This window comes from Phragmites australis, chromosome 4, assembly GCF_958298935.1.
Source record: "Phragmites australis chromosome 4, lpPhrAust1.1, whole genome shotgun sequence".
NCBI classification, from domain to species: domain Eukaryota; kingdom Viridiplantae; phylum Streptophyta; class Magnoliopsida; order Poales; family Poaceae; genus Phragmites; species Phragmites australis.
Window position 1 is genome coordinate 22,198,650 of NC_084924.1, and position 288,358 is coordinate 22,487,007.

Below are 288,358 nucleotides of genomic sequence, written 5' to 3' on the forward strand. Positions count from 1 at the left end.
CCTCCACTTCCAGGACGTGGAAATGGTGGTAGAGGTGCTGGTCGTGACCATGAGAGAGGTCTTGGACTAGAGGAAAGTGGGAGTGAAGAGGAAGAAGACAATGAGGTTGATCAGCCCCATCATGATGACCGTCGACGTCACCGCGGGAATCGTGGGCGTAATCAGCCCAACGAGGAGAGGTTTGGCAAGTTAAAATTCACCATGCCCAAGTTTGATGGAGGGTCTGATCCTGAAGCATATCTTACATGGGAGTTGAAGGTGGATAAAATTTTTCGCTTGCACAACTATTCTGAGCAGAAGAAGATGGCCATGGCTGCTCTTGAGTTCGATGGCTATGCTCTAATCTGGTGGGAGCAAATGCTAAATGATAGAGAAGAAGCTGGCCAAGGTGATGTCCGTTCATGGGCTGAAATGAAGAGAGAAATGAGGGCAAGATTTGTCCCCAAACATTATCGTCGTGATCTTTTTGACAAGCTACAGAATCTGAAGCAAGGAAGCCTTAGTGTTGATGAGTATTATAAAGAAATGGAGAAGGCAATGATTAGAGCCAATGTATATGAAGATGAAGAGCAATCAATTGCACGTTTTATGTCAGGGCTGCATCGTAATATTCCGCGTATTGTTGAATTTCAGCAGTACCGCAATCTTATTGAGTTGGTCCATCAAGCAAGCAAAGCTGAACGACAGTTCCAGCAGGACATGAAGTCCAATAGAGGAGTATCTTTCAGCTCGAGAAGTGCCCCAAGTGGAAGCAAATTCACACCACGAGGTAGTGCAAGTAGAGGTTCAATTTCCAACTCAAGTGGTGGTGCACGCTCAAGCAATTTTGGTGCTTCTAGTGGTAAAGAGTTGGCTGCTCCAAATGAGAGGAACAAATCAGCAAACTCATCATCTATTTCAGTGGGTTCTTCCACCAAGAGTAGTGGGATTCAATGCTTCAAGTGTGGTGGTCGTGGTCATGTTATAAAGGAGTGTCCAAATAATCGGACCATTATTGTAAATGACCAAGGAGAGTATGAATCTGCTAGTGATGAAGAACATGAAGAGATTGAAGAGGAAGGTAATCTGGAGCAGGACATCTGTGAATTTGAAACTGGAGCTGCTCTTGTTGTAACTCAAATTTTGAGTGTGCAAATGAGTGAAGCTGAAAATGGACAGCGGCATAATCTTTTCCAAACCAGAGCCAAGGTTGAAGACAAGGTGTGTAAAGTAATCATTGATGGTGGAAGCTGCCACAATCTTGCTAGCAAGGAAATGGTTGAAAAGCTTGGTTTAAAGCTGCTGAAACATCATCATCCTTATCATGTGCAATGGCTAGATAATTCAGGTTCAATTAAGATTGCACATAGAGTGAAAATTCCTTTCAAGATTGGTGAATATATTGACACCGTGGAGTGTGATGTGGCACCCATGACAGTGTGTCATATGCTGCTAGGAAGACCATGGCAATATGATCGGTCCTCTCTACATTGTGGTCGGACCAATCAATACACCATCAAGTGGAAGGGCAAGGAGTTGATTCTTAAACCCATGACACCGCAGCAAATCCTCGCTGAGCACTTACAAAAGAGCTCCAATGTGAGGAATGAGAGTGGAAAAGAAGGAGAGAAAAAGAATTCAAGTGCCCTCCACAAATCGGTGAGTGAGAGCCACAAGCTAAACATGAGAGAAAACAAGAAACGAGAGGGAGAGAATTTAGTGATGATGGCCACCAAATCTGAAATGAGAGATGTGAGGAAAAACCCAGACCAAGTATTGATCATACTTGTGTGCAAGAACACATTGCTTTCAGCTAACGACTTAACATCTGTCCCTAGTGTTGTTGCACGTGTGTTATAGGATTATGAAGATGTTTTTCCAGAGGAGACACCTGCTGGACTTCCTCCCTTGCGTGGCATTGAACATCAAATTGATCTCATCCCTAGAGCTGCACTTCCGAACCGTCCAGCATACCGCACCAACCCTGAAGAAACAAAGGAAATTCAAAGGCAAGTACAAGCACTTTTAGATAAAGGTTATGTGCGTGAAAGTTTAAGTCCTTGTGCTGTACCTGTGATTTTGGTGCCAAAGAAAGATGGTTCCTGGAGGATGTGTGTGGACTGTAGAGCCATAAATAACATCACTGTTCGATATCGTCATCCTATTCCTAGGCTAGATGATATGTTAGATGAATTGAGTGGATCTATGATATTTTCTAAAATTGATTTAAGAAGTGGTTACCATCAAATTAGAATGAAACTTGGAGATGAATGGAAAACTGCTTTCAAAACAAAGTTTGGGTTGTATGAGTGGTTAGTTATGCCTTTCGGATTGACTAATGCACCTAGTACATTTATGAGATTAATGAACCATGTCTTGCGAGCATTCATTGGAAAATTTATTGTTGTTTACTTTGATGATATCCTAATTTACAGCAAGACATTGGAGGAACATGTTGCTCATATTCAGCAAGTTTTGGATGTGCTAAGAAAGGAAAAATTATTTGCTAACCTTGAGAAGTGCACATTTTGTACAGATCAGGTTGTGTTTCTTGGTTTTGTAGTTTCAGGTTCAGGAATTCAAGTTGATGAATCAAAGGTGAAAGCAATCAAGGATTGGCCGACTCCTGAAAATGTAAGTCAGGTGAGAAGTTTCCATAGACTTGCTGGTTTTTACAGGAGATTTGTGAGAGATTTCAGCACCATAGCTGCTCCATTAAATGAGTTGACAAAGAAAGGTGTTGCCTTCCAATGGGGTGAACCACAAGAGAAAGCTTTCCAAGAATTGAAGAAAAGATTATCCGAAGCCCCCTTGCTTGTGTTGCCGGATTTCACTAAAACCTTTGAGGTTGAATGTGATGCAAGTGGGATTGGGATTGGAGGCGTTCTCATGCAAAACGGACAGCCCGTTGCATACTTCAGTGAGAAGTTGGGAGGAGCACAACTGAACTGTTCAGTATATGACAAGGAGTTGTATGCTTTGGTAAGAGCACTTGAGACTTGGCAACATTACTTATGGTCAAAAGAATTTGTTATTCATTCAGATCATGAGGCTTTGAAGTATTTAAAGGGCCAAGCAAAACTGAACCGTAGACATGCCAAATGGATTGAATTCATAGAAACTTTTCCATATGTTGTGAAATACAAGAAAGGTAAAGAAAACATTGTTGCTGATGCTTTGTCCCGTAAAAATGTTTTGTTAAATCAACTTGAAGTAAAGGTGCCGGGACTTGAAAACATAAAAGAATTATACCCCACTGACCATGAATTTTCAGAACCTTATGCCAAATGTACAACTGGAAAAGGATGGGAAAAATATCATATTCATGATGGATTTTTGTTTAGAGCTAACAAATTGTGTGTTCCAAGTTGCTCTGTTAGACTCTTGTTGTTACAGGAAACACATTCAGGTGGTCTGATGGGTCACTTTGGATGAAAAAAGACATATGAGATGCTTGCTGACCATTTCTATTGGCCGAAGATAAGAAGAGATGTTCAACGGCTTGTGCAAAGATGCGTCACCTGTCACAAAGCTAAGTCAAAACTAAACCCCCATGGATTATATACTCCCTTGCCTGTTCCTAATGCTCCTTGGGAAGATATTAGCATGGATTTTGTTTTAGATTTACCTAGGACAAAGAGGGGGAGGGATTCAATATTTGTTGTTGTTGATCGATTCTCTAAAATGGCACATTTTATACCTTGTCATAAAAGCGATGATGCTTCCCACATAGCCTCTCTATTTTTCAGGGATATTGTGAGATTACATGGCATGCCCAAAACGATTGTTTCCGACCGCGACACTAAGTTTTTGAGCTACTTCTAGAAGACATTGTGGGCCAAGCTAGGGACAATGCTGCTGTTTTCCACCACATGCCACCCTCAAACAGATGGGCAAACTGAAGTAGTGAATAGAACACTTTCTATGCTGCTGCGAGCCTTGATCAAGAAGAACTTGAAAGAATGGGAAGAGTGCTTGCCACATGTGGAATTCGCGTACAACAGGGCAGTACACTCTACAACTAATATGTGTCCCTTTGAAGTTGTATATGGTTTCAAACCACTCGCTCCTGTCGATTTGTTGCCTGTACCATTGCAGGAAAGGAGTAACATGGAAGCATCCAAGCGCGCGTCTTATGTCAAGAAGATTCATGAGAAGACCAAAGAAGCAATAGCAAAAAGGTCCAAGTACTATGCTGCATGGGCAAACAAGCATCGCAAGAAGGTGACATTTGAGCCTGGAGATTTAGTGTGGGTACACCTTCGCAAAGACCGCTTTCCAGAGAAGAGCAAATCCAAATTGATGCCACGAGGAGATGGTCCATTCAGAGTGCTGTCCAAGATCAATGCTAATGCTTATAAGATTGAGCTCCCTGAAGATTATGGTGTTAGCAGATCCTTCAATGTTACTGACTTAACACCATTCTTCGGACTAGAAGGATCAGAGTCGAGGACGACTCCTATTCAAGAGGGGGAGGATGATGAGGACATCCCAACCATGCAGACCTCGGCGACCTCCTCGCAGACCTCACCGACCTCTACTCCGACATCGCCGACCTCCACACCGACCATGCCGAGCACAACTACACCAGCCCAAGTCTTTAAAGGACCAATTACACGTAGTCAGGCAAAGGAACTACAACAAGAGGTGAACGCGCTACTTTGTGAAGCTCATTTAAATATTAATGAGAATTATATACTGCCTAAGTCGAGTACATTGCTATTACTCTGGTTTACCAAGGAGGATGACAAGAACACACAAGGCGATGAATACAAAGAAGAACCACATTCGAATTCGTCCAGTCCTGCAGAACAGTCTGAAAGAAATAATCATAACTTTTGATTCCCAAAAGCTATGAAGGCCAATGGTACTTGTTAGAAAGCTCTTGAAGTCTAGTTTCCAATGACACCAACCCCGACCAGTTTGGAGAAACCGTTATGGCGCCCGACCAGTTTTAGTGCATACTGGTCAGAAGCTCAACAGTCTGCATGAAGCTAAAGTTACCGTGTAAAACTGTATCATTCTACAAAGTTCCGAGATGCATACTATACATGGTGTGAAAGCTTATCAAGTTAGCTTTCCAACGCATCCAGCCGCACGTCATTTGAAGCTTCCAAGGTGGAGTTATTGCCTAAACACTGAAGACTGCGCCGAAGACCAACAGCTACGCGGAAACTCTCCAGAAGCTGATTTCGTAGAGACCCTTTCACATAGTCTATCTTTTCATTTCCATTTCGTGTTTTCACTTATCAAGGAGGGTTGTTCCTTGTATAAATACTCCATTGCTTCATAGCAATGATGGACTTTTGATAATCGAAATACAAACCCCTTTGTTCAGCTGTGTGCTAACAAATCCAGAGAGAGATCTCTACCCCTTAGCTCTTGTGTTTTCCTTCGCGGAGATTACAGAAGCGGCCGCGTCATCGGCACCCAATCCGTGCTCCTGGTCCATCGATTCTAGGTTGCGTAGGTTGGTTTCTTTGAGAGTGTGGTTGGGCGAATCCTTGGTTCAGGCTGCCGTATAGAGACGGTGGTTGGCTCCTTGTGCACGTCGTTAGGTTGCACTAGTTATCGCTGCTTGCAACAAGTTATCGGCCGTTCTTCGGCTAGTTATCAAGACCGGGATCCTACGTCGTGAAGATCGGGACCAAGACTCCATCAGAGTTCTACTCTGACGGACAGCTTTTCGGCTACTTCACCTGTATGTTGTGGTACCTGCTTCAAGGTCTGGGCTACCACGATGCTCCACTCTACAAAGGAGTCAGAGTTCCGCTTGGAGGCCGTGGTTACTTCTAGTCAGTGGAGGTGACCTTGTTCGAGAAGCCCACCAATGATGGTCTTCGCCAAGTTCGTCGTGTCCACACCTTCATCGCCCTCAGAGCTACCTTCGAGGCTGGGATCAAGGACACCACCCACCAGGCTTTGGCTATTCTCTGCAGGGAGAACAGACAAGCCCTTCATCTCACTCAGTTTGGGAAGTTCCCGCAGCGCCTGTCCAGCAGTCTGGAGGTCATCTTCGCGCCCGTCAACAACGAGACAGATCTTCGTCTAAGAGAGTAGATCCGCGTCACTGCTGCTCTATACGCCGAGCTTGATAGAGCCCTTGGCGAGCTAGAGGATATGCATCAACATCATGCAGGGTAGCAGCCGAGCTTTCGTGAGCTGCAGATTCTACTGGAGGACCTCATCCAGTTTCCCGAGGTGGCACCCGTGGCTGCACCACCCCATTCCCCATCGCGCAAGAAGCTTCGTTTGGCAGATGCAATAGGTCCTTCAGGCACAACAGGCGAGGAGTAGAGTTCAAGTTAGGAGGATGTCCCTAGCTGAATAAATCATTTAGTGTCATGTGTTCTAGTTGTCTTGTGTCGGTTGTGCTAGTGTGTGCTTGTGCTTGTGTCTGTATTGTGAACCTTGTTATGAGTTGTATCTTTGCATGAATGTTGGTGTAATGTGGGGGTTTCCCCTCTACATTGCATTAATTAATAATATAATAATAGTTGGGAGTCCCTTTCTTTCTTTCTTTCGTGCTTACCTGTTCTTTTATGTTCTTGTCTTGTTTATCCGTCCTTGCTTTTCCCTTATGTTCAACGCTTGAACCATGGCTACCAATAGATGGTGAACACCAAGCATAGCAACAATGTGAATGACAATGTCAACAATAACATCAACGACAACGTCAACAACAACATCAATGACAATATCAGTGACAACTCCAATGACATCGTCGCCAACTAGTGCGATCTTCCACCCCCGCCCCCTCTGATGGATGCCAATCAAGTGATGACCATTCTCCAAGGCTTAGTCCAGGCTATCAACAGCAACCCCAAGGCCAGCAAGCACCGCCACAGTAGCCGCAGTCTAGGCTCAAAACTTTCTTGAGCACTCAGCCACCCACCTTCTCTTAGGCAATTGAGCCCATGGAGGCTCATGACTGGCTGAAGACAATAGAGAGCAAGCTGCAAATAGCTCAGTACACTGGAAGAGAGAAAGTTTTTTTGCATCTCATCAACTAATTGGTCCGGCGCAAGAATGGTGGACAGCTTACACAGCAGCCCACGAGGATCCCCAAGAGATCAGTTGGGCAGAGTTCTAGAATAGCTTCCGTGCACACCATGTCCTTACAGGAGAAGTAAAGCTGAAAAGGAATGAGTTTCTTAGTCTGAAGCAAGGAAACATGTCAGTAAGGGAATACCTCACTAAGTTCACCCAACTCTCCCACTATGCCCCCAATGATGTGGATACTAATGAAAAGAAACAGGATTATTTCATGGAGGGCCTCAACACTGGCTTACAGTATGCCCTCTCAGCCAATGAGTACCCCTGTTTCTAGAAGCTGGTGGCTAGAGCTTTCATCATGGAGAAGAAGCGCCGTAATCTGGGAGAAGAACGCTAGCGTAGTCTGCAAGGTCAATCTTCTGGCAGCAACACCCGTCCCCGCTTCAATCATCCTGCCATAGGTCCAATGTTCCACCATGGTGGGCAGAATCAATAACAAATGCCAGCACTGAAGATGCCTAATCAGGTTGCAGGGTCATACAAGTAGCTAGTGCTTCCAGCACAGCAGCAGCAGCACTCGCAACCCAACTTTCAGTAGCAACGACCCAACAACAACCAACCCCAGCAGCAGAATCGCATGGGTCAAGGATCGGGCAACATTGGCCCATGTTTCAGTTGTGACAGCTTAGGGCACCTTGCCAACAAGTGTCCCAAGAGGCAGCAGGGCCAAGCACAGGCCCAGGACAACAACAATCAGCAGCAGCAGCCTTGGCAAAATATGATGCATGGTCAAATCAATCACGTTGCAGTGGAAGAAGCCCAGGATGCTCCTGATGTAGTGTTGGGTATGTTTTTTGCAAACTCTCAACCTGCTACAATTTTGTTCAATTCTAGTGCTACGCATTCTTTCATATCATCTCAGTTTGTGAATACATATAAATTGCCAAGAGCATTAATGAAAAATCGGGTGCTAGTTTGTTCTCCTGGAGGAGAAATGGAATCAAGGCATATGCAGAAGGGGGTAGACTTTCTTGCCAACCTCATCATTTTGAATTCCAAGGGAATTGATATCGTACTAGGAATGGATTGGTTGACCAAGTACAATGAAATCATTGGATGTGCCACTAAGTCAATACAGCTGACACACACAGATGGTACTAAGGTGGAATTTCAAGCCATGACAGAGTCAGCTATCAACGCTAGTCTCAACAAGGCCAATACAGTGGAAGATAGCAGAGTGGTCAGTGAATTTTCGGACTTCTTCCTGATTTTCTAGGTATGCCACCTAATCGCAAAATTGAGTTCGTCATTGAATTAGTACCTGGAACGACTCCTATATACAAGAGGCCATATAGAATGGATGTCAATCAGTTGGCTAAGCTCAAGAAGCAAATCCAAGAGCTACTAGAGATAGGGTTTATCCGCCCTAGTTCTTTTCCCTGGGGAGCCCCAGTTATCTTTGTACCGAAGAAGGATGGAACCCAAAGGATGTGTATAGATTATTGAACCCTGAATGAAGTAACAATCAAGAACAAGTATCATGTACCCTGCATTGAAGATTTGTTTGACTAGTTGAAATGAATACTGTTCTCTAGGATCGATCTTCGGACCGGGTATCATCATCTAAAGATTCATGCTTCGGATATTCCAAAGATGGCATCTGTTACTCGGTATGGTCTATACAAGTACACGGTAATGTCTTTCGAGTTGACCAATGCCCCTGCTTACTTCACGTATCTGATGAACAAGGTCTTCATGAAGTATTTGGACAAGTTTGTCATGGTATTTATTGACGACATTCTGGTTTACTCCAAGAACGAAGAAGAGCACGAGGAGCATCTAAAAATGGTATTGTAGAAGCTCAGAGAAAACTAGTTGTATGCTAAACTGAGCAAATGTGAGTTTTGGTTGAATGAAGTTCCCTTCCTTGGGTCATATTATTTTAGCAGGAGGTGTGTCTGTGGACCCATCCAAAGTAAAGGATGTTCTGAACTGGAAACGACCACAGAATGTTTCAGAGATCCATAGTTTCTTGGGTCCAGCAGGATACTATAGTTGGTTTATAGAAGGTTTCTCCAAGATAGCAAAGCCAATGACAGAACTGCTAGAAAAAGGAGCAGAGTTCAAGTGGATCGCCACTCGAGAAGCCCATTTCAATGAGTTGAAGAAAAGATTGACCTCAGCACCAATATTGATCATGCCTGACACTCAGAAGCTGTTTTCTATGTATTGCGATGCATCTCGTCAAGGTTTAGGTTGTGTGCTCATGCAAGAAGGTCATGTTGTAGCATATGCATCCAGGTAGTTAAGGAAGCATGAAGAGAACTACTCAACACATGACTTGGAGCTAGCCACGATGGTTCATGCACTCAAGATCTGGAGGCACTGTTTGATAGGTCAACGGTGTGAGATCTATTAAGATCATAAGAGCTTGAAGTATATCTTCACTCAACCGGATCTTAACCTCAGACAACGCAGATGGTTAGAGCTTATCAAAGATTACAACATGGGAATCAACTACCACCCAGGAAAGGCAAATGTAGTGGCTGATGCCTTGAGCAAAAAATCTCAAGTCAACGCTATAACTCTTCAAGGGATGAGTCTTGAGCTATACAAGGAGTTCGAAAAGTTTAATCTGGGAATGGTGTGTAGCACTGAGATAGTTGCAATGGAAATAGGCTCAACGCTTGAACAAGATATAGGGAAGAGTCAGCTTGAGGATGAAATATTTTTGGAAATCAAGCAGCTAATCAAAATTGGCAAAGCCCCAGATTTCACTGAAGATGAGCAAGGTATAGTGTGGTACAAGCACAATATTTGTGTTCTAGATATAAAGGCTATTCGGGATACAATTTTAAAAGAAGCTCATGATTCGTCATATTCCATTCACCCAGGGAATACCAAGATGCACCAAGATCTTAAAATCAGTATTGGTGGTACTGAATGAAACATACAGTAGCAAAATACGTGCCTTTGTGTGATATCTGTTAGTGAGTCAAAGCTCAGAGACCAGCAGGTCAACTACAACCATTGAAAGTACCTGAATGGAAGTGGAAATAAATCAGCATGGACTTCATAGTGGGTCTACTCCGAACTCAATTAGGATATGATTCAATATGGGTTGTAGTTGACTGGTTAACAAAAGTAGCTCACTTCATTCTAGTCAAAGAATCCTATCGAGGTCTGTTGGGGGGAAAATAAACCAGCCGGAGGATAATGGTTGAAGATTACCATCTAGGTCCCTCCGGAGCCTTGATCTCTGGACCCTCAGTTAAAGGCTCGACCTCCGAAGTCATCAGATCCCTTCACGGTACCTCTTCGTACATGTGAAGCCTTCCCTTGGCTTAGCCATCTCAGTCTCCCGAAGGCTCAGCCTCCCAAAAACTCGACTTTCCGAAGCCTCGGTCCCCCGAAGCTTTGACCTCCTGAAGCCCCGGCCTTCCGGAGTCCTGCTCCCAAAACTTTCACCTCCCGGTTCCATACCTCCCGAGGCCCACGCCTCGGGCTGCTCCTGCCGCCTTCCAGAAGGCTACAAGGTGAGTTAGCAGGCCTTGAGAAAGATGTGTCAGAAGGGGAGCACCGGTCATGCTTTTCCGGCAAGGAAGTGACCGGCATTAAAAGCCTAGGTTGATGGACGCTGTTCTGACACTCCGGCGTAATGGAGGCTGCAGAACCAGCCGTGGCATTCGGGTTTCAAGATGCCTAGAGTAGTAATGTTCGACGGAGAGTCACATCCAAGAGAATTCGTAATGAGTTTCGAAGCGATAGTCGAATCCACCGGAGGAGATGATGCAACACTGGCGAAGGCCTTTGTATTGGCTATAAAAGGGATAGCAAAGTCGTGGTACTCCACGTTGCCTCTGGGATACAACTATTCATGGGAGCAACTGCGTAACGCCCTGTACAACAACTTTCAGGGAAATCGGGTAGACAAGATTTCCGCGAGCGACATCTTCGCACTGAAACAGTAGCCAACAGAAACATTACAGAGCTACATGCGATGCTTCATACACATCCACTATCAGGAGAAGGGGCTTAGTGAAGACACAATCATCGACGCCGCCATACAGGGCATCAGCGGGGGACTCCTGTCATGAAAGCTTACAAGAAAGAGGAGTGTACAAGAGCTGCTCAACAAGATGGAAGAATATGTAAGATCCCAGGTCGACCATTTTCGGAAGAAAAATGAAATGGTAGTCTCAAAAGCAATAAAAACAAATACGTCGGCCAGGGAGGCAGGCGTTGGGCACTCCAGAGACCGATTGAGGCATGTGAGAAAACCCAAAGCATCTGAGTACACAATAAGGCAAAAAGAGGTCAATCAGATAGACTCCGGCCTCGTCGAAGTTGCTCAAGCGATTAGCAAAGGTCAAAGTGGGGCTACTCGAGGAGGCCGAACTGGCAGAGGCCGGGGCCGAGGAGGTCGAGGTGGATGGGTTTCGCAAGACCCGGCCACGTTCTACTACGAGTTACATGGCGAAGGAGCTGGCCACAGGACCAAGCAGTGCCCACAGGTCATAGCCATGAAAAAAAGCTTAGCGAAGCAATCCTTTGATCAAGCAAGAACCATACACCACACCGCATAGTTCAGGCCAGGCAAAGCATGGGAATATCCCAATCCAAGCATGATGTTTGCCAACCAGTGGCAACCGATGCTCGCGCCACCACAACAATATGCCCCCGTAGCCTCAGCTCAGCTGGATCAAACAACTGGACAATTGACCTTCCTAGGGGCGATACCTCCACCTCCACCAAGACCAGCGATCGAAGCACCATCGAAGATCAGCAGGTCTATGAACACGGTAAATCGTGGATACAATGTGGTGTTGGCGATCTCAGGAGGATCTAATCAGGAGACATAGTCCAAGAGGCAGCGAAAGGAATATGTGTGAAGGGTCAATCGCGTTGGTGTAGGGCCAAATTACGTTCACTCAAGATGGTCAACTGTGCCCATCACATTCTCGAAGATGATATGAGGGTTCTAGATTACCCGCACACGGACGCCTTCATGATTACAGCAAACATTTTGGGAAACGAAGTGCATAGATTCCTGATAGATGGTGGAAGCTCGGCGGATATCATATTTGCGGATCCCTTCGACAAAATGGGTTTATGGCGAAAAGCGACCTAGACCAGGCTGGGTCTCCATTGATAGGCTTCGGCGGAAACGCAATCAATGCTTTGGGAAAGATAACAATCCCAGTGTCATTTGGCGAAGGGACAAATTTCCAGACGGAGGATATTACCTTCGATGTGGTCGATATCAACTATCCATATAATGCAATATTCGGGCAGGGAGTCCTGAACACATTCGGAGCAATACCGCACAACGCATATCTGTGTATGAAAATGCCGAGTCCTGGAGGCATCATAACAATGCTCAGAGATCAGCAAGTGGCCCGCAGAATCAAAGTAGGAATCATTCTTGGTTGGTGAAATGTCCATATGGTGACGGAGCCTTCGGCAAATCTTGAGGAAACTGAGATCCAGCCAAAGGTAAAGAAGGTGGCAAAGGCTACACCGGAAGGGGAGACCAGAATAGTGCCACTACATTCAGATAAACTAGACAAAAAATGACCATAGGGGTGGAGGTCCCAAAGGAAGACCAGCAAGAATTGATATGTTCCTTCGGAGCAACGAGGATGTCTTCGCCTGGTCTCCAAATGACCTGCAAGGAGTCAGTAGGGAAATCATTTAGCACACTCTAAATGTAGACCCTAGCGCAAAGCCAAAGAAGCAAAAGCTTCGGAAAGCTTCGAATGAAAGGGAAGAAGTAGCGAAGGCTGAGGTAAAGAAGCTATTCGACGCTGGCATGATACGTGAAGTGTTGCACTCAGCGTGTCTAGCCAACTTAGTGCTAGTTAAGAAAAGTAATGCCAAGTGGAGAATGTGCGTAGACTTCACGGACCAAAACAGGGCTTGTCCGAAGGATGATTTCCCATTACCTAGAATTGATCAGTTGGTGGACTCCGCAATTGGTTGTGAAATGTTGAGTTTCCTAGATGCATACTCAGGGTACCACCAAGTTTGGATGGCAAAGGAGGATGAGGAGAAGACAAATTTCAGAACCTCCTTCGGCATATACTGCTTTGTGAGGATACCCTTCGAGCTCCGAAATGCTGGCGCAACCTTCACCAGATTGGTGCAAACAGTGTTAAGCTCACAAATAGGGAGAAATGTCCTAGCATACATTGATGACATAGTGGTCAAGAGTGCCAAAAAGAGTCAACATCTCGAAGACCTACGGAAAACCTTTAGAAATTTGCAAAGGGCAGGGCTAAAGCTAAACCCAGAAAAATACGCCTTTGGAGTACAGTCCGAGAAGCTATTAGGGTTCTTGGAGTCGATGAGAGGCATCGAAGTGGAACCCCAAATAGACATGAAACCTCCGCAGAGCAGAATGCAAGCACAGCGCTTGGCAGGTAGGTTGGCGGCGCTGAATCAGTTCATTGCAAAATCCGCAGAGTGAAGCCTACCTTTCTTCAAGATGTTAAAAAGCTTCGACCCATTCAAATGGGGTGCGGAGCAGCAAGAAGCCTTTGACGAACTGAAGAACTATCTAACGAAGCTCACAGCCCCATCCAGTCCTGATCTCAGGGCTGATTTGTTGTTGTACATAGCGGCATCCCCTTTGGCAGGAAGCGTTGTACTTATGCAGCAGAGGCACGAAAATAACAAGCTACAACAATTCCCAATATACTATGTGTCAAAGCTCTTGCAGGCCCAAAGAGATTCTACACCGAAATGTTAAAGGTGGCATACACACTAGTAATGGCATTGCACAAGCTTCGCCATTACTTCATGGCTCAGAAGATCACAGTGCCAACGTCCCTACCCCTTCGTGACATGTTCGAAAATCACGAAGCTACAGGAAGGATGGCAAAATGGGCTGCAGAGGTCGCCCCACTCATGATAGTTTTTGTGGCAAGAACAGCGATGAAGTCCTAGGCATTAGCGGACTTTGTAGTAGAATGGACGCCGCTGGCCGAAGCCCCGGTAGAAGAACTGTCAGACCCGGTGTGGATCACATATTGCGATGGGGCATGGGGGGCTACAGGAGCAGGTGCGGCAGCGGTACTATCTTCACCTTTGGGCATAAAACTAAGATATGCTAGTAGACTAGAATTTCGATCTACAAACAATATCGCGGATTACGAAGCTGTCCTCCTTGGCCTTCGCAAGGTGAAAGCTATGGGTGCCCAAAGGGTGATGGTTAAAACGGACTCTAAAGTAATAGCAAACCAGATTGATAAGACATTTCAGACAAAAGAACCAGAGCTTGTTAAGTACAAGGCAACAATCCGAAGTATGAAAAAGTACTTCATGGGGTTCACAGTCAAGAGTATATCGAGGAATGACAACTTCGAAGCAGATGACCTCGCCAAGGCCGCATCACAAAATCTACCTATATCGCCAAATGTATTCTACCAAAAGTTGAGCATGCCAGTTGTAGACGACTCTTCACGGGTAGCACGTTCGGTTGCTATGATTGAAAGGAAAGATTGGCGCTCTCCAATAATGGCTTACCTTTGTGGCTATTATGAGCCCGAAGATAATGTTGAAGCGAAGCGCATGGCCCAAAGAGCCAGAAATTACAAAATTGTGGGAAACAATTTGTACAAGGTCGGAGTCTGTGCACCTTGGCTGCGGTGTATATCTCAGGAAGAAGGATAGAGTTTGCTGAGAGAAAAACACGGGGGACTATGTGGCTCGCATGTGGGCACACGAGCCTTAGTCGAAAAGGTATACATATAGGGATTCTTTTGGCCGAAGGTGCTCAGTGATGCGGATTACATAGTCTGAAGTTGTATGCAATGCCAATACTGGGCGAAGGGGTCAAACATGCCTTCAACAAAGACACAGCTCATTCCACCAATTTGGCTGTTAACACGGTGGGGGAATTGACATTGTCGGCCAGCTACCGGCCGCTCCAGGGAACTTGCGCTATACCGTCATTGCAGTCAAATACTTCTCCAAATGGGTGGAGGCAATGCTGCTCGTAAACATAAGATTGAAAAATATCCTAAAATTCTTGTGGCAGAACATCATCTGCCGTTTTGGAGTCCCGCGCGAAGTGATCGTGGACAATGGCACCCAATTTGATAGTGTAGGATTCAGGCATTTCTGTGAAGGCTTGGGAATCAAAGTCAATTTCGCATCTGTATATCACCCACAGTCAAATGGAGCCATGGAAAGGGCGAACGGTATTTTCTTCGCTGGTGTTGCGAGGCGTCTGCAAGGTTTGGCGAAAGGAAAATGTGTTGAAGAGCTGCCGAAGGTCTTATGGTCTGTAAGAACAACGGTAACAAGACCAACTAGTTTCACACTGTTTCGCCTGCTCCTCGGTGAGGAGGCGATGACTCTAGAAGAATGTAAGAACAAATCATTTAGGGTCATAAATGAATCGGAGCAAAGCGAAGAATTAACATCAAAAGATGCGCTCGAGGAAGTGAGATTGCAGGCTACCAAAAATTTGAACAAGTACCAGGAGGAGACAAGAAAGTGGAGAGACAAGAAAATATCTTTACAGGAATTTTCCCCAAGGGATTTGGTGCTGCGAAGACTCAGCAGTGCTTCATCAGTGGAAAAACTACAGAGCAAGTGGAACAGTCCTTTCTTGGTCAAGAGGTTGTTAAGGCCCGGATCATATCACTTGGCTACTCTGGAAGGTGAGGAACTCTCGCATACTTGGAATGCGGATAACCTTCGCAAATTCTATGTGTAATAGCAGTGAAAGTCTTTTCACCTCTAGGCGAAGCACTCGTGCCATGGAAACGTTTATGTAATTTTCTTTTCATGTAATAAAAAGTGTATAGGAACTACACTCTTTTCCTCACAGGAGGAACCCTTCGTTAGGGCGTGAGGTTTTTAATGAGGTAGGGACCCTTGTAAACATCAATATATATGGAAATACCCCCCAAAAAGAATGCACTTTGGTTTGAGTACGAATAACTCGTCGTCAAAGTATGCCAGCCCTTCAGAACAAGGTGGCACACCAATCGACGGGGAGCGCGCCGAAAATTCACGGCAAAACTTGAGGTACGAAGTGTCAAGACAAGACACCATACCCTTTCGACCTAAAAAAATTCTCTTATAAAAAGCCGAAGTGCTGCTCAACCTAAAAGAAGGCAGCGCACTTCTCGCTAAAAAGTCAAGGGCTAAGAGTGCCTGCCCCCGCACCGAAGGAAAATCAAACCTTCGGAAGAAAAAGCCAAAGTGCCGCTCGACCTAAAAGAAAGCGGCACACTTCTCGCTAAAAAGTCAGAGGCTAAGAGTGCTTGCCCCCGCACCGGAGGAAAAACAAACCTTCGAAAGGAAAAGATGAAGTGCCGCTCGACCTAAAAGAAGGCGGTGCACTTCTCACTAAAAAGTCGGGGGCTAAGAGTGCCTGCCCCTGCACGGAAGGAAATTAACCTTCGGAGGAAAAGGTGAAGTGCTGCATGACCTAAAAAAAAGAGACAGCACACCTCTTGGCCAAAAGTCGGGGGCTAAGAGTGCCTTCCCCCGCACCAAAGAATAAGGTTCCATTTGCTGAAGGTACCTATAGGAAAAAGTCGAGGGGGGGGGGGGGGAGGGCGGAGTTCTTGAAACAATACTTGCATCGCTGTCGAAGGTACCTACGGCAAAAAGTCAGGGGGGACAACGTTCTTAGCAAATCTTAAACATCCATCGCCGCCGAAGCGTCACCCCAACTAAAATATCGGGAATGACACTTGAAAAAACACTTCACGGATGGTGCTCTCAAAGTTCCTGTGGCCCTAGAGAGTCGGGTGAACAGCGTTGCAATGTTCCTAAGCTTCGATAGCATTGCAAAACAGCTTTACTAAAATTACACTTCAAGCGCGGAGCCGCCGAAGAAGCAACTCAACCGCCCAAAAATGAAGTAACATTAATTGTAAAAAACACTTTTTATTTCGCAAAGTGATCAATATTAGGATCAACAAAATCCTTATACCATTGACTAAAACCAAATTAAAAGAATATGCCTTGACTAGCATGAAAAGGCATAGTTGGGTCTAATGGGGACCCAACATAAGAAGATGAAGCGGAGGGAGATGCCTGAGGGGCGTTCCCCCCTTCGGTGTGTTGCACTAACTGTGAAGAGGGCCCTCGGCGGTAACAAGGCTGAGGTTGGCAAGGCAGGAGTCTGTCGTTGTGGTCCTCTGGCTCAGGCTTCGAATCGATGAGAGTAGGTGGACGTTCGATGTCTCCGTGTGCAATCCGACGTGAGTTGCGCTCAGCTCTGCGGGCAACCAAAGCTGAAGGGCTAAAAGATCTCCAAAGTGCTTTGGTTCTATTATTCATCGCATCGTATGCCCTACACTTAGCCTCCCAGTACCGCTCGAATTCAATATCTGGATGGCGGTGGCGAAAGGAGTCCCAGCAAGACCAAGACACAAAAAAATTGTCCCACATCATAGTAATGGGAACAACATCTTCGGCTACCTGCGTAGTATCGAAGAGGAGGACCTGTGCATGGAGCGCAAATAGTCAAGAACATTTCACAACAAGTAAAAATAGTATATATTACATTGCTAATATATATTACATCACCCCAGTTTATAACAAAATTTCAATAGACAATGTGACGCTTCGCGCTATTTCATCACACCTTCCCTGTCTCTTCAGCCGTCGCAGTCGTAGCTTTAGCCGAAGGGTCATCCCTCGCCTTCACCTGCAAGAGAAAGATTTCTTCAATTGGCACATGACTGAACCAATTAAATAAAAATGGTAATAAGAAACAACATACTCGCTGGCGGTTCATCTCTGCCTCCCGGAGGGTAAGATCGCGGCCATGTCTACACAAATAATTGGTGATGAATGATCGGGCAGTGGCCTTCGACGCCCTCAACACGGCCGAAGCAGACATGTCTATTGGATACCGGAAGGTGTGCTTCTGGAGTGCAATGTGATGGTCGCAGCCAGTCATTTCAATTGATTCTACAAGCCTTTGGGCTGAGACCATTGCACAGAAGTCACCATACAATTGAGCTCCAGGGAGAAGGCTTCCGCTGGTTTCATTAATCCACCCTATAAGACCATCCAGCTCGATAATATCAAGTGTTGGGGGCGTGGCCGAAGCACCATACCTTCAAAGGTGCTGCTGATGCCTTCGCATGCGGACGGCCTTCAGCTCTAGCTCCCCAAGTGCATTCAAGGCATCTTCGGACAAAGCCTTCACCTCGTTTAGCTCTTCGTGCAACCACTGCGCTTTAGCGGTTTCAGCGGTGCAGAGCGCTTGTAGGTCACAGACTTGCACTTCGGATGATTGTAGATTTTGTTGCAAGCATTTGACCTCCTCTTCGGCGCTCTGTTTCATCGAGTGGAGGGTGCTTAGTTCCTTCTCAAGTTGTTCCAGGCGCGCCACTGCTTCCCTCGCTTGGTGCGCAAATTCGTGTTTGTAGCCTTCGGCTTTTTCTTCCCGCTTCTGCAACATTTCTATTTGTGCCTTCGCATTCTAGGCGCGGGCTTTGTAATTTTCAGCTTGTTTGTGATGAGCCCGCGAGATAAGCATAGCCTAGGACATCGCACAGGTATGCGAGCGAGTAACAAAATGACAAGGAAACACAAACATAATAGAACATAGGGTATACCTTTGCAATCACCATGTCGGAAGCATCGAGGAGTTCGCCAGCGGGCTTCCGGGCGAGGGAAATCTCAAGCTTGGGCAAGACAAAGGTGCTGAAAATCTTCTTGGCATCGCTGACCTCCCCAGAGCTTGGTTCAAATGAGGAAATCTGAAACACCTCGGGCTCAATAGCCTTCACGTTAATCTACCCACTGTGGTTCATCAGTCCTTTCCCACCACGGTGGGGCATGATGGGCGTAGACTCCTCCGTGTTGTTGGACAAGCTCAAGGACGAAGAGGGCAAAGAGTTGGCTACAACCTCTATATTTTCAGCCCCTTCGACCTCGGTGTCCCTGGCAACAGTTTCGACGATGGTTCGTGTCTACCGGATCCTCCTCATCATCGCTCAAGATCAGCGTGTTAAGGTCCACGTGAGAGCAGAACACCGACTTCGGTGAGGGGAGGGGATCCTGTGTGCCCTCGGGTACCTCTTGCCGTAGGGGCACAGCGCGCAAAGCCAACGTAACCTCGGGAGTTACCTCCTCATGAGCATCGTCAATGGCAACCTCACGCGGCCTCTTCCGGAGGGCCAAACCCTTTTTCTTCCAGCCTCCTTGTGGTGAGCGATCCGGGTGTCTTCGTTTTCTCAAGCCACCAGTGGGGAGTTCTTCGCTGATATCCTCGGCCGGGGAGCCCTCTCCAGGACCTTGCAGGAGCGTGCTGATCTTTGGCCTATCTCTGTAGGAAAGGCCCCTGTATTCCAAGACTCGATTAAGCCTCCGGCCAAGACCTTGCTCAGCACACAACTGGGCTTCGCCCAGCGTGAATTTCCCGAGTAGCATCGTAGCCTTCGTTTCGACTTCGGCCACGGACAAGTCTGGCAAAGATAAAAAAACAGAAGCAAACGATAGCGCAGGTGCATCCAAAAACATTATTAATAATAAATGTATGTGTACCCGTGAAGCCTTGCACGGAAGGGTGGGGACGGTAGAGCCCCTCCGGCCCCCTTCTCTCCGAATTCCGGGATGTTCCAATCCTGGCTGAGGGGCCATACTCCGGCGGCTATAAACTCTTCTATGAGGTCCCAGGTCGATAAATACTTTGCGCATCTGGCGAAGGCTTCAAGAGTAGTCCGCTGGGACGCCATCAATTGCACGTCAGGGGCGCGGTTCCCCTTCACCTCTTCACATTTTGAACAAGAAATTCCTGTTGATCCACCCTGTGGTAGAACCACCATTGCGTCTAGTCCTTCGGCCATTTATTTTTGTACACAATGGGGGGAGTGGACAATCCAGCGTGATAAGCAAAGTTTAAGCACCCGTAATGTTCTTCGCTCTGCACGCTCCGGGCAAATATGGGCTTCGGGTGGTGATGAAGTTGGTGGGCAGCGGCGAAGGCCCTGGCTGATGCTTTTGCTCCCTCGGATCGAGCAGCCCAGGCAAACAGCCCTAGCCTCACAATGGCGTTGGGCGTGAGTTGGTGTAGGTACACTTTGAATAATTACAATACCTTGGTCACCATATCATCGCATGGCAAGCGAAGGCCTGCGTGGAAATAGTCAACGAATACGACAGCTTCATCTTCAGCAGGCTCTGGTGTCTCGTGGCTCTCGGGGAGCCTAACCTTTGAGACGTCACTGATCAGTCCTTCCTTCACGAGGCCGACCAGCACTTCGTCATCTACTTTCTATTACCCAATTCAATATTTCTTCGGGCGGTTAGACCTAGCATTCGACGCCATCATGCTGAGTTGAAAAATCTGAGATGGTGAGAAACTTGGAGGTGAGAATGCAACGCTTTGTACGAGAGCTGCAGCTTAAGCAATGGCACGCGGTAAAAAGAAATCACCGCGCACCTGTATTTATAGCAGTGAGAAGGAGAGCGGTTAAAACGAGACGCGTCGGAATTCGAAATGAAGTGGGAAATGATGTTTCGATGTCCAGTGAAGACATTTAATGCCCATGAACGTAACGATTGTTGAGGGGCAAGATGGTCATACCAAATAAAAAATAATTAAATACATATATATTGTTACCGCAACCAACACTTCACCCGGGAGTTTACCCAAATGCAGCCACCCTCGCAAGCCTTTGACGGGCCGAAGGGGACGGCGTTGAGACACATCTTCCAGTTTATAGGCTCAGCCCATCGAAGATAAACCTTACCCGTAGGGGGCTACTGTTGCGGATGATCTCCCACCCTCCCCCTTCATAGGGCAAGTTGAAGTCTATCGGTAGCTAAGCACTCATGGGTGTTGCAGGGATATTTCAGGGAATGCAGGCGAAGATCACGGAGTTCAATTGAGGCATTCTTGGACTTATAGGAAATCTTATGACGAGACATTTCCAATTGAGCTAGTCTGACCCTTAGATTCCTTATAGATAGTTAGAGTCAATAAAATAAGGTGTTGTGCCACTGTTTTGGGCCTTGTCGGGTCTTGTAAGCGTGTTGGGGGTAATAGTACAGGTTGCGTACGCCTCTTTCCACTGCTGCACAACTCTCGATCGACCTCCTCATGTCTCTCCTATAAATATATAGTAGCTGTTATAGTTTAGGCATGGGTTTTGCTTAGATATTTTAGATAGTTTCACTGTATATCGGTTTGTGGAACCCCAACACGAGTACTTCATTGGTTATTAGCAATATTCAGATTGTATCTACCTATTCTTTCTTGCGTTTTCAATTCGCTTGCAGGAAAAACCTTTTGGCGAGGTGAACCACATCTTGGCATGGTTGATAACTACGGAGTAGTGGTGTAATAGTTGTGAGGGTTCTCGATCTACCCAGGACAAGCCTTTGGATCATCAATCGAAGCTCCACCAAATCGACTTATCACATTACCTTTAGGAAGATTGGGCATACTTGCTTCAGTTTGAGTTGAGGACAACTCCAATACAAGAGGGGGAGGATGATGAGGACATCACTCATTTGGTTACGTGCAGCACTACTCCTCAAGAGATACAAGGACCAATTACAGGAACACGTGCATGACAATTAAACCGCCAGTTGTTTTGTTACTTAGGAATTTGAGAGAAGCATCACAACCTCACCTGGATGCTATCCCTAGAAGGTCAAGTCTATTCAGACTCAAAGTTGAGCTCTAGTTGGACTCCAAATCCTATTCGAAGTCTCGAGATATCACATCAATAAAATGAGCATAACTATCTTATATGGAGTCCAATTTATGTGTTCTTGGACTTGATGGAAAGCTTATTATGATACCTTTCTAATTGATCTAGTCTCACCCTTAGATCTGTTAGAAATTAATTAGAGTTATTAAAAGAAATTCCTATATTACTGTTGCGGGCCTTATCGGGTCTTGTAAGTGTGTTGTGGTCGGAGTCTAGGTTATGTATGCTGCTCCCCAGGGCAACACAACCCTAGGTCGCTCCTCACCTCTCACCAATATATCTAGTAGCCATCGTAGTTTAGGCTTGAGTTTTGCTTAGATTATTTAGTTTTAGATAGTTTCACTATATATCAGTTTGTGGAACCCCAACTTCGAGTTATTCATTGGTAATTAGCAATATTCAGGTTATGCAACATGTCCTTTCAATAAACAAGAATATAGTTAGTGGTTTTCTTCTCTCTACAGATAAATTTAAGGTGGTGTTTGAGTCTAATAAAGTACATGCGTCAAAGCATGAACTTTTTATTCGTAAAGACTATGAGTGCGGAAGCTTGTTCCACTTTTTCCTTTCTAATTTCTACAATAAAGTTGTGAACATATTTGTGGCAGTATTAATAGAGATGAGATTAGTGTTTGGAGCTCACGATTATGTCATATAAATTTTGGCTGCATGTCTCGGCTTCTAGTATGAGCTTAATACAATTGTTTTCCATTGTCATACTTTCTAAGTGTCAAAATTGTGTGCCGTCCTAGCAAACTCGTAAGCCTCACAATGCAGCTGAGGAGAGAAATTTGGCATCACTATAACTCATACATTCAGATCTTTACGAAATGAATGGTGTGTTGATAATAGGTGAAAAAGAATATTTCATGCTATCGAACAAGTAATTAGAGAGTCAGATTACCTATAGAATGTTGACTTTTTAGATGGTCAGTGGCGCGATGAACTTGATACCATCCTACACGATAAGGAGGGGTGGCTCGAGCAACTTAGGCCAAATGGGAAGCATGCAACGAAGAATGAACCGACAGTAAGAAATCTTGGTTTGGAAACAACAGTTCATCCTCTCAAATGAATATATAGAGCTGAGATGGATGAAACTGCTCATCATGTGAGCATGTTATAGATCGATTCCTTAAACATGGTACAAATTGAAATGTTAGTATCAAATATATGGTTCGAAGTGGAAGTTATTGTTAAAGGGGTGGTAAATTGCACCAAGTACACTGGGGCCGTTTGGTAGCGCTCTGGGAGTTGATTCCACGCTAGAATCGCTGGGAGCGCTACCAAACACCCTGCAGGTGAACCGATTCCGTGCCAAAATCAGAGGTAATCCCTCCCACGTTTTATATTGTGAGGTGGGAGCTAACAAATCTAGCTTCCACCGATTCTCGGCTGATTCTGCTCAATTTCAATACCATCTTCTCTCAGGAATCACTTCCACTACTAGGATACTAAACGATTTCACAAACAGAATTACTTTCACAATAAAAATCTACTTCCACTACAGAATCACTTCTGCCACAGAATCAAGAGGTTGGAGAGCTCTACCAAACAGACCATATATTTTCTATAGTGAAATTTACTGTTTTAACTTTGTAGGGAGGGCGAGTCTGGGACGTAGGGAGCGCAAGGGAGCGGAGTAGTTTCATCTGTGGTAGAGAGAGGTCGATGGAGGCTGTTCGATCGGGGTTGCAATGATTCTGGATGGGATGATATGTTTGTTCAGAGTGTCAGCGCAGAGAGGAAGTTATCATGCACATACCGTAAGAAACTTCCCCTCCGCATGCGTGAACTTATTCTAGCTTATCCTAAGCAATATTCTCACATGCGTCTAAGCCTCAACAACTCCTATAGTCCCGCGGCACAACACAACGTTCAGAAAGCACCAAAACCAATCCTTAGTTGTGTTTGAACGATCCAATCTTTGTCCAAATTGACCTGAAGATAAGATAATAACCCAGCACCATTCGCTCATTTGTCCAATCAATTTAACATGTCCCCACAAGATAATTGAGGAGCTTGATTGCATGGAACGAATGGTTTATGTTTCACCCACAGGTCAATTTCTACTCAGATCGATTCCTTCGTCTTGTACTCTACGCTAGGATACTAATTTGATGTTGATTGGACGTCTTTTCATATCCACCTTTCATCTACGAAATTGGAATGTTTCGGTGTATTATCATTGTTAGATAGGAGTAAGGTGCCAGATGTTTCTTGGAAAATAAAATTTGCAGAAAGTAATTTACCAATTCACTATTGTATTATTGTTGACATATACAGAACTAATTCATTTAGTCATTGATGACACTGGTACAGACCACAACACCACTTGGATTAGAAATTCCTATCAAGGTAGGATGAAATTTCCTAATTTTTGAACCGAAGTAAGCTCTATTGGGCCTCAAGAAGACTTCCTGGACAGGCCAACCCGAAGCAGCTTAAGCCCACCACAGCCACCATGCTGGCCTGCGCCACCAGTGCTCCAATATTTATGTAAAGTTATCTTTTATTTGTGATTCACACTACCATAGAAGAAGCAGTTACTGTTGGTTTTGGAACTGACAGTGAACACTCGGCAATGATAGTCGAGCACTATCACCACCTGGTTCTCAACCGGCCATGATCCTTTTTCAAGAGAACAAAAAAGAAGAAAAAAGCCACTCCATGAAGTAGTGCAGGAGCTAACCGCAATGGATCCGGCTGTGGAGGAGTTTGCCACTGTGGACCAAGCTGTGGAGGAGCTCGCCACTGAGCAGCTGGGTTGCTACGCCTTCTTGATGGTGTTAGCACTACGTAAGAAACCATCAAAGAAGATATGTTATTAGTGATGGCTTCTCAATACAAGTCACTAATACACTATTAGTGATGGGTCCGGTGCCAATCCATCACTAATGTGAGGGTTCATTAGTGACGGTGAACGAACAACCAATCACTAAAGATATTAGTGACGGGTCACATTAATGTCCATCACTAATAATTTAGTCATTAGTTACGGGTATATCGGGCACACGTCACTAAATGTAGCCTACTCGTTAGTGACGGGTCGTTATAAGACCCGTCACTAATATTAAAGTAATTAGTGACGGGTCGTAGTTGTTACCGTCACTAATGACTGACTCATTAGTGATGGGTGTCCTTATCACCCGTCACTAATTTCTGCCACTCCTATCTACTCGACCACTCTTATCCGTCCATTTCTCTCTCTCTCGACCACTCTCATCTTTGTTCATGTTCCTCACCTCCTCCTGCAGCCGCTGTTCGCACCTCACCACCAACGTTGCCGCCATCCTCCCCCCTCCACCACAGCCCAACATACGTCGCCGCCCCCTCAACCCGCTAGGGTTTAGGGTGATGGATCAAGGTAGTGGCGGGGGCTGTTGCCGTCGCTGTGGCAGACTTGGATGGATCCCGACAACTCCTCCAGGCATTCACTACCCTCCAGGCGTTCCTTCACTGGCATTCCCACACTGGCCACGATCAAGATCGATCATTCTAACCTCTTTTCTTTTTCTCCCTCATTGTTAGGCTCATAGTAAAACTCATTAGGACGCAACAATTTAATTGAGTTTATAGTACATTAGGCTCAATTCATATCATCCTATCATTTAAGTGCTGAAACCAATCCTATGGCTTAAAGAGGTAATCCCTACGATAGGTGGCATTGTACCTTTGGTGTAATCCCACTTTAGATGGAATGAATTTTCTGAAGCTATCTATCTCTTTTGACATACGTTCCAGGGGAGAAAGTAGTGGGGATATCACATAGGGTATGTGGCAAGGCATCACTGATTTCATTGCATTCCAAAAAAATCGCCGTTGAAGGGTGCATAAAAGTGCTTGAGTAGCATGGGTTCTTTTTGCCCGACTACAACTATTTTAGAATAAAAGTGCTTGAGGAGGGTGAATAGGATTTGGCTTCGATCCATGAGAGGCTTGCTCAGTTCGATGAATATGATATGGTACAGTAATATGTAATCTGGTTGTTTTGATATACATGACTGTTAAAGTGTATTATTTTTATAATTTTATTTTCTTTGCTTGTAGGATATTTTTGGTGACACCTTTGCTGTAATTAGCTTTCATGCTATCTTAGATCAAGCCATGGAGCATCTTAGGTTAAGCTTTTATGGCCCCGTAATGGACTTCATCGCTGAAGCCAACTTTCAGGCTCATATAAAGTTTCATTTAAGTGGAAATGAATCAGCTAATAATACATTGTTTACTGTCTATGGTAAAGCATCGGGTCATCCATTCAAGCGAAAGAGTGTGCACTACTTCATGCGCTAATGTATGTCGATGAAGTACTAGGATACAATATTGTAGATTTCAACTATGTTAAATATCAGAGGTTATGTGCTCTAGCAAATGCTCAAGTGTAATGATGTATGGATATTTGCATAAGTACATAATGTATGCATAACTATATTCTATGACTGACTCAAGTTAAATTCAAGTTTCTGGATGTATATCTGTGTTCTTGAATGTGAAGATGGCTACCAAATCCTGACATTGCTTTAGGATGTCATCCATCAAAGTTCAGTTCTGTTCTGTTGAATGCGATGTTGAAGTACTCTTTGTTTGCATGCATGCCTCTATACTGAAAGTCAATCTCTTCTTGTAGAAGTCATTAGTTACGGGTCTTAGTTTTCACCCGTCACTAATATGTCATTAGTGATGGGTATCCTTATCATCCATCATTAATGTTAATAATTAGTGACTGGTGTCCTTATAACCCGTTACTAAATGTAGCCTTGGCGGCTCCCTGCCGGGGCCACTCATTAGTGACGGGTTGTTATGAGAACAGTCACTAATGGCTCACTCATTAGTGATGGGTGTCCTTTTAACCCATCACCAATGTGATGTTTATTGTTATTTTATTCACCGAACAGCACGATAAGACAGTGTCTATCCACCGCAGCTGCTCTGCAAAGGGGCGATTTTTTTGGTGACTCTGTTGGGGCCAAATCAAATATCGGCGATTTGAAGTTGGTGTCTGTCCCTGGCCTTTGAAGGTTTTCCTCCTCCTCTTGCTCATATATGCATGGTGGATTCAACAAGTTTGCATGGTGGGTTTGAGTTGGAATCAACAAGTTTGCTCCTTCCACATCTTGATATATGTGGATTCTCCCCCTTAATTAGTGTACATGTGTAACCTACATCTCCAATTCGGAAGTGTTTGATTATAAATATAACTTGGCAACTTGTCATATTTAAAAAGATGCTCCTAAATTGTCTATGTACTTTGGATAGTTTGAGGATATGTGGCCCAAGTAGTAGGTTTCTATGCTCTTCTCTGTTTCTATAAAGAATTTCGGTGGTGTCTCCCTATTGTTCTCCGGATACACACGCTCTTAGCTCGTTGTCAAGATGTGTATTTGGAGAACAGCGAGGAGGTGCTGTCGAAATTTTCTCCAGAACCGTACAAGAGCACTGAAACATACTTGGGCCACATATCATCAAATGAGATTAGGACCTATCTTTGCCTATTAGAAATTAGCTAGAATCCTTCACCATAGATAAAATGTATCATATTTGGATGTCAATTGTTCTCTTGAATATCACTAGAACAGACGTACACACTTAATTTAGTTAAATTGAGTTAGTATTTTATAGTTATTCTATCTTCTTTGTCGTTTCTATTTAGAATTAATATTTTTTCAATTTGTAGATGGTGGACCAAAGTTGAATGTACCTTGATTGTCATACTTGTAATGACTACATAAGCGGGGTAAAGTCTTTCATGATTGTCGCGGTGGCGGATATGGAAGGTCGAGGTAAAACAACAATTTGGTGTCCATGCTGTGATTGCAAGAATGAGAAGAAGTTCCCAAAACTTGACAATGTATACGATCACTTGTTAAGGCATGGATTCAAAGGGAGATATCATATTTAAAACAAACATGGCGAGGAAGGCCTTAACGAAGGGTAAATGGATCAGGTCCTCCTGGACGGTACTACAGATCAAGGACTCCTAACAGCTAGTGATATTAGGATTCAATGATGACTACGCGGATTTTGTGGGGAATGTGGACCAAATGGTTTTGATGCCGAGGGGTACGACGAGTATAGTGATGGTGAGTTTGCCAAATTCTAGGAACTAGTGCAGGACTCAAAGACACCATTTTATCCTGGATGTAAGGAGAAATACATGTTGTTGTTTGCGGTGCTTACGCTTCTGCACTTGAAGCCAACCCATCATTGGTTTGATAGGAGTTTCAAAGCATTATTGCATCTGCTGAAGGCCATGCTACCAGAGGGGAACAAGGTGCTCAAGACCGCCTACGACATGAAGAAGATAGTTTGTCCTTTCAGATTGGAGGTTGAAAAAATACATGCATGTAAGGAAGATTGTGTCCTATTTCATGGAGAGTATGCAGACCTGGATCAATGTCCTATTTGTGAAACCCATTGATACAAGCGTAGAAATAATGGTGGTGATGTGGAGGAAGGCAACAAGAGAAAAGGGCCTCCTAGAAAGGTGATGTGGTATTTTCCCTATAATACCTCGTTTGAAGTGTTTGTTCCAGAACAAAAAGGAATCCCAATTGTTGCAGTGGCACAAGGCGGGTCATAAGAATGATGCAATGATATGGCACCCCACAGATTCAGCTTAGCGGTGAACCATTGATTCTATATGAGCACAAATAGCATAAATCCATTTGCTAACATGGGTACCTCACATAGCACCTGGCCTATTGTACTGTCTATCTACAACCTTCCACCTTGGCATTGTAAAAAGCAAAAATACATTATGTTGTCGACCTTAATCCCTAGTCTGAGGCAACCTAGCAATGACTGTGTACCTCAAGCCTTTGGTGGATAATCCTAAAGAACTCTGGTTTGAAGGCGTTGAGGTTTTGGATTAGTACAAGCAAGAATACTTCACCTTACATGTCATGTTCGTCACCATCAATAATCTTCCAGCACTTTGTAACTTGTTATGGCACAGTAAAAGAAAAGGTGAAGCTTGCCCCAATGCTTAGATGACATTGAGAGTATGTGGTTGAACGAGTCGAAGAAAACAGTGTACAGGTAGCATCAATGTTTCTTTCCAAGGAACACCGGTACTGGAAAATGAAGTCTCAGTTTGATGACACAAGTGAGAAAGTGTCACCTCCAAGGCATTTTAGTGGGAAAAATGTCTATGATAAGGTTAAGCATATCAATGTTGTCCTTGGCAAGCGAAAACGATCCTCCACGAGTGATGAAAATGGAATGTAGAACAAGAAATCTTGCGAGCTTGATTATTGGAAATACTTAGACGTTCGTAACTGTATTGACCTCATGCACGTATGTCACACCCGGTTTTAACGGCCAAAACCAGATGCGACTTATGTGTGCCTAAGATGTTCAACACACATAAAAACGTTACAAGTGAAGTAACAAAAGCAATACTTTTATTAAATAAACGTTAAACTTTTATAGCAATTGACATATATTGTCTTCTATGAAGATATCTGCAGCGGAACAGAAGCATTGGTGCCCAACAACACCGCAGGCAACCGACCGGGAGACACACGACAAGAACGTCACAACCTCGTCCTGATAGTCTTCAACATCTTCACTCACTGAGCAGCAGAACACATGTCGCATGGTATAGGGAAATAGCAAGTGTGAGCACATGATACGCTTAGCAACTGTGGGAAAATAATGATTGCAGGCTTATATCAAGAATAGGCTAATACATGGTATATTTGCGTAAATACGAGTAATGAAAACATATTTGGACTCAAAAAGCATTAAACAATTATTAAGTGAATGTAACCTGTTGGGACAGAGATCCCAGACAAGGTGGACCTTCGGTTACAAGAATATCGAAGGGTCCTCAGAGTGACATGTGTTAGAGGTGGAACAGTATTTCCGATGTCTCTTCCGGGTACAGTGTGGCCCTATTTATAGCCCGTAATCGACCACCACAGGCGTGGTTTACAAATGCTACCTCTTTACCTGCTATATTCTTGGAATATTCGGGGGCATTATGGTACAAGTGAGCATAATTACATAATTACAACCCTACCCCGAATGACAAAAAGGGCCCACTGTCCTGCAGTGATCTTTTTCTCCGGAGATGTACCGAAGCCTTCTCCACTCGGACGTCCGTCAGATGGCCTTCGGCCCCCGAGTGAAGGTCAGCTTGTATCTTCGCCCGCCGCGATCACTCAGGACCGCAGGCACGGACTTTGCCCTCCGGTCGAAGGTCGCACTCGTCTTCACCGGCACGAGAGATCGAGGATGCGGGGGCACCTACACCCTTCGACCGATGGAGCTTCGTGATCTTCGAGACCTGCGGATCAAGTCCCTGAAACGAAGTTGCAATGGCAAGCATGCGATCTTTCCAGTAGACTTCGAGGTACCCTCCGAAGAGGGGGATGGGAGATCATCCCCAACAGTAGCCCCCTACTGGTAAGGTTTATCTTCGATAGGCCGAACCTGTAGTCTGCAAGATGTATCTCAACGCCATCCCCTTCGGCTTGTTGAAGTCTAATGTGGTAGATGCACTTCGTTGAAAATTATTATTATTATTATTATTATTATTATTATTATTATTATTATTATTATTGGGGTTGTCAAATGGTCCCTTGGTAACTGCATCGTTGATATGCATTTAATGTTCTTGATGTACACCAAAGCGTAGTTTTTCCCGCCAGTTCAAGTTCCGATGTGTGCAGTTTTAACCACCATCCCCCTACGCTATAGATATCACACCGCGGTCAATTGTTTTTACCGCACCTTTGCTGAAGCTATTGCTCTTGTACAAAGCCTCTTACGGTTTTCTGAGCCTTTCTCGGACGAAGCCCTGCTTTTGAGCTCTTCGTGTAATTTACTATTTAAGTCATCCCCTTTGAGCCGAATGGCACAAAAGGTCCGGTCTTCTCGCCCGAAGATGTACTGGATTGGGCAATCCAAGTTGGATGACGAAGTGTTAGCTAGCCTTGTGAAGGAAGGGTAGATTAATGATGTTTTGAAGGTTCAGCTCCCCGGCCGGCAGGAGATACCGAAGCCTGCTGATGATGAAGTGGTTGTATTTGTTCATTACTTCCGATCGGGTCTTCGCCTACCATGCGATGACATGTTTATTCAAGTACTAAAGTTATTCGAAGTATATCTCCACCAGCTGACGCCCAATGTGATAGTAAGGATGGGGCTCTTCACCTGGGCCGCTCGGTCAGAAGGAGCGAAGGCATCCGTGAGGGCCTTTTCTGCTGCACATCGGCTTCATCATCAACCCAAACCGGTCTTCGCCCGTGGAGTCCAGAGCGAGGCTCATTACGGCTATTTGAACTTCACGTACCGCGCTGGGCTAACTACGCCCGTCATCGTGTACAAGAACAAATGGCCGAGCGATTGGACTCAATGGTGGTTCTACCACAAGGTGGAGCCGAAGAGTTTCTCGAGTCGAAATGCGAAGAGGTTAGGGGAAATCGCGCGCCAGACGTGCGATTGAAAGCGTCCCAACAGACAGCTCTCGAGGCCTTTGCCAGGTGCGTGAAATATCTATCTACCTGCGACCTGGTAGAGGAGTTTATAGCTGCTGGCGTTTGGCCCCTCAGCTGGGATTGGATTATCAGGGAATTTTGGGAAAAAGGGCCCGAGGGGCTTTGCCGACCCCACCCTCCCGTGCACGGCTTCACGGGTATGCAATTGCATGTAAAACATTCATATATAATTTATAACTTCGGCCTTATTTGCTTACTCATATTTATATTTTCTGGATTTGTCAGTGTCCAAACGGGGCGAAGCACACTTGTGTGCCGAGCAAGGCCTCGTTCGAAGACTCAATTGAGTCTTGGAATACTGGGGCATTTCTTACCTCGAAAGATCGAAGGCCTGCACCGTGCTGCAAGGTGCTAGAGATGGATCTCCGGCAGCAGATGTAGGCGAAGAGGTTGCCGCTGGTCCTTCAATGAAAAAGGAAACAGTCTGAGCGATCACCGTAGGGTGGTCGGACAAAGAAGGCCCTTGCTCTTCGGAAAAGGTCACGCGAAGCTGCCCCTGATGTTGCCCATGCAAAATGTCTTCGGAGAGTTCTACCGCGTCGCGTGACGTGCCCAGGTGGGAAACTCCTGCATGCACCCAGGAGGCCCAGCCTCCGAAGTCATTGTTCTGCTCGCGCGTGGACCTTCCAACGCTAATCCTGAGTGACGACAAGGAATTGACAGAGACGGGAACAATCCCTGAGGCTACCACTCGGGAAACCGAAGTTGAAGGAGCCGATAATGTTAAAGTGGTAGCCTATTCTTCGCCATCTTCATCTTTGAGTTCCTCTTGTGGGACTGAGGCGTCGACCCCGAGCGCACCCTACCATGGCGGAAAAGGGTTGATGGGCCTTGGTGGGCTACTTGAGCGAAGGCCATAGTGCCTGAGGCGTTCAAGGCTTCTTCCTTCGAACCAAGTGCCGGGGAGTCGATGACACGAAGAAGATTTTTAGTACCTTCGTCCTCCCCGAGCTTGAAATTCCGCTCGGCTAGAAGCCCGTCAACGAGCTCCTCGACGCTTCTGATGTGGCGATTGTGAAGGTATACCAGTATGTTCTCTTATTATTGCTGTACTTACTATTTGCTCACATATGTGCGACATCCGAAGCTCTGCTTTTATCGTGGGCTCAGCGCAAGCAAATAGAGAAATCCGAAGCTCGTGCCTGGAGCGCACACGTGCAAATTGATATGTTGCAGAAGCGCGCTGAGAAAGTCGAAGGCCAGAATTGTGAGTTATTGCGTCGAGCAAGGGAAGCTAAGTCACACTTGGAACAGCTTGAAATGGAACTCAGCACCCTTCGCTCAGAGAAGCAAGTGGCTCAAGACGAGGTGAAATGCTTGCGCCAAAACCTGCAATCTTCCGAGGCGCAAGTATGTGACCTACAGGCGCTTTGTGCCTCGGAGAGTGCTAAGGCACAGCAGCTGCAAGGTGAACTGAGCGAGGTGAACGCTTTCTCTGAAGATGCTCTGAACGTGCTTGGGGAGATCGAGCCGAAGGCAATCGCTGCGTGCGAAGCTATCAGCAATACCTTCGAAGGTATTGGTGCCTCGGCGACACCCCCAACAATCGATCTTGTCAGGCTGGGAGGACTTATAGGTTGGATTAGTGGAACCAGTGGAAGCCTTCTCCCTGCTGCTCAGCTTTACGATGACTTTTGCGCGATGGTCGCTGCCCGGAGTCTTGTGCAATCGATTGAAATGACGGGCTACGACCATCATACCACTCTTCAAAAACCTAGCTTCTAGTATTCGACGAACTTGTCAACTTCGGCCGTCACGAGGGCGTCGAATAGCACTGCCCGATCGTTTACCACCAATTACTGGTGCAAATAGGGTCACGAGCTCGCCCTTCGAGAAGCGGAGATGTACCGGCAACGAGTGCGTTGCTTCATATTACTTGTTTTGTTGTCTTTTTTTGTCGTACCACATATATTTATTATTATTACTTTTTTTAATGAAATATTTCTTTTGCAAGCTAAGGCGAGGGATGATCCCTCATCTAAAGCAACTACTGCGGTAGCCGAAGATACTGGAAAGGTGGGATGATTCAGCGTGAAGTTGTCCTTCTGTTTTTAGTTTTCCTCTTGTGATGGGGCAATGTATTGCACATTGGTGACGTAATATATTTTACATATGTTACGAAGTGTTTTTGACTTGTTGCGCTCCCTGCGCAGGTCCTCCCTTCGGACACTACGCTGGTAGCCGAAGAGGTTGTCCCCATTACCATGATGAGGGACAATTTTTTGTGTTCTGGTCTTGCTGAGAGTCTTTTCACCGCCGTCATGCTAATGTCGAGCTTGAGCGGTATTGGCATACGAAGTGTAAAGAGTATGATGCTATGAGTACTAGGACCAAGGCATTTTGGAAATCTCTTAGCCCTTCGACGCTAGTTAATCGCCGAGCTGAGCGCAACTTGTGCCGTAGCGCGAGGGGAGACGTCGAGGGTCCGGCTATGCTCCTTGAGCCGAAGATTGAGCCTCAAGATGATGACAAGTTCCCTCTTCACCAGCTGCAGCTTTCCTATCACCTCGGCCCTTCTTCGCAACTAGTAGAACACGATGGTGGCAAAGACGATCTTCGAGCGCCTCCGTCGTCTTTGACTCATATTGGGGCCCCACTGGCCCCAACCACGCGTTTTCATGCAAGCGAAGGCATTGCTTATCAGTTTGCTTTTAGTCGGTGGTATAAGGATTTTGTTGATCTTGATGTTGACCGCTTTGCGGAATAAATTTTGCATTTACATTATCACTTGTTTCCTTTTTGGGCACTTCGGCGGCACCGCGCTCGAAGTGACACTGGCGATTTACGATGTTTCCAGATGTTAGGAACACCTTATCGCTTACTCGCGCGGTGTTATCTTTAGCGAATGGCATTCTCGATTATTCATTTGGGGCGTCGCCTTGGCCACGATGTACCGAATAACGTCGTCCCCCTGATTTTTCGCCGTAGGTACCTGCGATTGCATAAAAATAGTTTCTCTAAAACGCCGTCCCCCCCCCCCCCCATTTTTGGTCGCAGGTAACTTCGGCTGATAGAAATTTATGTTGTTGATTGGACGCTTTTAAGTTAATCGTTTTAGTTTTCTTTTTTCCTTTGGTGCGGGGGCAGGCACTCTTAGCCCCCGATGTTCGTTCGAAGTGCGTCACCTTTTCTTAGGTCAAACGACACTTTGGCTTCTCTTCCAAAGGTTTGTTTTTCCTTCAGTGCAGGGGTAGGCACCCTTAGCCCCCAACGTTTGCTCAAAGTGCATCGCCCTTTTCTTAGGTCGAATGACACTTTGGCTTCTCTTCCGAAGGTTTGTTTTTCCTTCAGTGTGGGGGCAGGCACTCTTAGCCCCCGACTTTTGCTCGAAGTGCATCGCCCTTTTCTTAGGTTGAACGACACTTTGGCTTCTCTTCTGAAGGTTTGTTTTTCCTTCGGTGCGGGGGCAGGCACTCTTAGCCCTGACTTTTGCTCGAAGTGCGTCGCCCTTTTCTTAGGTCGAACGACACTTCGGCTTCTCTTCCGAAGGTTTGTTTTTCCTTCGGTGCGGGAGCAGGCACTCTTAGCCCCTGACTTTTGCTCGAAGTGCATCACCTTTTCTTAGGTTGAACTACACTTCGGCTTCTCTTCCGAAGGTTTGTTTTTACTAAGGTCGAAAGTGTACGTCTTCTTTCGTTGACACTTTGCACCTCATTTCGCGCCGTAAACTTGCGGCCCTTCAGTCGTCGATTGGTGCGCCATCCCGCTCTTAGGTAGGCGCACTTCGACGATGAGTTACTAATACTCGAAACAAGCAGTATTTTCTGGGGATACTTCTACTATATCAATATGTTTACAAGGGTTCCTGCCTTGTTAAAATCTAACCCCCTAACGGAGGGGTCCCCCTGTGAGGAAAAGAGTGCAGTTCCCATACAATTTGATTACATGAAAAGAAAATTGCATAAAGAAAAATTACACAAGAGCCTTCATGATGGTCTCCATCGTTGTCAGGCATAGAACTTGCGAAGATTGTCTGCATGCCAAGTGTGTGGAAGCTGCTCACCTTCCATATTAGCCAAATGATATGAGCCGGGTCTTAACGACCTTTTGACTAAGAAAGGACCATCCCATTTGCTCTGTAGTTTTCCCACTGATGTTGTATTGCCGAATCTTCGCAGCACCAAATCTCTGGGGATGAAGTTTTTTTCAGATATATTCCCGTCTCTCCATTTTTTTGTCTCCTATTGATACCTGCCCAGATTTTCGGTGGCTTGCAATCTCATTTCCTCGAGAGCATCCTTTGAGGATGACTCTTCTCCTTGCTCTGGTTCGTTTCCGACCCTAAATGATTTGGTTTTACATTCCTCTGGGGTCATTGCCTCTTCGCCGAAGAGGAGGCGAAAGGGAGTGAAACCGGTTGGTCTTGCAACCGTTGTTCTTAATGACCATAATACTTTAGGCAATTCTTCGACCCATTTCCCTTTTGGTAGTCCCTGCATACGCTTCGTGACACCGGCGAAGACGATGTCGTTCACTCTCTCGATGGCCCCATTAAACTGTGGGTGGTATACCAATGCGAAAATCACTTTGATCCACAGACCATTGCAAAAATCCCTGAAGCCGGCACTCTCAAATTGAGTGCCATTGTCTACTGTTACTTCGCTCGGGACTCCGAAGCGGCATACGAAACTCTACCACAGTAATTCCTGTATATTTCTTGATGTTATGCTTACGAGTGGCATGGCCTCCACCCATTTGGAGAAGTATTCGACCGCAACGACGGTATATCGCAAATTTCCTGGAGCGGGCGGCAGCTGGCCAACAATGTCAATTCCTCACCGTCTTAGTGGCCAAACTGAGGAATTAGCTGTGTCTTCGTCGAAGGTCTGTTTGACCCCTTCACCCAGAACTCACACTGTTGACAACTTCGGACCATGTGATCCGCATCATTTACTGCCGTTGGCCAATAGAAGCCCTGTCTATATACTTTTTCGACTAAAGCCCGTGTACCCATATGGGAACCACAAGCTCGCTGTGAATTTCTTTTAGTAGGTTCTATCCTTCTTTCTAGGATATGCATCGCAAAAATGGTGCACAGACTCTAGTCTTGTACAAATTTTTTCGCACAATTTTGTAGCTTCTAGCTCTCTGGGCCATACGCTTTGCTTCGACATGGTCCTCGTGGTTGCCTTGACCACGAAGATAGGCCAATATTGGAAAGTGCCAATCTTCGCTTTCGATCATTGCGATGGGTGATGAGGACATCCCAACCATGCAGACCTCGGTGACCTCCTCGCAGACCTCACCGACCTCTACTCCGACATTGCCGACCTCCACACCGACCATGCCGAGCACAACTACACCAGCCCAAGTCTTTAAAGGACCAATTACACGTAGTCAGGCAAAGGAACTACAACAAGAGGTGAACGTGCTACTTTGTGAAGCTCATTTAAATATTAATGAGAATTATATACTACCTAAGTCGAGTACATTGCTATTACTCAGGTTTACCAAGGAGGATGACAAGAACACACAAGGCGATGAATACAAAGAAGAACCACGTTCGAATTCGTCCAGTCCTGCAGAACAGTTTGAAACAAATAATCATAACTTTTGATTCCCAAACGCTATGAAGGCCAATGGGTACTTGTTGGAAAGCTCTTGAAGTCTAGTTTCCAATGAAACCAACCCCGACCAGTTTGGAGAAACCGTTATGGCGCCCGACCAGTTTTAGTGCATACTGGTCAGAAGCTCAACAGTCTGCATGAAGCTAAAGTTGCCGTGTAAAACTGTATCATTCTACAAAGTTCCGAGATGCATACTATACATGGTGTGAAAGCTTATCAAGTTAGCTTTCCAACGCATCCAGCCGCACGTCATTTGAAGCTTCCAAGGTGGAGTTATTGCCTAAACACTGAAGACTGCACCGAAGACCAACAGCTACGCGGAAACTCTCCAGAAGCTGATTTCGTAGAGACCCTTTCACATAGTCTATCTTTTCATTTTCATTTCGTGTTTTCACTTATCAAGGAGGGTTGTTCCTTGTATAAATACTCCATTGCTTCATAGCAATGATGGACTTTTGATAATCGAAATACAAACCCCTTTGTTCAGCTGTGTGCTAACAAATCCAGAGAGAGATCTCTACCCCTTAGCTCTTGTGTTTTCCTTCGCGGAGATTACAGAAGCGGCCGCGTCATCGGCACCCAATCCGTGCTCCTGGTCCATCGATTTCAGGTTGCGTAGGTTGGTTTCTTTGAGAGTGTTGTTGGGCGAATCCTTGGTTCAGGCTGTCATATAGAGACGGTGGTTGGCTCCTTGTGCACGTCGTCAGGTTGCACTAGTTATCGCTACTTGCAGCAAGTTATCGGCCGTTCTTCGGCTAGTTATCAAGACCGGGATCCTACGTCGTGAAGATCGGGACCAAGACTCCATCATCTGGTATCAGAGCCTCAGTTGCCACGGTAGGATTTTTTACCCTTAGCTACATATATTTCGTGTTCATACTATCCACCAAAAAGCCACAAAAATATTTTGTTATAGCCCGTTGTTTCAATCTGTTATCCTAGTGAGTTTTGTTAAGTTTCAGTCCATTAGAGTCCTTGTTTTAGTTGCTAATCATATTATCCTTTGCGTGTCCTTTGTGCCTCTTTTGTCTATCTGAAATTCCTACACAAAAATCTGAAACCGGTATCATCCTTCGCGTTAACTTTGATCCTATCAAGTTATTGCTGACGGTTGTGTCTTGTTTAAAAAAAAAAGTGTGTGCAAGTGTTATATCTAATCTTGTTCTTAGTTCTATATATCAAAAAAAAAGTGTCCAAAAAAAAAAGAAGAAAGAAAAGAGTTGAGAAAAGTTGTGAAAGAAAAAGTAGAAAGATCAGTTTGTTTATGTGCACAAGTTCTGAATTTTTTTTAAGTTGCACAACCAGATTGCTATCCATCTTTTGGTGCAAAATTTTGCTTGGGTTTGATTGCAACACTTGCATCCTAAGCATACTCCTTGTTTGTATCAAATCTGAAATTATCTTTGCGCGTGTGTTTGATCCATTTACATCATTCATATCTTGTGGTCAGCACTAGACTTTGATCTTCTAGTTTGGACTGTGATTTAGCTTTACAATATCTAGAATTCAGATTGCATTCCTTGTGAATCATTCCCCACCAAGCTCCACTTAAAAGCCACCGTCATAGGAACGCTGATCTTGTATTCGCTTAACCATCACTTTCGTGTTACCACCGCGCTTTGGCCCTTCTGTAATCCGCAGGAATTCATAAGAGCTTCGGTTGGTAAGAGAGGTGAGGTTGTGAGTTTCCACATATAATTTCCTATTCCACATATATTTGTTGCTTTGCTGTCACTAATTTCACAGGAAGATGAGTGACGAAGTTCAGATTGATGATTGTGTCACCATGGCACAATTCAACGAGTTGAAGCAAAGCATGGAAGAGCTAACGAACAATTTTCAAGCACTTATGGCCCGTTTGCAGGATCCACCTCGTGATAACGCAAATGGAAGTCATCATGAAGATGAAGTTGATGAAACGGAAGAAGAAGCTGCTGCTCGATGTGCAAGAGAACAGCGAAGACGTAGAGAGCGAGCTGCTGCAAATGCAAGAAGACCTCCACTTCCAGGACGTGGAAATGGTGGTAGAGGTGCTGGTCGTGACCATGAGAAAGGTCTTGGACTAGAGGAAAGTGGGAGTGAAGAGGAAGAAGACAATGAGGTTGATCAGCCCCATCATGATGACCGTCGATGTCACCGCGGGAATCGTGGGCGTAATCAGCCCAACGAGGAGAGGTTTGGCAAGTTAAAATTCACCATGCCCAAGTTTGATGGAGGGTCTGATCCTGAAGCATATCTTACATGGGTGTTGAAGGTGGATAAAATTTTTCGCCTGCACAACTATTCTGAGCAGAAGAAGATGGCCATGGCTGCTCTTGAGTTCGATGGCTATGCTCTAATCTGGTGGGAGCAAATGCTAAATGATAGAGAAGAAGCTGGCCAAGGTGATGTCCGTTCATGGGCTGAAATGAAGAGAGAAATGAGGGCAAGATGTGTCCCCAAACATTATCGTCATGATCTTTTTGACAAGCTACAGAATCTGAAGCAAGGAAGCCTTAGTGTTGATGAGTATTATAAAAAAATGGAGAAGGCAATGATTAGAGCCAATGTATATGAAGATGAAGAGCAATCAATTGCACGTTTTATGTCAGGGCTGCATCGTAATATTCAGCGTATTGTTGAATTTCAGCAGTACCGCAATCTTATTAAGTTGGTCCATCAAGCAAGCAAAGTTGAACTACAGTTGCAGCAGGACATGAAGTCCAATAGAGGAGTATCTTTTAGCTCGAGAAGTGCCCCAAGTGGAAGCAAATTCACATGTCCAAATAATCGGACCATTATTGTAAATGACCAAGGAGAGTATGAATCTGCTAGTGATGAAGAACATGAAGAGATTGAAGAGGAAGGTAATCTGGAGCAGGACATCTGTGAATTTGAAACTGGAGCTGCTCTTGTTGTAACTCAAATTTTGAGTGTGCAAATGAGTGAAGCTGAAAATGGACAGCGGCACAATCTTTTCCAAACCAGAGCCAAGGTTGAAGACAAGGTGTGTAAAGTAATCATTGATGGTGGAAGCTGCCACAATCTTGCTAGCAAGGAAATGGTTGAAAAGCTTGGTTTAAAGCTGCTGAAACATCCTCATCCTTATCATGTGCAATGGCTAAATAATTCAGGTTCAATTAAGATTGCACATAGAGTGAAAATTCCTTTCAAGATTGGTGAATATATTGACACCGTGGAGTGTGATGTGGCACCCATGACAGTGTGTCATATGCTGCTAGGAAGACCATGGCAATATGATCGGTCCTCTCTACATTGTGGTCGGACCAATCAATACACCATCAAGTGGAAGGGCAAGGAGTTGATTCTTAAACCCATGACACCGCAGCAAATCCTCGCTGAGCACTTACAAAAGAGCTCCAATGTGAGGAATGAGAGTGGAAAAGAAGGAGAGAAAAAGAATTCGAGTGCCCTCCACAAATCGGTGAGTGAGAGCCACAAGCTAAACATGAGAGAAAACAAGAAACGAGAGGGAGAGAATTTAGTGATGATGGCCACCAAATCTGAAATGAGAGATGTGAGGAAAAACCCAGACCAAGTATTGATCATACTTGTGTGCAAGGACACATTGCTTTCAGCTAACGACTTAACATCTGTCCCTAGTGTTGTTGCACGTGTGTTACAGGAATATGAAGATATTTTTCCAGAGGAGACACCTGCTGGACTTCCTCCCTTGTGTGGCATTGAACATCAAATTGATCTCATCCCTAGAGCTGCACTTCCGAACCGTCCAGCATACCGCACCAACCCTGAAGAAACAAAGGAAATTCAAAGGCAAGTACAAGCACTTTTAGATAAAGGTTATGTGCGTGAAAGTTTAAGTCCTTGTGCTGTACCTGTGATTTTGGTGCCAAAGAAAGATGGTTCCTGGAGGATGTGTGTGGACTGTAGAGCCATAAATAACATCACTGTTCGATATCGTCATCCTATTCCTAGGCTAGATGATATGTTAGATGAATTGAGTGGATCTATGATATTTTCTAAAATTGATTTAAGAAGTGGTTACCATCAAATTAGAATGAAACTTGGAGATGAATGGAAAACTGCTTTCAAAACAAAGTTTGGGTTATATGAGTGGTTAGTTATGCCTTTCGGATTGACTAATGCACCTAGTACATTCATGAGATTAATGAACCATGTCTTGCGAGCATTCATTGGAAAATTTGTTGTTGTTTACTTTGATGATATCCTAATTTACAGCAAGACATTGGAGGAACATGTTGCTCATATTCAGCAAGTTTTGGATGTGCTAAGAAAGGAAAAATTATTTGCTAACCTTGAGAAGTGCACATTTTGTACAGATCAGGTTGTGTTTCTTGGTTTTGTAGTTTCAGGTTCAGGAATTCAAGTTGATGAATCAAAGGTGAAAGCAATCAAGGATTGGCCGACTCCTGAAAATGTAAGTCAGGTGAGAAGTTTCCATGGACTTGCTGGTTTTTACAGGAGATTTGTGAGAGATTTCAGCACCATAGCTGCTCCATTAAATGAGTTGACAAAGAAAGGTGTTGCCTTCCAATGGGGTGAACCACAAGAGAAAGCTTTCCAAGAATTGAAGAAAAGATTATCCGAAGCCCCCTTGCTTGTGTTGCCGGATTTCACTAAAACCTTTGAGGTTGAATGTGGTGCAAGTGGGATTGGGATTGGAGGCGTTCTCATGCAAAACGGACAGCCCGTTGCATACTTCAGTGAGAAGTTGGGAGGAGCACAACTGAACTATTCGGTATATGACAAGGAGTTGTATGCTTTGGTAAGAGCACTTGAGACTTGGCAACATTACTTATGGCCAAAAGAATTTGTTATTCATTCAGATCATGAGGCTTTGAAGTATTTAAAGGGCCAAGCAAAACTGAACCGTAGACATGCCAAATGGATTGAATTCATAGAAACTTTTCCATATGTTGTGAAATACAAGAAAGGTAAAGAAAACATTGTTGCTGATGCTTTGTCCCGTAAAAATGTTTTGTTAAATCAACTTGAAGTAAAGGTGCCGGGACTTGAAAACATAAAAGAATTATACCCCACTGACCATGAATTTTCAGAACCTTACGCCAAATGTACAACTGGAAAAGGATGGGAAAAATATCATATTCATGATGGATTTTTGTTTAGAGCTAACAAATTGTATGTTCCAAGTTGCTCTGTTAGACTCTTGTTGTTACAGGAAACACATTCAGGTGGTCTGATGAGTCACTTTGGATGGAAAAAGACATATGAGATGCTTGCTGACCATTTCTATTGGCCGAAGATGAGAAGAGATGTTCAACGGCTTGTGCAAAGATGCGTCACCTGTCACAAAGCTAAGTCAAAACTAAACCCCCATGGATTATATACTCCCTTGCCTGTTCCTAATGCTCCTTGGGAAGATATTAGCATGGATTTTGTTTTAGGTTTACCTAAGACAAAGAGGGGGGGGGGATTCAATATTTGTTGTTGTTGATCGATTCTCTAAAATGGCACATTTTATACCTTGTCATAAAAGCGATGATGCTTCCCACATAGCCTCTCTATTTTTCAGGGATATTGTGAGATTACATGGCATGCCCAAAACGATTGTTTCCGACCGCGACACCAAGTTTTTGAGCTACTTCTGGAAGACATTGTGGGCCAAGCTAGGGACAAGGCTGCTGTTTTCCACCACATGCCACCCTCAAACAGATGGGCAAACTGAAGTAGTGAATAGAACACTTTCTATGCTGCTGCGAGCCTTGATCAAGAAGAACTTGAAAGAATGGGAAGAGTGCTTGCCACATGTGGAATTCGCGTACAACAGGGCAGTACACTCTACAACTAATATGTGTCCCTTTGAAGTTGTATATGGTTTCAAACCACTCGCTCCTGTCGATTTGTTGTCTCTACCATTGCAGGAAAGGAGTAACATGGAAGCATCCAAGCGCGCGTCTTATGTCAAGAAGATTCATGAGAAGACCAAAGAAGCAATAGCGAAAAGGTCCAAGTACTATGCTGCATGGGCAAACAAGCATCACAAGAAGGTGACATTTGAGCCTGGAGATTTAGTGTGGGTACACCTTCGCAAAGACCGCTTTCCAGAGAAGCGCAAATCCAAATTGATGCCACGAGGAGATGGTCCATTCAGAGTGCTGTCCAAGATCAATGATAATGCTTATAAGATTGAGCTCCCTGAAGATTATGGTGTTAGCAGATCCTTCAATGTTGCTGACTTAACACCATTCTTCGGACTAGAAGGATCAGAGTCGAGGACGACTCCTATTCAAGAGGGGGAGGAAGATGAGGACATCCCAACCATGCAGACCTCGGCGACCTCCTCGCAGACCTCACCGACCTCTACTCCGACATCGCCGACCTCCACACCGACCATGCCGAGCACAACTACACCAGCCCAAGTCTTTAAAGGACCAATTACACGTAGTCAGGCAAAGGAACTACAACAAGAGGTGAACGCGCTACTTTGTGAAGCTTATTTAAATATTAATGAGAATTATATACTGCCTAAGTCGAGTACATTGCTATTACTCAGGTTTACCAAGGAGGATGACAAGAACACACAAGGCGATGAATACAAAGAAGAACCACGTTCGAATTCGTCCAGTCCTGCAGAACAGTCTGAAAGAAATAATCATAACTTTTGATTCCAAAAAGCTATGAAGGCCAATGGGTACTTGTTGGAAAGCTCTTGAAGTCTAGTTTCCAATGACACCAACCCCGACCAGTTTGGAGAAACCGTTATGGCGCCCGACCAGTTTTAGTGCATACTGGTCAGAAGCTCAACAGTCTGCATGAAGCTAAAGTTGCCGTGTAAAACTGTATCATTCTACAAAGTTCCGAGATGCATACTATACATGGTGTGAAAGCTTATCAAGTTAGCTTTCCAACGCATCCAGCCGCACATCATTTGAAGCTTCCAAGGTGGAGTTATTGCCTAAACACTGAAGACTGCGCCGAAGACCAACAGCTACGCGGAAACTCTCCAGAAGCTGATTTCGTAGAGACCCTTTCACATAGTCTATCTTTTCATTTCCATTTCGTGTTTTCACTTATCAAGGAGGGTTGTTCTTTGTATAAATACTCCATTGCTTCATAGCAATGATGGACTTTTGATAATCGAAATACAAACCCCTTTGTTCAGCTGTGTGCTAACAAATCCAGAGAGAGATCTCTACCCCTTAGCTCTTGTGTTTTCCTTCGCGGAGATTACAGAAGCGGCCGCGTCATCGGCACCCAATCCGTGCTCCTGGTCCATCGATTCCAGGTTGCGTAGGTTGGTTTCTTTGAGAGTGTGGTTGGGCGAATCCTTGGTTCAGGCTGCCGTATAGAGACGGTGGTTGGCTCCTTGTGCACGTCGTCAGGTTGCACTAGTTATCGCTGCTTGCAGCAAGTTATCGGCCATTCTTCGGCTAGTTATCAAGACCGGTATCCTACGTCGTGAAGATCGGGACCAAGACTCCATCAATGGGACATGATGGCTTCGAAGTGTCCACATTGGCTAGTTCACTTAGCTTTTGGTAGAAAACATCTGATGGCATAGGCAGGTTTTGCGAAGCACCTTTTGCTAGCTCATCTGCTTTGAAGTTATCATTTCTCGATATACTCTTGACTGTGAATCTCAGGAATTATTTTTCCATTCTTTGCACTGTTGCTCTGTACTTAACCAGCTCTGGGTCTTTTGCCTAGAATGTCTTGTCAATTTGGCTTGCTATAACCTTTGAGTCTGTTTTACCCAGCACCCTTCGGGCACCCAAAGCCTTTGCCTTGCAAAGTCTGAGGAGGACCGCTTTGTACTCTACCGTATTGTTTGTAGAGAGGAACTCTAATCTAGCGGCATATCTCAGCTTTGCGCCCGAAGGTGAGGATAATATCGCCGCAACGCCTACTCCTGTAGCTCCCCAAGCTCCATCGCAATATACGATCCGGACCGGTTCTGACGGTTCTTCTTCCAGGGCTTTGGTTAGCGGAGTCCATTCCCCACGAAGTATGCCAACGCTTGTGATTTTAACGATGTTCTTGCCACAGAAACAACCATGAATGGAGCGACCTTCGTGACCCACTTTGCTATTCTTCCAATGGCTTCTTTGTTCTCAAACATGTTGTGAAGGGGTAAGAAGTTGGTATTGTAATCTTGTGAGATGTGAAGTAATGGCGAAGCTTGCGGGATGCCATCACTAGTGCATATGCTACTTTTTCTAGTTCTGTGTACATCTTCTTTGGGCCCGCTAGAGCTTCTGATATATAATATATTGGGAACTGGCGTAATTTGTTGTCTTCGAGTCTTTCCTGCACAAGTACAGCGCTGGCTGCCAAAGGGGATGCCGCTATGTATAAAAACAAATCCGCACCTAGATCAGGGCTGGACAGTGCTGTGAGCTTCGTCAGGTAGCTTTTCAATTCATCGAAGGCTTCTTGCTGCTCCACATCCCATCTGAATGGGTCGGAGCTTTTTAATACTTTGAAGAAAGATAGATTTCGCTCTGCAGATTTTGCAATGAACCTGTTTAATGCCGCCAACCTCCCTACCAAGCGTTGAGGTTGCTTTCTGTTTTGTGGGGGTTTCATATCTATTATCGCCTATATCTTTTGGGGTTCCACTTCGATGCCTCTCTTCGACACCAAGAACCCTAATAGCCTTCTGGATTGTACTCTGAAGACGCATTTTTCTAGGTTCAATCTTAGCCCTACTCTTCGCAAACTTCCGAAGGTTTCACGCAGGTCTTCGAGATGTTGGCTCCTTCTAGCACTCTTGAACACTATGTCATCAACATAAGCTAGGACATTTCGCCCTAGCTGTGAACTTAGTACTGTTTGTACCAACCTGGTGAAGGTTGCACCAGCATTTTGGTGGCCGAAGGGCATCCTCACAAAGTAGTATATGCTGAAGGAGGTTCTGAAACTTGTCTTGTCCTCATCTTCCTTTGCCATCCAGACCTGGTGGTACCCTAAGTATGCATCTAGGAAGCTTAACATCTCGCAATCAGCCACAGAGTTTACTAGCTCATCAATTCTAGGCAATGGGAAGTCATCCTTCGGACAAGCCTTGTTCAAGTCTGTGAAGTCGATGCACATTCTCCATTTTCCGTTGCTTTTCTTGACTAACACTGGGTTAGCTAGGCACTCTGAGTGCAATACTTCACGTATGACTCTGGCATCGAGGAGCTTTTTCACTTAAGCCTTTGTTGCTTCTTCTCTTTCGTTTGAAGCTTTCCTAAGCTTTTGCTTCCTTGGCTTCGTGTTGGGATCCACATTTAAGCTGTGCTGAATGATTTCCCGACTTACTCCTTGCAGGTCCTTCAGGGACCAAGCGAAGACATCGTCATTACTACGGAGGAACATTATAAGTTGTTGTTGGTCCTCTGCCAGGGCCTCTGCTCCTGTGGTGACTTTTTTATCTGGTTTTTCTTGATGTAACTGCACTATTCTGGTTGCCCCTTCTGGTGCAGCCTTCACTGCTTTGTTTATCTTCAACTGGATGTAACTTTCCTCCTGATTTGTCGAAGGTTCTATCACCATGTGGACATTTCATCTTCCTGGAGTTATTCCCACTTTGATTCGTCTGGCCACTTGCTGGTTTCCCAATACCGTTATGATGCCTTCAGGACCAAGCATCTTCATGCGCAAGTATGCGTGGTGCAGTATTGCTCCAAATGTATTCAGGACTCCCCTACCAAATATTGCATTGTATGGGTAGTCAATGTCGACCACATCGAAGGTAATATCTTCCGTGCAGAAATTCGTCCCTTCGCCAAATGACACTAGGATTGTTATCTTTCCCAGAGCGTTGATTGTATTTCCGCCGAAGCCTAGCAATGGTGATCCAGCTTGCTTCAAGTCGCTTCAACATAGGCCCATTTTATCGAAAGCATCAGCAAAGATGATATCCGCTGAGATTCCTCCATCTATTAAGATCTTGTGCACTTCATTTCCCGAGATGTTTGCTGTAATAACGAAGGCATCTGTGTGTGGGTAGTCTAAGACCCTCATGTCCTCTTGCGAGAATGTAATGGGAACGTTTGACCACCTTGAATGAATGTATGGTCCTTGCGTGGTCAAGAGATTGCTTCGCCAAGCTCTCTTTTATAGCCACAACTTGCGGACACTGCTTGGTCCTATGGCCGGCTCCTTCGCCATGCAGCTCGCAGTAAAACGTTGTTGGGTCCTGTGGAACCCATCCTCCTCGGCCTCCATGGCCTCTTCCTCTACCGACTCAGCCTACTCGATTAGCCGCACTGTGAGCTTCGCTTGCCACTTGAGCGACTTCGAACAGGCTGGAGTTAATCTGATTGATTTCTTTTTGCCTTAAATAGTTAGAAACTTCGGGTCTCCTTGGATCATGCAATCTGTCTCTATGATTGCTATTGCTTGCCTCTCTGGCTGATGCATGTGGTTTTACTTTGGAGGCTGCTATTTTATTTTTCCTTCGAAGATGATCGAGCTTAGATCTTGAGTATTCTTCCATCATGTTAAGCAGCTCTTGTACGCTTCCAGGTCTATTTCTCATGAGCTTTCCTGCTATTAGCCCTCCTCTGATGCCCTGTATCGTTGCATCAATGATTGTATCTTCGCTCAGCCCCTTCGCTTGACAACGTATGTGCACGAAGTGGTGCATGTAGCTCTGCAAGGTTTCTGTTGGTTGCTGCTTCAGTGCGAAGAGGTCGGTAGAGGTAAATTTATCTGCTCGATTTCCTTGGAAATTGCAGTACAATGCATTACGCAATTGCTCCCATGATTATATGGCTCCCGAGGGCAACACGGAGTATCAAGATCTTGCTATCCCTTTTATGGCCAATACGAAGGCTTTCGCCAGTGTTGTACCATACCCTCCGGCAAACTCCACAGCTGCTTCGAAGCGCATTACAAATTCCATTGGGTCTGACTCTCCGTCAAACAAAACCACTCTGAGCATCTTGAACCCTGGTGGCCACGGCTGGTTTTGCAGATCCATGGCCAGCAGGGACTCCGGGTCTCCCATGGATGACCTCCGCCAAAGGTCATGCGAAGTTCATGCCATGTCTCCCAGCAGCGTCACCTGGCGAGACATGCCTTCTGCCTGGTGTAGCATATCGATTTCCTCTTGGATTTTTTCCAATGTTTTCCTAGCTTCATCTGCCTGGCTGTTCTTTCTTCATTTGTTTCATCTTCGTTTTCATACTCTACGAAGTCATCAAGGTCTTCCCATTCTTCGTCTCGCACTCTTTCGCCTTCTTTCGCCGGAGGCTCGGAGTGTGCGTGATCAATTGGTTCCATGACCTGCATTGGCTCCGCATTAACCCAGACTGCTTCGCCGTGGCAGCCATCCATCACTGGGTCCTTGTGGCGCTACTTCGACTCCACAGCATTGCTCTCGTCCGCCCGAAGCACCACTGACCGAAGCATTACTTGATCCTGGCATGGCCGAAGGGGGTCTTTCGGCCGAAGGCCCAGTTGCGGCTGAAGGTTCCGGCAATGCTAACACTGTTCCGGCTGGCTTTGATTTCTTCTTGGCTGGCATAGCTCAAAGTGTTCGATCCCCACAGACAGCACAAATTGTTGGGACCGAGATTCCAGACAAGGTGGACCTTCGGTTACAGAAATATCGAAGGGTCCTCGGAGTGACACGTGTTAGAGGTGGAATAGTATTTCCGATGTCTCTTCTGGGTACAGTGTGACCCTATTTATAGCCTGTACTCGACCACCACAGGCGCGGTTTACAAATCCTACCCCTTTACCTGCTACATTCTCGGAATATCCAGAGGCATTATGGTACAAGTGAGCATAATTACATAATTACAACCCTGCCCCGAATGACAAAAAACAGGCCCGCTGTCCCACAGTGGTCTTTGTCTCCGGAGATGTATCGAAGCCTTCTCCACTCGGACGTCCGTCAGATGGCCTTCGGCCCCCGAGTGAAGGTCGGCTTGTATCTTCGCCCGTCACGATCACTCAGGACCACAGGCACGAACTTCGCCCTCCGGTCGAAGGTCACCCTCATCTTCTCCGGCACGAGAGATCGAGGATGCAGGCGCGCCTACACCCTTCGACCGATGGAGCTTCATGATCTTCGTGACTTGCGGATGAAGTCCCTGAAACGAAGTTGCAATGGCAAGCATGCGATCTTTCCAGTAGACTTTGAGGTACCCTCCGAAGAGGGGGCGGGCGGGAGATCATCCCCCACATAACCCATACAGTGCAACACCCAGCATACAAGGCTCCCCACCTTGCATACCATAACCATCTAGTACTCCGTATACTATAACCAAAACCATAACCAAACCTATAACCACAACCATCTAATCATGTGTGGATCCAAATCTCTTATAACCAAGAGCACGGCTGTTATAACAGTTTTACACTCTGCAGAGGTTGTCCAGCTTTCTCGACGAGTCAGTGACTTCCATGTTGCCATGTTTGCAAGATACTTAACACACGCTAGTGGTGTGCAGCTAAGAAATCACCGAATGACATTTTCCACTAACTAGAGACTAATGCAGTATGCGTCTGCCCACTAGGTTTCACCGCCAGGATTTACGCGAGTTAAACTCCTACCCAGAAGCCTCCTTTTGTGCTGACACAACACACATGGGATAGACTCTAACTAGTATGTAACGTCTTACCCATATCAGCTTCGTGGTTGGTACGTTATTTTTTGGGTTGTCGCTTTATGAACAGGTCCTTACTTAGGTTACTTGAGCAAACACTAAACCAACATCATAACCATGACAACCATCAAAACCACTTTGCTCAAGGCCTAAGGTTCCATGTTGCTAGACCATTAACAAATAACCATCATTGTTGCATATGTTCATTAGTCAAGATTATGACACTTCCCAGTATGCCAAAAGCATGGCTAAGCAATCTACTCCACAAAGACACCTAACCATAAACCATCTAGGTTCCAATGAATGATAAGGGAAAATCTAGTGAAAACCCTAACATAGGTAACTACCCATCATATTGACAGACACTACATGCAATTTTGTAAAACAAAACATTGAAAAACATAGGTTCAAGATGATCAAGGACACTTGCCTTTTACCCAATCCTACTCAGTGTTGTCGAAATCTTGATCTTGAAGTCCCTCGAACTGCTCCGGAACATTATCGACTAATTGCGAGAACTACCGACAAACAACACAAAGAAAAACACTAAGAATAACATACCAAACATCACCAAAACACTTTAAAAACACTATGGTTGGATAGGGATGATTTTAGAAACATTTATACACAAGAATCGCCTAAATTGGAGTTAGGATAAAAAGAGAATGAGCTTTCGGGAGATGGATCAGACTGAAAAGAAAGACTAGTTTACTGAAGTTATCTTTCTATGGAAAAAGAGTTTATTGTGCAATCACTATGTCAAGGCTTGACAATGTCATTGCGCAAAATTCAAGAAGTGTAGGGTAGACCAGACTTCGCTGACTAGGCTAAGGAGAATGATGTGGCGTTAACTTAGCATGCTATGTAAGTACCATCTTGGATTAAAGAAGGGATACACTGAGATCTAGTATCGACCACCTATGATGGATCAAAAAGGTCAAAGGTTGCACTTCTAAGTTAAGGATACTATTGGTGACTCTATGTACTGGTGTTGGTTCGGGTTTCATCGGAGATGGCGATCGGGCGTGTGACCACAGACATCGATGTCGGGCTTCAGTGGTGTTTCAGTGTAACGAGGGAAGCATGGTGTAGAATGCGGAAAGACTAACTCAGCGGTATAGTTGGTTTTGGAAGGGGACATCCAAGGTAGTGGCAAAACAGCGATGACTGCCGCTAGGTTTGGTGGTGACCACAAACAGATGCAGGAACAAAGACGCTCGTTTTCTCAGAGATTGGCTATGAAATTTGAGAAACCGTTTAAATAGAGATGTTCATATATCTCAGGAACACAATGCTATGGCATAGTTTTGGGTAGATCATTCACTAAGAGGAATAATGATCAGCAGAAATGAGACGGGTGATGACTGCGATGTGCTGTGGTTGGCAATGGCGTCCTGGTCGTGTCGCTACACAAACAGGGATGGACTCTTGGGGTCACATAGAAGACTCGATGGGACACACCATGATATGGTTGGTGCATCCATACGGCTTTCGGATTGACAGAGAACACGAATTCAAATCCAGTGCGCACGCATAACGCGTCCAGAAACCGGACAGCGGGTATGTCGACCTTGATTACAATGGTTTGGCTGCTCTACTGGCTGACCTGGTTAGTGAGGGTGTGGGTAACATCATGGGACATGCACCGATGAATGGGCTTGGTCATTTGACCTATGGTCGGTCAGGAACGTTGATGCCAATAGGCTACAGTGCAGCTGTCCGCGATGGCGACAACCGTGGTAGTGTAGATTGGGCTTTTGCCGGGGCTAGAGCTTGGCTAGGAACTTAGTATGATACTAAAACATCAGTAATGGAGGAGAAGAAGGGGACCTCACCTCGTGGAGAAGACGACGAGGTAGCGCATCATGGACGACGGCGACGGCGACTCCGGCGAACGGTGGCACACGGACCGGGCAGTAGCGACTACTATGGTTTGGTGGAGTGGAATAGGGGTAGGAGTGAGCGTGCAACTCAAATTTATAGGGCTACGAGCGGCTGGTTGAGGTGGAGTCGAAGCAGAACACAAATCGGATTTGAGTTCGAGTTGGTTACGGTTTCCTTTTTCGCAGCTCTATATTCCGAGGATGATATCTCCATTGTCCGGACTCCAAATTGGACATTTCTTGACTCTAAATTGTAGTACTCGAAACGTTCTACAGCTTTGGTAGTCATTAGAACCTCTGAAAACTCCATCTTCATTTCCAAAAATGCACCACAAGTTAAATTATTTGAACTCGGACTTATCTGCACAGCACGGATTTCGGGGGCCATAACTCCTAGTTCCATTATCCAAAAGAGGACTTCCATAGGTTCAAATCGAAGCTCTTGATGATACCTACAACTTTGGAATTTTCAAGATTTGCATTTGATGCCGTTTTGAGCTCCGAAACTTCATGCGAAGATGATGCTGTCCAGGACTCTGCGAAAATTTACAGATTTCGTGGATCCTTTGTTGGGCCATCTAGAAGACTTGGCTAAGGGTTTGGACTTGAACAAGATTGAGCCCAAAGACACTTTAGGTATATCTAGAGTTTAGAAAAGAAACTTTTGAGAGAAATTTATATAGGGTTTGAATTTGAATTGAGCTTGGAGTGAATTTAAGATAAACGAAAAATGAGGTTGAACAAGAATAGGAGTAGATAAGGAATTTGAATTTGGATTTGGGTAGAATTTGAGAAAGAGGAGAGATTGACTTTAAACAAGGATTTGGATAAGATTTGAATTGAACTGGAGAAGAATCAGGTATGATCAAGGATAGAATAGATGGCGAATTCAAAGATTTTAAATTCCAATCATTAAGATCGTTAACTTATTCACTTCTGAGTTTTGTAAAAACCTTTTCAAAATATTTTTTCACTCAAAATGCCAAAGAGAAAAAAAACTCTAATACATTTATATAGCTCCTAGCAAAACTTATCATGTAATGCACACAAAATAATAACCTATATTGATTGATTGATTAAGAAAATCGGTTTAAACCTATACTACTGGTGAAGCTATTCAATAATCTTGGAAAAATTTAAAAATTTGAGAAATCTGAAAATTAGGGTGTTACAACGTAGAGAAGAATATCTCCGATAGTCTCCATGGTACAATGCTCAACATGAAGGGGAAAAAAAGATCATGAAAATGCAAGAGCTAACCTTGAAAAAAATGGGCTTAAGGCCGGAGCTTCATGTCAAGGATATAGATAAAGGGAAATTTCTACCGCCATCTTACATCACCCTATCCAAGAAGGAGAAAAATGAATTTTACAAGTTCTTGCATGGTTTGAAAGTTCCCTTCGGTTACTCGTCCAACATTAGAAGACTTTTTTTCAATGAAAGAGCTGAAAATGGTTGCCAGTATGAAAACTCATGATTGCCATGTGATGTTGACGCAAATGATTACGGTTGGAATTAGAAACATGTTGTCAATTGGTGTTGAAGAGGCTATCATTAGTCTGTGTTTTTTTTCAATTCAATTGGTTAGAAGGTACTCGATTCGGAAGCGCTAGGTGAGCTAGAAAAAAGATACATCAAGACTCTATGTCTTCTCGAGATGTATTTTGTACCATCCTTTTTTGATATCATGGTCCATCTCACAACTCACCTTGTGAAGAAGATTTATTTTCTTAGCCCTATGTTCCTGCATCAGATGTATCCATATGAGCAATTCATAGGCGTTCTCAAGTCATACGTAAGGAATCGAGCTTTTCCTAAGGGGTGCATCGCGTAGGGTTACACTACAAAGGAGGTATTGGAGTGGTGCATTAATTGCACAGATCCAGATAACCCAATTGATGTGCCTCATTCTCGCCACGAGGGTACGCTCACAGGGCAAGTAATTATGGGGAAACATGCAATTACTCCTAAGCCAAAGGCATACGACCAAGCTCATTTTCTCGTGTTACAACAAATTAGCCAAGTGTCCCCATATATCGACGAGAACAAGCAGTTGCTTCTTTAGGAGAATCCAGGGGAGATCAAAGCTTGGCTTGCGAAGCAACATATACAAAGGTTCAACACTTGGTTTCGAGATCAAATAAATCAATCAAGTACTCCTATGAGTGATTTGATCAGGAAACTAGCAGTAGGCCCTATATACATAATTACAACATATCAAGGGTATGATATAAATGGTTACACATTTTACACGGTTGCCCAAGATCAGAAAAGTACATACCAGAATAGCGGTGTCCATATAGATGCTTATAATAACAAAAAGCACAGGAGCACATACTACGATCAGATAGAGGACATATGAGAACTTGATTACTTGGGATTCAAGGTACCCCTGCTTTGGTGCCGTTGGGTACACAAGACAAAGGGCATTACGAAAGGCAAGTACGTATTCACTAGCGTTAATCTCAAACTTGTCAGAAATAAGGACGAACCTTTCATACTCGCTAAACAAGTTGCCCAGATATTTTATGTGACTGACATGGTAGATAAGAAACTTCATGTGGTTCTCGCCAGGAAAAGATGGATCGTCGGAGTTGAAAATGTGGTTGATGAGGACGAGTACAATCAATTTGATAAAATCATCCCTTTTGCTACTGCAACCATGCCACAAATTTCAGAGAACAAGAAGACTCCATACCTACGTTCCGACCATAATGAAGGGATCCATGTCAAGAAAGCACGAAAATAGCTGCCACATGCCAAATGATACATGAATCAATGTAACCTCAAATTTGTAATATTTAGTTAAGTCTGAATTTCAATGTAACCTCAAATTTGTAATATTAAGTTAAGTCTGAATTTCAATGTAACCTCAAATTTGTAATATTTGTAATATTCAGTTAAGTCTGAATTTCAATGTAACCTCAAATTTGTGATATGTTTGCAGGAGAAAACGCCTGCCAAATCCTAACTTTGCTTCAGGATGCAGCAAGTATACAGGTAAATCCCTTAGAGGGATGAGAACATTAGTGATGGGTTAGAACTTCACGCATCAGTAAAGATATAGATAGTGACAGGTAAATTTATGACCTGTCACTAATGATCAAATTGTCATTACTAACGGGTGAGAACATCATGCATCAGTAAATATATATATAGTGATAGTTTAATTTACCACCTATCACTAATGATCGAATCATAGAATGGAGAGACTCGGTCATTACTGATGAGTTGTACCAGCCTATCACTAATTATTTGTTTATAAATAACAGGCCTAGGAACCCTAGCCTCCGATTTACAAATCCTAAGCTTCCTCGTCGCCGCCGCACCCACCGCCCTTCTCCTCTAATCCACTGCCATCTATGGCCGCCAACGATAAGGACCCGGCATCATCGTACTCAGTGATAGCCCCAGACGACAAATACATCGATTTGGACCTCTTGATGGTAGAGGCGGAGGAGGAGTATGAGCAGGAGAAAGTGATTGCCAATGATGAGGCGATCACTCGCGCCATCCATGAGGCAGAACTCATCAACAAAGCCAAGGGAATGATGGTGGCCATCGTCAGTCATGAGGCCATCTCACACCTCTTGGCGAAGGAGGTGGAGATGGGTGGCAGCTATGGCACCGATGATGGTGAGGAGGAGGATGATGAGGAGATGGGTGGCAACTTTGATACCAACGACAACGAGGACGAGGAGGAGGAGAAGGAGATGGGCGGCGACTCTGACATGACCGACGAGGAGGAGGAGGATATGGGCGAATCATAGTCCATTACTTATCTAGGTTTATGGTGGTAATCCAAATTTAGCAATTTGGATTTAGCACCCTTCTTTTGTAATCTGGATGGGTATTTTTTTTAATCCGGACCTTCTCTTTATAGTGATGAACTTACTTATCCTAAATTAATGAAAAGGTCACTTAATAAGAAAAGTGTGTTAAATTGAGAATGCAAGTGAGATAGCTAATTGAGTACATTTTTCTCATCATCGGATTATCCTACTACCAAATCTTGACTTTGCTTCATGATGCAGCCAGTATACATATAAATAGAGGGATCATCACATTAGTGACAAGTGATAACATCATACGTCACTAAAGAGGTCATTAGTGATGGGTGAATTTAGCACCCGTCACTAATTACCAAGTCCCAGTGACAGGGTGGTAAATCCACCCGTCAATGTGACCCAATCATTAGTGACGGGTGCTAAATTCACCCATCACTAATGATATGTTTAAAAATAATAGGTGTGGGAACCCTAGCCTTCGATTTTGCCTAAGTCCCACCACGCCCACCGCCCATTCCTCCTCGCCTCCTTCTCCCGGTCGTCCCCAAGGCCTCCGCCATCTCCCTGCCATCCACATCCCCCTCCCCAACGCTATCTTCCCCTGCGCCTTCGTCCATGACTACCATGACGACGAGGAACCCACACCTCTATCACCTCCTCCCCGATGAGAACGCCGACGCCGAGGATCCCACACCACCGTGCTCTGCATTGCCATCATCCTCATCCATTGAGGTAGGCCTCCTACCTCCCCTCCTCGCCGATCGCTACCGCCATCGTCCTCATCCGCCATTGTGAGTTACTTCTGTGCATCCTATTATACTTTGTGTGCTAGGGGTGAATGCAAATGGTATGTCATATTATATTACTCAATGATGACAGCGGCTAAGTGAGGTTGTGTGTGACAGCGTAGTCTACTTAGGTGTGATAGTATGAACTTAGCAGTTTAGCACACATGAATTAGGCGCATTATTATCTTACCCATTTAACGATTACTATTGAATACTTAAACTCTACGTGTTCCTAATGTTGACCCTTGAGTTGCTTTTTCTATGTAGTATTTACGGTAATATAGGAGATAGAGGGTATGTGAATCAATGGTTAGCAATTTAGCACAACCATGTAGAATTTTTGCTTTTCAATATGCATAAATATGGAGGCTGCACTGGATATTGTTCTTGGGAATGATCTAAGAATTAAGAGCGCACTGTCACACATACCAATGATATGAGATAGCCAATTTTGCATTTGGATGGCGACATCAGTCGTAACCCGTTTTCTGAGAGTAAAACTTGATAACATAAACATGTTATTAATGTTTATATGCTTGGCATATGCAATTTCCATGTTTACCTATTTTTATTCCTGCTTATGTTCAGTCCTGAAAACACACATTAATTCTTATTCTTGTTTATCTACTATTGTATATTCTTGTCACTAATGTATGCATATTTGTCGGTGTATCAGGAACCGGGGGTCCCTGAGTCCTGAGGCCAGGCCAGCCGTCAGCCACGTGTTACCATTCCGCAAGGTCCCTCCTACGGGACGAGGAAAGTCCAAGTTCCGGGAGAAAGGTGTTCGGGGCCACAGTCTCTGGTCCCCGAGCACCCCAGTTCCCCGATGACCCGTAGAATCTAAGTACCGGGAAGAAAGTACTCGGGGAGGTGCCCGGTCACCCCCGAGCACCCTAGTTCCCCGATGATCAGAAGGGCTAAGTTCCGAGAGAGAGCGCTCGGGGACTGCGCGCAGCAGTCCCCGAGCGCATGGTTCCCCGAAGGCCAGTGCGAAAAGTGCTCGGGAGAGAGTGCTCGGGGTTGCTTGTGGCAGCTCCCCAGGCTCTCGGTTCCCCGGGCCACCGGCCGTTGTATTTACATCCACTTCCATTTATTTCTCCGATGAACTTATTCAGGATCATCCCCCCGGCCGAATCTCTAAAAAGGGGTCTCTCGGGATCCCTGCGATAGGAGTTAATCCTCCGACAGCTGGCACACCAGGTAGGGGGGAACATCCATGAATCTGTTCGTTTGTTTTCTTCCGCAGGAAAAAAAAATAGCCGGTGGACACCGTTTCCAGGGTTCCGACAACACTTCCAGTGAGGAAATGCCGCCCGACGTCCAGGAGGCCCCAGTGGCTGCTGCGTTCCAGCAGCAGCCACTATCTGCACGCGCGGTTTTCCCCTCCCAAGGGGACCAGGGCGCTGGGCCCAGCAGGGCCGCCGCCGCTGCCGCCGGTGCGCCATCCGACCCCCAGCAGCTGGTCGAAACCCCGGCCGTCAGGTCCACTTCTGGACAGCGCCGGGTGGCTCTGCGGTGTAGGCTCGCCTTTGGTGAGGCCGATCCCGGAAGTGCGCTACTTGCGGCACACGCTCTCCTCAGGCATCCTCCTGTCCAGGCGATGCCGAACACTCCGGAAGGCCGCTGGATCCAAGACGTCGCCGCGCTGGTCGGCACTGCTCGCCGCCAGGTGCTGGCTGGGAGTTCCCGCGCCACCACCCAGCATGGCGCTGCCAGAACCGGCTCATCAACGGGCAACGTTCGCATGGCCCGGGGGGCCTCCAGGTGGAGCGCCACCCCCTGGCCGCGTCCAAAGCCCAGGACCTCCGCTTGCGTCTCAACGAGCGGAGGGGCCACGAAGATGCGCGTGTCACCCTCAAGCGCCAACGGGAAACCCGGCAGGAGGACGAGGTAGAAGATCAGGCTTCCTCTTTCCCGGCCCATGATCGCTAGGAATCTCTGGCTCACCGGCATTCGCCGCCAAGGAATGCCACCCACGCCACGGGGTACGGCCCCGGTTGCCGTGCCTTCACCACTGAGCTCCGTCAGGTCAAATGGCCCTCCAAGTTCCGCCCTGAGCTACCGGAGAAGTACGACGGGTCCATCGACCCCGTCGAGTTCCTCCAGATCTACACTACGGCCGTCCAAGCGGCCGGGGGCAGCGAAAAGGTGATGGCAAATTATTTCCATGTTGCCTTTAGGGGCTCTGCTCGTTCTTGGCTCATGAACTTACCCCCAGGATCTATTAGCTCCTGGGATGACCTATGCCACCAGTTTGTGGCTAATTTCCAGGGCACATTCACCCGCCCCGGTTTCGAGTGCGACCTCCATGCCGTCAAGCAACAAGAGGGGGAGACACTGCAACGCTTCATCCAGCGTTTTAGCCAGGTCCACAACACCATCCCGCTGGTAGCCCCCCACGCTGTCATCGTCGCCTTCCGGCAGGGCGTCCATGACGAGCGGATGCTCGAAAAGCTAGGTACGCACGAAATCGAAACCACTGCGGAGCTCTTCGCGCTGGCCAACAAGTGCCCCAAGGCGGCGGAGGCCCGGGCGTGGCATGCTCCACGCCCCACCGCCGACCAGTGAAGTTCTTCCCGTTCTGACAGGCGTGAAAAGAAGAAGAGAAGAAGGCGCGAGGCCGCTCTTGTCGAACCAGCCCAGGGCCCCGCCCGTAGGCCGGCCCAAGAGCCCGACCGCCGGCAAGAACGCTGGGCGGCCGCCGACAGACAGCCCGCGCTCGCAAGGGCCCCGGCCAGGGCCCCTCCTCGGGCCCCGGCCCCCGCGAGGGCCCCAGCACCAGCTAGGGCACCGGCTCCAGCAAGAGCCCCGGCACCCGGCCAGGCTCCTGCTCCAGCGAGAACCCCCGCTACCGCGGGGCCCGAGCCAGGTAAATGGTGCCCCATACACCAGACCAGATGGCACGATCTCACGGAGTGTCGTACGGTCAAAGGCCTCGTCAAGCAGCGCCAGAGGGAGCGTGACGAGTCCCGCGGGGGAGGCGATGCTGAGGCCGCCCCGGTGACGCCGAGCTCGGCTTCCAGGAGCCCGAGCATACCGTCGCCTTCATCGACGGAGGCGCCTACACGCTTTCCTCGCGCCGTGGCATCAAGGTCATGCGGCGTGAGGTGTGCTTGGAACCCCAAGTGAGGAGGCCGCCAGGCCCCTGAGGTGGTCGGACGCCCCGATCACGTTCAGCATGGCCGATTACCCTGCAAGTACTGCAGCCGTGGGGCGACTACCCCTGGTAGTGTCCCCCACCGTCTGCAATGTCAAGGTCGGCAGAGTGCTGATCGATGGGGGTGCGGGCCTCAACCTCCTATCGAAGGAGGCCTTCGAGAAGTTGCAGGTGCCCTCCCGGCGCCTAAAGCTGTCGCTTCCATTCTGCGGAGTGATGCCCGGGCACTCCCTGCCTCTCGGGCAGGTCGAGCTACCCGTGACCTTTGGGAGTCGGGATAACTTCCGCACGGAGAACGTCCTCTTCGACGTCGCGGAGCTCCCTCTCCCCTACAACGCCATCCTCGGGCACCCAACGCTCGCCAAATTCATGATGGCCGCCCATTATGCATATCTCACGGCTAAGATGCCGGGCCCAGCAGGCCCCATCTCCGTGACTGCCGATTCCGGCGGCGCTGTTTCGTGCGCCGAGCAATCGTACATGGCTTTGGTCTCAGCTCAGGCCGAGGTCGAAGGCTACCTAGGGGGCTCGGGACCCTCTTCATCCAAACCCCGACTCGCCGCCGACGCCTCTGTTCCCACGAAGGAGGTCGTGGTGGGCGAAGACGCTACCCAGGTCGTCCGGATCCGCGGTGACCTAGGCAGCAAATAGGAAAGCGCGCTCATCACCTTCCTCCGGGCTAACGTCGACGTGTTTGCATGGCAACCGTCCGACATGCCCGGGATCCCTAGGGAGGTGATCGAGCATCACTTGGCGGTGCACCCGGATGCCCACCCGGTGAAGCAGAAGGTCCGGCGGCAGGCGCCTGAGCGCCAGGAGTTCATCCGGGAGCAGATCAGCAAGCTCCTCGACGCCGGGTTTATCCGAGAGGTCCTCCACCCCGACTGGCTGGTAAATCCAGTCATCGTCCCCAAGGTCAATGGCAAGCTCCGCATGTGTGTGGACTACACCGATCTAAATAAGGCTTGCCCTAAAGATCCTTTTCCCTTGCCCTGCATTGATCAAATTGTAGATGCAACCACCGGATGTGATCTTTTATGTTTTTTAGATGCAAACTCTGGGTATCACCAGATCCGCATGGCCGTAAAGGATGAAGAAAAAACTACCTTTACCACCTCGGTGGGGACTTATTGTTATATTTGAATGCCTTTTGGTTTGCGCAATGCTGGGTCTTCTTTCCAGCGTGCCATTCGCATTACCCTTGATTCGCAGGTTGGCCGCAACGTCGAAGTCTACATCGACGATCTCGTGGTCTAGTCTCGAGACCGTGCCACCCTGCTCGAGGACCTTGCCGAGGCTTTCAACAGCCTCCGCACCACCCGCCTCAAGCTCAACCCCGAGAAGTGTGTCTTCGGCGTGCCAGCGGGCAAGCTCCTCGGTTTCTTGGTTTCCGGCCGAGGAATCGAGGCCAATCCAGAGAAGATCCGGGCCATCGAGTAGATGCGACCCCCGGTTCGACTCAAAGAGGTCCAGCGTCTCGCCAGCTGCATGGCGGCCCTCGGGCGCTTCATCTCCAAGCTCGGGGAGCGAGGGCTCCCCCTCTTCAGGCTTCTGAAGAAGACCGGTCGTTTCGACTGGACGCCGGAGGCCGAGCAGGCCTTTCGCGATCTGAAGAAGTACCTCACCTCACCACCCGTGCTGGTGGCTCCCTCCAAAGGTGAGCCCTTACTGCTCTATGTATCGGCCACTCCTTAGGTCGTAAGCATGGTTTTGGTGGTGGAGCGCGACGAGTGCACGGGGCCAGGTGCTGGGTCCCAGCTCCCGGCCGCCCCCGGGCACTCCCCAATCCTCGCGGCTCCCCCCGAGCAGGGGGTCGAGCCCGAGCACCTGGCTCCCCCCGAGCAGGGGGTCGAGCCCGAGCACTTGGCTCCCCCTGAGCAAGGGGTCGAGTCCGAGCACTCTGCTCCTCCCGACCAGGGAGTTGAGCCCGGGCACCCGACCAGCCCCGACCACGCCGCCGAGCCTGGGGGCTGTAACAGCCCACCGGGTGAAGCCGCCGCCCGGGCCCGCCGGGTACAGCGACCGGTGTACTTCATCAGTGAAGTCCTCCGAGAGGCCAAAGCAAGGTATCCCCAGGCTCAGAAGCTGCTCTACGCTGTGCTCATCGCTTCCCAGAAGCTGCGCCATTACTTTCAAGCGCACAAGGTCCGGTGGTTACCACGTATCCGCTGGGACCCATCCTCCGGAACCGAGAAGGCACCGGGTGAGTTGTCAAGTGGGCGGTGGAGCTGGCGGAGTTCGACCTGCACATTGTCAGTCGACAGGCGATCAAAAGCCAGGCGCTCTCCGACTTCGTGGCAGACTGGACACCCGTCCCCGAGGTCGTCCCAGAAGAGATTTCTGCGTATCCCGGGCACAACGCGCCCAAATACTGGGTCATGCACTTCGACGGTTCCCTCACGCTGAAAGGCGCGGGGGCCGGAGTGGTTCTCACCTCCCCAACGGGTGAAGAACTCCGGTACGTTGTGCAGCTGCAGTTCCGTGGATCCAACAACATGGCGGAATATGAAGGTCTCATCGCCGGCCTCCGAGCTGCGGTGGGGCTCGGGATTCGTCGCCTCCTAGTCAAGGGAGATTCCCAACTGGTGATCAACCAGTTGTCCAAAGAGTACCAGTGCACGGACCCTCAAATGGCAGCGTACGTGGCTGCAGTCAGGAAGCTGGAGAGGCACTTCGATGGCCTTGAGTTGCGGTACATCCCTCACCGCGACAACGCTCTGGCCGACGAGCTCTCCCGCCTGGCCTCCTCCCGTGCGCGCGTCCCTGCCGGAGCCTTTGAAGAAAGACTCACACGGCCTTCCGTCCTGTCTGCCGAACAGGATGAAGGGGAAACCTCGAACTCAATTCAGGGGACCCCGGCGGTGCCCTCAGTGGAAAGCCCCGTCAGGGTGCCGCCGTCCGGCGAGTGTGCCGCACTTGCTGAATGTTCTCAAGATGCCTCGTGGATGTCCGACATCCGAGGGTACTTGAAGGAAAAGTTCCTTCCCGGGGATGAGGCGTCTGCCGAAAGAGTTGCTCGGCAGTCCAAACGCTATGCTATAGTAGATGGGGATCTCTACCGGCGTAGCGCAGGAGGCGTCCTCCTGAAATGCATCTCCCGGGCAGAAGGCGGCGAGCTTCTCGCTGAGATCCATGAGGGCGAGTGCGGTGGCCATTCATCGTTCCGCACGATGGTCGGGAAGGCATTCCGGCAAGGTTTCTACTGGCCTACAGCTCTCCAAGATGCTTCCGAGCTGGTTCGGCGCTGCAGGGCGTGCCATTTCCACGCAAAGCAGATTCACCAGCCAGCTCAGGCTCTTCACACCATCCCCCTGTCATAGCCTTTTGCGGTCTGGGGGTTGGACATTCTGGGTCCATTCCCCCGAGCAATCGGGGGCTATGAGTACCTCTACGTCGCCATCGACAAGTTCACCAAGTGGCTGGAGGCGGTCCCAGTCATCAAGGTGACCAAGAACACGGCGCTCCAGTTTATCCGCGGCATCACCAGTCGCTTCGGCGTCCCGAACCGGATCATCACCGACAACGGCACCCAGTTCACGAGTGCCCTGTTCGGGGACTACTGCGAAGACCTCGGCATCAAGCTCTGCTTCGCCTCTATCTCTCATCCTCGGAGTAACGGGCAAGTCGAGCGCGCCAACGCGGAGATACTAAAGGGCCTTAAAACCCGGACCTATGATGTGCTCGCAAAGCATGGGAAGGGATGGGTGAACGAGCTGCCCACTGTGCTATGGGCTAATCGGACCACGCCAAGTCGCGCCACCAGGGAGACCCCATTCTTCCTCGTCTACGGCGCTGATGCAGTCCTCCCCTTCGAGCTCACTCTAGGCTCCCCTCGGGTGCATGCATACTCTGAGGGTGAGCAAGAGCAACTGAGGCGCGACGACGTCGACTACCTGGAGGAGCACCGGCGGCGTGCCGCCGTCCGGGTGGCTTGGTACCAGCAAAGTTTGCGGTGCTACCACCAGCGCCGTGTCCGGGCACGGTCCTTTGAGGTGGGGGACCTAGTTCTCCGATGCATCCAGTCGCGCAAAGGAAAGAATAAGATGTCCCCTATGTGGGAGGGTCCCTTCACCATGATCGCGGTCCCACGAAAAGGTTCTTTCAGGTTGGCAGCAGAAGATGGGCAGCCGCTTCCCAACCGGTGGAACATCGAGCACCTGCGCAGGTTCTACCCGTAGAGGACCATGCTCGCGGCTCAGGTCAACCAGGCCGGGGGCTTCACCCCCGCCCAAGTTGACCGGGGGCTATCACTAGCTGGGTAAGTCACCCAACCTTGTAAAAATTGTGAATTCAGTGAAAATGTTAATATGCAATCGTATGTCAATTTCTTTTTTCTGGATTCCATATGTTTAATCCGTCTGGTGAGGTGCTCGATTGTGCGAGAAAAGTTCGCTCTCTCTTTTTCCCCGCTGATAAAAGAATCCTGATCGGTATGTGCGCGAGCAGCTGCCGCTGACTTACGTCCGATGTGGTAGGCTGTGGTGTTCGGTGTCGTGGCTAATCTCTGGGCACTACCGAGTCCCTGGGTGCTTTGGGTAATCCTATCGCTTGAGCCGCTCGAGTAGTCCGGAGCTCGAGCCCCAGGGGCGGGCTGTCGGTGCTCAGTCTGGTCTGTCATACCCGGGCACCACCGAACCATAGGATCTCTAGGTTATGCTTCTGCTTGCTCTTATCCGCCGGTCCGGGTATTCGAGAGGTCTCGGGTCGAAAACGAGAGCAGTCTATAACAAGTACAGCACTAACAGAGCGCACCAAGCGAAGAAATTCCCTATTCTCTCTTAAGTCACAGGCCGACAATCAAAGCAAAAGCAGCTCGACCGCGAGGGCCTCGATGCCCAGGTCGCTGATCGGCCCCAGGGGTCCTCGGGTGGTCCTACCGCTTAGGCATGAGTGGTCGAGATCACCCAACCCTGGGCTCCTCGAGTGCCCCTTGACGCTCGGGCGCCCCGGCTGAAGGAACCAAGCCCTCGGGCACCCCGAGCTCGGAGCGCACGCTCCTCCTGGATCGACCGGTCGAAGGGCCGACAGCTATCAGGTGAGTGATTAAATTCAGATGAATTTGCGTTCAATAGTATTTTGTTCCCGAGTCAGCCTCGGGGGCCCTCGTATTCTAATCTGCCAGGTGAGATGATCTCCTCGCGCACAAAACCCTACCGTGTGTCTACCTTTTTCCTAGAATGACAGAACGGTCCGTAGAAAGGTGTACCGTACGTACGGTAATGTCCGACCGAAGTCCTTCGTGGTGGTCGTGGTATTCGGTCCGCTTTTAAGGGCCCCGAGCACTACCGAGTCCCTGGGTGTCCTGGGTAATCCTATCGCTCGAGCCACTCGAGTAGTCCGGAGCCTAGGCCTCAGGGGCGGGCTGTCGGTGCTCGGTTCGGTCCGTCTTAAGCCCGGGCACCACTGAACCATGGGGACTCTTGGTCGCATTCCCGCCTGTGCGTGTCTCCGGTCTGCTGACTGAGTGGTCGCAACGTGAAAAAGTGCTCTCCGGTCATGGCGTGTTCCGTGCTGGATCGATCCACCTCCCGAGCAAGGAAGTTCATGTCTTTGTCTCTTGACTTAGCCAATACGGATTCGTGAGGGCTCGGGGGCTGAACATGCCGAGGAAGATGATCGGGACGACTTCGTTCCCGGGGACGGAAAGGTCGAGAACGGTCCGACTGAGTACTTCCCGGGGCTTCAAGGCAAAACCTCAGAAGAAACGCTAAATACTCAAGAGCACTGGAGTTGCGAGCCCAAAGAAAAGCTTCCATTATATTCGCAAGGGGAATACAAGCATTTCTAAGGGATCACTCCCATATTTACATCCAGCCAAGACAAAAATAAAAAAAGCTATTACAAAAGCCTAATCGGAGGCAGAGTCGGCGTCGGAGTCGTCTTGGCCATCCCCGGGAGCTAGCGGCGGCGGCACTTCCCGCCTGAAGCCGGCCGCCACCTCGACTGCAGTGCTCCGAACTGCTTCCCGGGCGGCGTCTCCCTCAACTTCGACCACTCCTTCCTGCGCTGGCTCCAGCGGGAAGTTCGTGTCTCTGCTCCGGTAGCAGGCCAGGACGTGCTCGGCCACCGCTTGGGCCAAGCCGCGTCCTTCCCGGGCGGCAAGCTCCTAGACGGCCCAGGGCAGCGCCTCGAGGCGCTCGCAGACTTGTTGAAGCCCCATGACTTGTCGTCCGGGGCCATCGCTCTTCTCGTCCGCGACGAGTCAGCTGAGATCGGCCCTCTCCACGGCCCGCCGCATCCGCCGGAGTACGTCCTCCAACATCTGCTGCAAGTTGACCCGCGAAACAAAGACAGCCTCAAGCTTCTCCTTTGCGACTCGAAGCTGCTCCTCGAGACCCTGACCCCCGGCCGCACCTGAAGCACCGGCGCCGGATACGGGGCCAGCGGCCTGCTTCGTCTGCACCACCAGTTCGGACAAAGCCTGCTCGCGGGCTGTCAGCTCTGCCTCGTGTTTGGCATTCTCCTCCTCCCTGGTGGCAACGGCCGCCGCCGCTGCGGCAGCCTCCCCCTCCCGGTGGGTCAGCGAGTCTTCCCTGGCGCCCAGCTCCGCCGCCGTGATCTCGTTGTCGACCTCCCAGATGGAGACATCCTCCTCCCACCGTCGGACATCTCCTTCAATTTCCTGGAGCTCATCTTTCCAACGTTGGAGGCTAACGCGCGTCCGATCGGCCTCGCCCTCTCGATGGGTTACCTCAGCCCGGAGGTCCTCCACCGCCTTCTCGCGGCCCGTGACCACCTCCTCCCATTCCTGCGCCTGCGCCTCCCTGGCAAGGGCCTCGGAAGCCTGCTGCCGCGATGCCTCGACTAGGCGGGCGGCGCCTTCTCTCTCCCGCGCGGCTTCGGTGCGGACGGTCTTCAAAAGCTCCCGCTCCCGCGCGACCTTGGCGTGGGTATCCTCCAAAAGCTTCTGCTCTCGCGCAGCCGCCGCGCGGGCCTCTTCCCGGGTGTTCACAAGCTGCGCCCTCTCCAAGTCCAGCCGGGCGCGCTCCACTCCGAGCTGCCCCTCCTTCGCGTCCACCGCCGAGCCCAGCCGCTCGACCGCCACCTGGACGCCCTCGATCGCGGCCAGGAAGGGGTCGGCAGGCGGGTCGGGCGCCGGTGGAGCACTGGTTTCCCCGCAATCCGCCTCCGGAGGGTTCGGGGTCCCCGAGGGTCGCCACACGATCATCCGTCCCAGGCTCGGCACGCCCGGGGTAGGTTCGACCGGCGCCGGGCGCTCGGGCGACGGCCGCGTTCCTGCCTCGGCCGCCGCATCCGCCGGCCCCGACAAGGCCACTGCTTCCGCCATCATCCGCCCCGGGCTCTGCACGCCCGGGGTAGGTTCCACTGGCGCCGAGGGTTCGGGCGACTGCTGCATCCCCGCCTCAGCCGCCGCTTCCACCGTCCTCCCCTCGGCTACCGCGTCCGCTGGTCCCCCCGCCATCGCCACGTCCGCCTGCCTCGGCTCCACCGGCTGGCTTGGCTCGTGTGCTGGCGCCAGGGCCGGCGTTCCTTCACCCTCGGCGGCACCCGTGGGTGGCCTGCAGGAGGCAGACGAAGGTCAAAACCGAAGTTTAGTTCGGGTGGAGAGCGCCCAAGAAAGAGCGAAAAATGAAACTTACGCGGTCGTAGTTCCCCCGTATTGCCATTTGGCCACCGGGAGCCTGAACTCCGGGCCAAGCGGTGCCGGCCTGGAATCCTCCCGTCTCCTCTTCCGCCGGGGGCTCGGCGGGGCCGCCGCGCGGTCTCCAGGCGCCGAGTCAGGCTCCATCCTCACGAGGCGCGGCTCCAAGGACGGGAACACCGCCACCGCCGATGGCGACGGTGGGGACTCCGGCACGGGGATGTAGATTCGGGGGCGCTTCCCCTGGTCTCCCGGTGCCGCCGACGCTGCGCTGTCGGTGGTGCCCTCTTCTCCGGTGCGGCGGCTGCTTCCCGCAGCAGCTCTACCGCTGGCCTGCGGCTCGCTACACGCGGCGCCGGGGCCACCGGCCCGCACCGGGCTGCTCGCAGCATCCTCGCTGGCCACCTCGTCCAACCCAGGGAGTTCGGGCGCCTCGGGGCTCCGGCTCCTCGGCCGGTCCACGAGCCCCTGGGCGTCGAACTCCGGCAGCTTCACCAAGATCGCCGCGCGCTCGGGGTTAGTGCAGAGCGCCATCTCCGTCCACGGGAGCACCGCCCGGCTCGTGTCCTCCACGTCAGTCACCACTCGGGTCATGCCCCTCAGCTCCGCTGGGCCCAGATCCCATCTTGCACTGAGGTCAGCCCAGAGTCGCGCAGGAATCTGATGCGCTCGAACACCGGCTTCAACCTCGCGTCCTCCGGTGGCGGCACCTCCCACGTCGACTTCTGGGGCTCCGCTGCCACTTCCGGTAGAGCGAGACAATCATGGGGGTCGACGTCGACGAAGAACTAGTACCGCCGCCACTCCTCCCATTTGCTGCGCAGCACCTGGGGGATGTACTGCGACGTCCGCCGTGGAGTACCCCCTCTTCTTCCCGGCCACAGAAGTGTCAGAGAAGCGTCACAGAAGGCGCCACTCCCACGAACATCTCGCACAGGTGCGCGAACACCGCCAGCACTACGACGGAGTTGAGGCTCAAGTGCACCAACTGGATGCCGTAGGTGTCGAGGACTTGGAGGAAGAACGTTGAGAACAGCGGCACCAGTCCCGCCGCCACGAAAGATGTGAACAAGACGATGCGCCCGGGAATGGTCGTCGCCGGCGGAAAGTTCGCCGGTGTCACCACCGAGGCTCCCTGCTAGCCCTCAGGGACCAGCAGCTTCCTGATCTTGTCCGCCGCCTCTTCATTCTTCAGGTGAGGCTCCAGCAGCACGCTGTCCGGAGTCCTGTCACGGAGGTTTCCTCCGGCTCTCGGCATCTTGACGGGAGGGGAGGTTGTCGGGCGGTGGAGAGGAAGGAGGAGAAGCGCTCTGATCGCCTAAAGGAGTTCTAAGGGCTCCAGAGCACGAAGGAAATGAGAACAAGATCGCAAGATAGCGTAAAGAGGGGGGCGGATCGATCCCCTCCCCCTTTTATATCTCAGAGGATTCAAACATTTCCTGCCAACGGTGCACTCGGCCGGACGGTTTCCTCGGTCAACGCAACTGCCAGGCAAATCTCCCGCTGGTCGTGCGGCGTCAGCGGCTGCCAGGCGTATTTTCCTCGATCTGTGCGGCAGCCACGTGTGCCGCCCGTACCGTTGTCATGCCCTTCAGGAGTTGTGTGGACACGCGTCCGCTTGTCTCCCCGCTGGGCCGTACCAGAGGCCCAGGTCTAAAGGGCCAACTCTTGAAAGCTTGCCATGTGGCGTCCACACCAGCCTCGGCCTCGTCCGCGACGAAGGGCCCATCCGCAGTCTCAGTGCCATCACCTGCCAATGGGCCCGGGGGCTACTGTCGGTGTATCAGGAACTGGGGGTCCCTGAATCCCGAGGCCAGGCCAGCCGTCTGCCACGTGTTACCATCCCGCAAGGTCCCTCCTGCGGGATGACGAAAGTCCAAGTTCCGAGAGAAAGGTGTTCGGGGCCACATTCTCTGGTCCTTGAGTACCCCAGTTCCCCGATGACCCGTAGAATCTAAATACCGGGAAGAAAGTACTCGGGGAGGTGCCCGATCACCCCCAAGCACCCTAGTTCCCCGATGATTAGAAGGAATAAGTTCTGAGAGAGAGCGCTCAGGGACTGCGCGCAGCAGTCCCCGAGCGCACGGTTCCCCGAAGGCCAGTGCGAAAAGTGCTCGGGAGAGAGTGCTCGGGGTTGCTCGTGGCAGCCCCCCGGGCTCTCGGTTCCCCGAAGGTTCATACAAGGATAAGCATTCCTGGGAGAGAGTGCTCGGGGAGGTAAACAGTACCCCCGATTACCCGGTACCGCAAAGACGAGGATAGGCATTCCCGGGAGAGAGTGCTCGGGGAGGTGAATGGTACCCCCGAGCACTCGGTTCCCCGACGACCCAGAGAGGCCCCCAAGGGGCCCATCGATGAGGTGTCCGCCCGTCAGAGGTCCAAGGCCGCATTAAATGAGCGCGCGTGGCCTGACATATCCAACTGCTCTGCCGCAGCGTCAGTTCCTGCCATGCTTTGGCAGAGGGGCGTGGGGCTATTAATTGCACGGGTCCCGTCCCGTATCATCCGGTGTGTCTTGGGATAACATTGCGAGGATCAAGGCGTTCCGCCTGCCACGCTGCTGTGGCAGAGGAACAAGATAGGGCGGGCACGCCGGGTGGCTCTGTGGCTGCCCGGTGGGCCCTCTCAATGGCGCCCGTTGCCAGGCCATCCACAATGACGAGTGACCGGACGCGCACCGCATTTTTCCACCGCCCCAGTCAGTTCGCCCAGAGGAAATGATGACGCATTTCTCAGCTGCGCCGTCTTGGAACTTGTGCCCCCTCCTTCCCGTTCGAAGCATATCGCCGCCGGCGAGTGCATAAAAGGGTCGGCACACAAAAAAGAGAAGGGGAGGAAAAAAGGATCACTCAAGCAAGAGACCGCAGACATTGAGCAATCAACAGAAGCACCAAGAACCAAACCGCAGTCCCTGCCCAAGAGCAGGGAGTCTCAAGCTGTTAGTTAGACACGATATTCTTGTAACTAGATACATCCTCGAGGGATCTCCCTCAGGACCGTTATTGCATCCATACAGGAGTAGGGTATTACGCCCCCGTGCGGCCCGAACCTGTCTAAACTCCGGTGCATTTATTTCTCTTTGCACTAGGTCGATCATCCCCCGCCACCGGCCGTTGCATTTACATCCACTTCCATTTATTTCTCTGATGAACTTATTCAGGATCATCCCCCCGGCCGAATCTCTAAAAAGGGGTCTCTCGGGATCCCTGCGACAGGAGTTAATCCTCCGACAATATTGCACAACAAATTCATGATGGTTAAAATTAAATTTGTAAGAAAATCCCAAAAATGAATTTAGGTTGCGTAACTTATTACGTCGTCTCCCATTTGAGAGTGTTTGATTAAAAATGACTTGGCAACTCATCATATTTATAAGAAGATGCTCCCGAATTATCCACGCACTTTGGACAGTTCAAGGATATGTGGCCCGAGTAGTAGGTTTATGTGCTCTTGTATGGTTCTAGAGAGAATTTCAGTGGCGTCCCCCTGTTATTCTCCGGATACACACCATCTCAGCTCGTTGTTGAGACGTATATTTAGAGAACAGTGGGGAGGTGCTACCAAAATATTCTTCAGAACCGTACAAGAGCATGGAAACCTACTCAGACCACAAATCCTCAAATGGTATTAGGATCTATCTTTGCCTATTAGAAATTAGGTAGGATCTTTCACTTTAGATAAGGAATACATCATATTTTCATAAATTCATATAAAAGTTAATATAGTAGAACAACCTGTCTTCTCTCCATCTGTGGAGCCCCATACCATAGACATGCAAAACTTTGCGACACAAGAAGTTGTAATTCCTAGTGCACCAGCAGGTGGTAGCCCCATTGTTGGGCACAAGAGTAGTCAAGCCTCTAGGGAGGTTGAACAACCTGTCTTCTCTCTATTTGTGGAGCTCGATACCATAGACCTTCTCGATGCGCCCATGCCATGTTTGCTCGTCATAAGACCTGGAGACTACTATATTGAGGTTGCAAAGGGCCAAGTGCATCCAAATGTCAAGGTGTTACATACGGTCCTGATATGTCCTGGCTATGCTGTGGTCTTCGTGGATTTTGTACATGCCAATGCCGTGGACACAGATTTGCCCATCCCCCCAATGATGAGATTAGAAAACTGAGTCAAGCTCGTCTTCAAAGGATCCAATAGAAGAGGGGGGACTCGTGGTGCACACGGTATCTAGGAGCAATTTGCTTGGACATTCACCTTAGCCTCGAGTTGCGCTAGTTGTGTCACCTTTGCCCAATCCGCCATCCATAGTTAAGCAACCTGAGGGCAGCCCAGAGAAGAAGAAGAAGCCTTTGCCCACTCCCCCATCTACAAGGAAGCAACGTGAGGGCAGCCCAGAGAAGAAGATGAAGTTCAGGCTGGGGTCTAAGAAGTAGCTACTGAAGAAATCTAAATCCTCTGGTAAGGACACAATCGCCGAGAAGCATTGGATATGGGAAGCTTGAACTAAGGAAAACCCAAAATTCAAGCTTGGGAAGCCCTTGCTGCTGGCAGATCCACTTTGGCGGGTGGGACAACCTTGTGTTGAGTTGCATAATTACTACATGCAAGGTTGTAGAGAGAAGAAGGTTTCTAGTGTCTTATATTACCAAAATTGTCACTTCTTGACTGGGGACGGCTACTTCCTCATAGGCTTCAATGACTTATATGACCTCTTTAACCACGATGGCTTGGACGTGGGGTTTTTGCAATGTTTAACATTGTAAGCCCTTTCAAACTAGATGTTCATTAATTATTACCACTAAATTCTCAATTCTAACTAATTTCTTATCTGTAGACATTTGATACAAAAAACGAGGAAGAAGGAGCCCTTCAGATTCCTTACCCCCAAAATGTGATGATTTCTTTGATGGAAAAAAAGGGAATTCGTTATGAAATATGTGGCTAGGGCAACGAGCCACTTTTCGATCAGAGACTACCTAATGCCCGCAACACAGGTGGCCATTGGATCTAATGAGCCCATGGCTCCTTCGGAAACAATCAATACCGCCAATAATCCTCAAATCATACAAGATCCAATTACAAGAGCATGTGCATGACAATTACACCACCTGGTGAACTCGTTTCTCGCTATTCATGCTTCCTTGGATGGATTCCTACTAAATTTTTGTGATGTTTTATTGCTTAGGAACGTAGGAGAAGCACCACAAACTTACCCGGACGTCACCCCTCAAAGGCCCAGTCTACTCGGACTCGAGGCTGAGTTCTAGTCGTGATCGTGGTTAAAGTCATAGTTGTGGTTGAGTCGCAGGACAACACGTCAGTAAAACCGGCATAGCTCTCTCATACGAAGTTCATTTTATGCAATCTTGGACATTATGGAAAGCTTACGATGAGCTCTTTCCAATGGATATGTGCTCTACCAAATATTCCTTATATTTTAGTTAGAGTCAAAGAAATAAGATGTTGGATCACCATTTTGGACTTAGTTGGGTCTTGTAATCGTGTTGGGGTCAGAGTCTAGGTTGTGCACACCTCTTTCCATGGCTACACAAACCTAGGACGACCTCCTCACTTACCCCCTATATATACATAGTAGCCGTCATAGTTTAGGCTCGAGTTTTGCTTAGATTATTCTGTTTTATATAGTTTGTCCGCTTGTTCGGTTTGTAGAACCCAAACTCAAGTAGTTCATTGGTAATTAGCACTATTTAGATTAGATCTATCTGTTCTTGCTTGTGTTCTGGATTCGCTTGCAGGAAAAGCCTTCTTGGCAAGGTCAACCATGTCTTGGCACAGTTGATAGCCACGAAGTAGTGGTGTAGTGGTTGCGAGGGTTCTCGATCTATTTTGGTCGAAGCCTTTGGATCATCAATGTCGAAACTTCACCAATCGACTTATCATATTACCTTTGAAAGATCAGGCAAACATGCATCAAGTGGTATTAGAGCTTCGGTTGCCCGTTAGGTAATCTCAGTTATCCCCTTTATTTGTCATTTTCCATTAGCTATAGTCTAGAAAATTGCCCCACAAAAATATTTAGATCTTAGTTTTTTCGCTGTCCAAACCACTTTGTGCCTTCACAATTTTGTTTTCAGTATTCGAATTGTTTAGTTTGAGTCTATTGTTAGTGTCTTTGTTTCTAGTTGAGTCATCGTTATCTAGTTTCTAGTGTCGAGTTTTGCTGTTTAGTCATCGTGTATCTCAGCATGCCCTTGTTTGCTATAGCTGAGATTGTGTCTCTAGTCACTTCAACCATCTACTTGAGTTTGACCACTAGTCGCCTCAACCATCTACTCGAGTTTGACCACTAGTCTCCTCAACCATCTACTCGAGTTTGACCACTAGTCGCTTAACCATCTACTCGAGTTTGACCACTAGTTGAGTCGACCATCAAGTCGTGTTCGACCACTAGTCGCTTTAACCATCTACTCGAGTTCGACCACGAGTCGAGTCGACTATCAAGTCGTGTTCGACTACTAGTCGCTTCAACCATCTACTCAAGTTCGCCACTAGTCGCTTAATCATCTACTTGAGGTCGACCACTAGTCAAGTTGACCATGAAGTCGTGTTCGACCACTAGTCACTTTAACCATCTACTCGAGTTTGACCACTAGTCGAGTCGATCATCAAGTCGTGTTCGACCACTAGTCGCTTCAACCATCTACTATGGTTTAATCACTAGTCACTCTGACCACCCACTCGGGGTCTGACCAGGCACTCCGACCACCCACTCGGGGTCCCGACCAGTCACTCCAACCACCTGCTCGGGGTCTGGCCAGTTGCTTTGACCGCCCACTTGGGGTCCTAACCAGTCATTTCGACCACCCATTCAGGGTCCAACCAGGCACTCCGACCACTCACTCGGGGTCCCGACCAGTCACTCTGACTACTTAGTCAGAATCTCCCATCTTCTAGGATCCGACCACAACTTGATGGTCGACTTGAGTTTTTGACCCACGTACCTCACTGGTCTTACAAAAGGTAGTAGAAGAGTTTTTGAGTTTGTGTCACATTCACAAAAAAAAAGCAAGCAAGAATCAAAGAGTGCAAAAAAGAAGAAGCAAAGAGTGCAAAAAAGAAGCAGCAAAGAGTGCAAAAAAGAAGAAGCAAAGACTGTAAAAAGAGAGAGAATTAAAAAAGAGAGAATTAGTTTGCATTGTGAGTTTTGTTCCATTGTGCATGTGTTTGTTATATTTTTCAGCTTGCTTGAGCTAGTTCTAGGAACGTGTTCAGGCTAGTAACTGTGACGAGTATTGTGGACTTTTATTCAGCTTTGGTAATCTGACTTCAATTATTGCTATTCCTTGCTAAAAAATATTGCCTGTCCAAGATACACCTTCTCTCCATCTGAGGTACCCCTGGGATTACCACCTATTCGAGGGATTGAACATCAAATTAATTTGATTCCGGGAGAAACTTTGCCAAATCGTGCTGCATATAGGACCAACCCAGAAGAGACTAAGGAAATTCAGCGACAAGTCCAAGACCTTTCGGACCGCTGGTATGTACGAGAAAGTCTTAGCTCTTGTGTTGTTCCCATTCATATGGTTCCTAAGAAGGACGGTAGTTGGCGTATGTGTGTTGATTGTAGAGCCATCAATAATATTACTATAAGATATCATCACCTATCCCTAGGTTAGATAATATGATTGATGAGTTGAGTGATTCTATAATTTTCACTAAAATTGACTTGCGTAGTGGATACCACCATAATAGAATGAAACTTGGAGATGAATGGAAGACTGCATTTAAAACTAAGTTTGGTTTGTATGAGTGGTTAGTTATGCCTTTTGGGTTAACTAATGCACCTAGTATTATCATGCGATTGATGAACGAAGTTTTATGTGCTTTCATGGGAGATTTATGGTGGTTTACTTTGATAACATCTTGATTTACAGCAAGTCATATGAATACACTTTGATCACTTATGTGTTGTTTTTAATGCTTTGAGAGATGCACATTTGTTTGGTAACTTCAAAAAGTACACCTTTCGCACGGATCGAGTCTCTTTTCTTGACTATGTTGTTACTCCACATGGAGCAGAGGTGGATGAAACAAAAATCAAAGCCATAAAGAGATGGCCAACACCTGAGATTGTTACACAAGTGAGAAGATTTTTTTGTTTACAGACTATTAAGGACTTATATGCTATTGATTTAGACTTTAAAGAAGTGTTTGAACATTATAAAGAAGGAAAAATATGGAATAAATATGTGCTGAATAACGGATTGCTCTATCGTGCTAATAAGCTATGTATTCCAGCTAGCTCCGTTAATCTTTTGTTATTGTAGGAGTCGCATGGAGGAGGATTGATGGCACATTTTGGAGCAAATAAGACTGAAGATATGCTAGCCACTCATTTCTTTTCGCCAAACATGAGACATGATGTTGAGCGCTACATGTCACATTGCACCACTTGCAATAAAACTAAGTCTCGTTTAAATCCACATGGTCTTTTGTTCCTAGTGCACCTTGGGAGGATATTTCCATGAATTTTGTTTTAGGATTGCTTAAGACAAAGAGGGAGAGGGATATCATATTTGTAATTGTGGATCATTTTTCTAAAATAGCATATTTTATACCTTGCTATAAGAGCGATGATGCTACAAATATAGCTGATTTATTTTTCAGGAAAATCGTTCGACTACATAGTGTGCCTAATACTATCATCTCAGATCGTGATATAAAGTTTTTGAGTCACTTTTGGAAATCACTTTGGAATAAATTAGGGACAAAGCTGCTATTTTCTACTATATTTCATCCCTAAACCAATGAACAGAGGTTGTCAACCGTACATTATCGACTATATTACGGGTAGTCCTGAAGAAGAATTTGAGAATGTGGGAAGAGTATTTACCACATATTGAATTTGCTTACAATAGGTCGGTACACTCCACCACCAAGGTAAGTCCGTTCCAGGTAGTGTATGAATTTAATCCCCGTGCTCCTATTGATTTACTACCTTTACCTACTTTTGAAAAATTTAATTTAGATACTAAGAAACTTGCTAATTTTATTCTTAATTTGCGTGAAACCAATAAAAAGAATATAGAGAGCGTGACTAAAAAGTATAGGATTGCTAGAAGTAAAGATAGGAAGGAAATAAAATTTGAACCGGATGATTTAGTTTGGTTGAACTTGAGGAATGATAGGCTTTTGGAACTAAGAAAGTCAAAATTGATGTCTAGAGCTGATGGACCATTTCAGATAATTGAGAAAATCAATGACAATGCATACAAATTTGATCTACCTATAGACTTTGGGGTTACTCCCACATTTAACATTTCAGATTTGAAGCCCAACTTGGGAGAAGAAGAAGAGATTGAGTCGAGGATGACTCCAACTCAAGGGAGAGAGAGGATAATGAGCCCATGGCTCATTCGGATATGATCAATACAACCAATAATCCTCAAATCATAGAAGGTCCAATATAAAAGCACGTGCACGACAATTAGATCACCAGGTGAACTTGTTTCTCGCTATTCATGCTTCCTTGGATGGATTCCTACTAAATTATTGTGATGTTTTATTATTTAGAAATTTCGGAGAAGCACCACAATCTTACTCAGATGTCACCCCTCGAAGGCCAAGTCTACTCGGACTCGAGGCTGAGCTCTAGTCGTAGTCGTGGTCGAGGCGCAGGATAGCATGTTAGTAAAACAGGTATAACTCTCTCATAAGAAGTCCGTTTTAGGCAATCTTAGACATTCTGGAAAGCTTGCGACGAGCCCTTTCTAATGGATATAACCTCAACCAAATATTCCTTACAATTTAGTTAAAGTCAAAGAAATAAGGTATTGTGTCACCGTTTTGGACCTAGTTGGGTCTTGTAATCATGTCAGGGTCGGAGTCTAGGTTGTGTACGCCTCTTTCCATGGTTGCACAACTCTAGGACAAACTCCTCACATCCCCCTATATATACAGTAGATGTTATAGTTTAGGCTTGGGTTTTGCTTTCAATATTCTGTTTTATACAGTTTCGCCTCTTGTTTGGTTTGTAGAACCCCAACTCGGGCACTTCATTGGTAATTAGTAATATTCAGATTGCATCTACCTATTCTTGCTTCTGTTCTTGATTCACTTGCAGGAAAAGCCTTTTTGGTATGGTCAACCGCGTCTTGTCACGGTTGATAACCATGGAGTAGTGGTATAGTGGTTGCGAGGGTTCTCGATTTGTTCTAGTCGGAGCCTTTGGATCATCAACGTCGAAACTCCACCAATCGACTTATCTTATTACCTACAGAAGATTGGGTAAATGTGCATCTGGATCGTACTAGTTATTGCCCCCAAGTGAAACTTGGTCTAGTACCTCAATTCATCAAGATCAGTGGTTAGACCTAACGGCAAACGGGGACAACGTGACTATACTTTCATTAAACAAGTCCTCGATGAGTAAGCTCTTCATGACTTAGGTTACATATTGAACTTTTCAAACTTACACCAAATATTGATTATTGGATCCCTCTTCGCATGTAGGGCTTTACATGTATATGCGCTGTGATCCATAGTACGATCCGAAGGAGCCCTGCACACTGATATATAAGACTGTCTTCACAATAAGTGCCAGCAGACATATTTGCAAATACTCTACTACTACATTTTTCTTTTTGAACTGATGTTTTTTCCCTCTCCAGTATCACCAACAACCACTGGGCAACTAATACGGATTCCATGTTGCATGTCACATGCTACTATTCGTGGCAGCAAAGGATATGAAATCCCCAGATGTAAGATAATTGCATAGTCTTTTCATAGCTGCTTTTATTCATTACAAATATCCAATGATAAAATTATTTTGCTCACGCTAATTCATACTTTTTCCATAACTACTTTCATTTAGCAGGAATTCAGCTTACCAGATAGCAATATCGAGGAGTCTGCACTCTCCAACATTCGAGTATAGATCGCCTCTTTCTTAATGACCAAAGTCGTCTCTTCGAAAGATGAGTTCTATTGTAGGGAGGCAGGGCTCTAACTAATATAATTTGTGGTTGCACTTTTGACTTATGTTATTTGTAATTATCTTGTAGGATCGAATATGCGAAAAATACTTAATCAGAGGGGGGTGAATGATTGCAGAAACTAAATTCAAAAATTAACTCACCCCTCGATTTAAACTCAGTATTCCACTCGAAATAGATTGCAGAAGCTCTAGTAAAAACAATGCAGAGAAATATCTACTAGTCGGATTACTCTCAATCTTAGTCAGCAGAAACTAGAATCAAATATGAAACTAACCCAACAAGAATCGAGTAAATCGGATATGTGGATCAAAAGTTATTCCTGGTCGAAGTAGACTGTGTCAATCAGTATCTAGTAGATCAAAACTTAGTCAAGTTGACAAAAAGCTACTTGTGAACGAACCAAATCCACTCGAAATTTGCTTAGATCAAACACTAGATATTCTAGCAAGATTTTGAATAGATTAAACCAAGATGAAACTTCATAGAAATATGAAATTAATTGAAAACCAAAACCGATCATGTAGAATATAGAACAAAAAGAAAATTCTGAATCAGCAACTCATCAACTTACGAAACTTGATTTTCATTGCATAGATGAGTTTACAAGATACCTCTCCAAAGCATCCAATAAGGATTTCCATGAAATCCTAAACCAACTCTCTCTCAAGTTTCTCTATCTCTCTGTAGCGTTGTTCTGCCATGTTCTGTACTCCCCTACCCAATATAACATACCTCTCTATTTATAGGGTAGCCACACGCACAAACGTGACCGAATCGATCTACAACTCCCTGTCGTATTCAATCATATCTCTATCCTCCTCTAATCACAAGAGGATAAACAACATCTTCTAATTAAGCTAATTAACCAACAACTCTTACGTAATCATGCATGCACATCTCCCATGCACACATGCATATACGTAACCAAATTAGAGTCCATCTCTGACACTAACTCTTATCTCAAGTTCAGCCACCACATGACTCCCTCGTGCCTGCTCCGACTTGAACATTAGTCTTCACGTCCTCTCACGATCAGATCGCCTCCTGCGCCATCGCGAAGCCTTGTCTCCATATGCATTGTTTTCTCAGCTCGAACGTCCCGCATGACATCCTCGATCACTACAACCTCAGTTCCTCTTGAACCTAGTCACTGAATCTTAGTTCATCCCTGAACTTAGTTTATCGATCCGTCATCGACCATGTTCGCCTTCAAGCAACACTTGCACATGAATCAACCAACAATCGAGTAAGAGCACAAGTCCTTCCTGACTTGACTCAAGATCAGTTCATGCAACACCACGCAACATCCAAGCAAAACCAACATACTAATATAAGCATAGCCAACTAATGATGGCACATCAAACCAACTATGCTATCCAAGCATATCTTAGTAACTCATGAACATCAACCATATGTCATTATGCTAAATCACTTTGCTCTGCCAATTTCACCAATCAACTAATTTTTTATCACATGATCTCACAATCTCCCCCTTGATGAAAACATTGGCAACCCTCATGTGAGCATTGGTAACCTTTTAATAGACATGATTTGATTTTAAAATTAAATGAAAAGTAAAATCAAAAGATCAAGAAAAAATCATTTGAAGCAAAAAATTACTAACTTTCTCTCAAAAAAATGAGCAACTTTCTCTCCCCCTTTGGCAATTATTTCATTAAAAATTCAAAAGAGAGAATCAAGTCTTGTTATTTCAATCATTTCAATGAGCATCAAAAATCATCCATAGATATAACAAATACTCGACCAAGCTACACTATCAAGAATACTTGCACCAACCCTTCTACACATGTAAAAATATAGCATGAGCGCAACTTATCAAGTATAATTAATGATTTATTTGCAAGGCATGGTCTCCCAATCTCAATCACTCGAATCCTCAATTTATATGCTCTCAAAAATATGAATATTAAAAGTATGTCATTGTTTCGATTAAAAAAACATATAACAAGATGCCAATTTTGATGTCAAGAACTTCTCATATTCTTTTGCAAGAAATTATATGTATCATCAGCCTTATTCTACCCAACCATACCAAGCCTATGTCAAAAAGATAATTAGAAGCTTAAGACAATGATTATGGTTATACACAACTTCTTCCAATTTCATATCAAAGTGCAATAATAAGCAGTCTTGAAAAGAAGAAGTGCGACAGTGCATACTTCCTTGATCTTTTGTCTATCAACTAATTCAACACCTTTTCATTTGTTTGATTCTTTCACATATAGCATTTTTATCAAAGATGAAAGTAATCAAGAGAGTTTAACCATGACAAAATTTAATTCAAGTTGCCATTCGATTTAAGAAGTCATGACAACAACTACATAGTTACACATGTATATATGAAAGTGCAAAAACTCCTATGTAGCATAAGCACTAGCTTCAAAAGTCACATATATATCAGATATGATGCCTATCATATTTCAATGTTTTCTCATTTTTATAAACTTTGACAAGTTCCAAGATATAAGACCCCCCTCAAAAAGTAAACTGTTGGAGCAAGATTTCATCTTGCCCCAGCAAGTACGGCGAGAGTTTCTTCTAAGGAGGAGACTCAATCTTGGAGATGAAGTTTGAGAGGAAGGAACAACATGAATATATTGATGATAGAAAAATATATCACTCTAGAAGGAGTATCACAGCGTGACTTGTATCTTTTTTGCTGTGTTTTCCCCAGAGGACCATGGCCTCCTATTTATAGAGCCGTGCGTAGCTTGGCATACAAGTTACCATAATGTACAAACATTCGGGATTTGACCAAATTACTGGGCCTTATCTGGGGTAACTACCTTCTACCCTATCGGGGAGATAAATATCCACCATGGTAATTATCGTGGTGCCTGCCCCTTGAAGAGGGTGAGCCGGATGCCAATTGCGGCCCGGTGCCGCATTATCAGGGGTGTCAGGGAAGGCACCATCATGCCGGGGTGTTAGAGCGGCATCCACTAGCCTAGGTATTTAATATCGATCACCTCCTTGCAGACAAAGTACGACCGGTGCTTCCCTTTTGGCAGATCTTTCCTGAGGCCTGATGACTTGCCCAGTAACCTCCAAGAAGCCAGCCCGGGCAACGGGAGGCCGAGGCCTCGGGAGGCTGAGCCTTTGGGAGGCTGAGCCTCCAAGAGGCGGGACTTCAGAAGGCCGGGGCTTCGGGAGGCCGAGGCCTTGGAGATCGAGCCTTCAGGAGGTTGAGCTCTGGAAGGCCAGGGCTTTGGAAGGAGGGGGCTTTGAGAGCACGAGCCTTTGGGAGGCAGGGCTCCGAAAGGCCGGGGCTTCGGAAGGCAGAAGCTTCGAGAGGCTGAGCCTTTGGGTGGTCGGGCTGATTAAGCCAAGGGACCGTCGGGGGTCCTTGATAACGACCCCCAACATAAACCGAGAAGAACTCAAAGGTCTTGTGAAAATGTCTGCCAATTGGTGTTCAGTATTCACACGGAGAAGTTCAATGTTTCATTTTTCAACATTGTCTCTAAGAAAATGAAATCTAATGTCAATTTATTTAGTCCGAGAATATTGCACATGATTTTTAGCAATACTTATAGCACTAGTGTTATCACAAAAAATTGGAATACTCTCTAAATTAACCCTATAATATTTAAGTGTAGCAACTATCAAAGAGTTTGTGAACAACAACTAGAAACAGCTACATATTCAGAGTCAGCAATAGGTTATGCAACAGGGGATTGTTTCCTAGATGAGCATGCAATAAGAAAATTACCAAGAAATGACATGTACCAGATGTACTTTTTCTATCAATTCTACAACCTCCAAGATCAGCATTAGAAAAAGCTCTTATGCTAATAGATGAAGAAACAGAAAGCCAAATGCCAAAATCTTGAGTTCCATGAAGATATCTTAGAATCTGTTTGACAGCTTGTCGATGTGAAGCATGTGGAGAAGCTTGAAATTGCGCACACAAGCATACAACAAATTGTATGTCTGGCCTTGAAGCGGTGAGACACAAAAATTATCCAATCATACTTCTATATTCTTTTTTGATCAACTGGCTCACCATCTTTATCAGGATCAAGTGTCATTGTTGCTCCAATAGGTATAATGGTCGGCTTGCTATTTTCCATCTCAAAACATCGTAGCAGGTCTCATGTATACTTACTTTGATGAACAAAAGTACCTTCTTTAGTTTGTTTGACCTGAAGTCCAAAAGGGTACGTTAGTTCACCCATCATACTTATCTTAAATTCTCTGTTCATTATTTCTAAAAACTAGGACACCAAAGCATGAGAATAACAACCAAAGATGATATCATCTACATAAATCTGAACAAATAGTTGATCATTACCATGCTTGAGCACAAACAACGTCTTGTCCACTTTTCCCATTCCAAAACCCTTTTCAAGCAAAAAGGTTTTAAGCCTATCATACCACACTCTAGGGGCTTGTTTTAAACCATACAAATCTTCAGACAACTTGTATATATAATCTAGATATTTAGGATTTTCAAAATCAGATGGTTGCTTAACATAAATCACTTCATTTATGCAGCCATTCAGAAAAGCACTTGTGACATCCATTTGATATAATCTAAAGCCTTTAGATGCAGCAAAAGCTAAAAGAATTCTAATGGCTTCTAATCTAGCTACCGGAGCAAAAGTTCCCTCAGAATCTATCTCTTCTACCTGTGTAAAACCTTGAGCTACAAGTCTAGCTTCATTTCTAACAACAACACCATCCTCACTTTGTTTATTTTTGAAAACTCATTTAGTACCAATAAGTGTATGACCCAGAGGAGGTGCGATAAGCTTCCATACTTTATTGCATTCAAAATTTTCAAGTTCCTCATGCATGGCATTGATCCAAGATTTGTCAGTTAATGCATGTGAAACATCTTTGGGTTCAAAAAAAGCAACAAAAGCTGAATGAGAATGAGAATTAGAATCAATAAACCTAGACCGTGTGACTCGCTCATGCAAATCTCTAATCATCTGATCAGGTGGATGACTCTGCTGAATGTGCAAAGGAGCTGTCACTCAAGAAGCAATCTCTTCTTCTCCTTCAATACGCATAGATGATTTAGTAGCTTGAGGATGTCCAACTGTAGCTGAATTGATCGAAGGTGTCAAGGGATCTACAACTGATTATATCATCGGAATTAAAATCTCATTCTCATTGACCTCATCACCATCCACAAAAATGCTCTCAAACTCATCCTGAATATGTGTACATGTACCTGCATCACTAGATCTAGTTTTAAGACTAGACTCATCAAAAGTAACCTCACAAGTTCCAACAATTTTGTTAGTCTCCAAAACAAGCACTCGACAGCCACAAGTATGAGCAAGATATCCAAGAAAAATACCATATGTTAATCTGGACTCAAATTTATCCAAATTTCCAGATTTCAACACAAAACACTTGCAGCCAAAAACTCGAGAGTGAGAAACACTAGTCCTGTGTCCAAACCGCAGTTCATATGAAGTTTTACCCAATTTAGATATCAAGAAAACATGGTTTGAAACATAACAAGCAGTAGATATAGCTTCAGCCCAAAATTTTCTAAGAATAGAAAATTCATCTAAGATGGTCCTAGCCATCTCGACCAGAGTTCTATTCTTCCTTTCAATTACACCATTTTGTTGAGAACTCTAGGGTATAAAAATTGATGTTCAATGCCTTTCTCAGCACAAAAGTGATCAAAGGAAGAATTTTTAAATTCTGTTCCATTATCACTTCTAATCGCTCTTAAAGATCCTGGGAGATCAACAAACAATCGAAGAAATAAACTTCTAAAATAACCAAAAGCTTCATTCTTAGATGCCATAAAGTAAACCCAAGAATATCTAGAGTAGTCATCAACAATAACAAGCACATATCATTTACCTCCAAAAGATTGTACTCTAGAAGGACCAACAGTATCAAGGTGTAAAAGTTGACCGGGTGCATTTGTCATAACCATGGTAATAGATGGATATGAGCCTGAATCCATTTTACCATGTCTAAAAGAAGAGCAAACTAACTTGCTATCACCCTTAAGCTTAGGCAAGCCACGAATAACATCTAAACCACTAACTTGAGTGAGATGATCTATATCAGCATGACCAAGTCTACGATGCCAAAAGAATAAATCTTTAGAAATATTAGCAACGAGACATCTAAGCTTAGAAGAAGGTGACACATCAAAATCAGCCTTAAAACTCTTCCAAAATGTGAGATTCTAAAACTAGATCACCTGAAGCATCTAATACTTTACATTCATTTTTCTTAAAGCACACCTTAAGGTCTTCATCAGTCATTTGTGAGACAGAAAGCAAGTTAAATTTTAAGTTGTCGACTAAAGCAACATGCTTGAACATAAACTTGTCATTTACCTACACTATACCTTTTGCAACAACTTAGGTAGAAGAGGCATCTCCAAAAATAACACTTTCAGCACGAGATGCATGTACAAGGGAGGAGAACTAATTTTTATCACCGGCTATGTGGCATGAGCATCCGGAATTGACTAGCCAAATGTTTTGCTTCCTTGCTTAAGAAGGCTACAAGTAAACAGAAGATGTCGAGGCCTCAGTACTATGGTTAGTAATAAAGCTTTTAGGAATCCAGTATTGAGTCACTCGACCAACAACACTAGTAGGCAAAACACGAGTAGTCCGAGTAGACTTAACTCGAGAAGTTCGAGTGAGTTCAACTTGAGAAGCTCGAGTAGGTTCAACTTGAGTTACACGAGCAGTAAAAAGTGATGACTGTTTCACCTGAGGTACAAAATGAGGCCCCACAATCTCATAAGGGATAACACGTGCCTATCGCAAATAAGACCTAGCCTTAGACTTTGCTTTCTTTTGTTGTTTAGCAAGTCTAAAACAAAAATCTACTAAATGACCATCTCTACCACAATGAGTGCAAGTGTACTTAACCCGATGTATGGATTGTGAAGAAGAAGCAACATTTGCATTCATTCTAGACTATAAATATTCAGCAGACATAAAAACAATCTTCTTAGGTTCAGATTCAGCAAGAGTTCCAAATTTGCCACAACCAAGAGCTTTAACAATAGTGGGTGAATTTGTCTTAGAACGAGTATAGGGATCAAAATCTAAACCTTGTTTACATGTACTTGACTTAGATGAATCTAAAATCAGGTTCATATTTTTTTCCTCTTAGAAAAATATTCTAAAGTTCCTTTCAAGTAATCAACCTATTTAAAAAGAGCTGAGCACTTATCACAAGCAACACTCATAGGTTTCTTTTGTTTACAACAATTAGAGCATGAAAGAATCTTATGAGTAATCATGTCATTATCTATTTGAGAAACTCTAGTATTGGGATCATGCAACTTTAATTCAAGAATTGAGCAATTGGAATAGGAAATTGAATCATGCAAATCAGACATTGAATAACTTGCATTTTTAACATGTTTGCAATTTAACACAACAAGTTTCTCATTTTTCTCAGTTTCTTCTCTAAGTTTCTCAAGAATAGAAGCATGAATATCTCTGAGAGAAGTGAGCTCAGAATAAATTAAGTCACATGACTTGCAAACATCATAATAAGAAATTAAAGTCTTAAGTCTTGTGATTTCATAATTAAGCGATTCAATTACAACATCATGTTTCTTAATTTTCTTGTTACATTTCTTTAACAGAGTACCAAGACAAAGAACAACATTAGAAGATCATCATAAGTGAGTAATACCTCGTTACCGTCACTATTAAGTTCATCTTCGATTGAGCTTTCTTTCTTGCTTTCCATGAAACACAATCCAGTCAATTCACGCATTGTCTTGCTCTTATATGTTGTGTCATCCTCGCTGCTCTCTGAATCAACATCACTTAAGTTAACTTGTTCGAGTGCAAAAAGAACTCAATGCACAACCTTGCGGTTGAGAAAACTCTTTTTCTTCTTGTTGTTGAACGACCGTTTCTTTTTCTCCTTCTCCTTTTTTGGTGTTTTATCTGCAAGTTAGGATAATTGGATCGAATGTGTTTGAGATCACCACATTCATAGCATCTTTGAGGACCTCCACTTCCTCTCTTACTCATACGCACATTCTGCAATGCTTTAGAGAACTAAGTAGAAAGTAGTGCTAAATCGTCTTCAAGAATCAACTCAAGCTGATCATTAGTTAGTGAAGTCACAGAAGATAATGAAAAACTTGATGAAGATGATTCAATATGAGACATGCTGGGTTGAGAGACCAAAGTAATTGATTTATTAACATTCTTCCTAGCAAAAACATCTAGCCCATGAGTTTTCAATTTAGAATAAAGTAAATCTAATATAAGTGTACTCATGACAGTAGATTCTCTAATATCTAAAGCTCCAAGTAATTGACGTGTATTCTCAGCATCAGTACATGTAATATTTACAGTATGCAAATTACTAAGAATTTATTAAACCGAGCAAAGAAATTATCTAATGACTCACCAGGCTTCATCTCAAAACGCATGTAATCTTTCTTAAATAAATCTTGACGTACCTCTTTAATAGTAGTTGAACCTTTATGATAATCACGGAGGGGATATTTTAGCAAAAACAATATATATAAATTGGTAAGAACATGACTGCCTTACAATTAGTATAATAATTTGTTCTCACTATGCATCCAAGCAAAGAGGTATGACCTTATTAATTTTTGAAATCATGTATTCTCTTAATTGGTCTAAATTAGTATCATTTTCCTCTTTCTTTGGTTGTGTTGTGATGCACGTTAGCCCAATCTTCTGAAGGTAATATGATGAGTTGATTGGTGGAGTTTCGACATTGATGATCTAAAGGCTCTGACCAGAATAGATCAAGAACCCTCGCAACCGCTATACCACTACTCCGTGGTTATCAACTGTGCCAAGATGCGGTTGACCTAGACAAGAAGGCTTTTCCTGGAAGCGAATCAAGAATACAAGCAAGAACAGGTAGATGCAATCTGAATATTGCTAATAACCAATGAAGTACTCGAGTTTGGGGTTCAACAAACAGATAAATGGTGAAATTATCTAAAACAGAATAATATAAGCTAAACCCAAGCCTAAACTATGACGGCTACTGCATATTTATAAGGGGACATGAGGGGGTCAACCTATTATGCAGCCGTGGAAAGAGGTTCCACAGCTGCATAATAGTTCCACGGCTGCATAATAGGTTCACATGAGGGGGTCAACCTATTACGCACAACCTAGACTCCGATCTCGACACGATTACAAAACCCGAGAGGTTCCAAAATGGTGATGTAGCACCTTATTCCTTCGACTTTGACTAAACTATAAGGAATATTTGGCCGGGCATTGATCCATTGTAAAGGGCTCGATATAAGCTTTCTAGCAAGTCCAAGAACGCCTAAAACGGACTTCGTATGCAAGAGTTATGCCCATTTTACTGTCGTGTTATCTTGAGACTCGACCACGACCACGACTCCAACTAGAGCTCAGTCTCGAGTCCGAGTAGACATAGCCTTTGAGGGGTGACATCCAAGTAAGGTTGTAGTGCTTCTCCCACATTCCTAAGTAACAAAATATCACAAGAATTTAGTAGTAATCCATCCAAGGAAACATGAACAGCGAAAAACAAGTTCACCTGGTGGTCTTATTGTCGTGCACATGCTCTTGTAATTGGACTTTGTATGATTTGAGGATTATTGACGGTATTGATCGTATCCGAAGGAGCCATGGACTCATCATCCTCCCCCTCTTGAATTGGAGTTGCCCTCGACTCAAACTCATCTTCTTCTCCCAAATATTGCTTCAAATCTGAAATGTTAAACGTGAGACTAACCCCAAAATCTGCAGGTATGTCGAATTTGTATGCATTGTCATTGATTTTCTTAATTTTCTCAATTATCAGCTCTAGACATCAACTTTGATTTTTTTAGTTCTGGAAACATATCCTTCCTCAAATGCAACCAAACTAAATCACCCGGTTAAAATTTTATTTCCTTCCACCTTTACTTCCAGCAATCCTATACGTTTCAGTCATGCTCTCTATATTTTTTTTAGTTGTTTTATGCAACTTAAGAATAAATTCGGCACGTTTCTTAGCATCTAAATTAAGTCTTTTAAAAATAGGCAAAGGTAGTAAATCAATAGGAGCACGGGGATTAAATCCATACACTACCTAGAATAAACTTACCTTGGTGGTGGAGTGTACGAACCTATTGTAAGCAAATTCAATATGCAGTAAACACTCTTCCCACATCCTCAACCGTGGCGGTCAAAGAACCCAAGAAGGTGTGAAGAAAAAGCGCAAAGCGTCGTGTTGGGTTTTGAACATTTTGTTATCGACTGAAGTATTCTGTAATATATACAATTTTATTTGTTGTTAAATGTTTTAACTATCTTCACTCCCTACGCGGGTCCTCCCCTCGGACACTGCGCAGGTAGCCGAAGATGCTGTTCCCATCACTATGACGCGGGACAATTTTTTCATGTCTTTGTCTTGTTGGGATTCCTTCCACCGTCGCCACCCAGCTATTGATTTCGAGAGATACTGGAGGGCGAAGTGTAGGTCCTATGACGTGATGAATGCCAAATCCAAAGCGTTCTGGAAGTCTTTTAGCCCTTCGGTTTTAGAGACCCGTAGGGCTGAGTGTGAGTCCCGCCGGATTGCGCGCGGAGACGTTGAGCCTCCGCATATTCTCATCGACCTAAAGCTTGTGCTGGAAGACAATAATTGTGGGTTCCTACCCCTCCAGTTTCAATTTTGTTACCACTGAGGGCCTTCTACGTAAATAGTGCAACATATCGAAGGTAGGAGCACTTCGCCTATATCTTCGTCTACCATTTCTTCATCTTCCTACATTGGATCCCCATTGGATCTGGCGCTGCCTTTTCATACCAGTCAAGGCATAGCCTTTCAATTTGGCTTTAGCCGATGGTATAAGAATTTTGTTGATCCTGATGCTGATGATTTTGCGGAATAAAGAATGTTGTGACGATTATTATGTTTTGTTATTATATATTGTGCTTATCAAGTTGGTCCTTATCAATTTGGACCTTCAGCAGCACCACGCGCGAAGTTTGATCTTGAGAATGCCGTCCCCCCCCCGACTTTGAAGCCGTAGGGACCTTGGGCTGCAACGCACGCGAAGCATCACTCGAAGAATGCCGCCCCCGCCCCTGACTTTGAATCCATATGGACCTTCGGTAGCAACGCAAGCGAAGCATCATTTTTAGACTTGGCCTCGATCGTTTAATCGCTTACTTTGTTCTCAATGGCTTGGTAGTGCATCTCTTAGTTTTGCGTTGAAATTGCTATTAGTCATAAATGCTATCACGAATTTTGTAGTGATGGTTATCCAGGCTTTGACTTTTATTTCGTCAAATTTTCATTTTTTTCCTATAGACTTCCCATGTTTCAGAATTAATGTCATGCTTCTTCGTTCGATTTCCCTTTTTGTTGTTTTTGTTTTTCTTTTTGTTTCTGAAGGTATCTTGTGCCTTCAGCATGGGGTAGGCACTTGTAGCCCTTTTTTCGGTGCAGGGGCAGGCACTCTTAGTCCCCGACTTTTAGCCGAGAGGTGTGCCGCCTTCTAAGGTCAAGCAGCACTTCAGCTTTTTTCTTCTAAAGGTATGTTTCTCCTTCGGTGTGGGAGCAGGCACTCTTAGCCCCCGACTTAGCCGAGAGGTGTGCCACCTTCTTTGAGATCGAGCAGCACTTTGTCTTTTATCTTTTGAAGGTTTTTTCTCCTTCGGTGCAGGGGCAGGCACTCTTAGCCCCCGACTTAGCCAAGAGGTCGGGCAGCAATTTGACTTTTTCTTCCGAAAGTTTGTTTCTCCTTCGGTGCGGGGGTAGGTACTCTTAGCCCCTGACTTTCAGCCAAGAGGTGCGCCGCCTTCTTAGATTGAGCAGCACTTCGGCTTTTTTCTTTTGTTTCCTTTTTTTCAAGCATTATAGACATTCATGTGTAACTCGATCATAATTACTTTTCCATAGAGGCAAAGATGCTGCGGAAAGAAATTCTTTAAAATGTGGACAACTTCGAAGCAACCCATGATCGAAGTTTCACCATGGGGTTTGCGCCCGTCCAAAGTCAAAGGGTAAGATGTCTTTTTTAACATTTCATACCTCGACTTTTGCGGCGAGTTCTTGGCATGCTTCTTGTCGATTGGTGTGCTTTCTTTTTTGGAGGCCTAAAACACTTCAACGATGAATTATGCATATTCAACAAAATTACATGCTTTCTTGGGGGTATTTCCATATATATTAGAGGGTTTACAAAGGTCGTTGCCGCATTAAAAAACTAATGCCCTAACAAAGGGTTCCCCCTGTGAGGAAAAGAGTACAGCACCCGTACACTATTTTGATTAAATTGAAGGAGAAAAAAAATTAGTAAATGCTACCTTGGTTTGTGTGCTTCGCCCATTGATGCGAAGACACGTTCCTCGGTTACTACACATAGAACTTGCGAAGGTTGTCGGCATTCCAAGTGTGTGGGAGCTCATCACCTTCGACAGTAGCCAGGTGATAAGATCCGGGCCTTAACGACCTCTTCACCAAGAAAGGTCCGTCCCACCTACTTTGCAATTTTCCCATGGCAGAAGTATTGTTGAGTCTTTGCAGTACCAAATCCCCAGGGGCGAAGTCTGTCATGGCCCAGAATTTCCAAAACATATAATTAAGTGCTAATGGACGTCATTAGCATCATTTGCTTGGTTTTGAGCAATTTTAGGCATGCAATTTTTAATTAAATAAATTGTAAAAATCAATATTAGTTGATGCATTGTTAAGCAACTCACCATATTTCTATACAACATAGGGTTGGAAGCAATTTTAGAAATTAGTAGGTGCCTAGAGGAGAATATCAATGAATTTTCCCAAATTTTTGGGAATTATTTTAAAGGCATAAAAATTAACACAAGTTAGAAAAGCTTGCCTCTTTGGAGAATTTTCATTTGAATTTGGTGCAAGCTTTTTGGGTCAAACAAGGTAAAATGGATTGTTCATGGTTTATAGAAGCCAACAAAATTTGTTCCACAATTTTTAGACTACAGTAAGGCCTCCACCTTGATAACCAAAGTAGTGAAGATATTTTTTTTGCCTGGCGGTTACTGTTCATCGGCCCCACCTGTCATCCCCTTCGCACGCACACCGCCTCTGCTCCCCCTTCTCCCGCTCTCACAAAGCAATGCGGCGCCGCCATCCTTGACTTCGGTGGCCACCTCCACGTTGCCGGCCGAAAGATCAGCCCCAGTCCTTATCCTCCCCTCCCCGCTCTCTACTTTATCTCTCTCTCTGCTCCTTCTCTCGCGCGGCCGAAAAGCAGAGCGCAGAGCACTCGCACAAGCATCGGCCGCTGGCAAGAGTCACCGCGCCGTTGACGGTTTCCGTCGAGCCCGAGCCCCGTGGAGCCGCAGGGAGGAGCGCCCCGAGCTCCTCCGCCGTTTCCCCTCCTTCCCCGGCCGTTTCCCGCGCGGATTGGAGCCGCCCGCGCCTTCTTCCCCGACGACGGCAACCGAGCTCCGCCGTCTTCCGTCGCCCCGCTGTTCTACAGCCTCACCGACCTAACCCGCTGCACGGTGAGCTTCCCCGTGCTCCTGTACACCTTATGCGCGCGCCGTTTTCTCTCTGTCCCGTCGCCGGCGCGGTGTTCCGCGGTGGTTGAATCGCCGCCGCCTCCCCACGCACGCCGCCGGTCGGGCCGCCATCGAGCTCGTCGGTCGGGAAGCGAGCCGTTAGCTCTACGCGCTCACATAGAACGTATTGGTGTGCTCGGCCGGGCTTATTGCGTCGCCGTTCGCCGTCGGCGTGTCAAAGCCGTGCCGCCGCCGTGCTAGTTTTGCCCTCGCCGCCGCTCACCGTGCTCCGGCCGTCGCCGGCGTCGACGTGTGCCCCCACTGTGATCGCGTGCTCGCGCTAATGCCGTTTTTGCCCTCGGCCAAGCCGTGCAGGCTGCCGCTCGCCGCCGGCAGCCACCGCGAGAGCCGCCGGCCGTCCTCCAGTGGCGCGCGCGCAGCTGCAGTGGCCGATTTTGACTTCGGTCAAGGGAGCCGGCCCCACCGGTCAGTAGCTGGGGCTGGGCCGGTGTCGGTAGAAAAAGGCGTGGGCCCATTTGAATATTAGAGAAAAATCGGAAAATGCGAAATTGGATATTTGTTTAATTGGTAAATCGGCTGATAGCTTGTATAATGCGTAGAAAAATGTATATAACTCCAAAATTCATGAAACCAGTTTTGTTAGGCTTATATGATCATTATCTACATGTTAAAAATACCAGCAGCCATGAAATGTGTTCAGGGAATTATTGAATAAATGAAGCATGTTTAAGCTTTGATAATTCATAATTAAATCTTGGTAGCTCCAAAATTGATGAATCCAATTTTGTGAATCTTGCTAAATTGTTTCCTGATCAGTAAAATATACACCCTCATGTTAAGCATAATTAAATTTCCAGTTTGGTTTAAGCTTTGGTTTATGCTTTAAAGTATTTCAGGAAATGTTTAAATGGTTAACGCTAATTGCAATTAGGAAATATTTGATGTTTTAAGCGCAAGGCATAATGCATGTCACCTCCGTTGTTGCATGGCTTTCATACTCATCATTGCACGCGATTATTCTTTTAGGGAACTTCGACCCGGCGAACGAGGCTGTACCCGGAGGTTCCCGCAGTGGTGATCGTGACTCGGGTAGCTGTGAGCAGCAGCTAGGGCAGCAAGGCAAGCATCTATCATATTGCACCGTGTCTACTTGAAAATCTAATATGTTATCTACGCTTATGTATACATTGCATGTGTCGGGTTCCGAGTTGGGTAGAACCTATGCCTATGCATTCTTCCATTTCGGTCACGTGTCATGAGTTATTCCATTGGAGCCTAGTGGTGTCGTCGCGGTCTAATTTTAGTTCGCTATGCTTAGTGGTACTTAGGCTTTCCGGTAGAAGTCGACGACGGCGTCCACCGTTGTCGCGAGCCTAGGACTTATTACTTGTTCACATTTATGGTTGTGTTGATGATGAGTCGGTTTGGTGAGTGGTGAGTTGAGACGAGGTGTGGGCGGTGTTAGGGGTGTCATCTGCTCACGAGGAGTCCTCAGGCAGTTCGGGGAGGGAACCCGGACACCGTAGACCGCTTGCACCGGTTAAGCACCGATCATCGGTGTAGTCGGCTTTAGCACATACCTTACTCACCACATGCTGATATAATGGTAGGCGAGCCGATTACCTTCGCAGACGTGGTCATGTGGGCCTCGTCATAGACGGTGTGAGTCCGGTTTGAGTCCGGGCTTTTAGCGGTATTAGTTTGCTCGAGGAGTAGTTCTAATACCGTCTCGCCGAGCTATGGTTGATCCACATGGTTGGGCCTGGTTGGGAAAGGTTGTCACGGGTACCCCCTTGTGCGCATCTTAGCGGGTGGCACAAGCCGTATGGTCCCTGTGTCGTGTGGGTCCAGGAGTATCCCCCTGCAGGGTGTATAATCAGTTCGAACTGCCGCGCTCTCGGTCATGAGCATCGCTATCGCTTATCTCCACCGAGCGACCATATTTTGGTCGTAGAGTTTCGATATGGGTTGTGGCATGGTTGGATTGGGGTGGTTTGGTCGGTATGTGGTCGGTGGTTTGGTGGTAATGGTTTACTTTTATACACTTGTTTACATATCTGTTGTGGTCAGTTGGTTGGCAGAGTTTGAGTCGGTGGTTGGTTAAGTCAGTTGCTTACACCTAGAGTCTAGGTTGCTTACCGCTTAATGAACTTAAACATGTCTTAATCCTTGCTACAGCTTTAAATGCATGATCCTTGGAGTCGAGAATATATATACTCATACTGTGTAAGACTTGCTAGTACCTTCGTACTAAGGGGTGCTGCCCTTAAGTTGTTTTCAGATTCACAGGTCGGCGAGGAAGAGGCAGTTTTCGGCTACTTTTTGCCTGCCGATCCGGGTGGCGGGCAGGAGTAGCACATTCTACTCCGAACTCCGACGCTTTTGGTATGGAGCCTAAGGGCATACGGCTCCATACTCTTTTGTTGTATAGGTTTTTCTTCCGCTGCTTAGTTGTTGCTGTTCTTCTTTTGTTGTAAATTATGGAAGCAGCTGCATGTTTAATAATTGTAATCCAGTTTAATTACTTGCTCTCTATTAAACTGTGTTGTGATATTTGAGTTGGAAGGCATGTGTTCCGATCCTGGGCACAAAACACGTGCCGGGACTACCGGAATGGTATTCTGATTAATCGTCGAGGTTGTGATTGTGAATAATGATCCTCCTGATGATTAATTAGAATTCTATTTGGACGGTTCCTCACAGCTTGGTATCAGAGCCTGGTTTAGTTCAGTAGCCTAAACATAATTAGTACGTTGTTTAGTAAGTCGACAACTCCACCTAAACAACCCACAATTTATGTTTACGCCTCTTCATGTTCAATATGTATTAAACTGCTATCGTTTATGCCCCTAAGTTAAAATGCGTATTATGAGTGACGTTTATATGTCTTATACCACCTTGTTTTGCTTTCGACCCTGCATTGATTCATGTTGAGCATTGCATCTTCGGCATTGCATCGTCGGAAGGTAAGGTACGACGCTCGGTGGCGGTTAATCACCGAGGGCTCAGCCGGATGCGAGGCAGGGGCCCGGCATGTTCCGTACGGTGATCCGTACGGGAAGTGAATACGCTAGCAATAGCGTATGAACATCCACCATGCGATGGGAGACATGGTCGTCTACTCGTGTGGCGTTTACACGAGATGTTCCGTAGGGTCTACGGGAAGTGAATACGTCGTTGTCGACGTATGGATTGTCGCTTGTACGGCATGTGGTACAAGGGCCGTTCGCGCTCTTACCCTTTCTAGCGCGAAGGGTACGTTCTGGATGTTATAAACTGCCTGTGGTTTGATGTTTGCAGGTGCGGCTCTTATTTTGAGAAAGAAGCGGTAGTTAGGTTCGAGCATGCATCATTTCATGGCATTCATGCATGTATTTATGTTTATACATGTGTTACGGGGTTCTAACAATATATCCGGCGAATGCATGATGCTAAGTCGGAGTTTGATGTTTCCCCTTTTGTTTGCAGTTCAGAATGGTTGTCACTCGGCGTGGTGGTGAAGTTCCGGAGGGTTCCGGTCAGAACAACCCTCCTCCACCACCGACTATGGCGGACGTGCTCATGCAAATCGAGCAGAACCGCCAAGCGAATCACGCTCTCCTCCAGACGAACCAAGCGCTTCTGGAGGCTCTCGTGCGCAACGCGGCTCCTCATGGAGGAGGTGGAGCCGTGCGCCGAGACGACTTCTCGGACTTCTTGCGGACTCAGCCACCGGTCTTCTCGCGAGCTGAGGATCCTCTGGATGCCGATCACTGGCTCCGGACGATCGAGCAGAAGCTCGTCCTTCTTCACTGCGAGGATCACGAGAAGGCGCTTTTCGCCGCCCATCAGCTTCAGGGCCCGGCGGGTGCGTGGTGGTCTGGCTTTCTGGCCATGCACCCCGCCGATCACCGCGTGTCATGGGCGGAGTTCCGTGAGGCCTTCCGCTCGTTTCACATACCTAGTGGTCTCATGGAGGCTAAGAGGCGGGAGTTTGAGGACCTCAAGCAAGGAGGTCGGGCGGTGATGGAGTACGTGCAGGTGTTCAACCACCTTGCACAATACGCTACTGAGGAGGTCAGCACGGATGCGCGCAAGCAGCGCCGCTTCGTGAATGGCCTGAACTCGAAGATGCAGGACCGGTTGTCTGCGCATAAGTTCGCCGACTTCAACGAGTTGGTGAGCACGTCGATCACGGTGGAGCTCAAGTATAAGAGCCACCAAGAGGAGAAGAGGCGGAAGAGGGGTTCCTCGTCTTCTGTGGGCGGTAGCTCGCAGCGCGCCCGCACTGAGAGCCAGCCTCCACAGTCTCAGGTGCCGTCGGCTGGCTACCCACGGCCGATGTGGTTTGTACCACGTCCTGCGTTCTCCGCTCCACAGGGGCAGGCTGCACGACCAGCCGGCTCCCAAGTGAGCGTGACCGGTGGCTCAGGTGGTCCGTGCTTCAACTGTGGCCGCGTCGGCCATTTCTCGAGGGAGTGCCCGTATCCGAGGCCGGGAGCCGTGATGGGTGCCCCACGACCACCGCCGGCTCAGTCAGCACCGCAGTCTTCGCAGGCGACCCACGTTCCCAAGCGTGGTCGAGCTCGCCATACTACCGCCGACGAGGTTCAGGAGGGTGACACCGTCCTGATGGGTACGTTGGATATGAGTTTCAACTCTGACATCTTTTCTGCAGTGGTTTTGTTTGATTCAGGAGCCTCTCACTCCTTTATATCGTCGGATTATGTTTGGAAGTGTGGGTTGAGAGTCAGTGCTACCCACACACCGTATCTTATAGACGCCCCGGGGGCCAAAGTTCTAATCAACCAGAGTGTGAATAAAGCGGCGGTAATTGTCAACAAAGTGCCTTTCTTTGTCAATCTGTTAGTGATGGACTCGAAGGGAATTGATGTTATTTTGGGAATGAATTGGCTCTCCAAGAATAAGGCTGTGTTGGACTGTGCTCGGCGAACCGTCACCCTCGATGGTCTGTCAGGCACTCGTATTCAGTTGAAGCTGAAGGGTGTCAAGTCCTGCCTGTTCACCATAAAGGCTGCCCCCACTAGGATTATGGAGACCATTCCTGTGGTGTGGGAATTTCCAGATGTTTTTCCAGATGAGTTGCCTGGAATGCCTCCTGGCAGGGCAGTGGAGTTCTCTATTGATCTCGTACCCGGTGCGGCCCCGGTTTCGAAGAAGATGTACAAGATGTCGCAAATTGAGCTAGTTGAGCTGAAGAAACAGATTCATGAGCTGCTAGCAAAGGGTTTCATTCGTCCGAGTTTCTCACCTTGGGGATGCTCAGCCTTATTTGTGAAGAAGAAAGATGACACTCTCAGGATGTGTGTTGATTACCGTCCGCTGAATGCAGTAACGGTGAAGAATGTGTATCCGCTTCCTAGGATTGACATCTTGTTTGATCAGTTGACGGGAGCCCGAGTCTTCTCAAAGATTGACTTGAGGCTGCGCTATCATCAAATTAAGGTTCGGCCAGAGGATATTCCAAAGACAGCGTTCTCTACTCGATACGGCCTGTATGAGTTCACCGTTATGTCGTTTGGCTTGACTAATGCGCCGGCCTTCTTTATGTACCTTATGAACTCGGTGTTCATGGAGGAGTTGGACAAGTTTGTAATTGTTTTCATCGATGACATTCTGATATACTCCAAGACCGAGCAAGAACACATTGGGCATCTCCGTGTTGTTCTGGGCAGACTCCGAGAACATCAGCTGTACGCCAAGTTCAGCAAGTGTGAGTTCTGGGTCAGGGAGGTGGCCTTTCTGGGACATGTTCTATCAGAGAACGGGGTGGCAGTTGACCCGAGCAAGGTGCAGGATGTGCTCGACTGGGTTCAACCCCAGAATGTTAGTGAGATCCGGAGTTTTCTTGGACTTGCGGGCTATTACCGCCGGTTCATCGAGAACTTCTCCAAGGTTGCGAAGCCAATGACCGAGTTGTTAAAGCAAGGCAGCGTGTTTGATTGGTCAGATGCCTGTGAGTCTGCCTTCCAGACATTGAAGAAGCTGCTCACGACCGCCCCAGTGCTGGCTCAACCTGATGTGACCAGAGGGTTTGATGTGTATTGCGACGCGTCTGGCATCGGTCTTGGCTGTGTTTTGATGCAGGAGGACCGAGTCGTTGCATATGCATCCCGACAGTTGAAGCGTCATGAGGAGAACTACCCGACACATGATCTTGAACTTGCTGCTGTCGTGCACGCTCTGAAGATGTGGCGCCACTACTTGATGGGCAACTTGTGCCGTATCTACACGGATCATAAGAGTTTGAAGTATATTTTCACGCAGGCGGATTTGAACATGAGGCAGCGAAGATGGCTCGAGTTGATCAAAGACTACGAGCTGGAGGTTCACTACCATCCAGGCAAGGCGAATGTGGTCGCCGATGCTTTGAGTCGAAAGGCTCATTGTCACTGTCTTGTAGCCTCGCCGATGGATTCTACGTTGTGTGATGAGTTCCGGCGTCTTGGGCTTGATATGGTGTCAGACGGTTTTATTGCAAATCTTGAAATCAAGTCCACGCTCATTGATGAAATTAAGGCGGCTCAGAGAGATGATAAGGGTATGGCCCGAATTCGAGAGAAGAGGAAGATCGGGCAGGCCTTGTGTTTTACTGAGGATAATCAGGGCGTTATCTGGTTTGGGAACCGTCTAGTGGTTCCGAGGGTCGAGGCGCTGAGGAAGAAGATCTTTGATGAGGCTCACGATTCATTGCTGTCCATTCACCCGGGCAGTACGAAGATGTATCAGGATTTGAAACCCCGTTTCTGGTGGACTCGCATGAAGCGGGAGGTTGCTAGATATGTGTCTGAGTGCGACGTCTGCCGAAGGGTGAAGGCTGAACACATCAAGCCTGCCGGCACACTCCAACCTTTGCCCATTCCATCTTGGAAGTGGGAGGAAGTTGGGATGGATTTCATTACCGGCTTGCCGAAGACTTCGAGTGGGTATGACTCTATTTGGGTCATCGTGGACCGGTTGACAAAGTCCGCACACTTCCTTCCTGTCAGAACCACTTATTCTGCTAAGCAGTATGCGGAGTTGTACCTCACTAGAATTGTTTGCCTCCATGGGGTGCCGAAGAAGATCATCTCGGATCGAGGTACCCAGTTTACTTCTCATTTCTGGAGAAATTTCCAAGAGGCTATGGAGACTGAGTTGTTCCACAGCACGGCATATCACCCACAGACGGATGGTCAGACGGAGAGGGTAAATCAGATTCTCGAAGATATGCTCCGTGCTTGTGTGCTCACTTATGGGAAGAAGTGGGACATATGCCTGCCGTTTGCGGAATTTTCGTATAACAACAGTTTCCAGGCTAGTATAGAGATGGCGCCATTTGAGGCCCTTTATGGTCGGAGGTGCCGTACGCCGCTGAATTGGTCCGAATCCGGTGAACGGGCTTTTCTAGGTCCGGATTTGGTCAAGGAGGCAGAAGACCATGTTCAGAATATCCGCAAGAGTATTCTCACGGCCCAGTCTAGGCAGAAGAGCTATGCAGATCGACGTCGCCGGGAGCTCACATTTGAGGTGGGGGATCATGTGTACTTGAAGGTCTCACCTCTCAAAGGCGTTCGTCGATTCCAAGTCCGAGGCAAACTGGCGCCTCGGTATGTTGGACCGTTTCAGATTTTAGCTCGGCGTGGAGAGGTTGCATATCAATTAGAGTTGCCGCCGTCCCTCTCCGCGGTGCACAATGTGTTTCATGTCTCACAACTCAAGAAGTGTCTCCGAGTCCCGACTGATGTCGTTGATGTTGTGCCCGAAGAATTGCATCCGGACTTGACATATTGTGAGAAACCGATGCGAATCTTGGGTGAAACCGAGCGCAAGACGCGGCGGAGTTCAATCAAATTCTTGAAGATTCAGTGGAGTAACCACTCTGAGTCCGAAGCGACTTGGGAGCGGGAAGATCAGCTTCGTTCCGAGTATCCTGAGTTCTTTGAGAATTTGTAATGCCAATGTAATATAGCGTATTTGGAATCTCTCGCATGTATGTGTTCATCTCTATGATTGAATAAAAATCTGCGTTGGATTCCATCTCATGCGTCATGGTGTCGTCTCCCAACCTGCTAAGTCATCACAGCGTTCTCGTTGTCCCCTCTCTGGCTCATACCAAATCTCGGGACGAGATTCTTTTTAGGGGGGGAGGTTTGTCATGGCCCAGAATTTCCAAAACATATAATTAAGTGCTAATGGACGTCATTAGCATCATTTGCTTGGTTTTGAGCAATTTTAGGCATGCAATTTTTAATTAAATAAATTGTAAAAATCAATATTAGTTGATGCATTGTTAAGCAACTCACCATATTTCTATACAACATAGGGTTGGAAGCAATTTTAGAAATTAGTAGGTGCCTAGAGGAGAATATCAATGAATTTTCCCAAATTTTTGGGAATTATTTTAAAGGCATAAAAATTAACACAAGTTAGAAAAGCTTGCCTCTTTGGAGAATTTTCATTTGAATTTGGTGCAAGCTTTTTGGGTCAAACAAGGTAAAATGGATTGTTCATAGTTTATAGAAGCCAACAAAATTTGTTCCACAATTTTTAGACTACAGTAAGGCCTCCACCTTGATAACCAAAGTAGTGAAGATATTTTTTTTGCCTGGCGGTTACTGTTCATCGGCCCCACCTGTCATCCCCTTCGCACGCACACCGCCTCTGCTCCCCCTTCTCCCGCTCTCACAAAGCAATGCGGCGCCGCCATCCTTGACTTCGGTGGCCACCTCCACGTTGCCGGCCGAAAGATCAGCCCCAGTCCTTATCCTCCCCTCCCCGCTCTCTACTTTATCTCTCTCTCTGCTCCTTCTCTCGCGCGGCCGAAAAGCAGAGCGCAGAGCACTCGCACAAGCATCGGCCGCTGGCAAGAGTCACCGCGCCGTTGACGGTTTCCGTCGAGCCCGAGCCCCGTGGAGCCGCAGGGAGGAGCGCCCCGAGCTCCTCCGCCGTTTCCCCTCCTTCCCCGGCCGTTTCCCGCGCGGATTGGAGCCGCCCGCGCCTTCTTCCCCGACGACGGCAACCGAGCTCCGCCGTCTTCCGTCGCCCCGCTGTTCTACAGCCTCACCGACCTAACCCGCTGCACGGTGAGCTTCCCCGTGCTCCTGTACACCTTATGCGCGCGCCGTTTTCTCTCTGTCCCGTCGCCGGCGCGGTGTTCCGCGGTGGTTGAATCGCCGCCGCCTCCCCACGCACGCCGCCGGTCGGGCCGCCATCGAGCTCGTCGGTCGGGAAGCGAGCCGTTAGCTCTACGCGCTCACATAGAACGTATTGGTGTGCTCGGCCGGGCTTATTGCGTCGCCGTTCGCCGTCGGCGTGTCAAAGCCGTGCCGCCGCCGTGCTAGTTTTGCCCTCGCCGCCGCTCGCCGTGCTCCGGCCGTCGCCGGCGTCGACGTGTGCCCCCACTGTGATCGCGTGCTCGCGCTAATGCCGTTTTTGCCCTCGGCCAAGCCGTGCAGGCTGCCGCTCGCCGCCGGCAGCCACCGCGAGAGCCGCCGGCCGTCCTCCAGTGGCGCGCGCGCAGCTGCAGTGGCCGATTTTGACTTCGGTCAAGGGAGCCGGCCCCACCGGTCAGTAGCTGGGGCTGGGCCGGTGTCGGTAGAAAAAGGCGTGGGCCCATTTGAATATTAGAGAAAAATCGGAAAATGCGAAATTGGATATTTGTTTAATTGGTAAATCGGCTGATAGCTTGTATAATGCGTAGAAAAATGTATATAACTCCAAAATTCATGAAACCAGTTTTGTTAGGCTTATATGATCATTATCTACATGTTAAAAATACCAGCAGCCATGAAATGTGTTCAGGGAATTATTGAATAAATGAAGCATGTTTAAGCTTTGATAATTCATAATTAAATCTTGGTAGCTCCAAAATTGATGAATCCAATTTTGTGAATCTTGCTAAATTGTTTCCTGATCAGTAAAATATACACCCTCATGTTAAGCATAATTAAATTTCCAGTTTGGTTTAAGCTTTGGTTTATGCTTTAAAGTATTTCAGGAAATGTTTAAATGGTTAACGCTAATTGCAATTAGGAAATATTTGATGTTTTAAGCGCAAGGCATAATGCATGTCACCTCCGTTGTTGCATGGCTTTCATACTCATCATTGCACGCGATTATTCTTTTAGGGAACTTCGACCCGGCGAACGAGGCTGTACCCGGAGGTTCCCGCAGTGGTGATCGTGACTCGGGTAGCTGTGAGCAGCAGCTAGGGCAGCAAGGCAAGCATCTATCATATTGCACCGTGTCTACTTGAAAATCTAATATGTTATCTACGCTTATGTATACATTGCATGTGTCGGGTTCCGAGTTGGGTAGAACCTATGCCTATGCATTCTTCCATTTCGGTCACGTGTCATGAGTTATTCCATTGGAGCCTAGTGGTGTCGTCGCGGTCTAATTTTAGTTCGCTATGCTTAGTGGTACTTAGGCTTTCCGGTAGAAGTCGACGACGGCGTCCACCGTTGTCGCGAGCCTAGGACTTATTACTTGTTCACATTTATGGTTGTGTTGATGATGAGTCGGTTTGGTGAGTGGTGAGTTGAGACGAGGTGTGGGCGGTGTTAGGGGTGTCATCTGCTCACGAGGAGTCCTCAGGCAGTTCGGGGAGGGAACCCGGACACCGTAGACCGCTTGCACCGGTTAAGCACCGATCATCGGTGTAGTCGGCTTTAGCACATACCTTACTCACCACATGCTGATATAATGGTAGGCGAGCCGATTACCTTCGCAGACGTGGTCATGTGGGCCTCGTCATAGACGGTGTGAGTCCGGTTTGAGTCCGGGCTTTTAGCGGTATTAGTTTGCTCGAGGAGTAGTTCTAATACCGTCTCGCCGAGCTATGGTTGATCCACATGGTTGGGCCTGGTTGGGAAAGGTTGTCACGGGTACCCCCTTGTGCGCATCTTAGCGGGTGGCACAAGCCGTATGGTCCCTGTGTCGTGTGGGTCCAGGAGTATCCCCCTGCAGGGTGTATAATCAGTTCGAACTGCCGCGCTCTCGGTCATGAGCATCGCTATCGCTTATCTCCACCGAGCGACCATATTTTGGTCGTAGAGTTTCGATATGGGTTGTGGCATGGTTGGATTGGGGTGGTTTGGTCGGTATGTGGTCGGTGGTTTGGTGGTAATGGTTTACTTTTATACACTTGTTTACATATCTGTTGTGGTCAGTTGGTTGGCAGAGTTTGAGTCGGTGGTTGGTTAAGTCAGTTGCTTACACCTAGAGTCTAGGTTGCTTACCGCTTAATGAACTTAAACATGTCTTAATCCTTGCTACAGCTTTAAATGCATGATCCTTGGAGTCGAGAATATATATACTCATACTGTGTAAGACTTGCTAGTACCTTCGTACTAAGGGGTGCTGCCCTTAAGTTGTTTTCAGGTTCACAGGTCGGCGAGGAAGAGGCAGTTTTCGGCTACTTTTTGCCTGCCGATCCGGGTGGCGGGCAGGAGTAGCACATTCTACTCCGAACTCCGACGCTTTTGGTATGGAGCCTAAGGGCATACGGCTCCATACTCTTTTGTTGTATAGGTTTTTCTTCCGCTGCTTAGTTGTTGCTGTTCTTCTTTTGTTGTAAATTATGGAAGCAGCTGCATGTTTAATAATTGTAATCCAGTTTAATTACTTGCTCTCTATTAAACTGTGTTGTGATATTTGAGTTGGAAGGCATGTGTTCCGATCCTGGGCACAAAACACGTGCCGGGACTACCGGAATGGTATTCTGATTAATCGTCGAGGTTGTGATTGTGAATAATGATCCTCCTGATGATTAATTAGAATTCTATTTGGACGGTTCCTCACAAAGTCTTTTGGGGACACTTTCTTGTCTCTCCATCTTCTAGTCTCCTCCTGATATCTGGTCAAATTTTTGACAGCCTATATTCTCATTTCCTCCAGCGCATCTTTTGATGTCAATTCTTCGGTTTGGGATGATTCATTCGTGACTTCAAATGATCTATTTTTACATTCCTCCGAAGTCATTGCCTCTTCGCCGAAGAGCAGACAAAATGGTGTGAACCCAGTCGGTCTTGTTACCGTTGTCCTTATGGACCATAAGACCTTCGGCGACTCTTCCACCCACTTTCCTTTTGGCAGGCCTTATAGACGTCTTGCGACACCAGCAAAAACAATGCCGTTTGCCCTTTCCACTGCTCCATTTGACTGTGGGTGATACAATGATGCAAAGTGGACTTTTATTCCCAAGTCTTCGTAGAATCTCCTGGACCCTTCGCTATCAAATTGCATGCCGTTATCAACGGTCACTTCGCGTGGAACTCCAAAGAGGCGCACAATGTTCTGCCACAGGAATTTTTGGATATTTCTTGACATTATATTCACCAGCGGCATTGCCTTCACCCACTTAGAGAAGTACTCTACTGCAACGATAGCGTAACGTAAGTTTCCCGCAGTAGCTGGCAACTGTCCGACAATGTCAATTCCCCACCGCGTTAAGGGCCAGATCAGTGGTATGAGCTGTGTCTTTGTTGAAGGCCTGTTTGCACCCTTCGCCAAGTACTAGCACTACGTACAACTTCGGACTACACACTCCGCATCATGGACCACCTTCGGCCAAAAGAATCCTTGCCTGAATGCTTTTTCGACGAGGGCTCGAGTGCCTATGTGCGAGCCACACAGTCCTCCATGTATTTCTCTCAGCAAGTTTTGCCCCTCTGCCTGGGATATACATCGCAGCATCGGTGCACAAATTCCCATCTTGTACAAGTCATCCCCCACAATTTTGTAGTTTTTGGCTCTCTGTGCTATGCGCTTTGCCTTGACATTATCTTCGGGCTCATCGTAGCCACAAACATAAGCCATTATGGGAGAGCGCCAGTCTTCACTTTCAATTGTAGAGACTGAGCGTGCCTTCTGCAAAGAGGCCTCTACAGCTGGCACCTTCAATTTCTTAATAAACACATCTGGTGGTATTGGCAGATTTTGCGCTGCGGCCTTTGCGAGGTCATCGGCCTCAATGTTGTCATTTCTTGATATGCTCTTGACTGTGAATCCCAGGAAATGCTTTTCTATGCTACGAACCGCTGCCATGTATTTGACTAGTTCTAGCTCCTTCTGAAATGTCATGTCAACTTGGTTTACTATCACTTTAGAGTCTATCTTGACCAAGACCCTTCGGGTGCCCGACGCTCGTGTCTTATGAAGGCCAAGCAAAACTGCTTCGTACTCCACAATGTTGCTTCTTGATCAAAACTCGACCCTGGCAGTGTATCTCAACTTCACTCCCGAAGGCGAAGACACCACTTGCCGCCACACCAGTGCCCGAAGGCCCCAGGCTCCGTCACAATATGCGATCTAGATCAAGTCTAACGGTACTTCTTCTAGAGCTTCGCCTACGGCGTCCTATCTGCTACGAACTCCGCTAACGCCTAAGACTTTATCATTGTTCTTTCAACAAAAACTATCATGAATGGTGCTATCTCTGCAGCCCATTTTGCAATCCTCCCTATAGCTTCACGATTTTGAAACATGTCACAAAGGGGTAAGGAGGTGGGCACTATAATCTTGTGAGCACTAAAGTAATGGGGAAGCTTTCGTGATGCCATTACTACCCCATAGGTCACCTTTTCCATTTCGGAGTAGAACCTCTTCAAGCCCGCCAAATTGTTGCAACTTGTTATTTTCTTGCCTTTCTTGCACGAGTACGACACTTACTGCTAAAGGGGATGTTGCTATGTATAGCAATAACTCAGTCTCGGGATCTGGGCTAGGCAAGGCTGTGAGCTTCATTAGATATTTTTTCAACTCGTCAAAAGCTTCCTGCTGTTCTATGCCCCATTTGAAGGGGTCAGAGCCTTTTAGCATTTTGAAGAAAGGTAGGCTTCGGTCGGCTGATTTTGCGATGAACCGATTTAGCGCTGCCAACCTGCCTGCCAGGTGTTGTGCTTGTTTCTTACTCTGTAGGGGTCTCATGTCAATTATTGCTTGATTTTTTTGAGGTTCTACCTTGATGCCCCTTTTTTAGACCAAGAAGCCAGCAACCTTCTAGACTGCACCCCAAACGCGCATTTTTTTAGGGTTCAGCTTTAGGCCTGCACTTTGTAGGTTTTCAAAAGTTTCACGAAGGTCTTTGAGGTATTGGTCCTTTCTGATGCTTTTGACCACTATGTCATCAACGTATGCCAAGACATTTCACCCTAGCTGTGAATTCAGCACTGTTTGTACCAACCTGGCGAAGGTGGCACCAACATTCCGAAGGCCAAAGGCTATCCTTACAAAGCAATATATACCGAAGGAGGTTCTGAAAACTTGTTTTTTCCTTGTCCTCCTTCGCCATCCAAAGCTGGTGGTACCCAGAGTATGCATCCAAAAAACTCAACATCTCGTAGCCAGCAGTGTAGTCTACCAACCGATCAATTCGTGGTAGTGGAAAGTCATCCTTCGAACAAGCTCTATTTAGGTCTGTGAAATCTATACACATCCTCCACTTGACATTACTTTTCTTGACTAGCACTGGGTTTGCTAGCCACTCCAAATGCAATACTTCGCGCACCACGCTGGCATATTGCCTCTTCCCTCTCTTTTGAAGCCTTCTGAAGCTTTTGCTTCATAGTCTTCGCATTTGGGTCTACATTTAAACTGTGTTGAATGACTTCTCTGCTGACTCCTTGCAAATTCTTTGGAGACCAAGCGAAGATATCTTCGTTGTTGCGAAGGAACAATATCAACCTTCGCGGAGCTTCTTCTATGATTTCTGCCCCGATGATGACTTTTTTGTCTGGCCTGTCTGGACACAGCGGCACTTTCTTGGTCTGTCCATCTGGTCCAGCCTTTGCCATTTTATGTACTTTCAAGTGCTCTTCGGGTTCTTCATGATCCATCGAAGGTCCAGCCACTACATGGACATTTTGCCGGCCTGGAGTATTTTCCACTTCAATCGTACAAGCCATCTGTTGATCTCTGAGTACTGTTATGACACCTTTGGGAGCAGGCATCTTCATGCACAAATATGCATGGTGCGGTATTGCTCCGAATGTGTTCAAGACTCCTTGTCCGAATATTGCGTTGTAGGGATAGTTGATATCAACTACATCGAAGGTGATATCCTCCGTTCGAAAGCTTGATCCCTCACCAAATGACACCGGGATTGCTATCTTTCCCAAAGTATTGATTGCCTTTCCCCCGAAGCCTAGTAGCGGGGACCCAGCTTGTTGAAGGTCACTTCGCTAAAAACCCATCCTGTCGAAAGCATCGGCGAAGATGATATCTGCCGAGCTTCTGCCATCTATTAGGATTCAGTGCACTTCATTTCCTGAAATGTTTGCCGTAAAGATGAAGGCAACCATATGTGGGTAATCTAGAACCCTCATGTCCTCCTATGAGAAGGTAATGGGCACATCGGACCACCTTGAATGGACATAAGTTGGCCCTACACCAACGTGGTTAACCCTTCGCACATATTCTTTTTGCTGCCTCTTCGATTCTATTTCCTGATTGGATCCTCCAGAGATTGCCAACATAACATTGTATCCACGGTTTACTGTGCTCACTAATCTGCTAGTCTCCGGGGGGGGGGGGCTTCGATCTTTGGTCTTGGTGGAGGCGGAGATAGCTCTCCATGGAAAGCAAACTGACCAGCCGTCTGGTCTGGCTGGGCCAAAGGTACATGAACATATTGGTGTGTCAGCGCAACCATTGGCTGCCACTGGTTAGTGAATGTTGTGCTTGGGTTGCGTGTCTGATTGTTTTCCCATGCTTCGCCCTGTCTGAAATGTGTGGCATGATGCACAATTATTGCATGATCGAAGGATTGTTTCGCTAAGCTTTCTTTCATGGCCATGACCTGTGGGCACTATTTAGGCCTATGAGCAGCACCTTCACCATGTAAGTCACAGTAAAATATGGCCGGGTCCTACGGAGCCCGTCCTCCTCAGCCTCCTCGGCCTCTAACACTCCGGCCTCCTTGAGTAGCCCCACCATGTGCTTTGCTTAACGCCTGGGCAAATTCGACTTGTTAAGAGTCTATCTGATTGACTCCTTTTTGCTTTGATGTGTACTCAAATGCTTTAGCTTTTTTTACATGCCTCGATCTATCTCTGGACTGTCCAGTGTTTGCCTGTCTGGCTGATACATTTGTCTTTAGCATTTTTGAAGCTGCCATCTCACTCTTCTTTTGAAGGTGATCCATCTTATTGAAGAGCTCCCGTACACTCTCTGGCCTCTTGCGTGTAAGCTTTCCTGCCAAAATCCCTCCTCTGATGCCCTGTATAGCGGCATCAATGATGGTGTCTTCGCTCAAGCCCTTCTCTTGGTAGCAAATGTGTATGAAGCGGCGCATATAGCTCTGCAGTGTCTCTGTAGGTTGTTGCTTGAGTGCGAAGAGGTCACTAGTGGTAACCTTGTCCTTTCCATTTCCTTGGAAATTACTATATAGGGCATTGTGCAATTGCTCCCATGAATAAATGGATCCTGGAGGCAACGCGGAGTACCACGACCTCGCCATCCCCTTAACCGCCAATACAAAGGCCTTCGCAGTGTCGCGTCGCATCCTCCAACGGATTCAATGGTCGCCTCAAAACACATGACAAACTCTCTCGGATCTGACCCTCCGTCAAACATTACCGCCCTAGGCATCTTGAAGTCCGAAGGCCACAGTTGGTTCTGCAAGCCAACGAAGGTCTTGCGTCGGTCGTGTTATGACTTCTGATGGAGTCATGTGGCGAGCTGTTTCATCTACGCGATGTAGCATGTCAATCTCTTCTTGCATTTTCTCCAGTGTTCTTCTGGCTTCCTCTGCTCGCCGACGATACTCTGCAGCCTTTTGACTTGCTGCCAAGCTATCCAGCGTGCACTTTTTCTGGGCATTCTGCCTCTCCAATTCTTCGGCTTCTAGCCTAGCTATTCTTTCCACTTCTGTCTCATCTTCATCTTCATATTCTCTGAAGTTACCTAAGGTCATCCCACTCTTCAGCAACATGTGCCTTTCTTCTCTATTCTGCTAAAGCCTCGAAGCGGGTGTGAACATTAGCTTCTTTGCTTCGCACTGCTCCTGCTGCTTCTTTCTGGATAGCCGCTTCATGGCAGTCTCCATTATCGCCTGGGGGCACCACATCTACATCATCATGTTCTTGCTGGCTGCCGTCGGTTCCACTAGTCAAAGTGTTGCCCGGATCCGGCATCGTTGAAGGGAGTGTCTTGGTTGAAGCCCCGGCTGGAACCGGGCACTCCAGCAAAGCCTCTGATGTACTGAGTGGCTTCATCTTCTTTTTAGGTGGCATGGCTTCAAACTGTCTGATCCCCACGGTCGGCGTCGACTGTTGGGATCTGAGTCACCAGACAGCAAGGAAGGCCTTCGGTCAAGAGGGAAAGCTGAAGGCTTTGAAGTGTGACACGTATCTGAGGGTGAAATGGTCTTAATTCCTCCGTCACCTCAGTTACAGTGCTAGCCTATTTATAGCCCGTACTCAACCACTCCACGCTTGGATTTACAGTTCCACCCCCAATTGCCACATTCTCGGCATATTCGGGGGCATTATGGTACCATCAAGTACATCTGCACATTTACAACTATACCCTATGATGAGGACATCCCTTCCATTGATGCAACCATACCTATTGCACAGCAGGGACCAATGACTCGAGCTCAAGCACGCCAAATCAATTATCAGGTAAAGTCGTTCCTTGCTGTCCAAACAAGTTCCTCTCCGAATAGGGTACTACTAAAGCCTTGTGATGATTTTCTTATACTTAGAAACTTGGGAGACGAACCAAGTGGACACAAGAGTAACCAAGGTAACCATCAGGTGGATGCTGGTGTAAACAAGAAGATGATTGGACCAAACGTCTAGACTGCACGTTCGGACCTCCAGGCATCACCATTTTGATTTGTCCATAATTCTCTGCTCCGGAAGGTGATTGGGGCCCATGAGCACTTGTTGGAAAGATCTCATCATCTACTTTCATATGGATCCAACACCAGCATCAGATTCCATCAGAGCTGCTCAGAATCGGTGAAAGAACATTCAGACCTCCAGCCATGGGCCTTGGTCCTTGTATTCCATAGAGCCCACTAGGGGCCCATTCTAAGTTAGGGTTTCTTCCGCCGCACGCCTCCTGGCTGCCTCCTATGTATAAATAGCACCAGCAGCCACCAGGAAGAAGGTTGGGTTTTGTTTAGATGCAAGATAGCTTCAGCTTCTTCCTTGTAAACGCGTGTGTCGGCTAGACCACCTGTTTTACTCAATTCAGAACCCCAACTTCGTGTGTACCGATTCATCCTTGGCAAGGTCTGTGCACTGTTTGCTTGTCAACTTGTTCTAACTTGTGGATAGGTCCAAACATACCAAGACACCGAACCAAACACTCCCTCTTTGTTCAGAACTGAGTATTCTTACTTTCGAGAGAGAGAGAGAGAAAGTGTATATATGTAATGACTTTCTGATATCCTTGTGAAAAGTTTTCAGATTTTAGCTAGTTGCGCAAAAACAAAAAAAAGAAAGAAAAAAATCAGAAAAAAAGAGCGAAAAGGAAAAGAAAACGAGGAGAAAAGAAAGAAGGGGTTCTTGCTGCTATTTTCCTTGTACTCCTTAGTTACTTTTATGTGTGACAACGCTTGTGTTCAGGCTCGTGTCTCTAGCACGGGTTAGCCTAGGACCAGCACGGTACCATCGTTGAATGTTTATTCAATTTGCATCGACTAACGTGGTTCCAACAGTACCTTGAATTTTCTTGCAGCCACCTATAGCTCCACAAATTTATCTACAACATCACAGGTTTGTGCTTGCTGCCACCTTTTTGTTGTTGTTCTTGCCGGCTGCCAACACCATCTGCAAAAGCGTGGTACGAAAGAACATGTAAGAACTTGGTTGTACAAGTCTGAGGGAGAGATGGAGTGATGTCACCTAGTTCCACTAGTTGATAGGCTTAATTTCTTGTGAATTCTTTGCTGCATACTAACCATGTCAGGAGATGCGGATTATACATATCAACATTCACCGCGTACAAGAGGCATCATACAACACTTTGAACGCCAAGTGAGGGTGCATGCTGAACACCTTGATGAGGATGTTCGGTTCACCAATGAACGCCTTGGCCAATTGGAGATGGCTCAGATTGACACCAACACCAAGCTGGCCTCGTTGGAGAGCTCTCTTGGGGCTGTTAACATTTCTCTTGCAGGTATCATGGATCGATTGGAGAGGATGGACCAGAATGGTCGTGATGGTTCAGGACCACGCAACAGCAACAACCACAACACCGTGGGCAGCGTCACGGGTGAGGATGACGTAGAATATTCTGCGGACACCGAGCTTGATGAAGAGGTAAATGGTAATCAACGCAGGCAACAACGCCGCAACCGACATGGTACAGGCGCTCACCGACCACGACGAGAGGTACGTGCTGATGACTCTTTCGGCAAGATCAAGTTTACCATACCCTCTTTTGATGGAAAGTATAATCCTGACACGTACCTCACTTGGGAATTAGCTATTGATCAAAAATTTACTTGCCATGAATTTCCTGAGGAAAAACGTGTTAGGGCTGCCACTAGTGAGTTTATTGATTTCGCTTCTGTTTGGTGGAGTGAGTACCATCGTAAGAACCCAAATAATATTCCACAAACTTGGGAAGCCTTGAAACAAGTCATGCGGGCTAGATTTGTTCCTTCATATCATGCACGTGATTTATTACATAAATTGCAGCAACTAAGACAAGGCACTAAATCTGTAGAAGAGTATTAGCAAGAGCTACAAATGGGCATGCTTCGTTGTGGTTTAGAGGAGAATGAGGATGCAACTATGGCCAGATTTATGGGTGGGCTGAACCGGGAGATTCAGGATATTTTAGCTTATAAAGAATATAATTCAGTCACTCGTTTGTTTCATCTTGCTTGCAACGCTGAAAGAGAAGTGCAGGGACGACGAGCTAGCATGGGAACTAACATTCCTGCAGGTCGTGCTAGCCCTTGGACGCCTTCCATCACTGCTGCAACATCGACCCGAGCAGCTGCACCATCCTCCTCGAGCAAACCGCGTCCCTCCACAACAAATTCTGCACCATGTCCAACTGAACCAACAAGAGGGGCAGCAGCCACGCCTGCTAAGAGTTCATCCTCAGTGGCATCATCGGGACGCACAAGGGACATTTAGTGCCTACGTTGCAAGGGCTATGGTCATGTGCGTAAGGACTGCCCAAGCACACGTGTTTTGATCATGCGAGCGGATGGTGGGTATTCCTCTGCTAGTGATTTAGATGAAGAAATATATGCTTTGCTTGCAGCTAACAATGCAGGGGAAGATGATGTACACCACCAAGATGCAGAGCACATTAGGGCCGAAGATGCAGAGCACTATGAAAGCCTTGTAGTGCAGCGTGTGCTAAGCGCACAAATGGAGAGGGCTAAACAAAATCAGCAACACACCTTGTTTCAGACAAAGTGTGTGATCCAAGAGCGTTCTTGCCACGTGATCATTGATGGAGGGAGCTGCAACAACTTGGCAAGTGTTGAAATGGTGGAGAAGCTTGCATTGGACACACGGCCACACCCGCAGCCTTACTACATTTAGTGGCTCAACAGCAGCGGCAAGTGAAGGTCACACGGTTGGTAAGAGTTAACTTTGTTATTGGTTCTTATCATGATTATTGACTGTGATGTTGTGCCTATGCAAGCATGCTCTATGTTGTTAGGTAGACCATGGCAATATGATAAAGATTCCTTGCATTTTGGCAAATCAAATCAGTACTCATTTGTGCATAATGGCAAGAAACTTGTGTTGCATCCTATGTCGCCTGAGGCCATTTTGAAAGATTGCTAGAGCTAGCAAACTGAAAAATCTTGAGAATGCTAAGAGTGAAAATCAGATTGTGGCAACTGAACTTGAGAAACATAAAAAGAAAAACACCAAATCTGTTCATGGTAATAAGAATGAGATTAAGCTGAAAGGATCTTGTTTCATTGCTACCAAATCTGATTTGGAGGAAATTGATGCTAGCACTGTTGTTTGCTATGCTTTGGTGTGCAAAGAAATATTGTTTCCACTCAAAGATATCTCTACTTCTTTGCCTCCTACTGTCACTAACCTTTTGCAAGAGTACGCTGGTGTTTTTCCAAAGGAGGTGCCACCGGGGCTCCCACCAATTCGAGGGATTGAACACCAGATTGACCTCATTCCCGGGGCCTCCTTGCCCAATCGTGCGCCATATAGGACTAACCCGGAAGAAACTAAAGAGATTCAGCGCCAAGTACAAGAATTGCTTGACAAAGGTTATGTGCGCAAATCTCTTAGCCCCTGTGCTATTCCCGTGCTTTTAGTTCCTAAGAAAGATGGATCATGGTGCATGTGTGTAGATTGCCGAGCAATTAATAACATTACAATCAGATATCGTCACCCTATCCCTAGGCTAGATGATATGCTGGATGAACTAAGTGGCTCAATTGTGTTCTCTAAAATTTATTTGCATAGTGGTTAACACCAAATTCGCATGAAGTTAGGAGATGAATGGAAAACAGCGTTTAAAACTAAATTCGGTCTATATGAGTGGTTAGTCATGCCTTTTGGTCTCACTAATGCACCCAGCACTTTCATGAGATTAATGAATGAAGTTTTACGTGTCTTCATTGGCAGATTTGTGGTGGTATATTTTGATGATATTCTCATATATAGCATATCACTAGAGGAACATCTTGATCATTTGCGTGCTGTTTTCGATGCTCTACGTGATGCACGTTTGTTTGGTAACCTTGAGAAGTGCATCTTTTGCACCGATCGAGTCTCTTTTCTTGGCTATGTTGTGACCCCGCAGGGAATTGAAGTTGATCAAGCCAAAGTTGAAGCCATACACAGCTGGCCGGTTCCCACAATGGTCACACAAGTGAGAAGCTTTCTCGGACTTGCTAGATTCTACCACTGTTTTGTGAAGGATTTCAGCACCATTGCAGCCCCACTGCACGAACTCACCAAGAAGGGTGTGCCATTCACTTGGGCTACAACACACAAAAATGCCTTCAACACGTTGAAAGATAAGTTAACACATGCACCTTTGCTCCAACTTCCTGATTTCAATAAAACTTTTGAGCTTGAATGTGATGCTAGTGGAATTGGTTTGGGAGGTGTGTTGTTACAAGAGAGGAAACCTATAGCATATTTCAGCAAGAAGTTGAGTGGGCCTAGTTTTAACTATTCTACTTATGATAAGGAATTGTTTGCTCTAGTTCGAACTTTGGGAACATGGCAGCATTATTTATGGCCTGTTTGTTATACATTCTGATCATGAGTCTTTGAAACACGTCCGAAGTCAAGCAAAACTGAATCGTAGACATGCCAAGTGGGTTGAATTTATTGAGTCTTTTCGTTATGTCATCAAACACAAAAAAGGGAAGGAAAATGTCATTGCTGATGCTTTGTTTAGGCGTTACACCATGCTTTCACAACTTGACTTCAAAATATTTGGTTTGGAAACAATTAAAGAACAATATGCACATGATGATGATTTCAAAGATGTGTTGCTGAATTGCAAGGAGGGTAAAACATGAAACAAATTCATCCTCACTAACGGGTTTGTGTTTAGGGCTAACAAGCTATGCATTCCGGCTAGCTCCGTGCGTATGTTATTGTTACAGGAAGCGCATGGAGGAGGGTTGATGGGACACTTTTTTGGCCCAAGATGAGGAGAGACGTGGAGAGGTTTGTTGCTTGCTGCACACCATGTCAAAAAGCTAAGTCACGCCTTAATCCTCACGGTTTGTATATGCCTCTACCTGTTCCTAGTGCACTATGGGAGGATATTTCTATGGACTTTGTTCTAGGACTGCCTAGAACAAAGAAGGGGAGGGATAGTCTTTGTTGCTGTGGACAGATTTTCTAAGATGGCACACTTTCACACCATGTTATAAGAGTGATGATGCTACATATGTTGCTGATTTGTTCTTACGGGAGATTGTTCGTTTGCATGGTGTGCCAAATACCATTGTTTTGGATCTTGATGCAAAATTTCTTAGTCATTTTTGGAGAACTTTGTGGGCTTAGCTGGGGACTAAGCTTTTGTTTTCCACTACTTGTCATCCCTAAACTGATGGGCAAACCGAGGTTGTAAATAGAACTTTATCTACCATGCTTAGGGCTGTTTTGAAAACGAATATAAAAATATAGGAAGAGTGCTTGCCTCATGTTGAGTTTGCTTATAATCGTTCACAGCATTCTACTACTAAGAAATGCCCTTTTGAGATTGTTTATGGGTTTGTGCCTCGTGCTCCTATTGATCTTTTGCCTCTTCCAACCTCGAAAAGGGTGAATTTTGATGCTAAACGACATGCTGAATTAATGATAAAACTGCATGAGACCACTAGAAAGAACATAGAGTGCATGAATGCTAAGTATAAACTTGCTAGTAGCAAAGGAAAGAAACATGTCACTTTTGAACCGGGTGATTTGGTTTGGTTACATTTGAGAAAGGATAGGTTCCCTAATTTGAGAAAGTCTAAGTTGCTTCCAAGAGCTGATGGACCATTCAAAGTGCTAGAAAGGATTAATGAAAATGCATACAAGCTTGAGCTACCTGCAAATTTTGGGGTTAGCCCCACCTTTAACGTTACAGATTTAAAGCCATACATGGGAGAAAAGGATGAACTTGAGTCGAGGACGACTCCAATGCAAGAAGGGAAGGATGATGAGGACATCCCTTCCATTGATGCAACCATGCCTATTGCACAGTAGGGACCAATGACTCGAGCTCAAGCACGCCAAATCAATTATCAGGTAAACTCGTTCCTTGCTATCCAGATAAGTTCCTCTCCGAATAGGGTACTACTAAAGCCTTGTGATGGAAACTTGGGAGACGAACCAGCTGGACACAAGAGTAACCAAGGTAACCATCAGGTGGATGCTGGTCTAAACAAAAAGATGATTGGACCAAACGTCCGGACTACACGTTCGGACCTCCAGGCATCACCATTTTGATTTGTCCATAATTCTCTGCTCTGGAAGGTGATTGGGGCCCATGAGCACTTGTTGGAAAGATCTCATCATCTACTTTCATATGAATCCAACACCAGCATTAGATTCCATCAGAGCTGCTCAGAATCGGCGAAAGAACATTCGGACCTCCAGCCATGGGCCTTGGTCCTTGTATTCCATAGAGCCCACTAGGGCCCATTCTAAGTTAGGGTTTCTTCCCCCCCTCCCACGCCTCCTGGCTGCCTCCTATGTATAAATAGCACCAGCAGCCACCAGGAAGAAGGTTGGGTTTTGTTTAGATGCAAGATAGCTTCAGCTTCTTCCTTGTAAAAGCGTGTGTCGGCTAGACCACTTGTTTTACTCAATTTAGAACCCCGACTTCATGTATATCGATTTCATCCTTGGCAAGGTCTATGCATTGTTTGCTTGTCAACTTGTTGTTCGATTTGTTAGCAGGTTCAAGGTTGTTCGTGGCACGGTAAGAACAGCAACAAATCAGAGTCGGTGTAACTATCGCTAAGGCACAGCACCCCTATTGGTCGTTGTAGTCGGGCAGCACAACATCGAATCCACCCCAAATCGAGTTATCCCCTCTCACCGAAAGATCAGGACCAACCCCTGCCTTATCACCCTAAGCGGCTACACGGGCTTCGACGCCCTCTGGTCACTTTCGACTAGCCTCGGCGCTGCATCCCGAGTTACCCTTCGGTCTCCATCCGAAGGTTCGCCAGAGTCTTTGCCTATGCTAATCCCCGGTGCCGTAGGTCAACCTTCGGGCTCCGACCGAAGGCCCGCTAGAGTCTTCTCCTATGCCGACTGTTGGCACCGTGGATCGACCTTCAGCCTCTGACCGAAGGCCTGCCAGAGCCTTCGCCTGCACTTCCTGAAACACAACTGCAATATTCATTAATGCTCAACCACCGGCGGACTTTGACTCGCCATCCGAAGGGGTACAGGAGATCATCCCTCAACAATAAGGATCCTCCGGCACCTTAGTCTCCGTGCCAAAATCATCAAACCCCTCTGGTATCTTGAAGGCCTAGCCTCCATACTATAAGGCATCACATATCGAAACATTATTAAATGATATGTTCTTCCCTACTCACTCCTAACGCAACACAATACCCCTCGGATCTCACACCCCATGGCCGCTAACAGCCGTATAATGCTAAGGGATTGGGATAGAGGGGACAGTCGAAGCGTTGATATGATAACGAAGCGTCGATACGATAAATTATAAACGCCAAAAAACTAGCTAACACAAATGCAAGTTTATTCATACATAACATATAAAGAGTTTGTATTCAGCTAACCGCTGTACATTGAATCTATGGTTAGCAAAGTTGCAAGCCTATTGCACCTCCCTGAAGTACAACAGGAGGACGAGGGTGCTTGGCCGCCATGCCTCCTAAAAATACCGCGTGACCTGGAGTATTGACCCTGGTAACTACGCACAGGGGATCGACGTGTATCCCCTCCACGGAGGGAGCTGCTGGCTAAAACAAAGCCCCCTCAGCCTCGGGAAGACGAAGGATCCACTGGGAAGGGATACGAGTCGAAGGTCAAGAAATCCAGCTCTTCCCTCTACTCCTCTAGCGGGGACTGCGCAGCCTATACCTTCTCCACCTTCACCACAGCTAGAATATGATCAAGGATTTCCAAAAGCACCCTTCCGTCAGAATCCCGAGGCAGGACAAGGTGTCGAAAGAAGGGTGAGCCAGCAACCTCCCGGGCTGTTCGAGCTGCACACTAGTCGTCCTTTGCAACAAAATAGACATCCGGAGCAGACTCAAGGCGGCCCTCTGGCTCGATCTTGGCCAAGGCATTGGCGGCCACCTTCGGATCCACACGCCCTTCGGAATTGTGAGGCATAATGAAACAACTCGCTGTCAGATGGACGGAGTAGCCCCAGACGCTCCGGACGCACTCGATCCCTCCCTGGAGACACCATCCTAGATACGAGCAAGTTCCCCTCCAACTTCAAGCCGCCACACCTATATACATAGATTAGACTCCAAGTAGCCTCAAAGGAACTGACATTCCATAACAACACAGGCAAACAACAAGAAGACAAACATGGTTCTATTAGATAAGGAAAAGCCCAATTACATGAAGCAGAAGGGGGTAGTCAACATACTAAGACTTTGACCCTCTTCGAAAAAAAAGAAAGCACAAAATAGACAGCATATGATAGAGTTACACCTCCGGGGCATCCACCCACGAAGACCGCTCCCACGGAGCAACAACATGAAGCGAAAGGCCTTTAGAGGGCCATGGTGCGCCTGCAGGCTACGGATGAAGGACCAGACCTCCTGATGAAGAACCCGGGTGAAGACCCCCCGGGTGCCCGGAGTCACCTGACCTGCCATATAGCGTAGTGTCATGCTCCGACCATGCATCGCCCATAAGTTATGGCAAAAGTTCACCATAGCCGCACGAATCACCACCAGAGGTGCTTCTCGCTGAAAACCCTCAATCACCGAGTCCGGCACCTGCTACTCCAGTACCTCGAAGGGACTAACCCCGCTTGGTACAGCAGGGTCAGGTAGAGTGCCACAACCACGCGTGCGCTGGACCTCTCGTAGGTCTCCGCGGCTCTAACCATGACCTTTGCAGCAGACCAAGGCCATAAGAGCGGCATATCCGATGCCTCTGAGTTGGAGGGTAGTGGTGGACACTTGGCCCCAAGGCTGCTCATAGGATCGGAGGTGATCTGGGCAACGTCCGACACAAGAGCAGCTAACTGCTGGCCCTCCGAGCGCAGTGCCATCTCTGATGCCCAAGCCTCCTTCAGCTCTCGCCGCACCTCACCCACCGTAGCTCGAAGGGTCTCAACATCACCATTGGCCGACACACGGGCCGCGTTGACCACATCGGTGAACTCCCTCACCTTTTGGAGATCTTCAGCAGCCTTCTGTGCCTCAGCCTCCGCGCGCTTCGGCTTCAAAACCACCTCCTGCCGGAGACCCTCCTCACGCTCGCGGAACGCCATCTCCCCTTGAAGGTGACCCTCTGAAGACTCCACCTGCTTTCGGGCTCCGCCAAGGCCTGACGAAGGCCTTCATCCTTGTCACGAGCCACAGCCAAGGCCTGGCGCCCCCCATCTTCCAGAGCCCTCATCAAAATTTCTAGCTACGAGGCACAACAAAAGAAGAAAAAGGACCATATGAGCTACTCCGAACCTGACAACGGACTCAGCAAATCATGACTGAAACTACTAACTTGCAGGGCCGACACTACCAGACGCATCTCCACTTCCTCCAAAGGACGCTGGGCCAACGATCGCTCGACCTCTCCACTCCGGAGAAGGGAGGAGGTCGCAACAAAGTCCTTAATGCCTCCAGGTGCAGTGCGAAGCCGTCCAAAGTCAAGTCCCCCCGACGGAGGGCACAGTGCTACTCCCACTTCGTGATCACCTTCGTGATCTCCGCCGCACGCTCCAGCGGAAGGAAGCTCTCTGAAAGAAAAAGGAGGCTCACATCCGCAGGTTAAAAGACAGACAAACAAAGAGGACTCACCAGAGCTGATCGGGGGGGGGGGGGGCGGAGTGCACATTTAGCCACTCTTCTGCACCTTGCTCGAATGCGCAATCGCAGCCCATCTAAAGGGGTCGTATGTGCAACGTGGTGAATTCTTCCACGAGGTCACGCATGCTCATCTTCTCAGCCACCCTCCGAAGAAGGGCTAGTCGCAAAGAGAACTAGTCGTCTGTGACTCAGTGTCCGGCTCTGGGACATACTCGATATCCCGGTTTGTGGAGCGAAGGGGGGATGAGAAGCCTATGTCGTAGTAAAATCATCGCTGCAACCAGCCGGTATACCACCTACCATTAATAGCCTTCACTGGGAAGGCATTATGGTACTGCGGCCGTATCTGGAAGTTAACATTGCCAAAGCTTAGGGGCCTCTTCGTCCCATCGCCCTTGATCATCTTCGGCTAGCAGCTAGCAAAGTGGAGGGCCGCAAAGAAATCTACCCTCCCTTCATACCCCTCCACCCACATGGCCCACTCAAAGGTGGCCAGGCGAGCGATGATGTTGGCATGGAGCTATGGAAGCTCCACGTAGTAGTGGGGTCAAGCTCCTCATCATTGATGGCAGACACCCCCAACACGGTGGTCTGTTGGGGATGACTTCTGCTGGTGCGGTAGAGCTCCACCCTAGGCGGTAGCCCCATCTGCAACAGAGGAACCAACTCTACTTGAAGGCCCCCTGCCACGGCCGCAACGGTGGCTTCGTTCGCCGCTTGAGTTCCAACTCCGCCTACAGTGCTCAAGCTAGCCATACGGATCGCAGGAGGATGGCGAAAGGCGTAGGACGGCAAGGAAGAAAGAAGAACAGCAACCGATGGATTCACGCGCCAAGCAAGAACAACTGGAAGCAAAAGGCAGACGAGAACGAGGCGTAGGCAAAAAGGTTGCTCTGGGTAATCCATCTCCTTATAAAGATAAGGGAGAGATTACCTCCCATAGAAAAGTGGGCTCATGCCCTATCTTTTCGCCTACCAGGCCATGATCATGGGGGAGTGGAACCGCCTCCCACAACCCCCCAACCACAAGACGCCATGTGTCCCACCTCCGCCTGATAGGACGTAGTCAGGCCTTTCTTCACAAGGCACATTCAATTACCCTTATCACCAACGTCATCAAACGGACAGTCCAGATCAAGTGGATCTAATCCTCCAAGACAAGCCAAGCGATACTAGGGACCATGAGCCATCAACAGCAAAGCCAGGGACCGCTGGAGGCCCTGCTTTGAAAGAACCACGGTCCCAACCGCTCCGCTAGCCACCCTCACAAGGGGCTACTGTTGGGGGTTGTTGTTAAGGACCCCCGATGGCCCCATGGCTCAGCTGGCCTATGCCCATAGAGCCATGCCTCCCGAAGCCTCCATCTCCAGGAGCCATCCCTCCTGAAGCCTCCATCTCTTGGGGCCATACCTCCAACGGGGCCCCTATCTCTGGGGCTTTGGGAGGCTTCCCAAAGTCTACCGGGTGAGTCATAAAGCCTCAAGAAAGATCGACCAGAAGGAGAACATCGATCATCCTTTGCCTTCAAGGAAGTGACTGGCATTAAATACCTAGGTTAGTGGACGCCTTCCTGACACCCAAGTACAATAGAGGATATCCTGACACCCCTGATAGTACAACGCTAACCGTAATTGGCGACTGGCTCACCCCTCGGGGTGGAGGCACCACAATAGTTACTATAGTAGATATTTATCCTCTATATAAGGGAAAAAGTAGTTACCCATGATAAGGCTTAGTAATTTGGTCATGTCCTAGATATTTGTAAATCGTGATTACTTGTACATTAAGCTATGTACCACCCTATATATAGAGGGTCATGGTCATCTGCGGGAGAGGAGGTCACAAGGAGAACACTCAAGGGAAAACACAGGACACAAAGGCGCCCAAGCACTAAACCACACTGTGATACTCCCCCCAGACCGATCCATTTTTCTATTATCAATACCTTTATGGTGTTCCTTCCTCTCAAACTTTGTCTCCAAGCTTGAGTCTCCTCCTTATAAGAAACTCTCGCCGTACTTACTAGGGCAAGAGGATCTCTTACTCTAACAGCCACCAAGTTGCATCCACTACCTACACATCATGAGATAAGAAAACATGTACTTTCAACACCATTTAACTCCATCACAAGTTAGTCAAAATCAAATCCCTGAAGAAATAACACTTCTATAAAAAATCATGAATGCCGGATGATTCTATGTTCACTCCTCTTGAGCGCTGGACCATCCAACAACTCAATAGACCAGGCAACCTGAAATTCTTTCTGAAAGAAATAGTCTGGTGTGTATTCATGCCCATCGCCAAGCCATCTGGTGTATCCATTCTTGTCGAAACCCATTTTGCACTCTCTCTGGAAAAATTACTCCAGTGAAGCATCCCGCATACACATTTCCCAGCGTCAGACCATCCGGCGTATACAAGTCTACTAGAGCTAATTTGCAACCTCTCTGCAAGAAAAGCTCTGACGTTCACTGATGCCTAACGCCAGAACATCCGGCGTGTACTTCAAATTTTGCTTCTTTGTTGAAATGCTCTGGCGTGTACTACATATGAATGCTAGATCATCCGGCAAGTTTATTTCTTCAGCATCGGATCATCTAGCGTGTACAATTTTCCTGGACCTAGAGATAAACATGCTAATTTCATTTTCTCTACAACTTTGGTTAGTTATGATCATAATTGCAGTACATAACCATTAACAATTAAACCAAATCAACACCATTGTCAATCACTCATCACATATGAACCAAGACACCTTTCAACTTGGTTTCTCAATCTCCTCATTGATGAGTGCATTTACAACTTCACAAAGCACAAAGAATGGGTTTGAAGAAAACCAAAGAAGCTCATCCAAGTAACCAAGAACTCAAGAAAGAGCAAAAGAAGATGTCACTTGGTATAAGATCACAAAAGCCCAAAAATCGCAATGAAAAATCAAATGCTCCCCCTTTATGAATGCATAGGTTCATGTTAGCATATTTTCTCCCTTTTTCATTTATGCAGGATACTTTGTGTATAGCAAATTTTCTCCCTCTTTGGCAATGCAAACATCAAGGACAGAAGCACCATGTAAATGCATGAACATGCAATCCTAATAAGCTTTCACAAGTATACTACGAAGTATTTGCAAAAGGTAGAAACTTCATAGGGTTATGAAGAGTGGAATGAGGAGCTCCTAATTGCCCAAATGCTCGAAAAGATACAGTTACACAAGAAGATGAAGCTACACAAGCTAAACTGAAGAATTGTTGGCTCATTTAGGTTCACATAGCCAAATCATGTTAACTGAGATCACCACATAAGCATCCACTCGTGTCGAGGCAATAGAAGCATTAAGAACTAGCCAACTTCAATCTCAAACTAGTCAAACAAGCATTCAAGACAGAAGGATTTGCAAGCGCTCACATATGAAACCAAGGCTTAGTTAGATCAAGTGATTAAAATAGAGTTGATCATTTTGGCACATTTGTCATTATTATTCTTTTTATCCTCAAGTTGCTTGTTATACAAGCGAAGTTTCGTGCGACTAGGTGGCAAGCACCTCAAGGATTCAAGATAACCGTATTGGATCTCATTTGAGTACAAGAAACTTGATTGCTTAAGATTATTCAAATTGCACAAATTATCAAGTTTCACTTAGAACAAGTCAAGTTGTGGCTTTGTGACACAACGGACATATGTTCCCCCCAAAGTTCTATCATGAGCTAAACATTTGACAAAGACTAAAAACCTGCAATATGCCCAATCCACTATCTTGAAACAAGAAGTCTAGAGCAAGATATTCAACAAACTATACTTAACACAAGCATTGACTAAGCCAAAGCAATTACGAATATGGTGATAAAGAATGTAGCATTTCATAGTCTACATGATTTATAAAATTGCCAAATTTCATCTTAGGAAAGCTAGTTTCCTTGAAATATTTGATGCCAAAGTGTAACACCCTGGTTTTTATAATTCCCTAAAATTTTCTTAGAATTTCTTAGGGTTTAACTAAATAGAATTTAATTAGGATTTATAACCTATTTTCTAAAATAAATTTAATTTTAATATAGGTTATATCTTGGTGAAAGGCATTCATGCTGAGAATAGATGCATTAGGTTTTTTATTATGTGAAAATGATTTTTTAAAACTTCTAGGCACTTCGTTCGAATTTCAAAAAAGTTTGAAAAATACTTTTATAATAGAAAATATCTTTTCTCCTCCCTTGGGCCTAATTCCCCTTCCCTCTTCTCTTTTTCTCCTTTTCTTTCCAGCGGCCCACCTTCCTTTTCTCCCTAAGTCGAGCCCACGCTCCCTCTCCTGCTTGAGCCAGCCGAAGGCCATGCCCCTTTCGGCCTCCTTCTTGCCTCCCTCTGTTGGCGCCCTACCAAACCCTGCCTCCCTTCTCCCTCTGGTGTGCGGGTCCCATGTCGTCTTCTATTCGTGTCCGATCTGGACTTTGTGTCGCCTCACTCGGATATAAACACCGCCAGTTTTTTGAGCCTAAATACCAACAACTAGGGCCTTATTCGAACTCCCGCATGATTCCTTGTCTATATATGTTCAGACCCTCCCTCCTTTTGATCCGTTTTTGCCAAACCCTATCCCACTACTGCCCATCTCCATAGCCGCTCAATTGAGCTTGCAGCCGGCCGAATTCGCTACTTTTTTCCATCGCCGACCTAGTGCAAGCTTCATCGCCGGCAACTAAGCGTGCCAGTGCTCTCACCTTTGTGTCTTGGTCACTGGAGATCCTTCCCCAACGCGTCCCATGCGCCACCGCCTCCTCCATCATCGTTGACTGACTTCCTGAGCTACACCGCCCAAGGTATGCCTTCAAATTGGTTTGTCGTGCCCCCTACTTCCTTTTCTGCTACTTTCTGTCAGCTGTAGCCCGCCGTAGTGCCATCGCAGTGAAGATCCGATGAGTCCGCCATCTCTTTTCCTCTCTCGCTGCCGTGCTCAATCTCCCTCGCCGTCTTGATCTTCACAGCTACCGGCTAATGTCTCCCCCATCTCCTAGCCATCTGATCCAAATAGAACGACCGAGATTTGTTCAATTTTGTATTCCTTCGTCAGCCAATCATATGAAGCCACATGGCTACATAATCTCAGTAGCAAAGTTGCCTAGTTAGCCTTCCACGTCAATGCCCAATCAGCCACCACGTCAGCAGAGCCTTTATCAAGTCAGCTTTCTAACTTATTTTAATTTGGGAAAAAGTGGCAATTATGCCAATAAGCCCCTGGATGTTCTGTATTTAACTAAAAGCTCCAGTCTTTTTATAGTTTAGTCCCTAAACTTTATCATATTTACAAATAGGTCCCTCTATTTTTACAAAAGGGCCCTAGTCCTCTCTGTTTTATTCAAAACAAGTCCTTTTCTTTTACAAATTTAACCCTAAACTTTTTTTAATGTAATTTCTCGTTTGAGCTCCGATTTAGACGATTTTTGTGCTCTCATGTTCGTAGCAGCGTGTACTATCTTTTAGTACCTTTTTCGTAGATGTTACCAAATGTTTAGTGTTCTGTTCTTAGTTACTTTTTTTGTGCCTTTCTAGTGGGTTTTGAGAGCAGACGAGGAGTAGTTCGAGAATCTCCAGGACGAAGTCTTTGAAGAGTTCGTGCAGCAAGTTGGAAGAGGCAAGTGTCCTTGAACATTCTAATCCTAGCTTTTCAAAACATTTAAAGATTTGAAGAAAAGACTAACATCTGTGCCAGTATTAGTCATGCCAGATACACAAAAGCCGTTCTCCATCTATTGTGACGCCTCTCGTCAAGGATTAGGATATATTCTTATGCAAGATTCCATGTTGTAGCATATGCATCAAGGCAATTGAGGAACATTACCCTACCCATGATTTCGAGTTAGCTGTTGTGGTATATACACTCAAGATACAGAGACACTTTATGATTGAAAAAAGGTGTGAGATATATTTGAATCATAAGAGTTTGAAGTATATCTTTACTCAGTGCGATCTCAGTCTTAGGCAGAGAAGAAGTTAGAGCTTATCAAGGATTATGACTTAGGAATTAATTATCATCCCGGAAAGACTAATGTAGTTGCTAATGCTTTAGGAAGAAAGACTCATGTCAAAGTGATGACCGTGCAAAACAGATGATGCGAGTTATGCAAAGAGTTTGAGAGACTCAATCTCGGATTGTTAAACGACACAGAAGCCATGGTAATTGAAGTTGATTTGACATTGGACATGAAATTCATAAAGGACAACTCGAGGATGAGAAGATTATGGAAATCAAGCAATGTTTTAAGGAGGGTAAAGCCCCAGGTTTTACTGAGGGTGAGAATGAAATGATATAGTTTTAGAAGTATAATTGCGTCCTTGACATCAAACCTATCAAGGAAACTATACTTCGAGAAGTGCATGAGTCTACGTATTATATTCATCCAGGAAGCACCAAGATGTATCAAAATCTTAAAGATCAGTATTGGTGGTATGGTATGAAGAGAGAGATTAAAGAGTATGTAGCATTATGTGATATATGTCACAGAGACCAAGCTGAACATCAGAAACCCGCTAGACTGCTTCAACCTTTGAAGATACCAGAATGGAAATGGGAAGAAATTAGTATGGATTTTATCATTGGATTACCCCGAACTCAATCTGGATATGATTCTATTTAGGTTATAGTGAATTTTCTATTTAGGTTATAGTGAATTGTTTAACGAAAGTGGCTCATTTTATTCTAGTGAAGACCACATACATAGGACCTAAACTTGATGAGTTCTACATTGCCCGAATTGTATGTTTGCATAGAGTACCCAAGAGGATAGTGTCTGATAGAGGAAGCTACATGAGTCATTGGATATCAAGTTAAACTTTAGTTGGGCATATCATCTGCAGACCGATGGTAAAACCAATATGGTAAATCAAATTCTCAAAGATGTGTTGAGAGAATGTGCCTTGAAAAACAAGACTAGTCAGGATAAAAATCTTCCCTATGTAGAGTTCTCCTACAATAATAGTTATCAGGCTAATTTGAAGATGTCTCTGTTTGAAGCTTTGTATGGAAGAAAATGTAGGATACTATTGTACAGGAATGAGGCTGGCTAAAGTCAAGTGTTTGGCCTAGAAATTATGAGAAAAGCAGAAAGGCAAGTACAACAAATCAAGGAAAATTTAAGAACAACTCAAACATGACAGAAGAGTTAGACTGATCATCAACGTCATGAGTTGACTTTTGAAGTAGGTGATTTCATATATCTACGAGTCTCACTGATCAGAGGTTTCTATAGATTTAAAGTCCAAGGAAAACTTGAACCTAGGTTTATAGGACCTTTTAAGGTGTTAGAAAAATATGGAGAAGTAGCATATCAATTGGAACTACCGCCTCGGCTAGCAGATGTTCATGATGTTTTCCATGTATCATAGTTGAAGAAATGTCTATGAGTTCCCGAGGAGAAGATACCCCTAGAGGACATAGAAGTTGAGGAGTATCTCACCTAAATGGAGTATCCTATCAAGATTCTAGAGATGTCAGAGCAAATTACCAGGAACTAAAGAATCTGTATGTGCAAGGTGCAGTAGAGACATCATTCCGAAGAAGAAGCGACATGGGAAAGAGAATCTGATTTGAAAGTCGAGTTTTCGTAGCTCTTTACCGATCCTTCCGAATCTCGAGGGCAAGATTCATTCTAAGGGGGATAGGTTTGTAACACCCTGGTTTTTATAATTCCCTAAAATTTTCTTGGAATTTAATTAGGGTTTAACTGGATAGAAAAGGTTAAAACCTATTTTCTAATATAAATATAACTTTAATATAGGTTCTATCTTGGTTGAATGCATTCATGTTGTGAATAGATGCATTAGGGTTTTTATTGTGTGAAAAATGAATTTTTAAAACTTTGAGGTGCGTCGTTCGAATTTTGAAAAGTTTGAAAAATGCTTTTATAAAAGAAAACTTCTTTTCTCCGCCCTTGGGCCTAATTCCCCTTCCCTCGTCTCTTTTTCTCCTTTTCTTTTTCTGTGTCCCACCTTCCTTTTCTCTCTAGGCCGAGCCCGTGCTCCCTCTCTCTCCTTCCTTGCCACCCTGCTTGGTCCGGCCGAAGGCAAGGTCACTTTCGGCCTCCACCCCGCCTCCTTCTATTGGTGCCTACCAAACCCCACCTCCCTTCTCCCTCTGACACGCGAGTCTCGTGTCATCTTCCGCCTCGCGCCCAAGCTAGACTCCACGTCTCCTGATTCAGATATGAACGCCGCTGCTTTTCTGAGCCAGAATCCCAACAACCCCCAGCCTTATTCGAACTCCCACACGTGATTCCCCATCTTATCAGTCTGGACCCTCCCTACTTTTGATCCATTTTGGCCACACCCTAGCCTGTTGCCGCCCATCTCCATAGCTACTCGGTTGAGCTCACCACCATTCGAATCAACTGCATTTTTCTATCGCTGACTCACATGTGAGCTTTTCCACCTCCAGCTGAGTGCGCTGGTGCTCTCACCTTTGTTTCTCATGCACCAAAGCTCCTTCCCTGACGTGTCTAGTATGCTGCCAACTCCTCCATCACTGTCGACCGAGGTATGCCTCCAAATGGGTTCACTGTGCCCCGTCCTTCCTTTTTCGCGACTCACCGTCGACCGTAGCTCGCCGTAGCACCATCCCGGCGAAGATCCGACAAGTCCGTTCTTGGTTTTCCTCTCCCCCCACCATCTCGATCTCCACTACAAGCCGGCTAATGCGTCCCCCATCTCCTAGCCATCCGATCCAAATAGAATGGTTGAGATTAGATCGGTTTTGTACCCTTTCATCGGTGAATCATATGACGCCATGTGGCTACATATTCCCAGTCAGCCGAGTTGCCTAGTTAGCCTTCCACGTCAACACCCAATCAGTTGTTACGTCAGCAGAGCCTTTATCCAGTCAGCTTTCCAAATTATTTTAATTCAGGAAAAGTGGTAATTATGCAAATAAGCCACTAAACTTTCTGCATTTAACTAAACACCCTTATCTTTTTTATAGTTTAGTCCCTAAACTTTCTCATATTTATAAATAGCTTCCTTTGTTTTTTCAAAAGGGCCCATTCCTCTATGTTTTATTCAAAATGAGTCCTTTTCTTTTACAGGTTTAACCCTAAACTTATTTTTAGCGTAACTTTCTCGTTTGAGCTCCGATTTAGACGATTTTTGTGCTCTCGTGTTCGTAGCAGCGTGTATTATCTTTTAATACCTTTTTCATAGATGTTACCTATTGTTTGGTATACTGTTCTTAGTTACTTTTTTGTGTGCTTTTTTGGTGGGTTTTAAGAGCAGACAATGAGTAGTTCGAGAATCTCTAGGACCAAGTCTTTGAAGAGTCTGAGCAGTAAGTTGGAAGAGGCAAGTGTTCTTGAACATTCTAATCCTGGCTTTTCAAATGTGTTCTTTATTTAAACATGCATGCTATTAATTCTGCATCCCATTTACTTATAGTACCCGTTTCCCTACATTCCTTGTCGCCTAATTGTCAGTAGTCGTTATGTTTGGTAGAATATGCTTAGCTTTGCACAAGGGTATGGATGGGTAGTCAATTAAACATGACTAATGAGCTGGGAATGTTTGTAATGGTATAGCAACATGGAACCCTGGGTCTTGATCAAAGAGGTGCTAGTGACGGTGGTTACAGTTATGTTGTTGGTTTGGCAAATGCTTAAGTGACCTAAGCAAGGACCAGTTCATGGAGCGACAACTCAAGAATTATCGTACCAACCATGAGACCTGGTATGGGATAGGCTTGGCCTATTAATTAGTGGATTCCAGTGTTGTGCGTGCAAAACTATAAGAATGGATGTGTGGGGACGGCTAAGACCAGAACCATTTGGTTAGTGGTGTGGGATGCTAGTACAAGAGAAGGGTGAAATCTTGCTAGAGTTACAAGGCGCAAAAGGGGGCGTTTAGGTGGTCTGCAAACCACTTTGACAACGGTGAAACCTAGCAGGCATGTACATACTAGATGAAACTTTGTAACGGCCTTGTAGTGATTTTCCGGGCGACGCACCATGGGCATGTGTTAAGTGTTTCGCAGACACGGCAACAAGGAAAACACAACTCAAGTGGAAAGCTGGACAACCTCTGTTGATTGTAAAATCTGATATATCAGCCATGCTCACAGTCATGAGAGACTTGGATCTTCACATGATTAGTTGGATGGGTTTGATTTTGATTAGTTTTTTTGGTTGGATGTTTCTTTGTTACCTATCATGGGTATGAAGTCGGATGGTTTGGGACCTGAAGTGGTTTTAGGTGGTTGGGAAACATATGGAGATGTTTTTAGGAATTGGAAGTTTAGTGATGAATCACATAGATAATATGATGCTTTTATAAATCTACAATAGCCGAGTTGGAATTTATGCTAATTCAGCATGTTACAACCTGTTGTTTTATTCAGGCTTTCATGTCATTTACTTTCCAAACTTTCAGAGTACGATATGTACTCACACTTACTATCTCTATCTAAATATACATCAAATGCTGCTCAGACAATGTAGGAGAACCAAACTACTACATCGATGAACATGAATAATGCTAGGCTGGTGGACCCCTGGTCAATTGCTGTGGAAGATGGGAGCTTAGTTGTGTTTTGCTAGTGTGTTTTAGTTAAAGACTTTGACATTTTTCTATCTTGTTTAAGTTGAACGTTGTAATAATAGCACTGATGAAGTCTGCATGTATGAAACATGATCCTGGCATACATGTGTTTACATATTGTTATATCCCTTTATAAAATCGGATGTGACACAAAGTATCAATAGGAGCCTAAGATTAAAAGTTTGCTCCGCACAACTACTCAACTTAGTCCAAATTCAAATCTAGCAACAGAAATTGCTAAAGACATACAAGTCAATGCTCAACTACTATGATTATCTTATAAGATGAGATGAAATATAATGCAAATCCAACAAATGTAAGATAGAGTATGTACAACTACAAATCCCCTTCACACAATGCCATAGGGATAGCAAACTCCAAGCTCTCCCCTCAAATAGGAAAATCTTGTTGTATCTAGAGGATTGGCAAAGATGTCGGTAAGCTTGTATTGGGTATCTATATATTTCAAGTTAATATCTTCATTCTCATTGTGATCTCGCAAGAATTGAAATCTCATATCTTTATGTTTAGTTCTATAGTGTTGGACTGGATTATTGGCTAAGTTGATGGCACTGGTGTTGTCACATAAAAGTGGTACACTTTTGAAGTCTAATGCAAAATCCCTCAAGGTAGCAACCATCCACAAAATTTGAGAACAACAGCTAACGGTAGCAACATATTCAGGTTCAATAGTTGACTGTGCGAAACTAGATTGTTTGCGAGAAGACCAACACATAAGAGAGTACCCAAGAAATGACAAGTACCGGAGGTACTTTTTCTTGCAATTCTACAACCAGCAAAATCGGCATCCGAAAAACCATGAAAAGAGAGAGACAGAAGACGTAGAAAACCAAAGATCATACTCAAGGGTGTGTTTTAGATACCTCAATATGTGCTTGACCGCTTGGTGGTGAGATGTCCTTGGTGATGCTTGGAAGTGAGCACACAAGCAGACGGTGAAGTGGATGTCAGGTCTTGTCATCGTTAGGTACAGGAAGGAGCCAATCATGCTCCTATACTCGCACTAGTCAACCTCCTTGCCATCTTCATCCAGATTAAGCATAGTCGAGGTAGTCATCAATGTCGCCAGGAGCTTTGCGTCATTCAGGTCAAACTTCTTTAGCAAGTCCTTAGTCTGCTTCTTCTGGTGGACGAATGTACCTTTCTTGCATTACTTTATTTGCAGTCCAAGGAAGAAGTTGAGCTCACCCATCATCGACATCTCAAATTCTCTGCTCATAGTTTTTGCAAACTTGGCCACAACATCATGTCATGAGCCACCAAAAATGATATCTGAACAAGTAGAAAGTCATTGCCATGCCTAAATGTGTTTAATCAACCGACCCTATCACATACCCATGCTCTAGCAAGAAGGATTTAAGCCTCTCATATCAAGCCCTAGGTGCCTTCTTAAGCCCATACATAGTTTTCTGAAGCTTGTATACTCTATGTGGATATTTGGGGTGCGCAAAACCGGGGGGTTGCTTGACATGGACCTCTTCCTCTATGAACCTATTTAGGAATGCTCTTTTGACATCCATTTGGTACAACTTGAAACCTTGGGATGCCAAAAATGCAAGGAGGATCATAATGGCTTCTAGTCTACCTACCGGTGCAAAGGTGTCTCCAAAGTTTATCCCCTCTATTTGAGTGAAACCTTGAGCCACAACTCTAGTCTTGTTTCTAACTACAGACCCATCCTCCCCCTGTTTGTTTTCGAAGACCCATTTGGTTCCTATGGTATGAACATTTGGGGGTAGCTCTACAAGGACCCAAACTTGTTTTGTATCAAATTTTTCTAGTTCTTCATGCATGGCATTGACCCAATTTGAATTAGAAAGAGTGTGTCCAACATCACGGGGCTCAAAAAAAGCAACGAATGCAGAATTAGTAAAATAAGCATGATGATTAGATTTGGATCTTGTAACCCTCTCACTAATGTCATCGATCATCTATTGAGGATGATGTATCCGCTGAATGCGCCGAGGATGCTCGCGTTGTGAGACCGCCTCCCCGTCAAATGTAGCTAGTGTAAGCTCGAAAGTAGTTAAAGTGGAAGTAGAGGCTGCAGGACTCTCTACTGTTGTAGAAGAAGCAGGAGCCAGGTCGAGAGCTGGTGGGATGGAAGGAAGTAGTGGATCATTCTTATAATCACTAAGAGCTGGAAGGTCACCATCTATGAAGATGCTTTCGCCAATCTCTTTGTCATCTACATGCTCAAAGTCAGAACTAGCATACGGGGTTGATTAATCAAAAGTCACACCATAGGATTCCATGATTATATTAGTGACAAGATTATAAATCCTGTAAGAATTACCATGAATAGAATACCCCAAGAAAACCCTATCGGAAGAGTGCGACTTAAACCTGTCAAGATTGCCACGCTTTAGGATAAAGCACAGATAGCCAAAAACACTCCAATGAGAAACCTTCAGTTTCCTCCCAAAGCGCAACTCATAAGAAGTCAAATTCAAGATTGAGCACAAGAAAATCTAATTGGAGATATAGCATGCGATGCTAATAGCCTCAGCCCAAAACTTTCTAAGAGTCCAATGCTCATCGAGCATCGTCCTAGCAATGTCCACCAAATTGTGATTCTTCCTTTCAACCACACCATTATGCTAAGGAATGCGTGGGGCAAAAAAATTAATTCTCAATACCATATTTAAGGAAGAAAGCATCAAAGAGATAGTTCATAAACTCGGTGTCACTATCACTATGAATTGCTTTCAATGCACAAGGGAGTCTGTCATACTCGGTTTTAACAAATAAAACCAAGTACGGCTTATATGTGCCCAGAAAGTTTAACACACATAAGGACATCATAGATGAAATAAAAAAACAATACTTTAACTTACAACCGTTTACTTCTTACAAAAAGACTTCACCTAAACAACTTTAATAATTAAACGACAGCATCAGCGACCAGGCACTCCACAGGCACTGACCAAAAAACACGCTCCTAGAACACCAAGTCGTCATCTTTGAAATCTTTAAAGTCTTTCACTAAGCAACATAGGTATTGTGGAAGATAGCAAGGGTGAGCACATGGAGTACTCAGAAAGTGTGGGAAAATAATGATACGTAGGCTTACAACAAGAATGAGCTAATACATGGTATATTTGCGTAAATGCAAGTAATGAAAAGATATTTGGACTTAAAAGAATTAAACAATTATTAAGTGATTATAACCCATATAGTCCAACACCCAGCATACAAAGCTCTCCATCTTGTATACCTAACCATCTAGTACTCCTTGTACTATAACCAAAACCACAACCAAACCCATAACCACAACAAAACCCATAATCACAACCAAACCTATAATCATATGAGGATCGAAGTCTCCCATAACCGCGAGCACGACTGTTATAACAGTTTTTACACTTTGCAGAGGTTGTCCAGCTTCCCCACGAGTCAGTGAATTCCATGTTGCCGTGTTTGCAAGACACTTAACACACGCCAGTGGTGTGCTGCCAAGAAATTACTAAATGAAAATTTTCACTAACCAGAACCTAATCCAGTATGCATCTGCCCACTAGGTTTCAGCGCCAGGGTTTACATGAGTCTAACTCCTACCCAGAAGCCCCCTTTTGTGCTGACAAAACAAACACTGGATAGACTCTAACTAGTATGCCACACCTTACCCATATGAGTCTTATGGTTGGTACATTACTTCTTGGATTGTCGCTCCACAAACCAGTCCTTACTTAAGTTACTTGAGCAAACATTAAGGTTCCATGACAACCACCAAAACCACTTTGCTCAAGGCCTAAGGTTCCATGTTGCTAGACCATTAACCAGTTAACCACCATTGTTGCATATGTTCATTAGTCGAGATTATAACACTTCCCAGAATCCCAAAAGCATGGCTAAGCAATCTACCCACCAAAAAATACCTAACCTTAAACCATGTAGGTTCCAAGGGGTGATAAGGTTCTAGGGGAAAACCTAACATAGGTAACTACCCATCATATTGACAGACACTACATGCAATTTGTAAAACAAAACTATTTAAAACATAGGTTCAAGATGATCAAGGACACTTGCCTTCTCCTTACTGCTGCTCGGTGTACTCTTGCTTCTGGTCTTGATGTTCCTCAAATTGATCCGGAACATTGTTGACTAATCGCACAATTGTCAGCAAAGCGCACAAACAAAATACACTAAGAACATTTTGTTAGAGGGACCTATATTAATTTTGGAAAAGCTTAGGGACCTAAGTGTAAAAAGGTAGGGCTCTATTTGTAATTACAGAAAATTTAGGGGTCTATTTGAAAAAGTGCCAATTTCTAGGAATTATTAGATTTATTTTTGTATTGAAAATCCTTGGAATATTAAGTGGTGGCTGACTGTGCAACATGCGGCTCACACGTGTGCTGGGTGGCAGAGGTGGCATCTGAATTGGTAGGCTGACAGGGAAGGTGAGGTGGCTAGAGCTGATTGGGATTAAGTGGTGGCTACGTGGCAAGGTCTGATTGGTCACTGAACCGGTAAGTTTAGATCTAATCTGGGCACTTGGCTTTAGATCAGATAGCTTGGGATGGTTGGATGGCAGGGGAAAAAGGGAAGCGGCGGTGCCGAAGGTTTCACGACGGTAAAGCCACCGGAGCAAAGCGAAAACCTTGTCACCGGCGTCGGATCTCAACGGCGTGTGGTAGAACAGAACTACATGACCACGGGGAACAAGATGGAGGCCTTACCTCAGGCAGAGTAGTGTGGGAAGAGGGCTAGCGATGGTGAGGGGCGGCGGAGAGCTCGGATCTTCGTCGACAAGGGCGCTCTGGCGATCAATTGGTGACAGCGAGGGTCGAAGAAGCTTCAGCGATCTCAGGGGGTTCTTCTGGTGGACTTGGCTAACTCTGGGATGCTCCGGGTCATCTCGGTAGTGGGCTCGATCGAGAACGGTATTGATGGCTTTGACGGCGAGATGAATCTCGATGAATTAGCATGGGAGGTGGTGACTTGGCTTGGGGAAAAGTCCGAGGGGACTCGTGTACATATATAGGTGGCAAATGGAGGCTTGGGGCGCAACAAGATTCTAAAGGCGGCGGTGATTTCCCGTTCAAATTTGGTGGCGCAACGGAGGCCGACTCAGAGACGACGGATCTGATGCGGGGGTCCCACTTGGCAGCGGCTCGGGCGAAAATGGCTTCGGCGCTAGGCATCTTCGGGCGCAGGCGCAGCAAAGCAGCTGGGCCGACTCGGCGCGAGGGCGCGGCCCAACAGAGCGACGGTAGCGGGGAATGTGGGCTGGCGCGGGGAGATGGGCAAAAATGAGGAGAGGGAGGCCTGAGGAGGTTTCAACCTTTTTCTCTTTCAATTTATTTTCAAAAGCTTTTGAATTCAACTTAAACACTCCAATTCAAACCAGAAACCACCAAATAAAACAAATAGAACCAAAGGAGATCTAAATGCCTAAAAACAGCATGAATGCACTTAAATCAAATATTTCCTATGTCAAATTGGATTCTCTTTTTATGAAAATAGGTTTTTGCTCTTTTCCAAGGTTTAAACTTAAATTAAATTCTAGCAATTTTTATAATTTAACAAAGATTGAAAATTAGGGTGTTACAGAGTTCTTTGAACAATCTCAAAGCTAAGCACGGAAAGTGTAAGGACACTTCATCCTTAGAACACCTAAGAGTAGCGAGAGAAGTACATGTAACAGCCCAAATTCCAAAAACAAGACAATAAAAACTTTTTCAAAAGAAATTAAAAAGAGTTTTTCAAAATTAAATAAATCCGTAAGTGTGTATGTATTCTTTCTACATTTATGCATATATGTGGATATATGTGTTATGTGTAAAAATACATATATATTGAGGGCTATTTTCTTATAAAATAATATTTATAGATAAATATACATGTGTATATATATTTTTTAATTGCTTGATTGATTTTGTGAGCCAATATAACGATATATATAGTTTATGCGATGTATTAGTATAATATAGTTAATGGACTAAAGCCCATCTCACCTTCCTCTCCTCTCTCTATTTCGGCCCATGTGAGGAATTAGGTATAAATGCTAGATGCATGTTTTAGTGAGCCAATGTCGGGAATCGGGTAGAATATATTTGATTGCATTTGTCCCTATTTTGATATTGATAATCTCGATCCTTGTAGCCTGGGTATAATGTGTCATGGTCTAACTTAAAAGTGATGTGTTCATTTCTAAGCCTTTGCATAGGTCCTCGGTAGAAGTCGAGTGATGGTTGTCACCGTTGTTCACAAGCTACATAACTATCAATTATTGTTTCAAAAGAATGACAAGTTGGTGAGTTTGAGACGAGATGTGGACGATGTCAGGGCAGTTCGGGAGAGGAGACCCGTGTGCCACAGACCATTTGCATCGATTAAGCACCGATCATTGGTGTCGTTTGCTTAAGCACTTTCCATAGTTCCACATATTCAATAAATGTACGAATGAGCTGATTATCATACGTTGTGCTAACACTTTCCGTGCGACCCTATGACACATAAGAGAAAAATGATAAGGAGAAGCAAGGTGAGGGGGAGTCGGAGGTGTTCAATCGTGGTAACCCTGATGTCATAGGGGCATGTACATGTGGGTAGTACTATGTATGATAAAGGTTCTCTCGGGGGCCAAGATGATGAAGACATAGATGCTCAGGCCACCACAACTCCAGAAGTCATTCAAGGACCAGTTACTCGAGCCCGTGCACGTGAACTCAATTACGTTCTCCTGTTAAGTAACCAAGGTCCAGCTGAAGGGTGAAGAAGGAGGGCTTCATCAAGGTGCTGCACCACCTGCATTAGGGGCTGGCCCATGTCATGTTTTGCCAAGTTTAGGAGAGAATAAAGGGGGATTGTTTTCTTTCCATAGATGCTAGCGCCTGGATTAGGAAGGAATAGGAGCAGAGGCGCATGCCTTGCATGGCCCCTACACCTATTAAATCCAAGGCTGCGCCCCTCCCCTGGGTGGGTTTTCTTTTGTTTTGGTTTAGCCATTGTGCAAACACTAATCTGCAGTTGTGTCCAACGACCACCTGATAGATAGCAATTGTGAACCCCACATGCGAGCGATTTATTTACAGTCTGCCTACATCTCGTTCTTGCTTGTTTCTTTCGAATGCTTACAGGAATTGAACCTCGTGTTCAGGTTGATCTTGCCCAGCAAGGTCAATAACCATTTGGAGTTGGTTTAGCGATTGCTAAGGCGCCACGACCTGTTCGTTCGTAGTCGGATCGCGAGAGTCACCTCCGTCCCAAATCGAAGTTATCCCTCTCACCGAAAGATCGGGCACTCCAATTCTATCAAGTGGTATCAGAGTTCAGGTTGCTCGGTGAGATCTACCCCCTCTCTTTGTAGTTCTGTTCCATTACCTATCGTCCACAACAAAAGCAAAAAAAAAAACAGATAGATATTAGGTTACAACCACTGTCCTCGAACCATTTGGCCATTGCATTTATCATTCAGTAATTTTGCTTTGTTGAATTTGTGTGTCATTAGCGTCTTGTTGCTGGTTGCATTATTTTCTTGTTCTTACTCTTGTTCATCACCACAATCAGTCATTTCCCATCCGCACAAAGCAGAACCCCTTGTTTTGGAAGGTTTGCTGCGTTTGTGATTCCTACCATCCTTGCTCGGTTTTAGTAGGGACATCCTGGTGCGCATTTGTTCCCTCCTATTTTTTGCGCCAAGGGAAACCTGTCAAAACAAAAAAAAAATGAAAGGGCACGGTGCAAAGTAAAATAGAGGAAAGGTGAAAAAAAAAGAAACGAAAAGCCGCACCTTCGGCAGGACAGAAAGAAAGTTTGTACCACAAGGAGAGACATTATCTCACGTGTATATTGGTTTTCCTTTCAGCCTTTCTCTATACAAGGCAAGAGTCAATCTTTGGGCCATCAAATCAACCGCCAAGCAGCAGCCCCATCTGTGCGCACAGCATTCCTTGTTTTGAGAGAGAGAGAGAGAGAGAGAGAGAGCGAGAAAAAAAAATATATTTGTTCCTCTTTCTGTTCCCACGTTGTTACTAGCAGCATTGCAACGCACTTTGCACCCTTATTCAACTTTGCATTTGCTGAATGATTGTGCTAATCCTTGCTACAAAGTGAAGCCTTCCTATAGCTCCACCTATTTCTACAGCGTGCAGGTTTTGTGTCACCTGGCAATCGCTCCATCCAATCTTCATTGGTTGCACCACTGGTTGCAGGTCACCCCTGTTGGCTTGGTCAGAATTGGTAAGAACTTGATAACGGCTTTAGATTGAGTGACCTACTCAGAACCACATCCCATTAGGTGTAGGACATATACTTCTGATCTTTTTTTTCTCTGGCGCTAACAATGACAGGATCTTCTGGGGACACCCCCGATTCCATGCAACATTCTCCTCGAACGAAGGGGATCATTCAGCATTTTGAGCGGCAAGTCCGGCTGCAAGTAGATGCGCTTGCAGAGGATGTTCAAGTCTCCAACGAGCGCCTTGGCCAACTTGAAACCACTCAACTTGAAACCGGTGCGACACTCAGGGACATGCAGGCAGCCCAGGCCACCACCAACACCAATCTGGCCACCATCATGACTCGGCTTGAGGAGTTGTCCCAGCAGCTTGCAAATGTTCACCATAGCGAGTTGGACGAACAGGCAGAAACTGATTACAGTGGTGACAATGAACATCCAAATCCCAACTACAACAATGATAGGGACCATCATCGCAGGCGTGCCAATCGGCAAGGTATGCATCACTACCACCATCGCCATGCAGTCCGTAATCAGGATGATTCATTTGCGAAGATTAAATTCACTATACCTACATTTAATGGCAAATATGATCCTGATGCTTATCTTGATTGGGAACTTGCTGTTGATCAAAAATTTGCATGCCATGCCTTTTCTGCACATAATCGAGTTAGGGCTGCTACTAGTGAGTTCACAGATTTTGCTTCTATTTGGTGGCGCGAACATTGCAGCAAACATCCTAATGATATTCCCACCACTTGGGAAGCATTAAAAATGCTCATGCGACATAGATTTGTCCCCTCATACTATGCTCGTGATATGCTTAACAAATTGCAGCGATTGCGTCAAGGTACAAATTCCGTTGAAGAGTACTTTCAGGAGCTGCAAATTGGTATGCTTCGTTGTGGTCTAGTTGAAAACGATGATGCAGCTATGGCACGATTTTTAGGTGGCTTGAACCGGGAAATTCAGGATGTGCTAGATTATAAGGAGTACAATAATATCACTCGTTTGTTCCATCTTGCTTGTAAGGCTGAACGTGAAGTGCAGGGACGCCACACGCGGACACGAGCTAACTCTTTTGCAGGTCGCAATACCACATTCAAATCAGCCACTACACCTGCTTCCGTTTCACAGCCGGCTGCACCACCTCCATCCAGCAGCACGCCACGAGCTGCGACACAACATCTGTCCACCTCGGCACCGGTTAAACCTCCACCCGGGGCTCCAGCACCAAGTGCATCAGTTGCTTCCATCGGACGGACAAAAGATATCCAATGCCATCGCTGCAAAGGCTACGGACATGTTATGCGTGACTGCCCAAACAAGCGTGTGCTGATTATACGTGATGAAGGTGAGTATTCTTCAGCTAGTGATTTCGATGAAGCCACATATGCTATGCTTGCCGCTGACGTTTCAGGACACGAAGAAGAACATGTTGCTGCTGATGCTGCCGACAAATATTTGAGCCTTGTCGTGCAGCGTGTACTCAGTACGCAGGTTGCACCACCCGAACAAAACCAGAGGCACAATCTGTTCCACACCAAAGGCATCGTTCAAGAGCGGTCCATTCGCATCATCGTTGATGGGGGGAGCTGCAACAACTTAGCAAGCACCGACCTGGTGGAGAAGCTTGCTCTTCAAACTCGCCCACATCCCCATCCCTACCACATCCAATGGCTCAACCAGGGTGGTAAGCTCAAGGTAACACGCTCCGTACGTGTCCACTTTGCTATGGGTTCGTATCATGATTATGTTGATTGTGATGTTGTCCCGATGCAAACATGCTCTCTACTGCTAGGTAGACCTTGGCAATATGATACTGATTGTGTACATAATGGTCGAACCAACCAATACTCACTTTTCCATAAGGGCAAGAAAATTATTTTGCATCCAATGTCTCCTGAACAGATTGTGAAAGATGAGCTTGCTCGTGCAAATCGTGAACAAAAACAAAGTAAGACTCCTGCTTTACAAAATGAGATCAAACTGAAAGCTCCTGTTTTACTAGCTACACAAACTGATCTTGATGAGTGCGACACGAATGGTCTTCCTTGCTATGCTCTTGTGTGTACTCATGTGCTGTCCTCCCTTGATGATGCCCCGCCTTTTGTTATGCCCCCTGCTATCACCAAGCTTTTGAAGGACTACGCCGATGTCTTTCCAACGGATGTTCCAGCAGGCCTTCCTCCCCTCCGTGGAATTGAACACCAGATTGATCTCATACCGGGAGCATCATTGCCCAACCGTGCACCATATCGCACCAACCCCGACGAGACGAAAGAAATTCAGCGACAAGTACAAGACTTGCTTGATAAGGGCTACATTCGTGAGTCTCTTAGCCCATGCGCTGTTCCTGTTTTGCTAGTACCCAAGAAAGATGGCTCATGGCGCATGTGTGTTGATTGTCGTGCCATTAATAATATCACAATCCGCTATCGCCACCCTATACCTAGGTTGGATGATATGCTTGATGTGCTCAGTGGCGCTGTCGTGTTCTCTAAGGTTGATTTGCGTAGTGGGTACCATCAAATTCGCATGAAATTGGGGGATGAGTGGAAAACAGCATTCAAAACAAAGTTTAGTTTATATGAATGGTTAGTCATGCCTTTTGGATTGACTAATGCTCCAAGCACTTTCATGCGATTAATGAACAAAGTTTTGAGGGCTTTCATAGGCATATTTGTGGTTGTCTATTTCGATGATATACTGATTTACAGCAAATCTTTGGAGGACCATTTGGGTCATTTACGTGCTGTTTTTGATGCTTTGAGAACTGCCCGTCTTTTTGGGAACTTGGATAAGTGTAGTTTTTGCACGGACCGTGTCTCTTTTCTTGGCTATGTTGTTACAGCACAGGGTATTGAGGTCGATAGTGCCAAGATTGAAGCAATACAAATCTGGCCAACTCCTACCACGGTGACGCAGATTCGGAGTTTCCTCGGGCTTGCAGGCTTCTACCGCCGTTTTGTTCGCGATTTCAGCACAATTGCTTCCCCTTTGAATGAACTGACAAAGACAGGAGTTCCCTTCTCCTGGGGTCCAGCACAAGATGAGGCCTTCATGATTTTGAAAGATAAGCTAACACATGCACCTTTGCTTCAGCTACCTGATTTCACCAAAATGTTTGAACTCGAATGTGATGCTAGTGGAATTGGGTTAGGTGGTGTGTTGCTGCAAGAAGGTAAACCGGTGGCTTATTTCAGTGAGAAACTAAGTGGTGCTAGTTTGAATTACTCCACTTATGACAAAGAACTTTATGCTCTCGTTAGAACGCTTCAAACATGGCAGCATTATTTATGGCCTCGGGAATTCATTATTCATTCGGATCATGAATCATTGAAACACATTCGTAACCAATCAAATCTGAACCGTAGGCATGCTAAATGGGTCGAATTCATTGAGTCTTTCCCTTATGTCATCAAATACAAGAAAGGGAAAGAGAATATAATTGCTGATGCTTTGTCTCGTCGTTATGCTATGCTCTCGCAACTTGATTTTCAGATTTTTGGGCTACAAACAGTGAAGGATCAGTATGTTCTTGACCCTGATTTCAAGGATGTACTGTTGCATTGCAAGGATGGTCGAACCTGGGGAAAGTTTTTCTTGGATGATGGGTTCTTGTTCCGTGCTAACAAGCTGTGCATTCCCGCTAGCTCGATTCGACTTTTGTTGTTACAGGAAGCACATGGTGGCGGCCTCATGGGACATTTTGGGGTCAAGAAGACGGAGGACATCCTTGCAGCGCACTTCTACTGGCCCAAGCTGCGACGGGATGTGGAGCGCTTTGTCGCCCGCTGCACTACATGTCAGCAAGCTAAGTCCCGCCTTCATCCTCATGGTCTATACATACCTCTCCCTGTTCCTAAGGCCCCTTGGGAGGATGTCTCGATGGATTTTGTCTTAGGATTGCCTAGAACAAAGAAGGGGAGGGATAGCATATTTGTGGTTGTTGATAGATTTTCCAAAATGGCTCATTTCATTCCCTGTCACAAGAGCGATGACGCCACTAATGTTTCAGCTCTATTCTTTCGTGAAGTGGTTCGCTTACATGGTGTGCCCAACACAATAGTTTCTGATCGTGATACAAAATTCCTTAGTCACTTTTGGCGCACATTATGGAACAGATTGGGTACCAAATTACTTTTCAGTACTACGTGCCACCCCCAAACTGATGGTCAAACTGAGGTAGTAAATAGAACTTTATCTACCATGCTTCGGGCTATTTTGAAAACGAATTTAAAACTTTGGGAAGACTGCTTGCCTCATGTTGAGTTTGCTTACAACCGTTCTGTCCATTCAACCACAAAAATGTGCCCCTTTCAAATTGTGTATGGTTTCATTCCTCGGGCACCCATTGATTTGATCTCTGTTCCTTCCTCTGACCCTCCTCATTTTGATGCTGCTGCACGGGTTGATCAAATGCTCAACATTCATGAGCAAACACAGCAGAACATTGCACACACTAATGCTAAGAATCAGGTAGCGGGTAGTCGTGGGAGGAAGTTAATTACTTTTGAACCAGGTGATTTGGTGTGGTTACATCTGCGAAAAGAACGTTTTCCTACTCTGCGCTGGTATAAGCTGATGCCTCGTGCTCATGGACCCTTCAAGATTTTGCAAAAGATTAACGATAATGCTTACATACTTGACCTGCCTCCAGAATATGGTGTTTCCTCTAGTTTTAATGTTGCAGATTTGAGGCCTTATGTGGGTGAGGACGAGCAGATTCCGTCGAGGACGACTCCAATTCAAGAAGGGGAGGATGATGAGGACATACATGCTCAGGCCACCACAACTCCAGAAGTCATTCAAGGACCAGTTACTCGAGCCCGTGCACGTGAACTCAATTACGTTCTCCTGTTAAGTAACCAAGGTCCAGCTGAAGGGTGAAGAAGGAGGGCTTCATCAAGGTGCTGCACCACCTGCATTAGGGGCTGGCCCATGTCATGTTTTGCCAAGTTTAGGAGAGAATAAAGGGGGATTGTTTTCTTTCCATAGATGCTAGCGCCTGGATTAGGAAGGAATAGGAGCAGAGGCGCATGCCTTGCATGGCCCCTACACCTATTAAATCCAAGGCTGCGCCCCTCCCCTGGGTGGGTTTTCTTTTGTTTTGGTTTAGCCATTGTGCAAACACTGATCTGCAGTTGTGTCCAATGACCACCTGATAGACAGTAATTGTGAACCCCACATGCGAGCGATTTATTTACAGTCTGCCTACATCTCGTTCTTGCTTGTTTCTTTCGAATGCTTACAGGAATTGAACCTCGTGTTCAGGTTGATCTTGCCCAGCAAGGTCAATAACCATTTGGAGTTGGTTTAGCGATTGCTAAGGCGCCACGACCTGTTCATTCGTAGTCGGATCGCGAGAGTCACCTCCGTCCCAAATCGAAGTTATCCCTCTCACCGAAAGATCGGGCACTCCAATTCTATCACAAGAGGATGGACTTGGGTTGTGTGGATAAAGATGTACCCCTGCAGGATGTAAGAATAATTCAAATTGGCGCGGTCTCGGTCCTGAGCATGCTTAAGTTTCATTGGACATCAATTGTAGAGTTTCATTTAGTTGGTGAAATGGAAAGTTTGTAGGCAGTTAGGAGAAGCATATGTTGATGCTTATTTGAGTTGAGCAAGTTTATGTTCTTGGAGGTTTTGATTATTGTTGGTCAACATTAGTTGCTTCATATCATTATATTACATTAAGTGCTTTTTGCTAAGTCAACTTAACTTTGTGGCTATTCCTTGCTACTTATCCAAATGCATTATCTTTAGAGCTAGAAATAGTATATACCCATATTATGTAAATCTTACGAGTACCTTTGTACTCAGGGCGATGCCCTTAAGTTGTGCATGTAATGATGAACTAGTGTATGGATACTTCTATCATGTCGATGCCGGTGACGGGCAGGAGTAGAGGAGGAATGTCTATGAGGAACCATCCAGATAATATCCTAGTTAATCATTAAATTGATCATTTGTATAATCATGACTACAATGATTAATCAAAATATCACCTCAGTAGTCCTGGCACGTGTTTTGTGCCCAAGATCGGAACACATGCCTTTCCAACGTATACATCACAACAAAGCTTAAGAAAGAGTGAGTAATTAAAATTATTTTACAAGTTCTTAAGCATTCAACCAATTACAGATTTTACAACAAAAGGTATATTTTACGCAATGGAAGAATTAAAACTTAACAACAACAAAAAAGACCGGTTGAGCCATATGCCCTTAGGCTCTACCCAAACCAAGCCACATGAGTAGACGACACTACTCTTGCCTGCCACCGGCATCGGCGGACATGAAGTAGCTAGAAGGCAACCTTTTCTCGCCTGCAAACCTAAAAGATCAGCGTGATTACGAAGGTACTCGCAATACTAAACCATATATGACACGTATAAATAGCCTGACTCCAAGGGTTATGCATTGAGTTATTAGCAAGAAAAAGGCCACAAGATTAAGTAAATATTCATATGCATAAGCAACCTAACATCTATGTGTGAGCACGTATACTTAAGTAAAACACATATCAAATCTACACTGTAAACACCAACCTGCACATAAATGTAAAAGGATCCATCTCATGCAACCAAAGATCATCACCAACCATACCCAACATACCCTCCATACGAAACATCGCACATTCGTAACTCTACAACCAATGCAAATGGAAAAAAGCTTGCTCATAACCGAGAGCATGGCAATTTGAATTGATTTTACACCCTACAGGGGAGTACTCCTGAAACCACACGATATGATACCATCACCCACACAACCCATCAATTGCGACTGATGATTCACGTATCAACCGTTCACGCACCCACCCCGAATCTTTATTCCCATGCCCGATGCAAGTGGAGGCCACCTAGACCTCATGTGTACGACGCCTTACTGGTGAATCTCAGGTGCCTCTACAAGCCCTTGCTCACACCCCGGGTGCATGAGTCAAATGGACACGGTGACTTACAATACTTGGCTTACCCGTCCCATATTCGGGTATGTGGTGAGCACGAAAAAGTGCTAAAGCCAACAACACCGACGGACGGTGCTTAAACGATGCAAGTGATCTATGGCATCCGGGCTCCTCTCCTGCCCTACCCCTATCACTGCCCGCATCTCGCCTCATTCTCACATCTCATCCAACCCGACATCATAATTACAAATGTGAACAATAGTAGTGTTGGGGGGAAAATAAGCTAGCCTGAGGATAATGGTTGAAGATTACTATCTAGGTCCCCCGGAGCCTTGATCTCCGGATCCTCAGCTAAAGGCTCAACTTCCAAAGTCATCAGGTCCCTTCATGGTACCTCTTCGTCCTTGCGAAGCCTTCCCTTGGCCTAACCAGCTGAGCCTCCCGAAGCCTCAGCCTCCCAAAGCCCCGGTCTTCTGATGTCCTGCTTCCCAAAGCATTCACCTCCCGGATCCATGCCTCCTGAGGCCCCCGCCTCGGGACGATAGGGCCACCTTCCCGAAGGTAGCAGGGCGAGTCAGTAGTCCCTGGGAAGATCTACCAAAAGGGGAGTGTCGATCGTGCTTTGCCTGCCAAGAAGTGACCGGTATTAAAGGTCTAGGCTAATGGGCGCCACTCTGACACCCTAGCATAATGGAGGCTATTCTGACACCCCTGACAGTGCGGCACCGGGCTGCAATTAGCGATCGGCTCACCGCACTCCAGGGGGCAAGCACCACGTTAGTTACCACGGTGGATATTTATCTCCCCGATAGGATAGAAAGTAGTTATCTGGGATAAGGCCCAGTAATTTGGTCGAGTCCCAGATATTCGTACATTATGATAACTTGTACACCAAGCTACACATGACCCTATAAATAAGGGTCTGTGGTCGTCTGGGAAAAAAAGGGGGAGGCAGGCGAACAAAAATGGTGGCAATGGACACAGAACATGCATCATAGCAAACCTGTGATTCTCCCCCCAGATCCATCCATTTTTCCTATCATCAATATACCTGTGGTGTTCCTTCCTCTCAAACTTTGTCTTCGAGCTTGAGTCTCCTCAGAAGAAACTCTTGCTGTATTTGCTGGGGCAAGACAAACTCTTGTTCCAACAAGTAGGTAAGCCCAAAGCCCGTGAACAACGGCCGCACCATCGCTTGACTTCGATTTACCATTGTAGTTAGACATCAACAATATCATCTTAGGTTACAAGGAATATAGATCATCAACAGTTCAAGATAGAGGTAATGCAACAATATAGGTTCTACCAACATGACCAGACATCGACACGCTAAACATGCAAACATACATAAAGCATAATTTATCAATTAGTTGCTTTCCTTGGTACTCAACTTGATTACAATTTATAGCAATGTAATCCGGATCGCCCTCGATCACGCCTGTGTTACCCTCTAGTCCTTCATTCACTAGAGAAGAATGCATGCAATGTGATGAGTATGAATGAGGTGCAGAGATGTATGTTGCAGATGCATAGCAATATAAGAAGTAGCACATCTACAAGTTCAAGGTACAAAACTCGTGAAGAAACAACAAAATTATGATCTGAGTAACATCAGAACTTCCGTTATAAACATTGGAACTTCCAACTTACATCGGAATTTCTGACTTGGAAGTCTAAACTTCTTATCGATGGGACCTTCTGAACCTTTTGAATTATTGGCGCTCGGATAGAAAAATGTTGAATCGGAAGTTCTGGTATGGAGATCGGAATTTCTGATCGTGTAAGAATATTCGGCACTTCGAAAAATGGACACTTGGTTAGCAATCCAAGTTAATCGGAAGTTCCGGTATTTAGATTAGAACTTCCGATCAAGTCAAAAACTCCGAATTTATACAGGGCCATCACTTGGGTTAACTCGAGTGTAAACCAGAATTTCCGATATACATATCAGAACTTCCAATACCTTCCAGAACTGTGTTTTTGCGATGATTTCTCGATCGATTCGATTTGCATATTAAACCTTGAACCACCTAAGCATGCATAGGCTATAATACACTAGTTCTAGACCTAATGCACTCACTGGAACCACAAGACACTAGCTCAAACTCATCTAAACCTTCATTCTAATTCTATCCTCTCAAGAACGAGCATGCATCAACGTTCTTCGATTTTGCAGCTCCTAAACTCAAAATTTAACCAATCAAAATGTGCATTATCACAAGGATAACCGAGGAGACTTACCCAAATCTTTACCAAAGCTTGCATCTGTAGATTCGGGGAGGAAACGAAGGAATAGCTTGGAGAAGAGGGAGCAAACTTGCTGAAAATTTCAGAACAACAAGGGGTGACCAAAATGATTTGTGAATCAACCATAACCACATGCATGCAAGAGATTTTTGTATGGATAGAGATCTAAGAATGTGGGGAACACGGTGGTATAACATGCATACCTAGATTTGGTGTTCTTGGGGTGGATTTGGGTGGAGACTGAGAGGGTTTGAGAGAGGGAGGGAGCCTTGCTGTTGTGGCAGGTTGGGAGAGGGAGAGCAAGAGATTGAGTAAGGAGAGAGGGAGGGGGTGGGGCTGCTGCAGACCAAAGAGAGGGAGAGGTAGTGGGGCCAGCCAAGGGTCCCACATGTTAGAGAGATAGGAAAAACTCCAGCTGAAATTCTAGTTTCTTTCTCTCCCTTTTATTACTCCCTTTTATTAATAACCCAAAAGGTGATCTAAAGCTCTAAAAATGCTACAGATTTTTGGGTTGCCATATACAAACGAGATGAACCCAATTTTAAATTAAATTCACCCAAAAACTTAGGCGAGATTTATATTAATGAAAAATCTAATGCCGGTTAATTTTCAAAACACAAAGCAAAAATCGAACCACCATTTGAATTAACAAGCAAAAAATCCAACATGCTTAACAAATTAACATGATGATTATGATGCTAAATTATGCGTAATGACATGATTAGGAATTGGGATGTGAAAAACCTCCCCCCTTTGAAAGAATCTTGTCCCGAGATTAGGGTGAGCTTATGCTTATGGGAGAGTATGGTGAATCAAGGAACTCCATGATTTTGCGCCAAACTACACTTGAGGATTAGAAACTAAAGCAATACTCACAGGTTGGAGAAGAACTCGGGATAATCGGCACGAAGTCAATCTTCCTGCTCCCATGTTGCTTCATTTTCAGAGTGATCACTCCATTGCACCTTGAGAAATTTGAAAGTGTTGCGCCGCGTCTTCCGTTTGGCTTCATCAAGGATGTGAATTGGATATTCGCAATAAGAAAGGTCCGGCTGCAGCTCTTAATTAGCCACTTCAATGAATTCGGTTGGAACTCGTAGACATTTCTTCAACTAGGAGACATGGAATACATTGTGCACGGCGGAGAGAGGTGGAAGTAGCTCTAGCTGATAAGCCACCTCACCACGTCAGGCAATAATTCAGAAAGGGCCCACATAACGAGGTGCCAATTTTCCTTTTATCCGAAAATGCTGTGTTCCTCTGAGAGGAGAGACCTTGAGATAGATAAAGTCTCCAATATGGAATACAAGCTCACGCCAACAATGATTGGAAATAGCTCTTCTGTCGAGACTGGCCTGTGAGGAGACACTTGCGGATATTCAGAACATGCTCTTCAGCCGCTTTAACCAGATTCGGGCCCAGAAAGCTCTTTCACAGAATTCAGACCAATTAAGCGGGGTTCACACCTTCGGCCATAGAGTACCTCAAAAGGTGACATTCCAATGCTTGACTAGTTGCTCTTGTTGTAAGAAAACTCCGCGAACATATGTCCCACCCCTTCCCATATGTGAGAACACAAGCTCAGAGCATGTCTTCCAGAATTTGATTCACCCTCTCAGTTTGACTGTTGGTTTGAGGATGATATGCGGTGCTATGGAAGAGCTCAGTTCCCATGGCTTCATGAAGGCTCTTCCAAAAATGAGAGGTGAACTGAGTGCCTCGATCGGAGATGATCTTCTTCGGAATCCCATGCAGACAAACAATTCTATTGAGGTACAACTCTGCATAGTCCTTAGCACTATATCGAGTCTTCACAGGGAGAAAATACGCTAACTTTGTGAGTCGGTCCACAATGACTCAAATCGAGTCATACCCATTAGGGGTCTTCGGCAATCCGGTAATGAAATCCATACCGATCTCCTCCCACTTCTAGGAGTGGATAGGTAAGGGCTGGAGCATACCGGCCAACTTAAGATGCTCGGTCTTCACTCTCTGGTAAACATCACACTCAGCAATGTATCGAGCAATTTCTCTCTTCATTCGAGTCCACCAGAATCTTAGCTTGAGATCTTGGTATGTTTTTGTACTCCCGGGATGAATGGACAACAACGAATCATGAGCTTCATCCATAATCTTCTTCCTCGGCTTCAAAACTTTTGGGACCACTAGTCTCTTCCCGAACCATAGGAAACCTTCATCGTCCAGTGTAAAGCATTTGGCTTGCCTTTCCTTGATCTTGCCATGAATCCTCTCCATGCCTTTGTCTTCCTACTGAGCCTCTTTGATTTGGCCAAGGAGGTTTGACCTTATCTCCAAGTTGGAGAGATAACCCTCCGGAGACATCTCGAGTCCAAGCCTCTAAAAATCATCACAAAGGGTGGAGCTCTCAGGTGAGACCATAACACAATTGCATTGAGCTCTTCGGCTCAAGGCATCGGCAACAACGTTTGCCTTTCTTGGATGGTAATGGACCTCCAGATCATAGTCCTTAATTAACTCGAGTGATCTCCTTTGCCTCATGTTGAGATCGCTTGAGTGAAAATATATTTGAGGCTCTTGTGGTTAGTGTAAATGTTGCACACGTTCTTGAGGAGATAGTGACGCTAGATCTTCAGGGCATGTACTACCGTTGCAAGCTTCAGATCATGAGTGGGGTGATTCTCTTCATGTGGCTTCAACTGGCATGAAGCATAAGCAATCACACGACTCTCTTGCATGAGAACACAACCGAGCTTGATGCGAGAGGCATCACAATACACATCAAAGCTCTTGTGAATGTCCGGTTGTGCTAAAATTGGATCTGTTGCGAGACGAGATTTTAGAGATCTCGAAAGCTACTTCACACACCTCAGGCCATTCAAACTTGACATTCTTCTTCAATAATTCATCATGGGCTTGACGATTTTGGAGAATTTCTTGATGAACCGGTGATAATAGCCTGCAAGTTCGAGAAAACTGTAGATGTCGATGACACTATGAGGTTGCGAACAATTGAGCACATCATGCACCTTACCCGGCTCCCGAAGTCTCTCAAGAATGACACATAGATGACGGGCATGTTCTTCTTCGGTCTTGGAGTAAATGAGAATGTCGTCGATGAAAACCATGACAAACTAGCCAAGCTCCTCCATGAAAATTGTGTTCATCAAATACATTAAGTACGCCAGCGCATTGGTCAAGACGAATGACATAACTGTAAATTCATACAGTCAATAGCAAGAAGAGAAAGCTGTCTTTGGATTGTCCTCCGGTCGGATCTTTATTTGATGATAACCTGATCTCAAATCAATTTTGGAGAAAACCCGGACACCAATCAACTGATCAAACAAAATGTCAATCCATGGTAGGTGATATTTCTTCTTGACGGTGACCGCATTTAATAGACAATAGTCAACACACATCCACAAAGATTGATCCTTTTTCTTCACAAAGAGCGTCGGATATCCCCAAGGTGAGGAGCTCGAAGGAATCAAACCCTTAGCTAGAAATTCCAGCATTTGCTTCTTTAGTTCTGCCAACTCATTTGGGAGCTTCTGATAGGAATGCTTGAATATTGGAGCGGTTCCAGGCAACAGCTCGATGGCGAGCCCCACTTTCTAATCGAGTGGAATTCCAAGTAACTCATCCAGAAAGACATCTGGGTATTCACACACCATTGGAATATGGGCAAGATCCGTGGAGACGGTACCCTCCATTGCATAAAGATGTGTACCACTCTCGTCATGGCTTAGAGTGACCCGATCACCGAAAACACTTGCAAGAGAAATGGATCTTGGCGCACATTTATGACTGCATCATTTTGGGTCAACCAATTTATTTCCAAGATAACATCCAAACCTGTTGAGTCAATCACAATCAAATTAGCTTGGAAGGCAGTTCCTTTGATGAGAATTTGGGCATGCCGAACTATATCCTTCGAGAATATCTTCCCACTGGGCGTTGTTATAAGATAGGGAGTAGGCATGACTTGCATGAAAAAATGCATGGGTCATGGTACAACTCCGCTTGACAATAGAATGAGAAGCCCCAAAATCAAAGAGCACCGTCATCAGATGAGAATTGATGGAAAGCGTGCTTAAGAGCACCCTGATCTCCTTTTGGGCATTCTCAATGGTGATGATATTGATATTCCCCTACTTCAGAGATGGGGTCTTTCGAGTCTCACTAGGTGTTGACATAATTGGGGTATTTGTCACACCATCTTTCTTTGCATGGGGACAAACTTGGGCAAAGTGCCCAGACTAGCCACAATTAAAGCACGGTCTCCTTTTACCATGTATTGAGAGTTGTTTCTTTACTTTTGGATGGCTTCTTGGGACTGAGAAGAATGGACCAAGCACATAGATTGTGGAGGTGCTACGACCATTGCATGAGACAATAGTGACTATCCAATGCCCACATATTGCTCATTATCTCCATTAGAAAGCAATCCCTCCATCTTGCGTTTCTTCTCATCTTGATGTTTCTTCATATTGTATTCCACCATAACTGACTTACTCACCATCATGCTAAAATCATCAAAGCTATGTGTGGAGAGTCTTTTTTTGTCACACCCAATTTTAATGGCTAAAACCAGATGCGGCTTATGTGTGCCCAGGATGTTCAACACACATAAGGACATCATAGGTGAAGTAACAAAAGCAATACTTTTATAGAATAAATGTTAAACTCTTACAACAACTGACATATATTATCTTCTATAAAGATATCTACAGTGGAACAGAAGCACTGGTGCCCAACAACACCGCAAGCAACCGACCGGGAGACACGTGCCTAGAATGTTACAACCTCATCTTGATAGCCTTCAACATCTTCACTCACTGAGCAGCAGCATACATGTCGCATGGTGTAGAGAAAATAGCAAGTGTGAGCACATGATGCGCTCAGCAAGTGTGAAAAAGATAATGATATGCAGGCTTGTATCAAGAATAGGCTAACACATGGTATATTTGTGTAAATGCGAGTAATGAAAACATATTTGGACTCAAAAAAGAATTAAACAATTATTAAGTGAATGTAACCCATATAGTACAAAATCCAGCATACAAGGCTCCTCACCTTGCACACCATAAGCATCTAGTACTCCCTGTACTACAACCAAAACCACAACCATCTAGTACTCCTTGTACAAAAACCATAACCACAACCAAATCCATAACCATAACCCATAATCACAACCCACTAATCATGTGCGGATCCAAGTCTCTCATAACTATGAGCACAGTTGTTATAACAGTTTTTACACTCTACAGAGGTTGTCCAGCTTTCCTCACAAGTCATGATTTCCGTGTTGCCGTGTTAGCTAGACACTTAACACACGCCAGTGGTGTGCCACCAGGAGATAAAACGAAGCATTATCCATTGATTAGGTCCTGGTACTCCAACGAATGCCAGCCAAGTATCTAACCAATATGCTAAGCCTTACCCATATCAGTCTCGTGGTTGGTACGGTAATTCTTGGATTGTCGCTCCATGAAACAGTCCTTATATGTGACACGTGGACAAAGACTTTCCAACTACCCAATAGGGAAATAACCAACAAACCTAACATCTCTCCTTGGAACGTATCCACAAGCCCACCACAAGAACCAACATCCAACTGGGAAATAACCAACCTAACATCTCTACCTGGAACGTATCCACAAGCCCACCACCTGAATCATCATCACCAAACCCATTCTTTGCCTAAGTTTTAGGGTTCCATGTTACTATATCAAATTCAACATCACCATTGCATAACTCCATTAATCATGTATATGACACTTCCCAACATTTTGACAGCATGGCTAAGCAATTCTACACATGAAAGACACCTAACCATAAACCACTTAGGCTTCAAAGAATGATAAGGGAATATCTAGGTTAAAACCCTAACATAGATGACTACCCATCATATTGACAGACACTGCATGCAATTTTGTAAAATAAAACATTTAAAACATAGGTTCAAAATGATCAAGGACACTTGCCTTTTACCTAATGCTACTCAGTGTTGTCGAAATCTTGGTCTTGAAGTCCCTCGAACTGCTCCGGAACATTATTGACTAATCGCAAGAACTACGGACAAACAAAAAAAAGGAAAACACTAAGAACAACATACCAAACATCATCAAAACACTTTAAAAATATATGGTTGGATAGGTATGATTTTAGAAACATTTAGATGCAAGAATCGTCTAAATCGGAGTTAAGATGAAAAGAGAACAACTTTCGAGAGATGGATTAGACTGAAAAAGAAATGCTGATTTTCTGAAACTATCTTCCTATGAGAAAGGCTTTATTGCACAATCACTGTGTCAGGCTTGACAATAGTATTGCGCAAGATTCAAGAAGTGTAGGGCAGACCAGACTTTGCTGACTTGGCTAAGAAGAATGATATGGCGTTGACTTGGCATGCTATGCAAGTATCATCTTGGATTAAAGAAGGGATACACTGAGATCTAGTATCGACCACCTATGATGGATCAACAAGGCCGAAGGTTACGCTTCTAGGTTAAGGATACTACTGGTGACTCTATGTAGAGGTGGTGGTTCGGATTTCGTCGGAGATGGCGGTCGAACACGTGGCCACAAACATCGATGTCAGGCTTCAGTGGTGTTTCAGTGAAATGAGGGAAGCATGGCGTAGAACGCGGAAAGACTAACTTAGTGGTTTGGTTGGTTTTGGAAGGGGTCATCCAAGGTAGCGGCAAAACAGCGATGACTGCTGCTAGGTTTGGTGGTGACCGCGAACAAATGCAGGAACGAAGACGCTCGCGTTCCAGGAGATTGGCTATGAAATTTGAGAAACCGTTTGAACAAAGATATTCATATATCTCGGGAACACAATGCTACGGCATAGTTTTGGGTAGATCATCCACTGAGAGGAAGAATGATCAACGAAGATGAGATGGGTGATGGCTGCAACGTGCTGTGGTTGGCAATGGCATCCTGGTCGTGTCGGTGCACAAACAGGGATGGGCTCCTAGGGTCACGTAGAAGACTCGATGGGACACACCATAACATAGTTGGTGCATCCATATGGCTTTGATTACGGTGGTTTGGCTTCTCTACTGGCCGACCTAGTTGGTGAGGGCATGGGGAACATCATGGAACATGCACTGTTGAAAGGGCTTCATGATTTAACCTCGGGTCGGTTGGGAACGTTGATGCCAATTGGCAACAGCGCGGCTATCCGCGACGGTGACGACCATGGCAGTGTAGATCGGGCTTTGGCCGAGGCTAGGGACTTCGTATGATGATAAAACAGTAGTAAGAGAGGAGAATAAGGGGTCCTCACCTTGCTTTAATGGTCGAGGAAGGAAGATTCACGGAGAAGATGACGAGGTAGCGCATCATAGGCGGTGACGACGGTGGCTCCAGTGAACGGTGGCGCACGGACAGGGCACTAGCGACTTCTAGGGTTTGGTGGTATGGAATAAGGGTAGGAGAGGGCATGAAACTCATATTTATAGGTCTAGGGGCAGCTGGTTGAGATGTAGTCCAAGCCGAACACGAATCGGATTTGAGTTCGAGTCGGTTACGGTTTATTTTTTTGCAGCTCTCTATTCTGAGGATGATATCTCCATTGTCCTAACTCCAAATTGGAAATTTCTTGATTCTAAATTGTAGTACTCAAAAAGATGTACAACTTTGGTAGTCATTGGAACTTCTGAAAATGCCATCTTGATTTCTAAATATGCACCACAAGATAAACTATTTGAATTCGGACTTATCTGCACAGCACTGATTTCAGGGGCCATAACTCCTAGCTCCATTATCCAAAAGGGGACTTCCATAAGTTCAAATCGAAGCTCTCAACGAGACATACAACTTTGGTATTGTCAAGATTTGCATTTGAGGCCGTTTTGAACTCTGAAACTTCATGGGAAGATAATGGTATCCAGGACTCCACAAAAATTTATAGATTTCGTGGATCCTTTGTTGGGCCATCTTGAAGACTTGGCTAAGGGTTTAGACTTGAGCAAGATTGAGCCTAAAGACACTCTAGGGTTTAGAAAAGAAACTTTTGCAGAGAAATTTGAATAGGGTTTGAATTTGAATTGAGTTCAGAGTAAATTTAAAAGAAACGGAAAATGAGGTTGAACAAGAATAGGAGTAGATAAGGAATTTGAATTTGGATTTAGGTAGAATTTGAGAAAGAGGAGAGATTGACTTTGAACAAGAATTTAGATAATATTTGAATTGAACTGAAGAAAGATCAGGTATGATCAAGGATTGAATAGATGATGAATTTAATGAATTTGAATTCCAACCATTAAGATCACTACTGAATTTTGTAAAAACCTTTACAAAATCTTTTTCACTCAAAAAGCCAAAGAAAAAAAAAACTCTAATGCATTTACTTGGCTACTAGCAAAACTCAGCATGCAGTGCACACAAAATAATAACCTATATTGATTGATTGATTAAGAAAATAGGTTTTAAGCCTATTCTACTGGTGAAGCTATTCAATAATCTTAGAAAATTTTAGGAATTTGAGAAATCTGAAAATCAGGGTGTTACACTTTTGCATCTTCGTGGGAAGTCCATCCGTAAAGTACTCTTGCTTTCGCTTGTCAGTGGAGACAAACTCTGGGGGCATATTGAGCCAAACCATTAAACTACTGCACATAATCTGTCACAAACTTGTCTCCTTGCTTTATATTGAGAAACTCCTACCTCTTGATGTCCCTAACACCCTTAGGGATGTAGGAAGCATGGAAAGCCGACTAGAATTCCGCCCAAGTGACAGAGTGGCCAAGGGCTTGCATGGCGAGGTAATTTTGCCACCATGCCCCGGCTGCGCCTTGAAGTTGATGGGTGGCATGTCAGAGCTTGTCTTGGCCTTCACATTGCATGAGAGCAAGCTTCTGCTCAATTGTGCGAAGCCAATCATCGGCGTCACTGGGATCTTCAGCATGGGTGAAAATAGGAGGTTGAGTGTGGAGGAACTCAAAGAAACCTCCATGTGGGTTGGCTCCACCTCCAACAGGATGGCCTGTGTTCCGAGCGATGACCTTGAGAAGGTCCAACATCTCCGTCATAGGTGATGGTAGGGGTGGCTCCCCATCATGGTTATTTGACCCCTCCGGATTGTCCTTACAAGCACTACAGTGGGTCCTCATCCTGTTCGAGGCAATAAGATGAAAGGAAGGCGAATGGTCACTTTCCGACTTAGAAAAATGGGGTCAGTCAGATCCCACAAGTGATACATTTTTTTTATTCTATTAGGTGCGAAGAGTTTGCAAGAATTTCCTGAGTGTCCACATTTCTTCAAAAAATGCAGAGTGTCCGCATATTTCTACGGAGAATCTGTAGTTGGACATAAATTCAGGTTAGATCTTGACAAGGAAAAATGGCAAAGGAATTTTAGAACGACAAGGAAGGGATAAATCAACATGAATACCGTCGGTCTCCTTAAAACCTGCTATATGTAAATGCGTGCAAAAAGAGAGATATGAATGAAGTATGCTTGATCCCTATCTACATGTTTCTTTCTCGAGTGTATCACTCCCCACAAACAACACAACCACATACATCACCCTTCGCACGAGAAGAAAAAGTTTTCGCGTGAACGGTGCTTGTGCAACTCGCCGCACAAGCAACGTTTCATATGTTGATGCCAACGCATTCACTTTCCGTACCTTTGCCTTTAGGGACAACCCATGTAATTGCCACATGGGTAGACGATCATAATATGGTGGATGTTCATACGTTAATGCTAAAGTAATCACTTTCCGTACCATCGCCGTACGGGATTGACCAGACCCCTGCCTCGCACTTGTTGAGCCCCTAGTATTTACTGCCATTGGGATGTGTTCCTTATATTTTTCATCGATGTGATATGATTCATAAAAATGCAACAACAGAATGTGGTAAATAAACAACTTAAACGCAGCAAACAACTGCACATTACACTTAGGGGCATAATATAGCAAGTTTATACATATTAACAAAAGAATCTTTAGTGGGTCGCTTAAGTGAAGTTGAGACACTTAATAAACAACATCCTAATTATGTTTAGGCTACATGATTAAACCAGGCTCTGATGCCATGCTGTGAGGAACTGTCCAGATAAACTACACAACGGAAGAATTAAAATGTAACAACAACAAAAAAGACCGGTGGAGCCATATGCCCTTAGGCTCCACCCAAAACTAGCCACACGAGTAAACGGCACTACTCTTACCTGTCTCCGGCGCTGGTGAACATGAAGTAGCCAGAAGCTAACCTTTCCTCGCCTGCAAACCTGAAAGAGGAACATGAGTACGAAGGTTCTCGCAAGACTTAAACCATATAGGGCACATATAAATAGCCCGACTCCAAGGGTAATGCATTCATTGAGTTATTGGCAAGAAAAAGGCCACAAGCTTAAGTAAATATTCATATGCATAGGCAACCTAACATCTATGTGTGAGCACCTATACGTAACCGAAACATATATCAAATCTACTCTGTAAACACCAACCTACACATATATGTAAAAGGATTCATCTCATGTAACCAAGGATCATCACTAACCATACCCAACATACCCTCCATACCAAACATCCCACATTCGTAACTCTACAACCGATGTGGATGGACAAATTCTTGCTCATAACCGAGAACACAACAATTTGAATTGATTTTACACCCTGCAGGGGAGTACTCCTAAACCTACATGAGATGAGACCATCTCTCACACAACTCGTCTATTGCGAGTGATGATTCACGTATAAACCGTTTACGTACCTACCCGGATCGAACCTTTGTTCCCATGCCTGATGCATGTGGAGGCCACCTAGACCTCATGCGTACGACATCTTACTGGTGGATCTCAGGTGCCTCTACAATGGACGTGGCGACTTACAGTACTTGGCTTATCCGTCCCATATTCGGGTATGTGGTGAGCACGGAAAAGTGCTAAAGCTAACGGCACCAACGGATGGTGTTTAAATGATGAAAGTGGTATATGGCATCTGGGCACCTCTCCCGACCTACCCTAGCACCGCCCTCATCTTTTCTCATTCTCACATCTAATCCAACCCTACATCATAATTATAAATATGAACAATACTAAGTAAGCCCTAAGCTCGCGAACAACGGCCGCACTGTCGCTCGACTTCTACTGAGGACCTAAGCATTGCTAAGCATTTCGAACCGTTATAGTTAGACATCGACAATATCATCCTAGGTTACAAGGAATAGGGATCATCAACAGATCAAGATAGAGGTAATGCAACAATACAGGTTCTACCCACATGACTCAACATTGACTCCCTAAACATGCAAACATACATAAAGTATAATTTACAAATGAGACTCCATTCAATTTGAAAAAAGGATGCAATATGCTTAGTTGCTTGCCTTGGTGCTAAGCTTAATCACAATTCACAGTAATGAAATCCGGATCACCCTCGATCACGCCCGCGTTACCCTCTAGTCCTTCCTTCACTAGAGAAGAACCTATTCAATGTGATGAGCATGGATGAGGTGCAGAGATGTATGTTGCCAGATGCATAACAATATAAGAAGTAGCACATGTACAACTTCAAGGTACAAAACATGCGAAGAAACAACGAAATTATGATATGAGTAACATCGGAACATCCGGTATAACATCGGAACTTCTGACTTACGTCGGAATTTTTGACTTGGAAGTCAGAACTTTCGATCGATTGTACATTTTAAACCTTTTCAATTATTGGTGCTTGGTTAGCAAAACATTTAATCGAAAGTTCCAGTATGGAGATCGGAACTTCCAATCGTGTCAGAATATCCAGCACTTCTCAAAAAATTGATGCTCGGTTAGCAATTCTACTTAATCGGAAGTTCTGGTATTTAGACTGGATCTTCCGACCTGGTCAAAAACTCTGGATTTATATAGGGCCATCACTTGGGTTAACTCGAGTGCAAACCAGAACTTCCGATATACATATCGGAACTTCCAATATTGTTGGGGGAAAATTAAACTAGTCTAAGGATAATGGTTGAAGATTACCATCCAGGTCCCTCCAGAGCCTTGATCTCCGGACCCTTAGTTAAAAGCTTGACCTCCGAAGTCATCAGATCCCTTCACAGTACTCCTTCGTACCTGCGAAGCCTTCCGTTAGCTTAACCGGCTTGGTCTCTTGAAGGCTTAGCCTCCCAAAAACCCGACCTCCCAAAGCCTCAATCCCCCAAAGCTCCGGCCTCTTGAAGCCCTAGCCTTCCGGAGTCCTGCTTCCCAAAGCTTTCACCTCCCGGTTCCATGCCTCCCGAGGCCCCCACCTAGGGCTCCTCGGGCTACCTTCCTGAAGGCTACAAGATGAGTTAGAAGGCCTTAGGAAAGATCTACTGGAAGGGGAGCACCGATCATACTTTTCCTGCAATGAAGTGATCGGCATTAAAAGCCTAGGCTAATGGACGCCGCTGTGACACCCCGGCGTGATGGAGGCTATCCTGACACCCCTAACAGTGCGGCATCGGGCCGCAATCGGTGATCGGCTTGCCGCATTCCAGGGGGCAGGCACCACAATAGTTACCACAGCGGATCTTTATGTCCACCGATCGGGTAGAAAACAGTTATCCGGGATAAGGCCCAGTAATTCGGTCAGATCCCAGATATTTGTACATTATGATAACTTGTACGCCAAGCTACGCACGGCCCTATAAATAGGAGGCCATGGTCCTCTAGGCAGGGGACGGGCAAGACAGCAAAAAAAGACACAAAGGTGAAAACACACCAAGTCACGTTGTGATACTCCTCCTAGAGCAATCCATTTTTTCTACCATCAATACATTCGTGATGTTCCTTTCTCTTAAACTTCGTCTCCAAGATTGAGTCTCCTCATTAGAAGAAACTCTCGCCGTACTTGCTGGGGCAAGACGAACTCTTGCTCCAACAGATACCTTCCAGAACTATGTTTTCGCGACGTTTTCTTGATCGCTTCGATTTGCATGTTAAACCTTGAACCACCTAAGCAGGCATAGGCTCTAATACACTGGTTCTAGACCTAATGCACTCACTGGAACCACAAGAAAATAGCTCAAACTCATCTAAACCTTCATTCTAGTACTATACTCTCAAGAACAAATATGCATCAACTTTCTTCAATTTTGCAGCTCCTAAACTCAAAATCTAACCAATCAAAACATGCATTCTCACAAGGATAATCGAGGAGACTTACTGAAATCTTTGCCAAAGCTTGCGTCCGTCAATTTGGGGAAGAAACAAAGGAATGGCTTGGAGAAGAGAGAGCAAACTTGCTGAAAATTTCAGAACAACAAGGGGTGACGAAAATGATTTGTGAATCAACCAAACCACATGGATGCAAGAGATTTTTGGGTGGATAGAGAGCTAAGACCTTGGGGAACATGGTGGTATAACATGCATGCCTGGATTTGGTGTTCTTGGGGTGGGATTTAGGTGGAGAGTGAGAGGGTTTGAGAGAGGGAGAGAGTAGAGGTGCTGCTGCTCTTGCCCTTACTGTTGTGGCCAGTTGGGAGAGGGAGAGCAAGAGAGTGAGTGAGGAGAGAGGTAAGGGGTGGGGCTGCTGCAGCCCAAAGAGAGGGAGAGGTAGTGGGGCCGACCAGGGGTCCCACATGTTAGAGAGATAGGAAAAAGTCCAGCTGAAATTCTAGTTTCTTTCTCTCCCTTTTATTAATAACCCAAAAGGTAATCTAAAGCTCTAAAAAATCTACCGATTTGTGGGTCGCCATATACGAAACGAGATGACCCCAATTTTTAAAATTAAATTCACCCAAAAACTTAGGTGAGAGTTATATTAACGAAAAATCTAATGTCGGTTAATTTTCAAAACACAAAGCAAAAACCAAACCACCATTTGAATTAACAAGCAAAAAATCCAACATGCTTATCAAATAAACATGATGATTATGATGCTAAATTATGCTTAATGACATGATTAGGAATTAGGATGTGACAATGTCTGAGCTAGTCCTAGTGGTGCCTTATGAGCAAGGGTGCCACTGGCATTTTGTTTTATTATTGTCTTTCCACTGTGTATGGAAACTTTGATAGTAATGAGGAACTAGAATTGTGAAACAAGGTATGTAATATTAGTTGAAGTCTTTGTACTCTATTTATATCTTGTAATAAAACTATGTTGTAAACGGTATGTGATACGATCTTGGGTTTTGTTGAGCATATATCAGGACTACTAGAATTGCTCTCGTTTTAACCGAATAGTGGCTGCGATGGATGTTTTTAGATAAATGTTACCACATGACAAATCAAATGACGGATGTGTGTTAGCTCTTATCTTCATAGATAGCCAATACTGTCGATTCAGCCAAGTGCTCTTATCTTTATAGATAGCCAATTTCAAATAGCAATTCACATATCTTTATAGTGGTTTTTACTCATTAACATCTAAGTCTCTGCAACATGAAGAGATTATTTTGATTTGTAAATTCATGGTTGTCACAATGACATATAGGTCTTCATCAAATCTACATGTCATTGTATCATAAACATAACTTTATAATATTAAAATAATATATTAATTTGTAGGTCACACATGTTAATGAATCAATCAATCTTTTCTATCATTTCATGTGAAGCCCTAGTTCCTAAATCTTCATCTTTCTTTGAAAGAAATCCAGTCAATTATGTTCTTGTTGTCTAGCCCAATCAAATCCCAATCCTCGTTTTATTTCTTTTATTTGCAATTTAGAGTTTATTTAGTATATGATGTTGTTTTTGTTTGTCGATAGAATTCGTGATTAGTTGACAACGCTTCAGATCAGTTCGAGGGACTTCAAGACCAAGGTTTCAACAACACTGAGCAGCATTGGGAATAAGGCAAGTCTACTCTTTGATCATCTTGAACCTATGTTTTTAAATGTTCTGTCAATTTGATGGGTGAGACCTATGTTAGGGTTTTACCTAGATATTCCCTTTTCATTCGTTGCAGCCTATGTGGTTTATGGTTAGATGTCTTGTGGGTAGAGTTGCTTAGTCATGCTGTCAGAATGTTGGGAAGAGTCATATACATGATTAGTGGAGTTATGAAATGGTAATGATGAATTTGTTATAGTAACATGGAACCCTAGGACTTGGCAAAAGAATGGGTTTGGTGATGATGATTCAGGTGGTGGGCCTGTGGATACGTTCCAGGCAGAGATGTTAGGTTGGTTATTTCCCAGTTGAATGTTGGATAGTTGGAGAGTCATTACCCAAGTGTCACATATAAGGACCGGTTTGTGGAGCAACAACCCAAGAATTACCATACCAACCCCGAGGTCGATATGGGTAAGGCTTAGCATATTGGTTAGACACCTGGCTGGTATTCGTTGGAGTACCAGGACCTAATCAATGGACAATGCTTCATAGTGATCTCCTGGTAGCACACCATTGGCATGTGTTAAGTGTCTTGCAAACACGGCAACACGAAAATCACGACTTGTGGGGAAAGCTAGACAACCTCTGTAGAGTGTAAAACCTAATATATCTGTCATGCTCAGGGTCATGAGAGATTTAGATCCTCACATGATTAGTTGGTTATGGTTATGGTTATGGTTTACAAGGTGGGTAGCCTTGGGTGTGGGATAAAAGTTGGATTAATTGAGTTAAATTCACTTAATAATTGTTCAATGCTTTGAAAGTACTCACATTTATGCAAATAAACCCTTGTGTTAGCCTGTCATTGTTATAAGCCTGCATCACATTATTCTCCTGTATACTTGCTGAGCGCGTCATGTGCTCACACTTGCTATTTTCCCTATGCCATGCGACATGTGTGGGCTGCTCAGTGAGTGAAGATGTTGAAGACTATCAAGACGAGGTTATGACGTTCTAGCTGCGTGTCTCCCGGTTGGTTGCCTGCGGTGTTGTTTGGGCACCAGTGCTTTTGTTCGGCTGCAGATATCTTTATAGAAGACAATATATGTCAATTGCTGTAAGAGTTAACATTTATTTAATAAAGTATTGTTTTTGTTACTTCACATGTGACATCATTATGTGTGTTGAACATCCTGAGCACATATAAGCCGCATCTGGTTTTGGCCGTTAAAATTGGATGTGACAGAGGTGGTATCAGAGCCGTACTAACCGTAGGACGCAAGGCTAGATAGAATGATCATGCCATAAGGTTATATTTTAAAATCCTATTTTGAAAAATCCATCCCCATGCTTTTCTGACCCCTCAGTTTCTCTCTCTACTTACCTACTCCAATCTATTGAGCAAAATAAATTTCCAACACTCCCTCTATTTCAAAACTTTTAGTTGTTGATCCACTGGTTACTCTGATCGAGAAGGATGCCCTTAAAGATCTCACTTGACGCTTCTACCTCGTATGAAGATTCCGATGATGAAGATGAAGACCCTTCGCTACAAGGAAGAATCATCTACCGTAACACTGAAGACATGAAGATCTACCTCCGCGTCGCCCTCGGTTTTAGTTTTTGAGTCATAGGAGGATTTTCCCCATGTTTTTCGAAAATGTTAGAGCAATGTTAGGTCATGTGTTTGTGTTGTGTGCCTTGTGTGATTTGGTTTTTCTGATTGAGTGCTGGAATGCGTTGTGGGATGTTGTAGCATCTGCTAACAGCAACATTCTTTATATATATATCTATAACTAATAATATAGTTGGTTTTCTCCTTCTAGCCCTTTCTCTTCTTACCCCAACATTCCTCCGCAATCCTAATCAGATGGTGAACTCGAAGGAAGGTCAGCTTGGTCAAGGTACAAACAACAACAACAATGACAACAACTAGCAGATGCCACCTTAATTCAACAAGAAACAACTTTTGGTGACACAGACTCAGATCCTTCAAAGCATAGCTCAGAATATGGTAAGTCTGCAGCAAATCACTAAAACCTTGAGTGCAAAAGACGAGCGTAGACAACATAGCAGTAAAGAGAAGATGAAGATACCCTCCCACAATAGCAATCAGGAAGCAATTCTCATCTTCAGACAATAAAACCCCTGCGGCATCAAGATCAGACCCAATAAATTGATGATCAAGGACAGAACTCCCAGGACCAACATAACACCCGGACACAAAGCAGTTTTCAGTATCTCAACCTCAGTGATTGGGTGATTACCTACAATAAATTTCAACTGAACAGATCCAAACGTTTCAAGAAGTGCAAAAATCAAGTTGGACCAGTGCAACAAGGCAATCCCAGCAATCAAGAAAAGGAGGATGCCGCAGGAAAAGCCCTCCTCCCATGCCCCAATATTCAGATTTCCCATTCTACAAATCTGGGTGAAAACAAACTCCAGAGTTCTTCTACAAAGAAAAGAGTGTGTTTCTGCTGTGGGGATCCTACGCACAAAACCAATAGATGTCCCAAGAAGTTTTTCGCCTGGAATTGGATCAACCATCAACCACTGATGAAGACCTCAGTTCAGCATTCAGACCGTCGTGACTTTCAAGTTGTAACTCAAAACAGTCCGAATCAACAGTATAACATCAAGCACAAAGAAGCTCAGTACAAGCTTAAACCCCAAACACCTGTTCAGCGCTCAGATTACCAAACATCTCGTTCTACTCCATCTGTCACTCCTCAAGCCAAGAATAGCTTAGTTACTCCCTCTACAGGCAAAGGATGCTTCCATTGTGGAGAGGAAGGGCATTATGTGAATATGTGTCCTAAGAAGTATCCAGGACTGGTCAATATCAACACTCTAAAGCCTACTCAGTCTCAACCCCAAGCATGTAATGGAAGTTAGATGCCGTTCAGAACAATTGTGGATAGAAAAAAAATTTGACCGTGGAAAGGTCAACTATGTCACTCCAAGAAGAAGCTTAGTGAGCACCAAGAAGTTGAGAGTGATAAATCACATGTCAAATGCAACCTTGCAATAACGTGGATCCGATGTCATCTCTTAGTATCAATGAACCATATTGCTTAAAGTATAGTCTGTGTTAAGATTTTAATGGAAGTTTTGATGCCCCTCGTTCCACTTGAGAATTTTTTATGTTCCTCTATCCTATCTCTAGTTTGTCGATACCACAAGTACTAGAAAAGTGTGAATTTGTTCGTTTTAAGGGGGTAGATTTTCTAGACAATCTCTTGGTTCTGGACCCAAAGACAAATATTGGAAACAGCTAACCAGCAAGTTTAATGGAGTATTATGGTGTGCCAAAGGAAGGACAATACTCAGAAGCTACACTACGATCCCAGAAATGTCTGTCAAGAACAAGTACCCTTTCCTTGGAATTAAGATAAGCCTCAGTAAGTCATCAATGATAACGAGGTCCGCCAAGGTCAACTAACAAATGAGAAAGCCGTCAGTCGCAAAGTAAACAAAGCATGTCAAATCAATAAGGGTACCATCCAGGAGAAAAGGTATTTTGGAAAGTGAGAAGAAAAGTTTGAAGATCAAGTTCCCTTATCTCTTCTCTGATCTGCCCGAATCTCGAGAGCGAGATTCCTTTAAGGGGGGTAGATTTGTCACAACCTGATTTTTAGATTTCTCAATTTCTAAAATTTTCCAAGATTAGATTGTATGTTAAATTCAAATTTGAATTAAGGTTTATTGTTTTGTTTGTATGCATTCATGATGAAAATAGGCATATAGGCTTTCTTTGGTTTTTATTGGATTTTATTTGAGCTCTTTTGGAGTTTATTAGAATTTATTTGAGATAAAAATTAATTTCCAAAGTTTCAAAATGTTTTCATAAGCTCAAAATATTTTATTTGGTTTCTAATGTTTTCAAAAACTTGGTGGAGTTTTTCTAGAATTCTTAGATTTGAATTTCAAAAGGAAAGAAAAAAGAAAATGAAAAACCTATTTTTCTAACCCGGGCCGCCCCTCCCTCCCTTCTCTCCCTTTCGGCCCAGCCTGAGTCGGCCCGTACCTGCCTCTCTTTCGGCCTAGCCCAAGTCATCCTGTTCCCTCCACCTCGTCGTTCCTCCCCACCTGGGGCACGCCCGCGCTCACGGCGCAGCCCACTAGCCAGCTACTCGCCCAAAGGTGCTCTGCACCATTCCATCTTTGTCGCAGCCACCGCCACGTGGGCCCATATCGGCGTCGTCTTCCTCCTCGATTCCAACTCGGAGCCGACCGCGCCGCTACCCCGGGACTCCGTTCCCCGTACGTCTCCCCCCGTCCACCCGATATATATTTCGATCTCGGCTGTGCCTCGATCTGATTCCCATCGCAAGTCACTGCTTCCAAGCTTTAATCCACCGAGACGCTATAAGCCTAGAGTCGCCGTGTCACACCCGGTTTTAACGGATAAAACCATATGCGGCTTATGTGTGCCCAGGATGTTCAACACACATAAGGACGTCACAGGTGAAGTAACAAAAGCAATACTTCTATTAAACAAAAGAATTACCGTACCAACCACAAGGTCGATATGGGTAAGACGTAGCATATCGGTTAGACACCTGGCTGGTATTCGTTGGAGTACCAGGACCTAATCAATGGACAATGCTTCATAGTGATCTCTTGGCGGCACACCACTGGCGTGGCGTGTGTTAAGTGTCTTGCAAACACGGTAACACGGAAATCGTGACTAATGAGGAAAGCTGGATAACCTGTGTAGAGTGTAAAATCTGATATATCAGCTGTGCTCATGGTCATGAGAGACTTGGATCCTCACATGATTAGTGGGTTATGATTATGGTTTTCAAGGTCGGTAGCCTTGGGTGTGGGATAAAGGTTGGATGAATTGAGTTAAATTCACTTAATAATTGTTCAATGCTTTTAAAGTACTCACATTTATGCAAGTAAACCCTTGTGTTAGCCTGTCATTGTTATAAGCCTGCATAGCATTATTCTCATGTATACATGCTGAGCGCGTCATGTGCTCACACTTACTATTTTCCCTATACCATGCGACATGTGTGCGCTGCTCAGTGAGTGAAGATGTTAAAGACTATCAAGACAAGGTTGTGACGTTTTAGACGCGTGTCTCCCGGTCGATTGTCTGCGCTGTTGTTGGGCACTAGTGTTTCTGTTCCACTGCAGATATCTTTATAGAAGATAATATATGTCAACTGTTGTAAGAGTTAACGTTTATTTAATAAAAGTATTACTTTTGTTGCTTCACTTGTGACGTCCTTATGTGTGTTGAACATCCTAGGCACACATAAGCCACATTTGGTTTTGGCCGCTAAAACCGGGTGTGACAATGAATGACTTAGCCAAAATGATGCCTAATCCTGATGACACCGAGAATATGTATGAAGATAATTTGTTTGTTAAGCTTGTGGTGAAACACAAGCATGATGGTAAAGCTAAATCCTCGAAGGCATCGAAGATTTAGGGATTCATGTTGTTGAGACAATTTTTCAATGATATTCATGACTTTATATAGATAGATTTTCAGTAAAATCTGTCTGGAAGGCTTGCGAAATTGACATGTGTGCAGTTATATTAGATACGCACATCTTAATTAGACCCGTCTGTGCGTAGCTATGTTACAGAGGAAGTTGTAACCGTTTAAAATAAACTCGATATCATAGACACTTCTCCAGAGACGAAACCAAACTCGTGTATGATAGGTTTAACATCCATATGTGATAACCCATTATGAGGTAGTGAGTACTGCTAATAAAGAATTTGATGGCATATTATTTTGGAAGGGGCGAATGTAATACCCCAAATTTACATAAATGGGAAAAAGGTTGATCGGGAAATATAAAAAAGGGGCAAAAGTTGATTTTTTTTAAAAAATATAGCTCAGATAGATGATCCGAGGTATTAGATGCTTAGTTCTCATCGAAATGCATCCATTTTACTACTCCTGTGTCATGTTTGGAGTTGGGATAAAAAAGTTGCGAAACAAGGTTATGTCTGCAAGGGCCCACACCAAAAGCATAAGGCGCACCATTGTGTGGAAAGGGTTCCTTTTCCCATGTTCGCCTTCCCATTCCCACTGGACTCTACAATTCTCTCTCTCTCTGCCCCCGCTTCCCGACTCATCCCCTGCTAGGATCCAACCAACGGCTAGCGACTGGTGGCCAGGGAGGGGCGCCGCCATGCCCTCTCCCTCTCTAGATCCATATCAGGAGGGAATAAGGAGTGGGAGTCAGGGGCGAGGGAACATCACTGGAGTGCGACGGCCGGCATTTGACGAGAATGACAACGTCCCATCTCTCTGTTTCCTTAAACCAGATCTTGATTATTTCAGGGTGATTGATCCCCTTCAGCATTTTGATTTTTTTGTTTCCCTATTTTCTGTTCACCATTCTCTCTCGTTTTCTACTTTTTTATAGAAGCTTTTGAGGTGATTTTTGGTGTGAAATTTTGTATTTTTGAAAACTTCTCACAAAATATTTTGTGAAAACTTTTCACAAATCCTTTTTTAAAACTTTTAAAAAAGTTTGGTGAAAAATTTCTATTAAATAATTTTGGTGATAATTTCGAATCTAGAATTCTCGCTAAAAATGTTTTAGACCAAATTTGAGTTCACAGTTCAGTTTCTCCTAACATTTTCGAAATTGAATCATTTGATTACCTGAAAAGGAAAGAGCCGGGGAACTGGTCTAGCTTGAATGGGAGGGTTGGAGTGGTGCACAAGGGGCCATGCACTACCACAGAACACCACATATATAGCGCCCCATCACTACTAGTTCAACAATAACAGGTACTGTTGATGTATCAATGTCGGTTCTTAAACTCCCATGTGCGAACAACCAATGAAGAGTTAAGAACCGGTACTGATAGACACTATCAGTGCCGGTTCGATATACCAACTGGCACTGATGATGCATTACAATATAAAGCCCTTCTTCTCCCCTAAGCGCGACCAAAGCCGCTGCAAGCCAACGGTGATCACCATTTTTGCCATCTCTACGGTTGAATGGTTCAAGATTTGGAGGATTCAAGTGCTCTAAGGTTAATAAGATGATCTATATTTCTTTTCTAAATAGATTTAGTTGGTAGATTGCTCTAGGATTGATGGTTGGTGTTTGTATTATGATTATGGATTTAGAGGTGCAATTGAGATCTAATTTAGAAAAAAATTGCAACTTTGTCATTGTTAGATGTATAGAGATGATCTACATTTGATTCTTAGTTGGATTTAGTTTCTATATTTTGGAATGAGCAAGAGCTCCAATATGATATAAATTAGAGAAACATCATTATTTTTTCATTGTAGATAATTTAAAGGAGTAGATTAATAGTCACAAGTCAATAGATGTGGGTGCGTACAATAAAATCTATGGACAATTACAAATTTTCCACTGCTTGAACCGTTATTATCATTAAAAAATTACAAAAATACTACTAGAACTGCCATTCGAGTGGCATCCTTGCAAAGAATAAAAAATCATGGAGGTATTTTTCAAATGCCTCTAAAATCTAGCTCCAATTTTCTAGTATGTGGTTTACGTATATTTTTGAAGTCTTGAATTTAAATAATAATTCAATGGATTTCCTCTATTTATTAATCAACATAGTGAATTTAACACAATTGATATAATAATGTGTTGTAGGAATGACACGTGCACCCATGGATCGCAATCGGATACGACGGCCTTTGGAAGGTGGGTCCCCCAAGCAGGCCCAAGTATAGGAAGGAGATGAGCCCTCAAATAGGGACCAATCAGGATGCGAGGTAATTCAATGAATTTATTCTATATTTTAAAATGTTTAATAATTATAAGTTGAATGTGTTTAATTATAATGATTTGTAGATGGACTGATCATGAATCTACAAGGATCGAGTGCCAGAGTTCTTTGTTGGTGTTGAAGATTTTCTGAGGGTTACCGCAGTGTACAAGAAGCAAAAAAGGAAGCGCGTCAATCACTATACATATTGTCCGTGTGTTGACTGCAAAAACGAGAAGCAGTTTTCAAATATAGATCAGATCTGTGCACACTTGATTCGCAGGGGTTCCAAGACTGGCTATTCCCGTTGGACTGAGCACGGTGAATTTAAAGATGTTGGGTGTAAAGGGCAACCAACAGTTGAAGAAGACATAAGCAATGATATGACAGCTAATGAAGACTTTGATATGTCGGCATTTGAAGATACTTTTGCCGAGAACAAAGGAGGAGAGACTTTTGTTGGCAACAATTAAGATAGCTTAGAGCAAATGTTGCGCAATAGGGAGGGTGACTTCACCAGTGAAAGGCAACATCAAAAGTTCTACCGCATGTTAGAGGACTCTAAAATACCAGTTTACCCAAACTATAAAGATAAGCACAACAAGTTGCATGTGGTGCTGACACTGATGCAAATGAAGGCTAGCAATGGTTGGGCCGATAAGGGCTTCAATGAATTGTTAGAATTTTAAGGGAATTGCTTCCAAGGGGGAATGTGTTTCCCGAAAATAGGTATCATGCCAAGTAGGTTGTCTGCCCGTTGGGATTGAAAGTAGAGAAAATACATGCATGTGAAAATGACTGCATGTTGTTTTATGGCAAGGATGCAGACTTAGAAGCATGTCGCATTTGCAATGCACCACGGTTTAAGCGCAATGTTGATAATATCGAGAGCGATGGCGTGGGGGTGAAGAGTATGAAGAAAAGACCCCATATTAAGGTGGTTTGGTATTTCCCTATAATCCCACGTTTGAAGCGATTGTTTGCTAACAGAGCAAATGCTGAGTTGATGTGATGGCACACTGAACAGCGCAAGAAAGATTGAATGCTTAGATACCCTGCTTATGGCATACAATGGAGGAGATTCGATTCAAAATACAAGGAATTCAGAGATGAAGTGAGCAATATAAGGTTCGGGTTGAGTACATATAGGATGAATCCTTTCGACAACACGAGAAGTACTCATAGCACTTGGCCCGTGACTCTATATATCTACAATCTTCCACCTTGGGTGTGCATGAAGCGGAAGTAGCTTATGATGCCTTTGCTGATTAGTGGGCCGAATCAACTAGGCAACAATATTGATGTGTTCCTCAAACCATTGGTTGAAGATGTTTTTGTATTGTGGAAAGATGGAGTACGTGTATGGTATGAACAGATGTGAAAATTTCACCCTATGCACAATACCGTTTGTAATGATCTCAGATTGGCTCGCTCTTGGTAACCTATCAGGGCAAACTGTAAAAAGGTACAATGGATGTGTTCAGTGCTTGAAGGAAATTGGGGGGGGGTGATGGCTGATGAATAGTCAAAAAATGATCTTCATGGGTCACCGTAGGTTCCTTCATCCAGATCACCCACACCATAAGAATAGAAGAGCTTTTGACAGGATAGTGGAGTATCGTCAAGCGTCAAAGATTCGCACTAGAGAATAGATATTTAAGATGGTAAAGACACTTAGAGTTGTACTTAGAAAGGGGCTAGGAAGTACAAAAATCTCAGCTAGGCAACATGCTCCTATGTGGAAAAAGATATCAATATTTTGGTTGCTGCCTTATTAGAAGTATCTTATGGTCTGACATACAATCGACGTCATGCATATGGAGAAGAATGTGTTTGATAGATTGACTGGTACCTTATTAGACATATCTGTGAAAACAAAAGATATACTAAATGCACAGCTAGACCTAGAAGAAATGAACCTAAAGAAGGATCTACATTACATATAATTATACAACAGCAAAAAGAAACTTCCCACAGCTTTCTACACTATGAACAAGGAAGAGAAAATCCGCCTGTGTGGTTGCTGCGTCATGTCAAAGTTTCGACTGGTTACTCCTCCAACATCAGGTGCTTAGTAACATGAAAAATAAGAAGTTAGTTGGCATAAAGTCTCATGATTGTCACATGATGATGACACAGATGCTTCCAGTTGCAATTAGATGTATTCTACCAGATGTGTTCGATCTTCAATGCAATTCACAAAGGTCATTAATCTGAACTGATGAGCCCATGGCTCCTTCGGATATGATAAATACTGCCAATAATAAAGTTGTGTTTGATCTTCAATGCAACTTTATGAGACCCAATCATAAAGTTGTGTTCGATCTTCAATGCAATTCACAAAGGTCATTAATCTGAACTGATGAGCCCATGGCTCCTTCGAATATGATAAATACTGCCAATAATTCTCAAACCATACAAGGTGCAATTACAAGAGCACGTACATAATAATTAAACCACTAGGTGAACTCGTTTCTTACTATTCATGATTCCTTGGATGGATTACTACTAAATTCTTGTGATGTTTTATTTCTTAGGAACGTGGGAGAAGCACCACAACCTTACCCGAACGTTACCCCTCGAAGGCCAAGTCTACTAGGACTTGAGGCTAAGCTCTAGTCATGGTCATGGTCGAAGTCATAGTCATGGTCGAGTCGCAGGACAACACATCAGTAAAACAGGCATAACTCTCTCATATGAAGTCTGCTTTAGGCAATCTTGGACATTCTGGAAAGCTTATGTCAGTAAAACGGGCATAACTCTCTCATACGAAGTCCATTTTAGGCAATCTCAGTTACCCCCTTTGTTTCATTGTTTTTCATTACCTAGAGTCCAGAAAATTGCCCCACAAAAATATTTAGATCTTAGTTTTTCCGCTGTCCAAATCACTTTGTGCCTTCGCCTAGACCCCAGAGGCGGGATGTCGGTGCTCAGCCTGGTCAGTCCTACCCTGGACACCACCAAACCGTAGGGACTCTTGGTTGCATTTCCGCCCGCACGCATCTCTGGTCTATTTGTTTGAGAGGTCGCAGGGCGAAAAACGTTCACTGGTCATGGCTTGTACCGTGCCAGGTGGATCCGTCTCCCGAGCAAAGAAGTTTGTCTCTGTGTCTCTTTGACTCAGTAGCCGCGCGCTCGCAAGGGCTCGGGGGCTGGACGCTCGGGTGGTCCCGCTACTCGAACATGAGTGGCCGGGGCAACCTAACTTCTCGGGGGAAGACTGTTGGGCTCGGCCCAGCCAGTGCCTTTCGGGATGTCAAGGAAAAACAAACAGCACAAAGAACAAGTACAGAGGGGAGTTCGATCCCAAGAGTGTCTTCTATTATATTAAAAGGAACCGTTCAGAAGGGAATCACTCCCATATTTACAACATTCAAAAAACAAAAACCCTAACTATTTACAAGCTAAGGAGGGCACGCTTCGCTGCTGCTGTCACTGCTCGGGCCCGGCTCCTGTGTGAGGACCCGTCCAAACAGTATTCAAATTAATCATCAGGCGGATCATTATTCATAATCCAACCTCGACGATTAACCCAAATACCATTCCGGCAGTCCCAGCACGTGTTTTGTGCCTAAGGATCGGAAGACATGCCTCCAACATAGTGCATCACAACATAGCTTAATAAAGAGCAAGTAATAGACATTTATATTGCAAATATTAAGCATGCAGGAGGAGACTAAAACCTACTCAACTCCTAACCATCAAAATAACTAAGCAGCGGAAGACTAAAAGCTATACAACAAAAGAATATGGAGCCACATACCCTTAGGCTCCATACCAAAACACTGAGTTTCGAAGTAGAGTGTGCTACTCCTGCCCACCACCCTGATCAGCAGGCACAAAGTAGCCAAACACCACCTCTTCCTCAACAACAGGAGTACCTGAAAGCGCAGGCATGAGTACGAAGGTACTCGCAAGACTTAAACCATATAGAGCACATATACATAGCTCGACTCCAAGAATTATGCATTGATCATTAGCAAGAATGAACCACAGGTTAAGTAAAACATATGCACTAAGCATCCTAGACATATGTGCGAGCGACTGAAACTTTACCAAGCATATGAAAACTACCCTGCACCTAACAACTGAAACATGTAACTGTAACAACATGTATATCAATAAGTAACAAGTGCCCACAATCACCATCTCTCACATACCAAACCACAAACCATACTCGAAACTCTACGACCGGGTGCAAATGAAACAATAGCATGCTCATGACCGAGAGCGCGGCAGTTCGAACTATTTATACACCCTGCAGGAGGATACTCCTGGACCCACACAATACGAGGACCATACGGCTTGTGCCACCCGCTAAAGTGCACACAAGGGGGTACCCATGACAACCTTTCCCAACTAGCCCCAACCGTGTGCGACATGTAACGCTCGGTGTGGTGGTACCAGAACTACTCCCGAAGCAAACTAGTACCGCTTACAAGCTGGCCCGCTCACACCGTCATTGTTCAGGCCCCAAAAAGTCACAGCTGCGAAGGTATTCAGCTCGCCTTACCATTAGATTGGCATGTGGTGAGTAAGGTAAGTGCTAAAACCAACTACCCTGACGATCGGCCTTAAACGATGCAAGCGGTCTACTGTGTCCGGTCTTCCTCTACCGGCCTACCCAGGGGAACTCCACATCCGGGCAGGACAAAACACCATCCTAGCACCACCCACATCTCGTCTCATACTCACCACTCATACAATCATCCCAACCTCAACAAGTGTGCGTAACCATAAGAAGGTCCTATGCTCGCGAACAACGGAACGCGCCGTCATTCGACTTCTACCGAATGACCTAAGCATGGCTAAGCATATAAGTCGAACTCGTGTCTATACATTAACAACACCTCAAGGCTACAAGGAATGTAAATACACAAGTATTCAAGGTAGAAGAATGCAATCGACATAGGTTCTACCCATTGGTACCCGACACTGACTCACTAAACATGCATACATACATAAGTATAATTTATTAATTTTAGACTTATCCAATTACACAAGAGGGATCAATATGCTTAGTTGTTTGCCTTGCTGTTCAGGTGGATCTCCTTCGCTCTCCTGGAAAATCGGCTCGACGTTCTCTAAAAAGAATAACGCGTGCAATGTCATGAGTATGGATGAAATGCAACAATGCATGCCATATGATGCGTAAAACATGTTAAAAGTGCAAACATGCAAATTAGAACAAAATTAGGACTCAAACCCATTTGAAAAGTTACTGAAAGTGCGGAACCTCCGGAGAAATCTCCGGAACCTCCGGACATATGCGGACTATCCACAAATTCTGCGGAACATTCGGACATTTGCGCAACTCAGGCGAACTCCGGACTATTCGGAGAATTCTCCGAATACTCCGGACATGTGCGGACCCTCCGAACTTTGTTCGGACACTCCGGACATTGACAGGAAATGTGTTTTCGTCGATTCGTTGATCGATTCAATTTGAATACTAGACACACTTTACCTAAACATGGTCATATACTATATAAGGGGTTTAGATCCAATTAATTACACATTGTTAAAGATTGAAACTATTTCAATGACTCATTAAACCTTAGTGCGTATTTCATTAACCAACGGAATTCAAATACTCATCTCATGGCTCGTAGTATTTTTAATGTGTAGAGCATGTTAATACAAAGCTAACAAAAGCGGTTTCATAATTTTAGGATATGGCAACAACTAACCATGACCTAAACAAGCCAAAACAAATTTAATTATCTCACTAATTCTAAAAAGTATTTTCTGGAGTTGTAACATTTTGAACACATAGTTTATACTCATACGAAGCTAACGCAACTGGTCTCACGTCATTTGGATTTCGGATGAATTAATTATGAATTTTACAAGACTCAAAGCGCCTGATGAATAGTAAGTCCGGACCCTCCGCACTTTTCTGCGGAACCTCCGCACTTTTGCGGATTATCCGCACTTTTCTGCGGAGGTTCCGAACTGCAGAACCTCCGGACAGTTTTCCAGAGGTTTCAGACTTTCCAGAACTGCTCCTATTTGAGGGGAAACTTTGCCAAATCGATTTGCGATCTTTTTTACTCCAAAGGGGATATGTTTGGAAGAGTTTAGAGAGTCTAGAACTCAATTAACCACCTATCAATTCAATTCCTAAATCAATTTCATCAAAATCCCCATTTTTGGTTCGAAACATCAAAAACTCATGAACTTTGCTAAAACTCAAAATCGACCAACCAAATCATGAATTCTTGTCATGGGAAGCCTAAGAGAGTTACCCACGGAGCTTGTGAAGGTTGGTGACCACTGGGAAATAGAGGAAACGCTCGGGAAACGATGAATTCCGGTGTTCTTCACGTTTCGACCTAGAGCACCAAAAGACACCAAAATCGGTTCGAATCCTCGGGAAAACGAAAATAAATTGGATGGATGAGTAGCTTGTGATCACAATGATACCACATACTCACCTCAAATCCCTCTCTTGAGCTCGGATTTTGGAAGAAAAGAGAAGAGGGAGTGAGAGGGAGAGTGAGAGGGGAGGGGAGCACGGGTGGGGGACGTGAGGGAGAGTGAGGAGGAGAGGGAGTGGGCAGGTGGGGGCAGCCCAAGAAAGAGGGAGAGTGGTTGGAGAGTGGGTGAGGTGTGGGGCCCACGTGTTAGAGAAATGAGTCCATTTTCTCTCCCGGATTTCTTTCTCTCATCCAACTGATTTCAAACGAATTGCATTAATATTCTGAATTATAATTACGCAAAATTAAACATAATGCTTAAAAAGCGTGATTATGCTTAATTACGTGATTAAGAATTTGGGGACGTGACATCTCGCACAAAACATTTCGCCACCTCGGTGGCGACGTCGTGGTGGTCTGAATCACCCCCCCCCCCCCGGCCGAATCTCAAAGGGAGTCCCTCAGGATCCCCGCTTGCGGTGTTCATCCACCGACACCGGTCATTTGCGAAAGAACAGATTATCCAACATGACTTTCCTTGTAGGAAATAGGGCCTGAGCAATAATTTATGTGGTTTTTATGTAATGGAATTCATGCACGGATTCAATAGAGACGTATCATACCAGGTGGTCGATGCTGAGGTATGTGACATACATATTGATGACTAATTTTTAGGTCCAACACATGTTCATAAGGATTAATTTCATCAATTCTTGAAATTGCAGCTCCTCGTGCTATCATATAGATTGACTCATGGCTATTGAAATCAACACACTTTAAGAACAACTTGTCGGATTCATCAATGACCAAGTCATCAGTCCAACCGACGAGTTCCATGAATTTGGCTCATCTCTCTCATTACCTTCATCCAACAAGAAAAAGCAGAGTTCAGAACCTTCAATCAGTAAGAAACCTTATACTCTTTTTCATTGTTGTAATGAAACCTCACTTGTATGCAGTGTATATATACTGTGATGAGACTTGATGTTTTAGAAATAAAATTTATATGTGCTTGTGTATATATGCTATGATAAAACTTGACGTCTCGTAAATTAAATTTATATGTGCGTGTCTATAAATATACCATATATTATTACCGGCAACGGCCAAAGTTTGAAAATGTCACAGTATTGGCGGTAACAGCCATCTTTTGAAAAGGGTGGGAAATAGTATCAGTACGCCGGTTGTAAAAACAAACAGGCAATGATAGTAAACATATCAGTGCTAGTTTGTTTTTACCAACTGATACTGATAATGATTTTCAGTGCCGGTTCTATACCCTACACTGATATTCTATGACTATTAGTGCCGTGTAATCAATATCGGTTCAAAACTCACCACTGATGATGATTTTAAACCGATACTGATGAAGATATCTACAATACCGTTGCTAGCGCGTGCTAATTAGCAGGTCCGGACAGTGTCCCATTGATTGCACGTACTTCGAGCTTTTCAAGTTAATATTTCCTGAAACATGTGTGATTGATATGCGATTCATTTGAACTGCTATGTTCATTATAAGTTTATCTACAAAACATGACTCATATTGATAATATTTGGGTACTAAAAAGTTTTGATCCATATGGATCCCAGATCTCATACTCATACATGTAGCAAACTTTGTCAAGGTTACAATGCAAACATCATTTTTCACCACACCAATGTTTTGGTATTGCCCGCGAATAGTAAAGCCATAATACAAGCACACTTTTCTTTGGCAGTGCGAATTTTTGACACAGCTGTCACAGGCACCAACCAAACAGCCCCATAATACATGAACGCACATTGTTAATTTCACTGACATCGATCCACTCAACGCCGGCCGGAGGTAAAGTAATGATCTCGCCTACACATAGCCAGCTTCCATCGATCGGCATAACATAACAAGGCATGCGATGGAAGGATGCATACAACATAGTGTTGTATTTTCTTGGAAATTTTAATGGGCTCATTTTGCTTTTGTCCGGCGGGCCCTCTTCTTCTATTTGGGCCGAGCTCCTTGTCTGGCCGGTTATCGGGGGATGCCTAGGTCTTCTAGTGCATTCGGCATTCCTGGAGGAGCTGGGGCGCGTGATGGAAGGGGCTGGCGGCGGCTGGGTATGGGCGGCGGACGGCGCAACTACCTCCGCTTCCTTCGGGAACGGGGGCTGGAGGGCGTCGTGGCCGCTGCTGCTATTTGGGGCACCGACCTCCTCTGCTCAGAATGAGTTTTCCCCTCCATACTCTTGTTCTTCCTCACTGATTTTCTTCTGTGGTCCTGGGAATCATCTCCTAGGCTATCCGTGTGGAGCTTGGGCTGTGAGTTGATGATTGTGATACAGGAAGGAATTGGTGAGGGAGTTCTTTGTTTGGAGCTTTTTGGCGCTGCGATTGTCAAGGCTCGCCCGCACGCGCCATCCGCGGTGCGGTGAGGATTTTGTACCTCCGTCTTCCACGTCGGCGTCAACGTCGGCGAATTGGATTTCTGGGGTAGCGGCTTCCTCGCCGTTCTTATCCTCTGTGACTGATTCGCTTGCATCACTCTCTCTGTGAGTTTTCCTCTCTGATCTGAACTGTCGAATGCTCTTATACCATGCTCTGTGATGATCCAATTTAATGAGATTAAATTAGGATGTTGAGTACAATAGATGTATTCTTGATGCTCTGTTTAATTATAGACAGTGACCTGATTTTGAGCTTGTTCGGCAAGATCACTATCTGTCTTTGGATCTAGAATTATCTTCATTTGCTGTCACTGTCTTGAGAGCTATACTTGGGCAGGAACATTAAACTGTGATCTGTTCTGTGATATGAGCTTTGATGACCTTGCTTTAGACCACAGCATACCATGGGAATATCTCTGTCTCTTGGATGTTCCATACGCCTATGGGTTGTGCAGTTGAGAGACCTTTTGGTTTATTTGCTGTTTAGTCATCAGTTTATTCTGGCACTGTTCTTTTGCCCAAGTGTATGCCATTTTCAGAGCTCAGTAGATCAAGAATACTATCTAGGTGTGATCTCATGTTCTAATTTAATTGATGAAATGTTGATTAGATCAGTTATGGTACAAATCTTTGAAGATTTGAGGCCACCTGATAATAGTGATCTGAGAGCCACTTCAATAAAGCATTTAGTTCAGTTCAGATTCAGATACATATTCATTATGTTCTGTTATTTCCTTATGACAGTCATTGTTACTATATTCATGTATTTATTATGTGATTCCTTCTGCTCATATTATATGTCTTCTGGAATATGTATATATATGCTCCTTATATCGCAAATATTACAACACATAGAACTCCAGTTGTTACGGGAGGCAGTAGATGATGGAGGCCCTGGTGGAGTCAAACCTCCAGATGAAATGGTAGTCGCCGGAGCTGCCGGTCAGGCGCTCGACGGCGCACGGCACGGTAAGGGAAGTGATTGCCTCGTCGAGTTCCCACGAGATCCTCGCAGTGCACGGGAAGGCGCCTCCAGCGTTTGGCAGTCGCGAAGCGGGGCTGAACGTCTGCACGTTCAGCACCACCTCGCCGTTGATCCGCCTCGACGCGCCGGCACCCGGCAGGGAGTCCAGCCACGGGCACACCGGCTGCCCCACCATCGCCTTGTACGCGTCGTTTGCCAGGTGGACGCGGTTGTATCGGCCCGACACCACAGCAGGGAGAGCATCGGCGAGCTCCAGCTCGGCCTCCACTTCCCTCACTGTCTTCTTGGACAGGGCAACCGCCGCCACTGAGTTGGCGCCCGCGACGTTGCTGGAGTCGATGCAGATGGTGGTGCGCAGTGGGCGCGCCGGACGGGGCGCGATGACCTTGGGCACCTGCAGCTCCGAGAGCAGGTCGCGCTTCAGCGGGAACAACCGCCTTGTGTTTGACGACGGCACCCACGGCGAAGCGCGAGACCTCGCAAGCGACAGTCTTAGGAGATCTTCATCACTTCGTGGAAGAAGAAGACCTTCGGGCAGGCACCGTCCCCTCGTCAACGTGGCCGCCGCACCGGTGCCGGCTGCCCGCCAGACAGGAGCTGGAGGGTAAGACAGCGCGGTCCTCTGCCATTTCGGCGCCGGTGGGGGCACGGGATCCTGCCAGCCGCGCTTGCGCGCCCGGCACAGCACGCTGTTCGCCGTGGCGCCGAGCGGCGCCAGCATTGGCTTGGGTGCTATGGGCCGGAACCGCGCCATGATCTCGCTGGTCGTTGCGGCCTTCTCCATGCGTTGCGCCATGAACGCCCGTGCCGCAATCGCGTGCGAGCTCCAGATGCGCCTCTTGGTCGGTGCAGGTGCGGACCGTTTGGGCGTGGGCGCCGGGGGGTTAAAAAGAGGCGTCGGCCATTGTGGGCGGCCACCCCGCGGTTACGTGGAGACGGCGAAAACACGTAGGCGACCACGCATGCTTTGCTTCTCTTGCCACCTATAGCTACCTCATGCTTGCTTGGGAGTGTGAAAGTAAAGTACGCGCGCTGCCGTTTCGGCTCCATCTGTTCTATCGATTGGCGACGCATGCATCTGTCGAGCCATTAGTCGATGGACAAGTAGTATTTACTTGCACGGACGAAGCGGTTTGTGGATCGATGCATGGCTCGTGCATGACGCATGCCGAGGCTGCCGCGGACGCGAGCACGCGATGACGATGAGCTCAGTCGCCACTGTTAATCGTTTGGTAGAAAGATCATCGATCTATCAGCAAGTTTGCATGACGGATATGCTAAAACAAAAGATTATGTTTGCTTGCGTCGGGTAATAGTACTGTTCTCTTTCTGAGGCCTCTGCCATTTGGATCATCAACCATGGTTTTGGAACGGCATGATGTTTTTTATGTGGTGACAACAAACTAATGTACATGGTTGGTGCGGTTGATTGTCTGGCTTCTAAAAGTTTTTTCAGTAGATTACTGCCAGTTAATATTGATGCATGTATCTAGTACTATCTAGGATCGATCTCTTTTACACATAATGGTGCCCGAATTAAAAGGGTTGCATCGCATGGCGTGTGTCCTCTTCCGGCGACTTTTTTCCTTTTCCTCCCCTGCAGTTTCCAGTTTGCCATGGTGCTTTATGGCGTGGTGACGTCGATTATGGTTGAGCCGATTAATTGGCCAGTTTCACAAGGTTTCTCCATCACTCTGTCAGTTTGCATTACTCGTAGGATCGAGGCCTGCTTTCACGTACACGTAGTAACACTAGCAAAAGACTCGCGCTGCATGAGTGTCTTCTTCTCCCGGTTGCTTCTGCCTTTTAATCCTCCATTGTGTGGTGCTAGAATTGATTGCTTCACTTCTGGGCATGCATGCACTACACTTCGCTTTTGCCGTTTTGCGTGAATGTTTCGTAGAGGGCATTGCTGAAAACAAAAGTAAGTTTAGTCAGTCATGAGTTGATGACTCATCACGAGCTAGCCGGGGATGTCTCTGCGTGCATGAATGCATGCATGCATGCACGAATGGACGGACGGACGCGGATGCCGATGTGGACTTGCGTAAGCGCCTGCTTCTGTGGCGAATGCATCGGCGCGTGCATGCAGAGACGACGCAGCCGGCCGGCCAACTTCCAAGCAGGCGGAGTACGGGTGCCGAGTGGCGCCGCGGTCTTCGAGGCACCGCGAGCTAATGGATAACAGACGACGCTTGCATTCGAGCTTGCAGATGCAGGCATCTCCTCGACGGCTCACAAGTCAAAAGCCGCGCAGTCCACCACCGCTATACGCACATGTGACGCCATGTCATTTAGAGGAATGCAGCTTGTTAACACCTGGACAAGCAGGTGCCGGCCTGTGACAAGCACGTGCAATGATTTTAATATATTTATGTCTATACTCCTATAACATGCACAAGTTATGATAAATTCGATCGATCTCCATTGTTTACTCGAGTTGATCAAACGGCCATCATAAATGTTGGATATTGTTCCTCTTTCCAAAAATACATTTAATCTTCTATTATTTGCCTTTAATACCTAGATGTCAAATATTTTCCTTCGATATATTCTAAAAATATATTCAATCTCACATTATTTGCCTTCTATCTAGACGTCTGTCAAAGATTAGTTCCTGACAATATGTCCGTAATTGAATTGGGTACCTTCGAAATCAGAGATCAAGCAGGAACAAGACACGCGATGTATACAGGTTTGAGCCCATGATGCAGAGTAATAACCTATGTTATGTGTGGATGATGTTGTATATTGATTGCCTCGAGTACCAGTGATGTTGCTAGACCTATTACAATGGAGTAGATTAGACCTAAACTAATCTAGGGTTGAAGTCATTGAGTCTCTCCGATTGTTAGGGTCCTATTGTCACTTGTGTCGAGTTGCGTATGCCCTCTAATTTTCTTCCGGGGGTTTAGGGTCCCCACCTTATATATAGGTCGTGGTGCTCCCCTGGTACCAGCCATAGTTGATAGGGAATCATTTGTCATGTCGACCAAGATAAGGCAGCCGAATCTAGCTTGGTTACTAGTTGTACTTGAGTCAGTTAATCCGATCGAGACCTTTCTAATATAGGCTTTTGACATCCCCGAGTATATCGGGTCCTGCAAATTTGGGTTTGTAATATCCGGAGTTGTTAAAGATGTGTAAGATCTACCATGTCCATATACAGTATACTCCTTATATGTATATACCATGTAGTTAGATATTCGATAGTAGCCCTCTAACTCTGCTCAGGAGGGAGGGTTTACACAAGCTCACACTCGAGTAATGAACAGTCTAGACTTGGTCGAGTAAAGGTGGATCAAGCTTATTGTTGAAACAATCGAGCAAGGAAAGTCCTGTTCCGAGTATCAAGTAGAAACACAATTAGTTTGAGCGCCCTGTCATTGTTTGCACCTCAATTCTCAAGGAAGGCTTAAAGATTCAACTTATCGACACCTGACTTTGATTAGAGTTAAAAAGCAATCTCCGAAATTTGAACCATTAGGTATAGACGCACTTCATGCATTTGGATGGGTGTGCAAAGATTCAAACGACGCCATCATCCCGTCTTTTGTGTCGAACAAGGTGCCACAGTAACGGGAGCAGTTACTGAAGAATACGTTAAGTTCCATGCTATTTATCCATACGAACTTGGACTGTAGCAATTTTTCATTCTCTTGTCATCAATCTTCTCGCACAAGCCTTTACCTTCCTTTTACCAAGCACGCGCTGCTGCAAAGAAATCTCACTCCATGGCTTCCAGTCCTTCCACAAATGTCGCTTCTCCTTCCTTGTCTAAGAAAGAATCCAAATTGAAGGCTGCCGACGCTTCTCCTAAGCAATTGGATGGGATGAAGCTCCTAACTGAGGTATGCACAATCTATATGATGCAAGAATCGAAGCCTAGGAACCTGAAGGCAAAGGGATCATTCCTCTTTGCGAGCTAGCCAACTGGAGGTCTGCGTTGGGTGAGGAATTCTCATCCTACCAGTTCAATCATAAAATTGTGGTGTTTGAATCATATTTTCACTGCAGTTTCAATGTTCCCCCTTCCAAATTTCTCCTCACCATACTCAACTGCTCCCAAATAGAGCTCCACCATTTAAATCCAAACTCGATCACCATGCTTAATGTATTTGTCCATCTGTGTGAAGCCTTCCTCGATATCATGCTAGCTTAAATTTTTTCTAGCATTTCTATCATCTAAAAAGGAATAATGAAAATAAATGTGTCGAAGGCTGTGGTTTCCAACTGCAAAACGGAATGAAGAATTCCTATATCTCGGTCGCGCTAATCTCCTTCTGGCAAAGAGATTGGAAGAAAAATTGGTTTTACGTTTCCAACCCCAACCCAGTCACATCTCCATTAGTCCATAAGGGCTTCGATCCCTACACATATCTATCCTGGTCGTAGAAGCATTGCAACTCGACCACACTACACACTACTTCAAGAAGATTGGTGAACTGAGGCATAATGGTTTAACCGGGTGGCATGTGGCCAAAGACTTCATTAGTTGAAGGTCAAACCCCTTGAAAGCGCAGGATCACTTTGCTTGGGATTATGCTGGAGATAACGATAGCTCCTAGGGACCAAATGTAAGATTTAGTAAGCATTTTTCTGCCTCTATAGCTATAGTCGAACTCTTTTGAGTGACTCCTTTTTTGTTTAGCCTTGTCCCTACAGGACGTTGCTGCTCAATTGAGCAAATTGTTTGCTGAAGAGGCACAACCATGATCTGTTCAGCCCTACTCCCTCCTGAATCCTCGATACTAGTGGTGAGAATTTTGTTGGATTGAGAAGACAATATTGATTACTTGTTTGACCTGATTTGTCTTTTTGATTCTAGATTTCAGCCTAAAACCAAGAGGATTCCTCCTCCTCTGGCACCAATGACAAGGGGAGAACACCGATCGGTCAAGAGGCTGAAGGGTCTCTTTGGTCCAAGAGATCGTCCTTGCCATCCAAAATTGAGTCCTTGAATGTTCACATGTGTCAGCTGCTATTCTGATTATCAAGCATATGCCAAGTAACTCCTGACCCGTATGTGTGGCCTTCTTATAGGGAACAACTGGTGCACCCCCTTGATCGCCTCCTCGAGAGATCACCATGCTCGATTACTCTGTAAGGAAGGTAACTCGTAACAAGTTATCCCCCTTACACTAGTCATTCTTCTGAGGGTTCGCTCGGTAAGTCTAGAATCATGATGAGTCATTGTGGGCTGGTTTCTTGCAAGCAATGGCTTCCTTAACTTCGTCGGACTCCCATGTCTTCCCTTCAACACAACTAGCCCCAGCTGCTGGTATGATGAAGAAGAAAATAAAAATCAAGAGGAAGAAATTGAACATCCTTCTGCACATTCCATTCGCCAAAAAGGTTTGACTCAAATACTTATCTTAACTTGCAACCCTCTTTTCCCTTCCTCATCTGGCTAATTGCAGACTATCACCCCTAGAGACGCTAGACAAACAAACTACAAGAAGATTGGCTAGTCAGCTAGTTCCAACCTCTCTAGTCACATCGCCTTCTCTTCCTCAAGTGGAAAAATCTCCCACGGATGCACCTGAAGCAAGCTTACATCCCAACAAAGTTGAGACCCTAGCATCGACCCCAACTGATGATACCTGGGTGGCGATAGAGGATCTCATCAAGGCTGCAGGTGCCATGGTAGCCGCGGCCAAGGCTCGGTATTTAGAGATTGACCATAGTAATTGCCAGAAGGAACAAGATCCGCTGCTTGCTGCCAACCACGAAAGAATTGACTGTTAGTCTACCCACAGATCACTAGTATGTGACTCGAATATTAAGCAGCTGATGATAATTGTTTTTGTTTGCTTTCCCATGTTCAAATCCTTCTAAAGGAACAAAAACACTATTATTATCGAAGCAATGAAAATTATTGAGAAGAAAGACAAATATTTGGAAAACCTCAAAGGCGATTTAAAGACAATGAAAGCAGACCGAAAAGCCATGGCTGTCGAACGAGACAATATGGTTATCGAATGAGACACCATGGCTGCTGAATGGGGGACACCACAGTCACGGCGCTTCAAAAGGTGAGGGATCAGATCTTGGACCGCATTAACCAGTTGGCCTTTGTAAGCATCATGACGATGCTTGGTCTCCTTGAAAGCTACAATTCCAACCTCGACATATCAATAGTGATAGAGGGGTTCAATTGTTTAGAAGTGGATGTAGCAAATATCATTTAAAGCATCAATCCTCTAATCCCTGCCTTCATCGAGTCCTGATTAGGGCTCAGGCTTTCTAGCTGACTGTCCATGGCTCTTGACTCGAAACACTTGAAACTTATTCTGTGGCTTGGGAATGTCTTTAAACATTATTATTATTTTGCTTGTCCAATATGCTTTTGCCACTATTCCTTATCAAATATATGTTGATACCTTAAAGCTCAACTAGACATATTATTAGATGCATTGGTTCTCAAGTAATCACTTGAAGTAACCACAAGAATAAGGAGAAGACTAGTACAAAATAGAAAAAGAAATAACATAGATAATGTTGTTGCAAAATTTCACCGACTTGTGTATTTGACAAGCATGTGAACATGAACACGGTAGAGAACACACATGAGGCCGACTAGAATTTCAGAACTTTGTAGGCCATTAGGCGTGAGATGTCTGATAATCTCTAATACCTTTATGCCTTATGAGGTGTAGTTGTTCTGACTAAATTGTAGTTTGGGCCTCCACTGGTTCTATCCAATGCAGTCAATGCAAAGCCAAATAAATTTTCACAAAAAATATACACGACTCTCTGGTCAAGGAGAAAATTTCCCAATTAGAGAGTAAGAAAGAACATGCATGTACCACTGAAATTTTGCAATGTAGCACCTAACTCTCTACTTGATATGATAATCAAGATAGAGAGTAAAGCATAAGCATCGACTCACTATTCCCAATCACATGCTCGAAGGCATAATCCTATGAGCGTATGGCTGTGATTATGTTATAGTCATTGAATAAATTCGAACAGTCGGGTGGATGAACATTAAAAATCCACTCCCGTTCATGCTCGTTTTCACCACAACCTCTAACTTGATGTATCGTAATGACACGACATCTCTCCACACGGAGATTCGACACGCCATAATGCCTTGGTGATGCCTCAGCTTCCGCCCAACGCATTAGCATTGAATCACCATGCACCTGAGGTGAACTAAGAATTTCAACCGTCGTTATCGGATCTTGACGGCTCTAAATCTTTCCGTTCGACCTGTTCCTGAAATTATAAATAGGGGCTACCCAAAGCCATTCATTTTCACCCTAATCTCCATTCGTTCTCCTTGTGCATTGGTCAATAGTACTCATAGAACCTGAAACCATAGCATCTACTCCATCACCATCTCCCGAGTAATGTCCAGCAACCGAAGAAGTAGGATCTCTCACCGAGAGCCTCTCGCCATGGTTCCACCGGGAGTCATCATAGTTTCCTCCAACAAGGAAGAGTCGAGTGGGAAGCCTAAGAGGAGAGGGAACATAATGTCCATTGGAGGTCGGCGACTCTTCACCCAACACCTCTAGCGCTTCCTTAATGCTAACGCTATGGAGCAAGCGGCGCAAGCGCCAACAACGCAGGCTGCACAAGAGGCAGATCTCGATGGTGGTGATCTTGATGAGATCATCGACTAGGTCACCGATGAGGTCTTCGGTGATAGAGCCCTAAAGCCTCCGGGGGTGAAGAAAGAGTGGTTCTCTTCTCCATTGACAACTACTAGATCACCTCTGCATCTCACGAAGGGTCACTTGTCATAGATGGCACCAATCAGCAGCTCCGGCAAGGTCTTCACCTCAGCCACTCTCCCCAGCCCTTATGCTGGTTGGCGACCGGTTCCCACAATGATCAGCTTCCACCCCAAGGAGGAGCAAAAGAAGTTCCTCAACACGTTTGAGGGCAAGGGGGTCTACATACTTCTAAACTCTTGGAGGTGGTGGATTTTCATTATTTGCAAGAGTTATGTGAATCCTTTATGTCACATTGTGCTAGGCACATAGGTTGGAAAGAGACATATGTAACTTACCTTATCTATGAATGAAACTATCAGAGTTGATCGATGTTCCACGAGTGTTTGAGTTCTTCACCATTTGGAGTAGATAGTCGTACTAATCCAGGTCAAGTGACTTCGACTACTAGGTAGGGTCCTTCACACTTAGGTGATAACTTATGGCACCTAGCCTATTTCTGCACCTTTCGTAGAACAAGGTCCTTAGGAGTGTAATACTTAGCTGCTCATATGGATGCTCGATCATAGTACTCCTCGAGTAGATTGATATCGTCCGCTTGTAATTGTTATTGTCCCTTTTTGAGTAAATTTTCACTCATGGTGACCCAAACTGCAGTTCAGTTGGAAACACTGCTTCTACTCCATAGACTAAAAAAAAAGGAGTTTTACCCGTGGCCTTGTTAGTCGAGGTACAAACATCCCATAATACCAAGGGAAGTTCCTTTACCCAGCATTTCGAGTAAGCTTTTAGCCGATCGAACACCCGAGTTTTGATACCCTACAAGACTATATCATTTGCGCACTCAACCTGACTGTTACTTTGAGCGTGATCTACTGAAGCGAAATAAGTTTGATGCCGAATTCTTCATAGAACTCAGTAAAGTTTTGCTTCTGAACTGGATACTATTGTTTGTAATTATTTGATGCAGAATGCCATATCGAGTAATTATGCTCATGAATTTGTTGGCCGCTTCTGCGGTTATCTTTCCCATAGGTTCAACCTTGATCCAACTTAGTGAATGTGTCGATAGCCATGGATAGGAATTTGAAACCACCTTAGACCATTGGGAATTTTCCCAAGATACCCAGCCCCAGACGGAGAAAGGCTAAGAAAGAGGAATTATTTGCAGAGCTTGTGATCGTCGAGTGGTCTGCCATCCAAAAAATTGGAAGCTTTCACACTTTTTGACCAACTTGAAAGTATCTTGGAGGGCAATTGGCCAATAGAATCCTTGGCAGAAAACCTTTCTAACCAAGGTACAGTAAGACGCATGATTACCGCACATGCCTCTATGGATATCGAGCAATATCATATTATCCTATTCCTGAATGATTCACTTCATCAAGATTCTATTACTCCGCTTTCGGTAGAGCTTGTCGTCTACCAGAGCGTATAACTTGGACTCATAAGAAATATTCTTTGCAAACGAATCATCATCCGAGATCTCTTGACCTTTGAGATAAGCTTGAAATGGGGTCATCCAAGTCGGTTCATGTTCGAGTAGTGCAGCTTCCTTGTTTGTGTATCCTGCCTCACTGACTCGACCAGATGGCTGGTTGAGTTGGGCAGCATCTATACTTGATGTTGTCGAAATAGATTGTTGGAGGAGTTTCTCGATGAAGACTCCCACAAGTGTTGGAGAATGCAATGAAGTGAGCTTGGCGAGTTCATCAGCGATGGAGTTGTCACCTCTTCGAATGTGCGTCACTTCCAACCCTTCAAACTTTCGCTTGAGCTTTCATACTTCGTTCAACTAAGTCGCCATGTTGTCATCTAGTCACTGGTACTCCTTTTGCACTTGGTTTATGATTACATGTGAGTCCCCTTTCATGAGTAGTCATCTGATTCTAAGTGACACAGCTATACGGAGCCCGTTAATTAGTCCTTCATATTTTTCAACATTATTGGAAGCTTTATTGAATGACGTACCTGAGTTCATTGCCCGTTAGACATTTGAGCATGATGCCAGCCCCAGAGCCTTGAAGAATGAGCGATCCATTGAAGAAGAGTGTCCAGTGGTCCTCGGCCATGTTAGACTTTATTTCTTCAACATTTTTCTACTGGGCGATGAATTCTGCTAGTGCTCCTGACTTGATGCTTATACACGGTGCGTAATCCATGTTGAACTCATTGAGCTTGACTGCCCATTGTGTAATTTGTTTAGTAGCCTCCCTATTGTGTATAACATCCTTCAGTAGATATGTTGTCACGACGGTGACCTTGTGCACTTGAATATAATATCATAGATTCTGGGAAGACATCAAGACTGCATACCACAACTTCTGCACTTGTGGGTATCATAGCTTAGTGTCATGTAGGACTTCACTCACGTAGTAAACCGGCTTCTAGATCTTAGCCTTCTTCTCAGGATATTCCCTCTCAACTACCAGGACCAAGCTAACAACATGTGGGGTAATTGCAATTCACAAAAGGAGCATATGTCTCGTTGGGTGGGGTTAGAATTAACGGAGATAATAAAACCTTTTTAAGTCTTGAAAGGCCTTCTCCGCATCTTCCGTCCACTTAAACTGATCATGTTTCTTCAGCAGCTCAAAGAAAGGCATCCCTTGCTCTCCCATCTTGAAGATGAATCGACTAAGGGCTGCTATACATCCTGTCAGTTTTTGAACTTCCTTCAGTGTTCAGGGTGACCACATCTGGTTGAGTGCCCCGATTTTGACTGGGTTAGCCTCAATGCCTCAACTTGACACTAGAAAACCAAGAAGCTTGCTGGACAGCATGCTGAATGTGCACTTTTTGGGGTAAGCATCATACGATACTTCGTAAGGTTGTCAAATGGTTCCTTGAGGTCATGGATCAATTCATCTTTGGTTCTAGATTTGACTACAATATCATCGACATAAGCTTCAACGTTGCGCTCAATTTGGAGCTATAAACAATTCTAAGTAAATTGTTAATACATAGCACCAGCATTCTTGAAACCGAAAGTCATCTATACATAGCAAAATACACCAAAAGGAGTAATAAAAGCAGTTCTTTCTTCATCCTCTATCCTCATGCTAATTTGGTGATTCTCCAAATAGGCATATAGAAAATACAACAATGCACAACCCGTCGTATAGTCAATAATCTGGTCAATGCGAGGAAGAGGAAAAGAATATTTGGGACAAGTTTTGTTGAGGTCGGTAAAGTTGACACACATTCTCAACTTGTCATTGGCTTTGTTTACGAGGACTGAATTCGTGAGCCATGTGGGATAACGAACCTCTCGAATGAATCCTGCCTTTAGGAGTTTGCCGACCTCCTCCTAAATGGCTTGTTTTATGCCCTCCATGAATCTTCGTTGCTTCTGCACCACAGGTTTGGCACTGGGTTCCACAGCCAGTTAATGCTCGATCACCTCCCTAGGGACTATAAGCATATCGGATGGTCACCCGGAGGAAAGTGGGATCAGAGTCGACCCCTGTCTTAAGCGTCTTGTCTGGTTCAAATGGGCCGAGGGGCACTGCCTTGATGCCGCCACCGGCCTTCTTGACCTTGGCACCATCATTGTTTTCACCTTTGGTGGCATCGAGGCACTCGGAGGTCCTAGACCTTGGTAGCAGATTAATGCTTATGATGCTTGGAATCTACGCATCATGAAGTAGTTGCCGTTCAGCAGAAGTGTTCAACCATATCCAGGCTCTACTTGTCGCACTTGATCACTGCACGTTGATCTCCCTTGATGGTTATGACCCCTTTTGGATCTGGGATCTTGAGTACCTGGTACGCGTAGTGCACCACTGCCATGAACCTACCCAACATTGGATGACCTAGAATCATGTTGTAACCGTCTCAAAATCCACAATACCAAGGGCAACTTCTTTGTAAGAAAGTTGTTAGGCTCACCGAACATGACTGGCAACTCTATCTGGCCAAGGGGCATGGTCGATGAGTTTGGAGTTATATCGTTGAAAGTCTCAGCTCCTATCTTGAGCTCTGACCATTGGATCCCCATCGTGTCTCATATTTTGGCGAAGATGAGGTTGAGCAAGCTACCCTTGTTAACTAAGGTCCTAAAGACTGAACCACAACCTGATATTGACCCGAGTGTGGAACCGTGGATGGGTGGTCCGCTTGATCGAAGGTGATCGGGACTACCTACCACTTGAGGTACCGGGGAGGCCCAATTAGGGCCAGGTTGACCTCCCTTTCGGCTTCCTTGTACTGTTTCTTGACTCATACGAGGCTGATCATCTGAAGATATGTGTGATGTTCTGATCGGTCTCATCAAGTTTGGGCTCATCATCTTTAGCGTTTGGTGTGGCTCGGTAATCAATAATACAGCCTTAAGCTTATTGTCGAGCTTCTTTTTGATAACATCACACTCATCAAAGTCATGCTGATTGGTCCGATGGATGGGACACCACTTTCTACCACCATGGCTTAGGTCCTTGTTATCTCTAGTGTTGCACGACTTGCTCTTTTCAACTACGAATGCGGTCATGTCTGGACCCTTACGATCATCAGCAGATTTGTTCTTCTTCCCCTCATTCTTCAAAGACTTGGGCTTGTCCTTGCCAGACTGATGGTTCTTGGCATGTGCCCGAGCTTTAGCAGACATTGCACACTTGTTGGCCTGGTCAAAGAGTTCTATGACCTTATGAATCTTCCAGGTATCCAGCTTCCCAACCAAGTCTTTGTCCTTAACGCCTCATTTGAAGGCGATGATGACTGACCCATCAAAGATGTTCAAGACCATATTATGCATATCGCTGAACATATGAAGGGATTCATCCTTACCTTGGTTTAGCTGATGAAGATTGTCTTCCATTCCCATGTGCTTGAACTGGAAATTGACGATGAACTAAGCCTTCAGCTTAGCCCATGATCTGATCGAGTTAGACAGCAGGTTCAACAAGAAAGACCTTGTAGGTCCATCGATGGTAGTTATTAGGTAATTGGCCATTACCCTGTTGTCGCCACCAACTGCTCGAATAACAGTGGTGTAGATCAATAACCACTCATTGGGATTAAGGTTCTTATCATACTTTTGGATCAGACCCGCTTTAATCTTCTTGGTCCATCGTATCGAACAAAGATCAGGCATGAAGGCTTCACAACCTCCGTTGAATTCTTCAGAAGGAGATGGGGGAAGACCATCACGCATGTTTCTTTGACAGGGGTGTCACGTCAACCGTCTCGTCTTGGAGATCTATATTCATTATAACGACATTCCACTTCACAACGTTCCTCACGGTAATTGTCTATCACTCTACAAATTGTGCATGTTGTGAGGAATGCGGTTCCTCATGTCATCCTGGTTCCTACGCCTATGGATGGGGCAATTACAGTTTGACCCATAGGACTGTGCTCGAGCTCGACCACCCGAGCATCCAGTGTGTGATCCCTCAACTCAGGGATACCCACATCCGTGGTTCCTCAAGCCAGCACCTTGCCGGCTGGGGTTCCCCTAATTTTTCACCACCTGTTGATGATGCGTAGTGTTGAGGACGGGTAGGGCTCCTGCTGCAGATGCCCCTAGTGGTAATCTTTTGGTGACATTGTTGCCTTGGGCGGCGGTTGCCACTGCTAGTTCCTTAGGGATTCCTTTGTCATTGTTCATCACAATGTTTGGATCTCCCGCATTCTGCTCTATGGGTGTGCCGTTGGCTCCAGCCGCAAACATGAATTGATCTATTTGGCTACTTTGGACGGCGTTGGAGCCATAGTTGCCACTTTTGTGGCTTTCACCATCATTGTCGGTGACCATGAATTGAAGAACATAAGGTTCCTAGGGATCCTAGTTGAGGTGTCCCACCTCGCGGTATGTGTCTTGTAAGACCCAAACCTAGGATCCACCGTGCCTCCCGTATCAGTCCCTAGATTAAGTAGCTGATACTCACAATAATACTTTTGCAGTATCACAGTCAAAATTCATACATAAATACTAAGGTTCAAAGTACAAAATGTTACAACCCATACTATATATTACAAACCTGGTTGAGCAGCCAATAAAACATTACAGAAAATGCAAGCCCAAGCCACAAGTAGCTAGGGTGCGAACGTAACTTCTAAGACTATTCTTCATCCTCGCCTTCACCTCTTGTGAAGTCAGCATCGATTTTCTTATCTGAATGAAAGCAAGAGTGAGTACGGAAGATACTTAGAAATCCCTATACTACTTTAAGGTGTTGATAGATGCATAAAGGGGGTAATTAAAGGATAAGGCTTTACGGTTTAGTTTTGAGCATAAATCCGTTTATGCAGGTATCCAATTGTATCATCTCCGACCGCCCCAATCCCACCACACTTTCAAATCGGCGCCACCCTGCACCATAATTCGCCAATCAAAGCGCATGGTCGAGATCCCCACCCCTTATTCACTCAATTTCGGCCGTTTCCCCCTTGAGTGACCCTCTAAATCGTGGAAACCACCGCACTTTCTCCAATTAGGGCCGCTGGCCAACTCCTTTCAAATTCACATGTTCCTCTCTCTCTCTCTCTCTCTCTCTCTCTCTCAGGTATTAAGCCTTCTAACTCCATCCGTGTGAGGGTCCGAACATTTTCCCTGCTTTCCCCTCTTTTTCAAGCACGGATTCGACCTCGGCACCGTGTCCTCTTCGCCACCGGTGAAACGCGCCGCCGCCCTCTCTCTCTTCTATTCCGAGCCAACTCCGGCCATTCTCACGTGCTTACCGTCCTCACAGGACCCCAAGGAGTTGATCCTGATGCTCTCCGTCATCGTTGAGCCACCGAAACGCCATCCCCGCTGTGACCGAGCACCGCTGCCCACCATTCTTCGTCGCCAACCACCCTCCGACCTCCTCCGCTGAGAGAACTCCCGTGCTCCCCTCTCTCTTTTGAGCTTTTCCCCGTCGAGTTCCGAGACTAGACGCGCGTTTTTGTGCGAGCTCTGGAGAAGCTTTGGCCGTGCGCCGCCGTCGACCGGCCACTGACCCTGTGCATCGCTGCTAGCCCGAGTTCAAATTCCCCTCCATCACCCCAAGCCATCTGATCTTGATCTAGCGGTCCAGATCGTGTACCCCTTCATCACTTCATAACCGGTCCACCGTGGACATGGACCGGCCTTTTATGCCGTGGTCCATGAGCCCGTGGACATTTTTCATGGAATTTTTAGTATAAAATCAATTCAGTTTATTCTCTTAAAATCAAGTAAAATTTGTAGTTAGGCCCCTGGAACTTCAAAAGCTCAATAATTTTTACTCGTAGGTCCGATTTGGGAGATTTTTGCGCCCAAATGTTCGTAGCGACGTGTAGAATCTTTTTATATGGTTTTTACCTAGGTTTAGTACTGTATGGTTTACTGTTCTTAGAGTTTTTCTTTGTGTGCTTTTTCCGGTTTTTCCCTTAGGAGGAGAGCAGTTTGGTAATCTCCAAGGTCAAGCTTTCAAGGATTTTGAGCAACCCTACACCGAAGGCAAGTGCCCTTGAGTATTTCGTCCCCATTTTAGTATTCATGCGTAGATATTTATCCTTCTAATGCATGCTTGTCTAAATTGAAATCCTATGTTAGGGTTTACTAGTTTTTGAATGACTATTTCCTTGTCACCGTTGTTAAGTCATGATATAAGATGGGTAGAATATGCTAGCGCAGTTGTGGTTGGGAAAAATGTTAATATTGACTAATGATTATGCAACAAGAATCGGGAAGGGTAATTTTGTAGCAACATGGTATAGGGATCCCAACAGAATGGTTGTTTGATGATGGTGCGAGAATGTAGTGTGCCGGTAGTGCATAGTTGGTTGTGGTTGTTCTTGTGTGGGGTCCTAAGGACGGTTTTTGAACATGTAACCAAGTTATTTCCACACAACCATGAGGCCTATATGGGTACGATGTGGCCAACAAATTGGCCACCTCTCTGATTCTATGGGCGCTATTGGACGATTAAGTGGCACAAGAGGGGGCTTCTGCAGCGATGGAATCGTCTGTTAGCGGTGAAACCTCAGTGGGTGCCTCTAGGTTAGTGGGATCTTTGTAAAGGCCTTGTAGTGAGACCCTGACTCCATACCCCGGAAGTGTGAAGCAACATGGGAATCACGACTCGTGGGAAAACTTTTGCAAACTCTACAGAGTATCAAACTGGTCGATTAGCCATGCTCACGAACAAGAGTGAACTTGGACTTCTTCAGGATTAGTTGGGATCAAGGTTGGTATGGTTGATCGGCTAGTCAGGTAATAGAATTACCTGGTGAGTCTTGATAGTCGGATGGAATCCGATGAGTCAACCCTTTCGTCATTGTTGTGTCTTCACCTAATAAATAGGATACCTGATGTTGAGGTCATAGGCCATAGTTGCTTAGTGCAGTTAACCTATGTCTATCCTTTCCTTGACTTGAGCCTCATAGCATGTTTTCCTTACACTTGCAGAGTACATTTTGTACTCACACCCGTTGCCGTCTTCTTTTCCCCCTTTTTTTTATCAGAAGCCATCAATGAAGATGCTACCTTTGAAGAGGACGACTCCGACCCGGAGTTGATGTTCTAGGCTGGAGTGGCCCCGATCAACGCCTGTGGAAGATTGGAAGCCCCGTAGGCGCTAAAGATCTCTTTAGTTTCCGCTGTTTGTTTCCTCTTAGACCCTCAGGTCCTTTTGTATTAAGTTGAGTAGCGTTATTGTAATAATGACACTGTAATGATACACCAATGATGTAAGCGCATGTATGAAACTTGATCCTAGCATACATGTGTTGTGCCCGGTTTGTTCCTTTAAAACTAGGTGTTACATTTACTACCTTTGCCTACTTCTGAAAGACTCAATTTGGATGCCAAGAAACTTGCTGAATTTATTCTTAAGCTGTATGAGACAACTAAAAAGAATATAGAGAGCATGACTGAAAAGAATAGGATTTCCAGAAGTAAAGGTAGGAAAGAAATAAAATTTGAACTAGGTAATTTAGTTTGGTTGCATTTTAGAAAGGATAGGTTTCCAGAATTCAGAAAATCAAAGTTGACGTCTAGAGCTAATGGACCATTTAAGACAATTGACAAAATAAATGATAATGCATACAAACTAAACCTACCCTTGGAATTTTGGGTTCATTCCACATTTAACATTTCAGATTTGAAGCCATACTTGGGAGAAGAAGATGAGCTTGAGTTGAGTACGACTTTAATTCAAGAGGGGGAGGATGATGAGCCCATGGCTCCTTCAGATATGATCGATAATATTAATATTCCTCAAATCATATAAGGTCCAATTACAAGAGCACATGTGAGACAATTAAACCACCAGGTGATCTCGTTCCTTTGTTCTTGCTTCATTGGATGTATTACTACTAAATTCTTGTGATATTTTATTGCTTAGGAATGTGGGAAAAGCACCACAACCTTACCCAGATATCACCCCTTGATGGCCAAGTCTACTCAGACTCGAGGCTGAGCTCAAGTCGTGGTCAAGTCTCAGGACAACATGTCAGTAAAATAGGCATAACACTCTCATACGAAGTCCATTTTAGGCGATCTTGGACATTCTGGAAAGCTTATGACTATCCCATTCTAATGGATCCATGCTCGACCAAATATTCATTATAGTTTAGTCAAAGTCAAAGAAATAAGTTGTTGCATCACTATTTTGGACCCTGTCAGGTCTTGTAATCGTGTTGGAGTTAGAGGCCAGGTTGTGTACACCTCTTTCCATGACTGCACAACCCTAGGTCAACCTCTTCATATCCCCCTATAAATATATAGTAGCCGTCATAGTTTAGGCTCGGGTTTTGCTTAGATTATTCTGTTTTATACAGTTTCGCCATTTGTGTGGTTTGTTGAATCCCAACTCGAGCACTTCATTGGTAATTAGCAATATTCAGATTGCATCTACCTATTCTTTCTTGTGTTCTCGAATTGCTTGCAGGAAAAGACTTCTTAGCGAGGTCAACCGTGCCTTGGCACGGTTGATAACCACAGAGTAGTGGTGTAGTGGTTGCGACGGATCTCGATCTGTTCTGGTCAGAGCCTTTGGATCATCAACGTCAAAACTCCCCAATCGACTTATCATATTCCCTTCAGAAGATCGGGCAAACACGCATCAACATCAATAGTGTTATTGAGGTGACAAGGATGAGGATAATCAACAATTCAAGGTAGAGGATATGCAATACAACATAGATTACACCCATTTTCGCCCGACATCGACTCGCTACTCTTGCAAACATACACAAGTATAATTTATAAAATTTTGACTTCATTCAATTCAATACAAGGGTTCAATATGCTTAGATGCTTGCCTTGCTCTCTACTGGCTGCCTGATGCTACCCGCATAGAATTCACAGAAGTGGGGTGCCTCAATGTCGCCCTCGCTCGCCTGAACTATTGGATCGACACTCTCTAAAAGAAAAACGGGTGTAGTGCATTAATAAATGAACAATGTAAAAAGGATGCTTAAAATGCATGCTCAAGTAATAGTGGAGCACTGAGACTCAAAAACATTCACAAAAGACAACTAAGGTACTGGGGCTTGAGAGCATGAAACCCCGGATAGGCCAACTTAAAGTGCACCAAGCCTTTAGTAGCTGGCGGTTAGACTGGCCCTTGGGTGGCGGTCAGACCAGTGACCAGCAGAGAGTTTTGGGGGCTGGCGGTTGAACTGATGTTGATCTGGCAGTCAAATCTCCCTCCAACGGTGAGAGCGGTCGTAGAGGCTGTTTGACCCCTCTATAGAGCCCTCACTTTGGACCTTCCGCTTCCAACTAGCAGTCAGACCAGTCCTAGCGGTAGTCAGACTGCCAAGGCATGCCGGCAGCACCCTTGTGGGTTAGCAGTGAGAGCTCCGGTGAGACTCTCGACCACGGAGGGTGCCTAAATATTCTATGGGACTAGTGGAGTGTTTCTAAAGTGACTTGGACTACCTTCACCGAGCTAAACTCAAAATGCCCCATAGATTGGATCTAGGAAAGGTTGAGTTTTGGGCCTAAAGGACACTAAGGGGCTCAAATTGGGCTCAGAAACAACGGAAAAATGGTAGGGGAAGCCTCACCTTAGTGCATTGAAGCTTTTTAGCGGATGGGTTTGCTTCAGGAAGGCTTTGATTTGCGGATCAGCTCCTGGAGTGGTGGTGAAGCTTTCAATGAATGGGTCCCCGATGAGGGAGAAGAGGGGGAAGACTTGGGGAGTCCTCTGGGAAGCTCATGGGGGTTCCCACCTACGATCTCCAATCTTCGAACACGATGAATGGATCTCTCTCTCTTCTAGTGTTGGGTGCAGAGAGTGAGAGAGAGAGAAAATTAGAGATTGAGAGAGTGAGAGAGGCAATTGACCACCTTAAGTCGAGCCTCTATGTGCTAGCGGTCGGACCGCATAAGGCGCTGGTCAGGCCGCAGCAAGCACATGTGACAAGCCCATGTGGCTGCCACCTGACAGTCAAACCACGGGTGATCTCGGTCAGACCGCCAGAGTGGTTTGTTTTGAATCTTTCTAAGTATTCCTGCTTTCCCTTCCCTTTCTTCTCCAAAGGATCTAGGACTTTTCTAAGGATCTCTAAACCATCTCTAGGTTGTTTGAAACACCTTCAAACTAAACCTGTTGGACAATTACGTAACAACAGAGGTGATAACACATGTGATAATGGTTAAGCAATGCGTAATTGCAGCTTATCATTTTTGGGACGTGACAATCATATACACATAAAGGTCATACCAGTCACAATAATCTCTACAAAAATGAGTTAAGCATAGAATCCAATTCTAATTTTATGACATGAACATGTTATTATAACAATCTTTGCATGTACGCTAGAGTAATGATAGTCCCTAAAAACCTTTCGGAAATATATAGATCGTATCTATGAAATCGCAGTGAAAATTTCATCAAATTGATCATATCAAGCCGATTCTAAGTCATAAGCCTCAATTTTCACTAGATCAATCATATTGATCATCGTGTGAGGTTTTTCAGAAATGACGACAACACACACAATCTTTATATGCTATTCTTCCAACCATGTAGCAGTGTGTGCTATTAGCCCCAATTGTGATTCCAGCCGGTAAAGGGCAAGTCGCATGGGTGGCCAGGTCGGAGATCGAACTAATCTTTTTGCTCATGTGGTTTCATCGACTTGCACCTCATTCCATCCCAATTTCACCAAACTGTGCATCGACTGATCTATCAATGGAACGATCACAAGAACAATAATAGATCCTATCTATTACAACCACATATCAATGTCGAAAGGTGTCCGCTCCTCTCTGGGCATGTAGCAATGACGGAGTGGCCGTGTCACCTCAGCATAAAATTATGCTGGAGGGGGTCCACACCACTCTGGCATGTATCAATGACGGAAGGGGTCTACTCCTCTCTGGGCATTAGCAATGCCAGAGAGGCCATGTCTCCTACCTAGACAATGCCTTTAGGTATTGAGACATATTTTAAGTTCTACCATCTACTGTTTGAATAGAGGTGTAACCCAAGCTAAGTCTGGTACCTTACCATTTGTTGGAAACTAGCTAATTGGCAGTATAAGTCGTGACTAGGTCGAACGACTATTCTTTAGCACATGTCAGGCTGAGGCATGGCTTAGGTTCTACTACCTACTACCGGGCCAACATATAACCTTAGACTTAAGTTATTGTACCTTTGGCATGAGGCTTACACCATTGACCCGCCGGTGGGGTCTTGCCTGGCACATGCTGGATGGTATTTTTGGGCAACGGTACAACTTTTAAGCTACATTTCATACTTTACTGTTGAACAGCGATAAAGATTAAGTAAAGCTAACCTATTGTTGGGCAGAGGCGTGACCTAGGCTTTATAGTACCCTGCTACTGCCAATTAGTTATCTATCACAGAGACTTCCTAATAGCTAGTCTAGCTATTTCCAGGCTATGCCGACTTTGATATATAAATATAAACTAGCTATATAAGCTATTGCTAGGTGGCGGTAGACATGCGTACCTTTGCAAAAATGGAGTCTCTGCCACAAGGTCGGGGGTCAGGGAGCCTTCGCAACCTAAAGACGCTAGAAGGGTTGGCTCCCCCGGTCGGGGTTGTCTGCTGCAATGTCCGGGCTACACGGAAGTCCGAAGTATTTGGAGTCCCACTATCGAAGCCCAGTACTCCTTTGGTATAGCCAACCTCTCACTCTTCCCAGCCCCCATCACTGGGGCTACTTGTGCATCTCAGCCCCCATCACTGGGGGATTGCACCATTAGTGGCAGAGCCAGACGTGACCCTGTAGGAAGAGTGGTGCTTGGTAAGATTCGGCCTCTTGCCAGGTGGCCCACTGCAGGCTCACAACCATCGGGTCACATGTTGCTAGTATTTCCTCCTACCATGCATCACGTCCTCCCCCTGAGGTATTCCTCTCGGAAGGTTACGAGGGTCTAGCAGTGACCGGTAATGTGGCCACATTCGGCCCCGTGCAAGATGCAATGGCATTCTTCTGGTAGTGTTGGAGCCTATGGTCTGTGCCCCTGGTGCTGTCGGGATCTGCACATATCGGAGCCTGTGGTACCCCCAGAACTTATTTCCACCCATAGGGGCGAGGAGGTTGCTTGGTGACCAAACTCTCGGAGGACACAGGCTTGATAGAGGTGTCAGGGATGTCACCACCGGAAGCATCTGGAGGCTGGGCCCAGGCATGGTGCCCTTGGGCTTAAGCGCTCAGAACCAGTGGAGGGCGGCCTATCTTGAGGTGGCCTCAGTGGCAACCTCCTAGGGTGTGGCAATGTCCTCATCGTGCCACTGCTAGAAAGCTTTAGTGTCAATTCAAGCTTTCATGCCAACCCTGGCTATCAAGTCGACATTGGTCGAAGGGCTACCACTCTACCCAGTTGTGAAGCGGACAAGGGCACATAGGGTGCCTAGTTGTATCTACCATGTGTACTCCTACATGGGTGGGCGATAGAAGCGACTGCTTGCGCCAGCACCTTTGTGGTCCTTCATGGTGTCCTACCTCCCTTGTACTTCTATATTCAAATCCCCACAGATGGCACGTTGTTGGTGCAAGAAGATATCTTCACGAACAAGTGTGGTGAGGGCTTACTCACAGGAGTGGCTCAAGCTTGGAGAAGAAGTGGAGAGGGAGGAACACCAAATATGTTGATGGTAAAAAGGATCGGTCCCTTGGTCTGTATTTCTAAGGCTATCCAGGGTACAGATATACGTGTATGCCCTTACAGTGATACAAATATCGCAATACATCATGGGCCAAGAGCCGGTTGAATCACACAGCGCGGGTCTATGTGGGATACCATTGCCCCAAACTTAGAAGATATTATCTACTACGGTATTCTGTCAGTCGCCTATTGTGACACTGCACTGCCAAGATGTCAGGATGGCCTTCACTTGCGTCGCATTAAATGTATGTCACCTCCTTGCATGTGGATGATGGCTGGTGGACCCGCTCTAGTTGGTCTATTTCCAAGGTTTGATGGTCCCTTCCTGCGGGCTCTAGGGAGCCCACCTAGGCTCTGGGAGACGAGGGCCTTCGGGAGGCTGGGGCTCCGGTAGGTTGTGGCTCCTGGAGATTGGGGCTCCGGGAGGCTGGGGCTTCGGGAGGCTACAGCTCCAAGAGACTAGGGCTCTGGGAGGCTAGCAAGACTAGGGCATCGGAGGTCCTCAAAGACGACCCCCAACTTCCCTGGAGGATGGCTTCTTCTCCCGTCTTGGGGGATAGTAGCTGGAGGGGCCTACGGCCTCCGGAAGCCAAGCCTCCTCCTTTGGATCTGGAGCCCAAGGGCTCTAGAGGAGCTCCTAGTGGTGACCTTCTAGCTATGTCTTTGGGCTGGGGTATTTCCCCTCAACACCCATCTTATCTAATGTCTTGGCCAAGATTAGGTTGAGCGAGCTACCCTCGTTGACCAAGGTTCTACAGAATTTGAAGTTGAGGATAGTAGGTTGAACCACAACTGGATATCAACCCAGGTGTGGAACCACAGATGGGTGGTTGGCTTGATCGAAGGTGTTCAGGAATTTCGACCACTTAAGGTACCGGGGAGGCCAAGTCAGTGCCAAGTTGACCTCCCTTTCGACTGTCTTATACTATCTCTTGGACTCATATGACGCGGATCCTTAGAAGATATGTGCCAAGTTCTAATCGGCCCTATAGAGTTTGAGCTCATCGTCTTTAGCATCTGGCTTGGCCTGTTTGCTTTGGTAATCAGCAATAGCAGCCTTAAGCTTATCATAGAGCCTCTTTTTTATTATGTGACACTCGTCAGAGTCATGTTGGTTGGTCCGATACATGGGACACCACTTCCCGCCACCACGGCCTAGGCCCTTGTTATCTCCAGTGTTATGCAACTTTCTCCTCTCCATCATAGCTACACTCGTGTCTAGACCCCTACGCTTGTCACTAGGTTTGTTCTTCTTCCCCTCATTCTTCAAAGACCAGGCATATCCTTTCCAGAGTAAGATTTCTTGGTGTCTACCTGGGCTTCAACACACTTTTCACACTTATCGGCCAGCTCAAAGAGTTCTTTGACCGTATGAATCTTCCAGATAGCCAACTTCCCAACCAAGTCTTTGTCCTTAATGCCTCATTTAGCGCTATGATGACTGACCTATCAAAGATGTTTGGGATCATGTTACGCTTGTCACTAAATCTCTGGATGAAGTCACAAAGAGATTTGTCCTTACCTTGGTTCAGCTGATGAAGATCGCCTTCCATTCTTGGGCGCTTGAACGTACCCTAGAAGCTGGCGATGAACTGAGCCTTCAACTCAGCCCTCAATCAGATCAAGTTGGGTGGCAGGTTCAACAACTAAGATCATGCAAGTCCATCAATGGTGGTCAATAGGTAATTGGCCATTACCCTGTTGTTGCCACTAGCTGCTTGAACAACAGTGGTGTAGATTTGTAACACTCATTGGGATTGATCTTGTCATCGTACATTTGTATCAGACCAGTTTTGAACTTATCGGGCCATTGTATTGATTGAAGCTCAAGTGCAAAGGCTTCGCAACCTCCATCGAATTCTTTAGGAGGAGATGAGGGAGGACTATCACGCCTATTTCTTCAGAGAGGGGAGTCACGTCAACCGTCTTATCCCAGAGACCTGTAGTCAATATAACAATGATTGTCTTCATGGTGTTCCTCACAGCGATTGTCTATCACTCTCTGCTAATTGTGCCTATTGAGTGGGATACGGTTCCTCAGGTCTTCCCTGTTCCTGCACCTATGGATGGGGTAGTTACGGTTTGGCCCACAGGACTATGCTCGAGTTCGACCACCCGAGCTTCCGGTTTGCAATCCCTCAACTTGGGGGCGCCCACATCCATGGCTCCTCAAACCAGCGCCTTGCTAGCTATGATGCCTAGAGCCACCGGGCTTATTTATTCGAGTCGCCTAGATCTGAGCTGCATCAAGTAGAGTCTTGAGCTGATTGACCATCGGGGTTAGGGGATTCCAAACTAGTGGAAGGACCTTATAATCATATGAGCACACTAGACAATGGCTTCTAGAGTACTGAAAACACCACTGCCCAGACTCGGTGGTGGTTGAGCTGATGTTGCTCCGTGATCGCTATGTTGAGGGAGTTCATTCCATGATCTTGGAATTGTTGTAGGTGGAGGTATCACCTGATCAACAGGCGTTCCCATGGTGAGTCATCGTCGAATATTAGGGTTCACCTGACCCTCTGTTGTCCGTTGATGATGAGCGATATCGGGGATAGGCAAAGTTCCCCCCATAGTCGACCCTAGCGGTAACCATTCGATGGTGCTGGTATCTTGGGCAACGGCTGCCGCTGCTAGAAACTCATAGATTCCTACCCAATTATTCATCATAGCATCCGGATCTTCCACATTCTGCTCAACAGGTGTGTCGTTGGCTCCAGCCATGAACATAAATCAATTTGTTCGGCTACTCTAGCCGTTAATATAGCTATCATTGCCGCCCTTGTGACTTTCACTGTTGCTATTGGTGTCCATGAACTGAAGAACGTTAGGGTCCTGGGTATCCTAGTCAAGGTGCCACACTTCATGGTATGCATCCAATGGGCTAGACTCGATGGTACCGGTGTGAATCAGTGCACCCTGATCATCCCAATGGTATGCCATAGTTTTGAAGGTGATCTCAGAGCTAGCAGGAGGCAATGTGAAGATGACTGTCGTCGACTCGAAATAATTGTAGAAGCCAGTGTTAGAGAATCCAACATGAACGCGCACTTGAGACATGATCAATCTAGAAAAATAGATGAAGGCCCTTACCTGGCGCACCAACTGTCGAAGATTAGTCCTTAACAATATATTCGTAATTGAACTAGGGTACCTTTGAGATTAGGGATAGAGCAGGAATGTATATAGGTTCAAGCCCCCGATTGGATTAATACCCTACATTCCTATGTGGAAGATGTTGTATATACGACTGTCTCAAGTACAAGCAATGTGGCTAGACCTATTACAATAGAGCAGATTAGATCTAATCTAATCTAGGGTTAAAGTTGTTAAGTATGTCCTTTTGTTAGGATCTTGTTGTCACTTGTGTCAAGTTGCGTATGCATAGATTCTCCACCTAGGGCTCTAGGTCCCCGCCTTATATAGGGGTCCTGGTGCTGCCCTGGGTCCAACAGTAGTTGATAAGGAGTCCTTTGTCTTGTCGACCAAGGCAAGACAACCGAATCAAGCTTGGATAATAGTCTTACTCAAGTTGGTTAACCTGATCGAGACCTTCCTAGTATAATCTTTCGACATCCCCGAGTATACCAGGTCCTACAGATTCGGGTCCGCAATATCTGGAATTGTTAAAGCTATGTATGATGTACCCTATCCATATACGATGTACTCCTTTTGCATATATACCCTGTTGTTAGATGTTCAACAAGTGCTAACACTTATTGCAGCTACTTTTCGATTAAAACGAGAGTAATTCTGGCAGTCCCGATATATGCTCAACAAAGTCCAAGGTCATAGCATATACCGTTTACAGCATACTTTCATCACAAGATATTAATAGCGTGCGGATATTTAACTTGTATTACATACCATGTTCATCATACCAGTTTCTATGTAACATTAGAGTGTTCATACACAGCAGATAGTATTGACAACAAAGATTGGTGGTGCCATTGCTCAAAAGGCACCACGGGATTAGCTTCATTAGACCTCCTCTACTCCTGCCCATCGCCAGCATCGGTAAGATGGAAACATCCATACACTAGTTCATTATTACCTGCACAACTTAAGGGCAACACCTTGAGTATGAAGGTAACTCAAGACTAACATAATATTGGTATATACTATCTTGACTCCAAGGATAGCATTTAGTTGAATGGCAAGGATAGACACAAGGTTAAGTTGATTCAGTGAAAATACTTTCATCAATGTAATGACCTAAACAACTAACATTAATCATCAATGATTATAATCTCAAAGAAATGTAAACTTTCTCAACTCAAATAAGCATCAGCAGTTGCTTCTCCTCTAAACCCACTTACTTTCTATTTCCCCCACAACTGAATGAAACTCTATGATTGATGTCCAGTGAGCATCACGCGTGCTCATGATCAAGAGCGTGGCAATTCGAATTCATCTTACACCCTTCAGGGGAGTACTTCTTTACCCACACGACACGAGATCATCCTCTTAGCACTCATGACAACCTTTCCCAATGAAGGCTCGATCGATTGGAACATGCACCTCTCAGTGTGGTGGTTAGCTAGGTCTACTTCCAAATTTGGCTAGATGCCCCAACAAGCTTGCCCGCTCATACTGTAGATGTTCAAGCCAAAGGGTCATAGCTACAAAAGGTATTCAGCTCATCTTTACCGTATTGGGATATGTGGTAGTATGGATAAGTGCTTAAGAGAATGTCACCAACAATCGGTGCTTCACCAATGCAAGGGGTCCATGGCATTCGGTTCTCCTTTCCCGAATTGCCCCTAACCAATTCATCATCCCAACTTGTAATTGAAAGCCCTATAGCTCGTGAACAATGGGCGTTCCATAGCTCGACTTCTACCGGTGACCTATGCATTGCTAAGCATTCTGAACTTCTTTTAAGTTGGACATTAACATGGTTATACTTGGGTTACAAGTATGGAGGTCATCAGTATATCAAGGTAGAAGCTGAGCTATGGAACGATGCATCAGATAGGTTATACCCAATTCTCAACATCAAATTGCTAAAACAAGCATATATGACTCATAGCAATATCTAGTAAATTGACCAACAATCCACCAAAGTATAGGAGAAATATGATATATTCTTGCCTAGTGCTTTCTATTCTTCACTCACGAATTCCACTAGTTCATCCACGATTTCAAGCACACGACTCCTTGAAGCGACAGTTTCTAAATAAAAGAATGATGCATCACAAATGAGTATGGATGACATGCGATGAAAGATTCTCTACAATGCATGATTAAAGTGGAGATACAATGAATCATGTCATGAGTCCATAGCATTGATCATTTCTCAAATTGGATTATTGTAAAATGTTTTTACAATTTTCCTTAATTAATTAAGCTTAAACCAGCTTAATCTTAAACAGAAAAAATAATTATGCCTAAAATGAGGGTGAATATTTTTAATAAACAGGTCATAATGTAATAAGAATAAACAAATTGCTTTCATCAATTTTGGACTTAACAATAATTAATTATGAATTATTAAAGCTTAAAACCATTTCATTAACTAAAGAAGTTTCAGTACATATTTCATGGCTCGTAGAATTTTTAACATGTAGATCATGATCATACAAAGCTAACAAAATTGGTTTCACAATTGTTGGAGCTATATTTAATTTATTGACAATTTTACAAGCTTTTAATCGATTTAATAGTATTATAATAACTAAATTTTGCTTTTTCTCTACAATATCCAAATACTAAATGCCCTAAAACCTTTTTACACTCAAAGATAGCTAGGCATAGAGATGACTGGTGGGGTCAGGGCCTAGTGGCCGCTTCAAAATCGGTTGACCGCGGGTGGCCTCGGTAGTGTGCGCAAGAGCGTGCGGCAGCACAACTCGTCAGCGGTGAATGGCAGTGGGACATGACTGGCCAGAAGCACCCACAGGACCAGCGCACAATAGGGAGACTTACTAGGCAACTGTTGGCCGATGAGCTTGGCCGGAGCATGGCCGGTGGCGAGCACATGGATGGCGGTCATGGTGGATCGGTCCTGCATGCCAGTGCTGAACGGCGGCAATGTTAGCCCAGCTGAGGATGCCTAAGACATCTACGTAGGCGTGCAGACTCAAATATGTGGCCATTTGCCTATGGGCTGGCCGAAGCACGGTCGATGTCATGCTTAGAGAGGCAACAGCGCACGGCGTACGGGGATGACCGCACTGGCTTTGAGCCGAGGGAAAAAACATGTGCAAAAGCTTCAAAGGGTCATTGGGAAGCTCACCAAGCTCTCAATTGGGCCAGAGATGCGGCATAATGGTGAGTCAATGGTGGAGCGGCAAACCAAGCCACCAGTGATGAAGAAGATGGCGACGCGAGCTCCAATCCAGCTGGGAAACACGTCAATTCGGTCGAGGAGGGCTCGATGAAGCTTTTGCGACCTTCCTCCATGATCCACGTGTCTCAGGCTCGAGGGAACTCATCGGGAGCACCATGGATTTGGGCTCAATGGTGTGGCTATTCTGTTCTACTATGCTTGGCTGGGAAGGAGAGAGGAAGTAGAAGGCTCGCGCGCGAGAGAAATAGAGTGAAGGAGAGAGAGGAGGGGACATGCGGTTTAACGTGGTGGCTTCCCTCGGTCAAAGAAGGCAGTGCTGAAGACGTGGCTCAGTGGCTGGCCTAAACTTTTAACAACGGCATCGACAGAGAGACAAAGAGAGAGGGCTGACAGGTAGGCCCATGAATAGTTGCCGACATGAGAAAAAATATCCCCTTCCCTTCTCTGATCCAAGGCAGGTCCTCCCAAGCTCCAAACTTTGTGGGAGAATTTTTTTGGGATACTATAATTCATGTGCAACCCATTTTAACTGGTTTATCCCAAAAATCCCGAGACAAAGTTAAATGAAAATGCTTCAAATTTGCAACCTTCTCTAAGTTTCTCTAATTTTAAGGCCTCAAATTAAATCCCAAAAATCTTGGAAAATTCACTAATATTTTTCATATGCCATGGATTAATTTCTAAAATTATTTCAAGCCCTAAGATATATAGTAATTTTGTGAGTTCCTTCACAATGCATCACTTCTCATAAAACTTATCAATTTATGTTTAATTTTTAGTTGCATACAATTTTTCCTCAAATAGATAAACATGATGCTAATGATGTGCATGAATGCTTAGTGATTTGTTTAAGAATTTTGGGATGTTACACTGCATCTTATCTAAAGCACTAAGAAACAAGATATTCATAGAAGTTTCACCATCAATAAGTACTCAGTTTACCTTGCAGTTGTTGATGGTGGGTCTAACCGCTGTTGGATAGCAGCCGATATGATTGATGATATTTGGGCAGTGAGACTCATCGAAGGTGATGGCACCTTGACTCACTTGAGAGCTTTGGGGTGCCCGAACATTGTAGCATAGATTTCTTGCTCGACGCTCATGATCTATCATTTGGACTCTTATCTGGAGGATCCCTCAAAGATATGAGTTACCTCATGTTGTTCATCCTAGAATAGCAAGTCATCATCCTCCTTACCGTGGCTCTGTGAGTTGAAACTGGAAGGCTTGCCTGAGACCTTTGCCGTTTGATGTTGTTCCTGTTGCTCGATCACCACCCGACAGCTCTCCAGGTCCTAGGTATCAATATTGTGGATGACACACTACTTAGAACCATCGCCCAATGAGGACCTTTTTCTCTTATCGGGGAACCTTGGGTGCTAGAAGCTACTTCTAAGAACCATCGCCCAATGAGGACCTTTTTCCCTTATCGGGGAACTTTGGGTGCTATAAGCTCTTGTCTTGAGATGCGGCCATGACATTGTGACCATCTGTCTCTTTTTCTTCTTGTCCTTCTTGGTCTTCTTGCTGGACTTGCATGGAATCCTTGTCCTCCACACTGGGTTGAGGTAGCTTCTCCCCCTTCTCAAGTGACATGTTCCAAGCAACAGCTTATGCAGTGGTTGCACAACAAGCAACCAACTTGAACAACTCTTTGACATCTCAAGGGGGCCGTATTGCCATGTCTTCAATCAACCTCTTGTCTCATATGCCCTGTCAAAAGGCGTGAATTACTGAGGGGTCGGTAATATCTGGAACCATGTTTTGGATGTTGCTGAAATGCTTGATGAAATCCTGGAGTGACTCCTTTTGTCCTTTTCAGAGTTCATGAAGATTGTCTTCTTTCCCGAAGTGAACATATGTGCCCTGGAAATTTGCTAGAAAAAGGTCACAAAGCTTCACCCAAGAGGAGACCGATTCTGGTAGAAGGTTGGTCAGTCACATCTGGACCGACACTTCTTGAGCTATGGGGAGGTAATTGACCACATCCTTCTCGTCCCCCAGCTGCTAGGATTGTTGTAGTGTAAATATGAAGAAACTCCATCGGATTACTAATTCCATTATGTTTTTCAATTGTACCAGATCAAAATGTGGCTGAACAGATTTGAGTCAAGGTGTGAACACTCAACACTCAGTAACCACAGTTCTTCTCTAGTGACCATACCCGTTGCCTCAATCATCAGGGGTCAAGGAGGATCAATCGATCATGAACCCAGGTATTCCACCGAGGCCTCTCGGTAGATTCAGCAATGTCTTCCATCCTACCACATCGATTCCTACCTTCATGATGCGAACTCTCACCAAGATGTTCCGTACGAATCTTGGACTGGTGTTCTAGCCAGGAATGACTGGGAGTCCTTTGAGAGTCATGCCTCTTGTGTCCTTTACGAGAGGATGAATTTTGGCCACCCTGAGGTACTTGATTCTTCTAGACTCAAGCAGCCGAAGCCTCAGCTTGAACTTGGGCCCTAGTGACATGCCCGGTTATTTCTTGTACCCAGCGCGCGCCAACAGGGGATTCCCACCCACCCTAAGGATTAAAGAGGTGTGCTCTTACTTGCTCAAGCTGCCATGGTATTGGATGTGTACTACTGGGTGCTAAACTTACCAAAGAGATTCCAATAAGTTGGAGTGATCTCCTTGTTGTTGCCCTAGTCGCCACCAGCACTCTTAGGAGTATTTGTTGGAGGAGGCACTTTTCTATCGGGGTTTTCTGAAGGAATTTCCCCTGTTGGTAGATCCCCACAGTTATTAGGGCTAATTGGGTTGTCCACAATCTTAGCACCATTCTCGACAACGTTCATCTCACGATGCTCCTCGAAGTCGTCAGACAAAGATGATGAGTCAAGTGTGGTAAATCGAGGCTCATCCTCTGGAACCTCCCCACATACGCCAACCACCGCCGATGCATGCATATGGCATGGGCTGGATCTAGAGTCGGAGTGGACTCCAATTTTTGCACTATTTCTAGAATAAATATACTAGAAACCTACTTTTAAATACAATCACTTGCCTTTAATCCAAAACATATTACAACTCTCAACTCGAACTCAATCTCCTCCGGCTAAGTCTTTTCGAAGGATCTTGACACTACTACAAAACATCTCTTCCTTGCGCCCTATCGCTGTTGGTTCACTAAAAACCGGTAGTAACACAATTATCTCTGTCCGTTCATAAGAAAAAACAATCACTACCGGTTCTTACAAAAAAAGCACTTATCATTGTCGGTTCTTAATGAAAACTAGCAGTATCGCTACCAATTATTTAAGAACCGATAGTGAAACCCAGCCCGCACCCCCCCCTTGATAAGTCTCTAGCACCCTCATGACCTCAAAAATATCTAGGTCTCTAGCACCCCTTATTTCTCATCCTCATTTCTCCTCACCCTCTCTCTCTCTCTCTCTCTCTCTCTCTCTCTCTCTCTCTCTCTCTCTCGCTCGCTCATCAGTGCCAAGAGTGCGACCGATCCACAAATCCATGATGCTCAGTGGTAGGCCTACCTACCGAAGCGCCTTCACCAACGACGGCTTCCCGCCCCACGTCCCCAGGCTGGGCAGCTGCTACGACAACTTCCAGTAAGATCTCTCTCTTTCTTGCTTCACTGTTTGATCTCTAGAGTTTCTCGCGAGTGCCATTTCCAGCTTCGTGTCATCGGCACAGGTGATAGCGTCTAGCACGTGCTCATCCAAGATAGCGACGGAGACTCCTCCTCATCCCCCTACCAGGATGCCAGTGTGGAAGCTCGAGCAAGAGGAGCACGAGTGATTGCAGCCGCGAGGCCTCGGCTCCATGGCCACGCCAGCCGCTGGATCCATAGCCGAAGCTCCACCTAGTGCATAACTCGCGCCAACCGATCTCGACCAGCACGCGGACTAGCGCCCATCGAAGCTCTACACTACTCCAGAATAGCATATTAGTGACGAGTGATAACCGTCATTATTGATGGTTACGGCATCCGTCACTCTTATTGCATCACTAATGATAAAACATTAGTGACGGGTTTGGACCCGTCACTAAAATGCGTCTCCTATGACCTGAGAAGGCATGTTGCCCGTCACACCGTCATTAGTGACGGGTGGTATATACACCCTTCACTATTTATTGATCCCCAGTGACAGGTAGTTTTTCAACCCGTCAGTGGTTACTAAGTCATTAGTAATGGGTAGATTTTCAACCCGTCTCTGGGACTCTGTCATTAGTGACGGGTGCTAAAAACAACCTGGCACTAGTGACTGAGTCATTAGTGACGGGTGTATTTACCACCCATCACTAATTATCTAGAACCAGTGACGGGTAGCAACAACCCGTCACTGGAGTCACCAGCGACGGGGTGTTATGAGTCATTAGTGACATGTATCTTTTCAACCCATCTCTAATGACTGAGTTTCAGAGATTGATTGGAAAGCTACCTGTCATTGGGATTTGGTCTTCAATGACAGGTGAATTTACCACCCGTCACTAATATTCTCATCGTCCAAAGGGATTTAACTTTTTCGTGGATACATCCTGAAGCAATGTTATTATTTGGCAGCCGTCTTCTCCTGCAAATAAGACAAATCCAGATACATTCATGCCATAATCACTATTCATTTCAAGATATATACCCACATTGTACGGACCGAGTCACAAGATATACAACCACAAATTACATAATCAAAAGTCCTCAAAATGTACAACGGCGCAAGTCTACATCAAGAGATCAAATTACATAAGTCAAAAGTGCAACCACAAATTACATAAAGATAGTTACAAATTACAGAAGTCAAAATTACAACCACAAATTACATAAGTCAGAGCCCTGCCTCCCTACAATAGAACTTACCTTTCGAAGAGACGACTTCGGTCATTAAGATGGACGCGAACTGTGCTCGAATGTTGGAGAGTGCAGACTCCTCGATGTTGCCGTCCGATAAGCTGAATTCCTGCTAAATGAAAATAGTTATGGAAAAAGTGTGCAATTAGCGTGAGCAAAATCATTTTATCATCAGATATTTGTAATGAATAAAAGCAGCTATGAAATCACTATGCAATTATCTTACATCTGGGGATTTCATATCCTTTGCTTCCATGAATTACAGCATGTGACACGCAACGTAGAATACGTAGGAGTTGCCTGGTGATTGTTGGTGACACTGGAGAGGGAAAAAATCGTCAGTTTGAAAGGAAAAAATGTAGTAGTAGATTATTTGCAAATATGTCTGTTGGCACCTACCGTGAAGATGGTCTTATGTGTCCATGTGCAGGGCTCCTTCGGATCATACTTTGGATCACAGCACATATACATGTCAAAAGCCCTACATGAGAAGAGGGATCTAATAGTCAACGTTTGGTGTAAGTTTGAAAAGTTTAGTATGTAACCAAAGTCATGAAGTGCTTACTCATTGAGGATTTGTTTGATGAAAGTATAGTCATGTTGTCTTCGTTTGCCGTTAGTTCTCACCACTGGTCTTGATGAATCAAGGTACCAGACCAAGTTCCACTTGGGGGCAATGACCAGTAAGATCCAATGACCACCCGTATTATGGGCGGCCATCAGGTAGTCCCTCTTTGAAAGGTGGCTCATTTCCCTAGCCACATATTCCACAACGAATTCTCTTTGTTGTTCCATCAAAGAAATCGTCACATTTTGGGGGTTAAGGAATCCAAAGGGCTTCTTCTTCCTCGTTTCTTGTATCAAGTGTCTACAAATAAAAAATTACTTAGATTGGAGAATTTAATGGTAAATTATTGAATGTCTAGTTTCAAAGGGCTTACAATGTAAAGCATCGTAATAACCCCACATCCATACCATCGAGATTTAAGAGGTCGTATAAGTCATTGAAGCTCACGAGGAAGTAGCTGTCCTCAGTCGAGAATTGAAGATTTTGGTAATATAAGACAATGGAATCCTTCTTCTCTCTACAACCTTGCAGGTAGCAATTATGCAACTCATCACAAGGTTGTCCCACCCGCCAAAGTGAATCTGCTGGCAGCAAGGGCTTCATAAGCTTGAATTTTGAGTTTTTCTTAGTCCAAGCTTCCCCTATTCAACGCTTCTTGATGATTGAGTCCTTACCAGAGGACATGGATTTCTTTGGTAGTGCTGCTTGGACCTTGGCCTAGACCTCTTCTTCTTCTCTGGGCTACCCTCAGGTTGCTTACTTGTAGACGGCAGAGTAGGGAAAGGCTTTTCTTCATCTCTGGGCTACCCTCAGGTTGCTTAACTGTAGATAGTGGAGTGGGCAAAGGCGACACAACTAGTGCATCTCGAGGCTGAGGTTGGGGTAGGGACTTGAACATCCAGGCGGATCGCTACTAGATACCGTGTGCACCATGATGTCCCCCTCTTCCATTGGATCCTTGGAAGACAAGCTTGACTCAGTTTTTTGATCTCATCATTGGGGGGATGGGCCAATCTGTGTCCATGGTATTGGCATGTAAAAAATCTACGAAGACCATGGCATAGCTAGGATGTATCGGGACTGTATGTAACACCTAGACATTTGGATGCACCTAACCCTTTGCATCCTCAATATAGTAGCCTCCATGTCTTATGACCAGCGAGCATGGTGTGGGCCCATCGAGAAGGTCTATAGTATCAAGCTCCACAGATGGAGAGAAGACAGGTTGTTTAACCTCCCTGGAGGCTTGAGTACTCTTGTGTCCAGTAATGGGGCTACCACCCGCTGGTGCACAAGGAATTATGACTCCCTTTATCACAAACCTTTGCAGGACGTCTTGATAAATGATCACCCTGATTGACTGGGTTGATGCTTCCACATCTATTGGGACTGACCTCTTCATCTTCTTATACATCCCGATGTGTTCAGGGAAGCCTAACTTCCAGCCCTGGGAACTAGACACGCCTCGAACGCAACCTGGGTGCTCATGGTTTCCCAGCGCATTAGAGAGCACGTCATGTTCCCTGACCCCAGTGAATGAACCTTTGGAGGAGTGGGTTGCTATTTCTTTCATCTTTTGAGAAATTTTCTCAGTTTCGCAAGGTGATTTTTCCACTATCTGACAGTGTACCCCTCGCGCACAAATACGATTGTGATCATCCCGGGAATTACAACCAAGAATTCTTCTTGTCCATTGTTTGCTAACTTTGTATTCTCCGTCTTCCATTTATCCCTTTTTCCCACATACCCACCTATGCCCAGCTTGTGATTCTTCTTGTTCTTTGCCCGAAGCTGCTTCTTTGCTGAATTCTCTGTTTGGAACATCTCAGAGCTCCTCAACACCACAAAAGCTTCACAATCCTCTCTTTTAATATATGGGTACTTGCTGAAGGGCTCCAACTCTTTTGCAATATACTCGTTCACAAGCTTGCTCTTGTGGCTTCTCCAAAGTTTGGCGATCATTTTCATAGCAGCCCTACAAGCCTTCGCCTTCATGTTCTCCGGGAACTCCAGAAACGTATTGACACCATCATTGAATAAGGTATTCTTTTGATCCACAGTGAGGTCATTGAACTTCCGAAGGGTCAATGGCACCCTCTCTCGAGTATTAAGGCATGCGAGCTTCCGCAACATCTTCAGGGCCTTCTTCTCCGTAGGCACGCCATTATCATGGATTTTCATGATGGTAATCTTTTCAATCGGCCACTTTGCTTGTGCCCTTGCCTTTTGTATTGTTACTCCACTAGAAGCTAGTTGCATAGACATCTAACTGGGAGCTTGTGCTTCATCAGAGGAGTCCGATGACTCGTTCGCAAACATCTAGTAGATACGAATATGCAGATACAATTGTATAAGTCTTAGTAACTATATTAACTTTTATATGAATTTATGAAAATATGATGTATTTGTTATCAAAAGCGAAGGATCCTACCTAATTTACAATAGGAAAAGATAGGTCCTAATCCCATTCGAGGATATGTGGCCTGAGTAGGTTTCCATGCTCTTGTACGGTTCTGGAGAAATTTTTGGCAGCACCTTCCCCTATTCTCCAAATACACATCTCGACACTGAGCCGAGAGGGTGTGTATCTAGAGAGCAATAGGGAGACGCCACCGAAATCCTCTCTAGAACCATACAAGAGCACAAATGCCTACTACTCGGGCCACATATCCTCAAATTGTTCAAAGTACATGGACAATTCAGGAGCATCTTCTTATAAATATGATGAGTTGCCAAGTCATATTTATAATCAAACACACTCCTGAACGGGAGACGACATAATAGGTTACGCAACCTAAATTCATTTTTGGGATTTTCTTACAAATTTAATTTTAACCATCGTGAACTTGTTGTGCAATATGCATACATTAGTGACAAGAATATACCGCAGCAGATAAACAAGAATAAGAATTAATGTGTGCTATCAGAACTGAACAAAAGCAAGAATAAAAATAGGTAAACATGGAAATTGCATATGCCAAGCATATAAACATCAAGAACAAGTTTATATTATCAAGTTTTACTCTCAGAAAGAGGGTTACGACTGATGTCACCATCCAAACGCCAAATTGGCTATATCTTATTTTTTTTATGTGCGATAGCGCACTCTTAATTCTCATATCATTCCCAAGAACAGCATGTACTGCAACATCCAAATTTATGTGTATTGAAAAGCAAAAATTCTACATGGTTGTGCTAAACTCCTGACCACTGATTCACATACCCTCTATCTCCTATATTACCGTAAATACTACATAGAAATCACAACTCAATGGTCAACATTAGGAACACGTAGAGTTTAAGTATTCAATAGTAAGTGTTAAATGTGTAAGATAACAGCAGCACCTAATTCATCTGTGTTAAACTGCTAAGTTCATATTGTCACACCTAAGTAGACTACGCTGTCACACACAACCTCACTTAGCCACTATCATCATTGAGTAACATAATCTGACATACTATTTGTGTCCACCCCAAGCACACAAAGTATGGCAGAATGCACAGAAGTAACTCACAATGGCAGATGAGGATGATGGCAGTAGACGTCGTCGAGGAGGGGACAACGGGAGGCCTACCTAGATGGATGAGGACGATGGTGGTGCAGAGCATGGTGGTGCGGGATACTCGGCGTCGGGGAGGAGGCGACGGCGGTGAAGGTTCCTCGTCGTCAGGGTAGTCAAGGACATAGGCGTAGGGGAAGATGGAGTCGGGGAGGGGGATGGGGGCGGTGGCGGCCTCGGGGACGACCGGGAGAAGGAGGTGAGGAGGAATGGGCGACAGGCACGGTGAGACTTAGGCAAAATCAGAGGCTATGGTTTTCACGCCCGTTATTTATAAACATATCATTAGTGACGGGTGAATTTACCACCCATTACTAATGATCGGGTCACAGTGACGGGTGGATTTACCACCCCGTCGCTGGGACTTGGTAATTAGTGATGGCTGGTAAATTCACCTGTCACTAATGACCTATTTAGTGACATGTGACATTATCACCCATCATTAATGTGATCATCCCTCTATTTACATGTATATTGGCTGCATCCAGAAGCAAAGTTAGGATTTGGTAGCAGGATAATCCAGTGATGAGAAAAATGTACTCAATTAGCTGTCTCAGTTGCATTCTCAATTTAACACACTTTTCCAATTAACTAACCTTTTCATTAATTTAGGATAAGTAAGTTCATCACTACAAAAGAAGGTCTGGATTATACAAAAATATATCTATTGAATATCTAACTATAGAGTATATGCGCATAAAGAGTATACCATACATAAACAGGGTATGTACAACACATATTAAGATGCTACAGATATTACGGAACCAAATCAGCATTACCTGATACACCCGGAATCAAGGAAGTACATACTAGGAAGGTCTAGATTGGTTAACCAACTCGGAATGATCAGTATCCAAAATAGATTTATCTACTTGGATGTCGAGGAAAATGCCTACTGGCCTTTCCTGACAACATCCGGTGGGTGCGCCTCTGCCAGTGACAGCCCACAGCTCAAGGGACAAGCTCTCTCCGAACAGTCACCATGAGGCTTCATCGGCTCAACCACCTTAGTAGTGACGTATTTAGTACTCTGGACGCTAACGTAGAAGGAGCTCATGTGATTCTCAGATCCCTTCCAGAGTTGGATCCGGTGAATCCACTAACTCCTATGGTCAATCAAGTCAAGACCCTACTCAATGCAGCCCAGATCCAAGTTGCTCGAGCAAACAATCCCTGCAATTCTAGGCACCCCCCAATCGGTACGGTCTTGGCTCGAGGAGCCACGGGCCGGAACGCTCTCGATTAGAGGAATCTCAGACAGGAAGCTCAGGTGGTTGAGCCCAAACACGACACTGTTGGCCAAACTGTAGCTGCCCTATCCATAGGCACAAAAATCATGAAGACCTGAGGAACCGTATTCCTCACAACCGACATGATCTACGTACGGTGATTAAAAACCACCGTGAGGAACGCCGTGAAGGCGATCGCCACTACTAAGACCGCAGATCTACATGACGAGATAGTCGACATAACTCCCCTACTCGAAGAGACAGGTATGATAGTCCCCCACCACATCCTCCTAAAGAGTTCAACGGGGCTACGAGGCTTTCGTACATGAACTTCGGTCAGTTTGGTGGCTTGAGAAGTTCAAAGCGGGCCTAATCCAAAAGAATGACGGGAAGATCAATCCCAATGAGTGGTTGCAGATCTACACCATTGTCATTCGAGCAACCAGTGGTGATAACTGAATAATGGCCAACTACCTGTTAACCACCCTTGATGAACCCTCAAGGTCCTGGTTGCCAAACTTGCCACCCAACTCGATTCGTTTGTGGGTGGAACTTAAGGCTCAGTTCATAGCCAATTACCAAGGCACATTCAAACCCCCAGGAATGGAAAGTGACCTCCACCAACTGCACCAGGGCAACGACAAATCCCTTCGAGATTTCATCCGCCAGTTCAGCAACAAGCATAATATGATCCCAGACATCTCCGATGAGTCAGTAATCATTGCCTTCAAACAAGGTGTTCGGGACATGGATCTGCGTGGAAAGATGGCTACTCAGAAGATCCATACAGTCAAAGAGCTTTTCAACTTGGCTGACAACTGCGTAAAATGAGCGAAAGCACAGGTGCACACTAAAAATCTTCAATCTGGCAAGGACAAACTAGAGTCCTCGAAGAGCGAAGGAAAGAAGAACAAACCCGGTAACAAGCGCAAGGGTCCCAATACGACTATAGCCATGATCGACAGGAGCAAAGCGCACAGCACTGGGGATAACAAAGGCATCAGTCGAGGTGGTGAAAAGTGGTGTCCCATCCATTGGAGCAACCAGCACGACTTCAACGAGTGCTATGTGTTCAAGAAGAAACTTGATGAAAAGATCAAGGCAAATGCTGAGCGTGGCAATAAGTAGGCTATGCCAAACATTAAGGGTGATGAGCCCTAGTTCCACGAGGCTGACCATAACTTGGTGCACATCTTCAGAGGATCCACCATATATGAATCCGAAAGGCAATACAAGGCGATCGAACGAGAAGTCAACCAGGCCCTAATTAGGTCCCCTCGGTATCTCAAGTGGTCAGAACAGTCAATCACCTTTGATCAAACCGACCATTCGACTGTGGTACCACATCTTGGTCGCTACCCGGTCGTGGTTCAACCGACCATACTCAACATCAAAGTTTTCATAACCCTGGTCGATGGTGGTAGTTCCCTCAACCTCATCTTCCCCAAAACTTGGACAAGATGGGAATTCAGAGATCAGAGCTTAGGACATCAGTCGCTTTCCACGGCATAACTCCCAACTCATCGATCATGCCTCTCAGCCAGATCGAGCTGTTGGTCACATTTGGCACACCCGACAACTTCCATACCAAAATGTTGACCTTCGATGTTGCTGACTTCGAGATGGCGTACAACGTGATCCTAGGCTGCCCAATGCTGGGTAAGTTCATGGCGGTGGTTCACTATGCCTACCAAACACTCAAGATCCCGGGACCCAATGGGGTCATTATGGTCAAAGGAGATCAGTGTGCAGCAGTCAAATGCGACAAACAAAGCTTGGATATGGTCGAGCACTTCAGTCAAGCGGCCACCACTCCTAAGGACGCAAACTCTAAGCATCAAAAGCACCAAGATGTCATTGAGGCCAAAGATTCTGGGCTCGTAAGTCTTGCTAGCACTTCTAAATCCGACGACGCCGCTAAGGGCAAGACCAACGACGGTGCCAGCAACAAAAAGACTGATGATTGCATCAAGGCAATGCTCCTCAACCCGTCTGAACCATCCAAGATGGGTTAAGGTTGGGGCAAATCTTGACCCCCAATAGGAACTCGAGCTCATAACTTTTCTCCAGGCAAACCAAGATGTGTTTGCGTGGCAACCGTCTGATATGACGGGGTCCCTAGGGAGGTGATCGAGTATCGACTAGCTATTAAACCTGACACCAAACCTGTGGTGCAGAAGCAGTGAAGATTTGCAGAAGATAGGAAGCAAGCCATCCAGGAGGAGGTCGATAAGCTCCTAAAGACGGGCTTCATATGAGAAGTGTGTCATCCTACATGGCTCGCAAATCCCGTCCTCATCAAGAAAGCCAATGGTAGATGAAGAATATGCATTGACTTCACCGACCTCAACAAGGCTTGTCCAAGGATTCTTTTGCTCTCCCGCGCATCAACCAGATCGTCGACTCTACGACAGGCTGCGCGTTGCTATGTTTTCTAGATGTCTATTCAGGGTATCACCAAATTAGCATGAGATTAGTGGATGAGGAGAAAATGGCTTTTACTACTCCCTCTGGTGTATTTTGCTACATAAAGATGCCTTTCGATTTAAAAAATGCTGGTGCTACGTATCATGGGTGTATTCGAAATTGTCTACAACCGCAAATCAGACTCAATGTAGAAGCATACGTCGACGATGTTGTAGTCAAATAAAAAATCAGAAATGCATTGGTTGACGATCTCACGGAAACGTTCGACAACCTCAGGAAGTATCGCATGATGCTCAACCCCAAAAAATGCATGTTCGATGTGCCGTTCGGCAAGCTTCTCGGCTTCCTTACTCGAGGTACGAGTGCTCGGATAACCAAGTTCAAAAGGACTACCAATGCTCAGATAACAACATGGTGGCTTATTTACTCGAGGTACAAAAGCTCGAGTAGAAGTTCGAAGGGCTAGAAGTAACGCACATCGGAAGGAGTGATAACTCTGGTGCGGATGAACTTGCTAGACTCGCTTCTTCTCGAGCACCAGTACCCATAGGGGTCTTCGAGGAGAAACTCCTTAAACCATCTGTCCTAACAGTTCGATGAACGGATGCTACCCAACCTGACCAGCAGTTCGGACAGGTCAGCGAGGTAGAACCCACAGGCACGGATGCTGCACTACTCGAATGCAACCCGACTTGGATGACTCCGTACCAAACCTATCTCGAGCATCGAGACATCCCTGATGGTGATTCATCTGCAGAGAAATTTTAGTAAATCCAAGCTCTACGTTTTAGTAAATGGCAAGCTCTACTAAAAAGGGGAGTAACAAAATCTAGATGAAGTGCATCAGTCAAGAAGAGGGCAATAAAATGTTGCTCAATATCCATGGAGGCACGTGTTGTAATCATGCATCTTCTCGCACCTTGGTCAGCAAAGTTTTTCTCCAGGGATTCTACTGGCCGACTGCCTTCCAGGATGCTTCTGAGCTGGTCAAAAAGTGCGAGAGCTACCAATTTTTTGGAGGCCAAAGCACTCGAACAGCCTAAGCTCTATAAACAATTCCCCTTTCTTGGTCTTTCTCTGTCTGGATCTTGGATATCCTGGGGCCAAGGGCCCAAGGTGGTTACAAGTTCCTATTTATGGCTATCGACAAGTTCACCAAGTGGATAGAGGCTGAACCTATAGGAAAAATAACCACAAAAGCGGCCAAGAAGTTCATGAGGAGCATAATTACTTGATTCGACATTCTGCAGATAATTATGAATAACGCTAGCCAGTTCAGAAGTGGGACCTTTATTGCGTTCTGCGAAGAATTCAGTATCAAAACCTATTTCTCCTCATTAGCTTACTCGTAGAGTAACAGTCAAGTTGAGCGTGCTAATGGTATAATCTTGCAGGACATCAAAACTCGGGCCTTTCACAGGCTAAAAGCCTACTCGAAACGTTGGGCGAAAGAACTACCCTCGGTACTATAGGCCGTTCATACTTCGACCAGTAGGTGTAACACCCAGTTTTAAATGAACAAAATTGGGCGCAACACATGTATGCCAGGATCAAGTTTCATACATGTGCTTACATCATTAGTGTATCATCACAGTGCCATTATTACAATAACGTACTTAACTTAATACAAAGGGACCTGAGGGTCTAAAAGAAAACACAGAGGAACTAAAAAGAGGTCTTCAGCGCCAGCGGGGCCTCCATCTTCCACAAGCATCGACCGGGGGCACACCAGCCTAGAATAGCATCTTCGGATCGAAGTCGTCCTTGTCGAATGTTGCAGCTTCATTCACAGCTTCTGAACAGCGGTAGAATGCAAGGAAGGGGACAATGGGTGTGAGTACAAAAATATACTCCGCAAGTGGAGGGTTTCATTATATGGGGTTTAATTCAAGGAAAGGTTAGATACGGATTAACTACACTAAGCAACCTTAACCTTTGATTCCAACAACAGACATCCTATTTATTAAGTGTGTAGACACAACTGTAACAAGAGGAACAACTCATTGGATCCCATCCGATTACCAAGACTCACCAGATGCCCATATCCGATTACAAAAACTCACTAGGTAACCCCATTACCTGGTTACCCGACCATCCATACCAGAACCCAAATTCCGGCTAATCCTGAACAAGTCCAAGCTCGCTCTTATCCGTGAGCATGGCTGATTGACCAGATAGATACTTTGCAGAGTTTGCACAGCTTTCCACACAAGTCGTGATTCCCGTGTTGCCCCATACTTTCATTGTGTGGAGTTAGGGTCTCACTACAAGGCTTTTACAAAGCTCCTGCCGACTTGTAGTCACCCACCGAGGTTTCACTGCTAACAGACGACTAAGTCACTGCAGAAGCCCCCTCTTGTGCCACTACTCGTCCAATGGTGCCCACAGAATCGGAGGGTAACTAATTAGTTGGCCAAGCCGTACCCATATAGGTCTCATGGTTGTGCGGATTCACTTGGTTACAGGCTTCAAGAACCGATCCTTAGAACCCCACACAGGAACAAGCACAAGCCTGCCATAAAGCACCACCTCAAACCAACCATCCTGTTAGGATCCCTATACCATGTTGCTACACAAATTACCATTCCCGAATTTTTTTGCATAGTTTATTAGTCAATATTAACATTTCTCCCAACCTTGACTGCACTAGCTTGACTACCCATTTTAGCCCATGGTACTCCAACGGAGACAAGGAATATTCATAAAAAAACTAGTAAACCCTAACATGGCATTTCATGTTTAGACAAGCATGCATATTGAAGGATACAAACTACACATGAATCCTAAAATTAGGAGCAAGATGTTCAAGGACACTTGCCTTCGATGGAGTGTTGCTCAAAATGCTCGAAAACTTGGTCCTGTAGATTTCCGGATAGCTCAGCTCCTACTCGACAAACCAGAAAAGCACAAAAAACAAAACTCTAAGGACAATAGAGCAAAATGTACTAAGACTTTGCAAAAACCCTATAAAAAGATTCTACACAATGCTACGAACATTGGGGCATGAAAATCACCTAAATCGGAGTTACCAGCAAAAAGTATTGAGCTTTTGATGTTCCAGGGCTAAACTGCAAATTTTAGTTGATTTTCAGAGAAAACCTAAATTAATTTTATACTGGAAATTCAATTTATGACACAATAAAGCATTTATTGAATTATTTCTCAAAAGGAAAAACTATGGAAAAGGTTCACGGGACTCGTGGACCACGGCCTTATGGCCGGTCCACAGTCCACGGTGGACCGGGCCTCAAAGGGGTATGCCCGGTCTAATCCGAGCCATCGAATTTGGATCGAGTGGCCGAGATTAAAAAGGGCGGCGACCGGCGGCGTGGGATGGGGTAGCGACAGTCGACGGTAACAGGGGTGGTCGGAGCTCGCCGGAGATGCACAAAATAGCGCATCCAGCCACAGTTCTCGATGGCGCTTAGCACAAAAGAGAGAGGAGGGGAAGGGGGTTCTCACAGCGACATGGAAATGGCAGAGGGGCTCTCGAGGCGGCAGGCGACAGAGAGGAAGGCGGCAGCAGTCGGAGAAGCATCGGGGACGGCACTCTGGCGTATAAATGGCAACTACGAGCACGGGGATCAATGTCTTAGGGTTTTGTGACACCAAAGAGGCCAAAACTAAAGTCAATTAAGGTTCGACACGGTCGAATTAAGGCAGCGGCGGAGCTCTCACCGACAACAATGGCGGTCACGGTGTCGGGGCAAAACCATGTGCAAAATCAAAGGGGAAAAATGGTGAAATGGGTGGGGAACCTTGTAAGGGTGGTGATGGGACGCTTATATAACCGAGAGAGGGAGAGGGATGGCCAGATTCGAAGGGATTGGCCGGCGGCCCTAATTGGCAATAAAGCTTCGGTTTCCAAATGATAAAAGGGCAAATCAAGGGGGAAACAGCTGGGAAGGGGGAGAGGAAGGGAGGGAATCGTGGCCATGCACTTTGATTGGAGAATTAATGTGCGGGGGGGCTCCGATTTTGAAACGCCCGGTGGATTGGGGGCAATCGGGACCAGCGGCGGGAGGAAGGGGAAGGGGAGATAGCTCGATGGGCGGGCGGCTCGGGCAGAGCAGCTTGGCTCTAGCCGGACCCACCTGGGGCAAGACGGGCAAAAGAGGGCTGCTCGGTCAGCAGTGTGGGCAGGCTCGATGGCTTGGCTCAACACGGGGAAGGGAGGGCGGCCCACTCCGGAGAGAAAGAAGAGAGGGGAGGGGGAAGAGGTTGGGCTAGCAGGGGAAAGATGGACATGGCCCACTCGGGAGAAGGGTAGGGAGAGGGGCAGGAGGTGGATTGGGCCAGAGAAAAAGAATTTCGGCCCGAGACCTCTTTTCCATTTTCAAAAGCCTTTTCTATTTTAGATTTCAAACAATTTTAAAAAGGGGTTGAACGAGCGACTTCTGGTGAATTTTTGCAAACTTTTCCATGCATAAAAACCCTATTGCATCTACAATGGCATGAATGCATCAAACATATAACCTAAGACAATTTAAATTTAGAAATTAATTTTCCCATTGAACAAAATTGCATCCACCTATTTAATTTCTAGCAAAAATTTTAAACTATTGCAAAAATTGAAATTTAGGGTGTTACAAACCTACCCCCCCCCCTTAGGCTGAATCTTGCCCTCGAGATTCGGAAGGATCGAAGAAGAGATGGGGAAACTCGGTCTTCAGATCATCTTCTCTTTCCCAAGTTGCTTCTTCTTCTGAGTGATGCTTCCATTGCACCTTGCACATTCGGACTTGCCTGTTTCTGGTGACCCGTTCTGACATATCAAGAATCTTGACCGAATGCTCAGAATATGAGAGATCCTCTTGCACATCCAATTCTTCTACTGGCAACTGTTCTTCGGGAACTCTTAAGCACTTCTTTAACTATGACACATAGAAAATATTGTGTACTCCCGAGAGTTGAGGCGGTAACTCAAGCTGGTAAGCTACTTCTCCTCATCTGCCCAATATCTTGTACGGACCAATAAACTGAGGTGAAAGCTTGCGTTAACCTTGACTCTGCGTAGACCTCTCATCGGTGATACTTTGAGATACACGAAATCTCCAACTTCAAAAGACAGTTCCCGGCGTTGATGATCTGCATAACTCTTCTGCCCTTATTGTGTTCTTTTCAAATTATCTCTGATCTCTTGCACTTGTCTTTCTGCTTCTCTCAGAACTTCTTGACTGAAAACTTCGCTTTCTCTGGTCTGATTCCAGAACAACGGGGGCTCTACACTTCCTTCCATATAAGGGTTCAAAAGGAGACATCTTTAGACTAGCGTGATAACTGTTGTTGTATGAGAATTCTGCATACGGCAGATTCTTGTCACAATTATTACCATTCTTCAAAGCACATGCTCTCAACATATCTTCAAGGATTTGATTTACCCTTTCTGTTTGTCCGTCCGTCTGCAGGTGATATGCTGAGCTGAAATTTAACCTTGTGTCCATAGACTCATGTAGATGTTGCCAGAACCGTGACGTAAATTGACTGCCACGATCGGATACAATTATCTTAGGTACCCCATGCACACACACAATTCTAGACATATACAATTCAGCTAGCTTCGAACCTTTATAGGTTTCCTTGACTGGAATGAAATGAGCTACTTTTATTAGCCGATCAACTACGACCTATATAGAATCATATCCTGACTGGGTTCGAGGTAGATACACTATGAAATCCATGCTGATCTCTTCCCACTTCGATTCAGGTATTTTCAAAGGCTGTTGCAGTCCTGCTGGTCTTTGATGCTCGTCTTTGACTCGTTGACAGATATCACAAAAGCCACGTGTTCTGCTAATGCACGTTTCATTCCATACCGCCAATACTGATCTTTAAGATCTTGGTACATCTTGGTACTCCTTGGGTGGATGGAATATGTCGAATCATGAGCTTCCCTTAGAATTTTATCCCGAATAGCTTTTATGTTCGGAACACATATCCTATGTTTGTACCATACTGTGCCTTGTTCATCTTCATTGAAATTAGGGGCTTTGCCAACTCTGACGAGCTGCTTGATTTCCAAAATCTTTTCATCTTCAAGCTAACTCTTTCTTATATCATGTTCAAGGGTCGAGTCTATTTCCATTGCAACCATCTTGGTGTTATACACCATACCCATATTCAACCTTTCAAACTCCTTGCATAGCTCGGGACTCACCTCTTGAAGAGTTATTGCATTAACTTGAGATTTCCTGCTCAAAGCATCAACTACTACGTTTGCTTTTCCTGGGTGATAGTTGATTCCCAGATTGTAATCTTTGATGAGCTCTAACCATCTACATTTCCTGAGGTTAACATCCAGTTGAGTAAAGATATACTTCAAGCTCTTATGATCTGAATAGATCTCACATCTCTGACAAATCAAATAATACCTCCAGATTTTTAGTGCATGAACCACTGCGGCTAACTCCAAGTCATGCGTCGGATAATTCTCTTCATGCTTCCTTAACTATCGAGATGCATATGCTACGACATGACCTTCTTGCATAAGCACACATCCCAAACCTTGTCGGGATGCATCGCAATACACTAAAAATGGCTTCTGAGTATCTAGCATGATCAAAACTAGTGCAAAGGTCAACCTTTTCCTCAATTCATTGAAATTGGCTTCTCGAGTAGCTGTCCACTTAAACTCTGCTCCTTTTTCTAGGAGTTCTGTCGTTGGTTTCGCTATCTTGGAGAAATCTTCTATGAACCAACGATAGTATCCTACTAGACCTAGAAAACTGGGAAGCTCGGACACATTTTGCCGTGGCTTTCAGTTAAGAACATCTCTTACCTCGGACGGATCTACAGACACACCTCCTGCTGATATGATGTGACCAAGGAAGGGAACTTCCTTCAACCAGAACTCACACTTGCTCAATTTAGCGTACAACTGGTTTTCTCTGAGCTTCTGCAATACCATCCTTAGGTGTTCCTCGTGCTCTTCCTCATTCTTGTAGTAAATCAGAATATCATTAATAAATACCACAACCAACTTGTCTGAATACTCCATGAAGACCTAGTTCATCAGATACATGAAGTAGGCTGGAGCATTGGTAAGCCCAAAAGACATTACTATGTACTCGTACAAACCATAACGAGTAATAAATGATGTCTTTGGAATATCTGAGGCACGAATCTTCAGTTGATGATACCCAGACCGAAGATCGATCTTGGAGAACACACATGCTCCTTTCATCTGATCAAACAAATCGTCAATGCGGGGTAGAGGGTACTTATTCTTGATAGTTACTTCATTCAGAACTCGATAATCTATGCACATCCTTTGTGTACCATCCTTCTTTGGGACGAAGATAACTGGGGCTCCCCAGGGCGAATAACTGGGGAAGATAAACCCTTTGTCTAGTAGCTCTTGGATCTGCTCCTTGAGCTCATCCAACTGATTGGTATCCATTCTATAAGGTCTCTTATATATAAGAGCCATTCCAGGTACTAATTCAATGATGAATTCAATTTCATCAGGTGGCATACCTGGCAAATCCTCTGTGAAGACGTCAGGAAACTCACTGACCACTCTACTATCTTCCACTACATTGGCTTTGTTTAAACTGGCATTGATAGCTAACTTTGTCGTGGCTTGAAACTCCACCTTGGTACCATCTGTACGTGTTAACTATACTGACTTTGTAGTGCATCTGATGACTCCTTTGTATTTGGTCAACCAGTCCATTTCAATGATGAGGTTGGCAAGAAAGTCTACCCCCCTTATGCATATACTTATTTTAGGGCATACATGCCTTGATTTCATTTCTCCTCCAGGATAACTAACTAGCACCTGATTTTTCATTAATGCACTTGGCAATTTATATGTATTCATGAACTGATATGATATGAATGAATGCGTAGCACCGGAATCAAACAATACTATAGCAGGATGAGAGTTTACATAAAACATACCCAGCAATACATCAGGAGCATCCTAGGCTTCCTCCACTGCAACATGGTTAACTCGACCATGCATCGCGTTCTAGCAAGGCTGCTACTGATTGTTGCCCTAAGCCGGTGCTTGGCCTTGCTGCTTCTTGGGGCACTTATTGGCAAGATGCCCGAAGTTGCCAGAACTGAAACACAGCCCAATGTTGCTTGACCCTTGGCCTATGCGGTACTGCTGCTAAGGCTGGTTGTTGTTGAGTCACTGTTACTCCTGGAAACTGAGGCGAGACGGCTGCTGCGCTGGCTGTACTGATGGCTTGTATGACCCTGCAACCTGATTCTGCATCTTCTATTGCAGCCTCTGTTGTTAATTCTGCTGCTGGCCCTGCCCTCCATGGCGGAACATAGGACCAGTGGAAGGAGGGTTGAAGTGGGGGCGGGTGTTACCGCCAGAAGACTGACCATGCAGATGGCTCTTGCACACTTCTCCCAAATTCCGACGCTTCTTATCCATTATGTAGGCTCTGTCTACCAGCTTCTGGAAGGTAGGGTACTCACTGGCTTAGAGGGCATACTGTAAACTAGAGTTGAGGCCCTCCAGGAAGCAATCTTGTTTCTTTTCATCAGTATCCACGTCATTGGGGGCGTAGCGAGAGAATTGGGTGTACTTGGTGAGGTATTCCCTTACTGCCATGGGTCCTTGCTTCAAACTAAGGAACTCCATCCTTTTCAGCTTTACTTCACCATTGGGGACATGGTGCGCACGGAAGTTATCCTAGAACTCTGCCCAAGTGATTTCCTGGGGATTCCCATGAGCGGTAGTGTAAGCTGTCCACAACTCTTGAACTGGTCCAATCAGTTGATGGGATGTGAAGAGAACTTTCTCACTTCCATTACACTGAGCTATCTGTAGCTTGCTTTTAATTGCCTTCAGCCAGTCATCTGCTTCCATGGGCACCACTGCCTGTGAGAAAGTAGGTGGCTGGCTGCTCAAGAAAGTTCTGAGCCTGGATTGTGGTTACTGCGGTGGTGCCTGCTAAGCTTGAGGTTGCTGATTGATTGCCTGAACCAAGCCCTGTAGAAGGGTCATGACTTGGTGGGTGTCCATGAGGGGTGGCGGGGGAGGAAGGTCGCGTTGGTTGGTAGTGTTGTCATTGGTTTTGTCGTTGACATTATCGTTGTTGTTGTTGTTGACATTGTTATTGGTGTTATTGTTGATATTGCTGTTGCGCCTGGTGTTCACCATCTATTGGTTGTCAGGGTACGAGCAGGGGAGCATAAGAGAAAGGCAAGGGCGGAAAAACAAGACAAGAACAGAAAAGAAAGGACTCCCAACTAATATTATTAACTGATAAAATATAGAAGGGAAACCCCCACATCACACCAACACTCAATCAAAGATCCAACTCATAACACGGTTCACACAACAGCCACAAGCACATACTGGAGCCAACGACACACGGGGCTAAACGATTTATTCAGCTAGGGACATCCTTCTAGCTCACTCTACTCCTGGCCTGCTGTGCTTGAAGGGCCTGCAACATATGCCTGACAAAGCTTCTTGCGCTAAGGAGAATGGGGCCGTGCAAGAGTGGGCGCTGGTGCCGGGGGAACCTCATTGGGGAGCTGGTCATGGTCCTGCAGCATCATCTCCAGCTCGTAGATCATCTGCTCGGGCTTAGTGTGGCGCTAGTGTAGATCCTCCAACTCGTTGAGTGCTCTGTCTAGCTCAGCGTAGAGGGTGGCAGTGAGGCGGACTTGTTCTCTCAGACAAAGATCTAACTACGATGCCCACGGACTCAAAGGTGACCTCCAGGCTGCTTGACGAGCGCTGCAGGAACTTCCCGAATTGGGTGTGGCTGAGGTCTTGTCTGTTCTCCTGGCAGAGAATAGCTAGAGGCTGGCGGGCAGCGCCCTTGATCCCTACCTCGAACATAGCTCTAAGGGCAGTGGTGGTGTGGACTCGACATACTGGGTGAAGACCGTCATTGGAGGGCTTCTCGAACATGGTCACCTCCACGGACCAAGAGTAACCACGTCCTCCAAGAGGAACCCTGATGCCCTTGAAGAGAGGAGCATCATGGTAACCAAGTCCCTGTAGTAGGTACCACAACGTGCGGGTGAAGTATCCGGCAAGCTGTCGGTCAGAATAGAACTCAGCTGGGGGTTGGTGCCTGCAGACTGCACCAGCAGGAACCTCCACCTCTGTAACCAGCACGCGCTTGCGTGGGTGATCTTCGTGCAGGCCAACTAAAATTTTGAAGAATGATAGAAATTAGTATCCATTTTATAAAAAGCAGTAGACAGAGAAAGGAAAAACTGGAAGAAAAATAATTTTGCAAAAGTAGTTTGTACAAACATAAGTCCTTAGCACGTCCAGTCTATCCAGGCTGCGTCCTACAGTCAACATGGCTCTGATACCACTTCTGTAACATCCAATTTTAAACGAACAAAACCGAGCACAACACATGTATACCAGGATCAAGTTTCATACATGTGCTTACATCATTAGTGTATCATCACAGTGCTATTATTACAATAACATACTTAACTTAATGCAAAGGGACCTGAGGGTCTAAAAGAAAAACAGTGGAGCTAAAAAGAGGTCTTCAGCGCCAGCGGGGCCTCCATCTTCCATAGGCATCGAACGGGGGCACACCAGCCTAGAATAGCAGCTCCGGGTCGAAGTTGTCCTCGTCGAAGGTTGCAGCTTCATTGATGGCTTTTGAATAGCGGTAGAATGCAAGGAAGAGGAAAACGGGTGTGAGTACAAAAATGTACTTCGCAAGTGGAGGGGAAACATGATCTGGGGTTTAAGTCAAGGAAAGGTTAGACAAGGGTTAACTGTACTAAGCAACCTTAACCTATGATTCCAACAACAGGCGTCCTATTTACTAAGTGTGGAGACACAACTGTAACAAGAGAAACAGCTCATCGGATCCTATCCGATTACCAAGACTCACCAGGTAACCCCATTACCTAGCTACCAGACCATCCATACCAGAACCCTGATCCCGGCTAATCCTGAAGAAGTACAAGCTCGCTCTTATCCATGAGAATAGCTGATTGACCGGTAGATATTCTGCAGAGATTGCACAGCTTTTCCCACGAGTCATGATTCCCGTGTTTCTCCATACTTCTGGGGTGTGGAGTCTGGGTCTCACTACAAGACTTTTACAAAGCTCCCATCGACTTGTAGTCACCCACTGAGTTTTCACCCTAACAGACAACTAAGTCGCTGCAGAAGCCCTCTCTTGTGCCACTACTCGTCCAATGGTGTCCACAGAATCAAAGGGTAACTAATTAGTTGGCCAAGCCATATCCATATAGGCCTCTGTGAGGAACCGTCCAAATAGTATTCTAATTAATCATCAGGAGGATCATTATTCATAATCACAACCTCGACGATTAACCAGAATACCATTCCGGTAGTCTCGGCACGTGTTTTGTGCCCAGGATCGGAACACATGCCTTCCAACTCAAATATCACAACACAGTTTAATAGAGAGCAAGTAATTAAGCTGTATTACAATACTTAAACATGCAACTGCTTCCACAATTTACAACAAAAGAGGAACAACAACAACTATGCATCAGAAGATAAACCTATACAACAAAAGAGTATGGAGCCGTATGCCCTTAGGCTCCATACCAAAAGCGCCGGAGTTCGGAGTAGAAGGTGCTAATCCTGCCCGCCTCCCTGATCGGAAGGCACAAAGTAGCCGAACACTGCCTCTTCCTCGCCAACCTGCGAACCTGAAAGCAACTTAAGGGCAACACCCCTTAGTACGAAGGTACTAGCAAGTCTTACACAGTATGAGTATATATATTCTCGACTCCAAGGATCATGCATTTAAAGCTGTAGCAAGGATTAAGACATGTTTAAGTTCATTAAGCGGTAAGCAACCTAGACTCTAGAAGTAAGCAACTAACTTAACCAACCACCGACTCAAACCCTGCCAACCAACTGATCAGAATAGATATATGAACAACAAGTGTATAAAAGCAAACCATTCCCACCAAACCACCAACCACATACCAACCAAACCACCCCAATCCAACCATGCCACAACCCACATCGAAACTCTACGACCAAAACATGGTCGCTCGGTGGAGATAAGCGATAGCGATGCTCATGACCGAGAGCGTGGCAGTTCGAACTGATTATACACCCTGCAAGGGGATACTCCTGGACCCACACGGCACAGGGACCATACGGCTTGTGCCACCCGCTAAGATGCACACAAGGGGGTACCCGTGACAACCTTTCCCAACCAGGGCCAACCATGTGGATCAACCATAGCTCGACACGGCGGTATTAGAACTACTCCCCGAGCAAACTAATACCGCTAAAAGCCCGGACTCACACCGTCTATGACGAGGCCCACATGGCCACGTCTGCGAAGGTAATCAGCTCGCCTACCATTATATCAGCATGTGGTGAGTAAGGTAAGTGCTAAAGCCGACTACACCGACGGTCGGTGCTTAACCGGTACAAGCGGTCTACGGTATCCGGGTTCCCTCCCCGAACTGCCTGAGGACTCCTCATGAGCAGATGACACCCCTAACACCGCCCACACCTCGTCTCAACTCACCACTCACCAAACCGACTCATCATCAACACAACCATAAGTGTGAACAAGTAATAAGCCCTAGGCTCGTGACAACGGTGGACGCCGTCGTCGACTTCTACCGGAAAGCCTAAGTACCACTAAGCATAGTGAACTATAATTAGACCTCGACGACACCACTAGGCTCCAAGGAATAACACATGACACGTGACCGAAATGGTAGAATGCATCGGCATAGGTTCTACCCAACTCGGTACCCGACACATGCAATGTATACATAAGCGTAGATAACATATTAGATTTTGAATTGACACGGTGCAATATGATAGATGCTTGCCTTGCTGCCCTGGATCAGAAAGGTGGGGCGCCTCACAATCGCCCACGGCCTCCGGGATCGACGGATCGGCGTTCACTATAGAGAGCAACGCGTGCAATGTAATGAGCATGTATGAAATGCGACCATATAAGAAAAATATGCTCCACAATACATGACAATATTTTTCCTAGATCGCACCGTCCAAAACAAGAGTTTTCCAAGTGGTCTCAAAACTTTCGAACATGGCATTGACTATTTGTGCTTTAACTAAGCTGAAATACATTTAATTAATAAATAAATTCTCAGAATGTATTTAATGAGTTTCAAAATTTTTAACATGTAGTTCATGTTCATACGAAGCCAACGCAACTGGTCTCATGAAGTTTGGAGTTCGTACGAATTAATTATGAATTTTACAAGCTACCAGCTTCCAGGAAAACCTGATAACCGCCCTGCGACCACTGCTACAGTGCTCTGGGTACCGGGGTGAACAGTGCTCGGGGTGGGTACCGGGGATAAACATTACCCGGATTGCTACAGTACTCGAGCGCTACAGTAAAATCAGCCTCGTGCAGCTCCAGAACAGCAGCCATTACGAGGGGAAAAACTAGGCTAAACTAACCTGGGAGTGTCTCTAAACAAAAAGTAAAAATGCCTAGGAGGGTGTACAAAGTCTAGACTTTGCTCAATCGCCTAGCAACATGATTCCTAACTCAAATCCACATAAATCCTCATTTGTTCCCATACTGAAGAACTTTAAGAACTTTGCAACCCTAGTTCCAGATTCAAGATCTATCCAACCAAAATGAGCATACTTGCCATGGGAGCCTAGCAGACTCACCCAATGTCCTTTGCTGAGGTTGGTGGCCACCAGTTGAAGGAGGAAACGACGGAAAATGGCTTGGAGAAGAGAGGAAAAACTGCTGCTTCCTTGCTTCTCCCAAAGAACACCAAACAAGTTCAGAACCAGCTCGAATTCCTTCGGGGAAACTGAAAATGAATTGGATGGACGAGTAGTCCTTGAGCTGGTGGTCACATGAGTACCACATACGTACCTTGATCTTGCTCCCAGAGGTAGGGATCCAAAGGGGAAAAAGGAAGCCTAAGAGAGAGAGTGAGAGACAGCCAACTCCAACTTACTTCCTCAAAAAGCCTTATCTGGTGGAGTGGGTGAGTAGTACGTATGGGCAAGTTGAGGGGGAGAGAGAGTGTTGTTGCCCACCTATAGAGAGATATTTTCCACCCAAGTGGGCCCCATTTACCTAGAGGAAAAGTCCAGATTTGCTTCTAGCTCCTTTATTTCTCTCAGTTTCCTTCTCCCACCTCATTGATTCAAAGTGAGATGCTCCAGTGACCCAAACTGGAACATAAAGCTGAAATTGCATGTTTTAGGATTAAAACACACAATTACGGATTTCGGGACGTGACAGCCTCATGGTTGTGCGGATTCACTTGGTTACAGGCTTCAAGAACCGGTCCTTATGACCCCACACAGGAACAAGCACAAGCCTGCCATAAAGCACCACCTCAAACCAACCATCCTGTTAGAATCCCTATACCATGTTGCTACACAAATTACCATTCCCAAATTTTGTTGCATAGTTTATTAGTCAATATGAACATTTCTCCCAACCTTGACTGCACTAGCTTGACTACCCATTTTAGCCCATGGTACTCCAACGGCGACAAGGAATATTCATACAAAAACTAGTAAATCCTAACAAGGGATTTCATGTTTAGACAAGCATGCATATTGAAGGATAGAAACTACACATGAATCCTAAAATTAGGAGCAAGATGTTCAAGGACACTTGCCTTTGATGGAGTGTTACTCAAAATCCTCGAAAACTTGGTCCTGGAGATTTCCGGATAGCTCAGCTCTTACTCGAGAAACCGGAAAAGCACACAAAACAAAACTCTAAGGACAGTACACCAAAAAGTATTGAAACTAGGCAAAACCCCTATGAAAAGATTCTACACGATGCTAAGAACATTAGGGTGCAAAAATCGCCTAAATCAGAGTTACGAGTAAAAAGTATTGAGCTTTTGAAGTTCCAGGGGCTAAACTGCAAGTTTTCATTGATTTTTAGAGAAAACCCGAATTAATTTATACTGGAAATTCGATTTATGACGCAAGAAAGCATTTTCTGAATTATTTCTCAAAAGGAAAAACTATGGAAAAGGTTCATGGGACTCGTGGACCACGGCCTTATGGCCGATCCATGGTCCACGGTGGACCGGGGCTCAAAGGGGTATGCTCGGTCTAATCCATGCCATCGGATTTGGATCGTGGGGCAAAGATTAAAAAGGGCGGCGACCACTGGTGCGGGAAAGGGTAGCGGTGGTCGACGGCAACGGGGACAGCTGGAGCTCGCCAGAGATGCGCAAAACTACGCATCCAGCCACGGTTCTCAACGGCGCTTAGCGCAAAAGAGAGAGGAGGGGAATGGGGGTTCTCACAGCAGCTCGGCGGCGGTGGAGGGGCTCCAGAGGCGACCAGCGATGGAGAGAAAGGCAGCGGCAGTCAGAGAAGCATCGAGGACGGCACTCGGCATCTAAACGGCGATGACGAGCACGGGGATCGACGCCTTAGGGTCCTGCGACACCGAAGAGGCCAAAACCGAAGTCAATTAAGGTTCGACACGACCGAATTAAGGCTGGGGAGGAGCTCTCACCGGCAACAATGGCGGTGACGGTGTTGAGGCAAAACCGTGCGCAAACTCAAAGGGAAAAAATGGTGAAATGGGTGGGGGACCTTGCAAGGGTGGTGATGGGACGCTTATATACCCGAGAGAGGGAGAAGGGCGACCGAATTCGAAGGGATTAGCCGGCGGCCCTATTTGGCAATAAAGCTTTGGTTTCCAAATGATAAAAGGGCAAATCAAGGGGGAAACGGTTGGGAAGGGGGAGAGGAAGGGAGGGAATCGCGGCCATGCGCTTTGATTGGAGAATTAATGCACGGGGAGGCTCTGATTTTCAAATGGCCGGTGGATTAGGGGCGATCGGGACTAGCGGCAGGAGGAAGGGGAAGGGGAGCCAGCTCAGTGGGCGGGCAGCTTGGCTCGAGCTAGACCCACCTGTCAGCGAGACGAGTGGAAGAGGGCGGCTCGGTTAGCGGCTTGGCTCAACGCGGGGAAGGGAGGGTAGCCCACTCAGGAGAGATGAAGAGAGGGGAGGGGGAAGAGGTTGGGCCTGCGCGGGGAAGATGGGTGTGGCCTACTCGGGAGAAGAGTGGGGAGAGGGGGAGGAGCCAGATTGGGCAGAGAAAAAGAATTTTGGCCCGAGAGCTCTTTTCCATTTTCAAAAGCCTTTTCTATTTTAGATTTCAAATAATTTCAAAAGGGGGTTGAACGAGCAACTTCTAGAGATTTTTTGCAAACTTTTCCATGCATAAAAACCTTATTGCATCTACAACGGCATGAATGCATCAAACATATAACCTACGCCATTTTAAATTTAGAACTTAATTTCCCTATTGAACAAAATTGCAACCACCTATTTAATTTCTAGCAAAATTTTAAACTATTGCAAAAATTGAAATTTAGGGTGTTATAGTAGGCCACTGGTGAAACTTCATTCTTCTTGATTTATGGAGCGGAAGCGGTGCTCCCGACTAAGTTGCAGTTCTGATCACCTTGAGTGGAAAGTTACTCCAAAGAAGGGTAGGAGCAATTACGAGCGGACGACATAAATTTACTTGAGGTGTACCAAGATTGAGCATCTATTCGAGTAGCAAAGTATCAGCAGACGTTGCGTAGATATCAAAACCAGAGAATCTAGCCCAGGAAACTCGCTGCTAGGGACCTCGTCCTACAAACGGTGCAGAAACAGGCCCAACACCACAAGTTATCACCTAAGTGGGAAGGACCTTACATAGTAGTCAAAGTCACTCGACCTAGATCAATACAACTATCTACTCTAAACGGCGAGATACTTTAGCACTCGTGGAACATCGATCAACTCCAAAAGTTTCACTCGTAGAAAAGGTAGGTTACAGGTAAGTCGATTACATTTGATTTGGTTAGCTACTCAATTAAATATTTTTTCTTTTCACTCTAATCTGTGTGGCTAATGCAAAATTGACATAAATGATCCGCTTAGCTCTTGCAAATAATGAAGATCCACAACCTCCAAGAGTTTGGAAGCATATGGACCCTTATTCGCCCTTGAACGAGTCGAGGAACCTTTTATACTCCTCCCTCGGGCGGTAGTTAATAACTCCAGTTACCGACCGCTATCACACCTGATTTTAACGACCAAAACCAGATGCGACTTATGTGGGCCCAGGATCTTCAACATACATAAGGACGTCATAGGTAAAGTAACAAAAGTAATACTTTAACTTACAATCGATAACTCTTACACAAAGTCTTCACCTAAACAACTCTACTAACCAATCTATAACTGTTAAATGACTACAGCGGAACGAAGGCATCAGCGACCAAGCACTCCACAGACACCAACCAGAAGACACACTCCTAGAACATCAGGTCGTCATCTTGAAAGTCTTCCACTGAGCAGCATATGTATTGTGGGAGATAGCAAGGGTGATCACATGGAGTACTCAGCAAATGTGAAAAAATAATGAATGTAGGCTTTCAACAAGAATAGGCTATCACACGGTATTTTTGCGTAAATGCAAGTAAAGAAAAGATATTTGAACTCAAAAGCATTAAACAGTTATTAAGTGAATGTATCCCATATAACCAACCAACCAACCTACAAGGTTCCCCACCTTGCAAACCACAACCTCCTAATACTTCTTGTACTAGAACCATAACTACAACCAAACTCATACCATACCATAACCATTCCACCACCAACTAATCATGTGAGGATTCAAGTCTCTCATGACCATGAGCACGGCTGAAATATCAGATTTTACACTCTACAGAGGTTGTACAACTTTCCCACGAGTCATGATTTTATCACCTGCAAGCAGATGACTAAAGTCTCCATGTTGCAATGCTGGCCAAGCACTATACACACGCCAGTGGTGTGTTGCCAAGAGATCACTATGAAGCCTTTACAAAGAATCCTCCCAGTATGTGTCCCCAACACTCCAGGTTTCACCGCTAGGTGCTACCACCTAAAAGCCCCCTCTTGTGCCATGTGGTTTCTGAGAATTACCTTCCCTCATCCATGCCTCCTATCTGGCCCATACAACACTGGAAGAACCCTAATTAATTGGCTAAGCCTACCCATATCAGTCTCGTGTTTGTACGGAACATCTTGGGTTGTTGCTCCACGAACCGATCCTTACTTAGGTTACTTGAGCAAACACTAAACCAACATCATAGCCATGACAACCATCAAAACCACTTTGCTCAAGGCCTAATTAACGACCATTGTTGCATATGTTCAATAGTCAAGATTATGACACTTTCCAATATCCCAAAAGCATGGCTAAGCAATCTACCCATAAAAGACATATAACCATAAACCATCTAGGTTCCAAGGGATGATAAGGAAAAATCTAGGAAAAACCCTAACATAGGTGACTACCCATCATATTGACATTGCATGCAATTTTGTAAAACAGAACATTCAAAAACACAGGTTCAATGTCATCAAGGACACTTGCCTTCTCCTTGCTGCTGCTCAGTATACTCTAGCTCCTGCTCTTGATGTTCTTCAAACTGATCCGAGGTGTTGATGACTAATCGCACAATCACCGGCAAACACACAAACCAGATACACTAAGAACAGAGCATAAAACAAAAGAACAACGAGATAAAACCTATCTAGAAATAAAGAGCACTGAAAAACGAATCTATCAGCACAAGAATCGCTTAAAATGGGCTACGACGAAAGAGTTAGGGCTAAAACAAATCTAGGGTTTAATCTGAAAAAGAAAGGGCTTATTTTGAATAAAATAGAAAGTTCAGGGACCTTTTTGAAAAAATAGGGGACCAAATTGTAATTGTGGAAAAGTCTAGGGACTTAACTGTAAAAAGATAGGGCTCTTTTGTTAATACAAAAAAGTCAAGGGGTCTTTCTGCAAAATTAACAACTAAAGGAATTATTTGGAATTATTTTGTACTGGAAAAGCTTGAAATATTGACTGGGCTACTCTGGCTGATGTGGCACGCTGACAGGGATGACACATTAGCAATTTTGTTGATGTGGACGGTGATATGGCGTGTGAGGTGGCTGAGATGTTGACTGGATCAAAGGATAAACACGTGGCAGCACGGCATAGGCGGATGAAGGGGTATCCTTTGTTTTAATCTAGACCGCATGTTGCTAATCGGACGGCTGAGGAAGTTTGGGGACAGATGGACACCGGCGGGGAGGATGTCCACGGCGGAGCCGAGCTCGGCACGCCGGTGACACACCGGAGTTGGCCGGAACGGCTCTCCAGTATGCGGATTGCGACGGCGAGCGGCGGATAAGCTTCAAGAGGGTAAGGGGGTTCCAATTAAGCTCTTACCGAGAGCGGTGCTACACCGGAGAGGTCCAGCGGCAGTGAAGAAGGCAGCGGCGCACAGAAAGTCGTTGAGATGGATGCTCTGGTGGTCAGGGAAGTAAATCAACGACACCAGCGTGAACAGGGGACAACAACGGAGGTATAGGGCTGCTCGACAACGGCGGAATAGCGCTAGATCGTCGTGGCGGCGAGTTTCATCGAGGCGACGACGACTATGGTGACGGCGAGATCGATCTCGGCGATTTGGCTCGGGTCTCGGCGGGTTTTGGCGATGAGGGATCCGAGGGGGATGGCTTGGGATATATAGGCGGCAAGAGGAGGTCGGGACGGGCCAGGACACTCAAGGGCGGCGGCGGATCGATTCGGACATAGTGGCAGTCGGCCGAGTTCAACTCGAGGACGATGGGTCTGACAGGTGGGCTCCACACATCGGCGGCACATCGCGAAGGCGGAAATGGCCGGGGCTTCTTCAGCGGCGAGCGGCAGCACGACGCGCGGACTGGGCCGACTCGGCGTACAGGCGCGACCTAGCAGAGCGGCGGGAGGCGGGGGGTGAGCGGGTCGGCGCGGAGGAGCTAGGCCGAAAGGAGAGGGAACGGGCCAAGGAAAACGGGCCAAGGCAGGAGAGAGAGGGAGAAGGGAATGGGCTACGCCCAAGGGAGGAGGGAGCACGGGCTGGGCCCTGGGCTAGATTAGGTTTAGGGTTTTTTTATATTTGTTTTGGAGAATTTCTATATAAGAAAGAAAGCAAATAAAATCCAATAAAATACCAAATAAAGCCTAAAAATTCTAGGAAATTCAACAAGCTCAAGAAAATATTTTGAAAACAAAACAAAATATTTTGAGCTTATGAAAAAATTTTGGAAATCATTTTAACACAAACAAATTCAAATAAATTCAAAGGAGCTCAAATAAAATCCAATAAGATCCAATAAAACCTGAATGCCTATTAATCACCATGAATGCATACAAGCAATTAATAACCTTAATTCAAATTTGAATTTGAATTTAGAAAATAGGATTTTTTTTTCCTATTTTAATTATTCAACCTATAACCAAATCTTGGAAAATTTTAGAAAATTGAGAAAAGTGAAAATCAGGGTGTGATAGCCACCAACCAGCATAAGGACCAAGAAAACTGGCCGAGGCGAAGACCCTGCTGGAGCTGCTGGCTGGCACCGGTGATGCCGAGTGGTCCTCTGCGTGGCACGAAGGCGATCTAGCGGTTGTCGTCAGAGAAGACGATCGTACCTCCTTAGCCGGCGATTTCTAAGGGGCTCCACCACCGAAGGCCTCAATGTGGCTTGGTTGATGATCTAGTCAAGATCACCACCATCCTCATTCCTCTCCGGTGCGGAGCGCTGCATCGTATGGCTTGAAACACAGGTCTTGATGTAACGGCGAACGTGTTGAATGAGGGGACGACAACGATCTATGGTGGGTGCTTCTTCCCTCTCCTTCCTAGGCCTGCCACTCGAGTCTTCATCATCGAAGGAAGTGATGATGACCTCAGGAGGGACCATGGTGAGAGGCCTAGGGGAGAGGACTTCTGGGATTGGCTCAAGAGGTGGAGATTAATATGAACAAGGGTTCCCGATCTTCCGAAAGGTTCTGGTAACTCTCGATTTGGTGGAAACGAGACACAAGTCGATCCGGCTTCCGAACAACACGATCCGAAACCCCGCAATCGCAGCACCACGTCTCCTCTGGTTATCAACCGGCGTTGCACGGTTGACCTCGCCAAGAAGGCTAAAATCCTTGCCTGCGAATCGAAGAACACAAGCAAGAACAAGGAAGAATGCAACCAAATTGCAGATGAATGATTAATCTCACGAGTTGGGGTCTCACAAACCGACGAAACGGTGAAACTGTTCTTGACAGAATAATCTAAGCAAAACCCAACCCTAATTAAGGCGGCGGCTACTGTATATAAAGGATTAGGGTCGGCCAAGGACCCCTAGACGCATCCCTAATGGACTCCAACACGATACATGGCCCAACGGACCAAAAACGGTGACGCAGCACCGGGACAGATTCTGGACGCTGACTTGTTTCGACGTTTCCCGTTGACTCAGAAGGAATTTGGACCTCAAACCAACGCCATTGGTTTCCTTATGAAATTATCTTTCCAACCATATGTGAATCGTCGAAAACGGAGTCCGGATGCGTCCTGGGTGTCCGTTTTATTGCTCGTTGGTCCTGGAGGCCGAGGCTGATTCGGACTCGAGTTGGACTGGACCTCCTGCTGTTGTTGGACGTCCTAGATGCTCCTCCACGCCTCCAAGCCTTCCTCTATGTGTTTCCTTGTCCTCTCCATGATTCCTAAACAACACATAATCATTAGGTAGTAATCTATTCTCAAAATTATATAAAGAGTTGCTTAGGAACGAGCTCACCTCTAAATTTAATTGTCGTGCGCGAGCTCTTGTGATTGGACCTTGAAAGTTCAATGGAGGATCATTGTATGTATCCGAGGGAGTGATGTCCTCATCATCCTCCCCCTCTTGAATTGGAGTCGTCCTCGACTCAAGCTCATCATCGGCTCCCAAGTAAGGTTTCAAATCTGCAATGTTAAAAGAAGGACTAACCCCGAACTCGGGTGGCAACTCAAGTTTATATGCATTATCATTTATTTTCTCAATTATCTTATAAGGACCAGCAGCTCTTGGCATTAATTTAGACTTACGCAGCTCTGGAAACCTATCTTTTCTTAAATGTAACCACACTAAATCACCCGGTTCAAGTTTGACTTCTTTCCTACCTTCACTACCAGCAATTCTATACTTTTCATTCATCTTTTCGATATTTATTTTAGTTGTTTCATGCAACTTACGAATAAAATCAGCACGTGTACTAGCATCACTATGTGTTCTTTCAGTGGTAGGTAAAGGCAAAAGATCAATAGGAGCGCGAGGGGTAAAACCATACACTACCTGAAAAGGACTTACCTTGGTGGTAGAATGTGTTGCCCGATTATAAGCAAACTCCACGTGGGGCAAACATTCTTCCCACATCTTCAAATTTTTCTTCAAAATAGCTCTCAACATGGTACCCAAAGTGCGGTTCACTACCTCCGTTTGGCCATCAGTTTGTGGGTGGCAAGTAGTAGAAAACAATAGTTTTGTACCCAACTTATTCCATAGAGTGCGCCAAAAGTGACTCAAAAATTTAGCGTCGCGATCTGAAACAATAGTAGAAGGCATACCATGCAAGCGAACAATCTCTTTGAAAAAGAGGTCAGCAATATAAACGGCATCATCACTTTTATGACAAGGTATAAAATGTGCCATCTTAGAAAAACGATCCACAACAACAAAAATGCTATCCCTCCCCCTCTTAGTCCTAGGCAATCCCAAAACAAAGTCCATCGAAATATCTGCCCAAGGAATAGAAGGAACAGGAAGAGGCATATACAAACCATGTGGATTCAAGCGAGACTTAGCCTTTTGACATGTGGTACAGCGTGCCATGAACCGCTCAACATCTCTCCTCATCTTTGGCCAAAAGAAATGTGTGGCCAACATATCCTCCGTCTTCTTAGCACCAAAATGTCCCATCAATCCTCCTCCATGTGCTTCCTGCAACAACAAAAGACGAACGGAACCAACTGGAATGCATAGACGGTTAGCTCTAAACACAAATCCATCATTGATCACAAACTTGTTCCATGTACGTCCCTCTTTACAGTTCAGCAATACATCTTTAAAATCAGGATCAAGCACATATTGTTCTTTTATTGAGTCAAGTCCAAAAATTCTATAATCAAGTTGGGACAACAAAGCATATCGTCTAGACAAAGCATCAGCAATTATATTATCCTTCCCTTTCTTGTGTTTGATAACATAAGGAAAAGATTCAATAAATTCAACCCACTTAGCATGTCTACGATTCAGATTATTTTGAGAACGAAGATACTTAAGCGATTCATGATCTGAATGTATAACAAATTCTTTAGGCCACAAATAATGACGCCACGTCTCTAAAGAACGTACAAGTGCATACAATTCCTTATCATACGTAGAGTAATTAAGAACAGGGCCATGCAATTTTTCGCTAAAGTATGCAATGGGCTTACCTTCTTGCATCAAAACACCTCCAATGCCAACTCCACTAGCATCACATTCTAGCTCAAAGGTCTTACCAAAATTTGGAAGTTGCAGCAATGGTGCGTGCGTAAGCTTGTCCTTCAAAGTGTCAAAGGACTCCTCTTGTGCCTTACCCCAATGGAACACCACACCTTTCTTTGTCAACTCGTGTAAGGGGGCAGCAATGGCGCTGAAATCCTTCACGAAACGACGATAAAAACCTGCAAGTCCAAGAAAACTTCTCACCTGTTTGATGTTTTGGGGCACCGGCCAACTCTTTATGGCTTCAATTTTCATCTCATCCACCTCAATTCCCTGTGGAGTAATAACATAGCCAAGAAAAGAGACTCGATCCGTGCAAAAGATGCACTTCTCAAGGTTACCAAATAAACGTGCATCACGTAAAGCATTAAAAACAGCACGTAAGTGATCCATATGTTCATCCAAAGACTTGCTATAAATCAATATGTCATCAAAGTAAACCACCACAAATCGTCCAATAAAAGCTCTTAAAACCTCATTCATCAAACGCATGAAAGTGCTAGGTGCATTAGTTAAACCAAAAGGCATTACTAACCACTCATATAATCCGAATTTAGTTTTGAAAGCTGTTTTCCATTCATCTCCAAGTTTCATTCTAATTTGGTGGTAACCACTACGCAAGTCGATCTTTGTAAAAATTACAGAGCCACACAACTCATCAAGCATATCATCAAGTCTAGGAATAGGATGGCGATATTGAATAGTAATATTATTAATGGCTCTACAATCAACACACATACGCCAAGTACCATCTTTCTTAGGAACCAAAATCACAGGAACAGCACAAGGACTAAGGCTCTCACGTACATACCCGCGGTCCAAAAGCTCTTGGACTTGCTGCTGAATTTCCTTAGTCTCCTCGGGATTGGTTCGATACGCAGCACGATTTGGCAATGTTGCTCCCGGGATCAAATCGATTTGATGCTCTATCCCTCTCATAGGTGGCAGTCCCGGGGGTATCTCAGCTGGGAAAACATCCTCATACTCCTGCAAAAGGTTAGTGGCAGCAGGAGGTATCGAACTAATAACATCATCAAGCGAATACAAAACTCGTTTGCAAACCAAGGTGTAGCAAATATCATTATTAGAAATTTCAGCAAGGTCACTTTTTAGTGCAAGCATAACACCACCCTTCAATTTTATGCCCTCTACCTTAGAACTAGGTGTAGACTTATCCTTTTTAGGTGGGTAAGGAGAATTAGCAACTTGCTGATTTTCAGATTTAGTATCACGCAAATTAGCAGCTCGATCTTTATCAGCTTGTACAATTTCAGCAGGGGTCATAGGAACCAAAGTAATTTTCTTTCCTTTATGCATAAAAGTATATGTATTACTTCTACCATGGTGTATAGCATCATTATCAAATTCCCAAGGTCGACCCAATAAAAGTGAGCAAGCTTCCATAGGTACCACATCACAGTCAACATAATCAGCATAGGAACCAATGGAAAAAGAAACTCTGCAAGTTTGTGTTACCTTAGCTTTTCCAGCATCATTAAACCACTGAAGATTATATGGATGGGGGTGTTGGCGTGTGGTCAAGCCAAGCTTCTTGACCAAATCTGAACTCACCAAATTATTACAACTACCTCCATCGATGATGACACGTGCTCGCCAATTTTGGATGACGAAGAAAATCTGGAACAAGTTATGGCGTTGCAGCTTCTCTGGTTGTTGTACCTTTGTGCTGAGCGCCCGCTGCACAATGATGCTCCTATAGGTCGCTGTGTCATCACTGCCCAAGATTTCGTTGCTCTCCTCAACAACTGGTTCTTCTTCTTCTTCAATGTCAGAGGCGCTGATGTACCCATCTTCCGTTGCAATGTATGCCCGCTGACTTGGGCAATCCTTCTGCACATGACCGAATCCATGGCAGCGACGGCATTGAATGCCAGAGGTGCGTCCCGTTGATGCAACAGAGGAAGCACTCTTGGAAGGTCCCTGCAAAACAGAATTTTTACCTGAGCCCGAAGGTCGTGTAGTGACAGGATTTGGTGCCGTAGCTGCTTGTTGCTTGCTCGCTGGTGAGGGAGCCCTGTAAGTGGATGGTTTGGACAGCCCAAATGATGGTCCTGTGCGCGGCGTGTATGTGGTGCTGGCCTTGTACTTGCCCTGCTGCTCACGCCCCTGCAACTCCTTCTCTGCAAGCATAGCAAACTGAAACAACTGGTTGACATTGTTAAATTCTTTATAATCAATAATATCCTGGATTTCACGTCTCAAACCCGAATAAAATCGACAAATAGAATCTTCGTTTCCCTCTACTATGCCACAACGCATCAAGCCCTTTTGAAGCTCACCATAATAATCCTGCACAGATTTATCTCCCTGTTCTAAGCGCATCAATTTCTTACGCAAGTCTCTATGATAAGATGGGGGAACAAATCTATCACGCATAGCAACCTTAAGCTCTTCCCATGTACGAGGTGTGGCACCATCTGCAGCTAAACCAGTCCACCAAATAATAGCAAAATCTTTAAACTCACTAGTGGCTTGTCTAACTCTATGTTGTTCAGGTACTTGATGGGCACTAAATTTTTGCTCTACTGTCATCTCCCAATCAAGATATCCCTCAGCATCATAATGTCCCGAAAAAGAAGGTATAGTAAATTTAACCTTAGCATAAGGATCTTCAGGAGCTCGATTATACATACCTCGATGGTGGTGGTGATGTGGAACGCCACCCATACCTGTGGTGTTAGTGCGAAGACGACGCCGTAATCTATTTTGCAATGTCGCCGCTGGATCAACATTAACATCGTCATCATACAACTCATCACCGGTGTTGCTTCCATTCACATCTTCGTTGTGCACAGGACGGTTTTCCAAAGCATTTACCCTGTCGGTGAGCTCGGATAACCGTTTGTCCACCCGCTCAACCGCGTTTGCGAGTTTCATCTCAATTATCGCTTCAGTTACAGCCTTGATGACTGTCTCCCTCATCTCCTTCTGAGCATTGTCTACAACAGCTTGTAGCTGCTCTTGGCTGACACACTCCTTGAAGTCCTTTGGCGTTTTATCTCCTTCAACTGACATTGTGGAGACAAACACAACAACAAACAGTGAAGGTTATCCCTAATAATCGTACTAAAAAAGATGGAGTGGTGCCTCTCAATCAAGATCAGCAAAGGTAGACACCTTACCAAGCTCTTACCAGGGTTCTTACCAGCAAAGCAAAGGATACCTGGAAGGCGTGCGAGCGATTGCAGGGATGCAAACCAGTGCTGTTCAGAAGAATCTGTGGGGCTTGGAAGGCACACAAAGAGAACAAATATGTATATGTGGAACACAAATCAGAAACAGATAGTAATGCTGAATTATAGTCCCAAGTACTTGTTCTCGTTGCTGGCCTAAAGTGTTGCAAGTACCAAGTATGTGTGTTAAACAAGGTGGAGAAACAAGTATGATGGATAGCAAGAGCAACAGAAACAAAGAACTAAACAGCACACGCTAACACAGCTCACTTTGCCCTTCTCTATGTGCTCCTCTAGATATTGTTCCTCTTTTGCCCCTCTCTTTTTTCTATTTTTTTGGGCTGTCGTTGTTTTTTTGGGAAAATTCGACTTTTGCTTTTTATTTTTTGATATTTTTTTTTCACTTAGGAGCACACAAGAGGGAACCACAGAAAATTTGAGCTTAAACAAGTGAAAGACGTGGCCTGTAGAATTTTCTGAAGTTCAGCCGTAAAATGAGAAAAATATTTGGAAATTGAAAACTCAAACTTCGGAGGCGAATTTGGGAATTCTGATTTCACCGAACCCAGCGAAGCGGGGGACGAACGGATCCGAAACGCTGTTTCGATGCGAAAAACTCTATGACTTTTCTGAAAACGGAGTTCGTATGCGAAAGTTATGCCCGATTTGAGAAACGACTCTGAATTAGAGGACAAAACGGGAAGAAAGTGGGGAAAATATGCGACGGAGGCTAGGGTTTGATGGAAACGGTGGGGGAAAACACACGAACTGGACTCTCACACGACCTAACCAGCAACAAGACCTTGACCAGGACACAAACTCAACACGACGAACTCTGAAACTGAAATATGCAAAAGCTAAAGGCGCGGAAGGGTTGTAGGACAGGAAAAAAAAAACGATATGGCAGTGGACTATGGAACGAAGGCGAAAACACTCGAAACTAATGGTAGATATGAACCTGACGGTATACCTGAAGCTCTGAATACCACTTAATATGAACAAGGGTTCCCGATCTTCCGAAAGGTTCTGGTAACTCTCGATTTGGTGGAAACGAGACACAAGTCGATCCGGCTTCCGAACAACACGATCCGAAACCCCGCAATCACAGCACCACGTCTCCTCTGGTTATCAACCGGCGTTGCACGGTTGACCTCGCCAAGAAGGCTAAAATCCTTGCCTGCGAATCGAAGAACACAAGCAAGAACAAGGAAGAATGCAACCAAATTGCAGATGAATGATTAATCTCACGAGTTGGGGTCTCACAAACCGACGAAACGGTGAAACTGTTCTTGACAGAATAATCTAAGCAAAACCCAACCCTAATTAAGGCGGCGGCTACTGTATATAAAGGATTAGGGTCGGCCAAGGACCCCTAGACGCGTCCCTAATGGACTCCAACACGATACATGGCCCAACGGACCAAAAACGGTGACGCAGCACCGGGACAGATTCTGGACGCTGACTTGTTTCGACGTTTCCCGTTGACTCAGAAGGAATTTGGACCTCAAACCAACGCCATTGGTTTCCTTATGAAATTATCTTTCCAACCATATGTGAATCGTCGAAAACGGAGTCCGGATGCGTCCTGGGTGTCCGTTTTATTGCTCGCTGGTCCTGGAGGCCGAGGCTGATTCGGACTCGAGTTGGACTGGACCTCCTGCTGTTGTTGGACGTCCTAGCTGCTCCTCCACGCCTCCAAGCCTTCCTCTATGTGTTTCCTTGTCCTCTCCATGATTCCTAAACAACACATAATCATTAGGTAGTAATCTATTCTCAAAATTATATAAAGAGTTGCTTAGGAACGAGCTCACCTCTAAATTTAATTGTCGTGCGCGAGCTCTTGTGATTGGACCTTGAAAGTTCAATGGAGGATCATTGTATGTATCCGAGGGAGTGATGTCCTCATCAGAGATAGAGTGGAGGCCATGGCTTCAAGATCTACAAATCCTAGGAGGAAATGGGCAAAGTAAACAAAGGAGGCTACATAAAGGTCAAATGGCTTTGAGTCCCCCCTATTTATAGTGGGGGGAATGGATTGTACTGTGTGAACGTAGCAGTGAAGATCCGAAACGATGGTGTCGCCTCTGGTGCGTAGCGCGTTCAGCGGAAGTTGAGACATCATGATGGCGTTATGGCTTGTCTCATCTCTGTAAAGAGGGATGGGCGGTCATTACGACGCGTCAAATTAATGTTGCGGTGAAAACAAGCACAAATGGGAGTGGGTTTTTAATAGCCACCTACCCAGCGGTTCGAGTTTACTCAGTAACCATATTGTAGTTAAAACCATAATGCTGGGGGGCTTGCACTCTCGAGTATTTAGTCGAGAATAGTGCATTGATGCTCATGCTCTACTACTTGTTCCGATTATCACATCGAGCATTGAGTCAGGAACTACATCATGCATTTTTTTATGCTTACGCACTGTTCTCCACTTGATTATTACATCGAGCGTAGAGCCGAGGACTACATCATGTTTTTTGATGCTTCTACTTCGCTCTTCATGTGGTTATAATATCAATTGAAGAATCGGGAGCTACATCGTATGATGTTAGTGTTTATGTTCCGCTTTACACTCAAATTCAATCATTGAGCGAAAAGACAAGGGCCACGCCAAGTATATATTGATGCATATGCTCTACTATTTGTCTTGATTATCACATTAAACAGAGAGTCGGGGGCTACATTGCATACTTTCGATGCTAGAGCTTTACCCTTCATTCGACTCCGTTATCGAGTATATAGTCGAGAGCTATAACACTACACATCATCAATGGTATAGGTATTTCCTTTTCTACTCTCCGATCGAGTAATTTCTTCCTTGACCATAGAGTCAGGGGCTACATCACAATACCATATTTATTTTATATGTTTTTTGCAGAATTTATCTGGCTCAGCGTTGATCACATTGAATAGAACCAACGGAGGCATGTGTTGGGTCGATGACAAACAACTATACCTCAGGAGGCATAACGGCACAGAGATTGTCAGACATCTCATGCGTAATGGCCAAAAGGGTTCTGAAGTCCTAGTCTACCTCGCGTGTGATCTCTATCGAGTTCATGTTTGTATGCTGATTGAAAGCGCAAGTTGATAAAAATTCGTAGAAAATTCGATATGCTTTTTCTTTTTCTAGTTCTGTACTAGTCTTTTCCTCATTGTTATGGTCTTGTCAAGTATTTGAGGGCCGCCCATCTAATGGCTTATCTAGTTAAGATTTTAGGTGTTGACATATGCGTAATCGTATGGTCTTGAGAATGATGACAACACATACCTATCAATTATTGCATCTACTTATGCTAATCCTATTTCATCGACAAGGGAATAGCAGACAAAAGCATAATAGACTAGCAAAATGTAGTATTGTTACAGGCATTCTCAGATCATAAAATATGTTTTAAAAGTATCAGAGCCAAATGGATCATCAGTGTGAGGGACTCCCCTCACTATCATCATTAGGCAAGCTAAGCCTTGACGACTCAACAAAGGCTAGGATCACCGGCTGAATGCTTTGAACAAGCTTTGCGGCCTCCTCTCTAGTACAGTTGAACCCAACCATCACCAACGAGGTATCGAGAATGGGATTGTAACTCTTGAGGATACCGAGCAATGTAGCAGCGCTTGCAAAGGTTGATTGGGTCATGCAATCGAGAGTCTGCTCCTTCAACTCTTGAAGAGCAAGAACCGCAGCATCCCATTGAGTGATAGCATCATCTCGTTCTGTCTTCATGGCCTTCCTTTCGGCTTGCATGGTCTTCACTTGATTCCTTAGTTTCTCCTGATATTTGGCGTCATCGTTGATTTTCTTCACCGCATTAGAAAGAAGTTTTTCCTTGCTATTACAAGAGGACTCAAGGCCTGAAGAAGGCAAACTGGAAAATAACTTTCGTTTGTATCCCAATAATCGAATCACGCACTTGTGATTGGGTACAGACTTACATTCAATTTTCTATCTCTTGGCTTCAAGATTCTTTTAGTGGTTGGCCACGGCAGTAGCTGCCTGAGCACTTGTGACTTGGAGAAGAACCTTTATCGCTGCCCATGGATCATTGGTTGGGATCGATATTCAAGTTCCATTTTCCTTAAGCTGCAGGCCTTCTTCGGGCATGCTCGAGGCAGGATCTTTAATCTGAGGAGTTGGAGCTGAGGCTGAGTCGACCAGGGAAGTCAGTCCCGGATGGCTGGTTAAGATGCTTTCAATCTGGTTTTTTGCCTTTGTCGATAGTCTGTAATCAACAGAGTAAGGGAGGAGGAAAAGAAAAGACTACCAGTCGAGATTAGGACCCAGGTCAAACCTCATCGAAATAGAGAAGTGCAAAATGATGCTTGTATTTGGCCTTTTGGTGGTCACCTTGTTCGTTCTTGGACCGGCAGGCGGAGCCTATGGAGGAGGCACACGTGGGCCAGACAAAGCCAAGCCATCTGTAGCCTGCAAAGAACCAGATGATAAAAATTTATTATCTTAAGTTTATCGAGTGAAAGTATGAACAATTAAAGAGCGATGATTTGATTGAAATTACCTCTTTGGTCGAGTCATCGGGCACGATGGTCTCTCGAGTTGGTGATTGTGAGGATGCACCAGACGTCCCCTAAAAAAGCCACCTACGCAGGTTCATTGTTAGTAGAATGACTGAGTGAAAATCCATAACTCAAGAATTTTTTCAGCTGAGTCGTCGAGTGTGGTGGTTGCTCGAGGAGGTGATTGAGGGGGTACGCTAACTGTCCCCTAAAAAAAGGTCACCCATCCAAACGAACACATTCATGTATCCACTTGATAATTTAAAAGGAAAATTAATAAGAAGGTAGTGGGAATTTTGATTTTAGTACCCATGGGCTCCTTCGCTTGTGCTTGAGAGGGTTCGGGTCATGCAGCTGGTGAGAAGATGAGGATGATCTTTTTGGTTGAAGAGACCCCGGCCTCCTCATTGGCTGATCTTTTTCCCTTGTCAACAGCGTCAGCAGAAGAAGTGCTGTCAAGTTCAAAGACCTCGCTCGAAAGGATGTGCTCTTGGCGGAAGACTAGAGCCTGCAGTCATATAGACAGGTCAGATCAAATAAACAATGATCGGTCTTGCTTTTTCATTAAGAAAATCCTCACATCTGGTCGAAGATTCGTAAGGGAATAAGGCAGAATGCCACATTCCGGTACTTTGGTAGAGAAGAGCTTGTTTAACCGAGTAGTGACATCTTGTGCAAGTAGAGATGAAAAAGAGAAGAAAGGTTATTTGACAAAGCCCGAAGGTCGTGGAAAAAAAAAAGGGGCAAAGTGCTAACTAAGCCTTACATCCGTCTGCGTCCCTAGAGGCATCCTCATATCCATTGTATCCCCAAGCCAAGCATGTCGCACCTTCAGGGGGCTCAATCTCTTGCTAAGGAAATCTTTGGCGACATGCCATCCGGTTAAGCCAAACTACCTCAGCATGCCAATTCTATTGGCGTAATAGGTGGTGTGGTCATACTCGCAGTGTTCTTGTGTCCAAGATAGACTTTGGATGGGGAAAAGTCCTATGTAAACTAAAGGAGAACCAATTGGGTCGGGATTGGAGACATAAAACCAAAAAAATTTCTAATCCTTCGACCAGGAGGAGGTTAGGGGAACCAAGATATAGAAATTCTTCATTCTATTCCTCAATTGGAAACCACACCCCAAACACATTTATTCTCTGTAATCCTCTTCAGTTTATAAAAGTACTGGAAAATATTCAAACTTGGCTTGATGCCAAGGAAAGCCTCACACAGATGGACAAAAACACTAAGAATGGTGACGGAGTTGGGGTTCAGGTGGTGAAGCTTAATTTGATACCGATCAAGCAGATTGAGAAGAAATTTGGAAGGAGGGATGTTGAATCCACAACGGAAGAACGATTCAAAAACTACAAACTCATGCTCGATTTTGCAAGAAGGGAATCTCTCACCAGATGTCGTCCTCCATTCAACCAGACTGCATAGCGGCACCACTCCTTCTGCTTCAAGTTCCGCCAACCATGACTCTTGCATCGCCGAGGGTGTCCAGGCCTCGATCATAAATCGTGCTTCATCGTACTGATCGGGCGAGGCACCGGCGGCTTCTACGTCTGACCGCTTCTCTAGCAAAGAGGGAGTCGAGATCTTCAAAGAAGAACTAGGATCCATGGCTCTCAATTCCTTTTAGCAGTGGTATGTGCTAGGGCGGAGAAAGCTGAGGGGCTTGTGCGAGAAGACCGGTGACAATGGCGAGGAATGGCCGCTACAAGTACGATTCATACAGATAAATAATCAAAAATTTACCGTCTCTTCAACCACTCCCATCTTTACAACGCTTCAAGCAACACGAAAAGAGGTATGATGATGACGTGAGAATCTCTGCACGCCCTTTTGCCCGCATTAAATGCACCTATACCCATCGTTTCAAATTTTGAATTTTTTTTTAACTCTACTTAGAGTCAGGTGTCGATCAGTTGAGTTCCTTAATCTTTTTCTTCGAGTCTCTAGTGCAGTTAGCAGTAGGGCGCTCAACCCGATTGAGCTTCCACTCGATACTCGAGAAAGGATCCTTCCGTGCTCAATTCTTTCGACTATAAGCCTGATCCACTTTACTCGACCAAGCTTAAACTTGGTGGCACTCGAGTGGGCGCTTATGGAAACCCCTCCTCCTGTGTAGAGTTAGGGGGTTACTGTTGAATATCTAACTATAGGGTATATGCGCATAAGGAGTATACCATATATAGATAGGGTATGTACAATACATATTAAGCAGCTCCAGATATCATGGAACCAAATCAGTAGTACCTGATACACCCGAAATTAAGGAAGTACATACTAGGAAGGTCTAGATTGGTTACCCAACCCGGAATGATCAGTATCCAAAACAGATTTATCTACTTGAACATCAAGAAAAACAACTCCCTATCGACTACAGCTTGATAGGAGTCGGTACATCACCCCTATATGAGGGAGAAAAAGAGGAGGGCACGTAGGCATCAAGACCCTATTAGAGGAGATACTCAGCAACTTTAGCCATAGGTTAGATTAGATCCGATCTACTCCTTGTAATAGTTTTAGCCACATCTCTTGTACTTGAGATCATCAACATACAGCAGCAACACCCCACAGAATGTAGGGTATTACTCCAATTGGAGGCCCGAACCTGTACCTCGTGCGCCTCATTTTGTGATCAATCCCTACACTCGAAGGTACCCAGTTAATTTATGGACATATTGTCGGGAACTAATCTTCAACAACATCCATCCGAACTACAAAAGAAGGGTGCTAAATCCAAATTTAGCAATTTGGATTACCACCATAAACCTAGGTAAGTAATGAATGGACTATGATTCATCGGTGTCGTCAAGGAGTCTCCACCGGCGCTGGCCATCTCCTCCTCCTCATCATCATCATCATCGGTCATGTCGGAGTCGCACATCTCCTCCTCCTCCTCCTTGTCGTCGTTGTCGGAGAAACCACCCATCTCCACCTCCTCCGCCAAGAGGTGTGTGATGGCCTCAACACTGACGTTCCCTTGGCTTCGCTGATGAGTTCCACCTCATGGACAGCGTGAGCGATCGCCTCGTCTTTGGCAATCGCTTTCTCCTTCTCATACTCCTCCACCTCCACCATCAAGAGGTCCCAATAGATGTATTCATGGTCAAGGGCTGGCACCGATGACGATGATGCTAGGTCCTTGTCATTGGTGGCCATAGATGGCACTGGATTAGAGGAGCAGGGCGCTGGGTGCAACGGCGAGGAGGAATCTTAGGATGTGTAAATCGGAGGCTAGGGTTCCCGGGCCTATTATTTATAAACATATAATTAAATACGGGTTATAGATACGATCCGTCACTAATGACCGGGTCTCTCCATCCTGTGACTCGATCACTAGTGACGGGTGGTAAATTAACTCATCACTATATATATTTTTACTGACGTGTGAAGTTCTCACCCATCACTAATGATGATTTGATCATTAGTGATAGGTCATAAATTAACCCGTCACTATCTATATCTTTACTGACGTGTGAAGTTCTCACCCATCACTAATGATGATTCGATCATTAGTGATAGGTCATAAATTAACCCGTCACTATCTATATCTTTACTGACGTGTGAAGTTCTCACCCATCACTAATGTGCTTATCCCTCTAAGGGATTTACCTGTATATTGGTTGCATCCTGAAGCAAAGCCAGGATTTGGCAGCCGTCTTCTCCTGCAAATATATCACAAATTTGAGGTTATATTGAAATTTAGACTTAACTGAATATTACAAATATTACAAATTTGAGGTTACATTGAAATTCAGAATTAACTGAATATTACAAATTTGAGGTTACATTGAAATTTAGACTTAACTAAATATTACAAATTTGAGGTTACATTGATTCATGTATCACTTGGCATGTGGCAGCCGTTTTTGTGCTTTCTTGACATGGATCCCTTCACTATGATCGGAACGTAGGTATGGAGTCTTCTTGTTCTGTGCAACTTGTGGCATGATTGCAGTAGTAAAAAGGGGGAATTTCATTAAATTGATTGTGCTCATCCTCATCAACCACTTTTTCAACTCTGACAATCCGTCTTTTCGTGATGAGAACCACATGAAGTTTCTTATCTGTCGTGTCAGTCACTTAAAATACCTGGGCAACTTGTTTAGTGAGTACAAAAGGTTTGTCCTTATATCCGACAAGTTTGAGATTAATGCTAGTGAATCCGTACTTGTCTTTCGTAACACCCTTTGTCCCGTGTACCCAACAGCACCGAAGCAGGGGTACCTTGAATCCCAAGTAATCTAGTTCCAAGATGTCCTCTATCTGACCGTAGTATGTGCTTCTATGCATGTTGTCATCATAAGCATCTATACATACACTACTGTTCTGGTATGTGCTTTTCTAATCTTGGGCAACCGTTTATATCGTACCCTTGATATGTTGTAATTATGTATATAGGGCATGCTGCTAGTTTCCTAATAAAATCACTTGTAGGAGTACTCAATTGATTGATTTGATCTCGAAATCAAGTGTTGAACCTTTGCATATGTTGATTTGCAAGCCAAACTTCAGTCCACCTTGGATTCTCCTGAAGAAGCAACTGCTTTTCTGCTCATCGATATATGGGGACACTTGCCTCATTTGTTGCAACACGAGGAAATGAGCTTGGTCGTATGCCTTTGGCTCAAGAGTAATTACATGTTTCCCCATAATTCCTTGCCCTGCAAACATACCCTCATGGCGAGAATGAGGCACACCAATTGGGTTATCTGGGTCCATGTAATTAACGCACCACTCCACTACCTCCTCTGTAGAGTAACCCTATGTGATGCACCCCAGAGGAAAAGCTCAATTCCTTAGTACGACTTGAGAACGCCCATGAATTGCTCATATGGATACATCTGATGTAGGAACATAGGGCCAAGAAAATAAATCTCCTTCACAAGGTGAGTTGTGAGATGGACCATGATATCGAAAAAGGATGGTACAAAATACATCTCGAGAAGACATAGAGTCTTGAAGTTCTCACCTAGCGCTTTCGGATCGAGTACCTTCTAACCAATTGCATTGAAAAAAAGCACAGGCTCATGATAGCCTCTCGAACATCAATTGGCAGCATGTTTCTAATTCCAACTGCAATCATTTGCGTCAACATCACATGACAAATCATGAGTTTTCATGCTGAAAACCATTTTCAGCTCTTTCACCGAAACAAGTCTTCTAATGTTGGATGAGTAACCAGAGAGAACTTTCACACCGTGCAAGAACTCGTAAAATTCATTTATCTCCTTCTTGGATAGGGTGATGCAAGATGGGGGTAGGAATTTCCCTTTATCCGTATCCTTGACATGAAGCCCCAGCCTTAAGCCCATTTCTTCAAGGTTAGCTCTTGCGTCTTCATGATCTTTTGTTTTCCCCTTCATGTTAAGCATTGTACTAAGGAGACTACCGCAAATATTGTTCTCTATGTGCATGAGGTCAATACAATGATGAACGTCTAAGTATTTCCAATAATCAAGCTCGCAGAGAATTGATTTCTTGTTTCACATTCCATTTTCAGCACTCGTGGAGGATCGTTTTCACTTGCCCATTGATATCCTTAACCTTATCATAAACATCTTGCCCGTTGAAATACCTTGAAGGTGATGCTTTCTTCTTTATGCCATCAAACTTACACTTCATTTTTTGGTACTAGTGGTTCCTTGGAAGGAAACATCGATGCCGCATGTACACTGTTTTCTTTGACTCGTTCAACCACATACTCTTAGTGTCATTTAAGCATTGGGGTCAAGCTTCATCTTTTCTTTTACTCTGCCTTGACAAGTTACAAAGTGCTAGCAGATCATTGATGGTGACGAACAACATGGCATATAGGGTGGAGTATTCTCTGTTGTACTGATCCCAAACTTAAATGCCTTCAGACCAGAGTTCTTTAAGATCATCCACCAAAGACCTGAGGTACACATTGATGTCTTCGCCAGGTTGCCTCAGACCAGGAATTGAGGTCGACAACATAATCTATTTTTGCTTTTTACAAAGCCAAGGTGGAAGGTTATAGATAGACAGTACAATAGATCATGTGCTCTGTGAGGTACTCATATTACCGAATGGAGTCATGCCATCTGTGCTCATAGCAAACCTAATATTTCTTAGTTCTTCAATGAACCACCCAAATATAGAATCAATGGTTCGCCATTGACCTGAATCTGTGGGGTACCGTATCATTGCGTCGTTCTTACGACCCTCCTTGTGCCACCACAACAATTGGGACTCCTCTTTGTTCTGGAACAAACACTTCAAATGGGGTGTTACATTAAAATACCACATCACCTTTCTAGGAGGCCCTTTTCTCTTGTTGCCTTCCTCCACGTCGCCACCATCATTTCTACACTTGTATCGATGGGTTTCACAAATAGGACATTGATCCAGGTCTGCATACTCTCCACGAAATAGGACACAATCGTCCTTACATGTATATATTTTTTCTACCTCCAATCCCAAAGGATAAACTATCTTCTTTGCATCGTAGACGGCCTTGGGCACCTTGTTCCCCTGTGGTAGCATGTCATTTAGCAGATGCAACAATGCTTTGAAACTCCTATCAGACCAACGATGGGTTGCCTTCAATTGCAGAAGCATAAGCACCACAAACAACAACATGTATTTCTCCCTGCAGCCAAGATAAAATGGTGTCTTCGAGTCTCACATCAGTTCCTGGAATTTGGCAAACTCACCATCACTAAATTCCTGAGATAATCATCATTGAATCCTAATATTCTCCAAATCATGCACCATTTGGTCCACATTCTCCACAAAATCCACGTAGTCATCATTGAATCTTAATATGTCAGCATCCCTAAGATAATCATCCAAATCACTAGTTGGCGCGAGTCCTTGATCCGTACTACCGTCCAGGAGGACCTGATCCATTTCCCCTTCATTAAGGCATTCCTCACCGTGTTTGTTCCAAACGTGATATCTATCTTTGAATCCACACCTTAACAATTGATCGTACACATTGTCAGGTTTTAGGAACTTCTTCTCATTCTTGTCATTTTACCCCGACCTTCCACATCCGCCACTACGATAATCAAGGTACATCCAACTTCGGTCGACCATCTACAAATTGAAAAAATATTAATTCTAAATAGAAATGACAGAGAAGATAGAATAAGTATAAAAATTCTAACTCAATTTAACTAAATTAAGTGTGTACGTGTGTTCTAGTGATATCCAAGAGAACAATTAACATCCAAATAAGATACATGTTATCTATAGCAAAGGATCCTAGCAAATTTCTAATAGGCAGGTCCTAATCCCATTTGAGGATATGTGGCCCGAGTAGATTTCCATGCTCTTGTATGGTTCTGGAGAAAATTTTGGTAGCACCTCGCCGCTGTTCTCAAAATACACATCTTGACAACGAGCTGAGAGGGTGTCTATCTGGAGAACAACAAGGGGATGCCACCAAAATTCTCTCTAGAACCAGCCAAGAGCACAAAACACTACTATTCAGGCCACATATGCTCGAACTATCCAAAATACATGGATAATTCAGGAGTATTTTCTTATAAATATGACTAGTTGCCAAGTCATATTTATAATCAACCACTCCTGAATGGGAGACGTAGGTTACACATGTACACTAATTAAGGGGGACAATCCACATATATCAAGATCTGGGAGAAGGAGCAAAATTATTGACTCTAACTCAAACCCTAGTGTCCACCATGCATGTATGAGCCAAAGGAGGAGAGGGAGGAGGCAAATCTTTTAAGGCCAGGGATAGACACCAACTTCTAATCATCGAGATTTGATTTGGCCTCAACAGAATAGCCAACAAAATTGCCCCTTTACCGAGCAGCCGTAGCGGACGGATATTATCTGGTCGTGCTGCTCGGTGAATAAAATAACAGTAAACATCGCTCATTAGTGACAGGTTATAAGGACACCCATCACTAATGAGTGAGCCATTAATGACTGGTCTCATAACAACCTGTCACTAATGAGTGGCCGCGGTAGGGAGCCGCCAAGGCTACATTTAGTGATGCGTTATAAGGACACCCATCACTAATAACTTAACATTAGTGACAAGTTATAAGGACACCTATCACTAATTATTTAACATTAATGACGGGTGATAAGGATACCCTTCACTAATGACACATTAGTGACAGGTGAAAACTAAGACCCGTTAATAATGACTTCTACAAGAAGAGATCAACTTTTAGAATAGAGACATGCATGCAAACAGAGTACTTCAACATCCTATTCAACAGAACTAAACTGAACTTCGATGGACGACATCCTAAAGCAATGTCAGGACTTGGCAGTTGTCTTCACATTCAAGAACACAGATATACATCCAGAAACATGAATTTAACTCAAGTCAGTCATACAATATAGTTATGCATACATTACTTACTTATGCAAATATCCATACATCATTACACTTGAGCATTTGTTGGAGCATATAACCTCTCATATTTAACATAGTTGAAATCTACAATATTGTATTCTAGCACACAAATTAGTGCACTCTCTTTCGCTTGACATGGACGACCCAATGCTTTACCATACACAGTAAACAATGTCGCATTAGCTTATTCATTTTGTACTTAAATGAAACCTTATATCAGCCTGGAAGTTGCCTTCAGCAATGAAGTCTACTCTGGGGCCATAAAAGCTTAACCCAAGATGCTCCATGGCTTGATCTAAGATAGCATGAAAGCTAATTACCACAAATGTGTCACCAAAAATATCCTACAAGCAAAGAAAATAAAATTATGAAAATAATATACGCTAACAGTCATGTATATTGAAACAACTAGATTACATATGCCTCTCACTGATCAAAGCCAAATCCTCTTCGCCCTCCTCAAGCGCTTTTATTCGAAAATAGTTGTAGTTAGGTAAAAAGAACCCATGCTCCTAAAGCACTTTCAAGCACCATTCAACGGTGATTTTTTTAATGCAAAAAAATCGGTGATGCCTTGCCACATTCCCTAATAGTGATATCCCCACTACCTTATGCCCTTGAATGTATGTCAAAAGAGATAGATAGCTTCACAAAATTCCTTCCATCTAGAGTGGATTGCACCAAAGGTACAGTAACACCTATCGCAGGGGTTACCTTTTTAAACCATAGGATCGGTTTCAACACCTATATGATAGAATGATATGAATTGAGCCTAATGTACTATAAATTCAATTAAATTGTTGTGTCCTAATGAGTGTTACTATGAGCCTAACAATGAGGGAGAAAAAGAATAGAGGTTACTATGATCGATCTCGATCGTGACCTGTGGGGGAACATCGGTGAGGAACACCTGGAGGGTAGTGTACACCTAGTTCGTGAGCCGATGGAGGAGTTGTCGAGATCCACCCAAGTCCGCCACGGCCACGGCAGGGCCCCTGCCACTACCTTGATCCATCGCCCTAACCCTAGCAGGTTGAGGGGGTGGCAGCGTACGTCAGGTTGTGGTGGAGGGGGGAGGATGGTGGTAGCGTCGGCGGCGTGGTGCGAACAGCTGTGGTGGTGGGAGAAGGAGGCGAGGGGACATGATCGGAGATGAGAGTGGTTGAGAGATAGAAATGGGCGAATAAGAGTGGTCGAGCAAATAAGAGTGGCAAAAATTAGTGATGGGTGATAAGGCCACCCGTCACTAATGAGTCAGTCATTAGTGATGGTAACAACTATGACCCATCACTAATTACTTTAATATTAGTGATGGATCCCATAACGACCCGTCACTAATGAGTAGGCTACATTTAGTGACGTATGCCCCATATACCCGTCACTAATGACTATATTATTAGTGACGGACATTAATGTGACCTATTACTAATATCTTTAGTGACGGGTCATTCGCTCGCCTTCACTAATGAACCCTCATTAGTGACAAGTTGTGGCTGGGTCTCGGCCCGAGCCATACATTAGTGACGGGTTGGTACTAGATCCGTCATTAATAGTGCATTAGTGACGCGTATTGAGAAGCCATCACTAATGACATGTCTCGTTTGATGGTTTCTTATGTAGTCATTGTAACCAAGAGCTCGGGGGCTAAGGCCACCAAGTTTACGGTCAAGAACGATGTGTTGATGCTTACGCTCTACTCTCCACTTGATTTCCACATCGAGCAGAGAGTCAGGGGCTACATCATGTATTTTTTATGCTTCTGCTCTACTCTCCACTCGATTATCGCATCGAGCGGAGAGTCAGGGACTATATCATGTATTTTTTATGCTTTTGCTTCACTTTCTGTCCCTGATTATTATACCATTCCGAAGGCTAGGAGTTACATCGTATAATATTAGCGCATATCACTATTACAAAAGCTATTTTTTCAGACACATACTGTTCATTTCTACTGGGTACTCAACTCAGGCCTAATGAGGTTGTGGATCGCCTGTGAAAACTTGTTTCCATATGCGGTTCCTTATGTGAACCGCATGTGGAAATAGCTATGTTTCCACAGGCGGTTCATATAAGGAACTGCCTGTGGAAATATCCGTTTTCACATGTGGTTCCTTATGTGAACCGTCTGTAGAAATAGCTACGTTTCCACAGATGGTTCACATAAGGAACCGCCTATGGAAACAAGTTTTCATAGGCGTTTCACATTAGGAACCGCCTGTTGAAATATCCCATAAATAGTGCCCAGTGGGGAGCTCGATTCAGACCGAGCTCACTGTTGTTTGAACAGTGCACCTCAAGTGGCGGACGCGAATTTTGAAAACAAAGGGGGAAGGTTTTGTTTTTGAATTCCTTGGAGGAGGCATCTAAGGTAAGAGTATCTCATCCCTAGGTAGCATCTTTTTGAAGTATAGATTTAGATTTATGGCTTATTTAGGGTTTGAAAATGTTATAGAGTGCTCATGGTTCTAGCCAATTAGATCCTTAAATTAGCTAAAATTTGTGGAAATATTGATTCCATTGTGTAGATTCACATGATTCTAGCATTATGTTTCAAAATTGTAGCTTCAATTTGATGTTTTTTAAGCCTCTAGGAGGTTTCATCATGAATGGGTTTTTTTATCTAGATATAGATCTAGATGTAGAGGGAGAGAGAGTAATGAATCCATATTGTTTTGAGCCATAAATTTGCGCCAATGTAGATTAAATTGTGTAGACATATTATAATCGAAACATGCCCAATTTTTTCTATATTTTTTTTAAAAATTCTATTTCAAAATTAATCTTATTATTAATTAATTAATTTATGTATCTAATTCTGTGGTTGAAGTTAAAGATGGATAGAGCATGGATGTACGATGTGCCAAGACATGGAGAAATATACATCAAAGGACTTTCTATTTTTATTGAAGCCGCTGAGAAGGACGCTTTGACTAAGAAGACAAAGGAAATATATTGTCCATGTTCTGACTGCAAGAACTAGAAATTATGGGTCAAATCAAGCATAATTAAATCACACTTGATCTTGAGAGGTTTTGTCGAGTATTACACATGCTGGTACAATCACGGCGAACAACATACAAGCGAACCAAATGACGACATCGCTGCTGATCAAGTGGATGGTGATGATGAGGGAGTCAAAGGAGACACTGATATTATGGTGGATGTGATACCAATTTGGATTTGGAGGAAATATTGTGCCACGCAGAACCGCATATTTTAAGGGACATGAGAGGTTTAGATAATTTCGAGGCGTTACAGAAAACATCGAAGGAACTTTTGTATGAGGAATCAAAGGGCTGTGATAAGGTGTTTATGGTGTTGCATTTGGTGCTTGAACTTCTAAAGTTGAAGGCCAGCAATGGATGGTTCGACAAGAGTTTCTCAGATCTGTTAAGTCTCTTGGCAAACATGCTTCCGAAGCCTAACTCCTTGCCTATCACCACTTATCAAGAGAAGAAGCTTATATTTCTGTTGTCATTGGATATGCAAAAAATACACGCGTGTCCAAACCGCTATATCCTTTACCGTAAAGAGTACGAAGCCTTGGATAGATGCCCAGTGTGCAATGCGAGTCGGTACAAGAGGAATGATGATGGTGAGAATGAAGATGCTTCTGCCAATGCGAAGAAGAAGAGTACTGCTGGTCATGACGAAGAAGACACTTCTTCCGACGCAGAGAAGAAGAGAAAAAGTCCTGCCATGGTGATGTGGTACCTGCCAGTGATCTCCCGCTTGCAACGTTTGTACTCAAACCCTAGGGATTCTAAACTGATGCATTGGCATTTTGATAAGCGCAAGAAGGATGGAACTAAGCTTTGACACCCTGCTGATGCTAGCCAATGGAGAAAGTTCGATGCCATGTATCTGATTTCGTTGAAGAACCAAGGAATGTAAGGTTCACGTTGAATATCGATGGAATGAATCCTTTTGGTGACATGAGCACCTCACATAGCACTTGGCCAGTGGTCCTGGCCATCTACAGCCTTCCTCCATGGCTATGCATGACGCGTAATTACCTTATGTTGTCCATTCTTATCCAAGGACCAAAACAGCCTAGCAACGATATAGATGTATTTCTGGAACCACTGATGGAAGATATAGTGAAACTGTGGAACGATGGGGTTCAGGTGTGGCATGAGTTCCGACGACAGTACTTCACGCTGAAAGCCATGATTTTTGTTATCATCAGTGATTATCCCGCCCTTTTTTCCCTATCGGGACAGGTTAAAGGGAAGCAAGGGTGTGTTGTGTGCTTGGATGAAACCGTGTTTTTGTACCTTTCGTATTCACAGAAGGTAGTGTACATGTGACACCGACGGTTCTTACTCAGAACTCATAGATACCACAAGATGAAGAAATATTTTGATGACACGGTTGAGCAAGGTACTGGCCCAAAACCTCGCAGCGGGGCACTAGTGTTTGAAATGGTCAGGAGCATCAAGGTTGTTTTTGGAAGCCACTGAAGGGTAAAAAGAGGAAGAAAAGTGAGACACCGACCGGCATGATGTGAAAGAAGATGCCGATTTTTTTAAGTATTTACCCTAGTGGAAGGACTTGGACGTTCGCCATAGCATCGATGTCATGCACATTGAGAAGAATGTGTGTGATAGCATCCTTGGCCTCTTACTGGACATACCGTGCAAGACAAAGGATGAAATCAAGTCACGTAAGGACTTGGTGCATCTTGGAATCAGGCAAGAGCTACACCCTGAAGACAGACCAAACGAGAAACATTATCTTCCCCCAACTAGCTACTCTCTGACACCTGAGGAGAAAAAGGCACTATGCAAGTGCTTACGTGAGGTGAGAGTCCTGACTGGTTACTCATCCAATATCAAGAAACTAGTCTCGATGAAAGATTTGAAGCTAATCGGCATGAAGTCTCACAATTGTCATGTGATGATGACGCAGATGCTCTCTATTGCAATCAGGGGTATCAAGCCAGGATACATAAAGGTGGTCATCACACGGTTGTGTCACTTCTTTAACGCAATTGCTCAGAAGGTGATCGATGCTAAAAAACTGGGTGCTCTAGTTACTTGGTAGAGACTCTGTGCCAACTTGAGATATGCCTCCCTCCATCATTTTTCAATGTCATGGTACACCTCTTGATTCATATCGTGAATAAGATAATTGCATTGGGTCCTGTATTTTTACATCAGATGTACGCGTTTGAGCAGTACATGGGTATTTTCATGGGCTATGTACGAAATCGTGCTCACCCAGAGTGTTGCATCGATTACATAAAAGATGTTAAACCGATTGATATACCTGTATCTCGACATGAGGAGAGGTTGTCTGGGAGAGGGACCAAAGGAAAGAAAAGATTCATCGATCATAATTACAAAGCAGTGGATGAAGCACATTTTACCATCTTGTAGAAGCTCCAGATAGTGGGACCGTACGTCGAACAACACCTGAATGAGCTTCATACAGAAAATCAAGGCTACTCATATGATTGGATCTTGAAAGACCACAAACATCGCTTCACCACATGGTTCAAGAACCAAGACCTTCCAGATGGTGAATTTGTAGATAAAAAAAATGTGAAAATGTTGGTTTGTGGTCCATCAAGTTTAATTACATCTTGGCAAGCGTATGACATTAATGGCTACACATTTTATACTAAAGCAAAGGACAAGACGAGTACAACCCAAAACAGCAGCGTTCAGATAGAAGCCTATGACACAACAGGGCAAAAGATCACCTACTATAGGTTCATAGATGAAATCTGGGAATTCGACTATGGAGTAAATCTGCAGATCCCCGTCTTTTGGTGCAAATGGGTCAAACACCCAAATGGCGTGGTGATGGACAACTACGAGTTCACAACTATCGACCTCAGCACTGCAGGCCAAAAAGATGACCTGTGGGTACTCGCTAATCACGTCACACATGTTTTCTATATAATTGACCCCGCGAATGAAAAAAAGCACATAGTTATTACCGGAAAACAAAAAATTGTCAGAGTTGAGAATGTGGAGAATGAGGAAGAATACAATCTGATCGATGACGTGCCGCCTTTCGGAGATTCAGAAAAGATCAAACTTATAGAAGCAACCCTCGATAGATCTGTGATACCCTACATGCGCCTTGATGGTGTTAGGAAAATAGTTCAAGGCAAATAGTGCCGTGTTATGCAAATTGTATTGAGGACTTGTATGCATGATGTAAGGATATGCTTTAATTTATATCGAGGGTATGTATGGAGTAATAATATGCTTTAATTTATATTTAGGGCATGTATATGCTTTAATTTAAGAAGCTTAATATGTAATAGAAGAATATTTCCAAGAAAAATAATCAGTGCCGGTTTTAGGAATCGCCTGTTGTCGAAATTATTTCTATATATATATTTCTGCACGAGGCCCCGAAAACCCTAGGCAATTGACGAAGTTTGCTCGCACTGTCAAGCTGCCCAAGTTAACCGCGCCCTCTCCCTTTCCGCCGCACCGTCTCCCTCCGTCTGCCGCCCGCTCTCCCTCCCTGACGAGGAGGGCCACCCCACGACTCCACCCCCCCCCCCCCTGATGAGGTGGGGCCACCCCGCGCCCACGGAGGAGGACCACGCCGAGGAGAACCCCACGACACCGCCACCCCCAACAAGGTGGGGCCACCCCGTCCCCCCACGGAGGAGGACCGCGCCGAGGAGGAGCCAGCACCACCGAGGACGACCGCTGAACAGTGCATATGAACAGTATGTTTGCTTCACTTGACATGATTTTCTATCGGTAGGTTGTAAGAGGAGATTTCATCATCTACTTCAACAAGATTTTTGACGCGTTGTGCAAGTTGTCTGCAGAGTCGGATGCTAATGTGCAGAGTGCAGCTCATCTTCTTGATAGGCTTGTTAAGGTATGATCGTCTGGACTGTAAACTATTCTGGTAATGAAATCGTTTTGAGCTCGATACTGGTATGTCTGAGTATGTCTTTTGCTCGAAGCACTGGTTCTGGAGTAATTGAAGCAAGTTGAGATAACAGCTGAACTGTGTATTTGTAGCATTCTGTTAAGCTTGACAATATCACGACATGTATAGGTATAAACACTTAGTGTAACATAAAGCAATGAGAATTTTGGGAACTTTCCATCACCAAACAAATAAAACAAGAAAATAGTGTAAATATGTAACTGCCATCTAGGGAGACTCTTGCATAAACATTCATACAGTACGGACTATGGAACCATGTCTACAGGCAAGTGTATCGTAAAGAAGTATCACAAAGAACCATGTTCAGAGGTTCCTCGTAATGATGAAACCAGGGTAAATTGAGCTGTGCTGCTGCACGATTGATATAGTATTCCATTTACCAGAAGTCTTCCATGTACCTTTGCTGCACAAAACCAACTACATAAAATTCCAGCTATCTCTATTCTTTACTACACAAAAACCAACTACTTCCATCTGTTTTTCTTATCAACCTTTACTTTAACTGTCTCTCACTCTCTTTTCTTGTCTTTGGTGTTACACATATGGTCATTGCCTTCTCTTATCTTTGCCCTCATTTGCTGTTTTAGTAACTTGTCCCTGAGGTAGCTAGGCTTTATTGGCTTGGATAAATTAATATTCTGGGACAGGCCTTGGCCGCTGCTGCGGCAGTCTAGGTGTTATGGCCTGCCAAAGAAAATCATGGAATTTTTAAAGTGTTCACGAAATATAAAAATGGCATGTACATATTTCACTAGCTTCCTGAGTTAGTGGAGACATCATGTATGTTGAGCTGATTAGTAAAGAAGAAACTTAATTGTTAGGATCAGAAGGCATGTGTATGTGAAGAGCTCATCGTAGTGACATGAGTATGTTCACAGTATAGCCTGACAAGCCATGCTGGCCCCTGTCAACCCACACCATCAGTGTGCCTCTCCATCCTGGTGCCGGACCTGCTGTGAGGCACTTCAAATTTGTTGGTGCTTTACATATGTACTTCGGGAGTTTAGGGATCAATAGTATCCATCATGGTAGGTTCAAAGATGGCGTAAGTCTATGTCTATGAGCCCTTGTCTTTTGAGAACAAGCACACCTCTATGTAGTCACCCATGGGTAATAGGGTAAATGGATAAAATTTGCAATCCTAGAAAACATTTTTTAGATATACTATTTATAAGGATCTGTTGTTTGTTTCTTGACTAGAAAAGTTCTGTACAGTAGTACAAAAATATATTGAGACTCTGTTTTTTGGGATGCTTCTGGACCATGATGCTCAATTATTAAGGCTTCCTTCCTGTCTTTCAGCTAGTCGCAATAATTTATTAACGTTTGCAGGAAGATTGAGAACTCAAATTGTATATGTAACTGTCAACTATTCCTGCATATTTATGATCATTAGGGATACTCTAGCACGACCATTGATTGCTGAAGAAAATTCCTGTTCCATAAGAGAAAAGAAGATATACTATTGGAAACTGTGTAGAATTTGGGAAATGATATGCAAGCTTTCTTTCTCACAGTCTTAGTGCATATCGGTTGCTGTTGCTAAAAATAACATTTGTGATATTAATTTAATTTTTTTATTGAGATGCCACTTGGAGCAAAACATGCTAAAGTTGTTTAATCCATCTGGTGTGAGCACATTATCTACAAATGGCAACATTGTTCATTGCTGTGTGCCAATTGTCTTCTTTGTTCGTAGGAACTATATATGATTCTCAAGTAGGTTATAGTGGCTGATTCTATATAGCATGTTTTATTAATAATCTTTCTTCTTCCTTGCGCTTAGGAGCTTTCGCTCTTCCTTCGGTCTGCAGTGCATCCTCTCCCCCACCCTCTCCAGCACACTCCCCACCCCCAAAAAATGCCGAGGGTAGGAAGCAGCTGCCGAGACAAGGGCTCTGACAGCATGCTGCCGGAGTCACGCATCATCAATGAGGAGGGGGCGGAGAAAGTCCGCAAGCTCATGGTGCCTGACAGCCAGCGGGAGGCGTCGGTGGTGTCACCGGCGAGCTTTCCGCCCACCACAGACCGACCGGAGCGCATTGTAATCTTCATTTCCTTTGTCGCCACCGGGCTGGTGCCGCCGTTCTCCACCTTCTTCTCCAGGTGCTGGACACCTTCGGCATCCAACTCGTCCACCTGAGTCCGAACTTGGTGGTCATCCTGGCCATCTTCGCGCACTTCTGCGAGATGTTAGTGGGAGTGCCGCCGTCGGTGGCCTCATTCTGGCATTTCTTCGCCCTGCGACCGGCTGGGAAGAAGAGAGGATCCTCCGGCGTGGACGTCGCCGGCTGCTGCAACTTCCGGCTGCGGGACGGGCTCAGCGAGCTGTACATTCCGCAAGTGCTGCGGAGCAAGCGGGAGGACTGGCGTCGCGACTGGGTTTACGTCGACGTCAGCCCCCATGACCGCCTCACGCTGCCGGAGACGGCGGCGGAGCCCCACAGGCCGACCTGGGAGGTGGCCCCGGCGGAGGACAAGCACATGTGCCCGGGGCTGAACCGCATCGACGATCTGCGCTAGGCGGGGCTGACCTCGGTGATGGTGGTGGCCGACTACCTGCGCCGTTGTCTGGTGCCCCTGCGAAAGCGAGCCCGCCCCTCCTGGATGTATGGAGCGCTGGCGACCCTGCTAAGGGTGGTGACTGGCGTCGAGGACCTCACCCGGGTAGTCCTGCCCTGAGAGGAGCTGGCACTCTGCGCGGACCCGGGCCGAGTGGCACTGCAAGCGACGCTGCCGGAGTTCGACGCCTAGGGCCTGGTGGACCGTCCGGGGCGCCGGAACCCCGGTACGATACAAATCCCCGAGGTGGACGAAGAGGTGGGCGGCGGGCAGCAGACCGACGGCAGTTACGCCACGGGCGGCAGGCCGTAGGCAGGCGGTAGGGATGCCGCGGGCGGCAAGCCGCAGACCAGCGGCAGGGACACCGCGAGCGGCAGGCAGCAGGCCGGCCGTAGAGACGCTGCAGGCAGCAGCCATCAGGCTGGCGGGAGGGGCGTCACCGGCAGCGGAGCGAAGGCCCCGGTGGACAAGGGGAAACGCCCCCGGTCGTACGTGCCCCAGCCATCGTCCTCATCGTCGCCATCGCCTCCCCGACAATGGTCGGCAGCGTGCGGCGCGAAGGAGGGCGGCCGGGGCAGCTAATCATTAGGCACAGAGTCCGAGACGGAGGCCAGGTCCAGAGCACAGGAGCCCGCAGAACAAGGCTGGGCCGGCGGCGCCACAGCAGGCGCCCGAGCTGACCCGCCGCCAGAGGCAGGCTCCACGACGGCCCCTCAACAGCCCAGGGGCCAGAGCCCTCCACCGAAGAGGAGAAAGGCGGATCCTGGGCCGAAGCCGCAAGGCCCCGACTTCAGAATCCCCGAGTCCCGGTGGCAGTACCGCGGACCGAAGTCCACATAAGTTCTTTCTTTGTCCCGAGCATCTTTGCCCGGATGCTAGTTTGGGGTACTAACCTTTTTTGTTTTCAGGCCGCCCAAGGAACCCACCGGAGGCCACAGGCAGCCAGAGGAGCCAAGGCTGGCTCCCTCTCCTGGGCCGACCGCGCTCGCCCCAAAGCCGAGCGCCCCAGCGGTCCGGAGCCGCGGGCGCCGCCCTGCCCTGAGCCGAGGGCAGTGGCCGCTCTCGAGCAGCCAGCGTCGTCCGAGCCCGCCCCAATTATTCCGAGTGCGGAGCAAGCGGCCATGGTGGAGGTGGTCGCGGCGAGGGCGGCATCGGTGTGGCAGTCGTCGGGGACCCCGAGCGCCTCTGTAGAGAGGGCTTGCAGGGGACCCAGCACCCAGCCGCCGTCAAGCCAAGCTCCGGAACCCCTCCCGGATGTGCTCGGAAACGCCCGGGAGGTCATCGGGCGGCTTGAAGCCGCCGTGGAGGCGGAGCGAGCCGAGCTCGACAGGGACCGCGCCGCCCTCGTTGAAGAGAGGGGGCGGGTGGAAGAGGTCGGCAGGCTCCTGGAGGCCCGTATCGCCTCGGCCCGCGCAACCCACGAGAGGTCGATGCACGTAGTGGCCGAGGAGCGGGAGGCGTTGGAGGAGGTGCGCGACGAGGCTGTTGCCGCGTAGGAGAAGGCCAGACGCATGGAGCGGCAGGCGACCAAGCACGACCAGGCCTCGCGGAGTCAGGCCTCGGAGCTGCTCGCTCGGGAGCGGCTGGTCCTGGCTCGGGATGAGGCTGTCGGCAAGCATGAGAAGTTTGTGCAGTCCGCCCAGGCGGACTTAGCCCATCGGAACGACGAGTTCAAGCGTGGTCACGCCGAAGTCCTTCATCGGGAGGAGGAGGTCACGATCCACGAGACTGACGTCGAGATCACGGCGACGACTCGGGATGCCAGGGAGGAGCAGATTGCGCTGCGCGAGGCGGAGGCCGCCTTGGCATCGTCGGCCCTCACTGCCCGGGAGGAGCAGGCTGCCAAGTGAGAGGCCGAGCTGGCCACCCGGGAGCAGGCCGTCGCAGCCTTGGCCACGCGGCTGAAGCGGGCACAAGCCGAGGCCCCAGCCACCAGGGGCGTCCCAACCAGTGCAGCCAAGGATATCAGCCTTGAGGAGCGGCTGCAGATCGCGAAGGACAAGCTCGAGACCGTCGTGGCCGAGCGGACCAACGTGAATTTGATGATGCGAGATATCTTTTGTCAGGCGCGGAAGTCCGTGAAAGTAGCCGGGATCGGGCGCGTACACGTGGGCGAGCAAGGGCTGGACAAAGAGACAATTGGCCATCTCGCCCTCAGTTTCGAAGAGATCGCCCGGCGCCTCAAGGCTCTCCCGAGGGTTGTGCAGGAGTTGGCGTCCCGGGAGGGGCGTGCTTTGGCCCAGGCAGTGGCCGAGCACATTCTCGCCTGCTACCGCAGCCGAGACCCTGCCTTCTCGTTGTAGCTGGTCCGGTAGGGATTGGTCGAGGCCGAGAAAGCGGCCGCCCGGGAAGCTATTCGGGACGTCGCCGCCGAGGTGGCGGAGTGCTTTACGCGGGAGCCACCGTCGGAACTGAGCAGCGGCAGCAGCAGTGACGCGTCCTCGCCCCCGTCGGAGCCTGTCGATTAGATTAGGTTTTTTGTTTTTTGAATGTTGTAAATATGGGAGTGATCCCCTCCAGAATGGTTCTTTTTGAAATATAATAGAAGCATTTCTTTTGGGATCGAAACTCCACTATGCTTGTCTTGATGCTTTTTGCTTTTCGCTTGATGCACCGAGAAGTACTTAGCCGGAGCGAGCCCGACCTTCCTTCCCCGAGAGTGAAGTCGCCCTGACCACTCATCGTCTGAGTAGTGGGACCATCCAAGCGTTCATCCCCCAAGCCCTCACGAGTTCATAGCTACTAAGTCAAGAGACAAAGGCACAAACTTCCTTGCTCGGGAGATAAGTCCAACCAGCACGGAGCACGCCACGACCAGCAAACACTTTTCCACTCTACGACCTCTCAAACAAGCAGACCGGAGACACGTGCGGGCAGAAATGCGACCAAGAGTCCCCACGGCTTGTGATGTCTGGGGTAGGACTGACCAGACTGAGCATCGACAGCCCGCCCCTGGGGTCTAGGCAGTCCCAACCACTCTTTGCTCAAGCGGTAGGATTACCCGAGAACCCCAGTTACTCGGTAGTGCCTGGGGTACTGCCAAGCCAGCCGAACACCACGGCCTCCATAAAGGACTTCGGTCAGCCATCACTGTATGTACGGTACACCTGACTACTGTCTATTTCTGTTGTTCCGGAAAAAGCGAGCACGCGGGCAGGGTTTTGTGCGCGAGGAGACCATCTCGCCGAACAAATTAGAATGCGAGGGTCCTGAGGATAACTCGGGAACAATAGTTCATTGCGTAAGTACGAATGGAAATTCATATGACTTTAGTCACTCACCGGACAGCTATCAGCCTTTCGGCCGACCGATCCAGGAGGTGTACGCGCCCCGAGCTCGGGGTACCCAGGAACTTGGTTCCCTCGCACGGAACGCCCGAGCACTGGAAAGCAGGTGAGAGAGCCAGGTGCTAGGCGGTCCCGACCACTCATGCCCAAGTGGTAGGATTACCCGAGGACCCCGTAGGCTCGAGCAGCGCCCTGGGCACTAAGGCCCTTGCGGTCGGGCTGCTTTATTCTTGATCATTGATCTGTAAGCTTTAAGAAGATAGGAAAAGACTCTTTGTTTGGTGTGCTCTATTAGTGCGGTACTCATTATAGACTGCTCTCATTTTTGACCCGAGACCTCTCGAATACCTGGACCGATGAAGTGTACATATAGAGGCATAACTAAGAAGTCCAATGGTTTGGTGGCACCCGGGATAGGACTAGCCAGACTGAGCATCGACAACCCGCCCCTGGGGTCTAGGTGGTCCTGACCACTCTTTGCTCAAGCGGTAGGATTACCCGAGAACCCTAGAGGCTCGATGATGCTCGGGGCACTGCCATGCAACCGGACACCACAGCCTACCACAATAGACTTAGGTCAGCAGCAACTACCTACGTGCATACCAATAGGGATTTGTTTTTATCAACGGGGAAAATGAGAGAGCATTTTTTTTCGCACAATCGAGCATCTCACCAAACAGGTTAAACATATGGATTCCAGAGAAAGAACTCAAAATAAGAGAATATATTGACAATTTTGTATAGAAGTGGTAACTTACTTGGTTGGTGGCAACCCCCGGCCGACTTGGGTGGGGGGGACCCCCGGCCTGGTTGGCCCGAGCACAAACATGTCTGCCTAGGGATAGAATTTGCGCAGATGCTCGATGTTCCACGCGTTTAGGAGCAGCTGCCCATCTTTCGTAGCTAGCCGGAACGAGCCATGTCGCGGGACACCGATCATGGTAAAGGGGCCTTCCCACATAGGGGACAGTTTATTCTTTCCTTCGTGCGATTGAGCACGTCGGAGAACTAGATCCCCAACCTAGAGTGACCGGGCCCGGATGTGATGCTGATGATAGCATCACAAGCTCTGCTGGTATCTGGCTGCTCGGACGGCGGTGCGTCGCCGGCGCTCCTCCAAGTAGTCGACATTGTCGCGTCTTCGCTGTTCCTGTTCACCTTCTGAGTAGGCATTCACCTAAGGGGAGCCAAGAGTGAGCTTGGAGGGGAGGACCGCCTTGGCGCTGTAGACGAGGAAGAATGAAGTCTCCCTGGTGGCGCGGCTGAGTGTGGTCCGGTTGGCCCATAACACAGCAGGCAGCTCGTCGATCCACCATTTCCTGTGCTTTGCAAGCACGTCGTAGGTCCGGGTTTTGCGCCCCTTCAGTATCTTAGCATTTGCGCGCTCGACCTGCCCATTGCTCTGAGGATGAGCAACAGAGGCGAAGCAGAGCTTGATGCTGAGGTCCTAGCAGTAGTCCCTGAATAGGGCACTTGTGAACTGGGTGCCATTGTCGGTGATGAACCTGTTCGGGACGCCGAAGCGACTTGTGATACTGCGGATGAATTGAAGCACCGTGTTCTTGGTAACCTTGATAACTGGGACCTCCTCCGGCCACTTGGTGAACTTGTCGATGGCGACGTAGAGGTACTCATAGCCCCCGATTGCTCGAGGGAATGGACCCAGGATGTCCAGCCCCCAGACCGCGAAGGGCCATGACAGGGGGATGGTATGGAGAGCCTGAGCTAGCTGGTGAATCTGCTTTGCGTGGAACTAGCACGCCCTGCAGCGCTGAACCAACTCAGAAGCGTCCTGGAGAGCTGTAGGCCAGTAGAAACCTTGCCGAAAGGCCTTCCCGACCAGCGTGTGGAACGATGCATGGCCACCGCACTCGCCCTCATGGATCTCAGTGAGAAGCTCACTGCCTTCTACCCGGGTGATACATTTCAGGAGGACACCGTCCGTGCCGTGCCGATAGAGATCCCCATCTATTATGGCATAGCGTTTGGACTGCCGTGCAATCCTCTCGGAAGAGGCATCATCCCTGGGAAGGATATTTTCTTTCAAGTACCCTCGGATCTCGTTGATCCACGAGGCATCTTGAGAACCGCTGGCAAGCACAGCGCACTCACCGGGTGGTGGCACCCTGACGGGACTTCCCACTGAGGGCGCTGCCTGGGTTCCCTCAACTAGGCTCGAGGGTTCCCCTTCGTCCTGGTCAGCAGGCAAGACAGAAGGCCGTGTGAGCCTTTCTTCAAAGGCTCCGGCAGGGATGAGCGCCCGGGAAGAGGCTAGGCGAGAGAGGTCATCGGCCAGAGCGTTGTCGCGGTGAGATATGTACCGCAGCTCCAGGCCGTCGAAGTGCCTCTCCAGCCTCCTGACTTCCGCCACGTACGCCACCATCTGAGGATCCGTACACTGGTATTCCTTGGATACTTCGTTGACCACTAGCTGGGAGTCTTCCTTGACCAGCAGGTGGCGAATCCCGAGGCCCACCACCGCCCGGAGGCCAGCGATGAGGCCCACATACTCCGCCATGTTGTTGGTTGCTCGGAAATGCAGCTGCACGATGTACTGGAGTACTTCACTTGTTGGAGAGGTGAGAACCACTCTAGCCCCCGTGCCTTTCAGCGTGAGGGAGCCATCGAAGTGCATGACCCAGTACCCGGGCACATCGTGCCCGGGGTATGCGGAAATTTCTTCATGGTTGATCTCAGGGACCGGTGTCCACTCCACCACAAAGTCAGAGAGGGCATGGCTTTTGATTGCCTGGCGGTTGACGAAGTGTAGATTGAACTCCACCAGCTCCACTACCAACTTGACGATGCGCCCAGTGCCTTCTTGGTTCCGGAGGATCGGTCCCAATTGATACGTAGTAACCACCGAGACCTTATGCGCCTGGAAGTAGTGGTGCAGCTTCCAGGAGCAACGAGCACAGCATAGAGCAGCTTCTGGGCTTGGGGATACCTTGTCTTGGCATCTCAGAGGACTTCACTGATGAAGTACACCGATCACTGTATGCGGCGGGCCCGGACAGTGGCTTCACCCGAGGGCTTGTCACAGCCCCCGAGCTCGGTGCAGTGGTCGGGGCCCACCGAGTGCTCGAGCTCGACTCCCTTTTTGGGAGGAGCCGAGTGCTCGGGCTCGACTCCCTGGTCGGGAGGAGCCATGGTCTTGGGCTCGACTCCCTGCTCGGGAGGAGCCCCGAGAACTGACTACTCGGGGCGGCTAGGAGCTGGGACCCAGCACCTTGGCCCGAGCACTCGGCACGCTCCACCACCAACACCATGCTCACGACCTGAGGAGTGGCCGAGATGTAGAAAAATAAAGGCTCACCCTCGGAGGGGGCCACCAGTACGGGTGGTGAGGTAAGGTATGTCTTCAAGTCTTGGAAGGCCTGCTTGGCCTCTGGGGTCCAGTCAAAGTGATCGGTCTTCATTAGGAGTTTGAAGAGAGGGAGTCCTCGTTCCCCAAGTTTAGAGATACTTCCTTGAGTCGAGCCGAGGGTCACATCTGTTCGATGGCCCAGATCTTCTCTGGATTGGCCTCGATTCCTCGGCTAGAGACCAAGAAACCGAGCAGCTTGCCAGCGGGCACCCCGAAGATGCACTTCTCGGGGTTGAGCTTCAAGCAGGTAGTGCGGAGACTGTTGAAAGTCCCGGCTAAATCCTCCAGCAAGGTGGTGCAGTCTCGTGACTTGACCACGAGATCGTCGATGTAAGCCTCGACGTTGCGACCAACCTGCGAATCAAGGGTAATACGCACGGCCCGCTGGAAAGATGACCCACCGTTGCGCAAACCGAAAGGCATCGAGACATAATAATAGGTCCCCACCGAGGTAGTAAAAGAAGTTTTTTCCTCATAAAAGATCGCACCCCGCAGTGGCATCTAAAATTTGATCAATGCAGGGTAAAGGAAAAGGATCTTTCGAACAAGCCTTGTTTAAGTCGGTGTAGTCGACACACATGCAGAGCTTGCCGTTGGCCTTCGGGACGATGACTAGGTTTGCCAGCCACTCTGGGTGGAGGACCTCTCGGATGAAGCTGGCATCAAAGAGCTTGCTGACTTGCTCTCTGATGAATTCCTCGCGCTCGGGCGCCTGCCGCCGGACCTTCTGCCTCACCGGTCGTGTGTCGGGGCGCACAGCAAGGTGGTGCTCGATCACCTCCCTAGGGATCCCGGGCATATCGGACAGCTTCCATGCAAACATGTCGACGTTAGCCCGAAGGAAGGCGACGAGCGCGCTTTCCTATTTTCCGCCCAGATCACCTCCGATCCGGACAACCTAGGAAGCGTCTTCGCCCACCATGACCTCCTTCATAGGAACGGAGGCGTCGGCGGCGAATCGGGGTTTGGATGAAAAGGGTCCCGGGCCCCGTGGGTGACCTTCGACCTCGGCCCGAGAAGAGACCAAGGCTGAGTAGAGCTGCTCGGCGCAGGAGATGGCGCTGCTAGTCTCGACGTGCATGGAGACGGGGCTTGCGGGGCCCGACATCTTAACCGTTAGGTAGGCATAGTGCGTGACCACCATGAACCGAGCGAGCGTCGGGCGCCCGAGTATGGCATTGTAGGGGAGAGGGACTTCCGCGACATCAAAGATGACGTTCTCCGTCCGAAAATTGTCCTGGCTCCCAAATGTTACAGGCAGCTCAACCTGCCCAAGGGGCAGAGTGTGCCCTGGTGTCACCCCATAGAAGGGGAGCGACGGCTTTAGGCGCCTGGAAGGCACCTGCAGCTTCTCGAAGGCCTCCTGGGAGAGTAGGTTTAGGCCTGCACCCCCATTGATCAAGACTCTGCTGACCTTCACATTGCAAATGGTGGGGGACACTACCAGGGGTAGTCGCCCCATGCCTGCAGTACTCGCGGGGTGGTCCGCTAGACTGAACGTGATCGGAGTGTCCGACCACTTCAGGGGCCTCGCGGCCTCAGTGCTCGGGGTCGCCGAGCACACCTCACGCCGCATGGTTTTGACGCAGCGGCGGGAGGAGGGCATGTAGGTGCCCCCGTCGATGAAGGCGACGGTGTGCTCGGGCTCCTGGAACCCGAGCTCTTGATTCTCAGGGGCGGATCTGTCGTCGTCGCCCCTGCGGTGCTCTTCGCGCTCCTTCTGGCACCGCTCGATGAGGCCTTTGACCGAGCGGCACTCCGTGAGGTCATGCCACTCAGTTTGGTGGATCTCGCACCACTTTCCCGGCTCGGGATTTGCGGGAGCGGGAGCCCATGGGGGAGCAGGAGCCCTCACAGGAGCCGGATCCCTCGCAGGAGCGGGCCCTCTGTCGACAGCCGCCCGGCGCGCCAGCCTACGGTGAGGGCCCTCTACCGGCCTACGGGCAGGGCCCTCCGCCGGTACAACCAGGGCAGCATCGCGCCTTCTTCTCTTTTTCTTTTCCCGCCTATCAAAGCGAGAAGAACCTGGTTGGTTGGCAGCGGGTTGCTCAGGGCGCGAGACATGCCACGCCCGAGCCTCCGCCGCCTTTGCGCACCTGTCGGCCAACGCGAATAGCTCCGCGATGGTTTTGACCTCGTGCGTACCTAGCTTTTCGAGCATCTGCTCATCGCGGGCACCATGCCGGAATGCGATGATGATGGCGTGGGGGATTATCCACAGGATAGTGTTGCGGACCTGGTTGAAGCGCTGTATGAAGCGCTGCAGCGTCTCCCCCTCCTATTGCTTTACGGCGTGGAGGTCACACTCCAGGCCGGGGCGCGTGAACGTGCCCTGAAAGTTAGCCACGAACTAGTGGCAGAGATCATCTCAAGAACTAATAGATCCTGGGGGTAAGTTCATAAGCCAAGAACGGGCAGAGCCCCTCAAGGCTACATGGAAATAATTGGCCATCACCTTTTCACTGCCGCCCGCCTCTTGGACGGTGGTGGTGTAGATCTGGAGGAACTCGACAGGGTCGATAGACCTGTCGTACTTCTCTAGCAGTTCTGGCCTGAACTTCGTGGGCCAGTTGACCCGGCGGAGCTCACTGGTGAAGGTGCGGCATCCTGTGCCGTACCCTGCAGCGCGGGAAGCGCCCTTGGGAGGCGAACGCCGACGCGCTAGGGAACCCCGACGGTCATGGGCCGGCATAGAGGAAGCCTGGTCCTCTGCCTCAGCCTCGTGCCGGGACCCTCAATGGCACTCGAGGGTGACGCGCGCATCTTCAGCAGCCCTCCGCTCGTTTAGGTGCAGCCGGAGGTCCTGATCTCTGGTTGTGGCCAGGGGGCGGCACTCCGCCTGGAGGCCCCTCGGCCAGTTCGGCCGCCATCTGAGGATGGACCGGCCTTGGTTGCGCCGCAGTGGGAGGTGGCACGGGAGCTTTCGGCCAGCACCTGCTGGTGAGCTATACCCACCAGGGCGGCTACCTCCTGAAGCCAACGGCCTTCTGGGGTTTCCCCCACCGCCTGGACAGGCGAGTGCCTGAGGAGCGCTTCCGCCGCAAGCAGCACGCTCCCAGGACTGGCGTCGCCGAAGGCGAGCCTACGCCGTAACGGCACTCGACTCTGTCCGGATGTAGATTTCACGGCAGGAGTGTCTACCGCTTGCTGAGGGTTAGGCGGCCCGCCTGCAATGATGGCGGCGGCCCTGCTGGGCCTAGCGCCATTGTCCCCATGAGAGGGGAGCGCCGTACGGGCGGACCGTGGCTACTGCTGTTGAGGAGCAGCAGAAACTGGGGCCTCCTGAGCGATGGGCTCCAATTCTTCGCTGGAGCTGGAGCCGGTGTGTTGGAGACGATGTCCATCTGCCACCTTTTCTGCAGGAAACAAAACAGATTCAGGGATGCAACCCCCCTACCTGGTGCGCCAGCTGTCGGAGGGTGAACTCCTCAAGCGGGAATCTGGAGGGACCTCCTTTGAGATTCGGCCGAGGGGATGATTCTGAATCCGCTTCGTAGGTGAAATAAATGGGACTAAATGAAATGCAGGTGGAGGCGGAATGATCGGATGCAGGAGGGAGTAAATGCTCAGGGGATTTTTAGACAGGTTCGGGCCCTGCTGAGTGTAACACCCTACTCCTGTGTGTATGCTATAAATGCTCTGAGAATGTCTCTTTGAGGGTCAACTGGGTTACAAGAATATTTGTCTAAGTCTAGAGCTTCGTGCTCCTTGTTCTTCGGTTGATCCAAGCCTCTGTCTTCTATGTCTTGTGTTTTGGTCTTCCGATCGTTGGTTGTGTCAATCTCTGTTCTGGTTCTCTGGTTGTTCGGGGAGCCCGCCCCGCTTATAAACCCGCCGGGGCGGTAGCGTGCCCAGAAAGGATAGGTGAGTTCCAAGACGCCATAAATGGAAAGCAACCATCATGGGCTGCTGCGCGAGGTGACAGGGAGGATTGAAAATGCGCCCCCATCCGGTCTTGTTCGTCATCATTCGGCTTTTCGGCGAGTGCTGCGGGGAGGACCCACCGAGCAGCCTCCGAGCAGCCCCGCGTGCCCGCTCGGTCAGAGCAAGCCTGACACAGCAGGGCGGCAGGCGGTGTGCCTCAAGCTCCACGACGTTATCCCAAGGCGCGCCGGATGACGCGCGATGGGACCCGTGCATTAAATGTTCCCACGCCTCCCTACCAGGCCGTGGTAGGGACTGACAGCAGGCGTGGGGGGAGTGGTTGGAAGTATCAGGCCACGCGCCCTCTTAAATGCAGCATCAGGCCTCTCACTAGCTGACACCTCACCGCTGAGCCCCCGTGGGGACCACCGGCGAAGGACTTCTCAGGCCTATGGGGAATTGTGAGTGCTCGGGGGCTACTCTTCGCAACCCCGAGCACTCTCTCTCTGGATATGCCCTTTCTTGGTCCTCAGGGAATCGAGTGCTCGGGGGCCACTATTCATGGCCCCGAGCACTCTCTCCCGGAGCTGACTGTTCAGGTCCTCGGGGAACCGAGTGCTCGGGGGCCACTGTTCACGGCCCCGAGCACTCTCTCCCGGAACTGACTTCCCTTGCCTCCTCGGGGGACTCAGGTGCTCGGGAGCCACTGTTCGCAGCCCCGAGCACTCTCTCCTGGAACTTGGCTTTTCTTGTTATCGGGGAACTTGGGTACTCGGGGACCACTGTGCATGGCCCCGAGCACCCTCTTCCCGGTACTTGGTCTTCTCGGGTCATCAGGGAACTCGGGTACTCGGGGACCACTATTCATTGCCCCGAGCACCCTCTCCCGGAACTTGGTCTTCTCGGACCTCGGGGAGATAACCCCCGAGGGAGGGCACCACATGGCACTCTGCTGTTCTGGCCTCGGGACTTGGGGACTCTCGGTTCCTATGTCACCGACACACGTGGACTTCAAGTATCCTTTGGAAAACAAACCAATTAGGGACCCTTCATGTTGGTGATGACGTCCTTGGCACCTAAATGGGTTGATTCCACCCTTGGTCCTTTCTCCCAACCATATGCGCGACCACCTTGCCATTTTCATTCTTTTTGAGCTAGTAGTGTTGCTCTTAGTCTTGTTCTTATAGTAGGCTTGATGTAGATATTGGAGGTCATGTTGGAGAGGTTTATGATCTTCTTATTCTCATTGATCTCTTTCTTGACTTATTTGCATTGGAAGAATTTGTGGCCTTCTTAATGGCATTTGAAGCATATCACGGTGGACCCCTCCGCAAGCTTCTTTATCATGGTAGCACGGTTATCTTGAAAAGGTTAGACACGTTCTTTGCCCTTTAATCTAGCCAAGTCTTTCTTGAGCTTCACCACTTCTTGTTTAAGCTCATCATTTTCTTGTGCAACAAGTTTATTAGATGGTTCTACAACAACATTCTCAATTCATGTCTAATTGCAAAGGGTGAGCTAGATAAATCAATCAAATCATCACAAGAAGTGGAAGCATCTACCTTAGATTTCAAATTAAAGAGAGGGGTAGATTGCTCCAAAGGGGCCTTATATTGAGATTCAATGCACTTAAATTTTGTCTTAAGTTCTTCATGCTCCTTGTTTAGCAAATTGAATTTGCTCAATAATTGTTCATAATTAGAAACAAAGCTAGCATGAATGTCATTGAGTACATTGAATTTCTAGGTTATTTAGATATTTTCTTAAGGGCATTTTGTTGCTTATTAGTCAAATAAAGGAGTTCTTCTTGAGAAGGGGAATCTTCATCAGATTCATCATCACTTACATCGTATCCTTACCTTTAGCTATAAGACACTTGTGAAATAGCTTGCGAGATGACTTGTGTGATGATGCCCTTGAAGAAGAACTTTTCTTTGAGGAGATGATGGTGAGGCTTTCATCACTTGAGTTTGACTCTTCATAGTTGCTCATCCATCTTCCTATGCTTACGAATGTTTTGGCTCTTTACCTTGCATCCCTCTTGTTCTTAGTCTTCTTCTTCTTCTTGATATGATCAATTGTGTTGACCAAGTCTTCAATGGAGATTGAATGATCAATCTTGGCATTGATCATCTTCATATTCTTCTTTAATTTTGAGAATAGCTTGGCGATCTTGGGATCAATTTCTTCATCGCTTGATGTGCTTTGATCATCCTCTCCATTGCTCTCTTCATCTTGATCACCATCATCTTCGCTTGCGCTTGACTCTTACTCTTGCCTCCTTATCCTTGTCTTCATTTTTTGATATTAAACTTGTTTGCTTGTGAGAGTAAGGTTCTTGGTGTCGGATTAGGAAGAAGCTTCCACCCCCATATTTATGGTCCTCTTATGGGTAGTAATCTTATCGAGTACTTAACTTGGAGTCATCTTCTTGATGTCATTGTTGTTATAGATGATGAAGACTATCAACTTGTACTTTGGAAGAAGAACTTGAAGTATTCTTCTTGTCACTTGATCCTCGTCAATTTGCGCCAAACCTAGCCTATTGATCTCATTGACAAGATTATTCAAACTTGAGTATATGTCATTAGCATTTTTATGGCATAGTTGTTTGATGCCATTGAGCTTAGTTATTAGCACATGATATTTTTTATTGTGCACATCCTTTGTGTCTTCATGTATTTCAATGAGACTAGTTTAAATATCTTGTGCATAAGTGAAAAAAATAAACACGATTAAATACATCAACATAAATAGATGATAAAAAGATACTCTTTATCAATGCATCTAATTGTCTCTTCTTGTTGGTGACATGAGGTCTCATCTCTTCTTTGGTGACTCTTCAAATATCTAAACCTTTAGCTTAAAAATAACAAATCATTAGAATTTTTCAATGGGGGTAATTAGTGCCATAAAAATGTAGAGCGCTATGGGTATCCATCCTAACCCCGGATATCGCAACTCTAGACAGTTAAATCTATTAAGAGCACAAGACTCTGATACCAATTGTGATGATCAGTGACGTCCTATGGGGGTGAATTAGGACACTTAGAAACTAATAGCTTCAAAAAAACATCACAAGATAAACATATCTCAATTTCTATCTAAATGTACTCTATGTTTATCAAGTGTCTATTCCACCGCTCAAAAGGTTTGCAACCTATAGCCAATTCTAACAAACTACTCTAGGAAAGTAAACGCACCAAAGGTAGATTGCAAGAATATAAATGCAAAAGCGTAAAGATGGTAGAGAAAATAAACACGGCACAAGGAATTTTTATCCTATGGTATCGATAGAATGAATGCCACCCTTAGTTCACATTGGAGCTCCACCAAGGATATGCTCTCAGTCGTGACCCGATCATGGCTCTTAAGCCACCAAGGTAAGGTCTCAAGCCGGATGAGCTACCAAGCCACCAAGGCAAGGCCTCACCACTAGCCTCTCTTTCAGTCGCTTGCTGCTGTGATCACTTCGGAGCTTGAGCCACCAAGTCAAGGGTCTTCGTGTCCCTATACAAGCATCTTGTCGCCGCTTGTCGCGCCCAGTTTTTCAAAAGAATAGCCTAGTGCATTTCACATGTATGCCATGATCAATTTCATCATACATGTGATGATGCTATCAGTGATATATATTTCTATATCGAACAAAAACAACTTTATTGAAATTAATACCAGAGTTTACAAGAAAATGGCGAAAGAACACAAGAGGACTCCTATGGATCCTCTAGGTGCACCATAGGAAATCGACTGGGGGCAACGCAACCTAGGACGCTCTGTCTTCATGGTTGTCTTCACCTTCATTGATCTTCTTGTAGTCTTCTCCAAACAAACAGGATTTATTATTGGAAATAGTAAGGCTGAGTACACCTCATACTCCGCAAGTGTGAGAAGGTATGACATGAGGACTTAAGTCAAGGAAAGGTTAAACACTAGTTTACTGCACTAAGCAATCTAATCCTATAACTCCAACAACATGCATCCTATTTACTAGGTGTGAAGACACCACTAAAACAAGAAGGATAACTCATCGGATTCCATCCGACTACCAAAGCTCAACAGATATTCCCTATCCGACTACCATAACTCACCAGGTAATTCCATTACCTAGCTACCCGACCAACCAAACTAGAACCTTGATCCAAACTAAATAAGAAGAAGTCCAAGCCGCTCTTAACCGTGAGTATGACTGATCGATTAGTTTTATACTCTGCAAAGTTTGCCCATCTTTCCGCACAGGTCATGATTTCATCACCAGCATTACCAGGTAAGAGTCTCCATGTCGCCATGTAGATCAAACACTAGCACACTTCCTATGGTGTGCTGTCAAGAGATCACTACAAGGCCTTTACAAAACTCTCACTGACCCACAAGCACCCACTAAGGTTTCACCGCTAACAATGATTCCATCACGGCAAAAGCCCCTTCTTGTGCCACTCAATCGACCAATGGTGCTCATAGAACCGGATGGGTGGCTAATTAATTAGCCAGGCCATACTCATATAGGCCCCATGGATGTTTGCGGTTTAGCTTGGTTACATGCCTCAAGAACTGGTCCTTAGGATCCCATACAGGAACAACCACAAATCAACTGTGCATTTCATGCACACGTGCATACCCGCACCATCATCAAACATCCATCATGTTAGGATCCCTATACGATGTTGCTACAAAATTATCATACCCGGTTCATTTTGTATAATAATTAGTCAAGTTTAACATCGACCCCAACCATGACAACGACTAGCATATCTACCCTTTTATTTCCCATGACTCATCAATGGCGACAAGGATAATCATACAAAATCTAGTAAACACTAATCATAGGCTTTCAATTTAGACAAGCATGCATGAAGGATAAACAACTAACATAAAACCCTAAGTTATGTGCAAAATGAGCAAGGACACTTGCCTTCATGATATTGCTTAGTTATCTCAAGCTGTTGCTCCTGGAGATCCTCGTACCGCTTCGGAACATCGTAGTCTACTCGTGGGAACAACTGACAAAAGAGAAAACACAAACAACTAAGAACAATACATCAAACATGGGCATCACATCTTGTTGCTTGGATTTGAATGAAATTCGCTGAAGAAGACTTGAAAAGATGAATTCTATTCGAATTATAAGGGCTGGAATAGAATTAAATATAGAAGGCAGGGGCTAACGTGTAAGCATCCTAGCAGGAAAGTAAAGATATAAATAATGCACTTCTGGAGGGGTTATTTGGGATTCTCACCAAGAGAGAGAGAGCTCAGAGAGTAGAGCAGGGGAGTTTGATGTGGAGGAGTTAGCCGACAGTGGGCTTTCAGCGTCACTGGTGGGGGAAAAGGCTTGGGGTTGATAGAGATGGTGCAGACGGGTTCTCCGGTGGGCTCTCGCAGCCATGAAATCATGGAGAGCTCAGCTTGAACCAAAGTACAGAAGGACACACACACCGGCTAGCTAAAGGCAGGGAGGTGCACGATGGGAAGCAATTGTGTTTCAACAAATCAAGGAGAGCATGGTGTAGAATGCGAGAAGACAAGCTCAGTTTTATGGTTGATTTTACTAGATAGGTTCCGAGATAGTTGCAAAACAACAACAAACACTCCTAAGTTCGGTGGTGGTTGTGCATAGACACATCAAAGAATATGTGTGCGTTACCGGAGATTGGTTGTGTTTTGGGGAACCATTTGAACAAAAGTGTTTTCCTTGGAACACGATACTGCATTGGTGGTTTGGACAGATCATTTCCATAGAGGGCGATCGATTGGGGACTTTGGCGAGATTGATCATCATATACTCATATCATATAAATCATTTATGAATTGATAATTACTTATTGGCATTCGAATAGGGTCTATAAGTGGTAAGTAACGAAAGGTGGGATACACAATGCGACCAAGCCGGATGCGATGGCGGTTCATACATATTTTTTCGGTAATTACACATCTCTAATGCTTGTATCTCACTATTCATGACGAAGAGTTTTATTGAACTAACGAATACGTTGCATTTTTATTTGAAGTGCCACAAGAAAGGTTTCGACATCGTTTTTTGTGGATATTATGTTTGCCAGTTTCTTAGGGTAAACGGGAGGTACACAACGAACTTCGAGGACGTAAATCATCATTGCGCTTGTACATTCTTATTTGGTTCTGTTTCTGTTGTTAGTAGTGTTTTAGCTCTTTAAGTTGTGTTTTTATTACAGGCACAAATGATCGAACCTACCCACACCTATCTCAAAGATGAAGATATCCAAAACGTCCAACGTGATATGTGCCGGTTCATCATGCACGAAGTCATCCATAAGAGTGACAAATTCTTCAATCTCAAAGGTGAATTGGCTAGCCATCCGAGGCTTTGTGAGTGGGAGATGAAAGAATACTTGTGTTGAATATTTGGCTTGTGATGTAAATTGATTTGTGATGTAAAAATATTGTACTTGTGAATAATTTTGTATTTCTGTTAAATATTATACTTGTGTTGATTCAAATGCTGCTGAAATCTGTGATGTTGGAATCTATCTTGAAAATATGTTAAAATCTGGAGAGAATAAAATATATGCTCATATTATTTTTTAATGGAATAGATACAATAGGCGGGTCCTTATGTCACTTGTCTGTGGAAATCTACCTATATACAGGCGGTTGCAAAAGAGGTCACATGTGGAAACCTATTATCACAGATAGTTTACTTAAGAAACCACTCGTGATAATCAATTTACGCAGGTGATTACTTAAGGCAGTTTCTTAAGTGAACCGCCTATGATAATAGTATTCCGTAGGCGGTCTCTTTTGCGCCTGTGGAAATTATCCATTTTCACAGGCCTTCGATCATAGGCGGGTTGGCTAAACGCCTGTGCAAATGGGTTATGAACCACCTCTAAAAATAGTTTTTGTAGTAGTGTATGCTCTACTATCTACTCAAATTCAGTCATTGAGTAAGAGACAGGGGCCACGTCAAGTATGGCGCATATGCTCTACTCTCTGTTTTGATTATCACATCAAACAGAGAGTCAGGGGCTATATCGTATACTTTTGATGCTAAGGCTTTACCCTTCGTTCTGTTCAGTCATCGAGTAGAAAGTCGAGGGCTACGCTATTTTCCTTCAATGGTACATGTATGCTTTTTCTTACTCTCTACTCAAGAATTTTTCTTATCGACTAGAGAGTCGGGGGCTATATAATAATACCATATTCTTCTGTAAGTATTTTTGCAAAAGTTTATCTGGGTTTAAGTTGATCACCTTAGATAGAACCAACGGAGACATGAGTTGGGTCGATGATGGACAATCACACCTCATAAGGCATAACAGCACCGTGATTGTCAGACATCTCACTTCTAGAGACCAACAAAGGTTTGGAAAGTCCTAGTCAGTCCCATGTGTGCTCTCTGACGAGTTCTTATTTCTATGTTAATAGATTATGCAAATCAGTAAAAGTTTTTAAAAGTCCATCATGTGTTCTGTTTCTAGTTTTATAACAGTCTTTTCCTTATTCCTTTTTTGGCCACCTCGAGTAATTACTCAATAATCATGCATGTGATGGCTTGTTTAGTTGAGTTTTTAGAAACTAACAAATATTCGATACTTGATCTTCGAGGATAATAATAACACTTGCTAATCAATTTTGCATCTACTTATGCTAACTCTATTTTATCGATAAGGAAATAGCAGGTAATAGCATAGTAGATAAGCATAATAATAGTAGTGTTTACAGATATCCCCATAACACGGATCAAATCTAAATGTTTCGAGTCCCGCACTACAGACCATCAACTAGAAGGACTACATTCGCTTTCACCGTCGGATAGGCTAAGCCCCAAAGACTCGACGAAAGCAGAGATCAGAGGTTCGACGCTTTCCATAAATTTTGCTGCCTCCTCTACAGGGCATCTGAAACTTACCATTACCATCAAGGTGTCAAGATTGGGATCATAGCTATTGAGGAGACCAAGCATTATTTTGGCGCTAAGGGAGGCCAATTGGGTCATGCGATCGAGAGTCTACTCCTTTAGCTCTTGGAGCGTTGTAATCGTAACTCCTCAACTGGCAATCGCAGCGTCTCGATCAGCCTCTGATTCCTTCAAATTTTTGGCCATTGCGTCCCGATCGGCTTCCTCCTTCTTCAAAGCATCATCCATGACTTTTCGGTTAGTTTAGACCTGCTTCAGGTAGCTTTGGAGCTTTCCCAGATATTTGTCCTTGATCTCGATGGTTTTGATTGCTCATTAATGAGGGCATTTTTGTCCCTAATTATGGACTTGAGAACTGGAAAGAATACAGAAGGATCAGTTAGTAGTTACTCGATGAACGAATCACTTACTGGTGATCAAGAGGAGCACTAACGTTCGATTCATGCCAAGCGAGAGGTGAGCTCCACATCCTTTTCCATTTGGTAGTTGTTGTGGTCGACTTCCAAATATCGGGCCTTGGTAGCAACCACCTGGGCGCTTGCAGCCTTAATGAGGTCCTCCAGAGCCGAAAAAGGATCTTCTGTTGAGGCTGATGCCAGTACTTCAGTCTTGTTGTTTTTTAAGCTTGACACAGAGACATCCACTGAGGATTTCTCTGCTTGAGGAGATGACGGCGGAATAATTGTGGATGTCCAAGATGAGGCACTACTCCTTCAGCCCTGAGCTCCTTCAGTCTTGATTCCTGCATCAGGGAGGCCGACCATGTCTCAGTCAGGAGCTTCGTCTCGTCAGACTGCTTGGGCGAGGCATCGACGAACTTCACGTCAGACTCCTCCTCTGGTGAGGAGAGAATAGGGGTCTTCGAGGGAGAACCAGAATCCATGGTTTTCCAGCGGCGGTGAGTGTATGGGTGGACAAAGATGGAGGTTTGTGTGAAAAGGCTGGCAATGAGGGTAAGGAATGTCTGCTATAGTTCCGGTTAGTACAGGTAAATAGCCCAAAATTTATTGTCTTTCAGCAACCACTCCTATCTCTATGACACCTTGATCAGTGTGAAAGGCGGAGTGATGATATTGTGCGAATCTCTGTATGCCCATCCAACTTTTGCACGCATTAAATGCACCCATACCCATCAGTTCAAATTTCAAAAGGTTTTTAAACTCTATTCGGAATCAGGTGTCGACTAATCGAGCTTTGTCCTTTCTTGAGCTTTGAGTGCGGTTAACAGCAGGGCGCTCGACCCAATTGTGTTTCCACTCGATACTCGGAATAGGTTCCATTCTTATTCGATTCTCTCAACTGCAAGCCTGAACCACCTTACTTGACCATGCTTAGATTTGGCGGTACTCGAGTGGGAAATTGCAAAAACCCTTCCTCCCGAGTAGAATTAGGGACTACCATTGAATATCTAACTATAAGATATATACGCATAAAAGTATACCATATATGGATAAAGTATGTCATGTGCATGCTTAACAACTCCGGATATTACATAACCGAATTTATGGTACCTGATACTCCTAGAGATCTAGTAGGTGCATATTAAGAAGGTCTCGACTAGTTACCCAACTTGAGAACAACTAGCATCATAGTCGGATTTATCTGATTTTTCTTGGTGGACAAGATGAATGACTCTCTATCGACTACGGTGATATAGGAGGCGGTACAAGACCCCTATATAAGGCGGGGATCCAGACCCCTGAAGGAAGACTCTCTTTTTCCCGGAGAAGCACAACTCATCTGCAAATCGAGGCAAGCACTAAGGCCATAGGAGATACTCGACGACTTCCTCATTAGTTTAGTTTAGATCTCGTCTATTCCTTGTAATAGATCTAGACAT

At 45.6% G+C, this 288,358-nt stretch overlaps 1 protein-coding gene across 1 annotated transcript; it reads right to left on the reverse strand.

Moving 5' to 3' along the window:
- Positions 1-178,475: 178,475 nt before the first annotated feature.
- On the reverse strand, positions 178,476-179,390 carry LOC133914672 (uncharacterized). The gene has a single exon (XM_062357727.1). It carries the CDS (start codon positions 179,388-179,390, stop codon positions 178,476-178,478), a length of 915 nt encoding a protein of 304 aa, XP_062213711.1.
- Between the last annotated feature and the right edge of the window lie 108,968 nt (positions 179,391-288,358).

What these genes read in the sequence shown, in the direction of transcription:
- LOC133914672 (XM_062357727.1), bottom strand. Translation starts at nt 179,390, where the DNA reads ATGGCGCAACGCATGGAGAAGGCCGCAACGACCAGCGAGATCATGGCG.